Source organism: Siniperca chuatsi, linkage group LG13 (genome assembly GCF_020085105.1).
Source record: "Siniperca chuatsi isolate FFG_IHB_CAS linkage group LG13, ASM2008510v1, whole genome shotgun sequence".
Classification (NCBI taxonomy): domain Eukaryota; kingdom Metazoa; phylum Chordata; class Actinopteri; order Centrarchiformes; family Sinipercidae; genus Siniperca; species Siniperca chuatsi.
Window position 1 is genome coordinate 16385120 of NC_058054.1, and position 242805 is coordinate 16627924.

General features: G+C 41.1%; 13 protein-coding genes and 2 long non-coding RNA genes across 70 annotated transcripts; 9 read left to right on the forward strand and 6 right to left on the reverse strand.

Moving 5' to 3' along the window:
- Positions 1–4910: 4910 nt before the first annotated feature.
- Positions 4911–34895, forward strand: LOC122887063 (zonadhesin-like). Of its 7 annotated transcripts, XR_006380470.1 has the most exons (42): positions 4912–5169; positions 5377–5429; positions 5596–5670; positions 6373–6596; positions 6692–6773; positions 7230–7627; positions 8414–8978; positions 9121–9317; positions 9413–9802; positions 10298–10590; positions 11065–11330; positions 11624–11692; positions 12022–12159; positions 12253–12509; positions 12630–12714; positions 12883–12954; positions 13170–13304; positions 13430–13686; positions 13813–13897; positions 14037–14261; positions 14403–14540; positions 14950–15206; positions 15381–15465; positions 15550–16108; positions 16202–16359; positions 16578–16786; positions 16945–17101; positions 17199–17617; positions 18799–18928; positions 19092–19247; positions 19410–20369; positions 26684–26716; positions 27144–27278; positions 27392–27736; positions 28921–29052; positions 29147–29232; positions 29344–30757; positions 32532–32651; positions 33251–33346; positions 33455–33563; positions 33659–33790; positions 34136–34895. XR_006380470.1 is itself a non-coding variant. In XM_044219903.1 (30 exons), the coding sequence occupies exons 1-29, from the start codon at positions 5093–5095 to the stop codon at positions 19232–19234; spliced, it is 6291 nt and encodes a 2096-aa protein (XP_044075838.1). In that variant the 5' UTR covers positions 4911–5092; the 3' UTR covers positions 19235–19247; positions 19410–20616. The 7 variants fall into 7 exon arrangements, 1 of the variants encoding a protein (XP_044075838.1); XR_006380466.1 differs by having other exon boundaries at positions 4911–5169; positions 15550–16359; positions 27392–28681; XR_006380465.1 differs by having other exon boundaries at positions 4911–5169; positions 15550–16359.
- Positions 34896–38793: 3898 nt separating this feature from the next.
- On the reverse strand, positions 38794–57661 carry pax3a (paired box 3a). 2 transcript variants are annotated; one of them, XM_044220082.1, is made up of 9 exons: positions 57317–57661; positions 56400–56635; positions 55789–55918; positions 55358–55501; positions 46139–46338; positions 45390–45555; positions 44992–45215; positions 41078–41341; positions 38794–39919 (listed from the first exon to the last, which is right to left on the reverse strand). In XM_044220082.1, exons 1-9 carry the CDS (start codon positions 57399–57401, stop codon positions 39902–39904), a joined length of 1467 nt encoding a protein of 488 aa, XP_044076017.1. In that variant the 5' UTR covers positions 57402–57661; the 3' UTR covers positions 38794–39901. The 2 variants fall into 2 exon arrangements, with proteins under 2 accessions (XP_044076017.1, XP_044076018.1); XM_044220083.1 differs by having other exon boundaries at positions 44992–45212; positions 57317–57660.
- Positions 57662–63107: 5446 nt separating this feature from the next.
- On the forward strand, positions 63108–67050 carry LOC122886808 (RING finger protein 224-like). 3 transcript variants are annotated; one of them, XR_006380431.1, is made up of 3 exons: positions 63108–65205; positions 65650–65687; positions 66198–67050. XR_006380431.1 is itself a non-coding variant. In XM_044219489.1 (2 exons), exons 1-2 carry the CDS (start codon positions 63527–63529, stop codon positions 65156–65158), a joined length of 501 nt encoding a protein of 166 aa, XP_044075424.1. In that variant the 5' UTR covers positions 63108–63526; the 3' UTR covers positions 65159–67050. The 3 variants fall into 3 exon arrangements, 1 of the variants encoding a protein (XP_044075424.1); XR_006380430.1 differs by having other exon boundaries at positions 63108–65687; XM_044219489.1 differs by having other exon boundaries at positions 63108–63942; positions 65074–67050.
- A 6034-nt stretch (positions 67051–73084) lies between these two features.
- LOC122886804 (long-chain-fatty-acid--CoA ligase 3-like) lies at positions 73085–87239 on the forward strand. Its single transcript, XM_044219445.1, has 15 exons — positions 73085–73330; positions 76479–76967; positions 77659–77836; positions 77916–78025; positions 78220–78358; positions 81236–81386; positions 81629–81752; positions 82132–82203; positions 82366–82505; positions 82864–83036; positions 83210–83284; positions 83370–83561; positions 83646–83760; positions 83925–84082; positions 84285–87239. The coding sequence occupies exons 2-15, from the start codon at positions 76617–76619 to the stop codon at positions 84440–84442; spliced, it is 2136 nt and encodes a 711-aa protein (XP_044075380.1). The 5' UTR covers positions 73085–73330; positions 76479–76616; the 3' UTR covers positions 84443–87239.
- Positions 87240–87969: 730 nt separating this feature from the next.
- LOC122886812 lies at positions 87970–93509 on the reverse strand. Its single transcript, XR_006380433.1, has 3 exons — positions 93187–93509; positions 93023–93080; positions 87970–90244 (listed from the first exon to the last, which is right to left on the reverse strand). It is a non-coding gene; the product is annotated as an uncharacterized LOC122886812 (long non-coding RNA).
- A 5584-nt stretch (positions 93510–99093) lies between these two features.
- On the forward strand, positions 99094–102432 carry scg2b (secretogranin II b). 2 transcript variants are annotated; one of them, XM_044219446.1, is made up of 2 exons: positions 99094–99247; positions 99775–102432. In XM_044219446.1, the coding sequence occupies exon 2, from the start codon at positions 99792–99794 to the stop codon at positions 101592–101594; it is 1803 nt and encodes a 600-aa protein (XP_044075381.1). In that variant the 5' UTR covers positions 99094–99247; positions 99775–99791; the 3' UTR covers positions 101595–102432. The 2 variants fall into 2 exon arrangements, with proteins under 2 accessions (XP_044075381.1, XP_044075382.1); XM_044219447.1 differs by lacking the exon at positions 99094–99247 and adding an exon at positions 99512–99665.
- Positions 102433–102665: 233 nt separating this feature from the next.
- On the reverse strand, positions 102666–106758 carry ap1s3b (adaptor related protein complex 1 subunit sigma 3b). Of its 3 annotated transcripts, none has more exons than XM_044219493.1 (6): positions 106591–106758; positions 105022–105200; positions 104735–104843; positions 104381–104518; positions 103584–103645; positions 103356–103434 (listed from the first exon to the last, which is right to left on the reverse strand). In XM_044219493.1, the coding sequence occupies exons 1-5, from the start codon at positions 106591–106593 to the stop codon at positions 103604–103606; spliced, it is 471 nt and encodes a 156-aa protein (XP_044075428.1). In that variant the 5' UTR covers positions 106594–106758; the 3' UTR covers positions 103356–103434; positions 103584–103603. The 3 variants fall into 3 exon arrangements, with proteins under 3 accessions (XP_044075430.1, XP_044075428.1, XP_044075429.1); XM_044219494.1 differs by lacking the exon at positions 106591–106758 and adding an exon at positions 105618–106492; XM_044219495.1 differs by lacking the exon at positions 103584–103645 and having other exon boundaries at positions 102666–103434; positions 106591–106750.
- Positions 106759–106937: 179 nt separating this feature from the next.
- On the forward strand, positions 106938–111273 carry LOC122886807 (dehydrogenase/reductase SDR family member 12-like). The gene is made up of 10 exons (XM_044219488.1): positions 106938–107143; positions 107604–107737; positions 107814–107896; positions 108005–108100; positions 108204–108285; positions 108366–108427; positions 108564–108668; positions 109332–109422; positions 110170–110307; positions 110454–111273. Exons 1-10 carry the CDS (start codon positions 107088–107090, stop codon positions 110618–110620), a joined length of 1014 nt encoding a protein of 337 aa, XP_044075423.1. The 5' UTR covers positions 106938–107087; the 3' UTR covers positions 110621–111273.
- Positions 111274–111455: 182 nt separating this feature from the next.
- On the reverse strand, positions 111456–121735 carry LOC122886803 (cullin-3-like). Of its 2 annotated transcripts, XM_044219444.1 has the most exons (17): positions 121429–121556; positions 119982–120024; positions 117932–118129; positions 117373–117486; positions 115754–115914; positions 115356–115470; positions 115038–115266; positions 114727–114872; positions 114450–114626; positions 114188–114358; positions 113934–114041; positions 113559–113683; positions 113351–113447; positions 113047–113181; positions 112668–112854; positions 112221–112366; positions 111456–112035 (listed from the first exon to the last, which is right to left on the reverse strand). In XM_044219444.1, the coding sequence occupies exons 2-17, from the start codon at positions 119985–119987 to the stop codon at positions 111904–111906; spliced, it is 2247 nt and encodes a 748-aa protein (XP_044075379.1). In that variant the 5' UTR covers positions 119988–120024; positions 121429–121556; the 3' UTR covers positions 111456–111903. The 2 variants fall into 2 exon arrangements, with proteins under 2 accessions (XP_044075379.1, XP_044075378.1); XM_044219443.1 differs by lacking the exon at positions 119982–120024 and having other exon boundaries at positions 121429–121735.
- Positions 121736–121923: 188 nt separating this feature from the next.
- LOC122886811 lies at positions 121924–122680 on the reverse strand. Its single transcript, XR_006380432.1, has 2 exons — positions 122542–122680; positions 121924–122237 (listed from the first exon to the last, which is right to left on the reverse strand). It is a non-coding gene; the product is annotated as an uncharacterized LOC122886811 (long non-coding RNA).
- A 7213-nt stretch (positions 122681–129893) lies between these two features.
- Positions 129894–173110, forward strand: mbnl1 (muscleblind-like splicing regulator 1). Of its 36 annotated transcripts, XM_044219453.1 has the most exons (14): positions 129896–130083; positions 130937–131046; positions 131694–131850; positions 144487–145465; positions 161690–161905; positions 162084–162299; positions 163570–163809; positions 164852–164905; positions 166065–166218; positions 167222–167257; positions 168092–168183; positions 168594–168638; positions 169374–169445; positions 169640–173110. In XM_044219453.1, exons 4-13 carry the CDS (start codon positions 145292–145294, stop codon positions 169428–169430), a joined length of 1284 nt encoding a protein of 427 aa, XP_044075388.1. In that variant the 5' UTR covers positions 129896–130083; positions 130937–131046; positions 131694–131850; positions 144487–145291; the 3' UTR covers positions 169431–169445; positions 169640–173110. The 36 variants fall into 36 exon arrangements, with proteins under 36 accessions (XP_044075419.1, XP_044075388.1, XP_044075386.1 ...); XM_044219484.1 differs by lacking the exon at positions 144487–145465 and having other exon boundaries at positions 129894–130083; XM_044219451.1 differs by lacking the exons at positions 129896–130083; positions 130937–131046; positions 131694–131850 and adding an exon at positions 132305–132477.
- Positions 173108–176765, forward strand: LOC122886809 (ras-related protein Rap-2b-like). The gene has a single exon (XM_044219490.1). The coding sequence runs from the start codon at positions 174887–174889 to the stop codon at positions 175433–175435; it is 549 nt and encodes a 182-aa protein (XP_044075425.1). The 5' UTR covers positions 173108–174886; the 3' UTR covers positions 175436–176765.
- Positions 176766–182333: 5568 nt separating this feature from the next.
- Positions 182334–183434, reverse strand: LOC122886742 (complement C1q-like protein 4). The gene is made up of 3 exons (XM_044219296.1): positions 183148–183434; positions 182908–183030; positions 182334–182814 (listed from the first exon to the last, which is right to left on the reverse strand). Exons 1-3 carry the CDS (start codon positions 183395–183397, stop codon positions 182534–182536), a joined length of 654 nt encoding a protein of 217 aa, XP_044075231.1. The 5' UTR covers positions 183398–183434; the 3' UTR covers positions 182334–182533.
- Positions 183435–186447: 3013 nt separating this feature from the next.
- Positions 186448–229994, forward strand: kcnab1b (potassium voltage-gated channel subfamily A regulatory beta subunit 1b). Of its 8 annotated transcripts, XM_044219290.1 has the most exons (16): positions 188389–188514; positions 195159–195238; positions 196076–196632; positions 205568–205611; positions 209272–209309; positions 211899–211978; positions 212658–212702; positions 214923–214967; positions 217232–217275; positions 222157–222243; positions 226734–226819; positions 227340–227460; positions 227565–227665; positions 227799–227919; positions 228058–228146; positions 228258–229994. In XM_044219290.1, exons 3-16 carry the CDS (start codon positions 196418–196420, stop codon positions 228345–228347), a joined length of 1206 nt encoding a protein of 401 aa, XP_044075225.1. In that variant the 5' UTR covers positions 188389–188514; positions 195159–195238; positions 196076–196417; the 3' UTR covers positions 228348–229994. The 8 variants fall into 8 exon arrangements, with proteins under 8 accessions (XP_044075222.1, XP_044075228.1, XP_044075223.1 ...); XM_044219292.1 differs by lacking the exon at positions 195159–195238 and having other exon boundaries at positions 188381–188514; XM_044219289.1 differs by lacking the exon at positions 188389–188514 and having other exon boundaries at positions 194740–195238.
- Positions 229995–230176: 182 nt separating this feature from the next.
- pask (PAS domain containing serine/threonine kinase) lies at positions 230177–242060 on the forward strand. The gene is made up of 21 exons (XM_044218667.1): positions 230177–230555; positions 230720–230941; positions 231190–231410; positions 231517–231687; positions 231836–231970; positions 232191–232325; positions 232532–232793; positions 234068–234249; positions 234339–234468; positions 236107–236278; positions 237426–237658; positions 237875–238004; positions 238443–239032; positions 239151–239293; positions 239407–239574; positions 239764–239889; positions 240043–240177; positions 240273–240472; positions 240867–241000; positions 241122–241271; positions 241801–242060. The coding sequence occupies exons 2-21, from the start codon at positions 230737–230739 to the stop codon at positions 241974–241976; spliced, it is 3798 nt and encodes a 1265-aa protein (XP_044074602.1). The 5' UTR covers positions 230177–230555; positions 230720–230736; the 3' UTR covers positions 241977–242060.
- The last annotated feature ends 745 nt before the right edge of the window (positions 242061–242805 follow it).

The following is a 242805-nucleotide window of genomic DNA, read 5'->3' on the forward strand; positions in this document are numbered from 1 at the left end:
GTGCTTGAACCAGCAATAACAAAACAACAACCATGGTACATAAAAATGGCAGCCTCCTGGTTTGACAATATTTAAAACAACCTTTTGTAATATGCAGTCCTATATGATACTATATGATGCTGTCCAAAAAATATATTAAATGACTTCTGCTGCTAATTTTGTGCTTTACACAAACCAACAACAACTGATTTGACCCTTAACCCTCTACTGCACACATTATGGTTTTCCTAAACTTTAGTAATCTCAGTTTTGAGTCACAATTTTCATGCCTAACAGAGTTGGGTGTTGAAACAAGCAGCATGTATCAAAAAGCCTGATGAAAGATCAAGAATGGAATAAATATGGGCGGATTTATGGGGTGGGGAATGTTCCTCTCTCCTCCTCACACAGTGTTGACAAAAGACAATTAAACGCAGCTTGCCTAAAGTATTGATCATGTCTCCCTGATAGGCAGAGCAGAACCACAGCACCTGTATTCATTAAACAACCTGTTTAGCAACCATGCAGCGGAAGGAGAAGTCAGGCTCTGTTTGTGAAACGAAGCGCCACAGGCCAAGAAACACCTGCAAGATTGCACGAAAACTTTTCAGTGGAGCGTGACGGAAGGAAGAAACAGAGGAAGGGGAGGATAGCTCATGATCTTGTCTTAAGAGAAAGGAAAAAGAGGAGGAAAAGAAAAAGAAGCGAACCAAAAACATAAACAAAAAACAACAAATGTTACATTGTGTGTGTTTATTGCAATTATAATTGGAATGAGACAGAGGTTATTTATTGCTTTATTGCTTTATAAATACATTTACTTTTGAGGCTTGAGGGTGAAATGTTAACAAGTTTGACTTGTCCCTGTGAAATTAAGAAATGCTTTGGCAAGTCAAATGATTCAATGAATATTAAACAGATGCCACATATTGAGGCCTAATTTGTTTTGATAGACTTGTTTTATTTCGAAAGAATGAAGAGATTGCTTAACCTATACCTTACCTACTTTACATTCCACAGAAGGGCCTTTCGCTGCTTTCTTTCACCCTCCAATGGTAGTTCATTCTAAAAACCTCTTTGAAAATAGGCCATTTTCCAGCAGATAGACTATAAATGGCAGCTCCTGTAAAAATGTGCCCATAAATAGTCAGGGGATTTAAAATGCAATGTTATAGACCCACTTAAGCAGTTACGTATGTCCTCAACATTGATGTGCTGATGTAATTTACTACTATAATTATCAACAAGGTTCACAAGCACTCAATCCTCTGCATGTGATTTTTTTTTTTTTAGAACAATACAAAACACAGAGTTTAGAAATGCCAAAACGTCCACACACACTTCAAAGCTACAAAAAGCACTATATGTGTTCCTTAGACTGCAGAAATTGGGCAATTCACAGAAAAGCTTTCACAAAAACATTTTCGGTTAAAACCTGAGACATGAATAAAAGCCCACTATCTGGCCTGCTTTCCCACTGGTCTCCATCTCTGATGACCTTGACCCTACACAAAATCACTTGCCTAAGACAGCAAAAAGAAGAAGCAGCGTGATCCCACTTGTCCTCATTTAATTCCTACATCTAAGGGAAGGGAGCGAGTATATGAATGAGAGCTCAAAAAAAGAATAAGTACTAAAGCTGTGACATGAGGGAGGATTCATTGTCTGCCCTGTCTTACACATGGTTATCTATCATCCGTGACCTTGACCTACTGCTACAGCTGAGGACATCTCTAGGGACTGCAGACTGCGAAGACATAAGTAAACTGGAAGGAAGGCAGAGAAGATTTTCATATGCCATTGACTGACCTATTCATAGATGAAAGGCTGCATTGTAGATTGATTTTCTGTTTTTCAGCAGGGGTGACCTTTGGGTGCAAGTCTGGTATAAACTGAACTCTGAAAAAAGGGTGCTTGAACTAGGACGTGTGGGTGGAGGACAGTTTTCAAAGAGTAAGGGACAAAAGTTTTGCAAGGGACAAACAGACTTTGAAAATCTTTTTTTTTTTTCTTAGGGCCATGGGTAAGGGTCTGGCTCATGAACTGTGTCGTGTAAGGGCCGGGTTATGCTCATAAAGCACTAGTTTGTATGACATGTGGTCCGACTACGTCAGAAGGCAAGTATGCGTTTATAGTTGTTCCGAATGGCCACACTCGAAGGTGGGGTTTAAAAGCCAGCCATCGTAGAGAGGAACAAGGGCCGATAATTGTTGAAACACGGGTATAATGATGCACATTTTTAGGCAGTCTCTCCTGGAAGGCATTCATAGTGTTGCACTCATTTGTACACATCAAAAGCGACAGAAATAAGTTTGTGTAAAGAATGAAAAAGAGAGATTGCAAGAGAACTTCAAACCCTACATACTTTCTCACATCCACACACCTGGCCAATCGTTTTGTGAAGTGGGCATGAATGTCGGATTGTCGGTTTCGAAAAGTTTTTCAGAAACTCCGTTCTTAAAGAAGAGCGACCCTCTTTTTATAAGCGGACCAGTGACTGGTCAATCAAGTTGCCCTGCATAAACTTGTACTGGCCCCAGGCCATCGGTTATATCGAACCCTGGCACACTTCTAATTTCCCTCTGATGCGCATCTTTGTTATAACGTTTCATTGTTTGAGGGAACTATAACGTTAGGTAACTGGACGCAACCGTCACTAATGCTAACGTAGCTCCTCAGGGATTGAAGCTGTTATTTTTTTGGAAAAGTGACACTTTTATTCTGCATTATTTATTATTTTTAAAATACTCATCTACATAAAAATGTTATCAATATAACTTAAATATTACAGATTGTTCATGCATGTTTATCCGCTCAGCAAAATCTGTAACTTGAGAAATGCTTAATCGATTTTGTACTAGGTAATATTTAATGATACACCTGGTCTCCTAAATGATACACTCTGTGGGGGAGCAGGTGATGCTATAAAAAATACAACAAGGCATTTGCTCCATTTTTCCAAAATAACATTCCTTGGCTTACTAAGGTGTTCTATTTTTTTTTTTTAAATGACACAGTGGAGCTACCAAAAGGGAGATTCAAAAAGCAAACATAGGCTTATTAACTGTTAGTCATGGATCAGGGCAACAGTAGACTGCAATGCTTGGAAAAGCCCACAGTATATCGCTTTGTACTTGGTCTTGGCCCCTTGTTGCTCTTTCTACCGCTTCCCATGAGCGAGGTTGATTATTAATGGCCCTTTAATTTGTTGGTTGAAGACAGGAGGTATGAGAATCAGTGTGGGTTTATGGATTTATGGATTTATGGATTTATAGGTATGTAACTGAGACGCATTTTCTGATTGATTATGTCATATTTCAATTTATAACATAATTACATGGGAATAACAAAATATTACCATGTAATATATTATCGCATTTTGCCCCTCAATAAGATTATAATTTTCCCAATAAGATCCATCATGATGGTATACTCAAAGGTGGGTATATATCTCGAAAAAGCGACTTGAACGCACTTGACCCCAGGACAGTCCTTATCAACAGACAACTCCCTTCTAGTAATTATCATGGCGGTTACGAATAGAACCCTTTGATATTCATTATAATGCATTTGGCTATTAGGGTATTTGGAAAATTTCCCAATTCACTGCAGTGATGTAGTACCAATGTATGTGCATAGGAAAAGGCAATAAGTAACTGAGTGTTACAAAACATTAACTGAATGAAGTCAAGCACATTTATTTGGATAGCTGAGTGCTGCCTTGGAGTGTAAATACAGATTTTTGACTAGATATTGCAAAGCCGTACATCTGCTTTATTTCATGTTAAAGCCTCTCAAAATATTAGTCACTGCTCTGTACAGATCCATACGGGTCACTAAGTAACTCACCTCCTGTGGCATTCATCACATGCCTTAGACACCTGAGACACACTGAGATAAAACCTTGATTATCTGTTAAGAAATCAGGCCGGTGTCTTTTTAGATAAATGTAGATTGTCTTAAGATAGTTAATGCATTGCCTTCTCTTTGCCAACAAGCCAACAACACCTTTTTATGTTCTGGATTTACAGTAGTATTTTGTAACTGTTCCCTAACAAAGACCTTAAGACAGTTTTAAAGAGCTCTAATATTTGTTTTGGTCCACCCTCTCTATTGACACATACCGATGGGGCTACAGGAATGTCACAATAGCTGGAACAGGCAGCACCTCTGTCTTATCACTCTTTTTCCACCTGTTCTTACAGTGTGTACAACAACATTATCAGGTCACAATGTACACAAGCCTCATTGTGAACGTTTCGAGAATATGGATTGCATAAGTTGACACTCTTAATGGTTCGTCTTTTTTGGCTAATCTTTGCTAAGTGTGATGCAGTTAGAGGATTAGCTCTGATTTGCAAAGGAAATTATCTTGTTACCCTTTTACTGCATGTAAAATTCATGAGAATCATCAGCTTTGATTGTCTGAACAAAACACACTATCAAATGGCTTTGTAGTAAGAGTTACTTCAGTAATGTTGTTAGATTAACATGTGAGGAGCTAAACTGTGATTTCTGTTGCTGTATATATATATATATATATATATATATATATATATGTGTGGCCTTCAAATCTGTCAAAACATTACCTCACGACTTTAAAATTCTGCCAAATTTCTGATTTTGACCAATCAATTTACTCATTGTCATACATCACTTTATTAACTCATTCAATTATTTTTTTCAAGCATTTGTACAGTATGTGTTAGTTTACCATTGGTCTCAGTGCTTTTTATGACCTAGAAACACTAAACCTTGACCTTGCCTATCACTATTTACTTTAACTGTATTAGTTGCTGTGACTTTTAGAATATTTTTATGCCACAAACCCAGTCCAACCCCTTTCATGTCAAACTGTTCTCTAGTCGCCTTTTTCCACCCACTGGTGAGGTTACCTGGTTAGGTGGTGGGGCTATAAAACAGTCCGCTCTGTTCTGATAACTACACATGAGGGCCCACACCTCTGTGCTGGCAGTTAAAGCGTGACATAAGCACTAGTTCCACAGAGTGGCTCCACAACAGTTACTGCCCATCAGTCATTCTTCAACTCATCAAAGAGAGAGAGTATTAGCAACGGGAGAGTTGCTGAGAGGCTGCCATTAAGGGATCAGCCATGCTTGGAGGCATCCACACAGATTTGTTGGTCACAGTGACTCTACTCTTTCTAACTCAGACAGGGACTGAGTGCAGGTGGGTCTCAAGATAATTTAACTTTTCACTGTCAAATTTTAGCTGTAATGTTATTTGAAATGTTGTTATACTGGTTATATTCATTTGATTAAGTGGAAACTGAATGGGATTTAGATTTGTGTTAAAGCTTTGTTTTTGAGTCAATCAGATATTTTATTTTACATAACATTTTAAAAGTAATCTGCAATTATTGTTTTCCTATTTCAGGGCTGAAAATGACTTTTCATTGGTTACATTACCAGAGTGGAGGACAAATTCAGGTATGAAGTTTTACAATTACTAAGACAGATACTCCATAATTGCTAAAATTGCTTGAATACAAATTAGTCACAACAATAAGGATATAAAATAATCAAACATAAATAGACAGAGAGACACACATACGGTACATATTACTATATCTAACCCCTTTCTTTTCTTTCATAGAATATGTTACACAGTGTTTCTACAACAGACACAACAATCTGACTTGTGATTGGACAAGGAACCAACTAAGAATAGGTACAGAAGATGACATTTACTGCACAATACTGCAGCGACGGATTTGATGAATTAAATGTTAGAATGAAATTGAAAGCAAAATATGTTTTTTAAAGTTATCAAGCCAGGTTACAGTTCAGTTCAGTTATGAGTTCACTTTGACATTTAGAGATAACTTGACTAAGGTAACCTTTAATTGTGTGCCACCCTTTTGGAGGGGATTTGGAACATCAGTCCACAGTTCTATTTTAATCTACAGGCAGGTTGTGACTGTGTCTGTGCCTCGCTGCATATCACTAATTGATCTGAAGCAGGCTAATAACCTTTTATAGCCTGGTGTTCTCCCAGGGGAAATCAAAGTAGAGGGCCTACACTTAAGGTTCAAATTTAGCACAAAACACTCTAAACGGCTATTTTGCATTTAATGATAATTGCGCCACAACAGATGTACTTCTTCTTTCATTACAATGACAAAGACGAGGGAATGGTTTGCTATTTCTAAAGTGATTAAAAATCATGATACAACATAAAAGCTCATTCCTAGCATGCAATGGTAAAAACATATTTTACCATTTATATTGTGTGATTTAAAAAGACTGGAATAAGAAGGTCATTGAATTTACACTTTAAAAACAAGCGTTAGATTAGAATTACTAAAAAAAATGAGTTAGGTCACTTTCTATTATGTGGATGAAATTTTCTTATTGGCCTTTCCACCTCCAGAGGATGTTGCAGTGAACATCTTAGAGAGTGGTCCACTGGGGCTGGAGGGCGAGGCCTGTCTAGAGTTTTGGTATCAAACCCCGGTTGCAGCTAATGGGTCAGAACTTCGCGCTCTGCTAAAAAGCAGCGTTGGTCTGGTAGAAATCTGGACCTCACCTGCCCTTCCCAGGGATTCTTGGAGACAAGTGTTTGTCCCTTTGCACATCATCGAACCAGGGACTCAGGTAAAATGACATATAACCACATGTAATTGAACTGTATTGAGGAATTCAAATATAGCATTGTATATATGTAAATAGATAATCTGCTTTTACATCAGGTTGTATTTGAAGCAGTTCAAGCAGTGTCCATGGAAGAACAGGTCACATTTAAACGGATAGGTGTAAGGAGAGGCTCATGTGGTAAATATTATTTTATTCTTCTTTTATTATATTAAGAACAGCCGACTTTCGGTCCCATCAATGAATGAATAATGAAAAATCATACTATATTGAGGTATACATGGTAATAACAATGTCTATGCAATACATAAACCATTACTGTCATAACACTACTTTCAGTGAAACTATAAAATATCATAAATCACAAAACCCTTCTAAAGCTTAAAGATTTAAAAGATTCTTTAATTTATCATGTTTCATAAGTTCACCTTTTTAGTAAGGCGGTAAGGACGTTTACATTCTTTTGATTAACAATAATTAAGAAAACATTAATCTAAATATCACTTAGATTAATTAAGAATAGTATATACAGTATTACTGAACATAGTTAATTCATTAATGTTACTATTCAGTTGTATCTAGACAGATGGTGTTGTGATAATAAAGTAATTGTTTATTCGGTCACATCCCCCACAGGACAACAGTGTGAATCTAACACAGAGTTCTGGACAGATGAGTCCACCCACTGCCTCTGCTCTGTTGGCCAGCTCTCCTGCTCTCCCTCTCAGTGCCCTGAGGGCCAAACCTGTGGTCCCCAAAGAGGAAGCTCCAGAGGGATTTCTGTCTCTGGGACGTGCACTATACACAGTCACACAGACTGCAGCACTTTTGATAGAGTGCTGTTCCGCTTCATGGCCCCCTGCACCTACATACTGGCTAAGACCTGCTCACCCTCTGAGGCTCTGCCCATGTTCAGTGTGGAAGTGGTCAATGAGCAGAATGGGAACTCATCTGTGCCAACCGTTCAACAGGTCATTGTGAACATGGGGAACTCTAGAGTGTCCCTGCTGAAAAGGCAGACACACAGGGTTGTGGTGAGTTACTTTAAAGTGAGATAGAAATTTAGGGAGGCACACATACAGTGATCCATTGCTAATGTCTATAGCATCTGACAATGTATTAACAAATCTTCCCAAAAGCTAAAATTTCATGCTGTCATACTACCCTGTTCCAGGGAGACTACCAGCTTTGAATGACTGTTATAAATGATAATTCTGTGCCAAATAAGCCTTATCATTAACATTTAACGTAACAGTTTTTGTCACTACACCCATGCAACTATAAACTAATGGCACTCTTAACAGTTTATTTTTACTTTACTCAGCTAAGCTGTTTATCAGTGTGGCATCACACATTTGAGGATAATATGAGTATTAACATTTTTTTTTAAAGGAAGACAGTAACTTGCAGAACAAGCCATCTACAGCATGTTTGTATGCTGGAAGCATACAGCAGTTTTGTTTTGTTTGGGGTTTTTTTAAAACATACTGTATTCCCATTCCCTATTTTACATTGCTCTCTAAACTTCCAAATAACTTCAGTTTTATGGCACCTTGCCATTATGCTGTAATGAGTGGTGAGCTAAGCAATGTACTGGATCAAGCAGTTCCCATGTCTCCTGCCCATTCTACTGATAAACTGAGTTTATCGTTAAGTGCAGAGTTTAGTGGCATAATGTCCTGGAATTCCTACAGTCTTATCAATTCTTGAAGATATATCTGTCTACAGAGTGCCGTTTTTTATGCAAACTGTCAGATGCAGTGAGTTTATATTGCTGATGACAGTCAGTAATGAAGTCTAAAACTAATACTCTTCTTCAGGTTAATGGTGTCTGGAGGAAGCTTCCACTGAGCCTCAGCAATGGCACTGTGTACATCATAAGCAACCCTGCTGCTGTTAAATTGGGTACCAGCTTCGGTCTTTCTGTCTCATATGACAACGCTGGTGATGTCCATGTCAACTTGCCATCCACTTACTCTGATAATGTCTGTGGCTTGTGTGGAAACTTCAACCAGCTCAGAGAAGATGACTTCAGAAAGCCAGATGGTACAAATGCCCAAGATGCTACAGCTTTGGCTGAGAGTTGGCAGACCAGGCAAACCACCTCCTCCTGTGAAACCATTCTAGTTCCTCATCAGTGTGACCCACTGGAAGAGGCTGAGTATGCCAGTGAGCTGTACTGTGGAGGCCTCCTCTCTAGTACTGGGCCCTTTGCGGACTGCCTATCAGTTCTGGGGGCAGAGAGCTACTTCAGGGGCTGTATGGTCGGCATGTGCTCTAGTCATGGTGACCCAGCGGTGCTATGTGAGACATTACAGGTCTACACTGATATCTGCCAGGAGGCTGGAGTTGCCATACCCATTTGGAGGAACTCTACATTCTGCCGTATGCTGCTTTATTGCTTCCTGCTTTCTGCTTTTCGACCTCCTGTTATTAGAAATAGGGGAAACAGTGCAAATAATGACTAATGTAATAATACAAGAACAATTAAGGTCATGCCTGCTGCTCTTTCTTTGCCCCCTCTCAGCCCTTCGGTGTGGGGAGAACAGCCACTACAACTCATGTGTTGATGGCTGTCCCGAAGTGTGCTCCAGCCTGGATATAGCTGGCTCCTGTGGAAACTGTGAGGAAAGATGTGAGTGTGACTTCGGCTTCAAACTCAGTGGGGGAAAGTGTGTCCCAGCAGAAAACTGTGGATGCTGGTACAATGGAAAACACCATGAGGTAAGTGAGGTAGATCAACAGGGAACAGTTTCATATTCACCTATTCACATCCACAGTGCTAGAATTTATTCAACACAACTCCCTTTTGCCTGCAGAAAGGAGAAACATTGTTGGAAGGAGAGTGTGTGCAGCAGTGCCAGTGCATGGGTAATAATGACATGCAGTGCACCACAATGCAATGCGCAGACAATGAGGTTTGTAAGGTCAAGAATGGGGTCAAAGGCTGCTTCGCTTTCAATCCCGCCACCTGCAGTGTGTACGGTGATCCTCACTATATCACCTTTGACGGGATGGCTTACGATTTTCAAGGGGGCTGCAGTTACACGCTGACTACCACATGCGGAGAAGAAAGCTCAGTCCAGTTCAATGTGATCGGACAAAACGTGCAGCCTCCACTTCAGAACTACACCCGGTCCAAGCTGGAAGCTGTGGCTCTTCAGGTTGAGGATCTATACCTCACCCTGAATCAAAGCGGAGAGGTCTATGTAAGCATGAAAACTCATTGTAATTCTCTACATACCAAACCATCCCAAATGCAACTCTTTTATAGCTTGTGAATGTAACAAAGGCTGTTGTGAAAATGTATATTGGACAGCTACCAGCTTGCAAATGTGTCTTGTGACCTGCAAGTGGCCTATTTACTGGATCTGGAGTGTAATGTTCTGTATCTGCTGTAATTCATTAATGACAGTGGTTAATGACTTTCGTATCAGCACACCCATGTTTATAGGGGTCAGTTATTACTCTGTGTCACGTCATTGGAGGAAGTCATTTGTTTGTCATCTGGGGCTTACAAGAATACACAAACTAATAGCTGACTCACTTGACTTTGCCCTGAACAGCTAGTTGGTAGCTAATTAGTTGCACTAACTATCCCAGTAGAAAAAACATTAGTGCTCTGGTTTATGTAAGACATTCAAAATAAACTAATTTCTCACAAGAATAAACTCATTATTAATGATGGATTGTCCTCTCTTTAGGTGAATAATGTCCATGTCCGACTCCCCTATTCCACCAATGGTGCATACGGATCAGTATGGGTCTACACAAAGAATAATTATATTATCTTGGAGACGACGTTTGGCCTCAGAATGATGATAGATGGGCATTACAGACTCTTCCTGCAGGTGGATGAGCACTACAAGTTCGAACTGTGTGGATTGTGTGGCACCTACTCTGAACAACAGGATGATGACTTCATAACACCAGGAGGCCAAAATGCTACTGGGCCATTTCAGTTTGGTGAAAGCTGGAGGGTGCCAGGCAATAATGAGTAAGTTATTTTACTATACAGGGTATCTGCACAAATTTTAGTACATATTAAATGAAAGATATAACATTTTAATACCTCCAAAAAGAAAACAACATATACCAAAATATACCATTTCCACAGCGTGTGAAAAGACTAAAGTTTTTTAGCCACACTAGCAGTGTGGTGTTAACTATATTCCCATCAGCCCCAGCTGTACTTTGTGTTTAGTGCTAACTAGCAAATGATAGCATGCTAACGCGCTAAACTAAGATGGTGAACATGGAAATCATTACACCTGCTAAACTAGCATGTTAGCATTGTCATTGTGAGCATGTTAGCACACTGATAATATCCTTTATCTCAAACCCCCACTGTGCTTATTAATAACCAGATAAAATCACAATTACCAGTTTGATTACCACCTAATTACTAGCTGAATACATGTACACAAAGCAGGTTAGATCTTTATTTAACTGTCTTCACTTTCTCCTCCAGGTGTATTGCCCATCCAAATTATCCAAGACTCTGTGATTATGATGAGGAGAATGAGGCCTACAATGAGTGCTACACGCTACTAGGGGAGGCCTTCAAGCCCTGCCATGAACCCATTCACCCAAGCATCTACCTCAGTAGTTGTGTGTATGATTACTGTGCCACAAGTGGTGACCAACATACCCTATGCGAATCTCTGAAGTCCTATGCAGCAGCATGCCAGGTTGCAGGAGTGGAGCTGCCCCACTGGGAGACAAACACAGCCTGTGGTGAGTGGTTGAGTCAGACATGATGATCATTGATGATGATAGCCTGGTTACTCTGTGAGAGGATGTGTACATGTAATGATATTGGTTGTGCCTGAGTGAATCTTCTTTGGTTTCTTTCTTTGTTTTGTCATTGATATAAGCAAAATTGGAGAAATTAGGTGGTTAAGATGTGGAGTTAGTGGGCTAACACAAAATATCTCCTATGGCGCCAAAAAGGTAAAGGTGGTGAACTCATTCCTTTTTTTGTTTGTTTGTTTGTTTGGCTTTTTGTTTTGTTTTTGTTCCCATTGCAGCTGACCCCCCAACCACTGCATCTCTTCCAACAACTCCAACTCCTACCTCTCCAACATCAGATCAGACTTGTAAGAGCATTCAGGGTTGTGAAGGTTTATTTTGTTACTGGTTTGGATGATCAGTGGCATAATCCAATTTATAATTAATAATATGAAAACCAAATAGAACATTTGACTATGCTTGCCTCCAAAAGCTATAGATTTACTGATGTTTAATATAGACATGTATTTGATTCCATTCGAATAACCATGGTGTAATTCTCTACAGATTGGATGAAATAATATTTTTTGCAGATAACTGATTTTAAAACAATTATATTTTTCATATTGTAATGTTCCTACAGATAATTAGTTCGTAATACTTATCATTTCCATTGTGTTTATATGCTTTTTCATAGTCTGTCCCATGAATTGCGACTTTGAAAAAAATCTATGTGGGTGGGAGCAGCTCATACAGGACAGTTTTGATTGGACAAGAAATTCAGGACCCACCCCATCAGACCTAACTGGCCCAAACCAAGACCACACCACTGGAGGTAAAACCCAATGTCAGGCCACACAATCTTTTATGCTGCTGCATTGGTTTTTCATTATTCATGTTTTTTGTGCTATTTTCAACGTTTCCCTAGCTGGTTTCTACATGTATATTGAGGGAAATAATGTAACCCATGGAGATTCAGCCCGTCTGTTGAGCTCAGTGTGCCATTATAATGGCCCACTCTGCCTGCACTTCTGGTACCATATGTATGGTTCAGCTGCAGCCACGGCCCTCAATATCTTCCTGCTCAAAGACAATAAAGCTACCAAGCTCTGGTCCATGATGAACAACCAAGGACCAGAATGGCATCCAGGAAATCTTGACATCAAAGTGTCTGGTCCATTCCAAGTAAGTCTGACACTACATACAGAAAATATATGGGCTGAAGATGCTGAATGTTGTTCTTGCAAAGACTAATGATCTTATTCTATACAGTGACATATTGTATTTTCCTATTGCCTCTTTTAGATCATAGTGGAAGGGATTCGAGGTTCTAATGCTCAGTCAGATGTGGCCATAGATGACATTTCCATCCACTTTGGCTCATGCTCAGGTGACATTCACTTCTAACAAAAAGGATAACAAAACATTAGAAATCTGATTAAAGATATATCATAACTTTAATTGTTACATTTCAAATGTGCAAATAAATTAAGATCTAAAATTATGACCATACCAGATATCTGAGGGTTTAAACAAAGTCAATAATCACTGCCTTTAGGTAGCTTCCCTGGCCTGGTTAGTGGAACTGAGTTTCCTTCTACAACGGCGGAGGTCCTCCCCTCACACTCAGGTAAGTGCGCAGGAAGCTTCACTTTATGGGCCACTTGTTTCTGCATCAGAATGCTGAAGTGTGGTTACAAATTAACATTTGTGTCTAGTCCAATAAATACTGAATGTGCAATTTTAATGGTAATTGAAGTAACAGATCATCTAAATTTCAAGGAAGTTGCATAAGGGCCTCAATGCTTAGTTCATGTTAATGTTTTGCAAATGTTTTCCTTTTAGTCTGCAATATTGACTGTAGCTTCGACAGCAACCTTTGTAGCTGGCATCAGATGATCACGGATGCTTTTGACTGGACATGGCAAAGTGGTTCCACCCCCACCCTGATGACTGGGCCCTCTGCTGACCACACTGGTGGTAATATACTCTTTCTCTATGTAATATGATAAATGGTGACAGATAATATACAGAGGTAAGGATACAATTTGTCTCTTCATGGAAAGTTATCTGGCAATTTTGATCATTTCATTCCTCTTTTCTAGATGGCCACTATCTTTACATTGAGGCCAGCAGCGTGACACATGGAGACACAGCTCGTCTCATTGGCTCTGAGTGTTCTGACTCTGGTCCTCAGTGTCTGCAGTTCTGGTACCACATGTACGGTTCAGCAGATACAATGGGTCTCAATATCTACTTGCTCCAAAACAAAGTAGCCAACGCTGTTTGGTGGAAGAGAAATGACCAAGGAAATATGTGGCACCTGGCTCAGGTGGACTTCACAACAACTGGAACTTTCCAGGTCAGACATCTTCCAGCAGGCACTGGATGATTTAAAGATTGTCAGCCAATTATGTTGTAATAGTAGAATATTAACAATAATAGACATCTTATAAATAATAACAAATAAAACATTTTCCTAACTCAGATCATCATTGAGGGGCGTAGAGGCTCCAACGAAGAGTCCGATGTGGCCATAGATGATGTAAAGCTTTACCGTGGCGCTTGCTCTGGTAAGAAACATGCAGACAGAATAAGTAACACTTAACCTTAAAAATGTGTTGCTTATTTTAAGGCTGTGTAGCTTGATCATGTTTTGAATATTTGCAATTATTAACACTGTTAATAATAACAATTCCTGCACTATTGCAGATCTGAATGTTGTGGTGACAGGTCCACCTAAACCTGATGGAAACACCACAGCTCCTCCTAGTGTCCCTGTGCCAACTGCTGCAGCTCCAGAGCCTACTCTGGTCAATGTTACAGCTCAGCCCCCTGTAGCAAATGTCACCATACCTCCCGTAGTGGAAGCAACAACCGACTTAATTAATGACAATGTTATTGAAGCTCTAGATAATAGACCGCCACCACACCCAGGTACAGTCCTGATTCCACAGCAGTACTTGTACACCTCTGGTGTTGGGACTTCCATAATTTATTTTTTTTAACATCCCGTTTTTGTGATTTCCAGAATTACTGCATCAGTGATCTAAAGACATGTCTGACTTTTGTTTCCAGGATGCCAACTCCACTGTAATTTTGAACAAGATCTATGTCAGTGGAGTCAATTTATTGCTGATGTTTTTGATTGGACAAGGCATAGTGGCTCCACTCCTACTATGATGACTGGGCCTTCTTCAGATCACACCACGGGAGGTAATTAGCCTTCTGACACGAGCCAAGAAAAGTTGGCGTAGAACTGTCAGGGAAAAATTAAGCAGCACATTCTTGACGTCAAACTGGCAGTTACACAGTTGCACCTATAACTGGTGAAAACCCCATTGTTGAAGAAGTTCTTCCTTGTCAAAGCAGAATGGTAGACTGTTGCTGTCTTGCCAAGAGATATTTTTCCTTTAGCCTCCTGAGGATGTGCTAGTAGAGCTACTGTTTATGAATTAAGTAATTTTTATCTTTTCAATCTTCAAAAGACATTGCATTGTCAACATTTAGCAAACAATTTCAGCTGCATTTGGACATGCCTTGAATGTAGGATTAAATGAGAAATCATAACATTACCCAAGAAAACTTGCTGTGTTGAACTTACTTAACTCTTATCCTTAATCAGATGGCCACTATCTTTACATCGAAGCCAACAGCGTGTCATATGGAGACATGGCTCGTCTCATCAGCACTGAGTGTTCTGACTCTGGTCCTCAGTGTCTGCAGTTCTGGTACCATATGTATGGTTCAGCAGATACAATGGGCCTCCATGTCTACTTGTTCCAGGACAGACTAGCTGACGCTGTTTGGTGGAAGAGGAATAACCAAGGAAATATCTGGCACCTGGCTCAGGTGGACTTGACAACAACTGGAGCTTTCCAGGTGAGTTACAAACCTAAGATTTTTCTTCTCCTAACCTCTAATGTTAGAAACCTGGAGAGCAAAAATACTAATAGTGTACTACCTGCAACAATAAATTATTGTAATACGACCTAATGAATCTGTATGCTATTTGGTATACTGTACTTTAATACTAACCTGTGCACTTACTTTTAGATCATTTTTGAAGGGCGAAGAGGTTCCAATGATCAGTCTGATGTGGCCATAGATGATTTATCTCTTCATCATGGGCACTGTGCAGGTAATTCTGTCCTCCTACTGACATTCCGTTTAGTTCTATCATATCTGAAAATTGACGTGACTGATTGATTGTCAAATGTTACAGATCTGGCCAAACCAACAACCCCTGCTCCCACAAACTTTGATCCAGTTGCAACCGAAGGTCCAGAGCTTCCTCCAGCGACTGCTACACAACCACAAACATCAACGTCATCACAACCACAGCCACCATCAACAACTACCTTTACAACAATGACCACTGCAACAGAAGCCGCAACTGACTGTGATACACAAACCCCTACAAAACCAGCAACAACTATAACTCTAAAAACTTTAAATCCTGATGTCACAACAACAAGACCCCAGCTACCAATAACATCAAGGCCAATAACAACAGCCACAACTGGACCCCAAACTACAGCTAGACCCCACCCACAAACAACAGAGCACCCAGGAGTTGAAACTTCAGAGCAAACTGTAATTACAGAAACACTCCAAACAACAGCCAGACCAGAGCAACCAGCTACATCTACGAATGAACCCCAAACAACAGCTAGACCCCAACCTCCAACAACAGCTAGACCACAACCTCCGACCACATCTCAACCAGAGTTACAAACAACAAATAGACCACGACCTCCAACCACAACGCAACCACAGCCACAAACAACAGCTAGACCACAACCTCCAACCACAGTTAAACCTCAACCCACAACAGCTACACCACAGTCCACACCAACATTGAGACCACAACCCACAACAACAGCTGGACCCCAACCTACAACAACAGCGACTCCACAACTGTCAACAACAGCTAGACCACAATCTACAACAACCATTAAATCACATCCAACAACAGGTAGACCTCATCCTACAACAACAGCTAGACCACAACCACCAACCACACCTGTACCAAGTAAGTTAGGAGTTTGCATTTCCCTATATAAAAATTTTTAAACATGGTCTGGGTTTCCCATAATGTATATTTTACACCATGTTCTGCACCAGTGGCAAAACTCACCTGTGAGATAAGATACGCTAAGAAAAATGAACAATGGCTAATTCATGTTTGTTCGTCATTTTAAGCTTATGACTAAGTATATACTCTGTCTTTACCATTCTGTCTTTCTTTAGCACCCTCTTGCCCAGAGAACAGTCATTACACCACTTGTATCCCTGCCTGCAGTCCAACCTGTACACACCTGAATGGCCCACCACGCTGCAGTGACAATATGGGTTGTGTGCAGGGATGTGTATGTGATGAAGGCTTTGTGCAGAAAGGGAGGGTTTGTGTGCCTATCCAATGGTGTGGATGTGTGGACAGGAATGGCACCAAACATCAGGTGAGTGACAGTTTAGAATGACTCTTCATCAATGGCATATACAGTGTTGATTTTCAAATACTCAGGACTACTTTATGAAAGCCTGAGCATTATTGCCAACAATAGTGCATGTGGATATTGAGGTCCGAGGAGTATGATGACTCTCTCTTTCTTGTCAGTTCAATGAAGTGTGGTACACCAATCACTGCACTCAGAAATGTGAATGTAAGAAAAACCATGGCGTGGGGAAGATTGACTGTAATGACAAAGATGAGTGCGGTCGAAATGCTGTCTGCCTTCAAAATGAGGAGGGCGATTATTACTGCCAGTCTACAGGTGCTGTAAATGTCACCATTTAACTATGTGATGTATCCAAACCATGTTGCATCTTATTCGCTAAATAATGAAATGCTCTACACTTGTTGCTCCACAGGATTCAGTAAGTGCACTATCAAGGGACGTCCTGACTACAGAACCTTTGATAAAATGAAGTATGACTTTAAGGGTGAGCACTCATATGTTCTGGTCCGGACCAACAAATTGCCAAGTAACCTTCCAGATGTCTACATCGAGGGAATCAATACACACACCAGACATTTTGACGATGATAGTCAGCATCATGGTGACAGCACTAGTGAAGAAGACCACAGTGGCAGAGTCAGGGATGAAGATGATGATGATGATGATGATGATGATGATGATGATGATGAAGAAGATGATGAAGATGATGGTGATGTTGATGACAAACATGATGACCATAGTGAAAAGCATAAGGAAAACCACAGATTACAAGAGCTTAAGATCAGAGTGTACAATCACACTGTGGAGTTCAAGAAGAATCGAATGCTGGTCGTAAGTATCAAGGGCATTTTTAACAACATATTGCCTCCATTTCATTTTCCTGTGGCTCCTTCTCAGCAGATACAACATTTTGTTCATGGGATAATATCATCATATTTATGCCCGCCCACAAACATTTGTGAAAGCGTTGAGGGAAATAACCAGCGCTCCTTCTCATTTTCTCTCTGAGGTGTTATGACAGCAGTGAGGCAGATGATGTACTATGCGCTAAATTATGCTCTGTCATATGTTATTTCCCTTTTGGCACACACGTTTGTGTGTGTGTATGAGAAAGAGAGAGAATGAGAGCGAGAGAGAGAGAGAGAGCAAGCATGTAAAAAAGCTGCAATATTATTATTATATTATATAGTCAGACTTTATGTAAGTATCCTCTAAAAAGCAGTCTGAGCTATGTACTTTTAAGAAGGCTGGTACACAGTATATTGTATTCAATATCCAGAGAAAACTGGTACTCAAGTTGGAGCATATTTAAGCAGCAACTGTCAAATTTTTGAAATTGGTATAACTTAATTTTCTAAAAGTTTCAGACAATTATAAATATAATTATTTGTTCAAAGAAGCCGCAATCCATAATCCAAAGAAAAAAGACAATACCGAGGTCACAGTTACTTTTAGGAGAGTGAAAATTTGTAAGTAAACTTTCAACAATATCTGAGAATTTTAAATATAGTCAAACTAGACTAAGAGTCTACAGCCATGCTAGCGGCCCTGTGAGGTTGTACTTACACACAGTGGCGCTTTGAGCTAAATGCTAACATCAGCATGCTAACGTGCTCACAATGTCAATGCTTACATGCTGATGTTGAGGTATAACATTTACCATGGTCGGCATCTTATATTAGCGTGTTAGAATGGTAATATTTGCTAATTAGCACTTAAAACAAAGTACAGCTGAGGCTGATGGGAATGTCATTAGTTTTGCAGGTATTTGGTCATAAGCAACCCAAGTTATTACAACTCACACATGAATGTCTGTACCAAATGTCATGGCAATCCATCTAATAGTCATGGAGACATTTCACCTCATTCATGGTGGCACTACAGGAGGTTAGGGGATCATCAAAATCAGTAGGATTCATCCACTGTCTGTAAAAAAAAAAAAAAAAAAGAAGAATTTGTGGCAATACATCCAATAGTTGTCGAGATATTTCAGTCTCTGTGTCTCCCTCCAGGTGGATGGAAGGAGAACTAATACTCCTGTCTCGCCCACTGCTGGTCTAAAAATCTGGAAGCATTCCTCTCGCTTCTACCTGAAGACCGATTTTGGCCTTTCAGTGGAGTTTAGTGGACACAACACAGCAGGTAACTAATCTTCACCTCATTAAACAAGTCAAAATTAAATTACCAGTAATCCTGAAACGTCAAAATCACAACTTTACATTCCATCCTAAATCAATGAGTCGTTTTCTCTAGAAGATAAGTGAATGAATTAAGTGAATTTGTTTTGTTGATTTTGTTCCTGCAGAGATCATTCTACCAGACATATATAAAAGGAAGGTGGGGGGTCTGTGTGGGAACTTTGACGGTCAAAAGCAGAATGACTGGGTGAAGCCAGATGGTACCATGGCCAGGAGTGTTCAAGAGTTTGGAGAGAGCTGGAGAGTGTAAATATCAGATGGATGTAAGGATGAGACATGACACTTAAAAATACTCTGTAGAGGTTTTGACCATTAGTAGAAACATTACTGTGGCAGTTTACAAGAAAACTCCACACTGATAATATCTGTCACCTTATAAAATAAGAACAGACAGACAATTAATGCAGATTTTGTTTCTTCCTTAGACAACACACCCTCTCCCAAACCTGAGCCACCAAACATGACTTGGCACCAGTGGCACTGATGTCCAGTTTTCTTTACTGTACCTCCAGCTTTTCAGGACCTTGAACTTCTTGCTGTTATTCATAAAGTGTATCATAGTAAAAAAGACTTCCCTTTTGCACCTCATTATTCTGGGGTTTTGCATTGTTTTAAGAATCTGTTGTCAAGCTTTCAACTACTTTTAAAAGTTACTCATCTTTCCACCATCTTCGCTTTATTTTCAAAAGATATTTGTACTCTGTGACAATGTATCGTACTTTACTGCTTGCGTCATTGCCATGCATACTATTTAGGCTAGTCAAAGGTGATGTTCTTACAGCTGTGCACATACTGTATATACACAATAATGGCCACATTGAAACAAAACATCTAATACAGTGCGTTTAAATAATGATTATGCATGACAACAGATTACTTGTACTCTTGTACTCTACTGCTGGAAAGAAATTCAATGTGCAATAAATGTTGCTTGGTCATAATGTGTACTTGAATGTCAGTGCATTGGTAGGTTTTCTATTGAATCTTCACTGTGGTGCACTGTGGTTAAATTTGTGTCGCCATTAGTCAAGTCATTTCCGTCTCAAGTGTAGCTACAACAGCATTCCTGACACATCTACAGTCTGAATGTGTAATCCATTATCTACCTGTAGAACTGGAGAAAGTCTAATCATTACGGAAAGAAAAATATTATGTAAAGAACTTCTGTAACATAATACTCTGTGAAGACAAGGTACATTTTTCTAGCAGACAAAAGGATTGTTCTTGTCAGAAGTGTACCTGGGGGTTGTGTGTGTTTGTAAATGTCTTTGATGATCATATGCATGTATAAATAAGTCTTGGTTACACTCAGCATCCACACACAGTCATGGATTGGTTTGCATTGTACTTATTTCTCCTGTTGGGGTTGCTACCTCTCTATGATGGTGAGTAAAACATTATCACATTTAATATTGAACGGTTTAATAAAGTTAAGTCATGGCATGATTTTTCATAATACAAAAAAAATGTGTTCTTAACTCATATAGACCTATAATTTAGGATACAAAGTTACACCAAGGTTGCTAAACAATTGTTTAACTAGTGAGCTTTATTTTATTGTTCTTTGACCTGATTGTAAAAAGCTAGCCTAAGCGATTGCCAAATGATAATAAATAAATAATTTAAATACTACATGACTGATTGGATTATTCCAAAAAATATGTTAAATAATTCAATGCTCAAAAGTGCAGCTCCACTGTAAATTAAAAATCAAGCTCCTGCTGGACCAGGTTATTGTCCTTGGGTGCTTAGTTTTATTTTTAGCTAGATCACTGACTTGGTTTACAGGTCATAAGTAATTAAAGTAGTAAACAGCATCTACCTGTTATCATAAACATGTTGGTGAGAGCTCATTTATCAGCGCTTATTGTACTTCTTTCAGTGTGAAAATTACCCTCATAAATAGCACTAAGAATAACTACTAATTTAATTACTAATTCAGTTCTTATCTAAATTAAGAAAAGAGGCTTAATTATGTAAAAGTTTAGTTTAGTTTGGTTTGATAAAGTCTTGATAATGGCAAGTGACACCATTATTAAGAAAACTGCTATTATATAGACACAGGTGACAAATGAAAGGAAACATCAAATAAATGTGGAGAACAATGGCAAAAAAAAAAGAAAATTACACCCCTCTCACTAAACTGAATGAACATCAGTTTCTTGGTGTGCGTGTGTCTGTCTCTAAATCTGACATTGAAAATTACATTAATGCAATGTTGTCTAGTCAAAGAAGTAATTCCTTGAACAAGTATTAACCTTTTGAAGAGACTGTTGTAATCTTCTGTCAAACCTGGAAACTGACCATAACAGAGTGGATCTAGTTGTCTGAAAATCATGTCACATCTTACAAGGAAGACTGAACAACATCAATGCCCACTTTTGCTGTGCTAGACATTTCACTGTGACATCCATGCCAGTCTTCTTCTCTTCAATCTCGAGCAAAGGCTCTACTTAAATGTTGTTTTTCCTGAATTCCAATACACGGTCCAAAATGAACATCTGCCAAGCACCAAATGTGGGCAGATTTTCCATTTGGCGAGTAAATCTCAGAAGGCTATCCACCACACTGGCGGGTCTCTACCACGTTTTGGTGTCATTTACGGGCACGCTGCTTCTGTCTTCTGCTGTCTGTGTTGGGAGTTTGACACACACAACCTACCATATGTGTTTTTACGTGTGTCTAAACAGTGCAGCGAAACTGACCGTCTTGAGCGCTCCTAGTTTCTCTGCACCGTTTACTGTACAGGACATCAGATAGCTAAACTATCACTTGCCGATGGTTTGCTGCTGCAACCCGGTATCACGCCAAAGCGTGTAATACACACACCGGTCCATCGTGGCAGTGTCACGATTTGCCTCGCCTAGGCGTGGCAGTACGTGTCACGTTTTCAACCAAGCGCAGCAACTTCTGGGGCTGAAAAGTGAAGCCAATGCGGAAGTGCCTTAAACCTGCATTCTTTCTAATAACCAGCAGGGAGTGACTCCACTGGTTGCAAAAAGAAGTCAGACTGTATAGAAGTCTATGAGAAAATTACCCTACTTCTCACTTGATTTATTACCTCAGTAAACGGTTTCCTAATGAGTTTATGGTCTCAATCGCTAGTTTCAAGTCTTCTTCAATACAGAATGATGTTCATTTTGTAAATTATGGTCACACTTTGTGATTGACAAGTTGCTACCACCGCAGCATGTCAATCAGGATAGAGGCGATGCGTATCCACTGCACTGTGTATATTTAACTAGCTGTGAACTTGTTTTTGGGTGCTGTCTGTGACCTTGGACCCTGTCACAGTGTGTTTTCAGTTCATGAAAGTTCAATGTAGCATGTTGGTCACCTAAAAACGTCATGTTCAGTGTTCAGTTGTACAAAAAGACACTAAGAAGTCAGCTGTTATTTTTTTCCAGTAAGTACATTTTGTTTTAGGCCTGTTTTTTGCTATTGAAATTAGCATCCCAATTAATATCACAGTTAATGTGAATTATGGATGCACCTTGCTAACCTAGCTAGCGCTAGCATTAGCTGATAACTTAGTGTTTGCTATGCTCCCCAGCACCACCCTCTCGTCCAAATTCGGTCACTTCCAGTCACTGGTTGCAAAAAACCAAGATGGCGACAGCCAAAATGCCAATCTCAAGGCTTCAAAACGGTAGTCTACAAACCAATGGGTGACATCACAGTGACTACGTCCACTTCTTTTATACAGTTTATGTTTTCAACACGTTCTCATTCCGCAGTCAAGTTAGCAATAATAAATATGCAACGTCCGGTTAGACTTTCAAAATAAAGCTTGCTGAAAAACATTTCAGGTGATGGTCGCAGTTTGGTTAGGTTTAGGCACCAAGACTTCTTGGTTAGGTTTAGGAAAAGATCATGGTTTGGGTTAGAATAACTACTTCCTTAAAACAATCAACACTGACTATTGATTTCACACAGGAAATGAACTCCGGTCTCCTGTCTGAAAGTCCTGTGTTTGAACCATTACTTTTGTGTTTGATCCTTAAGTACATTTAATAGCAAATACGTCAGTAGAATTTTGACTTCTTGAGTTGCATTCAGGTTTGAATTGATTAATCTTTGATCAATATATTAACCCCTCCTTGAACCGCCACCTTAACGTGGTGGAGGGGTTTGAGTACCCGAATGACCCTGGGAGCTATGTTGCCTGGGGCTGTATGCCCCTGGTAGGGTCACCCATGGCAAACAGGTCCAGGGTGACGGGTCAGACCAAGAGCGGTTCAGAAGACCCTTATGGAGTATTTAAAATCAAGGCCAGTTACGTCGCCCGGATTGGCGCTACGGGGCCCCACCCTGGAGCCAGGCCTGGGGTGGGTGCCCGACGGCGAGCGCCTGGTGGCCGGGCCTTTCCCCACGGGGCCCGGCCGGGCACAGCCCGAAGGAGCGGCGTGGGGCCGTCCTCCCGTGGACCCACCACCCGCAGGAGGATCCGTGAGGGGGCGGTGCAGAGAGATCTGGGCGGCAGTCGAAGGCAGGGGCTTCGCGACCAGATCTCCGGACACAGAAACTGGCTCTAGGGACATGGAATGTCACTTCGCTGGGGAAGGAGCCTGAGCTTGTGCGGGAGGTTGAGCGTTACCGGCTAGATATAGTCGGCCTCGCCTCCACGCACAGCCTGGGCTCTGGAACCCGTCTCCTCGAGAGAGGGCTGGTCGCTCCATTTCTCTGGCGTTGCCGGCGGGGGAGGCGGCGGGCTGGTGTGGGCCTGCTCATAGCCCCACAGCTCAGCCGTCACGTGTTGGAGTTTACCCCAGTGAGCGAGAGGGTCGCGTCCCTCCGCCTCCGGGTGGGGACAGGTCTCTCACCGTTGTGGCGGCCTACGGGCCGAACAGCAGTGCAGAGTACCAGGCCTTCTTGGAGTCCCTGGGAGGGGTACTAGATAGTGCACCACCCGGGGACTCCGTTGTTCTACTGGGGACTTCAACGCCCACGTGGGCAGCGACAGTGACACCTGGAGAGGGGTAATCGGAAGGAGCGGCCCCTGATCTGAACCTGAGCGGTGTTCAGTTGTTGGACTTCTGTGCTAGTTACAGTTTGTCCATAACTAACACCATGTTCAAGCACAAGGGTGTCCATCAGTGCACGTGGCACCAGGACACCCCTAGGCGGAGGTCGATGATCGACTTTGTTGTCGTATCATCTGACCTCTCCGCCGCGTGTCTTGGACACTCGGGTGAAGAGAGGGGCGGAGCTGTCAACCGATCACCACCTGGTGGTGAGTTGGATCCGCTGGCGGGGAGGAAGCCGGACAGACTTGGCAGGCCCAAGCGTATCGTGAGGGTCTGCTGGGAGCGTCTGGCGGAGCCCTCTGTCAGCAGGGTCTACAACTCACACCTCCGGGAGAGCTTCTCCCAGATCCCGGGAGGTTGGGGACATTGAGTCCGAGTGGACCATGTTTTCCACCTCCATTGTCGATCGGCGGCTCGTAGCTGTGGTCGCAAGGTTTCTGGTGCCTGTCGCGGCGGCAATCCCCGAACACGGTGGTGGGCGCCGGAAGTAAGGGATGCCGTCAGGCTGAAGAAGGAGTCCTATCGGGCCTTGTTGGCTCGTGGGACTCCCGAGGCAGCTGACAGGTACCGGCAGGCTAAGCGTGCTGCAGCCCGTGCGGTCACAGAGGCAAAAACTCAGGACTGGGAGAGGTTCGGAGAGGCCATGGAGGAGGACTATCGGTCGGCCTCAAAGAAATTCTGGCAAACCGTCCGGACGGCTCAGGAGGGGAAGCAGTTCTTCACCAATACCTTATGCGGTGCGGGTGGAGAGCTGTTGACCTCGACTGGGGATGTTGTCGGACGGTGGAAGGAATACTTTGAGGATCTCCTCAATCCCGCTGTCACGTCTTCCGAAGAGGAAGCGGAGGCTGGGGACCCGGAGGCGGACTCATCCATCACCCTGGCCGAAGTCACTGAGGTTGTTGGCAAGCTCCTTGGTGGCAAGGCCGGGGGTGGATGAGATCCGTCCTGAGTATCTTAAGTCTCTGGATGTTGTGGGACTGTCTTGGCTGACACGTCTCTGCAACATCGCGTGTGATCTGGGACAGTGCCTCTGGACTGGCAGACCGGGGTGGTGGTCCCTCTGTATAAGAAGGGGACCGGAGGGTGTGTTCCAATCACAGAGGGATCACACTTCTCAGCCTCCCGGTAAGGTCTATTCCAGGGTACTGGAGAGGAGAATTCGATCCGATAGTCGAACCTCGGATTCAGGAGGAGCAGAGTGGTTTTCGTCCCGGTCGTGGAACACTGGACCAGCTCTATACTCTCCATCGGGTGCTCGAGGGTTCATGGGAGTTTGCCCAACCAGTCCACATGTGCTTTGTGGATCTGGAGAAGGCATTCGACCGTGTGCCCCGGGCGCTTTTGTGGGGAGTGCTCTGGGAGTATGGGGTCCGGGGCCCTTTGCTAAGGGCTGTCCGGTCCCTGTATAACCGGAGCAGGAGCTGTGTTCGCATTGCCGGCAGTAAGTCAGACCTGTTCCCGGTGCATGTTGGACTCCGCCAGGGCTGCCCTTTGTCACCGGTTCTGTTCATAATTTATATGGACAGAATTTCTAGGCGCAGTCAGGGGCCGGAGGGTGTCGGTTTGGGAACCACAGGATCTCATCTCTGCTGTTTGCAGATGATGTCGTTCTGATGGCTTCTTCAAACCAGGACCTGCAGCATGCACTGGGACGGTTTGCAGCCGAGTGTGAAGCAGCTGGGATGAGAATCAGCTCTTCCAAATCTGAGGCCATGGTTCTTGACCGGAAAAAGGTGGTTTGCTCTCTTCGCGTGGGTGGGGAGTCCTTGCCCCAAGTGGAGGAGTTTAAGTATCTCGGGGTCTTGTTCACGAGTGAGGGACGGATGGAGCGTGAGATTGACAGGCGGATCGGTGCAGCGTCTGCAGTGATGCGGCGCTGTATCGGACCGTTGTGGTAAAGAAGGAGCTGAGTCGAAAGACAAAGCTCTCGATTTACCGGTCAATCTACGCTCCTGCCCTCACCTATGGTCATGAGCTTTGGGTAGTGACCGAAAGGACAAGATCGCGGATACAAGCGGCCGAAATGGGCTTCCTCCGCCGAGTGGCTGGGCGCTCCCTTAGAGATAGGGTGAGGAGCTCAGTCACACGGGGAGCTCGGAGTAGAGCCGCTGCTCCTCCACGTCGAGAGGAGCCAGCTGAGGTGGCTAGGGCATCTGATCCGGATGCCTCCTGGACGCCTCCCTCGGGAGGTGTTCTGGGCATGTCCCACCGGGAGGCGGCCCCGGGGAAGACCCAGGACACGCTGGAGGGACTATGTCTCTCGGCTGGCCTGGGAACGCCTCGGGATCCCCCCGGAGGAGCTGGAGGAAGTGTCTGGGGTGAAGGAAGTCTGGGAGTCCCTGCTTAGACTGCTGCCCCCGCGACCCGGCCCCGGATAAGCGGAAGAAGATGGATGGATGGATGGATGGAATATATTAAAATAATTTTGCTTAAAATGTTGCTCTGGCCTCTTCTTTAAGTTTGCATTCAACATAATTATTATATCAATGAAATGTACTGAAACAAATGTATATGTGACACAAAAAGGCAATTTATAATTTTGGCCGGTAAAAAATATGCTTGGCCGGTGGATTTTTTCATCTACCAGCCCCATTGGCCGGTGAGTCAAAAAATTAATTTCAGACACTGTCCAATGAAATGACATGTCATTGTCCCTTTTCATTTTCTAGCTCAAATGGCAGCTCCCAGTACCACACCAAAAGGTAACATCCACAACACCACCTCATACAATGTACTCCCATTCCTCCAGTGCAACATATTCTGCCTCCACCTCAACCCCACAATGATCAGCAACATCCATTTCACATTTCTCAGGTTCATCCACCCAAGATGCATCAAACATTTTCAGCACTCTCATTCAAATTTGAAGAGATCCTTGCTAACCTATCCCTGGACACCATGGCAGCCAGAAAATATCTCACAGACCTCTCAATCTAGAGACTCTTAGATACAACTATTACTACCATTGCATTTACACTATGCTGTGTGCTATTAGTAATCTGGTTGATTACTGTTTGTTAGATAATAATGATCTTGTAAGTCACTAGAGTGGTTTTGAAATAACGTGTTGAAGTTACAGTTATAATTCTGTACAGTGTTAATCTTGTAGCTGTGCTGTGTGTCCTCCAGGCTGTGCAGGTCCACCCGTGCTGTGTTGCTCTGGTCAAAGCTTTGGTCAAAACTGTTTCAGGGGGTGTTTCTGTGACGAGATCTGCGTGACATTTAAAGACTGCTGTCCTGACTACATCTCAACCTGCACACAACGTAAGTGAGGGTGAACACAAGAAATTGAAAGGTACACAATTATGTCAGTTTAGGATTTGAGATTGAGATAGGGTTTAAGATTTATAGTGTAAATCTTTCTTTCTCAACTACAGCTTTAACTACTGCACCAACAAGCAGACCCAGCACTACAAACAGCAAAACTACATCTACAATGGCAAATAACGTCATAACTTCCTCATCATCAACAGCACCCAATACAACATCTGCACTATTGAATGTGAACACAACCTCAGCCTCCATAGTGTCTGCCACTACAGCAACCAGCCAAACAAGCAGCAATACTACCTCTATGCCAGCAGATAACAGCACAACTTTATTAGTCTCTGTAAGGACAGAATCCAGCACAGCAGACAGCAATACTACCTCAACAGTAGCAGATATCATAACTTCAGCATCTACAGTCTCTGCTACTACAGCACCCAGCACAACAAACAGAGGTACTACCTCCATGCTTACAAATATCAGCACAACTCAAGCATCCACAGCCCCTGATACAACAACACCAAGCACAACAAACAGTTGTATACCTACACCAGTAGATTTCATCCTAACATCATCTATAATCTCCATTCGTCCAGCACCCTGAACAACAAACAGCAGTACTACGTCTGCACTACCAGATATCAGCATAACTTCAGCATTCCCACCCTCTCTTATTACAGCACCCAGAACTAGGCCTGTCGCGATTTTTCTTATGATATATGAACATGACCTGATCATCTTTGCTGACCTCGATATTGCCCGTTGTGTTTACATGTGTGTTTGTTTACGTAAGAATGTCACCAACATTTTAGCCAACATGATGCCAGAATAAACAGCAGGGTTTTCCCTACCGTTATAAGACTTGGGAATGAGCAGAACTAAACTATTTCTGGTCGTGCTGCTTCTGTCCTCTCGTCGTCTGCTCTCTGTGTGGAGTTTAAACGTGGGTGGGGCCCAGGCAGCTCCACCACACACACACACACACACAGTTGGCGACTTTCTTGCTAGATTTAGCGACTATTTCTAAAAAGCAACTAGCGACAAATTTAGCGACCTATTCAGACCATCATAAAGGCGAGAAATATATTCAATCATATTATATTGTAATTCATTCCCATGCATGCTGCTCAGAGTAATCGCAGTTCTCGGATCTTCTGCTCTTAAAATGACAATGATATGGTTTATCGCAATTATTGCTGTGACAACATATTGTCCAACAAAAGTAGTTATTGTGACAGGCCTACCCAGAACAAAAAACAGCAGTAGATCTACATCGACAGATATCCCCCCATCTTCGTCATCCGCAGTCTCTTCAACAACAGCACCCAGTACGACAAGCAGCACTACTGCACTATTAGATGTGAGCACAATCTCAGTGTCTACAGTGTCCACAGCTACAGGTTGGTCATTATGATTGTCCCTGCTGAAGCCATTTCAAAAATTCCCATTTGACGTTTGAAGAAATACATTGGTTATTTTTGTCACTGCTGAAAATGCATTGAATCTTTTGTAAAATCTATAAATTGTTGTTTTCTTATTCATCAGGGTCTGAGCCAACAATGATCCTCAGTTAGTGATTAATTTCCTTTGGCACACTCACTAACACCGCAGGCTTTTGACAGTTTCCTTGTCCTCATAGCAGGGACAACACTGACAGAAACCAGTACAACTCTGGATACTAGTAGTGTCACATCTTCACCAGCAGATGGGAGCAAATCTGGAGTTTCCAACAAAAACACAGATTCCAGGACCACCACCAGCTCAGATAAAGGTACAGTCACTCACATGGACTTCTGTACTTCAGTGTTGTAGTTAACAATTTGAATGGTAAAAAAAACATTTTATTTGCACCTTTCTTTCTTCAGATGCCAAAATAGTGACTGCTCACTTAAAGGTTTCTGTTTTATCCAGTAATGAGGAAAATGAGGATGTGATAGAGGCTTTATCTAATGTATGTACAAACAACCTTCAAGTATACATCATAATGTTACAGTGACACAAAAAACAGTAATATACACACCTCTGTCGCTCACCTAATCAGTGAGTGTCTTCTCTCTCACAGTTTGTATCCCAGACCCTGCTCCAGCCGAACTGTGAGGGCTGCACTTTCACTATCAGACACATCAAACCAACCTGAGAAAGAGCCTATATGTTTCAGCCAATGGAAGCATCAGTGTGGCTACAACTGTGACAAAAGACTGCACAACTCTCAGAAGCAACAGAACCATCTGTTAAAACTTAATTAACTGTTAAAGATCAGTGCCTACTTGAAGCACTGGGTAATAAAATGACATATTTATTCAGCACTATCTGTTGAGAGTAAACCCTTAGAGCATCTGGCCCATTTAAACCACAGGGCCCAGTTAAATTAACTTTGAAACTAAGGCAGCAGGTCAGCTCAGTAAGTTAAGACAATGTGTCATTTTAACAAAAACGTTAACAATTATTGTGGTACATACACTAAACTAGGACTGCAACTAACGTTTATTTTCATTATAGATTAATCTGTTGATCATTTTACCTAATCAACTACTCAATTAGTCACTTGGTGTATGAAATGTCAGAAAGTGGGGAAAGATGCCCATCACAGTTTCTCAAAGCAAAAGATGACATCCGACCAATCCATCCAAAAACCTAAAGATATTCACTTTATTTTCATAGAAATCAGAATATTCACATTTGAGGAGCTGGAACCAGAGAACTTTGGCATCTTTTCTAAAAGAAAATTGCTCAAAACAGTTAATCGATTATCAAAATTGTTGCCAATACATTTTCTGTCGACCAACTAATCATTTTATCAAATACATGACAGTCTATATTCTCGGGATATACAAATAGCCATTCTCAAAAGCCATTACTACTTCTTCACAAATCATACATCAATGACTGAACAACAAAAGTGCAAAACTGGGCAAATGCCAAATTACTGAAAGCTCTGATGGACTCTGTGTCTGTGTGGAGCAGCAATGACACAGCAGCTTCATTAGCAGGTAAGCAACAACATCAACAAGCACACAACAGCTTCAGAGTCCAAACAGTGTGAATATAAGTTCAATTCCATAACATCATCAACTACACATGGAGTTAAATACACACAGAGAGCCGCAGAGAGACATTTAAGCGTCAGGGAAGACACCAAGCAGCGAGACAGACAGACAGACAGATTTGACTCACGTTCCTTGAAGCCCATTCAGCTCTCTGTCGTACGGACGTGAAGTGGTCGATATCCATGTGAAATGATGTCCCACTGCACTTGTCATTTAGTTTGTTGACAGAACTCCTCACTTCTTCTCTCCATCGCTGCTACCGTCGGCCGACGTTAACCGGGATAACAGTAACCCTGGAAAAGAAGCTAACTCTGTTGCATTTAGAAGTTAACTTTCTGTCCTCTGCGACTAGCTTGCTTCACCGTTCACTTCAGTTTCTTTTCCAGAAATGCTGCCCACTGTTTCGCAGTAGCCGCCGCTGATTCTAAGGTAGTTTACTTTTTTCTTTCTTTTTTCTTGTTTTTTATATATATTAACTTCCTTCCATGGGTAGACTACACTATTGCCTCGACTGTAAGGGTGCATCATCATTTTTGACCAAACAAATGAAACAAATGGGTGACATATTACCTACCAGCCACTACATAGAGGGGCGCTGTTTTACTCATTTGGGGTTTGGTCTGAAGTATGACAAAGAAAATTATTAGATTGCTTTATTAAAATGGCAACAATAGCTATTGTGGATAGTGAGGAAGTCCTGGCTTTCCTTGGTTCCTAAGACGCAATGCTACTTTCACTTTGCTACTTTTGCTATTGCATTAAGCTTTGGCTCTAATTAGAACTAATTTAAGAGTGGGGTTTCATTTCGTGTTACTCAAAAATCTTATTTGTGTGTGTTAGACATAGATATTAATATCTGTGTCAGTGCCATGCATACAATTTATTCAAAGGTGATACTCTTTCAGCTGTGCATAATGTCAGTATATGCACTGATTACATGGGTGCTTGGGAATACACGTCATTGTGGGTGCCCACAGGGAAATCGTTTGGTGGGGTGACCAAATCAGGATAATAGTGACATCGTCCAGTGAAGTTAAATAGAAAATTGGACAAGGTGTTAAAGCAGTGAGTTTCCACTATTAGCCAAACCTGTGTGTCCATTCATATATTTAACTTTCTTGGTGTCACCCAACAGTCCCCTATATTTTAAGCTAACATGGATGAGAAGTCCTAAAAGTGCTCAGAATAATGCAAAGTTTGAAGTTTAGTCTGCAGTTCTATGGCAACTGAGTAAACTCCATCTGCTGATGAAGACTGTGTGATACAGTCGAAAGCTCCAGACCTTTAAACCAAGGTCTTGGGTTAATCAGTATGAGTTAAATAGTGAAACAAATCCCATTAATTATCCATTAACTAAGCCTTCTGAAAAACAGAGAGGTTTTAAATAAAACATTAAATGGTAGAAGCTGTAGCAACTTAAAGTGTGCAGTCAAGTGCAACTAACCATCCAATCAACACCTGTGGTAAGAGTGTCTGGATCAAATTAGCTTTTACTAATTTTACTAATAGCCTACTATTTTTGTACTAATAGCCTCTAACAGATCTAGTTTCCAAGCATGTGTGTATGTGTTGGGAATGTGAGTGCGGGTCTCTGTGTGTGTGTTTTAAGTCCCATCAGCCTGACTGTACCTATTTTGGTAAACCCCACTCAATCTCTCTTTTTTGCACCAATTATTTGCCATGGTATTGATTTTACTTGGTTGGTGGTCCATTCTTATTTGCTGAAGTATTTGCTGAAGTCGTCAATTTGACAGATAAACTAATCAACCTGATATTATATGGTAATTTGACATCTTTGTAGTTTGTATGGTTAATTAGATTCATGTTTCCACTGCCTATGTCTTGGCCATGTTGTAAATATACAGTATAGAGTGGTTAAAGCATAATAAGAGTGCCCAACTCCAAATGGTAGAAAGAAATGTAATGTGCAATAAATGGATGTTCAAATGTTACTGAAATGTGGTCAGAATTTGTGTTTGAATGCATTGGAGATGTTCTACTTTGAATAATCGTACTCTTACGGCTACATTTGTGGCAACATTAGGCTAGTCATTGGATTTTCAAGTGTAGCTACAACAGCATTCTGTACTTATCTGCAGCCTGTTGCTGTAACTCATTATCGATCAGTTAAACAGGAAAAAGACATCACAGAAAGAAAAAATCAAAAAACTCTAAGAACAACGTAGTTTATTTATTTTGGCAGAGAATGGGATCATTCTTGTCAGGAGCGTATGTTACTGTCACTGCCACTCTCGCCATTCAGTCATGGATTGGTTTGCACTGTACTTCCTTCTCATGATGTCTTTGGCGCCTCTCTACAGTGGTGAGTAAAACATCATTGCATTTAATTCTTGAATAAAGTGTTCAGTATTGATAAGTAAGTTTCATGGCCTGCCATCTTGTTTTTAATGATAAATCTGATTTTTTTTTAAAACAAAAAAAAAGCATGTTGGTAACTGATGAACGGCTTCAACTTACAATACTTATTTGTAACTGCATACTTTATCAGTTTGACAACAGTATGAAAACTCAGCGGTTGTGTATAGGTAAGATAGAACAACCATTCATACAAACACATAGCCTACTAAAAGACTGTTTAAAATAATTTGACTATCAAGCAATGTTGTTTGTTCTCTGACTTGAGCAGTGCTACTTGTAAAATGGAGATCTGCTCCACTAGATGATGCACTACAGCGGATGAGGTCGTTAGTGAATATCCACTTTTATGGGGATCATATTGGCAGGCTCATCCTAGATTAGCTGACTAAATGTGAAGTATGTAAATTTCAGTCCATGGATTCTCTCGGGTGAGAGGGGTAAACCCACGGAGCCTTATCAGACAGCTGCAACTTTGTTCATAGAACTTGAATTATATGAAAGAATTATTGTTTCACGTATGTAACAATACTGTGTGTGCTCCAGGCTGCACAGGTCCTCCAGTGCTTCGTCGCTCTGGTCAAAATATCAGCTGTAACAGCTGGGATTGCTCTCCTGACTATAACTCCACGCGCGCACAACGTAAGTAAAGGTGAACACGAGAAATCAAAGGTGCACAGTTCCAAGCATTCAGTGTACGTTAGTTTAAGGAAATCTTTGTGTTGTGCAAACCTTTCTTCTTGACTACAGCTTTCACTACTGCACTGCCATAATGGATCCAGTACAACAAAAAGCAGTACCACATCTGCACCAATAGATGGCAGCAAACCCAGAGCATCAACAGTCTTTGTTACCACAGGTAGGTAATTAAGATTTTCTATGCTGAAGCCCTTAAAAAACTCACATTTGCTGAAATAACACCTCAGGCTTTTTACAATTTCCCTGTCCTCATAGAAGGGACGACACTGACAGAAACCAGAACGACTCCGGATTCTAGTAGTGTCACGTCTTCATCAGCAGATGGCGGCATATGCACTGATTCCGATCAAAGGCCAGACTCCAGGACCACCATCAGCACAGATGAAGGTACAGTCAGGGAAACATGTCTGATCCAGTGATGTAATTAACAGTTTGCAAGGTAACATACATTTTCTTTGGCAAATTTATCTCCTTAGGTGTCTTAACAGGGATTATTCACCTAAAAGTCTCTGTTTTAACCCATGAGGAGAAAAATGAAGATGTGTGTGTGTGTGTGTGCGTGTGCGTGTGTATACATACACACACACACACACACATACACACACACACACACATATATATATATATATGTGTGTTCTCTCTGAGAGACTGGATACAGGTGGAAAAGGTATATATATATATATATATACCTTTTCCACCTGTATCCAGTGTGCTTTCTCTCTGTTCTCTCAGTTTGTAGCCCAGACCCAAGCAGAGCTGTGAAGGCCGCACCCTGAAGATGAGACACATCAAACCCACCATTGGATCGTCTGGGAGACCGGGCCCGTCGCCAAGAGGAGGCATTGGGGTGCACTGTCAACTGTTTGATTGTTTGATGTGACTGATGCGCCATGTACGTAAGGCGCAGCTGGTCCTGAGGAGACAGCCGCGGGAAGGAGAGGTTCTGCACTGCAGCAACCCCCCACCCTTGGGTGGGTGAGGTTTTTTGGCCTATGTGTGTTGTTTTTTTTTTATGTCATGTTACACCCCACCTCTCCCGGGCCCTGTCACCAACGACATCTTTGTTTTAAATATTGCCAGCAGCGCGAGCTTTCCAGATGGTTTCCTATAATATTTGTCTGTAGACGTATTGATCTGTTGTGGCAGGAGGGTTTGGATCGCCGTCAGTGTGTACTGATGACTAAAGTAGCCTACATTTCGTATTGTCATATTGTTTCACATAACATCATGTTGTTCTGTCGAGATGTGATTTACACTGTTGCAAGGGTAATATTAAAGTCTTTTGCACGAAAGTGTATAACTGTAATGCTGTGGTTCTATCGGCTAAATGACAAATGTGTTGACTAAGAAAATCATATCCCATCGAAAAAATATTGTGAATCTTGCCCATGATCCTCATCATGATGTAACAGCCTCTCACAAAATTAAATAAACGTACTCAATTCCTCCCCGAATATGAAATATATGAAATAAAATGTAAATATCGATTACATTTCCATCATTTCCGATTTCGTTTTTAATGATTAATGAACGCTTTTTTTTTTAACTACAAAAAAGCTCCAGCTACACTGTGAGAACAGACTGCACAACTCTCATATGAGAATTGTTTGTTAAAAGGAAAAAGTGTTAATGATCAGTTCCCACCTCAAGCCTTAGGTAACAAAGTGACTTCAATTAAATTCTATTTATTCAGTCAGCACTATCTGGGCAGAGTTAGCCTAATTATTTGGGCAGGCTCGACCAAAACCTCAAGGCAGTGTTGTTTGGCCATGTAGAATCTACACGTGGTGACCCCGCCAGCACTTCAAGGGAGGAGGATGAGACAAAAATTTAATTATGAGGGAAGAAGAGGAAACGGGTCCACATGGCCTCGGGGACCGGCATAACCTCTAGGAGCGGATAGTTTAAATTAGACCAGCATTGTCAGTCCAGACCCACCTTTGACCCCGGAGATCTAATTGCACAGAAGTCCTTAATGCAAAAGTGTAAATGAGTTTCTCTCTGTCTTTTGGTGCATCTGCGCGATCGTCCCGTACCTGTTCGGCCGCCAGTCTGCTAATCTGAAGCATCCTCCGCTTCAACGCAAAGGTAACGTCAGCGACGTGTGGTGCAAATCAGAAGCGTGTGTTCTCTTTAGGTTCCTCTCCACAATCCCGCTGCGCAATTGAACTTAATTCTACAGAGTGAGTCTCGGGTTCACGTTTCGCCACAGCTTTGTAAACTTAGATCATATGGGGTCACCGAGAGGTTGAAGCGGCCCTGTAGCTGCGCGTCGAGTCTCCAAAGATCAGTTACAAATGTAATGGCATAGGAATGTCGCTCAGTCCTGGCTATTGCATGGACCTTTTGTCCCTAATTGCAACCAATCTGAGAGCGGATGTCATTTTATTTTATTCAAAAACATTGTTTGCATGCATTTACATTTTGTTTGGCATATATTGTGGCTACCCTACCCTATAAAGTACTGGATGGTGCTGCAATATAGGATCTAATTATTGTACATCTTAAAGTGAAATGACACAACTTAAACAGTTTATTCATTTATCCTTAAAATTCAAAGTCTAATATAAATGTTTGTATGGGCTTTTTTATCTCAAATGCAGTGAAATAGTGTCTAACCCTTATCTAATTTGTTCAGTATGTTCAGTTCAGTTAAACTGAATTCAGACAATGGAAAATCCAATGGCAGGTCAATACTGCTCCCTCACACACACACACAGTCACACACAGTGTCCATGTTGTCCACACCATCAGTCTGTTAAGGTATCCCTGGTTCCCTGTGGTGTGTACATGTCGAAGGCCCCGGTGTTATTGATCCTGATTGGGCCTCACAGGAGGAGATTCCGGCCTGCCATTGACCCACACTTCTCCATGTTTCCACCCTTCTCTCAGATCATCAGAGGCAGACGTCTCCTCCTGCCTGCTGGCCTGCCTGCCTGCCTGCTTGCGTGAGATTTCTGATTTTCAGATGGAAAGGGGGAAAGGGGAAAAATGAACTTACTGCAGGTTTCGCAAAATCACTTGCAGGTCTTGCCTGAGTAGTCCGCACTGACGTTTTTCTGGCTTGGTGACTGTCAAAACATCCCCCCATGTGTTCATATCCTCCCTCCTTCTCCTTAGAAAGCCTGTAGCTCACAGGCTGCTCTCCTCTTCAAAGTAAAACTTCTCCACCATGTGGCCTGTGTTGAATTTTTGTGTTGATGGCTGCCCAGTACGTATGAACTCCTCGTAGGGGTCCTTGTTCTCCTCGTCGCTGCCTATGCACTTGAAAAGTGTCATGGCAAGGAAGGAGTAGAAGACCATGACAAACAGGATGTAAAAGTAAGCGTTGTCGTACGTCTCCCTGGAATTGGAGATGGCAGAAGCAGGACTGGTGCTGGACAGAGGGCTCTTTGTGGTGCTGGAAGCAGTCGTGTTGATTTGCTGTCCATTGATGACGACACCACTGTCCTCCAGAATCTGCTGGCATCTGGAGAGAAGAGAAAGCAGGAGGGTTCGGTTCATGCGTTTCATACCAGAATTAAAGGTGGAAGACAGACTAAGCAGAGAAACTAAATAAACCAAAAACATTAGACAGAAAAGAGACTGGGGCAACTGAGAGCACTACAGATGGAAAGTGTGAGAGGCAGGCACTCACCACTTTAGGAAAAGCACGCTGTGAGTCATCCACCCGCTCTTCAAGAGACTTGATAAGGTGGTATTTTGGAGATAAAGCCCACTCATTCTGTCCTATTGGATGCAGCCAAAATATCATAAAAGCACAGCTATGACCTCAGGATGATTTGTACAGAATAGTTTTTCATTTTGATCAGAAATTAATCCGAATCAGTCATACACTCTCTTAAGATTTCAATTCTCCAAAGACAATCTGGCTCAAGGTATTTTTTAAAGCTCCCTTTTAACTCTTTTTCCTATCTGAAACTTTTTTTTCCAGCCCGTCCTCTTTGTGCTCCTTCACTTTCAATTTGGGGCCTTGGAAGCTGCAGAGACGCTTGGATTGTTGTCAGCTCCAGTCAAGTAGTCTACTCATTTCAAAGAGTGCTGGGGTCAGAGGTTAAGTTGTCTCCAGTGTGTTGCTGCTTGACTGACACTCTGCTCCAAAGCAACCCTTTTGGCTTTTTCACTCATTGTGTCTTACAAGTTGAGCACTTGCAAAGAAAAATAAAAACGTTTTTAGAGAGTAAAGAAAATAGTGAAATGTGATCTTGCCTTGATCTTATCTGTTGGCTGTGTTGTATACATACGCCGAGCATAAACACGCAAACAAACACACAAATACATGCACAGAAAAAATATTTAAAACATTTTTAAGCACACAAAAAACATTCAGTGTATTCTCATGCATGCTCACTTTGTACTTATACCAAGAATGACATGAACAGCTGCATACCTGATCTCTAAACCTCCACAAGAAAAGAAAAAAAACGGCAGGGAGTGATAAAAATGTACCAGAGATATCTGTAACCTTTTGAGGAGTCTGCCAACTGGGTGAACAGTGTTTTCGTTTCTGTTTGGCAGCGAGAGCCAAAACCCTTCTGAACCCTGCACAGCCATGTCAGTGACTGATGTCCTAGTGTGACTGTGGGCCGCTGTGCTTATATAATTTATAGCAGCTCTGCTTTAGTCATTAAGTGGTGTGAAGGAGCCCCTAGGGAGCAGGAATTTGTCCAAAAGGAGTGTTTATGAAAGGGGATATATTTATAATTTAGTGCTCTTGGAGTGTGCATGAGGGATGCAGCTCACATAGAATAGGTATTGTCATTATCCTGCTTATCTGGATTTAGAAAGAAGGGGGAAAAGAGCTGGCAAGTTAAAAATGGAAAGAAAGAAAGAAAGAAAGAAAGAAAGAAAGAAAGAAAAATTCTCTAGTTTAACTGACAAAGTAAATCACAGTGCCGTAGACGGGATTTTAGAAATACTGATGTCTCGAGTCCCTCAAGGCACCCCTCACTACTCTCAGAAAATTTTGACCAGAAAAATCAAAAAGAAGGCCTCAAATTTTTTATTACTTTAGTTTTTCATATTTTATTTATTTGGTTTCCTGTTCAATTATACTTTCTCTAAATTTAATTTCCTAACATTAAGGTCTAAGCCCTCTCTACACTGCCAAGCATAACATGCTGAAGCTTTTAAGCCTTTATTTATTTATTCATTTGTAGGTCTAAAATCAGTCTAATTTAAACATATTGAGTCTAAAAATGCTATAATTATCTTATAAAAAAACCTACCGTGCTTATGTCTTTATTTATAGAATGTAAACTCCTTTCAGGTTGCTAAAAAAAAACTGAACAACATATTATTTTTCAAATTAGGACATGACCTCAGTCTTCTCAGCGGTAGCTACAGCCCTACTATCCCATAAATGACACCCACTCAAAGTCACAACTTTCTGCATTTTTATACAGTTTATTATAAATAGTAAATAGTGCTGGATTGTACACAAAACTTCTTACAACAAAATCATTTTACGCCAATGTAAATGAAAATTATACAAAAGAAAAAAACATGTATAATGAACACCGTGTAAGACTTCCTTAAGCACTTAAGAGCACTTAACACAAGACGTACAGAAGAAACATAACACTTGAACAACACTAAATAAATAAGAAATGGAACTAATGTTTGTAAAGTTCCCGGTGAAAACTAATTTAACACATGCAGGAAAAAAATTAAAATTAACTGTCAAACTGAATAATGTATTCACTGGCAGAGAATTTTTTGGCTTAATGACATCACCACTACGTTTGCTATTTTTCATCGCTTGATGACTTCCCCTGATTGATCAATGCACACAACCCAAAATGAATGACATTAAAAAGAGAGAGCATGTTTTTGAGGGTATAATCAGGGGCATTTGATCCGTGTTCATTTACATCACATGAGGTATGAATGTATTGCACTTTCTTTGGGTTGCAGTGGTTCCACTATGACTCCACTCCGCCTCGATTCATGCCTTTCTGCTGGTTTTCCCGGTGTAGTCATAGTTTTATCTCCAATGTCTTATACAAGAATCACATCAAGGTACAGTAAATATTATTTTCCTTAAGACATTGTGATGAAGCGAAGCACAGGGGGGCTAACCAAGTCCACCTCAACTTGCATCTCTGCCACTTATTACAAAAATCAAATACAGAATCTTGAATGTATTTACTCCCCTTTCCCCACCCCTCTTCTTTTCCTCTTTAAGCATGGACAACGAACCGTGCTTGGCCCTCGGAGCATGACGTGACGCACAAGCAAAGCGACTGCCAGGTAACAGGAGAGGCTGCGGCTTTGGTCCTAATTATTCCAGTCAACCCCCTCCATCGCCATCGCTACACCTCCATCTCGACTGGTTCCCCTGCTGAAGGAGAAAACCTCAACCCCTTCACCCACCCAATCTCTCTCACACTGTCCTCTGGGCTGGGGAGGTTCGGCAAAGGCAGCGGGTGGGGGTGTTCTCTGGCGATGAATGTCAGACTGGCCGGGAAGCCTCCTGTTCAGGTGATGTTGCGGGCTTCAAATAATGAAAGGCACCTGAGGAGAACAGAGAAAGAGAGAAGGAGGGTTAAAGAGATTCTTTGCATTTTATTCATCTTTAACTGCTTAAATCCTCTGATGGTCCACACAGCAACACATGTGAAATGGGAAGTTAAATGAGAGGTGAAGGACTGTGAAAGAGGTGTTTAAGAGCTTATGAGAGCAGGTGAGAGTGGAAACTGGGGTCCTAGGTAAAATGATAAAACTCAAAAAACAGGTGAAGAGCTTTGGGAATCTCCTTAGACATTCTTTGAACCTAATGTGGTTGGTAAAACTATCCTGAGACTGAGCCTTAGCCTGGATCTCTGGCTCTGCTCCACTGATCAATAACAACTCTAAATCTGACCTCCAGTGGGACACATGGTTCTAATCCTGGCCTGCCAAGGGCCATAATCGCCCCCTGTTAAAGAGCCCCTTACCCTCCTTTTACACTCACACACACACACACACACACACACACACATACATGCCTGCGCTCACATATACACATAGGCACACACACATTTCACCAAACCCCCAAAAGCTGCATGTGGATCTCTCCCAGGACTGGCTAAATTAATGACATCAAGATGTTGCCACTGATGGGCCAGTCAACATGTGGTAGTGTACCTCAGATCAGCCCCAACAACACACTGCAGTGACCCGCACACTCTCCCCTCCCTCCTGTCAAACACACTTTGGGAAGTGGCTCCTTTCATTTGGGAGGCTATCTTTGTTACACAGGGGTCATTACATGGCTAGGTGAGCTACACTGAGGGTTTGATGGGCAAGCTCATCATATGGGGTCATGAAAGGACAGTGAGTGAAAATGTGTATGTTGGGATAAGACCCGGACATGCCTCTGCATCAGGCCACGTGGACAGCCCGATGATGGTAATGTAAACTGAGGTAACCTGGCCACTAGCGCTCTCTAACATACATGTAATTTCAGCACAGCGCAGGGTGATTTGAGAAGCTCGCTCATCAGAGGGGTCTGCGCAATTAACATGGGTTTGAAAATATAAACTAAATCGCATAGGCAGAGCAGGGGTTATAGGAGGACATAACCTCTAATCAATTATAGATGATTTCAATTCAAATATAGAAAGTAAAGTCTCTAAACATCTCTAAATCAACATGAAAACACCAGTTAAGTAAACACTTGAAGAGGCATACCTTGCTCTGACTGTATTGTCCATACTGGTAGGATGGATGGTGGTCCATGGCATAGCCTGGGGAGGTGTAGGAAGGTGGGCAGTAAGACTGGGTGCTAGGCAGGGTGGGCATACTGGTCAGGCCTGGTAGAGCCTCCAGGCGCTGGGAACCGTGACAGCTGGCAGCCATGCCACCGTTAGGCTCCAGGCCTCCGGTCAGTGGGGAGAGGGCAAAGTCACTCTGGGACTGATGTGGCACTCCACCTGGGTTCAATAGGCCCATTACCTGAGCGGAGAAATGAAGGAAAAGTGGGTGATTAGAATAGAATAGGGAAGAAACAAGTCCAAAAGATTTCTAGTTGCACCATGACAATCAAAATAAAATATATCACAAAGTAAATTGGTAACACTTCGCTTTAAGTCCCCCTAAAGTAATGTGTTACCAGTAAATTTTAAAATGAAAAATACAAAGGCAATTTATTTACTCAAAAAATGTTTTTAACCAAAATCAACCTCTCCACTCAGGTGGGCTAAAGTGTAGACCCTCTCCTTGTTCAGTGTCAGTGTTACTGGTTTCCCTCACACATGTGGTTTCCTTTTACTCTGCTTGACTGATGTAGGAGCTGATGGTGACCAAAGAGTTCAATCATTTAGCCAATTAGTGGTTTCTGTGGGAGTTATCCAGTCAAATTTATGGATGTAGAGGATATTTTTTAACTTTTATTCTTCCTTATCATGACACTTGCGGGCTTTTAGCATTGTGTTACAAATGGAATACATAGAAAAGAAATAACGAGTCTAAGCCTGACTCTGGCTGATCGTAATATAAGAAAAATATTTCAACACTATATTTGTGAGAATCTGGTGTGTTTTAAGCTGAATTCAAACACATTTGTATGTGTCTGCTGATGTACTGGGCCTCTTCAGAGCAATATACTTTCTCTTATTGTCTCTCTTTTCCTCTCTCACTTTCTCTTGATGCCCTAAAATCACCGTGTCCTTGTGAGGCCAGGGTGAAGGGGCCAAAGGGTACGTGGGATCGAGGAGTAGGGTGTGTTTGTGTATGTGTGTGAGAGCTACCTCTCCTATGTGTGGAATTGTGTATTTAACAGTAGGTGTGTGTGTGTGTGTGTGTGTGTGTGTGTGTGTGTGTGTGTGTGTGTGTGTGTGTGTGTGTGTGTGCACGGTCACGTGTAATATAAGCATTTTTTGCTCTGATGTCAGGGGTGTAGGGGGTATCGGTGATACATCGTGAACAGCTGCACATAGGTTTGCGTGTGAAGCAAAGTCATGAAAATGTCTAAAAAAGTGAAGTTACGGAGAGAACAAGAGTTACAATCCGTGTAGGAGAAAATTGAGCTAAAGCAGAGCACAAAACTAAATACACTGAAAATAACCTGGAAAGAAAAGGACACTGAAAAAAAACAAGAATAAGTAACGCTGGTTGATGTAAAAACAAGGCCTTTCCCAACTGACAGCCAGCTGGCACCCGCACATGTACACATACTGAGGCAACCTCAGGTGTCTTTCATGTATGTAATTTACAGTTGGTCTGTCAGAGTGATCTGACCTCACAAATCAATGCGGCCTACCACCAAACCACTGCTAAGGATGTGTGATATACTGTAAAATAAAAAAGTTTGTTGCACACAGAGTCTATAAAAATTTGAGTGTTTATATATTTAAGGTGTAAACATTTCATAAATACTAATTCAGTTCAGTCACCCATAAATGTTCATGCTGCTTTATAAAGATATTTAATTAATTTAATTATTTCTAATAAATATAGAATATATAAAGCTTTCTGGTGGCTTCATGAAAATATTTTTTTATCCAATGATGTTTAGCCATACCTCCTCACAACATGCTATATATTCCAGTGCATATGTGCAAAGAGTAGCTTGTGTGGTATGTGTCTGTGAGTACATGCCTGTGTCAGAGGGTCTGTGTCTATCTACATGCTCATGTGTTCATGCACTCTCTGTCTGCAACTGAAACGGCAGCAGCTCCCGATGGTGTGTCTGTTTTGAGGTTGTTCCGGGGATTAGGTCTCAGGGGGGTGCAAATCCCGGCCGCTCGCTTCCTTGGTGAGAAAGGGTTCCTTTGGTATGCACCAGATCAGCAGTGAGACGCCAGAGATCCCGCACCACAGGGAAACCACTGGCCTGACTGAAGCTCCAAATACAGAGCTAACTGCTCAGACAAGAATATCACCTATCTAAAGTAAACCTTATCCATATCAAAACTCTACAGCGCTCTAATGTGACCATATCTGGAGTTAAGTGAACCTCCGAATCTCCTGATGGATACAGACTAGTAGATAGAGTAGAGTAGCTTTTATAGACAGATTTGGAGTTCAGATAGCCAGATAATTCCAGGGAGGGTTTAACACAAAATAGATCAAGCTATGTAGCTATTCGAGAAAATTGAAGTTGTAAAGTTTTAAAAGTGCAGAGAGGTCTTTATGTATTAACTATCAATGTCATAGAATTTAATCAATTCTCATTTCCTCCTTCTTATTAAGTTAAAATCAGTAAATTAATTCTATCCTCGTCTGAAATAGAGAAAACTGTATTGCAATATACATTCAAACAGCTGCAATGAATACATGAATTAAAACAAATTAGCCAACAAAGTGAGTCATTTGCATAAATTACACACTTTGTTACAAGGGGATAGATTACTTCATTCCAATCAATTAAGACACTGGAACATTCTGTGATTGCAATTCCAGACTGAGAAAACATTCCAGGCACACTGCCGTCCCTACGCAAGATGAGCTGTCCATTCTGTACAGAGCTGCCCATTGAGGTTAATGCCGAAACCATCCATGAGACCGCAGCACCTTTGGCCTCTTTATTGGAGTTAAAGTCACTCGGTGACCCTGTGGGTGTGTGAACTCACACCACAGCCATGCGCTCAGTTACAGGAAGGAAGGTTTGCATAGCATTTATGTTTTAACAAAGTCATTAACTGAAGTACAAATTATGAGTTAGCTCAGTCGGCTGAGTTTACAACCATCAACATCATGTCATCTTCACTCTCCCCTGTCTCGCTATACCTTTATCTGTCCAATGAAAATAAAAATCACCAAAGAATAATGTTTTAAAAGTAAATGTGGCTAGTTCTTGAGGAGGAAACAACAAATTCTAGTCAATAACTAGAGCTCATATATCAAAGCAGTCAATTATACCTTCAGCCACAATGGTGCCCCCTACCACTTTCTGACTGTGCACCCTGGCAGCCACAACAAAGATCTTTTTTTTTTCAATATATATACATCCTCAGGCATTCACATAGTAACAAACCTGCCTGAGGCAGTTTTTTATCTGTGCCCGACAGGAGTCTGAGATTCTCTCTCATGGGAATTAGTACCCAGCATGCATTGCATGTGGGCCGGCCACCCTTTGTGGCAGTTAAAAGCTCGTTTTCCGCCTGTTAGTCCATCTTCTGGGCTGGTAGGGAGCCACTGATGGACACTGATGACTGTGTAATCGACCATAATTGTCTTTTCAGTTTTGATTTGTGTCATCATCCGACATCCATACATCCTTCCTCATGTCTGGTCCTTTTTCCCTCCCCAAAGACTGACGTTTGCCACATTTTAAATTCATCAAACAACCCATCAGAATAAACAAAAATGAAAAGCTACCGTGTTTCTTAGCCTAACAAGGTTTTCATCAATGTCACCGCAATGACACCTCTGCACACAGAGGAGTGTGTGTGTTTGTGTGTATCATTATCCTTCCATATGGTGCGTTTCATAAATGCCATGAAGTCCTATTGGTGTCCTGTTTCCTGGTATGATAACATGTGTGTGGATTGGTGTGTGGACAGAATTTATGTGTGTATGTACATGTATGCAGATATTCATAGGTTTGTGTGTTTCTACAATCATTTCTATGTTGTGTTTTAAGAATGGATGTAGAGACGAACCTGTGGTGAGAGGCTGTTGCTGATGGTGGGGTTGACAGTGTTGGTGTGTCCTGTCGGGGCCACAAAGCTGTCCGAGTATCCTGAGAAGCTGTGACGTCCAGAAGACAGGCAGTACGCAGAGCTTCCATCCTGGGAGCCTGCTGACGAGCTGAGCCCACTCTGGTGCACGGAGGTGGGGGGCAGAGGCTGCGGTCGGTGGACTGTACTGGGCTGCTCGGATGCTGCTGGGAATACAACATTCTACTTACAATCCCATTTTGGTTTAATCAAGAATAATGTTGCTGCTCTTATAAGATAATTCCAGATTTTGTGTCATTAAATCTGCAAAAGCATTACTCATTTCTGACATTTTTAAGTGTAAATTTAAAGCATGTTTATGCGTGTTCAGCTGAACCCACCTTGAGCCATAGAAGTAGGAGTGTAGGGGCTGTCGGACAGCTGATAGGGCTGCAGGCCTGACATAGCTGATGGAGGAAAACCGCCGGGGATGAGGTGGTTAAATGCCATCAGTTGACTGGCTCCTGCTTGCTTCCTCCACCGGGCTCTTCTGTTGCTGAACCACACCTGAAAGAACAACGGAGACAAGAGTGTTTAGTGTTTAACCCAATAGATAAGTTGACTTGTAGAGTATGTATATGGCCATCTGTATTTGTGAGAGCTCTTGGTGCTTGTGAATGTATGTGTGTGTGTGTGTGTGTGTGTGTGTGTGTGTGTGAGGCCTCTCTGACCCACTATGGGAGCTGAACTGATAGAGATCTTAACATCTGGAGCGTGCAGTCATTAAACCACAGACATTACATCTTTGTGTGCTACTGCAAGTCACTGGGTTCAGAGCGAAATGCCAGAGGGTTGTTAGAGCTGTTAAAGCCTATATTAGCACACTATCTAAATCAGGCATCTGATTTTGGATCTTTACACAGCCCTTTTTGCTGAGAGTCTGACAAAAATAGAAATCTGTCTTCATACACAGTGGGTACAGTGTATTTGTGGTGTCTGTGTTTGAGGAGAAGGGCGTCAGACGTGGGGCTGGGGCACATGTCTAATGGCTGTAAGGAATGTGTGGCAGCATCCCAAGGCCGACACATTGCTCTGCTGTCAACATTGGTTCTCCGGGAGGTTGAAAAGTGTTTCCATGCATGTGTCTAACCTGAACTCGAGCCTCTGTCAGCTTGGCCCGCTGAGCCAGCTCCTCCCGCGTGTAGATGTCGGGGTAGTGTGTGCGTTCGAAGGCCCTCTCCAGCTCCTCCAGCTGCTCCGCTGTGAAGGTGGTCCGACTGCGACGCTGCTTCCTCTTCAGAGGCAGGCCTGGCTCTGAGTCCACGTCGGAGCCCTCATCCGAGTGGCTGGCTAGAATTGCAAAACAAACAGACCATTACTTCGACATTCAGAGAAGTCAGACTGATACAGAATGAAACTTTGAGGCAAAAACTAAGCTGGGATACAATAGACGAATCCGAGACAATAGATTATGCTGAGTACAACACATGCTACAGAGCAACTTTAGATTGTGTCCTTCTGCTCTCTAAAACTCCTCAGTGGTTCCTGAGGGGATCAAAAGCCAGAAGCTGCTTGAACACGGATTAAAGAGGGCTAGATCCCTCCGGGGCATCTATTCCCTGGGACACTGTGTCTCTCTCAGTCTTAGCCATGCTGTGCGCTATGCCGATAGGGTCCCATAGTGAAGAGTAGGCAGCCTTTTGCAGGTGCTTCTTAATCTGTTTGTTCAGTTGAGGGCAGGAGAGAGCAACTGGGTAAGGGGGAGACAACTATTGGGATCTAATTCAGCAGAAGAAGGGAATCAATGAAGGCTTGAGACTAGAGACAGAGGACTATTGCTGCATTTCGGGGGGAGGTTACCCATCTATTAAATAATGATTAGGCTCCACAAACTAGCGTGACAGCCTGCCATTGTCCGCCATTACATGTCTGCAATCCCCCATCTCTTTCTCAGTCATACGCACAAACATGCATCTGCTGCGTCTCGGCTATGGGCTTTCACTCAATGAACGTAGTCCATGACAATGTGTCAAACACAGATGGACACAAGACAGAAAGAGTTCAAATCCACCCCAGAGGGACCTCTTAAACCTCATGAGGAAGGTTCACTGCACCTTTTCGACACCCAGACTATGCAGCAAACACCTCAGCTGAGAGAGAAGAAATAAGAGACTCCAAAGCAGAGAGACAGGTGGAATCAACAGAAAGGCTTCAGCAGAGGACTGAAGCTTGTCTGTTTTCCCAGACTGCTCATTCTCCCTTTGCCCTCCAGATTTAAAGCTTTAATTATAAAGTGCCAAGTAAGACATGGAGGGGGGTAACAGGAATCTCCCCTTGCCTCTGGAGCCTCTGGAGCCAAGCAGGAAATGTTTGTGCCGGTTGCCAGTGTGTGCCTGACCAGGCATTACACACGGATTTGCTCCCTGGGAATGCTGCTGTTCTCCGGACCGCCGGCACACAAGATTCTGATGCTGAAAAGAGCTCTTTATTACATTTGAACCAAGGGCGCCATGCTGGCATAAAGGCTCACAGAGGATTGGCTGGATGCTTAGATACTCCTGGAACGTGCTGCATTATGAGTTTGGGATGTGGTTTGTTTAGGCAAGGATGTGGCCCGAGACCAGTTGGAGCAACTTTTATAATACAACAGGCACAAGGAGAAGGCCACACAGCATGAAAATAAAACTTGAGACTTTTCCTATAAACACATTTTAAACATCAATATTTTTGGGATTAGTAAGTGCAACTTCCATTAATCAGCACATAAACAACACTAAAGGAGAAGACTACAAGAAACGGCATGATAAGTAACATGCAATGTCATTACCATTTTAATGTTGGAGGAACAGAGAAAGAAAGAAAAAGACAGAGAACCAATGACGGGGCAGAAACGAAAAGATTCCTGGGGGAGGGAAGGAGAGCTCATAAAACTCCTCAGAGGAGAGAGCTCCCCATTGGCACTGTAACTCATGTTAACTGCAGGGTGGGGGTGGATCTCTCCTCCTTTGCCCCCTTTATTTCTGTCTTTCCCTCTCTTTTTTCCCTCCCTGTTTTTATTATTAGTAACTACAGAGAAAACACTCCGTCACAGACTCTCCCTTAATGGCAAATGACAGTGTTGCTTTTGTCATCCTCTGGCTTGCACTTTCTCTTTTTCTCTCTTCCTCTCTCACTCTGTCTTTTTTTCTTTTCTTTTTTTGGAAGTGATGTGGCCAAGCCTTTGTATCTTAGCAGGGAAAAGCCTGTGGCAGGGCTCTATTGGACCGATTACCACGCTCCATCTGTAGGAGCCATCAGGGACGCCCGGGCCTGCATTCAGGGGCCTGTCACCTGCCCAGCAGGGGAGTGGGGGCTGTAGGGTGAGATGGGGGCTGTAGGGCCAGGGGCTGAGTGGGGGAATGAAGGGTGGGAGGGAGAAGGGAGGGGGGCACAAAGGGGTCCAGAGAAGGGCCACTGGGGGCTGTGGAGGGGCACAGCAGGGGAGCACCCCTTCATCCCCTCCCTCCACAGCCTGAGGGACAGAGAGCTGGGGGATGGGGGAGTTGAGGTTGACATGGAGAGGAGATGGGAGGTTGAAGGCACCTGAAGAAGATGCTGGGGAAGGGGTGTGGGGTGCCAAGCTAGGAAGAATGGGGTTGTTGGTCATTCTTAAAAGTGGACCTGTCCCTTCCATCTCATCCATTCACTTCACTTCTCTTTTTCTCTGTGCTCACCCCTCGCTACATCCACGTCTTTGACATTTTCAAACAAGGCTCTTACGCTGCTGTGGATCGACTTTAAGGCACGCTGATGCAGAAGCGGACTCAGAGAGGGTTGTTCCCACACATTCCCCACAACAAGCGGCAGAAGAGGATACTAAACACACAAAGGGAGGCCTCGACCTCCTCACTTAAACACCCAAATCAAATTTTACGCTGCAGCTAAAGCACCAGGGAGCTGAAAATACTCCATAGCCACTCACAGTTTGGCTGTGGCTCTGACAAGAGTCTTAATAGAAAGATAGATTATTATCCCTCAAGCGGAAATTGGGGCTGCTGCAGAATCATCCATAAAACAGGCGTTTTAAAACAAAGTAAGATGTAGGTTAATAAACTAATAAAAAGCTAGCTTAGATAGTAGAGTGGATAGTAGATCATTTATCTAACATAGCTTGGAGGGTAGTAGTTAGCACAGCAGAGTGGAGTATTCAACAAGTGAATTCAACAGGTTCCTTTCCCTGATCAGAGACTCTCAAATAAAATTAAACAAGTGCATTTACAGGTGTGTTTGTGCACACACACACACATAGCACACACACACATACACTCAAACATCAGCAGGAAAAGGACAATGCTACAAACCGAGCGCTCAAGGTAAACAGAACCATTTATCGATCAAGAGAGGAGACTGACAGGCAGAGAAGATAAACTCCAGAGGGTCACAGATGTGAACTTTGGGGAACGTCCAGTTCCATTAGCTTCACCTGCAGCAGTAATGCCTCGAACAGGCCAAAAAAACCAAGTGAGGACTCCAACTGCGAGAATAAAGACTGCTCTTGTTTACCGCATAGTCTACATCGGCCAGGGCTCGCCTTGCCAAGCATTCGTCCCACTCCCATCCGTTCAAGAGACGTTAATATGAAGAGACATGCACAGGCGCACACATCCGTGTATGTGGATTCACACTCATAGCTTGAAATGGCAAAAAATTAATGAGGTGGAAAAAGTGACAAAGTGCAAGAGAGAATCAACATAGATATTAAAGGAAGGGACAGAAGCAAGAAATCTGGAGAAGAGAGAAAGACAGAGAAAGAATGAAAGGAAGAGAAAGGGAGCCTCAGTGAGAAAGAGAAAGAGAAGCGGAGCATATGGGGCAGTTTATAGCCTTGTCTTGGTAGGGGCTGGCTAGCCCTTCCTCCAGGGGCTGTTAATAGAGAAGGTAATTGAGCTGGTGACATGTGTTCGCAACACAAAACAAAGGGCAGAAGAGACAAATGAACTAGTTATTTGCCCAGGGAAGTAGATCTGGCCCTTTCAGGCCACAGAGCATAGTGCTAGTAGGCCACTGAATAAAATAGTGGCATGCCACATAGAGCCAGAGCGAGCAGATGCACTGGAGGAAAAGAATAGTTAACTGACAGCTTATGGGCTCAGCTGGGGTTAACAGTTAAGGGAAAAATGGGAGTGAGTGGGCTGCTCACTTGACTTGCTAAAGAGCCCCCAGGAACCCGCAGCTGCCTGGGAAAAGAGGGGGGCAGATAGAGAGAAAGAGAGAGGGAGATGATGATGCGATGGACAGAAAAAAATAGAGTGAATAAGCGCAGGAGGTTGGCACTTAACGGACAAAGAAGTAGCTGGCGATATGACTTTGAAAGATGTATTGCTGTCTAATATTGGTGAAGTGACAAAAAGCCACAAATGGCCCTTCATGGCCATTATGTGTGCCCAGTGTGCGGTGGTTATTATTTAGTTCCACCGTGGTGCAGTTAGGTGACAGTTTCACGGTGGCATTTCCACCCTCAGGGCAGGGACAAAGCAACTGCACAGAACCCACGCAGGGACAAAGCAACAGGCCAGTCAGCCGCACGTTCCAGTCAAACGGATACTAACCAGCAGTGATACACCTCAGCCCAGCCTTGTTTAGGCCAGACAGACAACTAAACCAGTCACCTCGTTCAGAATAACCAGCATACTCTCTCCAAATACCAGCAAAACCTGTACTTGACACACAACAGATCAAAGTCTATGCACCTTAAAGTGAAGGTTATTTAATCAATACTGATTCAGTGATCTGATGTTAGGGAGTTGGTCAGTTGTCATCTTTTCCCAAACATTATTGTAACCTCTTTTTCCTGGGGCCTGATAGTTTTAACAGTCAAGTGACCCTAGGTTAGCCCCTGACCTTTTCACAGCTACCGCACAGTGCTGCAGAGAAGACGGCCTCACCACTGACCCTGCAACAAAACTTCACTCAACAGAGAGAGAAGTCATCATCACATTCCACGCTTTCTTTTTTTTTTACCCTACAAACACGTAATGGTGTATTTATTTTGGTTTTATGAGCTTTGCGTGCACATTTTCAACTTATTTTGTTGTTTTAATGCCTGTGTCTGGACAGAAGTAGGAAATAAATGCTGTAACTTGGAACACATATTTTTTTAAAAATCTTATATCCTAAATTTCTGTTCTTTTTTAATGGATTTCTTTGTTCAGAGAGGGGAAAAAAGACATTAATCAAAACAGCACCAGAGTTGTGCTGGCGTGTCCATAATGTGCAATGTGTTGGACGAAACAGCTCCACAAAAACTGAGGCTAAACAAAGTTAAGTGATTGACAACGCTGTCTGGCTTTACTCAATTAACTATCCCATTGTGTTCCTCTTTGCAGAGTCCCCTCGCCCCCGACCCTTTTCTCTTCACACTCCTTTATCCTCCCCATCACAGAGTTTTGCTTGGCTAATACTTCCAAGGAAATAGAGAGTTCTTTTTCTACTGGGGCTCCTCTCCTTGACCTTCCATTGCTCATTGCTTCTCTTTCAGTCACTTCACAGTGTCTCTGGGGTTAGTGGGGAGAATGTGGAGAGTACATCAGCGCCGAGAGGCCGGCTCAGGGCAGGACCCCAGCCCATTACTTCAAAGTTGGCCTGCATTCATTAATTGTCCTTTGAATTAATATTGGAGGATCACAATGTGGGTGCCAACAGAGAAAGAGGCTTTAATGAAGCATAGAGTCTGCATTCAGTTGCAGATCAGCCAGTGTGGATTTTTTCATTCTTTTTTTAGAAAGAGGGAGCCTTGAGAATCATGCTCAAGTGTTGAGTATTTATATTTGAGAAAAGAGTAATCTATCTATCTATCTATCTATCTATCTATCTATCTATCTATCTATCTATCTATCTATCTATCTATCTATCTATCTATCTATCTATCTATCTATCTATCTATCTATCTATCTATCTATCTATCTATCTATCTATCTATCTATCTATCTATCTAAACCTCTCAAGGGCAGAAATATATTGGGAATTTTGGTTTGTTTTTCCCCAGCAGCCCACTGGGCTAAACTAGCATTATAAGAACTATTTACAGAGGAAAACATAGAGTGAGGCCCTCATATAAATTTCTCCATTATCCAGCCCTGAGAGGAAAATGGAAATGTGGCTGTAGCAGACATTCCTCTGGTTGCATTGAGGCCTTCCGTCTCCTGTGACTAGTAAACACAGTCTCCTCTAAACCTCCAATCTTAAACTCATTCACCGTGGAAATGCAAGGACCCCTAACAAAGACACAAGTTCTTGAAATTCAACATCTATCTCCCTGTTTACAGTTGTGAGTTATTGCCATGCGGCTTAGTTTCTTTTACTCCCTGCGTGCGAGAGAAATGTATCTGTTTATATTCTTTGATGTCTCATGAGAATATACGTTTTTAACTTTGAAAATTGGATTAGATGGTTCGGACGTGGCAGCTGCTAGTGGAAGTTTGCTACCCTCATCACTTCCCCTTCAACAGCTTTAGGACTGAATGTATATTACATACATGTTTTAAAATTGCTTTAAAAATATGGTAAAATCTCAAACACAAATATGATCCTTACTCTCTAAATTTCCCTCATTCTAAATCCATGCCAAAGTCACAGGGAGCCAGTAACCCAGTTTATTTACACAAACAAAGTACTACTTCGATCCTTTGACAAAAGCAGCTAAATCTTTCATGTTTTGTCAGCACTTGATTCCTCCTGTCCCTCTGGCTATTTGCCTGCCTCCGGACAATAGAGGCAGGAGAATGGCAGCAGATTGTTGGAATGCACCTCAATGAAACCAATTATTACATGTTGACTGCGTTCACCATGGCAGATTTGAAAGAACTGGGCTCATTCAATTTGGCACTGCAGGATTCCCTTTAAAGAAAAGTTATCCCTTTGACTGTTTGTATTTCTGAGCTTTCTTTTTCTTCTTCTTCTTTCTCCCTCTCACCCCCACTGCCATAAATGGATCCTGCAAGAGTGGCCACTCCTCTTTGAGGACTTTGGTTACTTTAATTAGTTAAATGAGGCTAAAGTGCTGACAGTAAAAGAGGAGAGGATGTTATCAATTAATTCAGCGCCACTCATGGCAAAACCAAATTCTTGGCACATTATTCAATCTTCCAATTAAAATGAATTACCAGAGATACACTGAGTTGGATATACGCCAGCTTTATGGGCAAATGTGATAAATGGCACAAACAGTTCTTTCAAACCCATCTCAAGCTGCAGCTCAACCATGCATGTTGTTTAAATCCTGCAAACTGGAGTGAATTCTACCTCCATAACTCAATAGTTAAAGGAGATGTAAACAATTCAGCATCAGATTCATCCCAGCAAACATCCTTTTCCCACAATGCTCCAGCCACTTGCTAATGTCATGCAGACCTGGGGCTGCCCAGTATACTTTATCCCACAAACCTTTGCAATCCTTTTCCCAGACAAATAAATCTAAATGAGTCAGCTTTGATCTTAGCACTTAAGGGAAGCCAACAATAGTGGTAGAGGAGAGAGGGGCAGAGAGCAACAGGCCTCTCTCCACCATAACAATAGCCTCTGCAAACACCTACTTAATCAATATTTGGCCAGAAGACACTCTCTCAGTCCCCAAACCACCCTTTTCACATTCTAATGAAGAGCTATAAAAGAGAAAAACAACAACTACTTCCACAAAGAGACACAAGAATGAAATAGTGCTGTTCTGTATATCAATGGGGGGGAAAGTGCCTTGAGCTGTTCGCATGTAGGATGTCACCTATTTGATGTAAAATAGTTAATGTTGTTTCTTTTCTTTCAAAAAAAAAAAATCATATCAGCCTAAAAGTATAAATTAAAGATATATCAAAAATGACACTTTTCCTCATCACATGTTTTCTGAGAATTGTGTCAAACACACTCCTCTAGGTTTTTCTTATTAAACAAACAGGATGATAAACAAAAGGGTTATTTAAGAAGCAAGGATGCATCCTAATTTATTGATTCATCTGATTATTTCCTATTTGAATCGGCGCTAAAATTATTATTATTATTATTATTATTATTATTATTATTGCAGAAATTAGTTTTAGGGATGTGTCTCGCCTGGAAGAGGGAGAGGGAAGTGCCCACAGATACTGCATGAATGTGAGCGCCCTAGGCAGAAAGGAAAGGGGCGGACTTTGTCTGAGATGAAAGTGGAGAGAAATAAAAGGTTTGGATTTAATCTAGTGGAGAGAAGGGTTTCCTGCGCTCACTGGCTGAAGGCGTCACGCTCACTGCGCAAAGACTGTGACAAAAGCTCCGTGCGCAAAAGTAACGGTACCGTTCAATTTTGATTACGCAAAGCCTGACGTTTAACACATTTCAGACAAAAATCACGAGCCTCTGCCAAATGCGTTAACTTAATATTTATTTAATTTTTCTGGCCTTAAGTTATCATCTCTTAAAATGGAACAATAAAACCAAATCTAAACAAACATACAACAATGAATAAATAAATACATCTGCGCGTAACTGCATGATATTGCCAAAACACTACCACTGTTTCTAGAAGTCTAGTCATCAATGATTAACTATAGACTCCATTATGTTTCCAACAGCAACCTTTTCTTTTGCGGCAACACTCCTCAGACCCCAACAGGTCGTAAATCAACAGGTGTTTGTCTAAAGTCTGAGCTTTTTTCCCCGTATCTTTTTTTCCTGAATGACAAACTGTAAACAGAAGGAAAAGCCCCCAAATTGGCACTTTTTTGAGCAGTCTATAAACCAGGTCGCTCTGGGCCTATTGGTGTCCCTGAATAATTCATCGCTCATTGCGGGTTCATAATGTCTTCTCCCGGCCTTTTGTCAGCGCAGTTTTTTCTCCCTTTCTTTCCCCATTTTGAAAGGCCGTCGCGTCTTTTTGTACACCACTGAGCCGCTCACTGGAGTTTGGCTTTTGTGCTCGTCAAACTGAGGTGTGAGTCTCAATGGACTCTCCCTGCTTTGTCCCCTGAAGTTCATCCTCAAGTGTCCGATTGTGTGTATAAAAAAACGTTTCTCAGGCTTGGAAGTTAGACAAATGTTTGATTATCCACAAAAAATAATCTGCACATTTGTTAAATCTCGCAGGCGTAAGAACCTGAAACTTTATGTAATTAACTTTCCTGCGCGGGTTAACTGAAAACAGTTGGCTTGATGATCATTCCTCTGTGATAAATTCCATATCTATGAATAGAATAATATTTATCGCGTTGCCACAGTTATTATTATTATTATTATTAAAAGTTTGCTGTCCAAGTTGATGCCGACAATGAAAAATCAACCTTTCGCACCCAGGTCACGTTCTTCTCGTCCATTTAGTTTGCAACATTTTTGGGATTGTAAAGTAAAATCATAATGCTGCACTTACATCTGTCTCCCAGAATGCCATCGATGCTGTGTTTTGTCCGTGATTCGTGTTCCTCCATCTCTCTCTTCACCACTTCATCATCCTCCTCTTCATCATCACCAACTCCGCCGAACTTAGACCGCATGATGCGACTGATTGCGCTCACTTAGGGAAAAAAATGATTAAAAAAAATAGGCTATTAAATACATCTGGACAAACAGAAGTTACATACAAAAAACAAAGATGCCCTGTATGCTTATAAAGCATTATAAAACACGTTTACGCCAACACACGATTGTTGATGTTCACAAATCGCCAAATAGGCAATCATCTTTCATTTTTTTCTAATTAATATTGCATAAAAGATTTTTTTTAATAAAATATAAGCCAATCATTTTCACATCCTTCCTGGTATTTTTCTACATATTGCAGGTCCAGAAACTGTCGCCTACCTGAGGGAACGTTGTTCCTGTCGCAGATCCCATCTTTCAGTAATTTGTCCCTGATTTCCCAGCTGAACATGCCCGGGTTTTCTCTCTTGTACTCTTCGATTTTCTTGTCCACCTCTGGAGAAGCGGTTTGCTTCGATGGGAAGAAGGAGAGAAGAAGAGTTTGTCACTTGTTAGATTCAAGGCCTACATTAGGCGAGACAGAAAAGTGGGATTATTTGCTGAATGTAAGAGTTTGGAGGGCTAAGTCGTGATACAATAAATGTACATTATTTAGCTTAGAAGAGGACCTTAAAGTTAAACTTGCTCAAGTTGTAGTATATCTCCAAAATACTTTTTTCCCCCACAAAGGTCCCGTTGAACTCCACGCCTCTGAATCAGCTTTGTTTGGTTTTTATTAACTCATAGTCTATTTAGCCTCTGTGTTTCACAGCCAAACTGTGGAGATTGTACCCTTTTAAATTAGATTTTAGGGTAAAAACTCACCGTTATGGAATTTAATCACTGACTTTTTTTCTGAGAACACTGCTGAATTTCATATCATGTGGTTGTCGCTTCCTTCCCATTTCAGCTGTGTGTGAATTTACCAAAACATCACCGGCCGTATCGCTCACCTTTGGCTTGCTGCCTCCGATGGCCCCCGGCCTGATGGAGCCTGTCTCCTGGTACCGGCAGAGGATTTTGGAGACGCAGCCGTGGGACACCCGCAGCTGACGGGAGATGACACACGGCCGGACACCGTGATGGGCCATCTCCACGATTTTATGGCGGATATGGTTGGGGAGAGGTCTGCCGTTTATGAAGACACCGCCGAGCTGGTTGACCCGACCCTGTCCCAACGGAGTGGAGACTGGACAGCAGTGCATGGGAATTTAGTTAGTTGAATACTTGAAAACTTAAAAAAAGTTAAAAACTTGTACACTAAACAATGTGTCTTGTCTTTGTTTTATATATTCAAAAAACGAATGAATTTTTAGTGATGAGAGACAACTTTCAACCTGTCAGGAAAGCCAAAAACCTTTGCTGGATATCATCCACAGCAGTTACACTTTTAAAGTGCAATCAAATGTGGAAAAGCAAAGACTTGACTGCACTGCAAAGTTGACTAAATAAACACCTCGTTGATCTCACAAATTAAATATTCAGCTAAAAAATAATTGTCGTAAAATAAGCTAGAACATTTCTGCTGGTGAGAAAACCAAAACATTTTCTTTCCGACAATTGTCAGTCATGTTTCACCCAATCAGTGTGATAGGGTGAGACATGTTAGCATTAAAATAAACAACAGCATAAATAAATAAAATTAAAATGGCTGCCACTGGAAATGTAAACTTGACCCGGGATCATTTTTCTTTTGTTTTGTAAAAGGACATTTCAAATTTAGGCCAGTACAACAAGATTGAATCAGTCGTTAATAATAAGATTTTTGCAGGTTTAAAGTTTTTCAGAACGAGCTTGTCAACTTTGCAGAAGTTATCTAAAAGTTGGATTTTGTCCAGTTTGTGAGCAGCAACTGGTGGTGGTCTCTTACCTTCCAGAGAGTATCCTCCCCGCGTATAGTTCTGGTGAGGAGTTGGTCTCATCATTCTCGGTAAGCCTCCTGCAAGCGCTGTCATGATCCCTGACTTTCTGTCAGGTAACAGTTTCAGTGAAGCTGCCTTTCGCTTTTAATCCCACAAAAAGCCCTTTTTGTTTGTTGTAATATTTCGCCCCCTCTATACAGACGCGGTGCAGCCTCCCGTTCCTTGAGTAACAGGTTGCCTCGACAAGAGAAGTCTGAATCCCTCAGCAGTGTTGTTGACTGGTATCCAGCGGTGAGGTGAGAGCTTAAATCAGACAGTCCTGCGAGGATTGAGAGGATGGTTTGAGAGGATGGATGGAAGTCAAACATTTTATCTGTGGTCGCTGTCCCCTCTGACTCCGCGCTGCGCCTCCTGATTGGTCAAAGACCCGGACGTCCAGGGGCTGGGGGAGCTTTGTGATTGGACAGCAGGAGCTCCCTTCTGTCTGGATTGACCTCACGAGGTCAGCTCGTCTTGTAGCAAGCTTCTGCTGCTGCGCGTGAAACTTTTCACAAAAGTGCAAAAACTTTTAATTGTAACAATTAAATCAATGTCTGGGCGAAGATATATCACGTATGCATATGTATTATGCTCCTCATGATCTACGTGAGAAATCAGGACACTGTGAGGCTTATAGCAAAAGAAAGTTTAGTGATGTACGAAACTGCATCAGTTCAACGGACATACTTTTTTCACTGAGAGCTTTTATTAGTGAATAAATAAGTTGTCTGAAATACAAATGTTCTAATGCACCACTTATACATTGATGAGACTTCCCAGGTACACACACGCACGCACGCGTACACACACACAATCTTGCATATTTAATATTTATTTTACTTACATAAGAAAAAAGAATTCTTGTTAATGAAATAATTATTAGAGCCCATTATTACTAGTGGCATTATTATTAGTAACAGTAGTAGTAGCTGTAAACATATATGTATATGTAAACATATTATTATTATAAACATCTTTTTTTAAATGACAAATGGAATGAAACTATTGCTTTTTTCGCAATGACTTACACTAAACAAAATGATCAACGGTCAGGATTTTACACGTGTGGAGAGTTCATTGTAGAGCAAAGAGAAGGAGATGTACATGTCAACATAGATACTGAGCATTTATTACTGCGTGGTGCATCCCAGGTGATTTAATTGCTCGAATATTCTCCGGTTTATGATGAAACGGAACAAAATGCTGCAACAGGTGAGAATATTACAAATGTAGCACTTAACTATAAAAAGGCCCACATTAACATAGAATAAAGTATGACATCGTGAAGTTTTTCTCGTATAATATTATTGTTAAAAATCATCATGATCATCACGTCTAGATGCCTATACCCCATTTGTTGTTATTCCAACAGTTGTAATATGTAATAAGTAAAAGTAGAGCCCTGCGGGGTTCAGGTCCCAATGGAGTCCCCCACGCTGAATGAGCTACTGTAAAAAGCTTTGTGGTGTGGCACTTTGTAAATGCTCCACTAATGGTTTTATACTAAAACCTGAAAAGTAAATTTGGGCAGAAAAAAATACGTCTCAAAGAGGCAGTGTGTAATTTTTCTTTAATCACCAAACGCATAGATGGAAACATCTACGCGCAAAGGAGAGCTTTTTAATTAAGGAAGATTTTCGCCCCACCAGACAGTGGAGGTCAGGAGACAAATATGACGTGGATGCGGGGGATTCTCAGCGTGGAGAGGAGGATCTATTTTTTTCCAGGAGTTCTTCCACGCAGAAGCTCTGCACCTTTATCTAATAGCTGTACGAAATGTAACAATAGGTGCTGCGCGGACCCGTGGTCGAGGCACTGCGGTGTAACACATCCGTGCAAATGGTTGATTATAGGCACAGAACCACTTGAGGGATCATTTGACTTTTCTAAAGCTTGTAGAGTTGTAATAATTATGATAAGTAGGCGTGTTTAATAGACCGATACATTTTTTTCCCTTTCCCCCCCAGGAATAAGACCATATACTGGCTGATTCTGCTTAGAGGCCTCCTCAGCATGCATTCCATGAATGACTGGTTGGTCATAACCTTTATAAGACAAACTGATGCATCACTAGAGCTGACATTCTGGCAGGTGATTAATTGATCACCATCGGACTTGTCAATACTAGCTGCATTATTGTCTCAACACAACAATGATCAAGAAACGCTTATTGTCACAACCTCACGATAAGTGGAACCTTCTATGTGAAAATATGAATAAGCAAAGCCAGATGCTTTAGTGGCGCTACTGTTGTGACAGATTTTTGTTTGCTATAAAGTGGAAAAAACACCTCGTTTTGATGGGGCACACGGGTTGTAAGATGACTTTTTTAAAATCCGTGTTTTACTATAATTCTTCCCAACTATATAACAGGAGAGGTTCATTTTTCTGTCCCTTTCATTGCAGTATCCCATAGCATGTGGCCCAATATATTTTTATTCCTCCTATAAGACTTCATGTGGAAAAAAAAAGATGCAGTGGATACAAAACATGTGGAAACATGATATGTCCATAAAAGAAGGAATGGGGGGAGGAGAAAGAAAGTTATCATACTAAAGTTTGACTATCATGAAAAGGATATTGGATCTACCATGTCAAATCAATTAGCGAGGTAAGCTGAGTCAGAAATGTGCTGTGGTGGTGGTGGTGGACAAAATGCATCAAAAATAAAGAACAAAATGGCCCCGAAAAGAAACAGCGTGTTGCATTTACCAGGCATATGCACAGAATAAGCCAGGGGCTTTCAAGGCTATATTTCTGAAAATGTACACATTAAAAAAGCAGAATAATTTGCTCTGCGACCACTAAAGATAAAGTTAGTCTAATAGCCTAATAAGCCCTAGGCAGTTTTGTTCTTGCCTGTGGCCCTATAGCGATGTGGTCCTCCACTGTGTCAGACTAAAGCCCATTTAGACCACTGGAAAAAATCCCCATTCTCTCCAGAGTGACTTACAAAGCTGCTCAGTATTCATGAATAACTCTACACCATCAGATCAAATATGGATAAGACATTTGTAGACAATCAAATCATCACAGTGATTATCAGACTGTAAGCTACAGGGAGTAAACTGCTGTACTAACAAGCTTCAACTCATTCTCAGAATTTAAAAAGTCAGTCATGCATACCTTACTGTAAAAGATATACTGTAACTATAGCAGAGAAAATAGGCCTCTAGCTTACTGTCACAAGCAGAATGATAGATACCTTAACTTGAAAATCCTAATTTGCAGTATTCATTGAGTTTATATTGTGGTTTTAGTATGTTAGAATAACAGTCAACTGTAAAACAGCATGTGCTTAACCTTTATTTGTATTCAGATAATCATGCCACTGCTGTGAAGGAATTTTTGAATAATGTGCCATAATATCAGTTTCTACACTGAGGTCACCCACTGACGTCTAATTATAGTTGAGGTTTTGACACAGAGTACGATTAATACTGCCAATTTTACTTTATTTGTAATATTGTAAACACATATTTGGAAATTTGGAAATAGTGCACTATACTATTTCTTAGCCACATGTTATGCAGACACAGTTCCTAAAAGCTTAGCTCAATATGCAGTACTACAGTGTATTGAGTGATTCATTGAAATAAGGCCTTCATTTAAAACAAGTTTCCTATGTATTATTCTTGTGTAAATGCTATACAAGATGAATTCTGCACTTCCTGATTCTTGTATGAAACCTAAACGCAACACAAATATGTTTTATGTTAACACTGGATAGAGGTGCCTGGGAAGACTCAAGTGTGGTTACAATGCCCTACACAAATAACTGGACAGCATCATTTATTTTTGTTTGTGATAAATCATCAGTAATGTTTGATGTTTTGTCTTTATTAACCTGCAGCAGTTCAGTGATGACAATTCAAAAGGGCTCTGCATCACAAAGACTGTGTGAAATTGGAGAAACAGATTAGAAGAATGGCCAGGCCGACGTTTGGATACGCATCTCAGAAACGCTGCATCTTCAGAATATGGAAATCCACTCTGTGATTAGTAGCCTTGGGATGTCACTGTTACAAGGTACTTCCAAAAGGGGCGCTGCTTTTCCGGTGTGTTTGATCTTATCAAATACATGTGACCCTCACCACTCCAGTGGGAACTCAAACTGAGTGCAGTTATCATAACAAAGACCCATAAGGTGAACCTGTGTAAGCAAGAGAAAAGAAAAAGAGAAGCAGATAATTTGTTAATGATAAAGCCTCTGGGCATGCAGGGCTACTTTAACAGTTCAGTAAATGAGGATGAGGAAAAGAGTTAGCTAATAGTTCATGGTTCCATGATGAATGTGCAGTGTTACCTCCTGTAAGATTCCTATCTGTGCTACATTACGCCTTTACTTCAGTGTGTGTGTGTGTGTGTGTGTGTGTGTAAGGGAAGAAAGACATGTTATCTGGTGTTGTGACAACACCTTGAGGTAGATTTCCTACTTCCCCAAAGAAACTGGATGCATTTTGATAGAAAGCAATAATATATTTTAGATCATTCAGACATATCCAGTGCAATATTATGTAAAGTAAAAAAAAAAAAAGACCAATGTTTAGCAATGGGTAAGTTTGCAACTGTGAAGAATACTGTTACTGATAGGTGATGTGGAAAATGTCTGCAGATCTGCAAAAATGACTTTTTGTATTATGCAAAATGTTTTTGCTTTGAAATCACAAAATACGTATGACTGAAAATGTTTCATTCCATTTGTCAAGTACACATTCTCAAGGATCACACATTTTGTTTTTTTTATTGTATATTCTAAAACACTGCATACAAAACATAATAAAACATGTCAAATATCTCTTGACAGACTGAACTGTTTTGCAGCGTTAAATATCGATTACTTAGTTGAGATCGATTTAGTCAACATGTTTGAAAATCTTGGCATCTTGGCTATATTTTTCTTTTCAGATATCCAGTTTTTGTTTGATCGAACATTTCCTTCCTACAGCATCCTGGATTTCCACACTTGATTACTTGTGAGTTACATCACTTAATGAAATGTACAGATTTGTAGAGTAAAACAATTGCTGTGTCCTCTATGTGACAGAATGTCTTTTCACCTTCCCAACATGCTTTTTAAAGGAGGCCTAATGTAACAAGCACCTTCAAAAGCATCTTTAATCTGATTACTCTGTTTTCGTTAATAACTGTAACTCGTGAAAATAACTCAATAAAATGTAATTAATTGCATGTAACTGAATGTAACTGTAATCCAGTTAGACACAATATGCTACTACCCAACCCTGCATACATACAGCATGAACTATCACTGACATGCATGCAAAGATTCAGCCACAAGAGGGCATGTCCATACATACTGTCATACTGTATGCAGTCTGTCTGATACCATGACAACCACCAACCACTTTTTACCTCTTTTAATCTGGCTTTAATAGTGAAGTCAGATGACTTCACCCCATCAAATTGATTTGTCCTGCAGGGGAATCGTTTTGTTTTGTTTTTTTAGATTATTTCTGCTTTCACAAGAATATTTGAAAGCTACATACTTGAGCTATGAGAAGTAACGGAATCGTTAAAGTATGTGGAAGATGAGGCATCATAGTAGTTGCATGAAAAGGAAACACCATTTGCAAGTGCCTGTCCTGCAGCAAACGGTTCCATCATTTTAAAGTTAAGCCCGAATCACAGAAGGACAGCGGTGCTGAGCCGCAGCTGAAGGTGTCACTGCTGACCGCGCTGCTCGGCGCTGTCCACTGCCTGTGGTTCTGAAAAGCACAGGGACAAACACATGGTGCACTTTACCGTCGCTGCAGGCGCTCATTTCTAATTATACAGTTAAATGGGTCTATTTAATCCACCTTATACACATGACCCACACTTGTGACAGATCAACAAGGTGGCACACACCAAGTTGGGAAATCAATTTGAACGAGTATCGACCGGATTATTTTGCGGTAAACGGGGTTTAGTTCTGGTAATATGATCGCGGTCCACGGGTTGTTCCTCAGGCCGGTTACGCAACAAGTCTGGGATAGCACAACCGGGTGGGGCCACGACAGCTAACGGGTCTGACTCATGCCCGAGAAATGCAACGTTTCATTGGCACCCGGGCATTTTCTCCTGCGGAAGTGTTCCTCACTATGCTCTGCGAATTTGATCATCAATGTAAATGGACATTTTAGTGAAATAAACCTGTCTGTAGCCCAATTCGACGGAACATGGCGGAGGCGGTCAATTCAGGAGGCGACTGTTGCTCTGTTCCGCCTGACGTGAGCGACACGTTTCCCAGCGAGGAATACGAGTGCAAAATATGTTACAACTACTTCGACCTGGACCTCCACACCCCCAAACTGCTTAAATGTTCCCACACCTTCTGCCACGAGTGTCTTGACACTCTGCACTCCCGGGAGGGTCGAGGGTGGAGAATCGGCTGCCCCGTGTGTCGCCACCGAACTCCGGTACCGGAATATCGGGTTCACAACCTCCCCGACAACACCGCAGTGACCGAAGCGCTCCCGCTCAAAACGCGTGAGCCTGTGCAGTCGTCAAATACAGACGTCTCTTCAGTCCCCTCCCCAGAGAGCAACGACAGCTGTCAGACTTGCAAACAAGTTGCTTTTGCGACCGGCTGCGGGTGCGCCATCTTTTCTTTCCTGTCCATGGTGGTGCTCTTATTTCTGGGCCTCATCTTTTTGCATAACTTCAATAACACTAGGTCGGCCGTCGGCCCTGTCTGTTTGTTTGTTGCCAGTGTCCTCGCCCTGCTCTCGCTCATTCTCACGTGGTTAATGTGCGTGTTGAAGTACCGACCTGAAACTGAAGTAAGCAATTTCAGCTCCCTCACTCATATAATGTGATCCTCTGGCTGCAGAGCTAAGACACACAAACCTAGCCTGGTCAGTATAATAAAAGGGAAATCTGTTTATTTATTTCAATGTGTTAAAGACGCCCTTATAGATGCCTCAGTCAGTATTTGTGAACTCTAACTAATAAAGTCGCCATGAACTTTGTGGAGCCTATCACACACAGGAGCTCTCTGTGTGAATCGCAGTCTTGAGGTCAAGTAGGCTCCCCAGTTTAAACATGTTTTCTCCATGTCATGCACCTTTTGAACCCTCTATAGGCCTTGATGATTACATGTCACAGTAGGCAAAATCACAGGTGTAAAGTAAATGATAAAAATCAATGATGGCTGAATTCCATTTAGCTGCTTCAGTTTCAGGGTCCTGGTATTGTGCATGCTGGCTCGCTGTCACTGTCATGACTTACTGGGACACTTGAATATAACAGCACCATCGTTAATGTTATTAGTAACACCTGTGCTTTTCCTTAATGACTCAAAATGTCTGCTGTGAAAAGGGGCCTATTTTGACCTAAATGGATGGCTGTATGAGCATTGCGCCTCAAGCAAACCTTGTATGTGCTATGTGTATTCCATAAAACATTTCAAATGCTTACATAGAAGGCGTAAAATCATCGAAAAGGCACTTTAACTGGTCTTGCTAATGGAAACATTAGCAGACACTGACTTGAATAATAGGAATATTGGCCATTAGGGCAGTGCCCTCCCCTAATCTCCCACATTTGTTTCCTCCACTGATATTATTTATATGACAGATTTCCTACGGTGCTTGGAAGCTGCTGTGCAAGCAGGCACATGCGTGTACTGCATGTATGAGTCAAGCTGTTGGTATGATACTGATTTATTATAATCCTCTCGTGCCACCACCATTTCTAACAACATTACCTATTGTGCCAATGACAGAACCTGCTTACCCCATAACCACCTCTGTGTGATTACATTGACTCCCCGTGGTGGACCAGGTCAGCAGGGGATCCCAGGCCAATGACCCTGAGGGGACGTGAGCCTTCACAAGATGAGAGAAATAACTTTGGGGTAGGGGGCCAAAATAAGTAGTGTTGTAAAGTAGTGAGACAATGGAAGTGCAGATGACCTCCTAGGGGTCTTAAATCATCTGATGGACTTAAGTTTGCTTTCCCAAGTCATATAAACTGCAAGAAGATATAACTTCCACTAACGACTTGGTCCACGCCCAGGTCTTAGGTTACAGGGAAGTGTGAAATAAAAGAATGCTTAATTGAATTTGTTTTATATAAATAATCTCTTCCATCATTTTCTATGTTTAAGAAAATTAGAATGAAATTCACACTGCTGTCAATTCACTAGGTTTGGGTTATTAGATCAGTTATGATTCAAGAAGATGTCTCCATTTAGTTTAGCTATCTGCTGAATCCCAATAACACAGTGGGTATTTATCTCCACTTAGTGTTGTTTTAAGAGGCGACACTGGTCTCAGGAGTTAAAATCCATCTCTTTCAGGTCACTCAAAGGGACTCCTTCATTTGGTCATCCAGTCGGTGAGTAATGCCACTTAAATGCCACCGTGACAAAAGCTTGAGAAAAAAGGAGGGGTGGCAGGCTTCCACTGGGAACCATAGGCAACACTGTGTCTGGGGCAGAGAGCTTCATTTCACAGGGACTGCAGGGCTTAAAGTTAAAGATTACTTTGAAATCTGCATCCCCTACCACCAAACTCTCCCACTATAGCCCACCCTCCCTCCTCCCTCCAGCCGTCACTCCCTCTCCCGAAAAATAAAAAGCTGTCGCCACAGAGCAGGGGATGGGTTGGGAGCAGATCCTCTTTGATGACAGAGAAGGATCCTTTTGTTCCCTAATCCTCACGCAATCCCCCCCTCCATAAGTCCAACTGGATGTCAAGGGGCTCCATAATCAGCCAGGGGCTCAAAAGTTATTAGTTTACTTGTTTGATTTTAAAAGACTGGAATGTAACAGTGATGTCTTATCTTGACACCTCTCGCAAAAAGCACAGAGATTTCACTTAGGTTTTCTGATTTTTGTCTTTTCAGTGTGCAGAAGTCTCTTTGAGAGCAGCAAGAACTTAAAATAAGCATATCATTAAGTAAATACCCTGACAAGTCACATGACACCGGTCAGCGGTTGTCATAGGTGGATCCCGAGGGAACAGCCATTAGCCACTGTGCACGCTCTCAAGAAAGACGGGGTCACCCAGAAAGCAGACAGTCCCAGGATACACTTCCTCTCTTCCTGTGTCTTGCCTTTAAGTGTGTGCAAAGTGTGTCCTTGTGTCATTATCAGATTGGACACACGTATTTCACAGAGGAGATGAAAGTGTTCCTTTTGCTCATAACATCTGCCTTCTGATGGTTTGTGTCCCAACAAGATGACCTCAAAGAAATAGCCTGAGGAGAGCGATTATCACCACTCTGTAGCGCACTCTGGCTCATCATGTGATCACATGCTTGTGTGGATGTTTGTGCCCAAATGTGTGTTCATGACAAGGAAAAGGTGTGAATTTGTTTGCGTGCATGTGTTTGTCAGAATATGTCTGTACAGACATATGGCCTAACAAGCATGCGAACACTCGAAAGACCTGTGAGAAGGGATCAATGTCCAGGGTCAAAGTGTCAAACATGGCTTACCTCGCCATTTCACTTTCATCATGCCACTCTTCAGATGTCAAAGACTTCCCTCTGTCCTGGACACTCACATACAAACACTGTTGGATCCTCTGTCTGTCAAATTGAAACAAATAGCATTTAGAAAGAGTGCAGTGCAAAGCTCTAGTTAAATAGCAGTAGCTGCAAATGCTGTGAAACATTGAATTGGACAATTGTTATGCAATTCTCCATGTATACTGTAGCTGTCCCTCCCTATCAAATAAACATGAAATGAAATAAAGAAGACATGCTCACTGACTCCCCCTGGTGTATAAAAGTGAGAATGCAGCAAAAGAAAAGATGAAACATTGGCATACTGTTAAAAATTCTAAAACGATTTAAAAACAATTCATTTCATATAAAAATACATTTTGTTTGGTTGTTGTTGTTTTTAAATTGCTGCCACTAGTTGTCGCTCTATTTAGTTAAATGAGCTAGTTCAGTGATAAAGTTAGGGACACACAAAAAAGCCATTAGAATTTGTTTTTACACGCACCCATATACATTTTATCAGAGTGACCAAAACACAAAAAAGTGCAGCAACCCAAGTGATATTTTGGGTTTCAGTGCTTCTTGGTAAAATGTAGCTTTAACACCAGCGACCAACCAATCATCAGCTATTTTTGGTAGCTGCTTCTTTTTGCAAAACTATGCAATCAGTGGTGCCTTCTGCCCAATTACATCTTTTTTTTCAAATGGCCACCACTAACTGTCATGGGACCAGGCTATATTGATTTTCAACAGTAGCAGTATGACTAATCAACAAATTGTTGCGGACGGCTCTATCGGGGTTGGTGCCTTTCAGATGATTGCAGCATATGGAAAGGAACTGTTTTCTATCAATCTGTGTACTAGATTTTTTGTTTGGGGGGGGGTAAATTAAATCTTTATGCCTCATGGATCAAGGATTGTCCTCCTCCAGCTTCCTCACTGGCTGCAGCTCCTCCTCCTCGATCTATCTACTCCACACCCATCTTCCTCATCTTGATTGCTCTCTTCTCCCTCATCATCCTATGCTGACACGTACAAATAAAAGGACGGAAGTCGACTGGGGGGGGTGGGGGACGACAAGGTCAGAAGGGACAAGCTGAGGGGGAAGTACAAAGACCTACGAGACAGTTAGGAGGAAGAGAAACTTTCACCGCTCTCTAACTCCAAACTTCACCAGAAAAGTATCCAGAAACAAATGACAGCTGTGCAGACACCTCTTACATCCCTTGAACCAGTCACTCTTGCTAAAGATGTGACTATACCTACAACAGTTTAATTGTGATAAAGCCTCTTTATGTCTGTACTCTTCAATACAATTGTTACTGTTGTGCAAAAGCTATTGGAAATGCTGACAGCTACAATGTGAGTTACAGCTGGGTATTACTGAATACAGATGAGGAAAATGTACATTAGTACCACCAGCTGCTGAAAGTTCATTTTGCAATGGTAACTTACTACTGAATTTCCTGTAAGGCAATTTTATTTATATAGCACATTTCAGCAACAAGGCAATCCAAAGTGCTTCATACAAAACATCAAAAGCATCAAGACAAAGTGCTTAGGAAACACACCACAAAAGACCATTTAAATACAGTTAAAAACAGTCATTAAAGAGCCAAAAGAATAGAAAATAAAAACAAGCTAAAATAGAAGCTAAAATATAAAACAAACAGAAAAGTCTTAAGCCTTGATTTAAAAGAACTGCGAGTTGCAGTCATACATGAAGCTACCATTACTGTAGTTTTTGTTTTAGTTAGTGAGAAAGAAGTGAAGACCTGCTGCCTATATTTCTTTTAAAGGATGACAGTTTTAAGTGCCAGTGATGTTTTAGTTGGTGTCCGGAGGCTTTTGAATACCATCTCAGTGAATAGTATTTGAATAAGTATACTATCTAACCAAATGTCTCGGATAAAATGTATTGGATTCTGGGTGACCTCTTGTAGCAGGGGGTGAGAAAAATAATATAATTGGAGCTTGCTGATTGCAAGTTTTAAAAAAAATAATATTTTCTGTGGTCTGTTGTACTGGTAAGTACGTGAAGTATGTGAATATGCTAAACTTTTATTTGACAAATTTGGTTTGACTGAGTTGTGTTTTGCATTAAATGTATCATCCTTTGGTGTCTTTTCATTTCTGATAAAGCACTTTGTAACTATTGTTATAAAAAGAACCAAATAAATATATATAAATATAAAATAAGAATGCAGGTTGAAATTAAGTCTATATTGTAGCTACCTGGAGAACTGCATTTTTTTTGTTGTTGTTTGATTTAGAAAGGAAGCCAACTACTGTTACTTTGCCTTACATCTTGTAGGCCTATAGGCTACTTTCAAGGACCATTGCTAAAGGGGGTTATACTTCTGGTGCAGGCTTTAACGTTAGTCATGTGGCCAGGCTAGACTAGTCCACAGATGAAAGAGGAACAGAGGAAAGTTAGAGTTTTGGTGGTTTTCTCCAAGAACACTTTCATAACATGTTTCAATTCAATTCAGATGTTAACATTGCCAAAGCAAGTGTGGAATAAAAACATAAGAAACGTGCTATTAAAATATATACAAGTAAGATAATAATAATAAATATTGACTTGCAGTTAAAAAAATACAAATTAAATTAAGTGAAAACTACATAAACACTGCAACATTTTATTTAATGTGTGTGTGTGTGTGTGTGTGTGTGTGTGTGTGTGTGTGTGTGTGTGTGTGTGTGTGTGTGAGTCTAGGTCACTCACTGTCCCTCAGGTTGTGGCATGTTGATACATATTGGGCAGCAAGATCTGCCCTGTCTCCTCCGAGGAGTATTTTCAATTTTGAGAGCTCATTTAACTCTTTGAAATCTGAGATTACAGAGTTGAACTTGTTAAAGTATTTGTTCCTTATTTCATCGAATGCTGTACATTGTAGAAGGAAGTGTATCTCTGTCTCAGCCTCACCTGTCGAACAGTGGCCACATGTTCTGTTTTCCTTTGGCTGCCATGATTTTTTTGTGTCTTCCGTTTTTGATTGCCAGTTTGTGGTCACTGAGCCTGTACTTGGTTAGGATCTGTATCTGCTTTCTATCTCTGACAGTAGATAGAGATTCTGCCAATCCATAATCTCTTTTTAGGGCCAGATAACTTTCTACTTTGGGTTTGGATTTCTTCTTTCCAATCTTCCAAATAGGTTTCTTTACAGTGCGTTATTTGGTTTCCTCTGTTTGGTGTTGGGAAAGCAGCGCAGGGAGACGGACGGTGACAACAACAACATGGAGTTCAGCGAGGAAGATGAGAGGAGGGAGAGTGAGTGGGAGTAGAGCCAGGAAGGCGAATAGTCATAAAAGAAAGAAAAAAGATGCATCTAGCGGAGGTGAATTGGAAAGCGAGGGGAAATAAGATAGACCAGAAGGCAGGAGAGCTGGATGTAGTGGTAAGATTCGAGTCGAAAGGTGGTGTAAAGAAAGTTGATACGCTTAAGGTAACAAAAATCATTAGAGAGCAAGTTGGGGAGGTGAAACATACAGAAACAGAGTTTTAGGAGATGGAAACTTGTTAATAGGATGTAAGACTGAAGTGCAGGTGGAAAAGGCAAAGAAGATGACTGGTGTTGGGAAAGCCAAAGTATCCAGGGATGTAAGAGGAGAACAGAGGTTCAATGGTGGCAAGGGGGGTGATTTCTGGGGTTCCCCTCAGTGCTAATATGAGTGAACTAGTGGAGAACCTGAGGGTGAGGAACAGTTCAGTAAAGAGTGTGAAAAGAATGACAGAGTTTGAGGAAAAGGTGCTTCCAAAGGAGGGGTATTTTAGATTTCTGAGATATAATGTAAAAGAATACACTCCAAAACCTATGAGGTGTTTCAGCTGTAAGGAGTTTGGGCACGTGGCCAAAGTAAATTTAATTTCTTCTGATATGTAAATCAGGTTAATGAAGGGATGAACATAGAAACACTTGACAGCAAAATAAAACAAGGCATAATATCAGCTGCATTAGAATCAATTCCTAAAAGTAAAGGCAATGTAAAGACGAAAGTAGTACTGTGGTGGGATCATAAGTGCAAGGAAGCAGTGAGAAATAGAAATAAGAAGGGAGTGGAACTACCTGGTTCTGACCGATGGAAATAAGACATATCAAAGTGGATTCAGGAAAGGAAGGAGTACAATGGATCCAGTGTTGTCTAGAAGATGAAATAAGGAAAGGTCAAGTTAATACAGAGACAGTGGTTGCAGTGTTTTTTGATGTTGAGAAAGCCTATGACATGTTATGGAAAGACAGGCTTCCAATGAAACTACATTTAATGGGAATCGGAGGGAAAATGTTACATTGGGTTATGAACTTTCTAGAAGGAAGAACTATTCAGGTGAAGATAGGGTCAGAGTTATCAAGCCAATATGTTGTAGAAAACGGGACGCCTCAGGGGAGTGTAGTAAGTCCAACATTATTTTCCATTCTGAAAAATAATATATTAAATATATAATATATTTGTAAATATTCCAATGGATATAGGGAGATCACAGTTTGCAGATGATGGGGCTTTGTGGAAATAAGGGAGAAATGTTGAACACATAGTTAAGAAAATGCAGAAGGGAATTAATCAAGTTGAAAAGTGGGGAACAAAATGGGGATTAAAATTTTTAGTGTTAAAAACAAAAGCTATGTTATTCACAATAAAGAAACTCAGGGAATGTAATTTGAAATTGTATGGAAAAAGAGAGAGAGTTTTTGTTTTTTTGGGAGTGTATTTTGTGTATTATCTGAGATTAACATGGAGAGAGCATATTAGATATGTAGTTAATAAATGTTAAAAAAAACAAAACATCATGAGGTGTCTTGCAGGATTGGCATGGGCAGCAGATTTTGCATTGCTGAAATATATTTATGTAGCCTTAATAAGATCAAGATTAGACTATGGAAGTATCGTATATGGGTCAGCAGCAAAATCTGTGCTAGCAGACCTGGACATTATGCAAGCTCGAACTCTGAGAGTGTTTAGGAGCAGTTAGACCTTCCCCAGTGTGTGCACTCCAAGATGAGGCAGGTGAAATGCCACTGCGGTTACGTCAGAAACAGCTGGGGGCCAGTTACTGGGTCATGCTGGGAGTATATGATAAAGAGTTTTGTGCAACTGTGGTGTGGCCTATTAGACCTGTCTGGGAATTAGAAAATCCATGTGTAGATCTGGAATTACTTAAGATTAAGCATAGTAATAAGACTGCCAATTTAACCAGTGAGTACTATAGTTATAGGGGCCGTAAATATAAGGACAGTGTTCAGATTTTCACAGATGGATCAAAGGATCCCCAAACAAATGCAACAGGGTCTGCAGTTGCTGTACCTAGTTACCAGGAGAACATCTGATTGTTTGAATGTGTATACTGCTGAATTGTTTGCCGTGTTGATGGCATTAGAATGGACTGAACATATTAGTTGTAGCAATATTTTAATATGTAGTGATTCTGTGTCGGCCCTTGCAAGCATTAAGACAGGTACTGCCAGAAGTCATCAGGATCTGCTTTATAAAATCTTGTTTAATAACTCAAGAATAGTTAGGGAAGGGAAAAACGTCATCTTCATGTGGGTCCCAGCACATTCAGGTATACGGGGAAACGAGAGAGAGCAGACAAATTGGCAAAAGAAGCAGTAAAAAAAGGAAATGTTGAAATCAGTATTAAATTATCAAACTCAGGGGAAGGGCATAGTGTGGAGAAAGGTAAATCAACAGTGGCAACAGCATTGGGATAATGCAAGAAAAGGGAGACATTTACACTCAATCCAAAACAGAGTAGATGTGTTACTGTAGGGGAACAAAACAGAAAGCAAGTAATAATAAACAGGCTGAGAATTGGTACACTTTCCATCATAGGAAAACATCCAGCAGGTCTTCGATCTATGCCATGAGGCTGAGACAGTAGAGCATGTCCTCATATCATACAGGAAATTTACACAAGAAAGACAAGAAATATTGACACAACTACGAAAAATATTGCCGGTAGAGGACAACGTTAAAAGTCTATTAAAGTGTGGAGACAGTTTTCCTGGGAGGAAATGGTTATTTAGTTTTTTTTAAGGATGACTGGAAAGACGGCTGTACAATGAATGGACACTGAGGGAGAATAAAACCTGAAGGTGGCAGTAATGCAACATCGTGGATGCCAACTGCCGTAAAACCTCAAAGAAGAAGAACAAATCCGCCTCGCTGTGTCACTGATGGGTAACTGTCTGTCCCGAGAGGTGTGACCGCTAGTAACCTCACTGACGTCCCCGCTACCCCATGCACGCGCCACCTCCAGTGCTCCAATCGCTGACAGAGAAATCTCCTGACGTCATTCAACAGCTTCCGGGCTGCTAGCGCTGTCCCGGTTACACTCAGAATTACAATTTTACTTAATGTTCTATTCGTTTTATAACACACTTGCAGTCGTGATTTGTGACCAAATACACCGTGTTAATAGATTATATCAATATAATGTCAGCTCTTTGGTTACAAGGATAAATAGATTCGATCCAATCCCACAGCGACTCGACGTAGCGGTCGAGAAAAGGAGAAAAGGGGGTGAGAAGGTAACGTTATTGCTGCGTGAACGCTTTGCAGATGTTGAGAGGGAATGATTGTTAACGACCTGTTTGCTCAAAAGCGCGGCACATCGCCTTTAATATGCCATACATGTGTTTTGAATAGGAGGCGTGTGCCGCCTTTAAATTCTTAAGTGCATTTTGATGAATAAAGTGATTTTACTACACCAGCAGCGGGCCAGCAACAGCTGCAGTGGTTAGCTGAAGCGCTAAATGCTAGCTACTAGCGCGTTTTTTAGCTGTCCGCTAGCTGCTAATGTTGATGCTGCTTCGCTAGCCTTTTATAGCTTCAGACACCGGCCCTGTGGAGTGAGATATGTCCTTTTATTAGCTGATTAGAAAGAAAACTAGCGTATCTACTTGCGTAGGTAGGCTTTGATAGCGTCACACATGATATCTCAAATTCTGCGCAGGCTATCAGGACAGCAATGCGTTATGATTTTATGGACACACAAATCAAAACATTGATACGACACCGCATTTAGTGCTTCACATAAGAAGAGCAATACAGAGAAAACAGGAAAACGTCAATAACAGTCCAGCAAATACGTTAAAGCAGAATATACAGCCTATGGTAAATTAAAAGATGACGCATTGTTTGATTCAACAATGTAACGTTGAATGATAAGATGTAGAAAATGCGTGAAATGATCACCAGATTCAAATCATACAGGGACATTTTGTAATTTAGCATCATCCTGTTGTCCTGATGCTCACTCAGTTACTGGCACTGTGGATAAAATATATTGAGTATGAAGTTATAGCTAGAAAAAAGCATTATGGATAGTTAGGCTGAAAGCTGTAGTACTCACTGAAATGCTATCTTAATCTGTGCTGTTTATCTCTAGTGTGGCCTATGTTGACTAAAATGTTTGTCCTTGAGTTATGCAGTTAACAGATAGGCTAAGTAAACTTGCTTGATGGAACTTATTGCAGTAGGTATGGTTGAACTGGCTGTAGAAAGCTCAGTTTTCTCCGTTGTTGAGCAGTGGGTACTTTACATACCAAAACTTGATGTATCTGTTAATGTGTGTGTGTGTGTGTGTTTCATGCTGCTGTTAACACCGTAAGCCAATGGGCCTACTGTCAGCTTTGTGGCATGACAAACCTGCATAGGTGGGCTGGCCTTACAATTATAGTGATATTTTCATCATGAAGTGTTGACTGCAAAGCTGAATTTCAGGTTAATCATCTAACTGTGTGTATTGCTTTCTTCCCAAATGTGTTGTTTTGATAGTGTCATGTTGTTGAAATAGTAACTAGGAGCAGGTGTGTCTACTTTATTGAAAGTAAAGTACACAATGACTATACCCGTATCACAAGTGTTAAACCGAAGCAGAGTGCGTCTTCATCTTCCTGATGTGCCTGTGACTTCTTTGCATTTGCTCTGCGTGAATACAGTAGAATCGTGTCAGTTGGTTGTGGTATGTGAGTTGCTGCAAAATAGGTGAGACATCTTAAGCCTTCATCTGTAAGGTGAATCGGTTTGTGCAACTGTCTGTAGATAAATACTTGATAGTAAAGGCAGCTGCTGTCTGGATTGGAGCTGAGTGAGCTGACAGTTTGCATTCTCATAAAACCCTTCACTAAATTGACTCAGAAAAATTGGCTTCTTTTACTTAGCAGCACTATATAAATATACAGTTTGATAATAGATATGGGCAGATGTACTGATGCACTCACTTTGAAATGATTGTTTTTAGCTTTGAGGTTAGAGGTCATGTCGTGTTCATTTAAGTATCCAAATGAGGGCGTTTGGAGCACTTGCAACATCCATGTGCACACGCTAACATGTATGCGTGCTGCTTTGAATTTATAATGACTTCCATACAGTGAGAGGCAATCATCTATTGTTGTGTAGAAACAGATTGGCCCCTGCAGTGTAATATTGTACTGGTCGTGGTATACAAGAGTGTGGTGCAGTGCAGGGGGCCAGTATTGGGTAGCCTAGTTTGCCCTTACACTGACTGAGGACTCACACTCTAACTGAAGTAAAATATCTGCACACTGTTTACCATAGAAGTGTAGCATGTTAGATGGAAATTTATGCGTTTATCTAAATAAGAGCTTCTCTAAATAGTCTTGAATGTGCTGCTAAACATGTAGAATTACTGAGTAATACTGAGGTTGTTTCTTGTAGCTTGTGTTTGTATAAGGCCAGGAGCAGCCCACCTCATCGGCCAGTTTTAGAGCCTTCTCAATGCTGTTACATTTGCTGGCCAGGTTATGGTAACCTGCCACGTGACCTCTGGACCTCTCCCTCTAAGCTGCAGAATGAGTCACAGCCGCTAGTTCCAGCATGCTCAGGCTCAGTGGCTACCGGGCTACACTGCAAATTACACTCTGGCCCTAAGAATACACTAGAAATAGCTGAGCTCTCTGGGAGACGGTTGGAGTTGATCTGAAAGTTTTGTTTTTTTTTAGTATATGCAAACAACTGAGAGCATTAATGAGTATAGCACATGGTATAATACTGCATTTGCAAACATTTTTATACCTCGTGGTATAAGTTACAAACTAGTGGTGAGGCATAGAAAAGGTGTATATTTCCAGAAAATTGGTGAGGCAATGTTTATTTATTTTTTCTTAAACGCAACCACTGCGTGATTCAGCCGTATGTATTAGAAAGTTAACTATAGTCTTTAATTTTGTCTACAAATTGTATAAAAAATGACAGATGCCTGCCTGGATCTGGATACAAATGTTTCCAGAACACAAAGTGTTGCCTTCAAATTGTTTCTTTTTTTGTCTGACAAACAACAAACACTTAAAATGAAAGGAAACAGAAAATCAGCAAATCTTCAGATGAGAGGCAATTCATTTTCTGTCTATCAACTAATCAGTTAATTAACTAATCATTTCAGCACTATTATTAAATCATGATGATGTTAGGTGTCATAGTGTCATGCTTTCACGGCTGGAATCCATGCAGCAGGGCCAGCGGATCTGGTGAAATAAATGGGGCTGACTAAGAATTGGTCTAAGAATAGGCAGAGTTCGTCTTCAGGCAAGCAAGGATTAATTTAGCAGGAGGCAGTAGCTCACATTTGCTGCCGCTCAATATTTCCAAATGTGCTGATACATATTTATTCCAGACTATACTTCTAAAATTTCATGTTGTGTCGCTGTGTTGCAGGTCTGGTGGACTTACTGCACAAAAGAATACCACCTGCAACCTTCAGCCTCAGTAAGTCAAAATACTTAAAGGGCAGTGACGAGTGCAGTATCATTGCTCTTCTGGTCTGATTCATCGCCAGCACTGACTTCATCAAAGATGAAGTTGAAGGAGGATATAAACCCCCTGCTGCTGCAGGTCTTCCGCTCTGCAGTCTGGGTCTACTCTGTCATCACCTTCATACCCTGGTACTTCTTTTCCGGAGCTGGCAGCAACTTGGAACGGGCTCGCCGGATTAAGGCGCGCTCAGTTAGTGGACACCCAGCAGGGCCTTACAGGGCCATCAACAGCCAAGAAAAGCTGGTGGCATGGCTGCACCCCAGGGTGGACACCCTGGACAAAATGTTTGAATATGCTGCGGTGAGTTTTCCACAGAGAGACTGTCTCGGCACCAGGGAGGTGCTCAGTGAGGAGGATGAGCTCCAGCCTAACGGCAAGGTCTTCAAGAAGGTGAGAGACACTGGCCTGTTCCTGATACTCTTGCACACATGCAACAGACTGTTTATCACCTTGTTTCATTATTCTTTTAAATGTTTGGTCTGTTGTCAGGTGCAAGGATTTAGTCAAGTCAGTGAGTGGTACTGCTCATTACATTTAGGTTTAAAACTGTATATGTGTTAGGTGAATCTGTCTGATTACATGAAGTTTGCTTGTGTCTGTGAGGCTCACAGCGCAGTCTGCCACTGTGCGCAGTGTGAGGAATGTGGGTGGAAGAGCAGCAGTGTGTCTCACAGCTGAGCCTCCTCATTAACACCTGCATAGCTGCAAAAGCCCTGTAGATGGCGCTAACTGACTGCGTATGAATGATGATGTTATATGTCTGGTAACAACATCAGACCTCTTTCAGATTTAACAGTGTCAGTATTGCACGTTACCCTTTTTATATTTTAATACAGAACTGCTCATATTAATTCCGTCATCATGGATACCATGGGTGTAAGGTTCCTAAAATCATTTAAGCATATTAAGCATTTTGTTAAATTTTTATTATAGACAAAACGTCTCCTGAATAGATGCTCTGAAGCTACCAGGCCTGTAGAATGTATGCACATGCATCAGTTTTCATGTTTCCTGGTGTAGCATGTGGAAATAATCCTGAATATTGCATATATATATATATATCTTTGCATGCTGTGTGTAGGTAATTCTAGGAAACTATAACTGGCTGTCGTATGAGGACGCGTACCAGGCAGCAAAGTGTTTCGGCAGTGGTCTGGCAGCTCTCGGCCAGAAGCCTCTGTGTAACATTGCCATCTTCTGCGAGACCAGAGCAGAGTGGATCGTGGCAGCACAAGCCTGCTTCATGTACAATTTCCCACGTGAGTGACAAACAGACAGATATGTGTGTTCAGATAGTAAAGCACTTGAGATGACTGACCAACTATTTGAATTTGACAGTTGTGACCCTGTATGCCACTCTTGGACCCACGGCCATCGCCCACGGCCTGAACGAGACCGAGGTCACACACATCATCACAAGCAAAGACCTGCTTCAGAGCCGTCTCAAGGTACCTGCTTTGCTGTCATCATCTGTCTCCATCATGTCAGCTATGTTAAATAAGGCCCCTGCTCTTTAAATTCACTGATAATGTCACTGAATTACAGGCTACTTATTGTGTGTAACATTAGGACTTGATACAAAGCTCAGTTCTGTTTGCATAATTACTTTTTCCTCCCTTATACATCCAACTCCATGTCCCAGGCCATACTGTGTGATGTGCCGAGGCTGCGGTATGTCATTGTTGTTGACAGTAAACCCACGAGCTGGCCAAACATCCCCAGAGGCATCATGGTCTACAACATGGACACTGTGAAGGAGATGGGAGCCAAGCCTGACAATAGTGAGTATTTGTGCAATTTGATTAAAAAGGTTTCTAATTTTGTCGGGGAAATGGAAGCACACTGATAGAGGCTTAATACAAAGCCAACACCCTGATGTGTAATTAGAGTGATGTGCTGTGCATGACAGCATCAGCAACAGGTCAAATCACCACTTGCCAAACGCCCAATGCCACAATGACATTGGTCGACTTTTCAGGAAAATGAGGGCAAGCAGAAGTTAAGTTTGTGCTACAACTATCACTTGAGCCATGTTTACACTTTTCCTCTTACCCTATTTGTTAAAAAAAAAAAAACAATATTATAAAATCTTGGTTACTTCAAATAGAACATGGGAAATATAATCTTTTCTAAAATAAGTGTAGCCAAATTTCCTTCACAATCACAGAAAACAAGAATTACATAGAAGATTGCAATATTTTAAACCATGTAGGCCTATGCATTAAGATTCAGTGAAAGGGATCAGGCTAAAACAAAATCATGCAATACATGCCTTAATCAAAGTGTTTATTTAGGTAAGCATATGCAGAAAATAACAGAAGTACTTTTCTTTAAACCTGCAGATAGATGCCCTCAGACATGACCTTCTCATTTTATACTGATTCTAAAAGATTATACAAAAAAAAAAGCTGAAACAATAATCGATTATATCGTCAATTATCAAGCAATTGATAAATAGCTTTTATCTGTTTTATATCATTGGAAATATTTAAAATATCTTTGGCTTTTGAATGTTTTATAGACTAAATAACCAATAGATTAATTGAAAATGAAACCAGAATCAGGTTTATTGCCAAGTAGGTTTACACATACAAGGAATTTGCTTTGGTATATTGGTGCATAACAATAAACATAGTAAGTAGAACATATAAAGAAAGATAAAACAAGTACTGTTAGTCAAGAAGCATAAATGGAAAAAATAATAAAATATGTACAATATGACTGTTATTTAAATGAAAGATCTGTACAGTTTGGGGGATGTGCAAAATATTTACCAGGGAATGTGCAAAAGTTCACAGTATGAAGTCTAAAGTATATTTGCAATGTGCAAGATAGTAGTCCAGAAGATGTGCGTTAAAGGTTCTGTATACGAGATTTTGAACATTAATAAAGCAGCAAACAACTATTTGCTATGTAAAGATAAAGTGCAGTAATGTGTCCTGAGCAGAGAATGACATCGCACTCCCTCCGTGTGTGTGTGTGTGTGTTGTCATCCGAGCATCTCTGTTCTTTGTTTTGGTAGCCGGTCCGGCCGCGCGTGCATGTTAGTGCATGTGAGTTCCTCCCTGTGAAACTGTTGGCTTTGAGGAGAGCGATATAACGGCTGTTTCTTTTCTCATCTAACGCGGTGAATAAAGGATTTATTTCGACCAAACCAGAGTTGGTGATTGTTGGAACACTGGAAAGACTAACAAAGATGATTTTGGTGAGTTTTATTTCGTCTCTCTCCAGTTTGAATGAAGTGTGTTTTAAGATGATCAGCAAGGTAAAATTATTGTTTTTATCAATAGAGTCTGGTGGCGAGCAAGAGCAATATAACAGCTGTTTCTGGTTAAACAAAAAGGATCTTACCCTTTAACAAAAAGGTCTATCTCTGTAGTAGGGCTGCACAATTCGAAATATTATCGAATTCGCAATACGGCCAAGTACAATATCCAAATCTCAGAAGCGAATTCTTTGATAAAGGTAAAATGTGTGACAAAACAGCATTATAATGAAGCACTGTAGTGCTGCAGAGATGCCCTGGCCTACAAATCGTGTTCTCCAGATGTAAGAAAACATGTTTGTTTGGTAAAGACCCCAACAAATGTCACATCATCATGATTTTAATGTTTTTTTCAGTGAAAATGAAAATTGTGATGCAAAAATTATCATTCCTGCTAATCGTGAATCATATCACAATCGTAATATGTCAAAATAATCGCAATCGCAATTTTTAATTTTTTTTTTTACCAAATCATGCAGCCCTACTCTTTAGGGATCCTTTCCATAATGTTGTCAGACACTTAGAATAACAATCTGAGCCTGTCAGTAGCAAAAACAAGCACTTTTAGTGGACGTACTTTGAAGGGGGCATTTGTCCCCAAGGATTACGTTGCAGCCCGTTTCCCGGCTGCCTTTTCACATCTAACTCTGTGACTTAAGGGTTTATTTCGACCAAACCAGAGTCGGTGATTGTTTGAACAGTGGAAAGACTAACAAAGATGGTTTTGGTGAGTTTTATTTCGTCTCTCTCCAGTTTGAATGAAGTGTGTTTTACAATGATCTGCGAGGTAAAATGAATTTTCTCAATGGAGTCTGGGGGCCGTAGTGCCCATTTGTTTTGGTCTGAGATGCTGGTGCCTTAGTGCAACATTTAGTGGCAGTGAATGTCGTTTATAGCACCTTACATAACACATTGAGTCAGGAGTGTAGACTTTACGTTAATATAACGTGTAGTGGGGGGTTAGGGGGTATGAGAGTCAGTGTCGGTCGGGGTCCCGGGCCTTGTTGCCAGGGCAGCTGCGGATGGGAGGAAACTGTTCATATGGCATGAGGTTTTGGTCCTAATGGACCGCAGCCTCCTGCCAGAGGGGAGTGTCTGAAGCAGTTTGTGTCTGCGGTGGGAGGGGTCAGCCACAATCTTTCCTGCACACCTCAGAGTCCTGGAGGCGTACAGGTCCTGTCCAGTTGTCAGTTGCAACCCTACAAAAAGATATTCAGACCCTTTCATAGCATACAGATGTTTGAAAAGCATTCACTTATTTTTACATTTCTGTAATTTAATTGACAATAGACATTTCTTCTTAATAACTTATTATTACAACTAATAATATTTATGTTGGCGTGTGATCCATTTCCTCTCTAACCATCACCCCTCTGCTCTTCTGTCTCTGCAGTAGCAGTAGACCGCAGACAGCCAGAGTCTTCGGACATCGCCGTCATTATGTACACCAGCGGCTCCACGGGCATCCCCAAGGGTGTCATGATCTCCCATGGCAACATCATTGCTGGAATTGCTGGCATGGCTGAGCGAATTCCTAACCTCAAGTATGCCAATATCCTATTCACTGCTATTTCTCTGACACGTCCTTTCCTCTTTTTCTTTTTAATGTACAAGAAAATCACTCTCATTCTCTTTCTCCACTCTGTGCTGTTTTTGAAACACATACACTGTCACATCTTTCCTCATGCACTCAATTACCATCTGCACTCTCTTTGTGTCACACCTCAACATGTTCACTTCTGTGTCTGTTGTGGAAATTAACCTGCTGTTATTTCTGTGCTGGCAGTGAAGCAGACACCTACATTGGCTACCTGCCGTTGGCGCACGTTTTAGAGCTCAGTGCTGAACTGGTATGCATCTCTCATGGCTGTCGCATTGGCTACTCCTCCCCTCAGACTCTAGCCGACCAGGTCAGTGTATAAAAGCACACACACACACACGCCTTGTGGCTAGCATGTTTTTGTTCCTGTCAGTGTGTGTCTCCCCTGGATGCATTACAGTCACATATATTACTAAGACTTAGGTCCTCTATCTCTAGCTGAGATGGAAATGATCATTCATGCATTTATTTTATCCTTTTTAGGCTGTTGTAGCTCCCTTAACAAAACATCCCTAGATCCTAGTTGAATGAAGAATGTCCTCCTAAAAGGTCTCACTTGAACCCATTCAAGAGGCTTATAGTCACTTTTAAAGCTCTGCGTGGTCAGGCACCTACCTACATTAGTCACTACAGCCATAAGCCAGTAGGTCACCGAGAGTTAACCAGTTGTTTTGTTTCCTTTTCAACAGTCCACCAAGATAAAGAAGGGCAGTAAAGGGGATACCAGCGTGCTGAAACCTACTCTCATGGCTGCAGTACCAGTAAGTCTTTTTTTTCTTTTTTCTTTTTTTTTAATCACTGCACAAACCCATCAATCTAATTTTAGTACTAATGTGGCCTCTGACATTATTTATCATACTACAGTCAGACCTTCAAATAAAGTCATAGTATTAACTGAGAGTTTTCCCGCCTGATGTGTGTAGGAGATCATGGATCGAATCTACAAGAATGTGATGACCAAAGTGGAGGAGATGAGCAAATTCCAGAAGACGCTCTTTGTGCTGGCTTACAACTACAAGATGGAGCAGATCTCCAAGGGCTACAGCACGCCTCTCTGTGACAGGTAATACACATATTATATTCCTGTATACATGAGTCTTCAGCAAAGCCCCTTCAGTTGACATTTGCTTCCCCTGTGATACATGAGCAAACTTTAACCTACTACTACATGCCTAATCATAACCTAGTGCAAATTCTTGTTAACACAGAGTCTCTACTTCTGATATTGTGTTTGCACAGAGCATTCTTCAGTATAAGTCAATATCTGGATGCTAAGTAGATTTATTGCTAACTTTGTAATAGTCTGAATTGTTTTTTAAGTCTTTGTTGGAGTTGTTGTTATTGGAGTCTCCTCCACCCTTCACTCATCATCTCCATTCTGTGTATTGTATTTTTGTTTTCGTCCTCCACCTCCCCCTCAGTCTGGTGTTCAAACGGGTGCGTGCGCTCTTGGGAGGGAACACGCGGGTGCTGCTTTCTGGCGGAGCTCCACTCTCAGCTGCCACACAGCACTTCATGAACATCTGCCTGTGCTGCCCTGTGGGGCAGGGCTACGGCCTGACGGAGACCTGTGGAGCTGGCACCATCAGTGAGAGTAAGAGAATGAATTTCATAAAGGGAGGAAGACAGGAAATGTGAAACAGCGGTTGTTTTTGCTGACCTTTGGGAAATTAAGAGAGGAGCAGATAAAAATATGAAGAACTTGATTTGCAGTTATTACCTACATTTAGCATGCTAATGCAGAACGTTTTGCTTGTGTTTTTTCAGTTTGGGACTACAGCACGGGACGGGTTGGTGCTCCATTGGTTTGTTCTGAGATCACACTGAAGGACTGGGAGGAGGGTGAGTCAAATGGCAACAACCCAACTTTAGAGAAGGCAACAATCGCATTGATAATTTCCTTCTAATCAGGTTTGTGCTCCTCTAGGTGGTTACTACAGCACAGACAAGCCCAACCCACGAGGGGAAATTTTGATTGGCGGTCCCAATGTAACAATGGGTTACTACAAAAATGAAACCAAGAACCGTGACGACTTTTTCGTGGATGAGAACGGTCAGCGATGGTTCTGTACCGGAGACATTGGAGAGTTGCACCCTGACGGATGCCTCAAGATCATTGGTAAGACATCCACGAACTAGTGTACGTGTGTACAGTACAAGTGTTACATCTGTTAGGATTGTGACGCGTGTTCTCTTTCAATAGACCGTAAGAAGGACCTGGTGAAGCTGCAGGCAGGCGAGTACGTCTCTCTAGGAAAAGTGGAGGCTGTTCTGAAGAACTGCTCCCTCATAGACAACATCTGTGCCTATGCCAACAGGTACAATCCTGCACACACTCCCTTTTGAATCCGTTTCTTCCAGACTTCAAGTTCCTTTTTTTTTTAAATGCAGGCTCACCAAGCACACCAGCATTTTCTTGGTGTCTATTCATAACCTGATTTCTCTCTCCTTAAAAAACTAAACCTTTGTACCCATTTTGCAGTGACCAGTCGTATGTGATCAGCTTTGTGGTGCCTAACCACAAGCAGCTAATGGCGGTGGCGGAGCAGATGCAGGTGAGGGGCACATGGGAGGAGATCTGCAACAACTCACAGATGGAGAAAGAGGTCCTCCGCATCATTACTGAGGCTGCTATCTCAGGTAGGTCTTCCGTCTTCTTTACTTATATTCATCCTGCTTATGCACTCACAGAAAATGTGAGAAAAGGTGGTGCAACTGGTGGTATGCTCTGTCATGTTATCAGTTCATTTTTGGTGTGAGAGTGTCTGCCTTGTGCCACACTTGCACAAGTATTACACTGTATCTGTCACTCTGACTTATGATTCTGCTCTCACCTAACCAGCAAAACTGGAGCGATTTGAGATCCCCAAGAAGATCCGCCTGAGTGCTGAGCCGTGGACACCAGAGACTGGCCTGGTCACTGACGCATTCAAACTGAAGCGCAAGGAGCTCAAAACACACTACCAGGAAGACATTGAGAGGATGTACGGTGGAAAATAAACACACACACACTCCAAACAACACAGTAACACATACACATATATACTTGCACACATACACAAGGAGCTCAGAAGCCACTACGAGGACTACTTGGAGAGAAGTTATACTGTAGATACAGGTAACACACACACATTAATACTGACACATAAAGCATCTCATGCACCTCCTCCTCGGCTTCCCTGCAACCAGCTTCGATCAAAGGAGGGGGAAAACTCTTGAATCCAGCGTAATGCTCTCTGTCAAGACCAAAAGGCAGAACGTCCCTCACAGACAGCTGAACCAGCCAGATGTGCACGGTGCGATGCACTCTCTATTCCTCTTTGATGGATCTAGCCCTTTGAGTTGCTATGACAACCGAGGCGGCACATGAAGTCGGACGTTTGCGTGACTTGAAGTGAAACAAATGCCATGCTAGAAGTATCTGGATCAATGTCAGCGCGCCATCTCTTTTGCTTCTCTTCCTCCTCCCCTGCTCTCTGGAGCCTTCCACCAGTTTAGCATAGTCATGGACTGGTAGTGCAGATACCTGGCAGGGAAATGGAGTAGCATGAGCCTGATAGAGGGATCCCTCCTGGGCTTTAAGTAACATTCAGGTTGGAATCTATGCAGGGATCTCTATTATCTTTTTAATGATTTTTTTAATGTGTCACTATGTTTCCTTTGTGTTTTGGTTCGTCAGCTTTGAAACCCATTTGATGAGTATTTTTGTGTGTAGAATCGGTGTTGCAAAGCCATGAGAGATTGAGCGTTGAGATGTTTTAAAATACCTTTTTCTTACTGTTATTTTATGGTTGCATTATTCTGAGTGTTTTTATTTCTTTACCCTCCTATTTTTTTATTGACAATTTGTTTACAAGCTTTTTTTTTTTTTTTTTGTCTTTTTCTCCCCTTATTTGACTGTGTCCCAAAGTTTGTACCTTAAGTGTGTGTTTACTGACTTGACTAGTAGAAGCGATCCAGTCTTTCAGTCCCTTCTGCTCTTGGCCTTTACAGCAGGGTCAAACGTCAATTGTAAGAGGCATCCATTGGAATTTTTTCCATTCCTGCTCTTTGCCCCCAGCTTAATTTTTCCATATCTTAGCAGCCCCTGGATGCCTCCCAACCTGTGTCTTATTGGTTATTTTGTTGGTTCATTGGCATACCGTAGCCCTGCCACATCTACTACATATTCCTCCAGTCATGACCAATGCACCGTATGGATGTCTCCAAGGGAACTTAGCCTACCGTAGAAAAATAGTTACATTAGTTAGCCTTTCATTGGTTGCTCTTCCAGTTACTTTTTGGTGCAACTGTACATGTTATCCTTTTTGCCATAGGTCTAGTTACTGTTACTTTGATCTTTTTTACTTATGAATATGAAATACAAAATGAATGTGCAATATTTATACACAAATTTTAAACTAAAGTATGTAGGAAGGAAAAAACGCACAGATAGCAGCCCCTCCATAGTGTATTAATGTGTAGGCCTATTGCTTTCCACTTCAGTGCATATTGGAAGACCTATAGGAACATAAGCATAGGAATAAAGAAGAGTATGGTAGAGAGACACTGATAGGTAAGTCTAGATGTAGCCCATTTGTACTGTGCTAAACAATGTAATGCTCTTTAATAAGACTGTAAAGTGAAAACTTTATATTTGGCATTGTAGAAATTGCATGTTGGAAAGCGTGCAACTGAAGCACTTGAATATATATCTGAGAGAGAGAGAGAATCGGACTCAGTTGATCATTGAAACAAAGAAATTCCTTATAAATACCCTCCCTATTTAATAGTGAGTAAATAGCGTACGCTCACAACCTCAGAGTTCAAATAACATTTCTGTTTCTTCAAACTGGTTTATGTGTATGATGCCGTATGTATAATGTATATAAAAAAAGGGTCTACAGTTCTGTCAACTGCCATTTATTTGAACTCGTGTAACATACATTAATTACTGTAGGTTTTCAGATTGGTGGTGATGTTGTCTGAATGGCATCAGTACGAGGGACACCCTTGCTTCAGTCTTTCTTCTCTTTATGGGGAGAAGATTAAATAGTGTTTGGTCAGTGGTCCTTTGTAAGGGCGACATCTGTCCTGCAGCCGCCCTCTTGGAATGCAAATCCTGCTTTGCATTCACTGAAGACATTTAGCATTAATAAAGGTACAGTCAACTACTCTAACTACTTCTCTTATCATACGTCTACTAGCTCAACGCAGAAGGGTTATTTTAGCATGTAAAAATTTGACAATACTATCATGACGAGGTGGAAACCCACTCCTCCCTTCCTATTTTTTAATAACACGTCTCTCTCCAGACATTTCAGTGGGAAGTCCGTAGCTTACTGTGCTGTTTGCTGCGTCTCCTCTGCCTGGTTAGAGGTGGCTAGTTGCCTTCTGACACACATGAGCTGTCTTCAGGGGTCTTAAGAATGTGAAGCACTCCGCGCGTTTTGTTGGTAGCACACAGGCTGTGTCCTACTACATCCATTTGTACATCCCAATGGCAAGGCAAAGACAGTGGGTGGCGCAAAGATGAATTTCACCACTCCTGTTGTTTTCACTTGCATTGTAAATAGGTTGAGAGGGGAGTGGATCTATGATCAAAGTTCATTCAAACTACCAATAGATGTACAGGTGTAAAGTCTCCTGTTAACCTATTTAATAATCTTTGTTGCTGACCAGTTTTTGGGGTCTCCTCCTTGTTTTGTGTGGTTAAGTGGCCCTGCAAGCCGGGCTATTGCAAGTGTCTCCTTCCTTATTTATTTGTGATTTGGCCTTGAAAATTATGTAATGAAATAAAAAAAAGTTTGTGTTGTAATTACTGCTGGTCTTCATGTGTTTTTAGATGTGTGTGTGTGTATGTGTTTTCAACGTGACTGATACGATCAGCAGCCTGATTAGAATCCTTCTGAAACCAAAACCAGAGTTTCTATGGCAACGAAGGCCGGTGTGTCTGTGTCAGTGCCTGTGTTTGAGTGAATGTGGTTTGTGAAAGACTGCGTCGCGTCAGTGCAAACAGAACATGCAGTTCTGGGAGTCAACCTTCAATCAGAGCTAATAAACAAGGGTGTTTTTTTTTTTTTTCTTCGGTATTTTTCACAACATTTTGAATCACAGACAAGTGAAATTGCTTGATTTATTAAAGGAAGAAGATTGGCTCCCTGCTCCTTTCATGTACACCTGTTATCCTGCTACCATATGCATCTGAATAAACCTGGGTCCAGCATGTATGCACAGTGTCTACGTTTCTTAGGATAGAGATGATCAATGAATCTTGGATTTTAGGCCCTGATCTTACATTAGTGTTTGGTATCAGCAGTAGTGCTGCAACTAACAAACATTTTCATTATTGATTCATCAGAAAATATTGAAAAATGCCCATCACAGTTTCCTAGGTCCCACATTGACATATTTAAATAGTTTTCTCTCCCAAGGGTGTCTTCCCCAAAAAAAGCCAAAGACATTCAGATTACTATCAGAGTATATCATAGTAATATTCACATTTTAAAAGCTGGAATGAGATAATTCTTGGTGGTTTTTCTTAAAAAAAAAAAAAAAAAGAAAATTGAACAGAACTTAATTTTGTTCAGTTTGTTTCAGCTGTAATCAGCAATACTCAGTTATTCAGGTCATTGTTTATTTCCTGTATAAGAGACACTGTAAGCCTGCTACTGACTTTGTTCCCACTTTGATTCATTCAATTTGTTGTCATAATCTGCTTCACTTCTTTAAGGTCTGAGGCTGTAAAAGGTTTGATTAAAATGGATACAAATGAATTTGAATACAATGTATACAAGTTACATTATGTGTGTATATATAAAGCTTACAATGCCCAATAAATTCTGCACTTTGGGCTTGTAATACACATTACAATGCATATGAAGCTGTACTACATATCACAATGAAATCAAAGCTTAGTACTGTATTTGAGAGGGGAAACAGTTCTCACATATTGCTTTAACAACAACAAACCTCTAACGTAAAAGCAATCTTAAAGATGGTTCTGTCTGCACTGCTTTTGCATTTCATTTAAAATAAAACAGTAACTACAAGACCACAGAGAGGAGAGTGATTTTTCTAACCCCTCCCCTCCTCTCTATTCCCTCCATCCAACCCTATGGGACCAGAGAGTGCGTCAGAGGCATAATGCTCCCTTCATTAGCCCACTGATTCTGACGCAGACACACACAGTGTCTCTACCGCAAAGACAACAACAACAACAATAGCACCAAGCAGCAGGAAACTGTGAAGGACATCTTCTCTATTGTATGAATGTGGTGTGTGTGTGTGTTTCTGTGCTTGTCTTCTCTTTGCTCTCTGACACTTTATTCCAACTTTTTTTTCTCCTACTCTCTCTCTCTGTCTCCCTTTCTCACCTTGCTTGCTCCTTCTTCCTGTCTACTTATGACTCAGAAGTGCGCAAAAAACTTTTATCTGTATTTGTGCTTTATGCGCACACTCCAGTGTGAGCCAATAAGCCATACTGGAGTTTACCCAAGGATGAGCGGAGCTGAACCAGAGCTGCCTCATAATTCTGGAGAGGTGGGTGGTGGCTGGAGAAAACGGAGAATAATTACATCTGAGGCTGAAAAATGGAGGTACAGAGAGGACTGGGACTGAGATATGACATTGGACAGAAATTACATGTAAGACACACTAAGGTACAGAGGGGATAGGCTGAAATAGAGATATGAAGTGTGGATGTAAAGGGCAGGATTGGAAATGATGAGCTGCCCTCTTTCTCTTTCTGCCACCCTTTCTTTTAGCAAAAGACACTTTTGTGTCTAAAGTAGCTCCCTAACATGTCTTTGTTATGTGTTTTTTGCATTAATCCCTTTAACCTATTGAACCTCGTTGGCATCATTACAAACTCATATTGTGTGATAAAGCACTGTTCAAACACACATAACCTCAATTTAAATTAAAATCCATATTCAAAGGCTTGGATGAAATACAGTATAATGTCAAACATGAGAATCTTTGATGTACTAATGCAATCTTGGATTTCAGTATTTCACTCCATGTTAGTTTCATATAGCAGCAATTAAGCACTGGAACATGCAGATACCAAATACATTTCTTTTTATTTGATGTTGCTTAAGAAGAAAAATGTTTCATCTGACTTTGAAGCTACTTAGGGGGCATTTAAGGAGAGCACTGGCCACATTTCCTTTCACCTAATTGGAAAGTTAGTGAATGTGATCCACTATTTTTTGGTTGATTGTGTTTCCCATGTTGTGCACACTCCTGCTGATTTTGTTTTTGGTCGTCAAGTGTCAAACTGACCTTTGGCCGCGCTCTGTAACACTGGCTGCACCATGCCAAGCACAGGGCCCCGGCTTAGCTCAGCTGGGTCATCATGATGCGAGGGCCAAAGTGGAGGTGTGGAATCGTGTGAGGTCTGGCAATGAGCTTGAGCAGAGAGAGACGTGAGGGAATGATATGAGGAAGAGGTGGGGGGGTGAGGATGGAGAGGCAGAAGGGGAGGCAACCGATACGTCTCAGCAATGACTCACCGATGCTGGGTATTTATAGCATCAGGAGGGAGGGAGGTGTGGGGGTGGAGGAGCGAGGGGGCAAAAGGTTTGGGAGGCGGCCAGGACAGCATCATCGCATCGCCGACAGGGAGTGGTGGAAGGAGAGACGGAGACTGCAGAGATAAAGCACCAGAAAAGAGAAGGGGGAGAGGAGGAAAAGAGAAAGAGAGGGATGGTGGGAGGGGCAAAGCAGAGGAGGAGGTTGGAAAACAGACAAAGTGGAGGAGAGGAGGGAGGGAGGGGTGGATGAATGAGACTGAACATAATGGAAAGATGAGAGGATGAACTGTGAAGAAGAGGAGCGGAGACAAAAATAGAACAGCATTGGCATGAGAAAGAGCATATTTAAACAATCTCACATAAAAACAATCTTGCTGGGCGTGCCACACTGCAGAAGCAACTGCTTGTTAACACACAGAACATGTGGGCATATTGGGTTTTGGATATGATGACAAATATACAGTGTCTCTATCTGTGTTTGAGCTGTTTTGTGACCAGCATCCTTACACATTTAAAAAAAACACACACACTTCCCTGCAGCTTTACATTCAGACACTGGCCAGATGGAGTCATGCAGAGGAGGACCGGGAAAGGTGGCAGATTTTAATGCACATAAAAATCACCGCGGTTGCCTAGACACTGTACATTTCAAGTAATCAAAACACAGTCTGTTACATGCACAACCAATTAGGGAGGCAAAAAGACCAAAATCCTATTAGTGAGACAGACTATTTGGAGCTTTACAACACATTAATGTCGTTATGATAATTTGTGTCATTTTTGCTGTAAATATGTGCATTATTACTGGTGTTTTCTGTAGCTGTATGTTTCTGTATGAGTACATTAATAAATGTGACTGAACCTACAGATCCCTCAGTTTTGACAAAATGTCATTTCCACATATGGTGGCTTTCAGTTTCTCATTCCGCTCTCTTCATTGACAGGATTTCTTAATCAAAAAACACATCCTGCCTCTGCCTCTGATGACATCAGCCAGTGCGTCACGCTGCATCCCTTACCATAGACACTAACATAATCTGTGCACGTGTGCTCATGGGGGGGGGGGGCACATACATACACGCACACACAACCACACTCTCGGCCAGTTGAAAAGGGATGACTCAACACCAAGGTGAACACTCGCAGCCATTAATATGTACAGGGTAAAAAAGCAGAGGGGGTGGAGGGTGATAATAATGAGTGAAAAGAGCAAAATGGAGGTTGACAGGTTAGTGGGAGGCAGAGCGCGGAAAAGGAACTGAAACTGAAGATAAGTTTGGGAGAGGCAGAAATTAGTGCTACAAATTGGGGAATGGTTGCTGATACGAAGAGAGAGAGCAAGAATCGGGTTTGTGACGGTGGAGGCAAGATGTGACTGGAGTAGTGACTTTAATGTAAAGAAGTGGGTCGGAATGTAAAAGTTAGCTCAGGAGTGGAACTTCATGACAAATTGTAAAGCATGGGGAGCTCTGGTGCCCTCGTGTTAGGGCTCCAACCATAAACCCCAACATCCCCAGTTCATGTTTGGCCAGGCACCTTTGTTGCATGTCATTCCCAACCTATTTCCCACATAATTTCCTGTCAAATCTCCACTGTCTAATCTAATAAAGGCACAAAATGTCGAAAGAATATATCTATAAAACATTGAGAAGCATGTATTTATATTATAGAAGAGATAAATGAGTAGTTCAACATTGTGCTTATTTGCTTTCTCGCTGAGAGTTAGATGAAAAGATTGATACCACTCTCATGTTTGTATGCTAAATATGTAGCTAGCTGGAGCCAGCAGCTGGTTAGTTTAGCTTAGCATAAAGACTGGAAACAGGGGGGACACAGCTAGCCAGGCAAATACAAAGGTATTAAAATCACACTGAAACTGCTGAAAGTGTAAAAACATCAATTCACCATTTTACTGGGGGTTATGTGCTGGACTACTGTAATGGCAAGAATAAACATACTGCTTAATTGTATAACATACACATGACTCACTGATATAACATATATATGTATCTTTTGTGTACCAGGCACACAACTGCTTGACGTCAATACTTGATCTGTGTATGATTGTTTGGACTGCGTGATGAGAACAGTTCATTGATAATGATATGGAATTACAAAACATGCTATTGACTGTTGTATCCAGACTTCAGGGACACTCGTCTCCCCGGGCTGAGGAGCCTGACCCTGAAGACTGGATAAATAACTGATGCTCCTTTCCCTCTGTACTCATTCAGAGCAGATTATACTGATGTATGTTTTGCTGCTTTGAGTCCGTCTGCAGACCTTTGAAGTAAACCTACACAAAGACAAGTGGTTGCCTCGAGTGTTTCTTTATTCCGCAGAATTACCATTATACTACTCTTGGACGAGAGCAAGTTGCCAGAACACCAGCGGAGACTCCAGGAAGTTACTGCTCCTGGCTAAGAAAAAGTCTGGCACATAAAACTCCACAACTTGTTTATACACTTCTGTTTTTGTCCGTACTAAACAAAGAAGATATCATGTGTTAATTAGTGAGCTTTAGAGGTGCTGCTACAGTAGGTAGGTAGATTTTGGACAGAGCACAGCTAGCTGTTACACCGTGTTCCCAGCCTTTATGCTAAGCTAAGCTAATTGGCTGCTGGCTCCAGCTACATATTTACCATGCAGAATTATGAGTGGTATCAAACTTCTCATCTATCTCTTAGCAAGAAAGTGAATACACGTGTCCCAAATGTCAAGCTTCTCCTTCAGAAGAAATCAAAAGATGACTATTAGTAGAAGATAGAGGTCTCAGCTGGTGAACTCAGTCTCATTAATGTAGAAATATTTAGCCCACTCCCACAGGTCTTCTGCTGCATTCCTGTGGCATTATGTGGATATGTGGCCTTTTAAAAAAGGCAAAGCTTGTATGGAATCTCCACCTTCATTCATTTCGTACTCTCCTTCTGTTTTCCTTTCTCCTCCCTGTATTGCTCAAGACAGCACACTTCTATCCTTATTTCTGCTCCTCTGTCCTAATGGCCCAGACAGCATATTGCAGCTCTAATCACCCCCATCTATGTACCCAGCTGAATCCACCTACCTCCTGAAGACAAGGACCAGGCTTTAACCACAGTAATTGGCGCAAGGGGAGAGATGAGCTGGATGGGTACAACAGAGAAGAAAAGTAATGAATGCAAGCCACTAAGAAGAAAATGACTAGCCTAAGAAAATGAAGTGACTAATGGAGGAGAGGAGGATACCAACCTATGGGAAGAGATGAAGGTGGAAGCAGATGAAAGGCTGTGAGGCAGTGTCACCATGGAGACGTTGGTTGAAAAGAAGGTGAGCCATGACAACAGGCGTGCCATTCTCTCTCTGCCTCGTGATGGGGTGATAGGGTGATAGGGGGGTGAAGAAGTGAGGAGGAGAATGAAAACAAACAAAGGAGTGGGTGGAGACTGACCACATGTGGCCCTGTCGTCTCTCTCTCTCTCTTTCTCTCTCTCTCTCTCTCTTTCATAGTGATCATCTTATCTTTTTTTACACGAGTCGATGTAACAGCATCATATTTGAATGTTGAAGGTTGAAGCAATAAAGTGGCTAACCTTGGCTCCTGGTTGGAGCATGGGTCCTTGAGCTGATAAAGCATAAAAGCAAGAATCTGAACAGACACAATAGATCAAAAGGCCTTGAGATGCAGCTTTGTGGGTCTGTGTGTGTTTGTGTGTGTGTTTTTAGCTTTGCAGTTGACTCTCAATGAGTGCATCCATGTGAAAATATGGGTGTGTGCTTTTGTGCCATTGTGACGCACACAAGCCGTTGTTGAGCTGCTATCATTCTCTCCCTGCAGCTTTGATTGACATGTGGATAAACAGCAGCAGTGACTGCTGTGGGTTTAGAGACTGAAGGCGGAGGAGGGAGGTACTGTAGATAGTGGCAGATATTGTATAATGATCAAAGAGACAAAATTATACGAATGTTTTTTGTCGACAGGGAGAAAGAGCGTAAAATTATGTAGGCAATATGCAACAACATTATGTTAATTTGTTAGCATCCAATTGAGACTTTGCAGCTATAATTCTGCAAATCACTTCCTGTAAGAAAAAGAACAATGCATGCAGGGCAGAATTAGGCCAATTCCGCGCTAATTTTCAATAGTCAAGAAAGAGCAATCAAATTCTACAACCACAATAAAATAAAATGTAATTAAACCTGACTCAAATCACTAAAATGTCTTAAAATGCTAAGAGAAGAGCAGTTAGAAGGGTCCACTCCCTTCTGCAAGCTCATCCTGGGGCTCAATGAACAGTACTCAGTTCATTTGGCCCAAATCTTTACCAAACACAAAGACTGTATCATATAAAACTTAAAGGTATCCCCAAAGGTAAGTATGAAATAGAAAGTCATGTGAATAAATCCTATAAAATATATAAATGAAACAATGATTAGTTAAATAATTTAAGAAATTATTAAAACTCATTATTATAAAATGTTATTTCCTCATGCTTATTTTCATAATGACAAGGAGTTTAATTTTCCATTTTTATTTTCTAATTATTGTGTGATCCATTGATTCTGATTATATAATCAATTGCTGTCACTCAGCTTCTGCCTCATTCAGAAATTTGTATCTATTCCTCAACAGTAACATATGAGCTGGCTCGCTGCCCTAGATCCGCAGGTGGGGCCCTTTTTGCTCTTCCAAAGTTGAGGCTTAAATCTAAAGGTGACCGTGCTCCTGCCATCAGGGCCCCTCGGCTTTTGAAGGACCTGCCTGAGGAGATAAGGCTCGTAGAAGTGACTTCTTTTAAATAAGCTCATCTTTATAGACTTGCTGTTATATGATGTCGTCTTTTTATTCGTCTCTTTATTGATTTTACTGTATCCATTTGTTTTTATTTCCATTGTCATGTTTTTCAGTGTTTTTATCTTGTGTTCTTGTCTTAAATTTTGTCTTGCTTTGTTTGGCATTTCTATTTGGCTTTCTGCTGTTATACTGCCTTCTGGGTATCCTGTTTCAACTTTGCCTTGTCTGTCAAAGCAAAGGAGCTCTGTAGAAAATAAATATACTCATACATCTGTGGTTGGTTCAGGAATTTCTTTCTACAGTGAATAAAAAAACAGTGAATGAGGAAAAAGAACGTAATATATACATATTTATTTTTCCCTTTTAGGGTTTAAGTGTATTGCAGAGAACAGTACCTAAACCAGGAGACACTTCAACACTCATGAATGAGGTGCAAAATGATTTATTGAGATTAGTTTCACTCTCCATGGCCCTTGCAGCCCACGGCTGGCGCAGATCTTGGCAGTGTGCACTGCAGGAGAGCATCACCTGCCCCTGCATACATATGCATATTACACCAGCTGTTTAGCCATATTCAGTGATGGCCTCTTCCTCCTGAGTGCCCCAAGATGGGGCGCCTGTGTTTCCAAGTTGTGTCAGGTGCTTGGACCCCGATATACCTGCTTGCAGTTCTAGTTATACTTGTTTTCTATCTAAAGTTTAATAAGATATTTTGAGCAGTAAAGCATAACTCTCCTGCAGTTTTGAGCATGTGAGCTACAAAATGGATAAATTAGAAACCCATTTGGTAACCAGAGAGTACACAATGGAGACCATTGTGACTCACCTCAATATAAGAAAGAAACTTGACAAGATACAGATTCAGTCAGTTTGTCAGTGGAGGTAAACATAGACAAGCTGTGCTCCCAAGCAAGAGACACAGCTGCATTTATTCTTCACTGCACACATTACAAAAATATTAGAAACACCTGCATGATTTCATAATAAATGCAATCACAAACTTAAAAACCTTTGCCCCAACATGCAATGCAGATTATTTCTTGGAGAGGAAGGGGAGCTGCTCAATATATATCACTGTGTAACCAACAGAAACAGAGGACAATTCATGTCATCAATAATTTGCCAACAAATAATGTTGTAATAAGCAATAAAGCTAATTTCTATAGATAGATAGAACGAGAGAGAGACAGTTAAATAAAGTAATGTAAACCAGGAAACCAAGGAGAGAGTGAGAATGGCACTAAGGACTCTTAATCAAACCACTATGATTCCCTCTTCACTGCTGTAATTCCCGTCAATAAATAGAGAGAAAGAGAGCGAGAACAGGGACGTAGCAGTACCAATCACGGGAAATGTTTCTCTTGTTTTTAATGTCTTAAGTAACTGTGTGGGTCTGTATGGAACGATGCACACAGACAGCACAAGCCCCGGAGAGGAATCACACATTCAGCCAGTGAATCTTCCACCATCGGGAACCTGCTGGGATTTGAGTTTAAAAACCTCTGATCCATCACTCAGAAACCTCAAAGTGCCCAGAGGGATGATATAACTTACACAACAACAGATTTAAAAAAACAAAACAAAACAAAACAGAGAGACAGAAATTTCCACACAAAGATGGATACATGAAATGCCTTGTAATGGTATCAGTCTAATTCTGTTTTAGTCATCGAAATGCAAACTTTCATTCAAATTAAATCAGAGGGAAATGTACTTTTTATTCCACTACATTTAGCTGAAATTAAGATTAAGATTTTACATACAAAAATATGATGAACCCGCAAAATACAATGCACTGATGTAGATTAAACTACCTAAAGGTATATAAAGTTCTTAAAATGAGCTCCGCCTCGACCAGCGATGACAGTTAAATGCTACTTATGTATTGAGGAATCAGTATTAATTATCTAATAGTGTAATATATAATAATATATTAGTCACAGGAGTCATTCTGCAGAACTAGTACTTTGGCCTTGATACTTAAAAACATTTAGCAGATAATGCAAATACTGTACTGTACTTTAAGTTAAGTGGGATTCAGAATGCAAGACTTTTACCCGCAGTATTTTTACATTATTGTACTGGTACTTTTACTTAAGTAAAGGCTCTGAATACTTCTTCCACCACTGGATGTAGACATACCTGTGGACTTTTCCAACCACCAAGACTTTTTCCTAACTGATCCAAAACTGGCAGAAGTAAGTTTGAAGAAATACCATAATATCCCACTAAAATACATTTCTGTTTGTTGTGGTGCATAATCACTCACACACATCCGAGCAACCATGTAACCAGTTATTTTTAGCAGTGAATGAAGCACATTTGAGCATTTCTGACTCAGACACACATAAAAATACAGTAAGCACATGTGTGCGCCTGTGTTTCTACACTAGAGTACGCTCCTGGCTGCAACTGGACACAACCCAAAGATTAAAGGGCTCTTTCTGTATAAAAAACCTGTCACTTTAACTCTTATGTACACACAAGTATGACATTTTCATCAGTCAATGGCCTGGCCATGAAATGACCTGAACAATTAAATTAATCTTCATATAGCCCTCGTGTGCTTGTTCATTTTCAGTCAAATTGATAGCAGACAATGAGCATATTCTATTATCCATCTCTTAATGGGCACACAAGAGAATGTAACCTTTTAATGATTGATACTACAGTGTGCTGGCTGGTACGACCTCTGGAGTTGAAGCTCCCTCAGGGTGGAGGCTGTTTCTGAATGGAGAGATGTGATGTCAGAGGAGTGATGCTGTGGGATTATACAACACAGCTTACAAACAACACCACATCTCTCTTTCTCTCTATCAGTCTCTTGATCTGTGATTCAGTTTTTTTCCCCCCTTTCACACACACACACACACACACACACACACACACACACACACACACACACAGAGGAACTTAAACAAGCCAGCACACACAGCAGCAGCCAGGCAGATGGATGTGTCTCTTAACGTCAGGAAGCTCTCTGCAGCTTTTCAGCCCTGGAGAGCAGGCAGCTGAGTAAAAAGCACCTCCAGCGTTGTCGTCTCCTCTATTTGATGACACAGCGTGAGCTCGGCAGCAAGGGTGAAGTGAAAACATTAAGTAGGCAATTTTATTTCTTTTACTAGTCTAATGGATGTAAAAGGATCACAGCATGGAATAAATAAGGAGCACACTGGATGCAATTAGATGTGCTGGGGGGGGCATTATGGAGTGTCAGAGGGCATGAAACGAAATAGTTAGAATCACTTTAGGGGGTATAAAGGAGACTTGAGATGTGGCTAGAGCATAAAATCTTCCTAATGTATTTGACTGGTCATTTGTTTGCCTTGTAGTGAGATACTAACAAAGACTACCAGAGTACTGGCATGTGAATATTCAATGAAATCTAAATATATTCATTACTTTTAAAGCATTAAATGACTTGGCTCCAGCTAAGCTTATGAATCTATGTACTGAAGCTTCCTGCCTTCCTACAGAGAAATTACATCGAGTCAGTGCCTTTATTTTGATGAGATGTATGTTGTTCTTTATTTACACCTAAGTGTAAAAGTGCTACTCAAAATATATTATGATGATAACCACAGATGTTCACTGGATGATACCTGGTGAAAAGTAAGTGTTTAGTATGGCTTTCTCACCATAAACTTTGTCACTACCCATCCCTGACCTTTTATCGGCAGGTGCCATGCTGTGGCCCCTTTATCTTGTCGACCTGCGAAATGCCGGAGCTCTGGCCCCCAGCCGGCAGGAGGGTGTTAATCACAGTCTCTGTCAGAAGAGAGAGAGCGGGCTGCTGAACTGCGACAGCAACTCCGCGGTGGTTTTAGCCTGTGAGTCATCGCTAGAGGGTTTAACTCTTCATATGCCATGAAGAGGGGGGGCAGTGATGCTAAAACTGCATATTGTTTTACACAGATATACTCAAAAGTGCTTTTTTTGTGACGCTTCAGTGTGAAAGGAAACGTGTAATTTTTGGTACATGCCGAATATATTTTTAAGATGACATAGCCTAGTCTCATAAAAGTGGTGCCTTAATGTTGATGTTTGCAATAGTTGGAAAGGAACATTTGGATATTGTTTCTCGGATTTATGAGCTCCTTCTAATAAAATAAATGTTCATGCAAGGTGAACAGTTTAAATGTCACGATGGATGAATATTCACATAAACACATCGCTCTTTGTGAGACATGGGCAGCAGTCCTGAAGTCAATACATCTGCTCCCAGACTTTTAAAGATCTTTCCCAGTCAATAGGTTTTACAGAGCGGTGCAGTGCAACCCACAGCACAGAGGACTATTTTTAATACAACGAGGTTTTTAGTATGCCATATGATAAACCTTAATCATTTATATGGATCTTTTAGGAACGGCCATTGCGTGTGTTGTGCGATGACGCGGTGGTCAGGTGTTGCCTCATATAACGAGGGGAGCTGTCCAAGTGCTGAAAACAGAAGCGAACAGCCCCGCTCCAGAAGAGATGCCATACACCTTCACTGCTGTCTGAGCTTCATTGCCAAAGGTAAGACATCTCTTTTTTTATGTTTTAGTCATTTTAGTTCAAATGAATATCCCAATGTCTTCGATTGGAGGACAGCCTCCCCACCCTCCCCATTCGCTTTTCGCAGATTTATTAGAATGGGGTTTTATCAATGTGGTGAATCGATCCTCAACGGTAATCGGTGATGACAGCGCGTTGTTGCTATAGCCTAGAGAAATAACGAGGAAGTAAAGGCTTTTTAACGAAGGTTTGTGTTGTTAAGAGGAAGTCGGATGTTGAGGTTGCCCATAACAACGCGGGGAGTGACTCATCCAGTGATGTGAATGTATCTCCTCACGCACAGCATCGTATCATTCAATTTGCGGAGCGTAACTCCCTGATAGGCATACAAATCCCAGATCAAAACAGACTCGCTCAGGCTTATGCGCGTTGCTTTCGAGTAAGTTTTAGGCCAAAATCATCAGAAACATCCACTCAATCCTCGTGGATTTGGGTTATTTTGTTTTTTCAGTTGCTTCACTGACATTGTATGCTCTCTTGATTTGCAGGTAACAAATAGCCTATAATGCTGCATTTCCACCACAAGTTGCCCGCGGGGGGAGCCGTGGTCCTGCTCGCCTTCCTCCTCCATGGATGCGCCGTGCAGGCTGCGTCTCTCCCCCGCCACTACAGGCTCCCAGGCGGGGAGAGTGAGGGGCAGCCGGCTGCCTACCCGCCCAGCTCCGACATGATCAAAGCCCTGGAGTACATTGAGAACCTGAAGCAGCGTAACGGGGGCCGAGCTGAACCCGTGGATTACGACGAAGTGGACAAGTTCAGGGTCCTGCTTCAGCTCGCCTCGCAGCAGGACGAGGGTCCCGGGGACCGTCAGCCTGCCCCCGGCATGCAGAGGCAGGACATTACCGCTGAGCAGCTGATGAAAGCCCTGCTCAAGTCTCTCCAGGATCAGGCCGGGAAAGACGCAAAGCTCACCCCCGCATCGGCGCCCAGGAACGACCGCCGCACGCACAGGCACCGCACCAAAGACACTGAAGTCCCCGAGAGCGCACCGGTAGACTACGGCAATTTCCCCAGACCCCACAAGAAATACCCGCTGATGTTTGAGGATGAGGAGAACACGGACGCTTCCAAACGGGCCACAGAGGACCTGGATGAGCAGTACACACCCCAGAGCCTTGCCAATTTACGCTCCATCTTTGAAGAGCTTGGGAGGATGCCCACAGTCGCCGGCCAGAAGAGAGACATGTTCGGGGACGACGATGATGAGGAAGAGGACGGGTTCGGCCTGAGAAACCAGGCCTACGAGGATGTTGCCGGAGGAGAGGAGTGGGTCCCCGTGGAGGAGAGGGAGGAGACGGAGGAGATGGTCAACGGGAGCCACGAAGAAACGGATAGGGCGCTCGGGGACCAGGAGGAAGCAGAAAGGGAGGAGATGCAACGCCGGGCGAGCCAGAACCAAGAGGATGCTGATGATGACACTAAACTGGTAGATTACTACCTGTTGAAGGTCCTGGAGATGAGCGACCAGACGCAGAAGAGAGATAAGACCGGAGAGCAGAGAAAGAGACTGATCCGCCCCTCCATCATGGATCCTCGGACAGTGAAGGAGTTGCTGGAGCTCTCCCTAAAGCTCCACGTCCCTCCACAGGACCTTATCGATATGCTGCTCACAGAGGAGCTCAGGAAGCTCCACCGCGCTCCCCATGCCTCAGCTCGCTACACGACCGGCCAGACACCCAAGATCAGGTACTTCAGCCGCAGACTGCCGGTGAAGAGCAAGACCGCCCCTGAGGACATGGACAGAGAGGACTTTTTAGACATCATCGGCGTGGAGACTATCAGTAACGAGTATCCTGTGGTGCAGAGACCCCTGAAGACGTCTGCCTCCTCTGACAGAGTCCCAGTGGCGTCCAAACCGGTTGCAAATCCGGGTCCAGTTAAAATCCCTCCTCCCTCCGGGCGCAGGGAGAACCTCTTTTTATCCGAGCTCAACAAAATGCCCCTGAAACGTCAGGCTGATGATGAAGATGATGATGGCGGCGATGTGGAAGATGAGGTGACGACCTACCTGGCGGCTAAAATCCTCACAGAGTACCCCAACACCATCACCAAGCGGGACACCCAGGCGCAACTGAAGGGACAGTTCCCCTACGAGCTGTACGAGCGGGCCCTGAAGGACTACTTGGGGCAAGGGGACACTGAAAAGAGGCCAGTGGCCAAGAGGGAAACCGAGGTGGCCACAGAGGAGAACGTTAATCCCACAGAGATGGAGGGGAAAGAGGAGATAACGGCCAAGACCTCGGCTCCACAGACCGTAAATGAAGAAGAGGAGAAGGAGCACCGTGAAAAAACAGTGGCTGGGATGTAGCCTGATGCCCTGCAAGACGCACGAAATTATGAATATAGTATTTATACTGTCTCAAAAATAAAGTTTGGTGGACGTGATCTAGTTTACAAAATTTCTATTATATGAACAATAGCTGGTATTACTAATATCACCCTAACGAAAATGAACTATAGAAGTCTTACAGGTCCGATGCATTTTTAAAAAATACTAGTCCCTACTTGCTGCAAGAACATCATAGAAAAATTATAGCGATATCATAGGAGATTAAAGGTTCGACCGTGCAAATGAGAAAAAAAAAGGTATCTTCAAATCGCCAAAAAATACACTGACCAACATTAAAATCACAATGAAATCCAGTTATTAAAGTTTTGTGATGTTGTTACAGGTTTGTTTACATTAATGGTGTTTGTAAACAGCAGAAAACAGTCCTATATTTTCAATTATAATCAACCGAGTAATGGTAAAAACGCTTATTTTTCATCTATGTTAATTACATATGTGAATATATCTGTAAATTACAAAGTATAATGCTGACTGGGCCTTTGAAACACAAGTATACAGCAGGAGTACTATATAGGAATATTTATAGGGATTTTTCGTTAGGGCAGTTTGCTGGGCTGAGAACGAGTGTTGTTGTGACTCTTGCTATATTCAGGGTTAGTGGATTTAATGTTATTATTATGGATAATTATTTCCAAGTCTAAATATCAGACCGTCGCCTGCCTTCCAACCCTTTCATACTGCGAAGCTCTGTATTGTTGGCCTACCAGTGGTTGTGCTATGTATGCTCATTTTTAAACCATTTTGTACATGTTCAATAATGTGTGACGAATCACAGATGAATAAAGCATCAGCTGTATTATTTTTCTTCTTGCTGAGTTGTGTTGCCTTATTAAAAATCACACCATACACTAATAGCCAGCCAGGGTTTACAATCAGAGGGAGCAGTGGAAACAGTATTGGCGGAGAAAATAACTTTTTTTTAAATCATGTTGATCCAACTAAACATTAAATTCCATGGGGTTTGGTGAAATCAATCAAATCAATCATCAATATGCAAGTACTGCAAGAATGATTACTCAAAGGAGACTGTTTATCAAAATACATATTTTAATCAAAACCTCCAACATCATAAATTGCACAATATAAAAAGCAGTGATATTCACACCCACGCTAGCAACTGCTCCTTTTAAAGACTTGTGGTGCCACACGTGTGTAATAGGTTATACAGATCCAAAACGATAAGAAATCTGTCATAATCAGTGTCATTCAAAATGAGTTGTTTGATGGTATGTAAGCAAAGCCATCACTTATAAATATGTTTTATGCTTTGGATTTGTTTGGTTTTTGTAGATATTGACCGGAGTGGCAGAGAAGCACAATTTTTCCTAAATCAATGTGTAGTGTTTTCAGAATGAAACCATTCACTTCCAATATGTTAATACATGCTTTAAGTATAAATGCAACTAATTTATAAATTTAAAATCACTTCATAGTTATGAATTTCACACCCCCGATCCTCTATTACTACTTCATTTGAATTTAATAACAGCAGTTAATGTAAAAACAACCCTCCCCCCTCCTTCAATTGAGCACATGACTATGAACAAATATTAGATGTACTCTCAAATGAAGTTACATTGCAGCAATGCTTCATGCAGAAGGAAAGCAGACATTCAATATGCCCATTTCTCCTTTTGAAATAGTTCAATAGACTCAAAGCAAATCCCATTTTCATATTCAGAAACTTCTTTGACTCATATACAGTATATTTGGTTCCTGTATTCCTCCCCGCTGTTACTCAAAGTCCTTTCCCCCCCACGGGTTAAAATGCAGGTTTGCTCATATACTCCTCCATGGTCTAGAAAAAAGCAGAAAAGAGCAAAAATCAGGTTGTAAGCCTTGGAAAAAATGCACTATAATACAATTAATATTCACAGGCACACATCACCTGTAATTGAATGCTGAGCACACCAACACAAGGTAACTAACACAAGCAGAACATCTAACCTTTCTGTCCATATTCAAGGTCATCCAAACAGCTCCACCTCATACCAATCACTGTTGTCATCCTGAAGCGATAATGGTCAAAATGAATGGGAGGCTACACTGCACACAATCCAACTCTAGATTAAAAGTGTTAGTCAGCCCTACTCAGAAGCACAGAACAACACACCCAGTTAACTACTGTACCACACAGAGCCACGGACCTACAGGGAGAGCGGGAAGCATCAGCCAAACACTAAACCTACGGCATGTTACAGGAAAAATCTGTCTCTCACTCGCAATAACAATGGCAGAGAGAGAGAGAGAGAAATACACACACACACACACACACACACACACACACACACACACAGAGGGGTAAGAAAAACAGCAGCACAAACACAAATCTATAGAAACAGCTAATATCCACAAGCCTATTAGCTACGAGAAAGACAAAGGCACACCCGGGACTCAGCAGCACCACTGTTAATTGAACTCATTATAACACTGACTACTTGCGACACTTGATGGTAAATTCACACTGACACAAATACACTGACACAAGTTCCCACGCTGGAGCTTGATACAGCATTCACGATAATTGTTGTTGCATGTAAAGAACCGATTTCAGGCATCTGGACCTTTCTAAGTGCTTAACAGCCAAGATTAACAAAACCCAAAACAAGACAAACTCTAAACTACATCCAAAACATGTCACCGTTTCTTTAATTATGTCGAGCCATGCAACAGATGTCATATACTCACAAGCCACGCCTTGTGTTGTGTTGTGTTGCGTATGAGTGTGTGCCAACGCATCTCACCTCCTGTAACATGTCTGAAGCTTCAATGGAGCGATTCACCATCTGTTTGGAGGTTTCTTGTATTTCCCCTCCAATTAGAAACTCATCCAGGATAAAATAGGCCTTCTCAAAGTTAAAGATTATGTCCAGCTCACACACCTGAGAGAAGGTATGACGGCGATTATTGCGATTTTTATAAAATAAGAATGTACTTCAATTACTTACATTTTTACATTAAAACTTCTGTGTAATATCATCTTTACAGCCTAGTTCAACAGTTAATATGCTCTTATTTTAAGCAACCGTCGCATTTCAACAGTTACACTTCAGGCTACAGTTGCATATTGAATAAAAGAGGGTGAAACAATTAAATACATTGCCAAAGTATTTGTCCAGAAGCTCCACGTAGCGATGAATAACCTCCAAAGCTAACAGCTCATTCTCCTGGTTCTCTATGGCCAAGCAGAAAAACAAGCTTGCATACCTGAGGAAAAGATGACACACAGTGCCGATTTTCAGCTGATACAAATATACAGAGAAGTTATCAATTATACATACAGAAGGGGTAACTATGGGTAGAAAAGAGCCTGGGGGTCCCGCTGCTTAAGAAGCAGATAAAGTAATTTGAACTAGTTAAACAAGCATGCGGGGGCAGCACCCACCTCTTGTAAATAATCTTCAGGTCTTTCCAGTGCAGGAAGTTACAGGAGCGTGGTTGCCGTGCCAACACCATGGTGGTCATGTCCCTGATGATCTTCTTCTTCTCACGTTCTGTCATGGGCGTGAACCACTTCTGCAGACGCAGCTTCCCCTGGCGACTGAAGAGCAGCAGGAAGCGCATCTAACACCACAAGACACACCGCAGGGTCAGAGGGGCAATCGTGATGCATGCACGAACTGATGGGATGACTTGTATGAACAAATACATACACACACACACGTCCGCACAAAGTCATTGCAGAAGACATTATTAACTACCCTCTAACACACACACACACACACACACACACACACACACACACACACACAGACACAAACCAAGGGTCAAACGAGCAATTTGCTGTTGTCATGGCACATTAAAGAGTAACTCGACTGACCAAACACTAAAGGGGGAAAAAGGCTTGACAGGCAGAAATGTGAAGGTTAACACGCGACTGTGGAAGAGGTAGTTTGGAGTTTTCTTTCTGATTTTCAAGAGAGCTAAGGAGTTGGAAACAGATTTGGCTACATATCAAAATGGACATTTATTTTCACTCACCTCTATCGGAACCACACTGACACACTGTTTCCTTTAAGTCTTCCTCTCATTGTTGATGTTTGTCCTTCTCTAGATTAAGTGTGAGTGTTTTGTATCGCACCTCTGAGTGAAATTTGTGATTTTGGGCCATATAAATAAAATTGGCTTGACTTAAATATCTCACAGACACACCAGCGCAGAGATCATTTCTAAACTCATGTTGTAATATGCAACAAAGCCCTGTTAAAACCTACCAAAACTTCCCCAAAAGAGCCAGAGTTAATTACAAGGAAAGCCTGAACATTATAATACACAAGCACAAGATATTTCCCCTTTGTTGTGATGCTGGATTTATTATTTCAACTAACAGATCGCTTCTATGAACTGTTGGAGAAACCAAATGCATAAAATATGGCACACTGTTGTACAGTGTGAAAATGCTTTTCTCTAACTTTGTAGCCATTTAAGGAAAATGCGTTCACTTGGTTTCAACAACATGAGGACATAGGCTACCTGTTTTTCAGTAAAGTGGACAGAAAAAGAACAATACTGCTGGAGAAACGTTATCAGGATTATAAAACCACATTATAATAGAAAAACAGCAGGTCTACCACCACTCCTTGTACTGGTATTTCCAGTAGTGTATCCCCTGCGTCAGCCCATAGGCAAATTAATATGGAAAGCGTAAACTGCCACCAGGGCAGGACTCGCAAAGTGACGAAACCTGTTCTGCTGATGGGACCGGTTGAGGAAACGCACACCTTACTTCCGACTGTCGCTTAGAGTGCGATACACACAATAACAATTCACAATATAAACCAAACCCAGCTGCTGTTGGGAGGCCAGACAACAGCGAACAGGCCGCAGCGTAAAAGGAAGTGGTGTCGAGGCGTAGTTTCTAGCTTTAGCTACCTGACAGCGACAACAGGTGCAACAGGTGAACAGCCTGACGCTATCTTACAGCTACAGCCATGCGCAGCAAACAAACACTTACCATTTTGACGCCGCGCCAAGAGCTATAAACGCATCAAAAGATAATTAAAAAAATAAGCACTTTAACCCTCACAGCGGGTCAACTGGTCCGACTGAACACATATCTATCCGTCGTCCACTCCACTCAGTGTGAAAGTTGGCTAACTCCGCCCTCCTGGCCGCCGGAGGAGCGGTGCCTGCCGGATGCGTCACCAGACCTCACAACCATCTGGATTGGTTATTGTAGTGTTGTGTTGCAGGGATGCACCCGACCAGCAGCCCATCACAACCTGTAACGATCTACCACGTGATTTGTACGAAGCGTTTCAATGAATGAGCTGATAAAACTTTAACTTAACATCACTTGACTGTCAGGGTGAGTGTTGAAGTGTTATTCCCACGCATGGCCGGCAGAGAGCAGCACGTGCACCCTTTCCGCCTGCTTCATGTGATACTTCTCTGTCACAGTGGTTGACAGGGACTGGCAAGCTGGTGCACTTTTTGGGGATTGTTGATAACATGTCTCTGTACCGAAATGCTATCTGGTTTTTGAATGGAATCCACCAATATACAAGGTCAGTCTATACTACTGAGTCCTTATTGTGGATCTTATCTAGAGATTTAGAGATTCTAAAGAAACTGCTGTCAGGGGACACTTTGTGAATCTCAGTCAGTGTATATATAGTACAAACTGTTAGTCCTGCTTGTTGACTGTCTTAAGTACAGGATTTATTGTCTGTAAAATGTATCTCATGTCATTTATTTTAGCCTAAAGACTGCTAAACAGAATACCAAAGGTCTGAATAGTGTAATGCACACATCACCACACAAACTTGCCTTTATGTATAATTACAATAGTTCCATTGACAGCTGATGTGTCTTGAGGATGACATTCACATCACATGACTACTGAAGCTAAAATATGAAGAGAGAAAAACAGATTGTCAATCTTGTGACTCTGTTGTTAAAAAAATCTATAGACCTCCTTTAACTTTGAGGCACACATTGATTAGTGTGTTTTGCGCGTGCCTTCAGGAAGGGACATGAGGCGGCATCTAAAGACTTTGAGCCCCAAGACCTGAATGTGTCCGTTGTCGGAAGGTCTTTTATGATCACCGGAGCCAACAGTGGAATTGGCAGAGCAACAGCCATGGCTATAGCCAAGAAAGGTGAATGCTGGAGAGGTATGTTCTCTGCCATGCACTCTATATTGATAGAAAATAAAGTTTTCTGTTTTGTTTCCAGGTGGGACAGTCCACCTGGTGTGTAGAAACAAAGATAAAGCAGAAGATGCCAGGGAGGACATTGTCAGTGAGTCTGGGAATATGGTGAGTGGTGTTTGCCTTGCACATGCCTAACGCTAAATGGGAAAAAGAAGTGACAAATCCCATGATTTGTGTGTGAGAGAGAGACTCATACTTATCTGGTTATTGTAGGAGGTATACATCCATATTGTGGACATGTCAGAGACACGCAAAGTCTGGGAGTTTGCAGAAGCCTTCAAGAAGCAGCATCCATCCTTGAATGTGTTGGTAGGTATCACCCATCTCCTTTAATCTTCATCACAAATATAAATTAATAATGTTGTTGGTGTGGACTCAGCTTTTTGACTTCTTTGTCATTTTCCTGTGACAGATAAACAATGCAGGGTGTATGGTGCACAAGAGAGAGGTGAATGCAGAGGGACTGGAGATAAACTTTGCCACCAACACTATGGGTGAGACCTCATTCTGATGGTCACAGAGTGGTACGCTCATATAATAGTTTTAAATTAGTGCCTTTTCTCCATCTCTTTAGGCGTGTACATCCTCACCCAGAGTCTCATACCACTTCTACAGAAGAGCCGGGATCCGAGGGTGGTATGGACACACACACACAAATACACACAAACAACGTGCTCATCTGCATCATGTGGACAGCATAATGCCACTTCTGTTCACGCTGTTAGTGGCTGTTGTCTAAGCACACTGTGCCTTTCTTCTCCCTGCCTGTTAGATCACTGTGTCCTCGGGAGGCATGCTGGTCCAGGAACTCAGGGTTGATGACTTGCAGTCAGAGAGGGGCTACTTTGATGGTGTCATGGTCTATGCCCAGAACAAGGTAGAAGAGGAGAATGTAATCCAGGTTATAAGTCAACAGTGGTGGAATGTAACTAAGTACATTTACTCAAGTACTGTTCTCAAGTACAATTTTGATGTATTTCTATTTTGTGCTACTTTATACTTCTACTCCACATTTTGGAGGCAAATATTGTACTTTTTACTCCGCTACATTTATTCGATAGCTTTAGTTACTTTGCAGATTTAGATTATTAATACAACATATACATCAACAAATAAGTTATGATATATTATTGCAGGTTAAGCTAACCAGCAGTATATAAAGTAATTAAAATGAGCCCCACTTTTCCAGCTGCAACACTAAAGTGATGTACACATTAATGCAATTCTGAAATGGGCCATTCTGCATAATGAGTACTTTGACTTTTGGTAATTCAAGTATATTTTGATGCTAATACTTTTGTACTTTGAAAATTTTGAATAAAGGACTTTTACTTGTGACAGAGTATTTTAACACTGTAGTATTGCTACCCATCTGAATACTTCTTACCTGTATCTGTCTCACTGGGTTTGGATTTGTCTGTGTAACGTGGTTGAACAGAAGAAAAAAATACAACAGTAAAGCAAAATACATTAACAGTAGTAGTGAATATTGTAAGGGTACATTTCTAAGCTGAGGCGACAATGTGTTGTTTCTCCTCAGAGACAGCAGGTGGTGCTGACACAACAGTGGGCTAAAGCCAACCCAGTCATTCACTTTTCTGTGATGCATCCGGGCTGGGTAGACACACAAGGTACTGACCCATTACGCAGCAGACCCAAAGGGCCTGAAAACTATTGTTGCTGGTGGTATATATTTTGTCTTTGTTTCTTTCTGTTCTCAAAAAAATGCCTTTCAATGAACAGACAATCGCACACATACTGCACTTGCACAGCAGTCCTGTCCTCCAGTTCTCCTGACGGTGGTGCTATAGCAAATATTTTAAGACTAACACTTTTTTTCATTAATTCAATAAAAAGCAACCAAACCAAAATTCACAAAATTCTACAGGTTAGTTTCATAAAAAAGTAACCAAAAGTGTTGTCCACCGTCTTTGGTGGACAAGTAAATATTCAATTTGGTTGTTTTGAAAATTCATCCAGGTTTGACCCCATAACACACAAAATGTGTGACCATAAACTCTAATGTAAACATCTGCCTTCATAAATAAATAAATATTTACCTAATAGCAGTGAGCTGTGAGATAGAGGACATGAGGTAATTTTGCGTAATTTTCATATTTTGTAATCATTTAATTGTTGAAATGAATAGGTATTTTGAGTCTGCATTAGAATGATTTTCAAAGCAAAAAATAATAAAAGCAAAATTTATTTCTATTATATTTTTATATAACACTATTCTATTTACTTTTTCATCATCCCCAATTAGTGAAAATTACCCAAATTATTTTAAAGTGAACTTTTCCTTGAGGACATACTTTGAACATGCACTTTAGTTTTCACTGAACCTGCAGACCATTGATCATTTTTCCTTTTTCCAGCTGTTTCTACATCAATGCCTCAGTTCCACCAGATGATGGGGGAGAGGCTGCGCAGTGTAGAGCAAGGAGCAGACACTGTTGTGTGGTTGGCCTTGTCTAGAGCTGCTGCCAGAACACGCAGCGGGCAGTTCTTTCAAGGTGAGCTGCACAAAGTCTGACAGGTTCTTCCACTACACATACAGAGGTGTTCCTTTCATATATATATTTTTTTCAATCTTCTTAGGTGAATTCAGACATCACCATCACCTGGCATCACTTGTTCTGACAGACTGTTTGTGTTGCAGATCGTAGGCCTGTTCCCGCCCACCTGCCTCTGGCCTGCACTCACAGTTCTGCTATAGAGATTCAGAGTTTCATGACTCAGCTGGAGACTCTGGCCAGAGCCATTCAGTCACAACCTGATGCAGAGCTCAACAGTCCCATGGGCCCTTCCAGACCGCATTTTGTCTGAATCGTGATATTAATGTCATTGACCCATTAAAGCATTAGTTACAGTAAGATACATTTCTGAAACAATTGGCATATTTATCATGTTTAGTCTTGTTTGTCTAATGTACCTCCTAATTCTACCCATTCATTTTAAAGACAAAGCCATATGTTCAGGACAGTGCATGGCTCAGTGTCACCTGTTTTATCTGTGATGTCATCATGTGTTACCTGGACTGTCAGCATTGAAAATGTCATAAACTATTGATTTAAAGACAAAAGTAATTGAATTGGATTCAATATCTCAATAGCTGTTACTGAATGCATTTTAAAACGTGCGTGTCTGTTATGTAGATGATTTTCTGCTGAATGTGATTTGGATTTTTGACTTGAGGCTGACAGGGAAAAGTGTATCAGTGTTCGCACAGCAGTCTGCAGTGCTTACATTTTAGATGTGCAGTACATACTGCTCCCCTTTGTGTTGACACCTCTTAAGTGGTTAGATATTTGCATGAAGGGGTAATTATAATGCAACAGTAAAAACTCAGTCTAATGGATGTAATGTGAGAAATCACTGTCATCTGCTCCCGTTCAAATTGCTCAGTCCTCACAAAGAGCCATTTTGTGCTCAAAATATTGTCCTTTTCTTCATGTAATAAAGGATACGTTTTAACCGGAGCAAATAACACTGTTTTGGGTCCTTTGCGAGACAAAATTCAGTAATTGTTTTTGGACTCAGCACCTGGAGAGAACAGATGTTTTCATACTGAGTGCAATGTTAAAATCCCAATGAAGGTAAGTATGTAAGAGTCAAATGTAGAGGATGTGCAAAGCATTTCTGTGAAAAAATACAGAGCATCAATACTCATTATTTTTTTATTTTTGTTTTGTAACAATCCACATTTGCTGTTTTTAATAATTTTATTATTTTTATACAGTATTGAAACAAAAAAAAATAATGTGGTGCATTCACATTTTTCCCAAGGGATTCTTTGCAAGTTTGATCTCTACAAGGGTAAAACAGTGAAAAGCTTGAAGCTGGATCCATCCATGTTAAAACTCACAGGGAATAGGAAGACTGGGCCTGATTTAAAAATCTACAAGTTTTGTTGGAATTTTTTTTTGCTGCAACATTTTATTCCCCATTAACGTGTGTTTACCGTGTTTTTGTAAGGGACGATGAATCAGGTTCCCAGCATTTGTCTTTAAAAGAAACTTCCAGTCCATGCGTAACAACAGTCCAAAGAAAACAAACAAATCCCATCCTCCCTGTCCAGTCTCTTCCTCTTCTCATCCACAGTTCATCTTCTATGCAACGTAGGTGTACACTTTACGATCTTCTGGCGTCCTCGCCAAGTATTCTCTTTCTATTAGTCCTTCTATACGCTTTTTGATTACCACAGGGCTAGGAAGAAAACGTGCCCGGAGCTGCTGAGTCACCTGAAGACACAAAGTCACAAAATGTAAGAAAACGGCACCTTTTCAACAACTTCTCTGCAAAACATGTCACAATGAAATATTTAGAAGTTTTGGGATCAACAAATGGACAAGGGAAATTACTGAATTAAAATTGCTGTCCATTAAAGCAAAAGAGCAAAATGTGTATTCTCATGTGGGTTCCTTACCTCCGCCACCAGGACGTTGTGCTGCATCTTCTTCCTTGACTTCATGATTCGGACAATGGCTGCCTCAATCTCATGCTTCCTGTCATCATCAACTTTCTGCCGCGTCTCTTTCCTTTCGGGGTCTGATTCTCCTTGTTTAGCAGCAACTGGGAAAGTAGGATATAGGAACAAGATGAGGTTTGAAGAAAAAATGTAGAAAATCTCTCAAGGTACTGTTTTATATTAGCAGAAAGGAGAGTCCCACCCCACTTCCATGTCACAATGTATTCTTGAACAGAAGATTTAATTTATCCGCGTTTCCGAATGGCTGAAACATGATACTGGGGTATTCTGTTCATATTCTGAGCTAAATGTGTATGACAGTAGTGGAAAGAAGCTAGCCCAGAAGTGAGGTGAGACTTAAGCTCTCTGTAGTGACGGTATGTGCCATACACAAACTTTGCCCACCTGTCTGTATTTTGACTCTATGCAGTTTGGAAGTAAACTGATCGTTGACTGTAAACACGTGGCCGCTCTCAATCTCCTTGGACTTTGGCTCCTTGGTGAGGACTCTCTGTGTCGGCTTCCCACATGCCAAAGATTGCAACGCTCGCACTAACTCCCTCTCAGGAATATCTGTCTCCTGCTGGATCTCCTATAGATGGGGACAAAAAGTGCAATAAGGTTGTAAAAAAGGGGGAAGAAGATCATTGTGAAATTCTTTCCTCACTTAAAAGGATGCATGCAAGTCATACAGTAAGCAAAAATAACCTCTACAAAGACAACAACATCTAATGGGAGATTGAGATTAAGATGGACAGGTAAAGCTGCTTCACTGTGTCCCCACCTCAAAAGTGCACTTTTCTCTGTTATTGAAGAGCATGAGGATGGTCATCTGGAAGGTGGAGACCTGCAGTATGTGCTTCCGGGTGTTTGAGCCTGTCACCTGAGCACCTCCCACACCCACTTCTGAACCATCCTCCTGCAGATGAAGTTGAAGGGAAGGTGGATTTATAAATGATGATACTGCCTTGAAGAAAACAAATTGCTTTCCAATTTCAATACTAAACAATACCATTGTATCCTGAATTTTAAAGCTTACAATAAAAAAGAAAGGGAACCTGCACTTTTAAATGGCATTTTGCGTCTACCTTTTTAATAGCCCCGTAGAAAGTTGCGTTTAGGTCTGCCCCGCCCATGTGGTGTTGCAGTGTGAGCTGTCTACCACTGTGCTTAGCAAGGTAAAACCTGTAAAATAAAAACCAGGATCAAGTTCTTTAGAAACCGCACAGAACAACATTGAGCCTCCCTATGTATAGTAAAAAATTTGAGTGTTGAGAGACTTTTTAAGAGCATTACCTTCTAAAGACTTCAAAGGCGTGTCTGGGAGCGGGGGGGATGGTGCATTTAGGTGTTGCTGACTGTGTAGGCCAGTAGCCAGTGGTGAGAACTCTTACCGTGAGGTCCACACCACTTAGAGATGCCTTTAAGAGATGCATGGAAGTTTTAATATACATTTTGACAAATAACATAACTGAAAAGTTATTACATCTCCATTACAAAATAACTGGTACACAACAGCTATGGGTTACTTTTTGTGACATTCTGATGTACTAATGAATGTAAATTAATTATACTAAAACTGGCTTCATTGTAAAAATGTGGGTATTTAAGTGTGCCTTGTTTAGAGTCATTAGTGTTTTGTTTTTCTGAAAGGGTGTCTGAATGCCTTACCGACGTGGTTTGTATGTGTTGCCTGAACTCATCCATGGTAGTGTTGGAGATGCTCATGTCTCTGAACATCCCTTCCAGTTTCGAGGTAAACTGACAGCCACATTCTGTCTGCAAAGGAGAAAGAGAGAGAACTGCGAGTTCAAACTGCTGACGGAGATTTAGGCAGGGCAACATGAGCAGAGAAGATGAAATAAGAGGAATAGCGCAAGGGATATGCATATACATCTGTATCCAAAACTTTCTCAATCTTTTACCTTGAGCTTTGAGATCATGTTCTTCTCTGAGTCGTCTGAGACACTCTTGTTGCTGAGTAGCCTGCGGCCCAGATGCTGCTTGTAGTATCTTTCAAACACATCCTTCTCCTGCATAAACCTGAACAACACCATGGCCTTGTCAAGGATAGACTCCACCTCCTGTTCTGTCAACTGGTCAAACAAGATGGGGAGAAAAAGAATGAGGCAATGTACAGGAGAATATTTGCTATGTATTGAAAGAAAATTCGCAGAAGCTACATACTCCTTTGACACCCTTCTTGAGCTTGTCGTCAATAAAGAGTGAAAGGTACTCTGGTGAGCGGGAGTTGAGGTTGAGGAAATACTCAAAGTCTCCTGCTATGGTTTGTTTGAAGAGCCTGTCATTGTTGAAGGACTCGAGGAGGAAACGATCAAACCGTGTCTTCAAGTCTAGCAGGCCCTGTTGAGGAGGCAATTACAAGGAGGTGATATAATCTATATTATCCAAGTGTCTAAGTCTTGAGACATAAAGTTGTGTTTTTGTTGTTCAACCAGCATACCTGGATATAGTCGACAGGGTTCTTGCCCTCTCCCTCTTCTGACACCAGAGCTTTGCCTTGCTCCCTCAAGTAAGAGCTCATACACTCGCACATCGTTTTCAGGCCATTTGGCACACGACTGAATAGCTTGTACATGCATGCCAGGTCTGAGAGAGAGACAAGATGGGAAAAAGAATGAGAAACAACACAAATTGTTATGGAAAGGCTGAAAAAAAAAAAAAGAAAATCCCTTGCTTGCAATTATTTAATTTTATTTAAAAATCAGAATTAGAATTAATTGAAGGGAAAAATCAATTAGGCAAAGCTTTTACCTTCCGTCTTGCCGTTCTTCAGCATATGGACAAGGCCAGAGTTCTCCATCTCCACAATGGTCTTCATGTGTTTAGAAATTAGTTCCCTTTCCACCACCTTGACAATAGGCTCCTCCGTAGACTTGTCCAGGCAGTGCATAACTCGCTCAATCTCTTCATTGATTCTGGCCTCTACCTTCTTAATGTAGACACTGGCACTGTTTTCTGCTAGGAACGTTTGGCTCTCCATCTGAAAGAGCAGACATTGTGTGTTGTTTTATTACAAAGATTTTCAGTGGTAACAAAAATATAGACACCAAGAACCTTCCACAGACATACCTGGAAGAATTCCGCTGACATATCTAAGAAAGGGCCCTCAAAGTCCTCCTCATATACAGACCTGCCGTCCAGGCCAAGAATCATCAGCATCTGGCAGGCGTTTCTGATGGCCCCCCTGCAATGAATAATAAAAATTAAAAAATGTAAGGCATATTCCATATTAGCAGTTATTAAAATGACAATTAAAATGTCCATGTTTTCATTACCAGAAAATAGCATATTGCAATAAGATCTACTAAAAAATAAGCAACAAAAAGTAAATACCTGATTGTGTTTAAAGTTGAAACATATAATTTAATAATCAAGACAGATATCTAGGAAACTTGCTGCATCAACCTGGAGCAGGCCCAGTTACAATAATCCTTTAGATCAAGCAGTGAAGTAGCATTTCTGCATACCTGTCTACAACCTCTCCCTTCCTCTCACGAGCAATCATGTCCAGTAATGTCTGTCGTAGGTGGTCTCGAATGCAGCCATAGCGCACCACCTGGTCCCTGAATATGATGAGGCCGAGGTTGTACACATTCTCCACATTGTTTTGTTGAACATAGACCCGGTCCTGGGAGAGAATGGGGTGAAAAAGATATCAGATACTGTATGTATGGAAAGAAATACTATGGCCCAAACTGACTCAATTACATTCATATAAATGTATGCATGTTGAGAAATTTAAGAAACTTTAAAAGCGCAGGTAAAACTACTAAACATATTTAAGAATATACAGTTTGTATGAAAGGTATTCATCCCACTTCCCTTGGACATGTCATGTATTCAAGTATTTTGTATGCCGACTTAGAATAAATGACTGGTATCTGAATTATTCACAGAAAACAAAGTTACAACATAAGCCCCTTCCAGAAAGCAGAAATATTCAAGGGGGATGTAGGTGATAAAATATTTACCATGCCACTCAGTAACAAGATTTGACATTACAAACTTCCCGAGCTAGTAGAGAATGACAAATACTAGCCAGTGCCAAATTACAGGAGGTGGTTTCAACGAGAAAACAAACTTCCAGGATATTCATGGGATCATAATGTGACTTGCATTGCCGTTTCTTTTATGTGTAAAAGAGCACTTACTAGTTTTAGTCCTGCCAATTTCCAACACCCTGTTTTATGAGCTTTTTCTTAATTAGAGGAGTAAATGAGTTTGCATTTATTAGACTAGATTACTAATAGATAGATAGATAGATAGATAGATATATAGATAGATAGATAAAAAAATAAATAAACAAAAACTTGACAAATAAATAATCCAGGACCTAAAAGAGAGGCAGTGGCTTCCAACAAGGTAAAGACACCTGGTGAGAAAAGCAAAGTCACACTTGCTGCATCTGTTTGGCTCTCCTCTAGAGGTCAGCAGGCAGGTGACAACAGCAGCAGCAGGCTGCTCTCATTGCTCAAACGTGGTGAGTTGACCATAGTTAAGCAACAGAAGCCCAACTGTCCATGGTAAGGCCAGGACAGGAAAAAGGAAAGTGTAGAACAAAAGAACCCCAGGAGAGCGGTGTAGTCTCTGTACTGACTATGCCATTGTTTAGACTATGCTTGTGTCTATCTCAAGGGCTCACTCACACACAACCACACAAACACTTTGGACTTGCTGCTGGCTAAAGTAAATCAACTAGTCCTGCCAGTTTTCCAAAAACACAAATAAATACATCAACAGAGGTTCATTGTTAGGCCCACAAATAAAACACCACTTAACAATCAAAGTCCAGAATAGGATGTAGGTGAAGGCTGGCCAGAGTTGGAAACAAAAGGCCATTTCTTCAAAAGCACAACGTTATTCATGACACAGAACAAGAACCATAATCCACTTGCAAAGGCAGCAGAACCCATGGGAGAAACATCGAACTTCTGGTATTTTCCCATTGACAAAAATACAAAATAACAGCCACCACTGCGTTGTGAAACGGTAAAAATCTTTGTACAGTAAATTCATCTACAACTACAGAATGATTTAATTATAAAAAATTGAATATGACAAAAGAGCACAACAGCCCACCACCTACCATGTACATGAGGATGTCTCTGATCATAACCATGGCAGTTTGATGGTCATTCCAGGCCTGATTCAGTGTTTGCAGAAAGTTATTATTTAGAGAGTTTAGGACATCTTCTCGTACCTGAAAATACAAACAGATTGACAAAGTTGAGGTCACCTAGAGTTATCTCTGGTGTGACTGGTAAACATCAGGTCATAAGGACAAATGTGAAAAGATTTAAAGAGGAGAGGGTAGTTTACAACAGCTTTGGACCTTGTAGCTGTCTAGAAATATAAAGTCCATTCACGGTCCATTTGTGTATTATGCTTGGTAAAAGATGGGAGTGTAAGCTTGTTTATTTTGTTACTAATATAATCAAACATCCTTCACACATGTACTTCACGGTTAAAAGTTGTATATCTCTTTGTTTGCCAACAAGAGACAATTTTACATTTCTTTATCTATAAGTGAGAGTAGCCAGAAGATTGGAAACTTAAAACAAAGTGACACAATGGTAATGATCTATTACTGATTATCCAAAATTTCAGACTGTTCATATTTTTTGAGAAAGGAAATGTTTCTTTACTTTGTTGATGAGATGCTCGGTGACGACCTCCCTCAGGCCTGTATAGAGCTTCTCTCCATGCTTGTGGAGAACCATGGTGTAGGCGTTCCTGTACAGCTCCTCAAAGCTTAACCCACTGTTGTTCTTCCTCTGGATCTCCTGGATGGCATTCTTTAGAAGGTCCCAGATGTTGTTCACATACTTCTCATCCATTGTCATCTAGGAGGGACAGAAAGATATGCTTACTTGAAAAATGTCTATTCTTCATTATTTCCACATGGTATGCGTAGATGACAACAGTAATGTCAATGATTATTCTTTGCAATAAAATTTAGTAGACCAACGATACTTGTAAAAAAGATCCATACCCATAATACAGGTCCAATATATGCTCTTTGTTGTTAATGACTAATAGTATTGCAGCTTTCTCAAGCTGTCCTTGAGGATTTCAAAACATATATTTTTTTCCACTCACTTCCACACTAAGCAAGCAATTTCTAACTTGCAGTGTGGACAGGAAACCCATATTGATGACTTTCACAGTCAAGCTTGGGTACTAAAGTGTAGCAGCAACGTAAACAAGCCGCATGACACAGATTACTTGCAATTCTCTCTGTGATACAATGCAGTTAATGCCTGGATTATTCTGTCTGCTGTCAGATAACTTTGCAAGCTTGTAATAACAATTTGATCAAGCATCTCAATTTAGCAGCACAGGAACTGTTAGCTTTGGTTAACAGAAAATCATGATCAAATCACTATTTTACACTTCTGTAGTCATATATCAGCAGCAACAGAGAGATCTATTATTGATTCAATTTCCACATGCCACACATGTTATCGTTAAGGTTGTGATACAAATCCGACAACATGCTTTTGGTTTGGTTGCTGCAGACAAAAAGAGAGGAAAAGCAATGTAAAAAATTAGTGGATTGTCAGCATCAAGCATCAGCCAAGAAACACACATCACAGAAATGTTGGCAGTGTGATGATATTTTGGCAATCAATATTCAACAGAAAATAAAACAATATTCATAACAAATTGTGTTGAAGACCACGAAGACTGCGCCATCATCTTGAGCACACAGCATGAAAAGCTGCACAATCCCAAAGACAAGCAAGTGCTGCTTGACTCCAGCAAACAGGTAACCAAACACCCTGGCAAAAAATGACTTCTTTTTCTGAGTGTCCATAATGAAGGATTAAAAATATAATTAAAGTCAGTAAACCAAGACATTAAGTCCTTGGGTGTTAACATTTCTCCCAAACTGTACCTCCAAAGCTGTAAAGAGAAAGAGAGGGTAGAGAAGCAGCCGTGAAGTTTGTCAAACTTCTCTACCACCTTTGACGTGTTCAACTTTCTGACTGAAAATAAAATACTTGATGGGATAGATGGGCCAGACATTTTCAGCAGCCTATTTAAAAACCTTTTTTTTTAGTTTTTGGTAATGACAAATTTTAAACAAACGCAAATTAACGTAATAACAAAATAGCAGCCGTTTGGAGATGGCGGTAAAATAAACAAATACTTGCCAGTCCAGGCAGGGTTAAACTGACGGTTTTCATTGTCAAATTTACGTTTCAGGGTTGACAGAGGAACTGTGTGTGGATGTCAAATACAAGTTATATCATTAAAGCACAGTGTATTATTTAACTTCTTTAACTCGATCAACAACCCAATGAGAACCTGACCTGAAGGGAAGACCTCTATTTTGTCTATCACACAAAGAAATCTAGTGAAAGTAAGTATGCACGTATTAGCGCCCATACCGACTTTATTAAGCAGATGTGTGTAATGCCATCTGTATATAATGTCCATAGTACCACTTGTAAAATATTTTCATAATATTGCTCTATCCTGCATTTATGCACATACTTCATATCCTGCACTTGCTCATATTGCACTTCTGGTTAGACCTAAACTGCATTCTGTTGCCTTGTACTTGTACATGTGTAATGACAAAGTAATAATCTAAGCAGATTGGGTGTCAGCCAGATGTGACTGAACCGCATTAAATACAGTTTAAATGTCAATGTCATTATAAAATTCAGTGTTTCAGCTATCACTTACATTCATTCAGTCACGTAGGCTGCCAGTTTTTGGCCTCATGTTACTTTACATAAAAAAAAAAAATCACGATTAGTTCCTTGCATGAGGCATACAGATTTTAAATTTGGGAAAAAGAGAGCACTGGTATTAGTAATCAATAGAACCAGTATCGGGAGAGAAAAGGTTGGATAGATGAATCTTGTGAAAAGTAACTCCAGCTTCACAGCTAACCTGCCCAAATTTCAGTTCTAATCAAATTCTTAGTCAGAGTTTTAAGATCACAGACTGAGCATGTCTCAATAGCTACTAGAAATACAAGAGCTGTAATAGAATCAATTAATATTAATTCCTGAATTCAAGTTTCTTATTATATTGATTAACACAACCTAGTAGTGGCCACACTGTGGACTAATGGCCTGGTCTTGCATGTAATCTCAACATTTGAGAAAGGATTAACTGTGTTCACTCACTCATCTGCTCACTGACTCATTCTGCCAGACACCCACTCATAAACCTGGATATCCAACAGAAAAAAAGCATTTGTTTGTGTTTCACACTAACAAACTTAACAAGAAATGGAAGTAAGTTGCAAGGGCTAGGTAACTTACACAAGATTGCATATCCCACAAAATGAAAACTGTGCTCATAATGGAGATTAATTGAGTGGGTGAATATGGAATTCAGCCCAGTGTTCAGCTTTAGTTTAGTTCAGTCATTTTATTATCCCAAATGGAAAACTTGACTTGCAGTCAGGAGCACGAGATAGAAACACAAATACAAAAACAAAAAGTACAAAAATGTTTCCTGTGCATACAATATACAGACCACAGCGGACGTTGGTGAAATCATTGTGCGCCAGTAATACCAGTAGTAGGTAGCTGGGTTGACAACGTCAACAACATTAACTACTCAAGTTACCTAAGGCATGTTTACTGTGGTCTCACATTAGGCTGAAGTTGCGTTAGCTCCCAAGCTAACACTACATGTTAATGTGTTAATTGCCATCTATAAAAGCCTACGCCAAATGCGTGGTGTAATGAAATACCAACAGCCAAATGGGCTTGCCGTTACCATAGCGTAATGATACTTGCTGACTGACTGCAACTTAGCTGGCGTCAAGTCAGCTAACATTATCAGGCCTGCTACTTAGCTAGCGTTAGCTACTATTTGCTAGTAGTATATCACTGATGAACTTTCCTTTCATATGCTAACATTAGCTCATGTCAAACGACGATAGCATTTTCAAACCAAGAAGCTAGCTAACGTTAAATAAAATTAACTTGGAACATAGCTAGCTAATGTGCTTCAGGTAATCTGTCCAGCTTATAACAGTTTTCACATGACAATGACATGTCTTTCTTGTTTGACCAGCTAGCTAACAGCAGTTGCTAGCATAAAGACCTGTCATCCCCGGTACTCGAGTCTCATAGTTAGCGTCTCAGCGCTTACAGAGCCGGTAAAGACTTACAGGAAAGGCTCGTATCCTCATCTTGGTGTCCTTCTTGGTGCCGCCTTTGAGGTTGGACATGATTAGTTAGAACGACTTTCGTTTCTAAGTTGACTTAAAGACTACATGAAAGGCAGCTGCTAGTTTGCCTTATACGCCAGGAAAGCGGCAGGGAAACTCAGTGACCTCCCCTTTGGGAATTAGGTCGGTCTGTGTATCTGTTATGTTGTTGTCACTCGCTCTCTTCTCAGTGGTTTTTGGCTAATGTTAGCTTGTATGCAGTGATGGCGGACGGCTGTACTCTACTGCGCAACGCCGAAATCTCGCGAGAGTGAAGTCACAACACTGACAGGTGCATTCCTCAGGTTTATGATAACTGCTCACTCATATCATAGCGGTTACATTGACATTACACTTTATATTAATATTTAGACGAAACACTGTAAGTAGTCAAGAACTATTTAGTGACAAAATAACTGGTTCAACTTAAAAAGGATTGGCAAGAACACACCAAGGGCAGAAAAAATGTTTTATTTGGTGCTGATACACAATTTTGCTCCAGATGCCAAATAGAGTTAACGCTAGGCTAACCTCGCCTTTAGTTCACTCCACAATCCCAGGTGCTGGTACTTTTTTTTTTAACAGAAAGCACAACTATACACGACCACTTTGTGTCAGTGTCAGATAAGTTACAGTATGATACCATGCAAATTTTTATCTTTGCTGTTTTCCAGTCCACCGCTCACTTTTAGCATTGTCCAACTGCCAGTTCCGATGATTGACCAACGGCTGGAAGATTGAATATCTTCTCACTGTCATGACGACGCTCTCTGAATGAGAGAGAGAAAAAAGAAAACAACAGATAGGTGAGTCCAAGGAACTCCTATGAAAACTAAAGACATTAATTTCAAAGCAAAAAGTCTATGGGGGATAATAACTACTAGGCTATCAGAATATTAAACTAAGAACCTACCTTAGAGTACAGTAAGGCCACAAAATCTCAAAACTAAGTATCACATTTGCACATTTTACAGTCTAATGAGGATATTTCTGGGCAAAGTAAGCCATTTTCTTCTGCTTTTACTGGATTATTCATCAATACATAGTGCTAATAATAGTAGGCTATAAGTCTACCTCTGCATTCTGCTGTCATGGTGGGAACTGTTGCATTCTTTCGCAGATTAGCTCCAGCTCTCCTCCTCAGGCCCATGTTCTCCAGCTCCAGCTTTCTGATTTCCAACCGCATCGCGCTGATCACCTGGATAAGCCTCTGTTCGCTCTCCATGGTGCTGAGCACACACATTTCCACCCTGTCTGCATCTCTCACAAAGGCAAGTAGGCCTACAGTCTACGCGTATGCCCTTTTTCATTCAAAGTTGATTTCAAAGCTCAACATTGGGCCAACAGAGAAATAAGCAGCCAATCCAAGAGTAGCACTCTAATTTGTCATCAGACCATTGAAAGTCTGGTCACATGATGGGGAGAGTGTTATTTTCTTCTTAGTGATCTGATGCCTACCGCTTTCTCTCCTCCTGTTAAATATTCATCTACTCTGTCAACGTAAGACAACAATGGGTCCTTGGGAGATGTGTAGCCTTTGGTCTAACAGTCTGTATCAAGGTGATATGGTGAACTGCTTCCCCTTTAGACTCAGACTACTTCTCACTATGGCTAAATGCATAAAGGTTGACATAGAAGTTATTTACATTTGTCTAACATCTATTTGTTTTGTATCTAAACCTTCAGTTTCTTCTGCCCCAAATTTGTTTTATGTGAGGTATATCAAAACAGACCTCTCAATTTCCACACCGATATCCTCTAGGGCTCATGCAGACAGCCTTACTGCATTCACACAAATCTAAAAACTGCATGCACACAGTAAAACTCATGAATGTATAACTATGATTGCTGTGTGTCTATGTGTGTGTATATTTAATATATGAGGCTTTACAGTAAGAACACCTATGCATCATATGTACAGTATTTCGAGGAGAGTATAGGAGTCAGAGAGTGTCTGTTTGGTGCTGCTCTGCTGCTCTCTAGTGTCTAGTAGCCCCAGCATCATGCTTAAAGAGTAACCTAACACCAAGCAGAAAAGCATTGTTTCACTGGCCTCTTCTGGTTGAAACTGTCAAGTCTATAGGACCTCTGAATACAACCAGCAGTGATGTCATCGCATACTGAACACACTCTGATTACACTTCTATATCTCTTTCTTAGAAAGAAATTAACCATTTCCATATCACTAGCTCTGCTTTAGATTGCCTTATAAATGTGTGTCATGGACACTGGTAGAGACCAGCGGACATCAAAAACATTAACACTGTAAGAAAAAGAATAGTTTATTCACTGAGGGGATGTAGAGATAAAGGTAGTACGTATAATGCCACCTTTACAGACAAATGCAAAAGATCATAATATTGCAAGGATGTCAGAGTTTTTTGCCAGATCTTCTGGGCAGATGGATAGTATCACGCACCATTTGTAGATTCATTATTCTGAATTCAACCAGGAGGCTTTGTCGTTTTATATAGTTTTTTAATGCACCCTCTGATGCAGCTAAACATATCACTAGTGGGTGTTTCTGATTGCCAGTGTTTTCTACTTTGCTGCAGTGTATTTGTTTCTATCTTATGACCCAAGCTTACACTTAGCACCTAGAGGCCTTCCACAACTACTGTGGGCTTGTGGATGTCTGAGATGACTATGGGACTGTACTTCCAGTAGACAATAAACCCTCTGCTGCATACAGTACCTTAATGGCCACACATTACGCATGATGCTATGTATGCAGTACTGGTCCACTCAGTCTTCATGTTTGACTGTCTTCCTCTTGAAAGCTCCTTCCATTGGATGCTTCTTAGGAATACTTAGGAGCTGAATCTTAACCACCCATCATGATGTTTGTCCTCAGCCTAGCCATGGTTCGTAACAATGATGCATTATAGAAAAGGAGTTACAGACTAGCGTATGTATCAGAAGAAAAAATGCTGTGCATTGCATTTTGTCAGGTAACATCCTCTCTGATATTGGTAATAAGGATGGTGTCATATGAACTGTGGTTTTGGCACAGAAGGTGCTAGAGCTACAACCACAATGTGTGTGTTTAGAAGTCATGTTAGTGTTATTGTGGGGGGTGAGCTCTGTATTGAACTGCCACATAAATTCAGCCTGTCAGTTGTAGTGCATCTAACTGAGCAAATGTCATATAAAGGGCAAATCACACATTACTTCATCCTACAGAGATAAAGATAAAACACACCTATATTTAATATTTTGGTGATGTGTGAACTCCTCATTGATTTGTCCTTTAATTTCTATAATTTTGCTTGGTGACATTGCAAACAGACCTCTGTAACACACATTTGAGCAGCCGAGTGTACCATAATATCAAGTTGCCTGTTTGCTTGTGTCGTGTTTTGACATCGCATTACATACTCTTTAAGTTCCTCCCATTCCGCAGCATGGTGTGTAAGCTGTTTGTCTGCTGATAACAACCGCCTCAGCAACTGAGAGATAAACTCCACATGCTGCTGTAGAGACAGCTAACACGAGACGCTGACAGCGTACATGACAGAAATGCATTGTGATTGTGGAAATGAAGACTCTGCTGAGTGAAAGATGTATAGTGATGTTAAATTAACTGTTATCTTACTGGGTGGGCACACACAAAGTCATCATTTTCAACTGTAATAACAACAGCATTAATAAAAAATACATTTTAAATTTACTTTTGTTTGCCACAAATCATACCCAAGATCACCAGCAGGTGGCATGTGCTGTGGTGTGAGTTTAACAATATTAGACCGAATGTACTCCAGCATCTTTTAGCACCAAGGTAAACCCAAAGGACAACTGTATAAAGTGGTGCATTTGAAAGCAGAGGTGATTGATTTTTTGCAAGTGATTACAGAAGCAGAATTTAATATGCTGCCTTTGATTTCAGCTCTTTTCATCGCTGCTACTTGCTTTGCAAACATGACACCAGAGGCTTAGGACAAATGCCGCTCCCTTCAGAGTTCTGCACTCATCATTTTAGCCAAGTTGCTGTTGACCTGGCGCCAACACCACAAAACAGGACAAGTAATTTAATTTACCACTGCCGCCGACCTTGAAGCAGGGAATGTAGGCTACCAGAATCCCAATAGGGAGGCTTGAAGAAAATGTCCTGGGAGCTGAGAGAGGGGTCAGGCTGTTGTGCCTGTAGCATCACACACAGTCTCCTCACCTCTACAGGAATACTTTTGTCCTCCAGGTTTGCATAAAGACATTGAAGAGATTTTTCTATTCCTATTTTTAAGGTATTAGGGTACTACCTATGACAGATAATGTGATAATGCTACCAATCAATTGTTTAATTTTAGGTTCACCAACTGTAATTATAGTCAGAGGATCCTGTGTATAACATCATAACCATATAATAATAACATCCTAATGATACAATCATAAAATCTTAAAGTCACAGTCAAGGCTAAGGTTTTAAAGGCCAATTCTGTGCTTGAAATCTGGCCCTTTTCATGTCATAACATCTGAAAAATGACAAATATGCAGTGCTTTTGCTTCCCCAGAAATGTTGCCCTCCTCAAAGTGGAGAAGACTGCAGCTGTTGTCAGGGAGTTAACTCCATCATGGCAACATATGATATGACCAACATTGACCTCATCCTAGTCAAGATGTGCTCCTACGTCAGCCTTATATGTCACAAACAGGGATAAGATTGTGACTCACTGGATATGTCACACTGAAGTCTAGAAAGTGTCACCTCCCCATAAGAGAGGCGCTAAATAAAACGAATAGCATAGGAGGGCAGCAGAAATGTAGGACACATCTGCTTTTATTACGTGTTACATGCCAAGGATGTCTTATGGTACTTATATTAGTCATGTTTACATATCTCAGGAGATATGTGACAAGACGTGAGATTTAATTGCATTGGCATCTCTGCTGATAAGATCACATACCTCAAAAACTGAGCATGTTTCGAAATGCCTTGCAGCAAGTTGAAAATTATGCATTAACTGATATTTCTGAAAATACTTGGTCATTGTGCGTTCATGCAGCCATTTTGTCATTGTGACATGTCACCACAATGACAATGATGATATGACATTAAGAGGTTAGATACATTCTCAAATCCCTTAAGTAAAACAAGTGTTCTGTTATTGGGTAACACATTAGTAATGTCAGACACATTCTTAATCCCATCTCTCATCGCCCAGAGGGAACAAATGTACCAATGTCCTCTTCCAGCCATGTGATGTGACATGATCTGATCGTAATTGCGGCCATAACTCGTGGCCCTATCGAGGTGACATCTTAAATCACCCTGGTGAAAATATCTTGCATCAGAATTCAATATTGGTCGTAAAATCTAAATATAAGGCCCCAGAGACTAAGCTGTTTCACAGAGCGCCGCGATAGCTGTCTGGCAAAAACACACACAGGGTAAGCCTTGCCGCTTACAAGAGAGCTTCTGCTATTGAGATTTTTGGCGTAACTTTTGTAGAAATGTTGTAATAACTTTGAAGAAGCCGTTTGAAAGGACTTTTTGAATCCCGTCCTATGCATCCTTTTCTTCCAGCATGCCAGTGTTTCAAATAGAGACCTGTAGGTCTTTAATGACGTAGCTCATAGCCACAGTCCCATCCAACAGCCTTCATTATGACTCAGTAATCATAGGCTACATTTGTTTTTCTTTTCCTCTCTACTCTATCTATTTTGCTCTTTCTTTTTGTAAACCTATAGGCCTCTGTCTCTCTTCCCCCCTCTGTTTGTCCTCCTCTGAGCAAGACGAATCCAGTAGTGAGCAAGAGCCGCTACCGGAGAAAGTGTTTGTTGACTTTTCGGCACAGACTGGTGCTCTGTAGGGGAGCAGTCTGTTATTTATGGCTCAGGCGTATGTGATTGGTTGAGGAGAGATATAATTATGTCTGGCGCTCAGCTTAGCTAGTTTTAGAATTACAATAGGTGCCATGTTGAGTTCACTGGTTGCTATGTTACTAAGTGGAGGGTCTTGTAGGCTACTGTATAGAAAATGTTTTTGGTATAGACCTATGTTTGGTGGTTGAACCCTTTTTTTCTGTACTTACCCTCAGCCCAATGAGGCATCATTACTTAATACTGGGCAATGGGCATTACTGATATTGTTATATTAGACTAGAAACGGTCTGGGATTTTGTTTATGTTCGAGGATAGGTTCACTATTTTGCACAGAAAGAGGACTGTGAATTTTGTCCCGCCATCACTATTGTTTTAAGACTTGAAAAATTGTGAACCTTCTCATTTAATCTGTTGTTTCTTTTACCCCAAAGAGTGCATCACACACCAGAGTTACAGATTAATTAAATGGCCTGTAAGCTGTAATTTATCACATCTCAAAATGTGTCTATAAATATCGTCTAAAGCACCAACAGTCATCCTTAAAATATTGTCACATTTTCAATATACATAGCAGTATAATTTGACTGATATGTGATCAGTCTCTGTGTATTTGATATTTGACTACATCAATATTACGTAGCCCTATTGCTTCTCATATAAAGAAAAGAGTTCACTGTGGGATTAGATAAAATTAATTGATGAAAATAGTCCCGCTCTTTATATAAAAACAAACAAATGAAGCAGCATAAGACATAATGGAACCCCAGTCCACCGTGTGGATTGTATTGGAATATTTAGCAGAGCAGTTGGGTGACTGATACAGAGGTTTAGAACAACCCACGCAGGTTCCTGATTTGTTGTTTATTATTACTTTACTTCTGTAACACTGGATTACTTTATCTGAATGTACTGGCAAGACAGGTATAACTTAAATACCATCAGAAGACTGTAATTTAATGTTTTATTGATGTCACTTGTCGCTTAATAGCCTGTAGTTATGAAGTTCCTCATCTGATTGCATGCTGGGATGATGACAGTTACTGAGCTCATGGTTCACATAAATTATGTTAGATGGAAGGATTTCCAAGGAGCTGCAAAGGTTTTCAGGGAACTGCACTATATATGGAGGTGAGAAGACTGGAGTCAGATATGGAAGACGCAGGATAAACAACTCTAAACAACCATCTTAATAGTTGGTGAAGGGGGTTGACTTACAGCCAAAAAATGGCAATAATATGCAATTCCTGCAAGGGGAGATTAATTGAATTAATAGTTGTCCATGACACAAGAGGCATGAATAATTCTCTTTATAGAAACAGTTACTAATGGATATTGCCCCAGTAGCCTTTATCTCCTCAATATACAGGATGGTCAGACAGAGACCTTGAATAGACTAATGGGATTATGTCAGTTTGAATCGGTCTTTGCCGGGGTAATTCCACACACTTGCAGTAAAACGGCAGCCATGTATTTGTGTGTTCCCCATAGGAGGTGGGACGTGAAGATGAGACTTCATGTCTCCACCACAGATAATCCTATTGTGTATTCCATACCATGGCTTATGTGATCACTGTCTTCAATAATACATGTGTAGTCATATCAAGTCGAAAACACAAGGATGGGGAGCGAGTAGAGACTCAATGAGTAATCCTCATCTAATCCATTTATTTTAAATACATGGGCTGCCACGGTTAATAAATAGTGACGTGTCTATCGTTTTCATGAGTACCGCTGCGTTGCCCCGTCTCTTGTTACCTTTCAGACTTTTAAGTCTTTAAAGAAAACACACATCAACTCATTGAATTTTATTTTGCTGTTTTAATTTGTTTTTTTTTAGCAAATGATTGCATGTCAAGGTACTTTAATCACTTTACGTGATAAATCTTATTTTTTAGTTACAGGTTTATTTATACCAAACAAGTTGGGAGGAAATTCATTAATTTTTTTAAACTTAAACACTAAAGTAAAATAGTATGTATCTTGTTTTAGTGGAAGTTGAGTGCCTACTCTCTCTCTCTCTCTCTCTCTCTCTCTCTCTCTCTGTCACATGAAAATCAGCCAAATCACGATGGATAAAAAATGCACTTCTAGGCCGGCAGCATCTAGTTTCAGTGCAGACCGGGGTTATTAACTATTACATGACACAGTGTCAGGGCCTGGCTGAGTGGATAGTGTAAGTATAGACTCTCTGATTAGTCCTCTTTTCACACCTAATTACTCGTGTGATGTTATTGCAAGCTGTTGTGGCAGTGGGCAATGTGTCTCAGTCATTTACAGGACAGAGCTATCCATGTATATACTGAAAGCGGTGTAAAAATAATATGATTGTAAAAGCATCCAAACTGGCAGTTTAATAAGCTCAAAGTGTGAGTAAATTAGATAAATAAGAGCTTTGTTACAATATTTACATAGTTCCTACCCTTTCTGACTTTTAGACTTGGATAAGTCTAAAATTAAAATGGTTCTTCCATGTGACAAATTTTGACTGTCACTCTCTCTCTCTCTCTCTCTCTCTCTCTCTCTCTCTCTCTCTCTCTCTCCCTCCCTCCAGCTCCTTAGTGCAGCTAGGTATGCAGTAGTGCCACTTGCAGACTGCAGTGTCCGGAGAGCCCTAAAAAGGGAAGGAGTCTCACTCTGATTCCTGGCAGCTCGTGGAGCAGTGGAGGCTAAATTAGGCCTGGTTTCATTGACTTCCAATCCCCCTAGTCCCAGCCGCCCTGCAGCCCAGATGAGGGGAGGCTGGCTGGTGCTCAGGGCCTCTGATGCTTCCTCAGAGCTTTTCCAGACACTGCCTGGGTAAGTGTCAGATGGAGAGATTATATGTGTAGAAAGCTTGAGATGAGAGGTTTCATCTCTTTTTAATATTCTGAGTAAGTGGAAAAAGAAACATGAATAACATAAGGTTCTGTGATGTTTAGCATTTTAACATCAATAAATCATTACAACATTAACTTTAGTGATAGTATAATTACTGTAAACAAACAACACGATATGCTCTTTTGGTTTTTGCAAAAATTAATCTGCTATATTCCTGTACGGCAGTGGGAACCAACCTTTTTGACCCCTTAAAATGAGGCATCTACTTGTGACCCCACATTACAGGCCTTAATGTGGACACAAGTTATTAGCCGATCAACTAAAGATTGTTTCCTCTGTGGGATTTTGAGAAGCCTGAAAGGGTTTAAAGGTCCAGTGTGTAGGACTTAGTGGCATCTAGCGGTAAAATTGCAGTTTGCAACCATTTGAATATCGCTCTCCTCACCCGCCCTTCCAAGCGTGTAGGAGAAACTACGTTAGCTTGAGAAAATCGCAAAAGGCCTAATTTAGAGCCAGTGTTTGGTTTGTCCCTTCTGGGCTACTGTAGAAACATGGCGGTACAACAAGGCGGCCTGGGAGAGGGGACCTGCTCCCTCTGTAGATATAAACGGCTTATTCTAAGCTAACGAAAACACAACGATTCTTATTTTCAGGTGATTATACACTAATGAAAACATATACACTTATAAATATTCTATTCCATTTCTGCCAAATGTTACACACTGGGCCTTTAAGTATCCATTATTTCACAAGAAAAAAAAGCACAAATTAGAAATTAGAAAAATTAAACAGAATTTTCTGTAACAAATGCTTGGGATTTTCTTTTCTTTAGATCTTTTTAATCATCTTGTGACCCCTCAGATGTATACTGGGACTCCGTCGGGGTTCAGACCCCTAGATTGGGAACCACTTCTTTATGGTACAAAAATAAATTGCTTTATGGTAAGTGTGCTAAACTTTCAGCAAATGAAACATCAACAGATTATTCCCCTCAACTCCACATTCTGCTAGGTGTCAGTTCATTATAACTATATAGGCTTATGTATATAGATATTCAACTTCAAATTTAATTGCGAAATGTTGCTAAATAGTGCAGATGCACTTTTTAAACTACATTTGCATTCTTGTTTTGTGCATAAAAAGTCACCAAAATGCCAGAAATAAGGTCTCTGAAATTTTATCTTGGAAGATCACTACATCTTATACCAGTGTATTGGTATTAGTAGCTTGAAGTATGTAGTGCAATAGCAACATTATGTTTGCAACATGAAGTAACTTGCAGAAATTTTGAAATATGTGGTTCCGTAATCGAAATACACTATAACCCTGCCGTGAGACTGAGGCTGCAACTTGTCTTGACCTTTTTTGTTTATGGTAAATATGCCAAGATTTTATAATTCATAATAATGATATACTACGTTCAACAAACTAAGTGCTTTAACCATCATGTGATGTGTTGCCCTTAACGCGCAACCTGCTCAGTATGTTTTTTTCTGCTGATGAAATGGTTGTCTGCCTCCCACTCTCCTCTGCTCTTTTCCCTTTGCTGTGCTGTGTGATTGACCGTTTCTCTTTCTCTCTGCTGGCAGTTGGAGACAGGTGCTGAGTGCTGCTGAGTGTTGCTGTGTGTGGGCTCCGGGGGCCTGGTTCAACATTCCAGTGATAGTTTGATAGACACAATCCTTGGGGAACAAAGAGGAGGAAGCCAAATGCCCACACCAACCTCACAGAAGAAGAACTGATGGGGTAAGTGAAATCCTGTGACGATGTACCTGCCATGGGAGGATTGTGATAACATACTCCAAGTCCCCTTTCTTTTTTAAGTCCCTCAACAGCAGCCTTTACAACAGCCCACTTCCTGATTTAAAAAGCAGTTTCACTGTTTATCTATCAGGCTGCAAACTGGTTTAATGTCACAGGCACTTCCTCTTTTCACACACTCACAGGCTTTCAAGCATGCATACATGTCTTTGTGCATATATACATTAGACACAAAGCGCGTACACACAGTTGTGAAAATGGAGGAAAGAGGAAGTTATAAAAAGGGGATGCAGAGAGGGGCGGGGAAAATAACAAGGTGACCATATTTGGCATCAGTAGATAATGCAAGCAGAGGATGCAAATGAGATAAGGAGTGGTTGTCATGGAGATGTGTTGTTGTGCACTGATGGTTCGCTGTAAACCTGACCACATTTGTGGTATGGCCGTTGCCAAGCAGAAGGTGCTATTATGAGAGTGAGAGAGATGAGAGTGAGAGAAGTAGAGGAAGAGAGAAATGAAGATGTTCATCCCACAATGCATTGCGTCAGTGTGACCTGTGTTGAAGTGGCTTCGCCTGTCCCAGTGGCACGTCAGCGATAGACAGACTCACAGGTAAGCTCACTGGCTATAAACTCACTATCTGTAGGATTAATGTATGTCGATAACTTTAAAAGACTTTTGGTATTATTCAATGTTTTCTGGTGATTTGTTTCATAATTGTTTAATTGGCAATGATTCTCTCTTTTCAACAAACAAAAGTGTCTCTGATACTTACGAAGACGGAAAGTTCTCAACTGTAGGAAAGCCAACATTTGCAGTATTTTTCTCTTCATACAACTTTGTCTAATGTTTCTCTGTACTGTGAAGGGTTTGTAAGAGGTTTGGGATATAAGGAGATTTTATTTAATATTTGCAACAGTATATGTGCTGGCTACAGTTAGACAGAAAAATTGCTGAAAGCGCAAGTGTAAAGTTGCTTTGCAAAGGGTGTTTCCATTCGTTTTCATTTTATCTCCAAGATAAGCTTCAAGCTTGGATGGTGCGTACAGACACGCACACACAAGAGTGTCAGATGGGGACAAGACAGTGTGCTATTTCCTCTCTCTGTATTTCAAACCTGACAGCTTGAATTGCACCTGCTTCCCCTCACTGCGTCAAAGTGGAAAGAAGTTAAGAGAAAACCACAAAGTATGCAGAAGGGAAACATGACTGCAAATTTATACTAGAAAATGAGTATTTGTCAGCATACATGCATTTACAACTTGTCCCACTTTCATATACATTTTTTGTAATGTGTAGCATATTTATAACATCTTTGTTTATGTGGGGTACTCCTCACATATTTTAAAGTAACACATAACATAAGCAGAAGTTGTTTTAAGTCTAAAAATTACCTCGAAGCAATAGTTTGCTTTCTCGTTCTGCAGCCGCTAAAATAAGTTATAGTAAAACGGCTGACGCTGAATGCAGCTCCCTGCTGTGGGCCTTTCTGCAAGACCGTGTACTGTTATTGCTGTGATGGTCTGTAATGGGAGTGTAATGTGTATTTGTGGCCTTAGTGATAGATGAGCCGTCAGAGTTTGGCACACAAAAAGCTCTGGGACATTTCCTCAGTGGAGTGAGAGTTCACATCAGCCAGCCAGTGTCATTTACAGTGGGCTGGGAAATAGCAGAGCGCTGAGACGATAGGCAAGCTTAAGGTGGAAAGTTGCATTCATCAGGGAGGAGGGAGAGAAAATAAGGGTGGACAAAGGTGAAGGGTTAGGATTTGATGGTTTGACAGAGGCAGAGGGGTCACCCATGCTAGACTGTGTTGGTTTAGGGTTAAGGGTTAGGGATTGATGAAGATTAGAGTGTGAGAATATTCCAAGAAAAACTACTAGTTTACTCTGCTCTTTAGCAATTTAGTACTTCACTTTTATACATTTGTAGGACTTTGTAGGAAAGAAGAAATCAATGCAGCAGAGTATCCTACAATTCCCATAATGCAACTTGATAATGACATTATTAGGGTTACTTTCTCAGACTTGACAAAGCTCCCTCCAGAGCCACAGAAGACATTATACAACTGTTTTCACAGGCCGTGTAGTGCTCCCCATGGCTAGTTCAGTGATCTTGATGTGTAAAATTGGTGGTATTCCCCTTACCACACACACACACACACACACACACACACACACCTCTTCCTGTTTTCAGTTGGTTAACATTAGTATGTGTGTGAAGAGTTTGCTCAACCCCAGTATGTTGATTCCTGTTGCTCTTTGCTCATACTTCTCTACAGCTTCATTGATCTCCTAGAGAGAACAACGGTCAAACCACCCGTTTATCTGTGAGATACAAGACATGTGAAGGAGGAAGTTAACATACTGTATATGGCTGATTTCACTTCAGTTAAAGAAATATAAATTAGAAAAGGTTGTTTTACATTTGATCAGATTACATGCAGAATAAAACTTTTAAAGTATTACTTGTGGAACTGAATGTGCAAACCATCTGGCAACTGCAAAGCATGGCTCTACATTCATACCTCTAACTGGACAAGGGGAATATGGATCTGTGGGTTGTGACAAAGAGACAAGTGGTTGTGGTTGTTTGAGCAGATATTTTAGTCATAAGTGAGAGAAAGTGATGAAAAGACAGAGTCATAGATAACATATGAAGAATAATAATGAATGGGAAATATGGACCAGCACGGCAGAGGAGTAAAATAATGACGCAGAGACAGAAAAGAGCAAAAACACTGGTATGCACTTAACTGCAGTAGAAGAGGGGAAATTCCACGTCAGTGACTGAGTTTTGCAGAGAGCCCAGATCTTTGGAGGCGTAGCTTACGTGTCTCCTATTAAGCCAGAGCAGCATCAATCACCATGTTTCTTCATTATAGGTCAAGGAAAAGTCCATTTGGAGGTTAGGATGACCTGCTGCTTCCATTGATCAGCAGTCAAATAGATTGCTCTATCAATTTAAAAGACATACTGTGTGTGTTCTAGCAGGGCTGTTTCCATGGTTGGAAATAGATCTCCAACCATCACTAATGAATGATGGTTAGAAAAAGATCAAGACATGCACTTTGCTGTTGTAGCTAACAATGGTACTGTCTATCAAAACATGATAATCTCAGAAAACTAGTATTATGACATATTCCTTTTGTCTGAAGTATGCAACACGTTTTTTGTTATCTCTGAGTACACAGGCACATTGCACCAGAATATTGGTTTGGTAAAGGGTTAGCACTGCAGCTGGTGCTCTACCGCAGATTGTCACCTGGGGTTTAAGGGCCTGCTGTGTAAATTAGAGATGACTTATCACCAGCTTTGTATTAAACAGATCTGTCCAGCAGTAGAAACTGGTCCAGAGAGAGAAGGAAGGGGTGGAACAGAAAGACAGGCGTGACAGTTTTACGTATGGGGAGGCACTGGGATCTTTTTTTATTTGCATATACATGTACAATACTGTGTCATATTGTCTATGACTCACTTTGTTTGAAGTGAGTCATAGACAATATGCAGAAAACTTGGATTCAGCACAAAGCTCAAAAGATTCCTGCAGATGCCAATGCCACTATCTCCATGGCTACCGGATATTGCAGCATCAGGTCCAAATCAAATTCTTGGAGGCTCCTTTTGCCTCTCTGGCTTTCACCTGGATGCACGGGTTGTGGTGGCAGAAGCCTTGAGTCAACAACAATACAGGAGAGTTGGCAGCAGCAGTTACTTCATTGTTTTGTCTTTTTACAATATGCTACTGACCTGCAGCATATTATGATTTTGAATAATAATTTCCAGAGTATTTCAACTCTCTGTGTTACTCTGAATGTATAATCACTTACTAGTGTAGTCCAGTTTGATTTAGTGCAGTTCAATGTGTCCTGCTTTTATAGTGCAAAAGCTGTGAGTGTGAGGCTGAGCTGAGGTGTCTGGGGGTGTCATGCCACAGCAAAAAGGCAGTATGAAAGAGAGAGAGGGGATCCAGACACAAGCCAGACATAATCTGTCGCAAACCCCCTCTAAATTTCTTTCCATAATTCTTTCCTCCACACCCCTTAATCTATTCATTCTTTCCAACTGCTGTTTTCTCCTTATTCATCCTTACCTCATTAAATCCCTTGTTTCACTTTTCTTTCTTCTCTGGTTGTATTTAATATCATGATCCTAGCTTTTATTTCTAATGCTCTTCGTCACTCTACATGGCTTTTCTTTGCTTCTATGTTTATCCTGTTACTAATTTCCCTTCCTTTCTCCCTCTTTATCTTCTTGCTGTGTTTTTCCAATGTTTCCTTCCTCCCTCCCTCCTCCCTCTCTCCTTCCTCAGCCTCTCTGGATAGGCAAGGGCAGTGTTGCTGTAACTGAACCAGCACTTCCTGGTGTTATTTTAGGGGGGCGTGGCCAGCCTTCAGCAAGGAGGAGAGGGAAGGAGAGGGGACTGCAGGATCTGTATGCCCAGTTCAGTCAGGGCTCCCTCCTCCTCTTCTTCCTCCTCCTCCTTCTCCTCCACCACAGCTGTTGCTACTGCCACCCAGCGAGCACCACTTTCCTTGGGCAGCAGACAGACGATCCAGAGGCTGAGGAGTCAGTAGAGACACAGCCCAGCCCGTCTCAGCACGGCCCAGCTCAGCCACTTCAAGAGACAGGGGAGGGGAGACACTAGCGCACACAGCCAACGCTGCACCGCACGCACGCACGCACGCACACACACACACACACACACACACACACACACACACACACGGACAAACACTCCTCCTCTCTCTCTCTCCCTCTCTCTCTCACTCTGGTGCTCGGCTCCGCACAGCTCCTCCACTTATTCGCTGCTGATTCACTCGCTCACTCGCTTGCCTCTCTTCTGCCAGTCGCTCTGCCTTGCTGCGCTCTGCCTGCCTGCCCGAGAATGGTCCACCCGGTGCCTGGGGGTCTGCTGTCGCGGCCTGTCTGAACACACGCATAAACACAGAGTCAATCGACAGGCGGAAGCGCACACACACACACACACAAACTGGAGAGCAATGTGAGAGGTAAGAGCTTGGTTCATAGCCCTCCTCCCTGTCTCATTGGTTTATCTAGATCTTTCCTCCTGTGTGTGCTGCAGTCTTTACTTTCCAAAGTAAGCGCCTGTCCATTGGAGCATAGGTAGAGATATGGAGATTGTTTGCTTTAGTGTCTGCTGTGTCTGTGTGTGTGTGTGTGTGTGTGTGTGTGTGTGTGTGTGTGTGTGTGTTCAGTATGTGGGCCATAGGGCTAACATCTATTTGTTACGGCTTATTTTATAGAAATAAGCACTCGCGCACACTCACACACATACACATACACACAGATATGCACACAGTAAGACACATTCTTGGCTCAAAGCAGACAATCACACAATAGCTACTTCCTGAGGGTAGCGCTAGTTAGCAAGAAAATGTACTGGTGTGTGTGTGTGTATGTGTGTGTGTGTGTGTGTGTGTGTGTTTGAAGGGCCGTGGTTGTTCCAGGAAGCAGTGAAGAGGATCAATAGATCGCCCACTCAGCTTTCATTCCCTCCGTCTGACTCAACATTGGACATGTTGGGAGTTATCCTGCAGGGCTTGGTTAACAAGGAGAAAATTTTGATTCTCTTTTACCTCTTCCCTCGCTTGCTGCGTCAGCCTTAAGGGGGAAGCATGGTTTTGCATGTGTGTTTCTATGTGTGTGTTTGTGCTGTATAAGGCAAACTCCCGCCCCACTGCATGTAAATTATGTGTGACATGTGAAGCTGCTGCTACCTTATATGGTGAGCACAGTATTTCAGTACAGTTGGGTCTTGCCAAGCATTCCGGGTCGCGGGAGGAGAGAGTGTGTGAGAGGGTGACTCTGTCTGTGGGAGTGTGTGCGTTAGTATGTGTGTGGCTGAGTGTTTTCATGCGTCTGACAGAGGGGGAGTAACTGAGAGAGAGGAAGAAAGTTGAAGAGAGAAGGAAAGGGGGCAAGAACGAGAGAGAGACAGGGAGAAGGAGACCCAGTAAATGGAGGGATTTTACTTGTCGATGTTTAAACTGGAGTGAAAGTAAGTAGTTTCGTACTTTGTTAAAGCTTTCGGAGATAACGTGAGATTGCCCTGTAATGTTTTTCTTTCTTTCAGGAGTTAAGTTTGTCTGTGTGGATCATGTTAAGATAAAAAGACTGAAAGTGTTTTCTTAACATGCAATAATATCTGGCTGTTTGTCAAATTCCAGTACAATAATTTGAAAGTTTTTTGCAGGTGTATATTCTTTCTTAGAGTCCAAAAACAGTTTGAATAACAGCAGGATATGATTCTGATAAAATACATATGGTATGTCAAAGCCAGAGGATCTTCAGAGCTTTAAACTCTAGCCTTCCTTCCCTCCTCTACCTTCTTTGTCCCTCTCCTCACCACCTCTACAACCCCGCCTCTCTGGGTTTCCTCTTTCTTGGTGGTGTGTCCGTGGTTGGGGCGATGATGAGGAATGTTGTTGTTGTGACTTAGAGGGATTCAGGGTGGCTCAGACAGTAGCACACACACACACAAGTATGTACACACATGCAAGCATGCACAACACAGACAGATGTGTGGCAGATTGCATTGTTGAGACTTTGTAAAATCCCCATGGTAGATCTGCTACAGGTAGTCGATTTCTACCTTGCAGAAGCCTGAGGAACGTGCTGTTGTTGTCACTGTGAATATCGTGGCTAATAACGTCAAAGATAATATTGCTCTCTCTGTGTATTGTTGTATATGTGTGTGTGTGAACTCGGGTGCAAATTGCTCTGCATTAATGTGTATTTCCTATGATCTACGATCTACCCTACAGACAGGATTATGTGCATGGCTGAATTTGCGCTGATAGGTTAAGCCTTTATGTATGTCCCTACTGTGTTATGACGACATTTCAGCCCCTCTGTGCAACAGTTTGATACAGCTTTGGCAGAGTAAGACACTTTCCACTTAACGAAATTCCAAGCTAAGTTAAAATGAATTGACTTCAACCACTATCGGCGACACAGTTGAGTCTTTAACCAGCCCCAATATTTACCTATTTCTATTCTTTTCAGGTAGCCAGTAATACTTGTTTATCAGCTATTGCAGTAAAGAGGAAACAAATCCAGTGTCTACCTGTATCTGAACTACACAAAAGTGCTAATAAGTAAGACGAGCAACACGTTGAAGCTGCTGTTCGTGGAGTCAGTAATAAGTGTCTAGTTATTACTTTGTTGTTCTGTCCAGAGGTACACGTGTCAACACAAGTCTGTCTGTTTTCTTCACCCCAGTTGCATCAGCTCCTGCTTACAGTCTTGACATCTTAAACCTCTCCATCTCTGAAGCAGAGACAGATGGCTGTAACATTTAATAACACACTCCTGCCCCAATAGTCTGATTCTCTCACTCACAGTCTCTTTCTAGCTACCTCGCTACCTAGCCTTTGCTGTTTCTGTGACTGCACTGGGTCTGTTTCCCTCAGTATATTAGAAGCAGGCCCCAACACAAGACAGTGGATGTGGGTACATTAGTATGGCCTGTCCTCCATGAAAATGATTTACCAAATGGAAATTACACAGGTAACTCGTGCAGAAGATAAAATTGGTCACTGCCGAAGTATGTTTGCATGTAATATACTGATAAAGAAGCTGAACGTGTTTGTGTGTGCCTTGTGGTGATGGCATTACGATTAGACACAGTGGTGTACGCTCAGGAATGAAAAAGATGCTGTTCTATATGTATGTAAATGTATATGATAGATAGATATGGATATGGATTCAAAAAGGAAATGACTAAGTGTGGTTTGAAACTGACAGTTTGTGCTACTCTTCAGCAAATTTTAATAACACAAAACTGCTGCTCATTGGCCTACTGTATATATTTATGTCTGTATGTTTTCTTTTTTTGTCCTAGGGATAACAACTAGGTTAAGCAGTACCTGTATAGTTACAGATGGGTGCAAATAAAAGGGGAAAAAACTACTTAGTAAGGTGTTTTACACATCTCTAAACTCTACTGGGGGGATGAACACCACCAAAGATATTCTGGTGACTTCTAAGGTCATACCATATGATTCACATCATGTTAATGATCATCAAACCATTCAGCCTTTGCATGTGCTGCATTTCTCCTCTCATTTATTATTATTTATTCATGTTTTTCTTAAATTTGTCACCTGTCTGTATATGTGGAAACCAGCCTGACTATGTTTCACCACATTGACACAGGCAACATAAATGTGAGCCAATGAGCCACTCATTAAACCATAAGGCCAGCCATTATCCTCACTGTCCGTTGACTTCACCACATCCTTACACACACACACACAAAGACGCAGTGTTGCACACAGTCAGATATTCACCACAGCTTAAGAATAATCTGTGTCAGGACACATAGAGGTTTGTGTGTTTGTACAGGTTTGCATTTGTGTGTCCTGTCAGTGTGTGTGTGTGTTTGTGTGTTTGTGTGTGTGTGTGTGTGTGTGTGTGTGTGTGTGTGTGTGTGTGTGTGTGTGTGTGTGTGTGCATAGCTCTGTCCATGTATGCTAAACAAGAGATCTAATTGTCTCCAGAGGTTTGCTCTCGGAGGAATCAATAGGTAGGCATTGTTTGTTGTGCGTTCCTAGCCTAAGACTCACTTTCAGAACCATGTTATTTAATCCGATGACAAATGAGCCAGTTAAACTAATAGTTGAGAGGAGATGATGACTTCATGCTGATGACGAAAAGGAGGTCGATAACAATACCAACCATGGTGGTTCTTAAATTAGCAATAAATGACAGATATTTTATTACACCCTGTGGGGCATGGCTGTCCATGTGAGCTCTTTTCATCAATAACCTCGACTCATAACAAACCAAACTTAAATAAATAGTATATTCATCATTTCTTTTTAATGCAATGTACTGTTGCCCTAGCCCTTAAACTCATTTTATGAAGAGTGCGATCGCTCGACCTACATGAAAGGTCCCATCGTCAAAAGAAATGCAGTTTACTCAGGGATGTATGTGGTGTAGAAGGGCTATGGTGGATAGCAGCCTTCAGCCTCTCAGTATGTGTGTGTCAGTACGAAAAAGATCAAGAGCCAGTGAGGAGAGCATGCTCACGTGCCCATATATGCACTAGTGTGTATGTGTGTACGTAAAGGTCAGTGAGGGCAATATTGACATGCTGTATTCTGAGCACATGGCGCCGAGAGAGACAGCGAGGCCTGGGGTGTTGCATTTCCTCCAGCGTCCTCCACTGTGATGACCTGTCTCAGCACACTGTCACCCTGATTCCACCTCTGTCAATATGCTGAAACCACTCCTTTTACTAAACAGCAGCAAACCAAAAGAGACGAACGCCTCTTTCTCTGCAGTCAAAGCTCGAAATAGGAGCTCCTGCTAGAAGCTATGGTTTGTTATTTAGGTTGCCATAGCAGATGTTGCAATATAACAAGTAGCATATCTGTATTTTGCTTCAGCTTAATCTCCACTCATACTGCACCAGTTAACCCCAGTGTATTATATTTCATGCACTTATGCAGAATACAGCCTCCAGTAACTCATGACCTATGGTGTTAAGCTATGCTAAAGTAGACTAATAATGTGCCACTCAGTCATTTATCAGGACGTCTTACCATAACTGTGAACCACACCCTTCTTGTTGTCTCTAGCAGTTAGTCACAATGACAACTTCAGTACTAGCCCAGATTAGCAATAAGCATGTTGCTTTGATTGCTCTACCTTTTCAATCAGTTAAGACATGCCTGACTAACAAAACAGCTCTCTCTGTTCAAGACAACTTCATAAGCGCCATCCATCACAGTCCACCATGCAAATCACTGGCAGGTTTTATGCATAGTTTGCGCTTTCAGCGGAGATGAAGAGTGGATTTCGACAGCCTCTTCGACTCGTTGAGAACAGATTTGTTTTGTGACTCATAACCAAGAGAAAGTAAAAGATGGGCAGGCTTGCTTTTCATGTCAGAAACTGTTTGTGCCGTTGAGGCATATGCTGGTGTCACATGACCATGAGCTGATGGTGATGTGCTGATATTGAAGACACACTTCCTCTTCTTGCAGCCACGTAATGTTTCTACCACGTGTCCTAAAGGGTGATAGGAAGCACACAGTCTCTCTCACTCACTCGCTCTCTCGCCATCTTCCCTTCCTCCAGTGAGATTGACCTTGCACCAGCTTACAAGACCTTGGAGTCTGAGGGAGTGCTGCTGAGGATGCTGGAAGAGAACGCAGGCCAGACAGTCACATTAAGGGCACAAAGGCAGAGGCATGGGTGGAGTTGGGGAGGGTGGAAAGAGCAGGAAGACCAAAGTAGAGTAGGATCCACTGGTTAAAACAGCATAAATTGTGTGGTTAGAACATGGTTAGAGCATATTAAACATTGTCATCTATTTGAAATGGATGCCTAGGAGACAAAGAGCACCAACAGTTAAAGTGGAATTAGATAGAGGGAGTGGCATACTGACAAGAAAGACCATAGAAATGAAGAAATCAATAGGGTAAGGACGGCCACGTCCAGACATGATGGATCATAATGAGCGCTCATTATCACTCTGGCACTGTCTTACACCATACTACATCGTCTCTCTCTCAGAGATATGTGCTCGTCTGAGTCTAATAGAAACCATAGAAACAGATTAGGCAGCCAGACAGAAGCAGGGGGCTTTTCATGCATCAAGTCATCACATTCTCTCATTTGATTAAGGCGTCTTCAGTTTCAAAATATGTGTAATAGGTGTCTCTATTCCACCTCCTTAGTTCATGTCCAGCTGTGGCTTGAGTTCAGTCTGATGAGTTCAGAGATGATCCTCGCTCACCTGAACTCCACTTAGTACAAAGTATATTTGGGTAGTAAAAGGGTGTTGACATCAGCCCTATCAGACTGAGCTGTAGCAATAAATACATGTAACATCAACATTATATGATATTAAAAACACTGGTCCTAGGGCATACAGGGTTACACAGAAAGATTAGACTTGGCTGACATTTTCACATGCATGCGAATAGAAACTTGCCCTTAGTAATATAAACAAAAAAAAATGGCATGGCGTATGTTGGACCAGTTTCATTCCAAAACAAGACATTTAATCCAGTCGCTCTTAGTCAAAATGTTTTTTGGCATGAAAATACTATAAACCTGACAAAGAAATATTACTGTTTCTCAATAAAAAGCAGCATTTAATAATTTGAAAATATTGAGCAAGTGAGGTGATCTTTTTTGTTTGTATTTTATTGAAAAGTTTATTTATTTTAGTCTCCCCTCTAAAGTGCCTAATATGGAGATAATGAACTGTGTTCGTGTCCGTTTGTGTACATGTTTATGTGTATTGTAGGGGGTTGGGCAGTTGTAGTCTTTGTGTATTATGTTTGCACTCCGAAGGTCATTTCTAGCTGTAATGCTACTTTTGCTATCGTAGGGGTCATCCAAGGTGAAACTAAGCAGTTCCCTCCTTCACTGTAACACATATCCATATCGCTGGGTCATCATGTGCAGCTGCAGGGCTCTGATATAGCGTGTTGCTGTAAAGTTTGCAGCGGTTCGTAGCATTGCTGAAGGTGCACATGCTGTTCTGGTAAAAGCGATTTCTCTACACAGGGTGTGGTGAGTTACCCTGCCTGTGCGATAAGAGCAGAATGGGCCCCCGGTAGCCCAGTCATTCAAATTCCCTGAGCAAACCCCTGTACAATGGATTCACCAAAAATAGAAACCACCGGCAACATTACAAAACTCTGAGCAAAAAACACTCCGCAACCCATGATCTCTTCTGCATGTGATAAATGGGGAATTTGGTTTATGAGTGAAATAATAAACATGGTTTTATCTCAAGTTCACATCTGAGTGAGATCATTGCTGGTACTTTTTATCTAGAAATGCTTGAAGTCATGGAGAATAATATTATCTAGGATCTTCCATGAAAGGATGTTTGTTTGAAAGAAATTCATCATCTGTTCGCGAGAAATCAAGTAGCCATAGAAATAGTGAGCAGAGCGATTAGTTCAGCCTGTCTCTCTCTTTCTCTCTCCCTCTAGCAGCAGGCAGGTCAGCCTCCTCTTTGCTCCTCCCCCTGCTCTCACCTGGCGCTCAGCCCAGAATGTTGCTGCAACTCTGCTAGTTCTCATTGGTCCCCACTCTCACACCGCTTCGCAAGAAGGGAAATGACTAACCTCTTCTCCCTCATGCCCTGCCTCGACTTCCCCTCTGCTTTCACTCTCTGCCTTTCTTTCACCTCTAAACACATTTGCAATGGCTGGCTTTGCTGTACTCAACTGTAAGTGATACAGGATTTGTTCTGATTTTCCTGCGTCGACCAGAAGAGGTGGAAAGTTGTGAATGGCTGCTTTGTGCATTTATCTGTGTGTCATTGTGTGTGTGTGTTTGTGTGTGGCGTGGCAAGATGAGTGTGTGTGCGTACCATGTGTGTTTAGAGTGCAGGGCGGCTGAAAGTTTTATTTGTTTTAGCTGACAGCCCTGCATTTCTGACATTTTTACATATTCTTCATTCCCACAGCTGCATAGCTTAGCAGTAGCATGACTAAAAAATACTCCAGGTCAGAACCTCCTATGAAAGATAAACGGAAGAGAAAATAAACCTGAAAGTTTTCTTTGGATGTGTGTCATTGGACTAATCTTTCCCTCCTTTTTATCTCTCTCTCTCTCTCCCCAGAGGAAGTGCCTTCCCTGATGTCTGCTGCAGCTTTGACCTGCTTCTACAGCTAAAGCTCCACCCTCCCCCCCGCCTCGCTCGCTTGCTGCCACACTAACACGAGTACAAGGACAGCGACCACACCCTCCTCGCAGCCTACGCTCCGACCTGCTCGTCCATCCACCACCATCACCATCCACTCCTCGCAGCAGGGCTCCAGCCTCAGCTCTCCTCACCAGACAGCCCCGCTGCATTACCAGCCTTACCACAGCAGCCCGACACACCACCAGGCCCACGCAGCATCTCACCCACCTTGCCTTTAACCTTCGCCTTCGACCCTCTAAGCCTCCACTCGGTCCTCAGTGTCCTTAACCTTCCTGTAGCAGGTGACACCCAGACTATCACCTTTGTTGCCTGCATCACCGCACCTAACCAGAGGGCTCTGGGTTTGCTCTGTTCGCCTGTTTGCCTCCTTGGCTTGTGAATGTTGAGACCGTTCAGCAAGCAGCAGTGAGAGAGAAAAGTCAAGTTAACTGATAGGCTAAGTCGTCTCCTGGATATAAACTCTGTGGTTGATTGATCAGGAAAATTATCCAATAACATTCACAACGTAACGTCGTCCTGCAACATTTCACTTTGGATCCCTCTCAATCAATAGGAACTTTATTTTGAATGTTTCATTTCAACTATACATACACGTATCACAGACTTTAACAACAAATAAACAAAGAAAAAAGACCTTAAAGTTGTGGATTAAAACACTAGAGGTACTTTATTCACGCTTGAACCGATTTCAGCTAGGAATACCTTTTGCCAGCGTGTCGCCATGGCGATGAACATGGCACATATCCGTGACACAAAGTGGCTGACACTTGAGGTATGTAGGGAGTTCCAAAGGGGCACGTGCTCACGCTCCGACCAGGAGTGCAAGTTCGCTCATCCGGCCAAGAGCTGTCAGGTGGACAACGGACGGGTCATCGCTTGCTTCGACTCACTCAAGGTAAGAAAGGAGAGATAGTGAACAGGAAGTCTGGAGGTCAGATCTCAGACAGATGGATAGGCCACAGATAAGAGACTGAGCACTTTCAGTCTGTCAGTCTGACAGTTCAAGCAGTTTGAGGGAATATATGGAGTTACAAACTGGAAATAGCAGTTGTCTACAGTCTGCATCATGCTAGAGTGCACCATCTGGCCACGACATGTGCTCTCCTTGGTCCCACCTATTTCTGGTCAGGTGACTGCAACATGTGATCAAGGGCACGGGGGGGGGTTCAACTTTTTAGTGTTTAGGAAGCAGAAGTCAGGCATTTGTAACACTGCACTGTGGAATTTTATAGGAATTTTATTGCCTGTATTTCAAACAGCAGTCATTTAGGAGTCAGTCGCATTTCCGACTGATTACACTGTACATAAACATGGTTGTATGAATTTACCATGTCAGCACAGTCCCTCTGGAACTGATAAACTGCTGTGTGCCAAATTTTGAAAACACAGATGAATTGCCTGTCACATGTACAGACTCATATGGCCCTGAGCACAACACGTTTCAACAGCTAGAGAGGAACGAGGCAACAGCGTCATCATGTAGATCTTACTCAGTCAAACCACTTCCTGTGCAGAGGCCTAGGGGCAGTTAGATGGGGTTTGTGTGTGTGTGTGTGTGTGTGTGTGGTTGTTTTAGAGCAAAGTTGGGGGCAGATTTGGGGCAATGTATGCATAATTTTCCATTTTTAGGCAGCAGCAGAAAAGCAAACACCTCTCTTTCGTTCTCTCTTTCTCTTTCACAATCTGTCTTTTTATCGGAGCACAAGATCTCTTGGGTGGACCTCAACCCAAACTTTCCAGCATTGACACACACCCACACAGGTTTGGCTGTGTGTGTGTGTGTGTGTGTTTTACTTCTGTTTGTATTCTGCCCCTGAACATCGGTGACTCGTGGTCATTGGCGGTGTGTGAGCAGGGCAGGGTTAGGATGAGGACAGCGAGTGTGAGTCGACTCATAGAACAGTGTTTATAGCCAGATGTGGACAGAGGAACATTGTCAAGCCTAAGCTGAACTCTTCCCAAGTTTCCTCTCAATGCGCTAACTCCTGCGCGTGTGTGTGTAACTAAATTAAATCCTTCTTGTTTATTATTATCTTGAGTCCTATTTTCATAGTTTTGGCCATCATTCCTATTGGTGGAGAATGCCACCATCATTCTCCCCAACCTCCTGAGATCTTCTAGTTTAATTGAAAGATCTGGGAATATGGCAACTTTGCTAAAAATGAGTCAAAGGGGGCAAGAACCACAAGCAGCCACACGATCATACAGGTTTTAAACAAACCCCCAGGTTAACCAAACTTATTGGGAAGAGAAAACAAAGAGCAGTAAAATTATTACCCAAACGTTCTGTTGTAAACACCCATCACAGTTTACAAACCCACTTACCGGTTCAAGTTTGATGTATCATACCTACCATAGTTGTGTGGAATGAGTGATTATGTGCTCATTTGCAGTTTAACCTCCTCATAAAGATGTAGATAATATGGCTAAACTGTTGTCTTGTTTACAACCTGTGTTCTGACCTGAATGCTCATTTATTTCCCTGTCAGATTTTGTGATGTTGCCGTGTTCCCTGATCTCAGAAATTAATTGGGTGTGTAAAATGTTATAATAACCAACAGAAATGGTGGCCACTACTATAAATAATAAGCTGTAAGAAACTGATCTCCCAGCAGCTATGTAATTGCTACAAAATCATGAAACACAAATGTTTTCCTGACTATCTGGATGGCATGGACCCCTCAGTTCAATACAGTGACCACATGTAGACATTCGCCGACAACACAGTGGAACTTTTATCTACAGGTGGAAGGATCTTGATCTGTGAACATAGGTTTAAATTGTCATTCGCGCTAAAGTAAATGTCAGCCAATGGAAAGGAGTAGCTGGCATATATATGGAGGCTTTTTGAAGGAACAAAGGGGCCCATTTTAGTAGTTTGGACTCATTTTCCACTAGGACCTGTGTATTAATGGAGATGGATGATACTTTTTTTAACTCTTTGCCCCATTATTTCCACTGGTAATAAAAAAAAGAGCAGGTCTCTAAAAACCCACAGTGGAAACAGCAGGAGAAAGCAAGAGAGAGAGAGAGCAGCAGAGGATTGAGGAAATCAGAAGCGAAAGCTGTTGATTTGTTAGTTACATGTATACACCCGAAGATAAGACCTAAAATACAAACATATAAGCACAGACACATTCGCCACATTGTTGAGGTTTTCCTCTTACCTAGACCCAGAAACCCACACACTGAAAAAGCACATGTCCTACTTCACTTTCACACAGGTTGAATGATTGAAATAGGAAAAATTCTCAATTTAGTTGTGTTACATGAAGCCATATCTCTCCCCATTACTAGTCTTGCACCCCTTACACACACACACACACTGCACCTTAATGGACACACATGTGCGCACACTTTCTGCCCATGAGAGAGGATTGGCCTTCTTCTGGAGAGGTGTATAATTAGAACAGGTCTCACATGATCACCAGTGCATAGCTGAGCAGGTCACACCCAAACCTAGTCATTTCCCCAACAGCCACTCTCTCTCTCTCTTTGGCCTCCTTTTTGCATGGTGCACACACACATAAACACATGCACGTACAGACATAGCCTCACACACAAAAAAAAACATGTGTCCTGCACTAATCCATGCTTGTAGAGTCCATGCTGAGGGAATTAGAGAAGGGAATATATTTGTACCAGAAATAGCAAAAAAAGTTAAATCGCAATTTTTCATGGGAAGATATTCATGGCATCAGATATGGATGATATAGCCCCAAGCAAGACAATCAGTCAGAACCAAGTTTTCATCTAGGCCTCAGAAATAAAACAGTTGTGTGGTGTATGTGTGTGTCCATGCATTTACAATATACATGCGTGTGCGGGTATTCACTTCCCTTAGACTTGGCCTTAACCTCAGAGTGCAGCCCTTTCTGTTGCCTGTGTATCTGGTTGGTGCAGCACAGACAGCTCAGCTATGTTGAAGTGGGGTAAATATTTGGAGAAGGATAATGGCTGCCAGAACTCCCTGATTTAAAGTCAGCTTTGTAACTTTGTCTATTAATGATTAACCACTGAGCAGACAGGTTAGGAAAGATACGCTAGTTCTAAATCTGTATAAACAATTCATATTTACAGCTAAATATTTACATCTGCTCTAATATGAACGCAAACAGAATAACTGACGAGACAGGTGGAAAAGTGTGATGCAGTATCTGACATTGTATCTGAGTTTAAAACGTACATGATATGTCGAGGAAGTAACCTACTTTTAACCTTCAGTAGTTGTAATCACTTGTGTTACTTGCTTCACTAAAGCATTCCTAATCAGATTGGAGTATAATAGTCAGCTCGGGTTGCAGAAGCTAATGCCTGCCTAATTAGTTTATACTAGAATGTGTCTGAAATAATATAGGTTACTCTCTACAGTAAATGAACTGTAACACTGCAGCTCCTCCCCACCCACACAGAGGTAAACTGTGTACAAGTACTGTACCATCCTACTTTTATTTGATGCAAGCCTATTCTAGTCCACTTCTCCTTCACTCGTTTTCCTTTCCTCCGTTGCTTGTTTTCGTTCTCCTCCCATCTTGGTAGCTCCTTCTACTTGTTTTCCTGCTCAGTTTGGTTTGTGCCTCATTTACTTCAGGCCACACCCATCCCTAGACAGGATGGTTCACATTACACCCTGATAACCCCCCCCACACACACACACATATGTGTATATATATATATACACACACACACACACATATATATATACTCACAAACAGAAACCTGTGTTGCATGAGTTTTATGGCTGGAGTGACATCAAGTGTGACCTTGTGTGAACCCAGCAGCAGGTCCTTGTTTACCCCCAACACTGCACTTCCATGTCATAAAAAAAGGAGCGTTAACCGTCTACCATGGACAGTTTGAATACACACACTCACTTGCACACAGCATAGACCTTGTCCTCTGTCTACCTGCCAGCCTGACACACCCACTGTCATCATGTCTGAGTTCTGAGAAAAAGAGACCAAGTGTGTGTGCGTGCATGTGTGTGTTATATCTGTATTAGTAGTGCTGTTACAGCGGGTTTCTTTGTGTTACCACACTGTTCTAAGCCAAGATTACATTCCTGCAGAGCAGAGGGCGGGTAAATACCTCTTATTTATCTCTCTCTGTCTCTATCTCTCTCTCGCTTGTGTGTGTCTCTATCAGTCTTTCTTCTCATTTTGCTGACCATATTTTGACAGCATGTTTATATTCAGTGGTTAGACAGAACAGTCAGGTTAAACACACACACACACACACACACACACACACACACACATACACTGAGAGGTGGTTGGCCAGACAGACATGTGGGGTAAATATTAGCTGCGTTGCTAGTCGACAGTGTTTTTTACGATTTCAAACAAATTATCCAGCCAATCTCTGGGCAGTATAATCATCACGTCATGCTCTCTCTGTGTGTATGCATATGGCTATGAGTTCAGAAGGCTAATGTGTATTTGACATGCTGCCTGCTGTCACACACTGCACAGTACATTAAAAGACACACTGCACATGGCCACGCGCAACAGTTGTCATTTCTGTGGCCAGTGATGAACTATTAAAAACCAGAGCACAATTTAGTTTTCATTTAGTTTTTTTAATTTAGCTTAGCATAGTTTTATTTTAATTCTAGTTTAAAGCTTGTTTCTAAAATCCCCATGCTGTTCCAAAATGCTTTGTCTTTAATGTAAAAAATGTTTTTTTTTCTGGATGCTGCAACAAATATTAAACACAAGTGTGAATAAACCTTAGAGGGAATGATCTGATGTGTTAAACTGTCTGCAGTATTTGACATAAACCGATCAAACTTCTTCCTTGGATGTTGGCTAAATAGATCTGTGTCCCATTCAGAGACAATACAAATGCACTGTTTATCTGCATGGCCGCAGATGGGCGTGTGGAATCCAAAGCCACTCATGGACGTGTGATCCTCACATTGCTGGCTTCACTGGCTTCTCGCCCAAAAATTACGAGCCCAAAGAAGACACTGAGAAGAAAAGGAAATAGGACACCTGTGCTCAGTGTTCTAATGGTCAGAATCTGACCAAGACAAATGCATTTTCAGGATGGTTTTATCACAGCTGTGATCAGAAAGGTTTGTTTTTAGTAGCACTGTGCTAATCCAGTCAGCCTACAACAGCGATGCTATAATTCAGACAGAGACTGTTTCCTGGATCCATATAGGTTTCCCCCCCTTTCCGTCGACACATGGGATCTCCATCTTAATTGGACTTTTATTGGAATATCTGTGGGTGCATCCACAATGAAAATTTCTCTCCTTTAAATTAACACGGCAAGGATTCAGTCATCCATAAGATTAAACTTTTACTAGAAGAGAGCTGTTAATATCACAGTGTCATCTGTTTGGCTGTGCTCAGTCTTCTCTGTAGCTGATTAAAAAGGTTTCACTAGATAAGAGCTGAGTCACATTACAGGGGCTTTTATTTTAGCAAGTGGGATCTTTTATGTCTGTGTCTCCTGGTGTTGATGGTGTTTATTCTTGCGTCTTTCTCACTTTCATGCTAGAGAGATTTGTGGCTGGAGCAGTCTAATCCAGGCCTACACACACTTACTGACACATACACAGAGACATTCTTTGGTCTGCTCATTCCATGGTGTGTGCATCCTTGTCAGATCAGTGCGGCTGTGCGTCTTCTCTGTGAGCTTATGTGACGGAAGATCAGTGACAACAGCCTGTCTTTTCTTCTCAGTGTCAGCCGTCCCTATCCCTCCATCACACTGGGACCCTTTATAACACCACTGATACAATGATTACTTCTCTAGCCTCTCTCTCTCTCTCTCTCTCTCTCTCTCTCTCTCTCTCTCTATTTAACATACAGACATACCATAAAACCTCACATAGCCTGAGGGTTTGTTTGCTTCAGCAATGAACAAATCATGACAGATCAAAGCCAAGACTGCATCGTTACATAATGTAAAACTCATACAATCACAGGTATTGGTGATGTCACTTGGTTTGCATTAGTAGATTTATGTCCAGGTGTTTATTTGTTAAAATGTGTAGATTTCCAAGCAGCTATTAAAGACAGGAAACTACATCAGAGCAAATATTAACATTTATTTGAACTTTTACACAATTATAGTAAAGATATTTACTGTATATCCACACATACTGTAGAAAGGAATCAGCCCTTATCATGCTTTATTTTTATTAATTTAAGTTTCACACAAACCATATAAAACATTTCTGTCTTCAGCACTTTTAACCCCTATGCAGCCAAACATTGTTCAAACCAAAACAACAACAACAACAAAGTTTTCGAAAATACTAAATACATCAAGCTGAATTCAGGAAAAATGAGTGTACAATGATGGTTATACATAAATGCAGCCATTTACATCTACAATACATGTATTTCCATTTGGTGACATGGCACTGCCTTAAAAAACATCTTGGGTCTTGGGTTTGAATATTTTACTCAGCTTTAATAAAGAGCTAGAACAAGCCACCACAGAATCTATATGATACTGTCAATGTGGGATAAGACGATTTTTCCAACCTTTTACAATTTCATTCCTGGTTGATTTGGCGACACCCACGGTTACCATAATAACAGCAAGCGCAGTTTAATACTACAGCAAACACTTGTTGAGCAGCTACTTTGTCAGTAATATAGATGATGATGTAATGGTTTACAGTGCAGCCAAACAAAATGACGTTGTTTTAACAGAAGAAGAAAAATGTCGAAAGTGACCCTTGTCTTGTTTGTGGTCAGCGATTACTGTGGTGACAAACACATCCCTGAATTCCTGGATTACATGCATGCATTGTTTTCCTGTGAATCCCTTGTGCTTAGGTAGGCAATCTCAATCCAGCACAAGAATGGCGGACTCTGCCATTACTAATAAAAACTACTATATAGAGAGATCATTACTGAATGTGAAAGCGTTTAGTTGCTATTGCAGAAAAAGTGTCGACCATAAATAGTATCAAAAATGGGGTTTGATTTCATGTAATTCTAAGGGAGTATAACTTTAAAGGTACTTAAGGGGAAATAAAAGGGGAAAAGTGCATGATAAGGGGTGAAATAGTTTTAATCTCAACATACCTTCATCCTTATAACTGATCTGGCTTTTCCTAATTACTATACCTATATTCAGCTTTGTCTCTAACTTTTGGTTATCTCTCTTTCTTGTTGGCTTTTTCTTACTTGCGAACATTCACATATTCAGTAAGTCAGCCATTATCCTCCCATTAGACAGGTGAGAGAGAAGCTTGAGGGCACAGCTACTCACTTAGACTCAACTCTCTCAACATCTTTTCACGCTGCCCCTCCCTCTCGCCAGCTGTTAGGTCCATCAGTCAAGTTTACCCTGCACCTTATCTCTATGTTGATGCCAAAATGTGAAAGAGAAGCTACACAGTGAGATGGCTGCTCGTGGCGGTTATGAAAGGCATGAGAATGTGAGGCAACAAGGTAGAGCATAGTTGATGGTTGTCCATCTGTTTTTCTCTCATTCAATTGCTTTTTCTGTGTCTATCCTGTTTTTTTTTAAAAGTACATTCCTTCTCAGAATCACAGTGTCTGGGCCTGTCATACCCAAGGCATTGGTCTTAATTACTTTCTCCTCTTCTCTGATTCAGTGTTCCTGATTCCTCTCAATGCTCTTTGTAGGACGGAGAAAAACTGTATCACGAAACTCCATGAACCCTAACCTTAAAATGGCAAAACTTATCCATTTTATAAAGCCCTGTTATGTGACATTAAGCTAAAACTCCGAGAAGTGAAACTAGTCAATGATGTCTCCATTTTGACTAGTCAGGATCCATCATGTGTCCTTGTTTTTTGACCTGAGGTCCAATTAGTGTTAGCTCTTATTAGTTTTGTGTGACATGCACAGACTGCTGGGGTCTCTGTTTACACTGCATTATATTGCACTGCACCCTCTACATTGTCTATTACTCATACTGGCATCAGGAACATAATATATTGCTTTATATATCATGAGTACTAGAAGATTTTGCATTAGCATTACTTCATTTAATTTATCTCAGTAGCGATAAGTCTTTCTTTTACTGCATCTGTACATGATATTTCTTTCGTCATGCCAGTTTACTTGTTAAATGTTTTTTCTGGATTTTTTACACTATTGCCAGTGAAAAAGTCTGGACTTCTGGCCTGGAATTGCTAATTTGGTTCATTTGTTGGTTGAATATCTGGTTAGATGTAATTGGTTACTGTAGCTACTCTCAGTTCAGTTATATGGGATTTAGACTATTTATTTATTGAAAACTGCAAAAAGAGTAAATTTATGTTGTTAAGAAACTTAAAATAGCTCTTATAGAATAGAAAATAAATAGCCTCGGAAACAAATTGTATCATCCAGCTCGACTGTCAGTTTTTTTTTCTTACTTTTCAAGAGAGAAGTAGTTTGAAAAATAAATGTGAGGCAAAATCACTTCTTAAACTGCAATAAGAGAGAAAGAAAGAGGGTGAAAACATCCTGCTTGTGCTAGTGCCAAGTCTGAAGGCGATAATCGCACGCAGAAACAGGATTAGGCCAGTTGACAGTGGGATTCGAGCTGTGGATAGGATTACAGTCTGTGAGATCAGATTAGCATTATACATGGCAGATGAAATCTGTTAGTGCTGCAGACCAAATTAATTATATGCCCGGTGGTTATTACCTGGCCATAAATGGAAGAGACCTTTCCTGTGTTTTTCTACAATCCAGGTGTCACAAAATGGAGAAGGAAATGAACCCTGTGCAGATGGTGGTAGTGGTGAGGGTTAGAAAGGGAGAATAGACAGTTGGGATCAAAGAATAGGTTTATAAAAGAGAAAAAGGAGTGGTGACATACCTCTAAACCTTTTTTCAGCTTTTGAAGTTTTAAGATGCATCGCAAAGCTGCCACTCTGAAGAGGTAGTAACAAGGATGTAGTCTGCATAAAAGAGATGGAAAGACAGAAAGATGGGGAAGGCATACAGAATGTTTTTTTTTTATCTTAGTCAAAGGATTTTTCTTTCTGGGTGCCTTTGTCACTTCTGCCTCATATGATAACTTTCCCTTTTTTTCTTATCTGTCTGTGACAAAGTTCATGTGATTTTTACTGCTGTTCAGGACTGTTATGGTAGTCTAATCCTCACCTTAAAGCATGTGTCTGTAATGATTTTAATAAGTACACCATTAATATACTGCATATCCATCTATGTGGTGGGGAATCATAAAAGTACATTTGCTATTTATGTAGATGTTCTTTAGTGAGAAATATCTATTTAAAAAAAGAACTAAGGTACTAGAAGCAAAGTCTAACCATTAGTATCACGTATCACTAGATTACTCAACTTTCGAGTTTTGAAATGGCTGATTAAGATAAATGGCTTTGATCCTCAGCCTGTGAGGCCTACAGACACTGACAAAAAAGCACATCTCAGTCATTTCAGAAACAACAGCGTCGTTATTGACGCCTCGCTGCCGCTTGGACCTTGTGATTTCTGCGCAGTGACTCTTCTTTCTCTCTCCCACTGGAAAGTGGAGCTCGGAGATGATTAAATGAACGCCTCACGTACTCACACTGCGAGTACTGGATGGCTTTCATAAAGTGCTGCTGCTCAAATCGATACCTGTGTGATTGCTCTTTTATTACTGATAATGAAAAGTACGGAACTAACCTTGTTAGCCGTTACAGGAGAAGAAGCAGCACTGAACCTAACAGAGACTGTGGAGAAAATTTGCTGTAAATAAAGTCACATGAAAGTGTGTTTGTGTGAAAAGAGATAGAGAGAGATAGCAAGAGAGAAAAACCAGAGAGGTTCTAAGTTTGGAACCAGTGCTCCTGTGTATGTGACATCTGACCTGAGGCATTTCTGAGAACCAACACCCTCTCAAGTGTGAATAACTCATTGCTGCGTGTGTGTGTGTGGGTGTGTGTGTGTGTGTGTGTGTGTGTGTGTGGGCCTGTTTGTGTCTATATAAATAGTTAGGTTTGTGTGGCTGCTACTGTGTCTAATGCATATGTGTGTTTATGTTTGAGCATCAACTGAGACTACTGTCATCTACAATTTGCACAGTATTTCTTTAAATTCACAAATTTTCCATCCACACAAACTTGTTTTTATCTGGCTAGCCTTATCGTGCTCTCTGTGTGGTCTGTGTTGTAGCTCTATTCCAACCTGTAATCCTTTTCTCTGTTGTTTGGTGAGGGTGGTAATGTGTCACCGGTGGCATATTGTAACATATTGTGTATTATCATAGATTAACACTCCCTCCCTCCTCAATATCTCCATAAGCTCTGCTGGTAACATCAACTCCCTAGCCACTAAGCTGTGCAGCATGGATCACTGTGTACATTGAGTCCCAGCAGGGAGATAGAGACATAATCACAAAGGTATGCGTGTGTGTTCATGGTCTGATATAGAAATGCAAGCCACAGTGAGAAACAACCCTGCATCACATAAGACTGCGTCGATCTCTAATGTCTTCTTCACCCTCTTCAAAAACATTACTGCTAATTTAATGCCAAATTAAGTGGCTAAAAACAAAAAGAAAATCAATTGTACTTTACTGTAAAAGGGTACTATTGATTGTGAATTGCTGATTGCTTTTTTGGTAGCTTAATGCTTGCAAATGTACCAAAGGTAAGACCACACCGTCTGAATATTCTTAGTTTTGGTCTGCTATGTTGCCAGCAATTTGCATGCTACTTCAGTGACTTTCAGGAAACTCCACTTTGCATGCCGTGTAAGATGCTCTCCACATAGTCAGTATATTGACTGAGTTGATATGTTTTATACTTCATGCCATATTTGAGAGCACAGTAGACAAAGAGACCAACCACTGGGCCTGGCCCTTTGAGCCTCTGCTGCTCTCCAGCAAAACAAAGCTTCATTCACAGTGTGTGTGAGGAGAAAGGGCTTTCATCTCTGTGTATGTTTAGACAGAAGTCACTGGAACGCAGGGCAGAGAACAGTGTAGCGTCACACCATAACATCAGACCACAACACTGCAGCATCAAAGATAAGAAGGACAGTAAATGAAAGAGATATAATAAACATTATGACATACAGTATATATATTGATAGGTGATGCTTCAAATTAGTAATATAAAACAGAAATACAGTAGTTAATTTGTTAATTTAATTTAACAACATTAATTGGTGTAACAGAAAGTTTTTAATTCCTGAGAATGTCAGTAAAGGTTTTTGCCACAGAAAGAAACCCAATGGAAATTTAGATTGATGATATGTTGCAATGATTTCCACGAGTCTTAAGATAGATCTCAGACATTTAACAGGATAGGAAAGCAAAATAACACATTTCTGCTCTAGGCAAGGCATGTTTATTTGTATAGCTCTTTTCAAAAACAGGTGATATAAAAAAGGCACATTCAAATAGGACTTAAAACGAGTAAAATAAAATAGAAGATGAGTCCCAATTTTAATTGAATGTAAAGAGAGTGAGACCTCAAGTTTCCAGATATGTGGTGCATAAAAAGTGGACGCTGCTTCTGTATGATTTGCTTTGACCTTGTGGACAGTAAACAGACCTGAGAGGTCTGGATGGTTCATAACATAGCAGCAAATCAGAGGCCCTAAACCATTCAGCGCTTTATAAACCAACAGTATTGAGGGGCTGCAAGTCAAAAAGGTTGGGAACCACTGGTTTATTGGATATATTTTACTCTAACCCTTAAGTAGAAGCCAGTTTTTCTTCACCTTTCCACTGTTTCACTCTTCCTCTCTTGCACACACATGCGCATTAATACATTTTGCTGCATGCTTCATCTCTTCTCCTCAAAAGTATGGGATGCGGCCCCACCCAGCATTCTTTATACATTGGTTCATTGTTTGCTTAAATCCCACACAGTCACAAAAGCAGGGTGTGTGTGTCTACGGGTGAGAAAGAGAGAGTGAGAGGAGAGAGCGATCAGGGTGGGACATGTTATTACAACTTATCATCAATCAGACCACACGGTAGCCAGTGGGATTATTGTTCCCTGTTTGGCCTGGAGTGTGGCAAGTCTGATCTCACCAGGAGAAACAGACCCACACTATTAATACAAAATACAGTCTGGACTGAACTTACAAGAAGGCAGGGGAAGCTCAGTTGTGCAGCAGGAGCGTGTGGAGAAAAACAAGGCTCACTTTGCTGTGGAGTTGGCGACACGATATCTTATTGTATTTTAAAAGAAACTGGGCTTGGTAATAATTTAGCATCATCATTAATGGTTTAATCATTAAGTGGTTTAACAAGCATAAGAATAACTCCACCCTTTATTGGACTTGCATAAACTGTTTCTTAAACTGAATTGTAATATTAATAGCAGGTACCATTGTGCAAAGTAGAAGCTAATTAAAATAAAATAAAAATAAAACAGTCAGACATTCCAATAATAAAATATATATCAAGTTATTATATTATCTACATTTTTGTGATCATTCACAATTATGTTATCTAAAGTAATGATAAGAAGCAAATACTAAATAAAATATTTTACAAAATGAAACAATTGGATATTTACTTTATTTATTCAGTAATCAGTATTGTAATGTAGTTTTAACCAGCTATCAGTTACTTCTTTAGTCATTTTGCAGTTTGTACATATTAATAGTCAGTTGTATGTATCAACAAACAATTTCTTAGAAATATTATTATTAATTTAATATTATGATGTCTTTCAATTTTGGCATTTTGTATTTGTGGCCCTTGATAAAACAACATGGTCAGGATGTATTGTCATAATATGCTTGTTGTAATAACTTAAGGCAGCAGCTTGTAGCTACTCTCTGCTCATCAACCTGCACTGACACTGTAGAATCAACTAATGATGTGGATGAATCATTCTGAAGCTGTTCCCTTTGTCGTTTTCAGAATTTCTGGCATACGCACAGAGCAGTGACAAATCAGTTTATTCACTAATCACATTCTCATCAGGTATTTTCTCACTGTGCCATGAAAAATGTGATTTGAAGCCTTCTATGGATCTCCATAGCACATCCAATTTTTTTTATTTGCATAATTACCTTACCTACCTTAAATTGTGTTGGTATAATGAGATAATGTAATTATCTGCTCCAGTTTTGAATCCCTCAGTGGAGACAAAAGAGCTGGCCACCGATAAGAAATGTTAAAGATGATATCTCTATCATTCATATGATGTGAGAATCAGCTTTTTCATGATGGTTGTATTAGCAGCACAGACACAAAAAAGGCCAGGACACAAGACAGAGAGGGGTGGTGATTGGATACCCTCTACTCAGGGTCGGTTGCATCTGTAGTATTTTCTTTGCTGAGTTCCTGTATCTGCCAGCGATCGGGAAGATTCCAGGAATCACTGTGTTGTTAGAGCAGGAGTGTCTGGCTGCTCTGTTGCCGTGGACACCGTCTCTAGCTGCTCCTCAAGGCCACTGATGTCACAGTAACGGCCACAAACATGATGTGAGAGAGGCGACGTCTTCCTCCTCCTTCTCTCTGTCTGCATCTCCGTTTGTCTCTCTCTCTCCTCCCTGCATGTGATGAACCACACTAATCACTTCTTCTGCAAGTTCTAAAATTTCCCTGACGCAGCCCGGCTCTCGCTATAGAGTCACTGTCACTCGCTCTCTCTCCCTCCCTTCCACTCATGCAGCCTGACGTTTCCTCTTCTGGGACCTGATCTTTTATTTAAAATGGCTGCCGGTGTTGGTTGGCTGATGCCTTTTTTTCTTTGCATGATTCGGCAGAAAGGCAAATGTAGTTAACTAAAGTCAAAGCCACATTCTCAAACGTTACCCTCCCACCTTAACACACACCTACATACACACTGCTGCAGTTGTGAATCTAGTGGTCGACAGATGGGGTCATATGGGGTGAACGCAACATGATCCTTCATGGCTTTGCATGCAACCCCCTCTGCACACACACTCAAACTCACTTAACACAAACACTATCGCTCCACACACTCTCACCCCCCTCTTGCTGCATGCCATCGTCACTCTCTGGGTGAGTGCTATTAGAACTTGCTTTCAGCTCCTGTCGTCTCACACACATGGACCCCCCCACACACACACACACACACACCTCTCAGTGTTGACAGTGTCAGAATTTCTTCTGAATGCCAGCTCAGTTTATGTTCACATGGTTAGTGTACAACCTATTCATTCTTGTACATTAACAGGAGACCTTCACCTCAACATATTCCTTATCTTCTTGTATGTTCGATTCACTGAACGTGTATCACACACACACAGTGACATCCAGGTATGCCATTTTTATGGCTGTACCTTTATGTGTTTGTGTGTGCTTTTGTCTTTACTTTATGCACATTTTCATCTACAATATTACAGCCCAGATATCTTTGAAAACTTAAAAATCTCAACTAGAATATAGATCTCCACTAGGATTTAAAAGTAAGACATAAAGATATCCTGATATAAATATATAATATAGCAATATTTTACATCAGTTAGCTCTTCACCCAAGATTTTATATGGAAACAGACCACTGACAAACTCTTCGTCCATGTTCTTCCTTCTGTTATTGAGGCAGTAGGAAAGGTAACAGGGACACAGAATAGAGGAGACATGGCTGTAATCCCGCTCCATGCTTTCTGTATTGCTGTCACCTTCCTTGTACAACACAGTCTGAAAGAATGTAAAAAGGAGATCCAATAATAACTTGAGATAGCAAACTTCAGACAAGTGGACAAAACTAAATATCTTAAAAAGGCCCCCTATGCCATTTTAGTGTCCCCCTCTCTGCTACTTACCTCCCCCCTTTCCCTCGCACCTGTCTGGTCCTCCAGTGTCAGTAAGAGTGAAGGAGATGGGAAAGGGGAATGAAGTCATGACTTAGTATAAAGATGAATCCCAGTGGGGACAGCTCTGTCAACGAGGGAAAGCACAAGCTGCCACAGTCAGCTCAGCTGTGCCACAGGGCTGAAAGTAAATACACATCTTTCCTAAACTGTGGACATATTGTTTGTGCGTTAGTCCTATATATGCGTGACTTGTATCTGCCACCTGTTACACGAACATGACCCCAACGTGAATGCGTTAATGTGTATGCATTCTTGCTTGCATGAGAATGTGCGTGTGTGTGTCAGACTTCTTCCTAGACTCCTCCTTTCCAGACTGAATGTATAATTGGATACAGAGCAGGCAGCAAAAAGGGATCCCTGTCTTAGATAATTATTCGAAGACTTTGAAGTGTGACCTCCGGATGACTGCTGATGCAATATATAGGGATCATATGAGTGGACAGTATTTATAGTGTTAGTTAGACATGTAGCTAAGCTGGACGTCTGGAAAGCAGCACCACAGTGTCAGTCATGACTTCCTGGGGCTAGCACACACGTACACATTGCCCTGCTGGGATTGACAGAAATAGCGAGTTGTTAACAATTAGTGCTACACTCATCCCAGACCTAATGTGAATTTGAGTGTCTGACATTGAGTTAGCTACAAGGTAGCATGCTTTCACTGGGCGTATAATCCCTCTCTTCCAGAACCATTTTTGATATTATAATGTTGCATGTAACAAAAAACAAATCTACTTGTTTTCTGCCATATTCCAACGGGACACTGTAGCTAGCAGCTCTGTACTTAGGCACAAAGTTGCTTTGAGCTAAATGCTAACGTCAGCACGGCAACATGCTCACAATGACAAAGGATGTTTAGCAAGTATGTTTACCATGTTCACCATCTTAGTTTAGCATGTTAGCATGCTAACATTTGCTAATTAGCACTAAACATAAAGTACAGCTGAGGCTGATGGGAATGTCATTAGTTTTTCAGGTATTTGGTCATAAACGAAAATTATTACGAAAATATTGGACAAATTTAAATTCTGTCCAGAAGATGATACTAGATGAAAAGTAATTTCAGTCTGGACCAAAGTGTTGGATCAACCGACAGACCAACATTAACGTCCACAGAGCCATGCCACTGTCATGGCTTAAAACAGTAAAAACCTGCTAAAATTAAAGTAAACTTCACCAACTCACAAACATCATCAGCCATTGAAGTTCTCTGTTCAAGATACTCCCACAATAACTTTACTCAGGTTGTTTTAACATATACTTGTCCATAAATTGTATGGATACCATATTTCCAATGTGAATGTAGTCTAGCCTACAGCATATATGTCATTCTGACTCTGTTGTTCCATTTTGTCACTTCTCTGCACCTCTTTCAGGGCCGTTGTTCCAGGGAGAACTGCAAGTACCTGCACCCTCCTCCCCACCTAAAGACCCAGCTTGAGATCAATGGCAGGAACAACCTGATCCAGCAGAAGAACATGGCCATGCTGGCCCAGCAGATGCAGCTCGCCAATGCCATGATGCCTGGCACGCAGCTACCACCTATGGTGAGGGGACACACACGTATGAACATACCACAGCTACTGCACATGGTGAGACCACATGCAAGTAAAAGCTCACACATATGCAACTTCTTCACCTTCTGTGTGGCTCTTTCAGTCTTTTGATTTGTCTTTCCATCAGTCCCTCTCTTTTCCCAATCCACAGTTTGTGGTTTGTGTGTACATTTTATCCATTTCATTCCTCTGCTTTTATTTTGCTCTCTTCCAGCCCATGTTCTCAATGACGCCAGGCTTGGCCACCAACGCCAGTGCAGCAGCTGCAGCCGCGGCCTTTAATCCCTACCTGAGCCCTGTGTCACCAGGCCTGATGCCCCAAGAGATCATGCCCAGCACCCCTGTCCTCATGGCCTCCAGCCACACCGTCAGCCAAGTGCCCAGTGCCGCAGCTGCAGCCCAGAAACTGCTGAGAACAGATAGACTTGAGGTGCTTTGTAATTAAGTTATTTACTTTTTCATGAACCCACTCTCACTTAATCTGCCTTGTCTAGTTCTAGCACAGTTTGTGCTTTTGGGCAGTGCGCTTCACAATATGCCATTAGACAAGCACCAGAGATGAGCCTGAAATTGTTGAATATTTATTTGAGTGGAGAGAGCAGTAACGATTTCCATGACACCAGTGACAGTATAGCAAAGGAACATGTTCTGTAACCTCTGCTCAAAGCATAACATTTGTTGTGGCAGCATTGCATTCTGGTCTATCGAGGCTACTGTCAGCAGAGAAATGACTGTATCTTCCTCCTGTTGCCGTTGCTGGTGTTATGATTGTTACAGTATTGAATCTAGAAAGAAGCCTTTTCTCTCTGATTCTGAGAGACCTCCAACAAAATTAAACATTGTTGTTGCTGAACTATCTGAACTATCTCAATATCCCCTTTCGTCATAGCATATTTTGCGTCCACAAACAAAAGAATTACATAATAGACCCAGAAATGTAAGGTACATCATCAGAAAGCAGTTTTGTGCGTTTAGTAAAGTTGTAGAATGGGTTTCTTCTTTTAAATCACGTCGGAAAAATTAAAAAGTGAAGTATAACTGCAACTGTACCTTTATGGTCTTTATGGAGCACACATTTACCACACACTGCTGACACACGCAGAGCAGAAAAGCAGAGTGGACAGCAGACAAGTAATACCCATGTGCTCGTGATACCTCTAATTTGAGAGAAGGTGCTGCCCTCTGGTGTTTCACATATAGACTTTTCAAAATGGCAGCAACTCACATGCCAACAAACACATTACAGTTCTTTATAAAGAAAAACTTCATCAAAAGATTCTAGGTTTATTGCGTTAAAGTGCAAAAGCTTCAGCATAGCTTGGACCTTCCTGAGTGTAATATTTATTCAGGAACATATCTAACAGTTACAGTTAAATAGGAAGTACACTGCATCGGAAGGAAGGTCTAGAAATTGCTGTTTTGCACAGCAAGAGGAATATGATCTTGCCAAGCATTTTAATCTATTTATTGAACTGCAGGTCTCATGCATTTTTAAGTTTAATGGATGTTTGTAACTACACATCCTCTATAATGGCAAAGTAAAGGTTTGATGAGTCATTCTTGATATATTCTACATAAAGACACAAATACACAAAGCAGGAAATGTTCTATAGGGAACTGTGCTGTGTCCACATGCTGTGCTGAATTTGTAGGCAACTCCATGTCTTTTCATTATTTCTTTCCTCTCACTTTATTTCTAGGTGTGTCGGGAATATCAGAGGGGCAACTGCTCTCGGGGGGAGAACGACTGTCGCTTCGCTCACCCTGCAGACAGCACCATGATCGACACCAACGACAACACCGTCACCGTGTGCATGGACTACATCAAGGGTCGGTGCTCCCGGGAAAAGTGCAAGTACTTCCACCCGCCGGCCCATCTGCAGGCTAAAATTAAGGCTGCCCAGCACCAGGTGAACCAGGCCACAGCCGCCGCGGCCATGGTGAGCAGTCTGTAAAAGCGTGGTCACACTCATTCACACCTACACAACAGGATAAGGAACAATTTTGAGGAAGTTCTTACATTTCAGGGCTATAAATTAAATCACCCAGTATATTCTGTGGCTCATACTCACATTCATGTTTGAAAGTGTCTCACCCTCTTGGTTGGGATTATGTAGCTTTTTCAGTTCTGCTTCCTGCCAGGTCAAATTTTAAAGGTCTGCAAGTTGGTTTGGGTAAAATCTGCTCTGAACAGGATGATATGAAGAAGGATCGGACAATGGCACATTACCCTCAATGAGTTTTTCTTCCTAATCTGAAAAAAAAAGTTGATCTTGTTCCTTGTTCATCTCATCTCAGACCACAAGCAGAGAGTCAGTTCCCCTCTCTCTCTCTCTCTCTCTCTCTCTCTCTGATGGCCTGTTCTTATTTGTGACACCATTGTTTGTGTGCTTCCTATCTATTACTTCTCTTCCTCTTGACATTAAAGGATTCATGCTGTCAGTCTCACAGCAGCAGCACCTGTGAATAATAGTACAGTCACACATGTCTGTTGATCACAGTGTTTTCTACATGCTCTTTTTGACATAGCGAGGCAGAGAGCTTGGGGTGAATCATTGTAATGTGACACTGACTACAATGTGCACTCAAACAGAAACCTGTGAATTGTGCTTCCATATAATTTTCTGTCCGATACAATTACTGAGACCCACTCAAAGTAATGATTGAATAATATTATCATCGCTATATTCATCCATCTTTGTGTGACAATAACTAATGTAGATTGGTAGTTATCATTGATTATTGATGATCATTTAACTTTTGAGCAGTAGTGCTAGTGTCCAAACTGTGCATGCCTTAGTCCTGTTATCCCCTTGTATATTGCATTCCAATGATTTGTTTTTTTATTTGTTTTTGTTTTTTCTCACCTATACCCAAACTGCACTGCTGCCCCCATGATGCACCTCTGCTTGCTGGTTTATGTTAATGCGCTTGAACCCCATTGGCCCATTGCCATCATGTGCTCGCTGCCTGCTAATTAAGACTCAGTCGGCTGTCAAATCACTGAAGCGACCCCTCGACGCAACCTTTGACCTGGTACTATGACCTTTCACCTTTTAGCTTGGCATGTGGCTTTGTTGTAGAGCAGTGTTTTAACCAAAGATACCTAGCTATTTTTGTTGTCGTTGTCTAAGTGCAATGTCTGTTTTTTCCTCCTGTTGTCATTATTGCCTGTGATAAAATGATTGTGGCTTTCTGGGTCTAGTTTGCATCCAACACCAAACAAGTGAGAATTCAAATGTGAAATTTGTGATAAGGAGCCACAATCAATTCATCACCTATAGCCTATTTAACAAAAGTCAGTGAGGGTTAGGGAAGTAGAGCTTCTGTAAGGGTGGCATGGCTTCAGTCTTACGTCCAAGTCAGTGGTCAGTGTTGTGGAGCAGCTCAATCAAATGTGTGCATGTCTGTGTTACTAGTGCATGTCAGATGGATAAGGGTGGGGCTAAGAGGAACAGTCTTTAAAACCATACAGGTGTGTTCCCACCATAACAGATGATTACAGTTCAAATGATAGTTCACTCCATCATCAAATCTTGTCACGGATATTTAGACCTCAAAGATGGCCTCATGCCAAACTAAAATCCACATACAAAGCTTTTTATGGTGTAAATATTGACACTGGGAAAATACTTTTCAACATCTGACTAATTTCCCTTGGACTGAGACCATTTTTGACATGTGTCTGAGAGTGAACCATCACTTAAACATGGCTTACACAGTTTATCATGGAGCTAGCAGTGCAGCCTCCCTCTCTCTGTGCTTCCTACCTGTTCCACCTTGTGTTAGCAGCCTTATAAGCATTTATAGTTAATGCTTGCTTATGTTGCATTTAGTCAGCCCTAGGAGTACAAAGTTAATAATCCAAGTAAGCTTCCTGATGTAATAATGAATATATGAATGCTTGTTAGCCAGTAGCTCCAGTAGGCACCATGCTCCTGCTTGTGTAGTACTTGTGTCAGACTGCTGCTTGCTTGCTACTGATGATATGATGATATTGTTGTTGTTGTTGTACACACAAGGATGTTGTGATGCTGGTTATATGATGTCCTCTAACGTGTGTACCTTTTTTGTTTTCTTTTTGCCTCTTTTCAACACACCCTCTCTCTCTTTTCCACGCACCTCTCTCTCTCTCTCTTTCTACCTCTTTTTTTTGTTTTCTTTCTCACTGACCTCCCTCCGTCTGGCTGGGCAGGGCATCGCGCCTAATGTCATGGCTCCCCTGCCCAAGCGAGCAGCCCTGGAGAAGGCCAACGGGGCCTCTGCCATGTTTAACACCGGCATGCTCCAGTACCAACAGGCCCTGGCCAGCATGCAGTTTCAGCAGCAGGCTGCTTTCCTCCCATCAGGTATGGCTTCCAAAGCAACCACCACTAGTGCTCTGACCACCCAGAGGATGCCTGGATCAGTCTAACCTGGCTCCTGCTTGGCTGGGGTTGGGCAAAGTGGTAGATTGCAGTACCGAGCAGTTTGATTGTGGACTATTTATCAACTTTTGTTTTTGTTTTTTGTCTTCAGATAGTCAGATAATAATAGTCAGATAATCAGATAATCAGTTACAAAGATAGTCAAACATAAAAGCTCTGGATTTCATTCTAGGCCAGTGAGGGTCGAACATTTGTATCTCAAAGTGCAGTTGCAAAGCTAAGAATGCTTCAACAAATTTGTGCATTATGCTTTGTCTGGCATTGCATGGCCACTGGGTGTTAAGAATGGGTTAGTCTTTCTGCCTACTAATTGCCTTAATATAACTCCACATAGCTACCTACTCCTCTTAGTACATGCAGGGTGAATGAGGAAGGCCTGGATGTTTGTAAGAGAAAGGACAGAACTTGTTTACTAGTTTGTTAGATTAGTGTGTCCTTGGTGTGATCACCCATGTTTTGATGAGATACCATTGCTGGGGCTTTGGCTTGTGCTGGGATCAACGAGGCTGGATGGGTTGGTTAATGGCATCTTATGCCTCAGTTTGGCAACAAGCAGCAGACTGCTGAGTCTGGCTTCTGTACACTATCTGCTGTTCTCCTCACTTCTGTCTAGAGTGTGTATACAGTATAATGTTTAATACTTGATAGTTACAATCATAACCGCACTATTGGTCTTGTTGTATTACACATTGATATGCATTGTACTTCACAAAAAGGTTTAGATTCACACTCAAATTTCATTAACAGATAGCCGTATGATGAGTTCACCACTTCACCTTTTCCAATCACTGATGACTGTGTCCAAGAGATATTAACCTTTTTTTCCCACCTTATCTCTCCCCTCACTCTAACGAACCTTGTGATGGGCTGTTTTGATTTCTCTTCCCTATCCAATCCACTTCCTGTTGCACTGCATGATGGGCAGGCTCAATATTGTGCATGACACCTGCAGCCAGCGTTGGTAGGTTCCAGCTTTCCTTCTTCAGTTATCTGTAACCTCATGTCTGTGACTCGCACGTCATCAAAATCGAAACATCCAGTGAAATTTACTGTATGTATTTATATTGACTTTGTGATTTTTATTGAAATTTTGGTGACCTGAGAGTCACTGTTTTGGTTGCATGAAGATACTTTTTGTGATTTGAAGTATAAGCAAGAGTCCACATAAGGAAAGACACATATTGTGACATTTAAATGTTGTTTATTACCTGTATGACAGCTGTTATTGTTCATAATATCAATTTAACTGACCTTATTTTGTTAATTTCTCTGTGAACACCTACTATATATTGCTTGACCGCTCTCGTTCTCATGCTCGATCTAAACTTGGCTTTTGGCTGGTCTAACCTGACACCTATTGAAACCCTTTTAAAACCATTAAAAATCTGAGGGAGTTCAATTATAACCTACCCCTTATCTCCTCTGCCTTAAAGACTCTATTCTTAAGACTCATGTGATGGCACTTTTATATTTGTTATTTTTTTGTAGAACTTTTTAAAGATAGCTCTCATCTGGTGTTTACCAAGAAAGTACAATGTTGATCATTTTATTACTAATAGTACGCACAAATGTGGAAATAAGTCACTGCTGCTGCTACAGCTACACTGTGTCACATCAAGTTCTCAAATCACAAGACCTCTTATTAGTGTTGGCAGAGGGAAGAAAGGGAACCAGTTAAATCGAATCCCTCTCTGACTCCCTCTCTCTCCTTCTCCTTCCCTCATTTGCCTGGTGTCTATGTGGCTACACTGCTCCTTTGTGTATTTTTGCTTACATGATTTTCCCTCCAACAAAGTTCCCATGATGCACGGTGGTAGTCCAGCCACTGTGTCTGCAGCCACCACATCTGCCACAAGCGTTCCCTTCGCAACTGCCTCCACCAATCAGGTTTGCACCTCTACCACCTCAGTCTCTCTCTCTCTCTCTCTCTCTCTCTCTCTCTCTCTCTCTCTCTCTCTCTCTCGTTCTCTCTCTTTCTCTCTCTCTCTCTCTCTCTCTCTCTCTCTCTCTCCCTCACCTCTGTCTTTCAATGCACCTGGACAATCTGGGGACGCTTGTCTTACAGCGAGGGGTGGGTTGGGTAAAAGGCGGTACTCCCTCTTGTTGGCCTACACTAGAGTCCAACATGTGTACACGTATCATACTGTGACAAGTTTTAAGACATTTATGTCCATTTCAACTATAAACACTATATTAATTTCTTAGATTATCTATCTGTCTTTCTGGAAAAGCATTCTGTATTGCATATAATGTTTGTCCTCATTGTAACCTCGATTTTTGTCCTTTCCCATTTTGAGGACTCTTCCTTATCAAAGTTGACTACCAACGAATACATGCAATTGGTATGTATGAGGTAGTTTTTTTTTCATTTTTTAGAGGCATTCGCACAGCTTGTGCAACAGTTGCTATCTGTGCCCTGTGGTGCTTTGCTTTTTCTTTTTTTGCTTTTTTTCGCTGCAGCACGTAAAGCAAAGCTTTACCATATTCCTCGTGTTTAAAAGCTGGACATATTCATTATTAAAATCAGAAAAGTTCTAAAACCAGTCTGTAAGAAGATTTGCAACATTTTAATTTCACTTCTGTTGAAGGCATTTTGTAAGCAGTTAGCTACATTGCACAATTTCGTAACACCAGTGAAAAGTCTTATGAAAGTGTAGGTTAAATCATCATGTTACTAGTCTTGATCCAGGACCGGTTTTCTGCATTTTATCGCTGTGTGCAGGTCAACAACATGGAGGACTTAGATTTGCATGGGGGAGCCACCTCACTGACAGTTTCCCTCCGCCATCCTCATCTCTCCCTTCCCTTCAATCCTCCTCTTCCCCTTGCTGCTGTGCAGAAGTGTCTGTTGATTCTTATCGACATGTCACGTCTGAGTGAATTGTGCCACAACTGTAGCCAAACTGCGTTTTCTATATTGTCATATTATCGTCCTTTTCCAGTAATGAAATCATCTTAATGTGAGAGGATGTGGTTAAAATGTGTTGATCTGTGTTCGTGTTGCCGGCCAACATCCGCTTTGAGTGTTTTCGGCTTGGGATGCTTCATTTGATCTCTATCTGTTTTTTAACCCCCAGATTCCAATAATATCTGCAGATCATCTGAGTAGTCACAAGTACTTGACTCAAATGTAGTTCCTCTCAAGAACAGTGAGTTCCTATTTCAATTCTCACATTCTCTCTATTCATGACAAAGTTTGTTTGTTTTGTGCTGAATCATTTTAGCTCTGGTTTAAGATTTTTTTGATTGTGTGCACATAGAGAACAACATCTGTCTCTTTCATTAGCAAAACTTACAGACTTATAATGCAGTTTTTTCAAGTGAAATCCGTCATGTCTTACAGATCAAATGAATGTGTGCTGGCACCGTCCAAGCCTAAAGAGTTCAGCCTTTATGTACATAACCTTCAGAATGTCAAGCAATGGGACAAGGAGGGTCTGCCATCTCTAAGCCGGTCCACATCAATGGCCTCATCACACGTGTAAACATCAAGGGTGCAACACATGATCTGTGCCATCTTCCCACATATCAATGTCAAGAAGAATTTGTTGTCAAATTCAACGTCCAGCTGAAAGAAGAAGATATCTTGGTGCCCAGGGTCAGTGCGTCTCTCCCTCTGTGGGACTCATTCACATTACACCTCTGTCTCTGACTAAATCATAGCACTCAGTTTGTTCTAGTTATAATCATTACTGCACGCACAGAAGGTCAAGAGCGTGGTTGCATAAAGTAACATCCAGTGCTGGTACGTTAGTAGACCAAGATTTTTCTTTCCTTTTTTATTTGTTCTGCTTTATTTTTTTTTAAATTGATAGCCATATTTCATAGTTTACAAGTCAAATGCGAACATGCACCTTAAATTTGAATTGAAATCTGAAAGGCACAATGATTTTAACAGGAATTTTATTCACCAAAAGAATTACGCATGTACAGTATTGTGTTTTTACGACTACTAGTGAAACTAGATGTTGAAATGAGGGTCTTGGACATATGAATGTTCTGGGTAAACCAACATACCTGTGTACCTTGAAAGCACAGCCAGGCTAGCTGTTCTCACCTTGTCATGTGCCATCAAGGCCATACAGCTAAAACCAGAGTGTTATCTCAGCAGTGTTATTTGTTTACCGAAGGTAAAAGTTTTGTATGGCTCTTTTTGTATTGTTTTGTTTTCAGAATCTCCATTGTGAGTGTTTTTTTTAACTTTTGTTTTAATTTCTCTAATTAATCAGTTTTAGAATTGGGGTTCTTGCCAAATATTTTTTTAATTTTTGATGCATTTTCTTTTAAAATCAAAAAATTGAGGGTTTTTGTCATACCTCTTTTCATAGAATAGTGTTGTTTTTGTTTGTTGGGATTAAGTTGTCCATTGACTCTAAAGCCTGGTGAAGTAGAGGGTGTAGTTTCAATTGACATTGTGTTACCTTGTTCTCTCTCTTTTAAAGAGGAGCAACTCTAAAACTGTGTCTCCAAGAAGCACTGTTGAGCCATGTGTTGGGAATTTAAAACAACAGACCCAAAGGTCTGTTAGGTCATTTAAACCACATGTGCACTTGAATGATTGTTTGTCTGGTCACCCTGTTTTAATTTCACAACCCATCCTAAGTGAACTTTCACTTTTGAGGAAATTACACATTATGTGTTTGTGTTTCCCAACAAAACATGAAGGTTCTCATTCATTTGTAGATCTGACTACAGAAACCAAAGCACAGTTTTTCTCTCATTGTATTCACAAAGGGTTACAGAAGCATCTCTCAAGAGGCTTAAACAATTAAGGAAACAAGTTTTTCATCTCTCAGTTTTATGATCACTTCCCTTTTCTGTTTTCACTGAGGTGTGTAGTGTGTCTTTACCGATTGTAATGTACCTAACAAAGCCTTAGATTACAATTAATGGGTCTCAGCCCAATCAAATGTACTTTCAATCACCATGCAGATAAAGAACACCAATGATGTTTTATAGTTTTCTCACGTGCCGCTTACGATTTTTTTGTTCTTTCTCTCTATGTAAAAGTAACAATTACTCTCTTAAATTTCACTGAACTTATGTGTTATGTATACTACTTAAGGATTTGAATCTATTTGAGATATGTAGTTGTAGATTTCTCTTTTTTTGCCTTACTATATATTACTTGACAACATTGATATAGCCATTGTAGATTTTGAGGTAGTATGACATTCATAACTTTTTCAAACCATATAAATGATATTGTGTTGAGTCAGTTTTAAATATTCACTTCATTCATATAGCTGGATGTCTTTTTCAGTTGTTGTTTCATTATCAGTTCATTTTGTTGATGAAAGACTTTTTTGATACAAGGAATGAGATCAATTAATTTGCTGCCACTGCAGCATCTCTGAGTAGACAAAAAACTAATGTTTTAACCAACTTAAATTTTCCTTGTAACATGTCAAGATCATGTTTGAAAATAGTATATTGTATTGAAAAACATCACTTGTCCATGTTTTAGAGTAAAAATTATTTTCTACTGTATCCATTTCAAAAAGATATGTACTTTTGTTTGAATATTTCTTAAGTTTGCCCTGAATGTCAGGCCAAAACGAGCAGCGAGATTGACGGGTGTTTGGATGTGAGATTAGGAGCGAGAAAGCAAAGACTTTTCCGGACTGGAGAAGTCAGAAATGCTGCAGATGATGAGTTCTAACCTAAGGGACGAAGGTTGACTTTTTGCACTTCTGTATATAGTCAAATGAACAGAGAAAAAAATGTGTATCATATTGAGATATTATTTTGAATAAAAAAAGATCTATAATTATAAGGAATTTTGCTAGATTAATTTAAATTCTTAAATTAGAAGACCAGCTAAAAACAATTGCTTGCAAAGAAGGGCACTAGTTTCTTGGCGAATGCATTCAGAGAAAGCTATGCGCTTTTTGTCTTATTTTATCAGTGGCTAGTATTGCCAGGGAATGTTTTAGGGGAATAAATATCCCCATGTCATGCTAACTCCACCCCTCCTGTAGGATGACATATCCAATGATGTCCATATATCATTTGTTGGACTTGGTCGTGCAGTATTGCTGCTCCCATGGTACAGTTGATACATAAAACTATCAAAATTTGTATTCTATTATAGTTTGATTTGACTGCATGTAAAAGTACAAACATGTAAACAAAAGAAACTGCGTAGATATGTTAAGAAAGGTAACACATTCAGATTACAGAAAACACAATAATATGGGTTTTTTTTTCAGATTATACATACAGTAGATACCATCCACAGTGGGGAGAAATAATACTTCAAAAACAAGTCATCTTACTCTTGTGTGATAAAATATTTTCCAAGCAAACATGTTATTTAAAGAACGATAAAATATTAGCACTCATCCACCCCACATACTTTCTCATAGCCATATAATTACAGTGGACACTGACTCATGGGAAGTTGTTCCTGCTAATCAGCTGTGCGCTCAGCAGGTGAAGGCTCACCACACCAAATGCGTATTTGGCAAATTAGTCTTTGAAATGAATGTAACAGTCACCGGTCAACATGTTTTTGACATGAGGCTGATGTATAGTCGCTACAGAACCAAAGCACCATTTTCTCAAAGCCAGATGTTCAGTCTCCTGGCTGGAACCAAGGTTTCTCTTCCCTGCTGAGGGCACATTTACGCTTTGACTGCTTTTTACTTGTAAGTGCTACCACCAATTACGTATTTGCTAACAGTTGCCACACAATAATGTACTATTCTGTCTTCAGATTTGTTTATGCACATTTTATTGTTGCCATAATTGACTCTTGCTGTATGGATGAAAAAAATCTGAATAAAACAATATTTGATTTGCTCATGCAACAGTTATGGGCTCACCGCCTCTGTGTTTACTGGATGTGTGAGTCAAGTAGGACATTTCAGTGAGTGCTTTAAAGTTCAGATATTTTAAATTCAGCATAATATTTACCAACACATAAACATGCTGCTGAAAAACTTACCTACTATCTGTTATAACTTGCAAGTATTTATTTTCCATTATGTTTTAGCCTAATTCATATGTGAAGGGGACAATCTAGGACAGTGTAGTCAATATTGTTTCGAAACTTCAACCTCATGAACAATTATTGTCACCTTGAGGGTACGGTGTCAGCAAGACTGGAGCAGCTCCGTAGAGACAGATGAATGACAGACGTGCGAGGTTAAACTGATTGTGCTCAGGGCAATTTTCATGAGATTGTGTGCATTATCTGGGTCAGAACTGATTATAAAAAAAGTTAGATGAAGCCCATATGAACTCACAACATGCCTCCCATTGTACTGTACATGAACATGTAACGTTTTGACAGTGGTGGAAGAAGTATTCAGATCCTTTACTTAAGTAAAAGTAGCAATACCACCCACCATACTCAACTATAAATAAAAGTCCTGCATTCAAAACCTTACTTAAGTAAAAGTATGTAAGTATTATCAGCAAAATGTACTTAAAGTATCAAAAGTACTCATTCTGCAGTAAAACATTCCCTGTCAGTGTTTTACTATGATGTATTTGATATTACTTCTGCATTAATGTATATGTTGCATTTTACTGCTGTAGATGTTTAAGGTTGAGGATGCATTTTCAAAGTAATCCAAGGGGTTTTTTAAATTTCGCTTAAGAAGTAGGAGAATTTTCTCAATCCATAAAGGAACACTTCACCATTCACTTTTTCAGAAAAAAATTTAATTCAAAATCAACAAATTTGGAGATATGTGGTTTCCTCTGGATAGGAAGAGATGAAAAATTGTAATCTGAAAAGTAACTAGTAACTACAGCTGTCAGACAGTGTAGTGGAGCAAAAAGTACAATATTTACCTCTGAGATGTAGTACAAAGCTGCATAAAATGAAAATACTCAAGTAAACTACAAGTACCTCAAATCTGTACTTAAGTACAGTACTTGAGTAAATGTACTTAGTTACAATCCACCACTGAGTGTTGCTACTTTTACTTAACTATAGGATCTGAATACTTCCTGCCCCACTGGCCCATGTGATGAAGATAAGTAAGTGGACATATGTAAATTGACTAATAGGTTAATGAATGAACACATTAGCATGTACAGTCCTAATTACAGGGACAGTGGGCAGAGCCTCGTTTTGAGAACAATGACCGTGACTGTGTAAGTGAGGACAGAGGTCATGCAGACAGACATGCATACGCCCGCAGTATCTGTCCGGTCATCTGATGGCTCTGACTGAGGTTTCGGGTGACGGCTCCTTTAAGAAAACGGAACTGAGCCTCGGCTTTTGACGCGCTGAGGATGTGGGCAGGAAACGCCATGCAAGAGGAGAGAAACGATCACGCTTCCCAGCACCGTTGCACAATACAGTTCGATCAAAATGTGCTTTAATTCACCACGCTAATGTCCAGGAGCGGCCATTCTCCTCGGATCTCTACCCCGCGGCCGTCACAGAGCAGGCAAGGAGGATTTGCCGGCGTGGGATTTGACTCCTATCCGAGCGAGAGGTCAGCCTTCCCAGCCTGCTCGGTTTGAAAACATCGGGGCTGGTCAGCGGGTGGGAAAGAGAGAGAGAGAGAGAGAGAGAGAACAGGCTTCGTCGCGGAAAAAAGGAGGTGTCTGCCCTTTTTTTTCTCAAGCCATGAGGGAGTACAAAGTGGTTGTTTTGGGCTCGGGCGGAGTCGGCAAATCCGCGCTGACGGTCCAGTTCGTGACAGGCTCCTTCATCGAGAAGTACGACCCCACGATAGAGGATTTCTACAGGAAGGAGATCGAGGTGGACTCGTCCCCGTCGGTGCTGGAGATCCTGGACACGGCGGGCACCGAGCAGTTCGCCTCCATGCGAGACCTGTACATCAAGAACGGGCAGGGCTTTATTTTGGTTTACAGCCTGGTGAACCAGCAGAGCTTCCAGGACATCAAGCCGATGAGAGACCAGATCATCCGGGTGAAGAGGTACGAGAGGGTGCCCATGATCCTGGTGGGAAACAAGGTGGACCTGGAGGGGGAACGAGAGGTGTCTTCCGGGGAAGGCAAGGCGCTGGCCCAGGACTGGAACTGCCCGTTTATGGAAACTTCAGCCAAAAATAAAGGATCGGTCGACGAACTGTTTGCAGAAATAGTCAGACAGATGAACTATTCAACTGTCCCCAGTGGTGGCGACCAGTGTTGTTCATGTGTCCTGCTCTAAACCCCCCCAACAACATACAGAAACAGTGCATCCGGGCTGAATTTGAGCTTATAACTTGTCCTGCAGGCTTTTTGCAAAACTATTCTCTCTCCTCACACTGTTGTCTTATTGTTGCACACAAACACAAATCGACGACGCCAATAACAATCGATTATGTATAATAGTCTGGAAAAGTGTTTACATGACAAAGTACTTGAATGTTTTGGGATTTTTTTATAGCTTTGTATATGACACTTCTCTGGAAATGTGCCTCAATGGGAATGTCTTATTGTGAAACCTAAGAGACACCTGTTTTCTGGTTGTTGTTGTTGTTGTTGTTGTTGTTGTTGTTGTTGTTTGGGAATTTTTTGTGGTTTTATTTGTTGAGTTGTTCTGTTGCATCTTCTGGGCTGGGTCCATCTGTCTTGGAGAGTGGTGGTGTTGGGGTGGGGGTGGGGGGTTATGCCAAAATCCCAGGCAGAGCTGGGTCACTTTTTAGGCTCATTTTGGCTGTAATAAAAGAGCAGGAGACCTGAAAATGCTTAAAATCGCTCTTAAACGTATCAATCACCACTCAAGCCTTGCACAGGTTACTCAAATCCGATCTCCACAATTTATTCCCCCGAAAGGTGTGATCCGAGAGGCGCAGACCCACCCACTAAGATACTGTATTTGAAGCTGTGGACTGTGGTGGAGTTGTGTTACGCCTATGTATTTTAATTTTTCCCCCTCTCCAGTCTGGTGAAAGGGGATTCATCATGGAACTTGCACTTAGCTGACGGTGTCCCTCCTCAGTGCTCACAAACAAGGACCTTAGTGCGTTGCTGTCGCTGCATGGGGGACGCCATGACCCCATGTCAAGTGCCTTCCTAAGAAAACTCCTGTGACTGTGCCAACTGATGAGCCCTACTTCCTCTGCAGTGCGTCTTGATGGCAATCAGAACTTTTTAGTAGTTTTCAGTTTACATTCTAGTTTCATTTGGTGTCAAAGTGAGAAGAGCCTCTTCCTATTTTACTGGCAGGAAGCTAAGCTTGTAACAGACCTGCTGTTTCAGGGTCAGATTCAGGCCATTTCTCGAGGTACTAGTCCCATCAAGAACAACAGAGGAACTTTAACCTACTAGGATTTTGTTTCAGTGAATGGCAAGCCATGTCTGTATTATCTAGAATTTTTTCTTTTCTAAAAATGTGACATTTTTTTGACTTACCGTAACTGTAATTCTCCCTTTGGACAAATCTTCTGCCATCCATCTGTCAGTTTAAAAGACTTGTAATACAAAACGCATTTTACGTAACGCTGTGTGCTGTGCTTGTCTCTGCTGATAACATAAAGTGTCTACATTTTTCTTTACTTTGAATTTGATTGTCACTGTAAACAGTTTTAGTGCAGAAACAACAGAAGTCGATTAATCGATTAGTCAACCGATTTTTGATCTGATTAGCAATTAATCAAACATGTTCTAGTTCCAGCTTCACCGATGTGAGGATTTGCTGTTTTTCTCGGTTGTATATCATTACTAATTGAATATCTTTGGGGTTTGGATCGTTGTTGGCACAAAACAAGTTATTTAAAGACGTCACTTTGGGCCCTGGGCACACGTGATGCAACTTTTTCAATACTTTTGGACATTTTAGACACTAATCAGTTAATAAAAATAAATAGATTAATCGACAATGAAAATAACTAGTTGCAGCCCTTTCACTGTTTCAGAAAAGCTGTAGTTTTTCAGACATCATGTGGTAATTTATGCCATATTTGACACTTGTTTACAAAAATGAAAAAGAGTTACAGGTTTTATATGTTTGCTGTTCGTATGAGGATGAATAGCCTTCAACATTATTAAGTGATCATGGCCATCGTGGCCCACGTGATTAAAAAACATCTCAGTCCAGTTGTTTGGGTAGTGGGTAGGCTTTCCACTAAGTGTGTTTAGCTGGGGAGAGCTGTTTCCCCTCTTTCCGCCGCATGTTTTCTAGGCAGTGGAGCGGAGGACAGAGAGGGCTTTTTGTGTCTGCAGCCAAGTTCAATCAGCCATACATACTGTAGACTGGTATTTGGTAGGCCATTCCTCAGACTGGCCAATCAGCTGCTGCCTCAAGTGTCCTTCTAACCACAGTGATTCACGGTCAGATTACCAAATTTAGTCTAACAACATGCTCGCACTATTCAGGTCCTATGTAGAGAAAAGGTTGCTTCAAAGAGTCTAGCAATGCCTACTTTGTTTTCATAGTCTAAGCTACAACTCACTGTGCACTTTGCACAGTAATTCATAACTTATAGTCCTTTCATTAGACAACTATTGCCAACTTTATTTCTGCAAATGACTCCAATTTCATTCTGATCATATATTAATTCTGGTTTTGTGAAACCCCACATCTTCATTTTTATTGTTTCACTCGTACACATAAAAAAAGGTGCACAACTCTAAAAAGCTACATTTCTTCAGCTCCAGAAGAGTTTGAGCTGCCTTCCATCTGCTTTTCCCTAGTTAGTATAAATGTAAACCGAGGGACTGGCAGTTTAAAAACAATACATACCGTCTAAATGATTATTGATGAATGAATAGGCGGCTTTCTTTTCTTTCTATTTGATTGGAAATATGCATTGCCTAGTTTTTCATGCATACAAATCAGCAGATGATGAACATACAGTAATAGTGATTGCAGAGTAACATGCAGATCACATGTAAAACTCGTACTAACTTTCACTATTAGGGCTCAGACATTTGCTCGTCATCAAAAAAACTCAACAATCCTGCAATATTTTCATGAGATTTCTGTAGATCACTTTTTACTTTTTAAGATAAAAAGGGAACAGACAAAGAAGCTGTAAGGTAGATGCGTCAAACTGATTTTGCTATTTGTTTAAATACTGATTTTTGATCCTAGCATGTGGTTCAATGTGTTCACTTTGCTACTACCTAACTCAATGGCTAGAATGAGCAACATGACTACTGTCACTGCCTAACAGTGGAACATTTTCTCAAATACTGTACTTAGGGACAATTTTGAGGTATTTTACCTGAGTATTTACATTTTATGCTACTTTACACTTCACTACATTTCAGAGGGAGATATTGTACTTTTTACTACACTACATTTTTTTGACAGCTGGAATAACTAGTCACTTTTCAGATTAAGATTTTACATAAAAAAAACATATGATCAGTTTATAAAATACCATATTTAAATATTAAACCAGTGGCTCTCAACCTGGCTTGTGACCCCTTACAAAAAAGCAATGTCTAGTGTCTTGTCATGTTTCTGACAGTAGGCGATTTGTTAATTTTTAACAGGGGGGGAGGAGTCTTCCCAAGTTCGTTCACCCCAGATTTCCCCACTAAACTTCTCAGATGGTTTTATTAAAATTATTTTTAAAGTGGTAAAATTCTCCAATATTTTGTGCAAACATGCTAGAAATGACTGATCCCTGCAATCCCCCCCACACACACACACTTAGCTTGTGAACCACTGGAAGGGGCTGACCCACCGTAACCAGTAAAACAGTAAAATACTATTTATGCATTGATCAGCATTAACAATTTGCTAAGAGTGAAGTACTGTTGTCTGTTTGCAGGACTGAATTAAAAAAAAAAACAGGTTTGTAATGGTTTTACATAATCTAGATGTATTTTTCCACGCCTTCAGTCATATGACCTGGCAGGTGCATCATCATGGTGGAGTTTCCCAAGTGAATCCAAACTGTATACAAATTCTAAAAATATAAAATATTATGACAAATACAGTTTTCCAACTGCCACTACATCTTTGGAGGTTTGCCTAAATCTGACACCATCTTCTGCTTACTCCAATATTACACAAACCCTGCTGTTCATCTTGAATTTCACAAGCTGCATGACATAGTACAACACATGTAATAAAGCAATTTTCCATTCAGCTTATCCTCTGCAACATTTAACCTGTTTAGTCTAAAGGCTCTATGCCTATAAACTTTGCTACGTTAGCATTTCATTGTATGCAAATCCATCGACCACAGCTGACTGATTCGGTGGGGTTTATAGTGTATGGAGGAAAGGAAGGGCGGATTAAAATGCACTTCCTGTGTTGCGGTAACTACACCTCAGATCTATGATATGTTGAAACAGACACGCAGTTCCCCTTAACCATGTAGAAATAAATGGTTTGCATTGTCGCGGCCCGAGCCAAAGCAACCAAAAGGATGAATAGATTTCACTTGTGTGGCTGCTGCATGCAGTGGCTCCATGTGATTTGATTTGGGCAAAGAACCCGCAGGATCATATGACACTAATTTACAGCCGTTGACACGGCTGGTTATCTATGAGCTGTTTGGTCAGACAGCCAGAGAAAGAAAGGGTGACATTCGAAGAAATCATCTAAACACACACCTCAAAACACCTTCTCACTGTAGACTATTGAAGGGCTTTCATGCATTTATTATAAACCACTGAACCACATGAACTCAAACCAATGTGAAAGCCTAAACACACACACTCAGTCTGACCTCAGCAGCAAGAATGTCCTTACCATGTGAGAAAATGTGGAAGTAAGAAAGTCATCTTTCAGCTTATGTCCCGTCTGTAAAGAACTAGGGGTTTTGCAATAATAGAGTCTGTGACTGCAGAGGAGAAAGGAAGAAGCCATACAGGGACAAAAAACGTTCTACTTCACAGACGTAAAAGTTAAGATGGCATACTGCCATTTTCTTGGTTAGCTCACAATGACACCATTAACAATGCTCATAGTTCACTCATGGTGACGCAGTCGGACTTTTGCTCATAAACATACGGAAGGTCAAGAGAGATCATAAATTCACCCATTACTACCCTATCAATCTGTCAACTTTAAAAAAACTTTATTTCGAAATTTTGGAAAATACTCTTGTTTACTTTTTTTTCAGAAGTTAGATTTGAAGACTTATACCACTCTCATGTCTGTACTTAAAAGGAATAGTTTGACATTTTGGGAAATACACTTATTCGCTTACTTGCTGAGAGTTAGATGCGGAGATCGATAGGCTACCACTCTTGTATCTGTCCAGTAAATATAAAGTTGGTTAGATCAGCTTGGCACAAAGACCTGAAACAGGGAGAACCAGCTAGCCTGGCTCTGAGAAAAGATAAAATCTTCCCAGCAGCACCTCTAAAGCTCATCAGGTTGTATCTCCTTTGTGTAATTTGGACAACAACAGAAATGTAAAAATGACAAGTTCTGGTTTTACAAGGAGTTAAGTTCTGTAACTATTTGTTGGACTTCTACTATTTCAGATTTTTGGACGTAGCCAAGCTAACTGTTTAAACTTTTTCCAGTCTTTAAGCTAAGCTAATCATTTCAGCTCAAGATCTGTACTTAATGCACAATCTTCTCATCCCCACCCCACCTTTTTGTTTGATAATGTCATTGTTTTGGATTTTTGTCCTGTTATTTCCTGTTTTCTTCTTTTCCTTTCGGCTGTTCCCTTTCAGGGGTCGCCACAGCGAATCATGTGCCTCCATCTAACCCCGTCCTCTGCATCCTCTTCACTCACACCAATTAACTTCATGTCCTCTCTCACTACATCCATAAATCTCCTCTTTGGTCTTCCTCTAGACCTCCTGCCTGGCAGCTCCAACCTCAGCATCCTTCTACCAATATATTCACAGTCTCTCCTCTGAACATGTCCAAACCACCTCAATCTGGCCTCTCTGACTTTATCTCCGAAACATCTAACATGAGCTGTCCCTCTGATGTACTCATTCCTGATCCTGTCCGTCCTCGTCACTCCCAAAGAGAACCTCAACATCTTAAGCTCTGCTACCTCCAGCTCTGCCTCTTGTCTTTTCTCTAAGCTGTACAACATCGCTGGTCTCACCACCGTCTTGAACACCTTTCCTTTCATTCTTGCTGATACTCTTTTATCACACAACACACCTGACACTTTTCTCCACCCGTTCCAACCTGCTTGCACTCGCCTCTTCACCTCTTTTCCACAGTCTCCATTGCTCTGAACCGTTGACCCTAAGTCCTGCACCTTCTTCACCTCTGCTCCCTGTAACCTCACCGTTCCACCTGGGTCCCTCTCATGTTTTATTTTGTAATATTCTCCCTCCTTCTTGTGTCTGGTAGTTTTGGTTCCTGTCTTTGATTGCTTTCATTGTTTTCACCTGTGTCTCATTGTCTCCCCTACCTGAGTGTATTTAAGTCTGTGTGTTTTCTTTATTCAGTGTCAGATTGTCATTGTACCATGTGCCCTGTTCCCACCAGTTCTTTGTGTAATACTCAGTCCTGCATTTTTTTCCTGTCCCTCTGTGTTCTCCCTGTGGTTTTACCTTTGTTGGGCTTATGTTATAATTGTGGTGGTCTTCTCATGGATTACTCTTTATTGGATGTTTACCTGAACTTCTCAGCTGCCCTCAGTTGTTTTGTCTTCCTTCATAGTAAGTAAATAAAGTCATCTTTTGTTCATTCCACCCTCTCCGTGTGTATTGTCTGCATGTGGGTTCCCCTCCTGAACTGAATGAATAATGAATGACGGCAGCATTTTTTTCAGCTTTCTCTATATGAAACACTTTATAAAGGCAAACATATCAATTAATATACATTTTTCAACTTACATTTCCCAACCTGCAATATTTTTTATATTTACATTTCCTGAGCTGCTATCAACACTTAAAGCAAATGTCCTTCAACAATAAAAGCTCTGAAACCTTCTCTAAACTATCTGCCCAGCACCAAACAGCAGACAGAACATTTCAGAGTGACTGGTGAACAGTCAAGCTTCTAGCTGCTAAAGAAACCGTTATATATTTTTGGACTTACTGTCATCAGGTAGATAGCAACCAGACAGTGTAAGCTTGTTGTAAGTGATCTGTAAGCTTGATATTTATTTTTTTTTCTTTCTTCCCCCTGCCTTCCTGTTAATGGCCAAAAATTAATTAATGCAGTTTTTTAACACACAAGATTGAGTTGTTATTCCACAGAAAATCTTATTGATTAGTTGACTAGTCTCCCTTATTTTATTTTTTATTTTTTTAATTGTAACATTCCACCACCTGCAACAATAATATACTGAGACTGTGCCTGAAGAATGTTGTCCTTACTCACTGTTCATCCTTTTTTTTTTAAAGCCTTCTTTTTAGCTTATTTAAGTTTTACTTTCACTTAAAGACGGAATAACAAATGGCCAATAAAGGTGCTGTGGCTATTTTCATTATCTACAATCCAGGTGTCTGACCGGAGTCTCATGTACACTTGGTCTCCCACTTCAAGCTGTAGAGTCATGCCGTTGGTTGCTGTCTCGTAGCGGTTTCCAGCTCGATGGTTGTACACAGTAACCATCTGCACTCCATTCTTCATCAGTCGCAGCCCCATTGGTCTAGATGATAAATTATGGCCAGAGAAGCTGAAGTAATATACTCCTTTGATTGGAGCGGTGAAAATACCTGTGGATGATCAACAGTTACATCTTAAAGCACTAAGTACAGTAGCTGTTGTGCTTTCCATTTTATCCAGAGTCAAAGACAGCATTTAATTACCTGTTGCAGGGTTGTATGCGCCTGTGTTTGAGTAGACATTGTTGTAGGTCAGTGTGATCTCAGCGTTAAAAGGTCCAACATGTCCAACATTGCCAATAGATGCTCCAAATGCCACCTGGTTACCTTGAGAGGTTGCATGAAAACGGGAGGTAATGTTTATTTCAACATTTAAATCTGAACTAACCTGAAAACAGTACATACAGAGTAAAAACCTGTAGCTGTGTTACTGTATGTTCTTACCTTGGACCTCTCCCCTCAGATCCTCTAATTGTTTCTCAGTGTTTTTCAGTTTGGTCTCCAGTTCTCTCAAGATGACAAAAAGTTGGCAGTAGTTTTCCTGGCTCCCTGTTATGTCACCAGCACAGGGACAAGATGGTTTGATTTCAGGAATCTCTCTCTTGCCCTCTGCTGCTCTGTGATCCAGCTGTTGAACCTCAGCCACACTAAGGTAGAAGAGGGATAAAGTTAACAAAGCCACTGAGGTCTTCATCTTTCAGTTACTTCTGTTTGTCTTGATCAGCTCTCCCCACTCTGCTTTATATACCACACCAATAAGGAAATACTCTTGAATTTACTAGAAAGGAAAGTCTGATTTGTATTGTCAACAACTACCATGAGAAAACTACCAATATTCATCCAACATACAAGTATTGTCCCTGCATTTACCTGAAAATGAGAACTTGTTTATCCAGCAGTGTAGGGCCGCAAGATGAATATCTTTATTCGCTCATGTTCCTTACAAAAAACAATATAAAGAGGTATTATTTGAAGATCGTTCTTTGGCCTTTACATCTACTGGGCCTTTAATATGTAACCAATTTAATGGTGGTGTTTTATGATAACTTCAAGACAAGTTCGAACACAAACTACACTGCAAAATTAGAGCACAAGGAAGATAAGACTGCACAGGAATACAGATAAATATTTGCTGCAAACAGTCAACAGTAACAATGGCTCAAATCATGCAGACAATAAGTAATGTGGAGTTAATAAAATCAGTGTATGTTTGATATTTAACTGTTTTGTAAGATACATCTATAAAACCAGGTTACAGAAATCTGTTTGCAAAGCAATTTAAAATATTATTCAAATATACTTTAAGCAAGGAGCACAGAGCTAAGGCAAATCCATTTCAATAACAAGACGTATGGTTATATGAAAACACCAGCACAACATAAGTTATCTAATAAGATCTTTCAAGCAGATCAAATAGAAAAAATGTATAAAATGCCTAAACATGCAGCTCTCTGATGCCTTTTGGACAGTAAAGAGTTAAAAGTTTAGTAATAACCTATAATCTGGTGCCAAAGTCTTGTGTATTAATAAGATTTAAAGTGAGACCAGGTAACTTTTTCTGAACAGCAGCCACTAAGGCCACAAGTGGCAGTTACACAAATTGGCACGTTTTTACTTCTGGTTTTGTTTTTGTGATAAAACCACAGAAATGTTATCTGTGACATGCTTAAACATAGCGTAACAGTATGAATAAAGTAGTCAGTGAACTGTTTAAGTAATGTCAGTTGCATAGCCATGTTTATCTGAAGTTTGCTATTAGCTAACATTGGCCACCATAAGCTATTGGTCATATCATACTAAATAAGCCTTCAATCATTTACTTTAAGGAAATGTTACCAGGGCAGATTAGTTGGATCACATTCTGTTCTCAGCTGCAACATGAACTGGTTGTACATAAGCCTACAACAGATGCTGATTCTGCTGAATGAACTGCAACTTTTTTTGATCTGCTCAAGAGTAAATGTGAATTTAGTCTCAGCCCAATCAGGGTAAACAGCTACATGTTTGTCAATTCACTCCAATGTGTATAATTCATAAACCACTGGACATAAGGATTAAAGTTGAACTCTGCTCAGCAGGGTCCCTGTCCTGTTAAATACCTGATGCTTTCATCATCTCTTGATAAAGAAGCGTCCTTCTTAGCACAGCGAGACCCACCACTAATTCCCCTCCGCAATTAGACTTGACATTTAAGGCACATGAGGCCACCATCAGACATGCTGCTATGTCTTCAGTGGCTTCGGCAGGTTTCGGTACTGTGCAAAGACTGAGGAATTGAATAAGTATGAAGTATAGGGCTAACATTTGAGTAGATTCATAGCAAAGCGGAAAGAGAGTGAGTTGTGAGCAGTAATGATCTGATATATAGGGGCAGTTGTGGCTTGGTTGTAGAGCGGGTTGTCCACCAATCGGAAGGTCAGCAGTTCGATCCCAGCTTCTCCCAGCTTCCCCCAGCCCGCATGTGGAAGTGTCCTTGGGCAAGACACTGAACAATGCCAGTCTTTGAGAGTAAGTCAAGGCATTTTCATGTGACTGACCACAGCGGCCTTCCACTTTGAGGGTTTGATTTTTCTAGCAGCATTGCCTTGCTGCCTGCAGGAATCAGATTGTGCACAAGTGTGGATGAGTCACTCTGGTCTTGGAGAGAACAGTGAAGAAAAGACCTCACATATCCAGGGACTGAAATAGACTAAATGCTCTGCGTCTGCCTCTCACACTGCACACTGAGTGGGAGGACACAGCAGACACACAGAGGTGCTCTCAGCTCCTCCACATTCATCCAACATCCTATCTCCATTGTCAGCCCATATACTCAAACACTTAGGTGTGTGGGGGGGATACATACATCTGTTTCCATCTGCACGATTGTTTCTGCAAGACTGTGTGTTCTTTTTCTGGATGAGCAAAGTACATAATGTACAAAGACTCTTTAGGCTTGATACTGTATGAGAATGTAAAACAGAATTTTTCCCTGGATCTAGATGCTGTATCCTCTCTGTTCACAAGAGGGCAGGCAGGTACAACTGACCGAGAGAGAAGAATGTACCCATATGTTTCTCTATATGTAAGGTATTCTGTATGTACATGTTCTTTACACAAATATATTTACATTTTAGGATCATAGGATTTGTTTTACCACTATAAATGACCTCTGCCACTCCCTCAGGCTCAAATCATGCAGACAACCAGACTATTAACCAGAGTAATTTGGAGTTAATAAAATCAGTGTTTTTGATATTTTACTGTTTAAGATTACATCTATGAAACCGTGTTATAGAAATCTGTTTGCAAAGCAATTTAAAATATTATTAATGACAACAATATACTTTAAGTTATGAGCACAGAGCTAAGGCAAATCCACTTCAGTAACAAGACATATGGTTATATAAAAACACCAGCACAACATGATGTGATCCAGCTGTTGAACCTCAGCCACACTAAGGTAGAAGAGGGATAAAGTTAACAAAGCCACTGAGGTCTTCATCTTTCAGTTACTTCTGTTTGTCTTGATCAGCTCTCCCCACTCTGCTTTATATACCACACCAATAAGGAAATACTCTTGAATTTACTAGAAAGGAAAGTCTGATTTGTATTGTCAACAACTACCATGAGAAAACTACCAATATTCATCCAACATACAAGTATTGTCCCTGCATTTACCTGAAAATGAGAACTTGTTTATCCAGCAGTGTAGGGCCGCAAGATGAATATCTTTATTCGCTCATGTTCCTTACAAAAACAATATAAAGAGGTATTATTTGAAGATCGTTCTTTGGCCTTTACATCTACTGGGCCTTTAATATGTAACCAATTTAATGGTGGTGTTTTATGATAACTTCAAGACAAGTTCGAACACAAACTACACTGCAAAATTAGAGCACAAGGAAGATAAGACTGCACAGGAATACAGATAAATATTTGCTGCAAACAGTCAACAGTAACAATGGCTCAAATCATGCAGACAATAAGTAATGTGGAGTTAATAAAATCAGTGTATGTTTGATATTTAACTGTTTTGTAAGATACATCTATAAAACCAGGTTACAGAAATCTGTTTGCAAAGCAATTTAAAATATTATTCAAATATACTTTAAGCAAGGAGCACAGAGCTAAGGCAAATCCATTTCAATAACAAGACGTATGGTTATATGAAAACACCAGCACAACATAAGTTATCTAATAAGATCTTTCAAGCAGATCAAATAGAAAAAATGTATAAAATGCCTAAACATGCAGCTCTCTGATGCCTTTTGGACAGTAAAGAGTTAAAAGTTTAGTAATAACCTATAATCTGGTGCCAAAGTCTTGTGTATTAATAAGATTTAAAGTGAGACCAGGTAACTTTTTCTGAACAGCAGCCACTAAGGCCACAAGTGGCAGTTACACAAATTGGCACGTTTTTACTTCTGGTTTTGTTTTTGTGATAAAACCACAGAAATGTTATCTGTGACATGCTTAAACATAGCGTAACAGTATGAATAAAGTAGTCAGTGAACTGTTTAAGTAATGTCAGTTGCATAGCCATGTTTATCTGAAGTTTGCTATTAGCTAATATTGGCCACCATAAGCTATTGGTCATATCATACTAAATAAGCCTGTAGCAGCAAAACCTTTCAGTGTATTGAACTTAGCAAGGATTTATTTTTGTATTGCTTTTTCAACTTTTCATTTGTAAGTGGTATATTACGCCATTTCTTCTTTCAAAAGTGACATAGTCTCACTTCAATATCTAAAATGCACAGCAAAAGGCGTTTAATACTGGAGATATTTACATCTCCATATAGCCATACATATAGTCAGTTAGATGAAATCCAGTCAGTGTAGTCTTATTACTGGTTACCTGGCTCATTCTCACATTGTCAACAACGGCTTTGTGTTGGTGGTAACACTAAGTGTCTTCACAATATATAAACAGCTTGTCACCATTTGCTTTAAGGAAATGTTACCAGAGCAGACTAGGTGGATCACATTCTGTTCTCAGCTGCAACTTGAACTGGCTGTACATAAGCCTACAACAGATGTATCAAGATATTTCTGACAAGCAGACAAAAATATCCTTCTGGCTTTGTTCGGCTTGCCTCACAGACAAGCAGGCTTCTCTTGCTGGAGCCACCGGGAGCTCAAACAGAACTGCCTTTGTCTTTTAATTTGTCAATCATCTAAGAATAAAGTTGACACCACAGGTATGGCCTGACAGAGATGCTGATGCCCCCCTCTCCGTTATCTCCTTTGATAATTTTAGTATGTTAATTTAATTTGTGTGCATCTGTGCCTGTTTGTCCTGCTGTCTTGGCTTTGTCTATATACATGTGTGTTTGTTTGTTTGATATATCTATTACTATTAATCACTCTATTGGTCTTAGGCATGACAAAAACTCTTCAACAAACAAATACGGATATCCTCTGTGGTCCCACATGACCAGCATTGCATTGTACTTACATGGAGATGTTTTTAGGCCAGATTTCCTCCACAGGATGACTAAATATATTGAAAAGGATTTGCTAACAAAAGAAAGTGTCCCGTCAGCCTGTGGGAGACTAGGTTGATCCAAACATGTATCTCAAGGCAGCATGCAGTGAGATCTCCATGCCCAGGCAGAGAGGGGGGCCGAGGCTGGATCGCTGCCCCAGTTCCAACCAGCAGAGGCAGGGGGCAGGAACCAGGGTGTACCCCTCAAGCCCCACCAGCTGCCTGCCAGGAAGCTTCGAAGCCAGCAGACCTCGAGAGCAGCAGACTTTGGAGGAGCTTCTTCATGTACACGGCCATTTTTTTCAGGCATCCACCCAACCTAGTGTCAGCATGGTCTACAGGTAGGATATTATGTTCTGAAAAGGGTGCATGTACTTAAAAATTCAAATAGATTTAGTACATTCAGATAAATACCGTAAATTCAGGCCATGCATTATCTTATATAGTGATAGAGAGCTTGTAGAAGGAGGTTTACAGCACACAAGTTTTGCATTACTTACATTTTGCATCATTTTGGCTTATGTTGATTCTGCTGAATGAACTGCAACTTTTTTTTTCTGCTCAAGGGTAAATGTGAATTTAGTATCAGCCCAATCAGGGTAAACAGCTACATGTTTGTCAATTCACTCCAATGTGTATAATTCATAAACCACTGGAAGTAAGGATTAATGTTTAACTCTGCTCAGCAGGGTCCCTGTCCTGTTAAATACCTGATGCTTTCATCATCTCCTGATAAGGAAGCGTCCTTCTTAGCACAGCGAGACCCACCACTAATTCCCCTCCGCAATTAGACTTGACGTTTAAGGCACATGAGGCCACCATCAGACATGCTGCTATGTCTTCAGTGGCTTCGGCAGGTTTCGGTACTGTGCAAAGACTGAGGAATTGAATAAGTATGAAGTATAGGGCTAACATTTGAGTTGATTCATAGCAAAGCAGAAAGAGAGTGAGTTGTGAGCAGTAATGATCTGATATAGAAGTGAAATTTTCCTGAATTGCTGTGTGTTTCTGAAATGTGACAATTTTCAGTGAAAAGCAAAAGGGATGTGTGGCTTGCGTATTAAATTATTTTCCAAAGTCCAATGATCTTTTTGTCTTTATGGGTTTACAGTATATTGTTTATGATACTAAATCCTAATTCTACCTCATAATAGATATGATTGTGTGAAGAATAATAACTGAAAAATAAGAGTGCAACAATTAGAATGACATACCACATATTTGGATTATATCTTGACTGTACATCCAGAGCATGAAATACATTTTTAACGATGATGTTTTATAATGAAACAGCTAACCTGGCTCTGTCCAAAGTTACTAAAAGAAATCTGCAGAGCAGGTTAACAACCTGCTGGACGGTATCTTGGCTGGGCCCAGTGACTTTCTTGCTGTTTTCACATTTTTGTTTGTATATGGATTAAACAAATGAGATATAACATGTAAATTAGTGAGCCTGAGGTGCCGGTTAGGTGGATCTTTTTTACCTTTGGACAGAACCAGGCTAGCTGTTTCCCCCTGTTAGTCTTTGAGCTGAGCTAAATTAGCCAGCTGCTGGAGGTAGCTTCATATTTAGGATACAGACACGAGTGGTTTCGACTTTCGGCAAGAAACTGTGTTTCCCAAAATGTCAAACATTTTCTTTAACATACTTTAACATTCATGTTTGTTTTATCTCTTGTGGTTTCACAGAGGTTTATGGACTATTTTTTGGTCCAGTGCTGTGACTCCTTGTTTTCACATTTTCGTTTGTGTAAATGAAATAAATGACACATTAATTAGTAAGCTTTAGAGGTGTTAGTCTGCGGATTTGTATCCTTCAGACAGAGCCAGGCTAGCTGTTTCCCCCTGGTTCCAGTCTTTAAGGTTCGCTAAGCTAATCGCCTGCTAGCTCTAGCTTCAAATTTAGAGAGTGGTATCAATCTTCTCACCTAACTCTTGGCACCTAAATCTTGGCAGGAAAGCAAATAAGTCTATGTCTTTAGTTGTAACCCTTTTCTGCCTATGACTACACTATTAACCCTACTAATGATAACAAATTAATGAAACTGATTTGTACATAGCTTTGCATCTGCACGGCACATAACACTGTAAAACTGTGATGTCCCAGGTGTATTTTATGTAAGTGTTTTATTGTGAACTGAATCATTTCCCCAGTGCATTTAGGATGAGCTGTTACCCTACATAGGCAAATTTTGTTTCAGTAACACCCGATACATAAAGGCTAAAACTCCAAAGTGAGCTTGTAAGCCATTTATCCTAAGATTGAAATTCTGCAGGTACATAAACATATATGACCCACTGAGTGCTTTATCATGAGAAATAAAGAGCTCTACATCCACTTCCCTCTGTCATTCAATATCTTCGCAATGAGGCCGTGTGCCTGCTGGGCAGACACATAAGGTCACTAGGCATCTGTAGGGGTTGTCACAATAAAGATGTCAGCATTCATCAGTGTCACCACATGCAGTGGTTTCAAAATAAGATGAGGTCATGGCAGGATCTGGCCTGATAATGATGTTAATGGTGATAATGGGAAATGTCATAATGGTAGTGGGGAAAATTATGATGATAATGGGAATAGTAGTTGTGGGGCAATGATGAGGATGATGTGATAATATAAGTAAGTAGATGACAAAATTGATGGTCTTGATGCTGTTTTTGAAGGGTGGTTTTGGTGATGATGACCTTGCATTTTCAGTGAAGTCATATTGTCCCCTCCTGTCAGATTTCGAGTCAAGCTTCTTCATCAGTATTTTATGCATGTTTGCTGGCCCGGAGTGAAATTTGTAGCGCTTGATAATTGTGACCGTTATGTCTACACGGAGTCAGTAGAGCCCTATTAAGGCAGATTAAACAACCAGTTCTTCCTTTGTGGTGTTGTACGCGCAGTGCATCACAATGACTTGCGCTCCCTGTCTAATCTGCAGCATAGGGGAAAGACTATGGACTTGGAGTGAGGGAGAGTGCCGTGTGAAATGGTGATTTAGAGAGAAGAGATGGAAAAAGGGGGTGAGAGAAATTTGATACTAGATGTGAGCAAAAAGGGGAAGGCTGAGGAAAATTTGTAGAGAAAGAAGTGATCAAACAGCGAGAGAGTGGGACTGCTGCAGAAGTGACGTCACAGACAGCTTGGAAAGGTTTCCCATTTTATTATCTCTCATTTTCTGTTTACAGGGCTGTAATTATGTGACATGGAATCTAATGTTGCTGAGAGCTTTATTTAGATAGCAGTGGCTATTATGGGTAAAGAAAATCACTGTTCTCTGTATAAATAGATGTACTATTTTGGAGGAACACAAGCAGTGCTGTCATGCTATGCTGACAGATGTTCCACACTGTGGGAAATCCAGGGTTAGGTTAGAGGTATTTATCACTCTCCAAAGTGCTGTGTCATGGTCGCTCATCTAGGCCTATTTCAACATGTGCGTATTCACCGTATGGAGGTTTGTGTCTTAGCAGCAAAGTTTCAGAACTCTATTATAGGTTCTTGAGCAATTAAAGCAGAGTGGTTTGCCTCAGGGTAACAGCGTTATTGCCTGTTGGGGATTCCAGCCAAGAACGTAACAGTTCTAGTTGACGCTTTTGACTGACACACTTTTAAATGGGATCGACGGGAGGAAGTTGTAGCCTTGGAGGTGCTGGTGACATTAGAGGGATGTTTGCAACTGTGTCCAACGGCGCAGTTACCTCTCCAGAACGTTGCAGAACAACATGATCAAGCCAAAACAGGGTTTGCTGGCAGGCAAAGAGGCTATAGAAGATGCAGAAATGACAGCACAGCAGAGCTTAAGTTGCTGTTTTTAATTTTTTTTAAAAGGTTGTGTGATTTAAAGGAGCACTCCACTGATTTTACACATCAAGATCAGTTTACTTGTCAGAGGCAGTGCTTCTCGGCCTGTGAAAACAGTTGTATAATATCTTTTGTGGCTCTAGAGGGAGCTTTTCAAAGTCTACAAAAAATTTGGGGAATGTAGGATCCAGTATTTTTGGATCTTGAACCATACTAGGGATTAAAAGGCAGGATATCTTGGCCTCTGTTGATTGAAGCTTTACCATTTAAAAAAAAAGTCATGATTTAGTCTCAAATGTCGCAAATGTTTGCATCAACTCCTGAATCAAAAGGAAATAGGTAAATAGGTACTGTTTAATCTCTGAAGGTCATGTGCCAAAAAGTTTTTGTAGCATTACACTGCATTAAAGTCTATAGTGTTGTATTAGAAGCACTTGAAAAGACAGTAAAAAGGTATAACCTCAACTCAGATACATTACATTTCATCACACAACATATAGTTTTTCAACATAAAAAACTTTGTCCTTCACCCTCCGCGGGTGGTCTCATCCTTTCAAGCTCGGGTCCTCTACCAGACGCCTGGGAGCTTGAGGGTTCTGCGCAGTAGTTTGCTGTTCCTAGTACTGCACTTTTCTGGACCGAGATGTCTGGTGTTCTTCCAGGGATCTGCTGTAGCCACTCCTCCAGTTTGGGGGTCACTGTCCTGAGTGCTCTGATGACCACGGGCACCACTGTCGCCTTCACCTTCCAGGCCTTATCCAGCTCTTCTCTGAGCCCTTGGTATTTCTATAGTTTCTCATGTTCCTTTCTCCTGATGTTACCCTCACTTGGTATTGCCACGTCAACCACAACGGCTTTCCTCTGCTGTTTGTCAACCACCACGATGTCAGGGTGGTTCGCCATTACCATTCTGTTAGTCTGAATATGGAAGTCCCACTGGATCTTGGCTTGGTCATTCTCTACCATCTTTGGAGGTGTTTCCCACTTTGACCTTGGGGTTTCCAGTCCATACTCAGTGCAGATGTTCCTGTACACTATGCCAGCCACTTGGTTATGGCGCTCCATGTATGCTTTCCCTGCCAGCATCTTACAGCCTGTAGTTATGTGCTGGATTGTCTCAGGGGCCTCTTTGCACAGCCTACACCTTGGGTCTTGTCTGGTGTGGTAGATCTGGGCCTCTATTGCTCTGGTGCTCAGGGCCTGCTCCTGTGCAGCCATGATGAGTGCCTCTGTGCTGTCCTTTAGTCCGGCCCGCTCTAGCCATTGGTAGGATTTCTTGATATCAGCCACTTCAGTTATGTTCTGGTGGTACATCCCATCTAGGGGTTTGTCCTCCAATGATGGTCCCTCCTCCAGCACCTCTTCCTCTGTTCCCCATTGCCTGAGACATTCCCTGAGCACGTCATCTGTTGGGGTCTTATCTTTGATGTACTTGTGGATCTTGGATGTTTCATCCTGGATAGTGGCTCTCACACTCACTAGTCCACGGCCACCATCCTTACGGCTAGTGTACAGTCTCAGGGTGCTGGATTTGGGATGGAACCCTCCATGCATGGTGAGGAGCTTTCGTGTCTTAATGTCTGTGGTCTGTATCTCTTCCTTTGGCCACCTTATTATTCCTGCAGGGTATCTGATCACTGGCAGGGCGTAGCTGTTTATTGCCTGGGACTTGTTCTTTCCATTGAGCTGACTTCTTAGGACTTGCCTTACTCGTTGGAGGTATTTGGCAGTTGCTGTTTTCCTTGTTACCTCTTCGAGGTTGCCATTTGCCTGTAGTATTCCAAGGTACTTGTAACCATCCTCAATGTCTGCTATTGTTCCTTCTGGGAGTGAGACCCCTTCTGTGTGGACTACCTTCCCTCTCTTTGTCACCATTCAACTACACTTCTCAAGCCCGAATGACATCCCAATGTCAGAGCTGTAGATCCTGGTGGTGTGAATCAGTGAGTCGATGTCCCGCTCGCTCTTAGCGTATAGACAGAGACAGAGCATCTCCTTGGTATATGCCACACACACACACATACATATATGTATATATATATATATATATATATATATATAAGAATCTGAACAACCATCTTCTTGAGCAACCTCACCCCCCCAGCTGTTCCTACTGACCCAAAAGCCAAACTCGGCATCAAAAATGATGGCCCTGCAGAACAAATTTGTACGAGTGTCTACTGTTATCACATACATCACAAGGATATAAATAAAACTGTGTTGTCCTCGAGGTTCTTGGATGTTCAATGAACCATGAAATCCCGAATTGTCACATTACTGCTCAGTGGGGGAGGAAAGATAAGACGCTGCACTGCCTGAACACTGGTTTATGCTTTATTTCACTGTGCCACTTACAGTAACATCTGCTCTGAGATGTCAGTGTAGGCCTCCTTTGGTTCTTCTTGGAGACTGTAACGAACTATAGCATGTCATTTCTCATGGTACAAAACATGAATTGCTGTTATGCTATTTGTACAGGGGTCATAGATTGCAGTTTAAAGAGGGCATGCACTGTACTGGCAGACAGAAGCAAGTAAAATGCCTCATAAGTCGTCACCACTGAAGTTAAGCGTGTCTGTGACGTTCACATGTAGATTACTGTAATCAACCATCAAATGCCACCTTAACATCCTGCCTGAAGTGGATTTCTTTAAGTAAATGAACACACACACATCAACTCAGCACCCTTGATTTCCATTCAGAATATACCTGTATGTCTCTTCTCTCTCTCTCTCTCTCTCTCTCTCTCTCTCTGAGTGTGTGGCGCCATAGTGAAAAACACTGCAGTTCTTTCAGCCAGTCAGTCAGAGCCAGTAGCCTATACACACTGTCTCTCTCCCTCATTCAGCGCCTGGCTCGCTCTCTCTACACTCAGCACGCGCTTCCCTTCGCCTCCTCACTGCATCTGTCCTCTTCTCTCTGAAGTGAGGTACCATGCATCCTCCTTTCTCCTCCTCTCCGCTTGTCCGTTACCATTCCAGGGTCCCTTTATCAAACAGAGCATTCTTGCTGCCAAGCCGGGGACTATAAAAGCTGTGTTACTTGCTCGAGGACTTTGGAGACGGGACAAGGCAGTTTGCCGGGTCTGAGGACAGCTTCTGGAAACACTGCTGCTGCTGCTGCTGCTTCTGTTGGGATGCGGCTCTTTGCGGGACCTCTGCTTGATGTGTTACACCGCTTGATTTTCTCTCAAAGTTGCAGGAGGGCACACATCAATCAAGAATCTCAAACTGCCTCATCCTTGTTTCTCAGAGAAGGCTGACAACTCACTGTGTGTAAGAACACTTGTATCTAATTGTGTGTGTGTGTGTGTGTGTGTGTGTGTGTGTGTGTGTGTGTGTTGTAAGTGGAAGCAAATGCAGCTGTTTGCTAGAGAAGATTTATGAGTGTAGAGTATTTATTTGCAAGCGTTTGCTTTTCTGTGAAAGCATGACCTTATTTTTAAGAAGGGAGCGAGAGTGTGTCTGTGATTATGTGTGTACATGTGTATACAGTGTTGAAAGCTCAGTGTGGTGGTGCAGTGTTACTCTCCTCACTCCAGGTGTTTTGACTAAAAGGCTTAGCCGCGGTTGGAGGGTGAGAAAGACATCCCAGACACACACAACTCCTGGTTGACTGACAAAACCTCCTAAAGAACCCTAAAGAAAAACGCATTAGAGATGGACCTTGTAAACAGAAATAGACTAATCAGAAATAAGCAAGACACTGAACTTGATTTGGAAACAGAAAAGTGCACAATACTTTATATAGGATGAGGTGAGGAAGATAATACAGGACAGAGATAGGGATAGGGATAGAAAGACAAAAAAAACTAGGACAGATTTGCTCTCATTCTTCATATTTTCATGTCGAAGCAGTCTAGAGATGTGCGCAGAAGACGTTAAATTAGAGAAAACCGCAAGGAAAAAGAGGTTTCACAATTTTTTCTTAAGTCAGTCTTCTTTCTGGTTTAGTAGGACTCGTCACACCTTTAACCCTCACCACTCTAACCCTCCGCCACAACACACGCTCTCAAGTGCTCTTCTCAATTGGGCGACTCTTTCAGTGACTCATTTAGTACCTCTTCTTCTTCATTCTTCTCCCTTCATCTCCATCCTCTCTCATATTTTCAGGTGGAGTCAGACCAGCACGGGATCCCCGTCTCAACTCCTCACACACTGACCAGGACTGCACCGCTGCTATGTCCGATCTTGATGTAACATCAGCTTGAGATTCTTCTCCCTAAAGAAACTGAACAATCTCACGCTCCCATCATTCCTGCCTGTGATTTCCATATGAGGTTCAGCAGCACCAGGCAGAACTGGCCTAGACCACCGACTTTCAACTTCACATAAGAACAACAAGGACAAAATCTAAGTTCAACAGACAGAAAAAAAGACTGTTAAGTTAAGGCCTACCAACCAACCAAAGCCTTGTTTGTCTTGGAGCAGCTCTAGTGGCCTTTGCCAACAGCCATGCAGGTGTCCTTTGCATGTACGGACCACGGGCTGAAGGCCCCGCGTAACGGTGAGCACAGCAAGCAGAACGCCACCAGCCCCAACACAGCCAGCCAGGCCCGCGCCCGCTTCCGCACCGTGGCCCTGATAGCTCGCAGCCTGGGCTCCTTCACCCACCGCTACCACCACAACCTCAAAGAGTCCACCGCCAAGCTCACTGGCATGAAGTACCGGTACGTAGACTGATGGTGGAGACTGTGTGAGAGAGTAGAGTGAGGAAGAGGAGGAGGTGTTGTTGGGTTTAGTTAGTTTAGTTTTTTCTGCTTTGCCCAGTGTATGCTGTGAAAAGATCTGAATTTGAGGGAAAGTAAATGAATAAACGAATATGAATGACAACACAATGTAACATGGGAGAAAATGGTAGAAAAACAAGATACCTAAAATGAAAAGAGAGACAAGATAAATTAAAAGAGCCCTGATGAAGAAATATGAGCAGTGACAGGTGATGAGTGGGATGGTGTGTGTGAGTGTGTCTGTTTGTTTGTGTCAAGATACAATACAGACATTTTTGTCAAACTCTCTATAATTTTTTCCACAATTAATAGTGTGTGTAGCGAGCTAGGATCTGGGACAGTTTAGGATGTTTGGAGTGCTTAGAGTTTCAGATATGAACATGTGAATTTAATCACTTACAAGTGCAATCTGAAGAGAGAGACAAGATATTTTGGTGTGGTAGTGACATAAAAATACAGAGAAGATAATGTTCTTCAGGCACACAGAAGTTACATTGAATGCTTTTTTTTAGTCGGGCAAATTGGTTTAAAGCGTAGACCGGTTTCGACCACACAGCGTCTTCATCATGGCTGAAATAGTAAAAGCAGATTGATTGATTGATAGACACTGGAAATAAACATTATTCCATCACATAATGCAATGACCAACAAATACAAAGGAAACACCTGTCACAAAGATATTACCATGCTAAGATCATGAAAATATGATAATTAAATGAACCATAATAACCATACAAATCATTTCACACTATTTTCTGCAGTCCCACATACAAATAAGATAAAAATACAAATTTGAGATTCTGACATTGGAGCTGACCAAAAAAGTGGTGCTGAACAGCTGTTCCAGCTGTTTGTACTGACAAGATCCACCTATAAAGAGCTGGTTTGAAGAGTTTGGTGGCAAATGTGGGAGCACAAGTGATGCTGCAGTACAGTATGTATACCATAAGGTACAGTATGGGGAAATAAAACTAAAAGCTGATTTATTGTAGACAAGAACAATCAGGATGTCCTGGAAAAGAAACACGTATAATATGATAAGAATAATATTATTATCTGTAGGAGTAGTAAAACAATTAATGAAATAAATAGAAGTAATATTACCAATAAAATAGATAAAATCCAATAAAATATATAACTGACAATATGGTGAAGGGCACTCCACATATAGCATCTACAGCACAACACCTCACTGTATCAAAGCTGAGGTTGATCTTTAAGGTCTCTCATGAGCTTGTTCAATACCACCAGCCTCCGTTTCACAGGACACAGTGCCGCATACAGTTCTCAATAACTGGCCGCGACCGTACAGTACATTCTGGAATGTGTGACAGTAAAGCTGTGCAGTAGAGCTCTCCATGTGCGTCTGTGTGGGAGTTGTAACAAGGCTGGGCCAAGTAAACAATGCTCTCTTATCTCGGTGAGTGGGCTCTTAACCCAGACCGCAGCAGCAAAATAGTCGCTTTCACCTCGCACTGTTAACTCACCGGAGAGGGTGACATCATCGCTTACGGATCAAGAGAGACACAGATAGAGACTGATAGAAAGAGGGGATGATGGGAAGGGATGGTGTTAGGAAGAAGAACTGAAAGAAAGAAAGAGAACAAAAAAGACAGAATTAGAGACTGAATGAAAAAGAATTGGGGCACGTGGGTCAGTTCACAGAAAAGAGGCAATTAGCAGAATCTCAGCAGGTTGAATGTGGAGCAGCTAAATGTGACAAGTGTCTGCTTGTCACACAATCTCATCTCGTTTCCATAACAACATTGAAATGGCCAACTTCAATCTGTTCCCAGCACCAAACAAGCCTGGTGACTCCGTCGTGCTAACTGGTTCAGCATTTACAAAAGATTTTTTTCCATTAATCGAGAAGATAAGATTTTTGAAAAATCTACTGTGTTTTTCAACTCCATCATTTCTCACCTTTTTTTTTAAGTTACAGATACAACCAACAAAGAAGCCACATTTTTGCCATTTTCACATTTTTTCCATTCACATTTTTTTCTTTCACATTGCTTCTGTTTTCCATAGAGAGGAAATGATACAAAAATGTTGCGGTACTGATGCAGGAGTAATGCATGGCTTCTTAAATTTGTTTGTTGTTTATTTTGGGTTGTAACATGAAGATTTGCTCATCCTTGTAGCTCCTTCTAAAAACAGGTGGATGATATTAGCGGTAAAGCTTCCTCCAAGCCTTCAGCAAATCCCCTATTTTCACCACAGAGAAGCAAATATTGGATGAAAAATCTCATCTGTCACATCCCCTCTCTGCTCTGCTTTGGACGCCATCTGACAGGGAATCTCTTTCTCTTGAGGTGAAGCCAAGTCCGCAACTAAATCTGTGTTGTGCAAAATCTTTGAAGTCGTCTCTGTGCGATGACAAATGAGCACTTTTTCACAGAGACAAGAGAGTGTGTGTGTTTGTGGGCATGTGCATTGGCACATTGCATTACATACATGAGTGCCTGTATGTGCCTGTATGTGCATTTGTGCGTTGAGGCTCCACACTAGGAACATCTGAAGACGTAGAAAGTTGAAGCAGAAGACGTAGTGTGCAGGGCGAGCGTAAACTGTGGTGGTGTAGTTCTAATTGTGGTCTCCCCTAGTTCTGTGACCTCTTAAAATAATATACAAATCCACAAATAGCACACATACAGGCCAAAATATCTGATGTAACAAAACATGCTATTGTTGTTGGCTTCACAAATTGTTCAGATTACTTCTGGTTCCTGGTATGGAGCTCCTGATTGCCTGGATTGAAGTTCATAATGGTCATTAGGCAGCAGAAGGCCTTTTGACAGTTCAGAAGGTTTGGGGAAGATTGCACTTGGTTGGTTGGTTAAGAGCTGCGCTGCAGATGGGCATGCAAAAATCCCTTCTGTTGCTTCCTTCGGATGCAGGCTTATCAGTGACCAGCAGAGAGAAAGGCACCCTCTGTTGTGTATACATCTGTGTGTCCAAAGTGTGAGTAATGTATAAAGCAATCATTTAAAGTGGGGGTTTTTGTGTGCACAGAATAGCCAGAAAATGCGGTACATTTCAAGATATTCCACACTTACACGCAGTTGAGCTGAATGAAAGTTCTGGAGGAAACTGTAGGAGTTTCCGTCCCATTTGTTTGTGTGAAGCAGCCCCAGAGCGAATGTCATTCTTGCATTCATGGATGACTCTGCTGTGCCTCTAGCTTGATCCTTTTAATTAAAAATCTTTTCCTCTTTTGAGCCTCTCTATTTTATAAACCAATGGGCTATCAGACCTGAAAGCAAAAATTGGTGTAATTGAGTTTTGCTTAACACTATCATTTCTCCTGAGTCACCTAAATCATTGATAGCGGAGGATGGATTTCTGCTCAGATCTCATGAGTTTTAAAAAATTAAAAATTACTAATGATATGCAGTATAGTATTATCAATTGGAAAGTATTTTGTTGTTATTGTATGTTAAGGTGTTTAATCAGCTCTGTCAAGGACACTTTCATTACAATAGTTTGGTGAGGGAATACACTGCAGATTCTTTTTACATATTTTGCAGGAAGTCAGCAAGAAATTTACTTTTTACTTTGTAACACAAATCATTCAGTGTGTTTAGATAAGGTGTATGGAGTCTTGTGTGACTGAAGATTACACATAAGGCTGCAGTTTTTAACAGCCATAGTGAGGACTGATGCAAACTCTGTCTGCTTGTCCCAGAAAGATAACATATATTCTGCTGCTGTGGCACTTGTCAGGGTGCACCATAAATCATAATATGCTTTGTTGTTGCTCTCTGTGCGTTTATGTTTGTGTTTTGCAATGAACTTTGAGTTTGTGTGTGCCTGTGTGTGCATATGTTACATACGTGTGTGTGTGTGTGTGTGTTTGCATGACTTCATGCATGTCTGCACTCATAGATCCCATCATGCTGCTTTAGCTCGGAGACACAATGTTTGGCATTGTGTATCCAGCTCTCTGAGTTGCCCAATTTTCATCTTACATCAAAAGCCTTCATCACCCTTCAATAAGATAGATATTTTATGTTCGAGCATCATTTACTTCAGTTTTGGTTTTGGCCTCTCTGTTGTGATTTGTAGTTCTAATATGTGAGCCAGGGTGTTGCACAACAGGAGCTCTGAAGCATGGAGCTCCACTCAGTCTGCCTAAAGACCAAACAAGCCCCCAAGGATAAGAACCGCCCAATCTCTCAGTTAAACAGCTAGGATGTTTGCATGGACTTTGCATTTTAATTAAAGGTCATAACATAAATGGTTTTCTGTAAGCATAATGGTTTTATAATAGTGTTGACTTGCAAATGCAATTTTGTCTTGTCTAAACAGACTAATCACAAAGATAATTGGAGGTGATAAAACCGACAGAAAGCACTGCTGCATGTGTATAACAGTAATACTAATCACTGTATATTGCAAAGCCATGCTTGTTGGCAGGGCTGAACAAGGCAAAACATCAAATAATCAGACAAACCTTACCCTTGAAATCTATCTGAGCCATCCTCACTTGTCTTTATTATTATTGTACATTTGTCAAATGTCACTGAAAACACAAAGTGACCTTACAGAAATGCTGTGAGGTCAACAGAAAGCCTGTTTGCTTTAGAAATTAGGGTTTGGCAAGGTACTGCATCGATTATTTAGCATTTGTAATATTGTACAACTTGTTTTCAAACCATAGGATCATAATTAACTATATATATATATAATAACAATTTTGTCCGATTTATTTCAGAATCATTTCTAAAATCCTTGACAAGGCAGCTTAAAATGTTTCACTTTGACTTCTTCATTTCGATGCATACCAGTGTACAGAAACTACACCTAAAAAGATACTGTGACATAGTTTCTGTCAGTACTACATGAAGGTTTTCCAGTTATCAAATGAATTTTTTTCCCCCCACATTGCTAAGCTCTCTCTGAAATCGTTCTGAATCAACCACTTCAGATCTGCCCACATGTTTTTCAATACAGGATCAACCCACAGGCCACTAACTTCCATCATGTGTCCCAGCCTGAAATACAGTTATTCTGTGTGAGATTCTCTACCCATCAGTCACTTGGGTTTTCTCATGTGATGTTTAAATTACAGTTTGGAAAAGAAATCCCCAAGGGTTTTGAATAGCCTTCCACAACACATTGAAAATACATGTGTGTACATGCAAAAGAGCAGTTTATACTGCATAAAAATGAAAAAACTTTAAACAATGTGGACTTTGGCCCTGTGGAAAAACAGAGCAGAAAGTCTTGTCCAGACTCTGGCTCGTTATTGCACACACACTCACACACGCACACACCATACAAACATGCGCATTGTGCAGGCGCTGTAGGGAGCTGGCTGTCATTTCCTATTTCCCATTTTGTGTCATATAGAATGCTTTATCTGTAGAGGGTGTTTGATCTGCTTAGACTTGGGGCTTGGACTTGCAACTCTGCAAGCCTCAGTCTGTTGCTCTTGGTTTCTCTCTCTCTCTTCTCTCTGTCTCTCTTTATAGCACTCTTTCTCCTTCTCTTCTCCATCCTTTTCCCTTCTTCTGTCATTGGTGAAGATTCGACCATAAGGCCTGTAGGCTTCATCAGTGATTTTTTTTCCCCCCCCAGCAACTCTGCTGCAGCCTGTCTTTCAAACTTAATCTATTCATTTTTTCCCTCAAAGTGCTTGATTTAACTTCCCTACTTTCTTCCCACCCACACAGGCCCTGGCTTTGATATATTTAGAATATGACCCGTCTTTCTCCCCTGCACTGAATTATTTTGATAACAACGTTATGTTTGCCATCAGGAGAGCGGTGGGAACCGAGGAGGTGGGTGTTGTCTAATCCCTCTGCCCATGAACGTTGGCTTGTGTGGGTTTGCTTAGTCTACATTAATCCCCAGTGAGTGAGGAGTTTTGTCTGTTTACTCACAACCTTGACAAAAGTGTTAGCTGACAAATATTGATTTGAACATTCCAATATCAGGAAATAAATCAGAAAGTCCCTGGTGTGACTTGAGCACCATTTAAGTGCTTCCCAGGAAGAAAACATCCTCCCACAATAAGAGGTCATTCCTCCTAAGATTTAAGCACAATAAACAGCCAGATGTTCATTTGATATTTTTATTTCAACTGGGGATCCACTAAGAATAGAAAGGGCTACATGCAGTAGCAGCTCGCAGGATGTTCATAAGTGGTGACAGGTTTGTGTGAGGGGGCGTCTTCAAATGACTCATTTGTCATTTTACTTCAAGGCTTCTTTTGGGCACCATCCAAGCATGAGGGACCGAGCCACACTCACTGGCTTGTAAAGTTGTTTATGTGCAAGTTTGTATAGACAAGTTGTCCTTTCCTTAGTGTGTTTATTTTACCATTTACAATATAATACATAAAGAATTTGTGCCTCTGCATCCTAGCAGCCCTAGTTTTTCTCTTTTTCCCACATACACACAAGCACCCATTTTCTTTTAAACGCAAAGTTATTCATTGTCTTTCCTTTGTTGCAAATGACATGCTGTAATCCCCTGCATCATTAGCTTCTTTTGCAATGTGCAATCTGCTGGCACCCACTTCCCAGACCTGGACAGATCTATTAATGCGCTATAGCAGGCTGTGTGGTTAATAATCAGGTATGGCCGATGCTGCTGCTTCCTGACTCCCCAGAAAACACTGGGGACGAGAATACAGCAACGAGGCGGCTGCTCCGCCTGCTGAATGTCAGCTTTGTTTTTCTCCTATCATCAAGACAAGCCTGTATGCATTTAAAGCACAAACACTGCAAATTTAACTTATGGAGGATCTCCAAAAACAAAGTTAGCCCAAGGACAGCCAGCTTTATTTGGAAATGGAACGTGCCTGTAAACTTATTTATTGTGTAGATAATGTGCATGAATGAGCCACTGTAAACATGAAAACAGTATCAATGAAGACCCAAGCCAAATGTATGTACAATTTACAGAAATTCCAGGCATTAAGCAGATACTTTACCCAGAGTGACTTGCAATAAATGCAGCAGTGAACGTTCTTCATCATCAACGCGGTTTGTCCTCAATAATCCCTGACCGAACACACACAGATTCAGTCAGTATCACACCTCTAACCTACAGTACAGCCCTTCCCCCACACTTACATGGATCAGAGCTCCCACTCCATAATACATCAGAGAGACGGAGGATACAATACGCAAACTCCTCCACCATATCAGAGGCAAGAATGCATCCCACGATTTGTGACTGCAGAGAGATCTGTGTTCTCCTGTCATGTTATTATCAGTGCCTTAATTGCGCAATACATCAAAGAAACCATAAATCTATCGAATCACCCAGTGTGAAGTGTTTATATGTAAACGCTTTCATGTTTTTCTCCTTTAACTTGGCAGCTTGACTGAACTACCAACTCGGTGACTGATGCTTCCCCATGTTGAACACCTAATTGAACTGGCTGAGGGCATGGTTAGATAGCACAGGCACGGATTAGTCCGCCTTCATTTTGACAGGCAATGGTCATTAGTTTTCAGGCACGAGAAAACGACTGCAGGCATTTTTTGCGGCCTCATTTGTTGTAATGAGTAAATGCCAACAAAACCGAGCAGAAGGCACAATCCCCAGACCATAATTGGAGGTTGTTTCTGTGACAAGAAATATGTTTTTGGACATATTCTCCTCTTAAAATGAAGTGTGCTGCTTTTGTGATAGTGGCTTTGTGTGTTCATGTGGCCTTGATGAGTCTGTCAAACTAATATGTCTCAATTTCACAGCGTTTGCTCCGAATCATTTGCTCTATCAGATGACCGTGGCTGCCTTTGCAGGACTGTCAATCCCCTTGTCACAGTTTTCTTTCACCCACAGTCACACTGTGGGAAGACACCTTTGGTGGCTGGAGGGAGAACAGTCTGCTCTTGCTGTTCCTGTGTTAAGTCATAAAACACTGGCGCGACATGAGTTCCCCTCTCAGTTGGACTTGATGTGGCACAGATTGCAAAACTAGATGTGAAGTGGAGGGCTGAGACTCTGAGTCGAGGGTGGCATGGACTCTGATGTCTTAGTTTATCTTCCATGGTGTTAATGAGAGTTGAAAGTGCTGTTTTACATTGCCGCAGATCAGCTGGATGTAAATGAACTGTTATCGAGGAAACATATATCAGGAGGTGTACTGTTGCTGCGTTAATAGGTAGCGGGATACGTTAAGGAAGCAGAGAAAGTGTGCATGTGTGAGAAGTTATCTCGAAAAAATCTGATGTGATACAACCTCTGTGCTTGAAGAGCGAGCATGGTTGTCTGCATTCTGTGGGGAATACAATAACAGTAAAAAGCCTGAGGACTGAAGTGATCCCTGCTGTAAGATGATGTCGAAGGCTCTGAGTATAAGAAGAGGTAATTGAGTGAGGAGAGGGGACGAAGGGCAACACTCAAAAAGTAGTGTACCAAACTTCCCACTGCTGCCGTTCAAACAGTAATTCAATTAAAAATTAGTAGAATATTTTTCAGGGTTTTTAGAGAGGCCTCTTCTTCCAGACAAGGTGGGGTTCACATTGGTGGAATAAATCAACTGTCCTCCCCCTGTAATCTCTCAATTCTGATTCATGTTTGCAGGGGTGCAAGGGTGACCCTCACATTCAGTGATTCTCCTCTTGAAGAAAACATGGGAGGCTACCAGCGATTGTTATTATTAAACCCTGCATACTGTAATTATAATTTATTTCTGTTTTTTTGCAGATATTATAAGCTCCAAATGTTATTTAATTTCAGTCTCTCTCAAGTTATGATGTGGAAACAACATAGATTTTGGCTTTGTTTAGGCTGAAAATCTTTGTGCACCCAGAGCAAAATACAGGATAGTAATTGCAATCACATTTGACTGATGACATCTTTAGCCTGAACAACACTGGTTTTGTTAATCATGCTCTGTTTTTCTTCATAGGAACCTGGGGAAATCTGGGTTGCGTGTCTCCTGTCTGGGGCTTGGTGAGTATGTTTAATTAGCATTAGAGGCAAATTTCATAAGCATCTTAGTGCAAACCCAACTCATCTGTCTGTGTGTATGTGTGTAGAGAGAATGTGGAGCCAGCAAAAGAGCCAAGTAGATGGGGATAGTCTTTTATATTTCATATCATTTCACCATATTCTAAACTGCATCTTTCATACGTATGGAGACTCATGAGAGTCAACACAAAGCTGTTTGCAGAGTGTTAATATTTTTGCTGTTAATATTTAATGAATAGTACTGGTTTCAACAAACAAGTTGCTCAATTATCACACATATACAATTCACACCAGAGGGTAAACACTCTCATTCATCTTGATAGGACTGATTAATTTAGAAAATCTCTTGTGTGTTTGTGCTGGCCATATCTTTCTATGTGCACGTGTGTACATACTGTGTTGCAGCATGTGTGTGCCAAGTCGCTTGAAGGGGGGTGTGTCTCTGAAGACAAAATAACTTAACAAAACAAAGGAATGTTGCAGTGCTGCCCAGGCCCAGCAGATACTGAAGCATGTCTAATGATAGAAAATCTGTGAATGAGTTAGTTAATCATCGCTGTAGTGATTTTTTATTTAAAGATTTAGCCACAACACATTCAGCAGCAGGGAGGAATAGTGAATAGGGAACCATCATTGAACTTCAAGGAAATAGTTTCGAGCTTCATTATATTGGCAAGCCTCAGCCAAGTGTTAGTGCCCTCGAGAAAAACATTGATTCCTTCTTGTACAGGCTTTCAGTAGAGGAAAGAAAAAGAAAATTTTGTATATAAGGTATGTGGGTTTCTGTGTTTTATCGTTATCGTAGAATAGTTCAACATTTTGGGGAAATACGCTTTTTTGCTTTCTTGAGACTTAGATGAGAAGATTAGTACCTCTCTCACATTTGTATGCGAAGTAAAGAGCTACCGCTAGCAGTCAGTTAGCTTATCTTAGCACAAAGATCTACCTACCAGCACCTCTAAAGCTCCCTAATTAACGCGTTATATCATTTCTTTAATCCATACAAAAACTCAAGTATAAAAATGTCACAAGGCAGAAAGCCTTAAGGAAGTCTGATGACGCAGTGTAATGAGCGACATAAAGAGCGAGAAAGTTAGCCTGTGGAGATGATGGGGAGAATGGATGGCACAAACACAGAACTTTCACCCAGAAGGCCGGTGGTATGTGTCCCGTATCCAAGTAGTTTTATTGCCTAAACCTAACCAACACATGACTTAGAAGTCACATGACTTCCCACTACCTAATCAAGTAGTTTCTGAAGGCTTCTCCTACAGATACTAAAGGGTACCTCTATATAATGCAGAGGGGCATAACAAAACGTCGGTATATGACGCCCTGGGAATGAGAACGGGTTGAATCATTGCAGTCTGTGCATGTGCGTGTTCACTTGTGTGTGGCAACTGTAAGAGGACCTCACATGACCTGAGACAAAATCTGACCCCAGATACAGGGGTGTTTATTGATAGCTTCAATACGGCTATTACTTATCAAGCCACTTTTAGCTTTTGACAGATGGCAGGTGCTGCCTATCTATCTGCACCTGCTCGGCTTAAAGAAAAGAATGAGGAAAGTCATTTTTGGTTAAGACAAAGAATAAAACATGCTTCCCAGAGGGGAACTTGAGCTTTTAAAATGTTGAGAGGAAAATGAGGAAGTAAAGAATAAAACATGAACAGGAGCCCAAGTGTCTGTCACCAGAGAGCTGCACTCTAATTTGTTTGCTCTAGCAATACAATGATTAATTCCAACACCTGTCCTCCATAGAGTTGAACAAGGAAACAGACAAAACTGGTCAATTTAGCATTTGTTTCTATGTGGGTTTCTGTGTTTCACTTCCTCGACTGTATATTCGTTTTTTTTATTGGACAGCAGACAATAATGTGATAGATTATTTTTTTTTTACTTGACCATTGTCAGCTTAGAAAAATCAGGCTGAGCCTACACCAATCTGCTGCTACACTTCTGGTGCAGTTGGCTACACCAGCTTCTGCATTATTTCTTATTTGTGGGAGATGACTAACAAGCAGCATGTGACAGGATCAGGCAACAGAACAGAGCCTGGAACTGCTTCTATCTACAGTATATGCAAAAAATATTGTACATCTGTTCAGTCTGTGCAAGTTTATTTATTTTATTGTATTGACAGAGACAATGCTCATTGTTCAACAAAACTGTAACGTTACACTAAGTTAGCGTAAAAGGCTAAACTTAATCTATTTAAAGGTCCAGTGTGTGCATCTAGCAGTGAAATTGCAGATTCTAACCAATTGAATACCACTCCCCTCACCCTCCCATTCCAAGCATGTATGAGAAACTACGGTGGCAGCAAAACTCACGGAAAACGCGAAAGGCCCTATCTAGAGCTAGGGTTTTGTTTGTCTGTTCTGGGCTACTGTAGAAACATGGCGGTGCAACATGGCGGCCTCCATGGAAGGGGACCCGCTCCCTATGTAGATATAAACGGCTTATTCTAAGGAAATGAAAACACAACAATTCTTATTTTCAGGTGATTATACACTAATAAAAACATACTTATAAATATTATATTCCATTTCTGCCAATAGCTCCTCCTAAATTTTACACACTGGACCTTTGACATCTGCAAGATGTTAAAAAGGCAAACATTTTGAAAACAAGACAAATATCAACAAAGACTCCTGACCTGAAGGAGTTTCCTGAGGAAAACGGGATAAAATGTAATTTTATCAAGTTTGTGTCACAGTCTGTCTTGTTCTCTCCAGTCACTCCCCTTCACTCTGCACTCCCTCACCTGAGTATTAATTCCCAGCACCTGTCACCCATCGCACACCTGCACGTAATCGGCCACTCCACTCACCTATATAACCCAGCTCCTCACTACAGTCAGTGTCCTCCATTCAGTTTGTTAATTATCTATATATTATATATATTATATTATAAATATTTTAATTATTCTTTTGTTTGCTCTTGCTTTATTTGCTCTCTCTGCTTAATAATGGATGGTTGTGAGAGGGACCTGGGCAGTATGATGGTTCTGCTACACTCACATAAACATTAACATAATGTACGCATATGCAAGAATTCCCTCACAGAAAAAAACACAAAACACATAAAGCTGCTATGCATAGAATTTTAGAATTTCAAACGTTGGCACCCTCCAGTGGTAATATCTAAAAAGACACTGTGGCAGGCTGTCATGGTTTGAGGGATTATGTATATTATTTCCTGTTTTGTTTTGAACTGCTCTTTCCCCCTCATGTGTCTGGTAGGTTTACTTCCTGTCTTTGTTTGCTTTTCCTGCCATTTTTGATGATCTGCCATGCCCTGATTAGTTTCACCCGTGTCTCGTTATCTCCCCTCACCTGAGTGCATTTAGTATGTGTGCTTACTTTGTTTTTGTGAGATTGTCTTTGTCCACATGGAACTCATATGGCAGTGAACCTTTTCTTTTTCGAGCTATCAACATTCAACCCTGACATTTAGCTGTGATGGCTTTAGTACAGGGGCGTTTTATCATGTGTCCATACCAAAATGCCAAAGTAATAATTAATGCACGACTAAAATGACTTGCAAGTGTGGTTTTACATGCAAAAGATAAAATGCATGCAAAAGCGTTGTTTTTTGTTTGTTCCAAACCTTTGACTTTGATGTTTCCTTCAACAGGCACATGGGTAACATTTGGAGGTCAGATCTCTGATGAGGTAAGACGTTATGTCAAATCCATCATTCAGCCATCACAGCTCATGAGCAGGTGATGGCTTTCATAATTTTAGACCCCACAAATACAACTAGTGAGCAGTTGTGACTGTTTACTAAACCCAATTTGTAGCCCCCATGGGAGGAATTTAGTGTAAGAGGATACAAAATGGTGTGAGAGTGAGCAGAGCACAGTAGGCAAGGCAGGGCAAGGCAAATTTATTTATATAGCACATTTCATACCCAAAGGCAACCCAAAGTGCTTTACAGAAAACACAGGCAAAAGCACAAAAAACTAATTCAAAAAACAACAAAACCAAGCAAGCAGGAGCACATAGAATAAAAACAATAAAAGCAAACAGACAAAAAAAACACAATAAGAACAATAAAAACAATGAAACAAACAATAAAAAGCACACAGATTTGTTAGTTGTTAAGAACAGAATACATTAAAAATAAGACATTAAGAAAACATTAAAGTTACGTTTAAAAGACAATTAAACAAAAGGAGAAAATAAGCCAATTAAATAGTTATGGATTAAAAAGAAATTACATTCAAAAGTCAATAAAACAAAAGCAAGTAAATAGTTACAGAATAAAATGAAATTATATATCTGAATTATTGGAAAGCCGCAGTAAACAATAATGTTTTAAGCCCTGATTTAAATTAAGTTAGGAAGCGTTTTTTTGTATCTTGTTTATCCAGAAATCCTTTAGTTCTTGCTATGTTTTTAAGTTGATAGTACTGATTTTTTTATTGTCTTTATGTGGTTGTTGAAATTTAAGTCCGAATCCAACTACACCAAGATCTCTGACTTGATTTTGTAGATTTTATTGTCATGGTTTCAAGGTGAGCACTGGCTTTTAATCTCTCTTGTTTTGAGCCAAAAACAATAATTTCAGTTTTTTCTGTGTTCAGTTGTAGAAAGTTCTGGCACATCCACTCCTTGATATGTTCAATACACTTACGCAGCAAGTGTAAGGGACTGTAGTCCCTTACACTTGCTGTAGAGTTGTGTGTCATCTGCATAAGTATGGTAGGAGATGTTATAGTGTTCTATAATCTGAGGGGGAACATGTAGATATTGAATAGAAGAGGCCTGAGAATGGACCTTTGAGGAACTCCACATATGATTTTTGTTCGCTCAGATTCATAATTACCAATTGACACAAAGTAGTCCCTATCTTGTAAACACGAATTGAACCAATTTAGCACAGTGGCAGAGAGTCCCACCCATTTTTCTAATCTGTGTGTTATGGTCAACTGTGTCGTATGCAGCACTGAGGTCCAGTAATACTTGAGTAATACTTGATTACTTGTAGATTCTTGATGTGTCACTGCTCAGAAGAATGTTGTTTAAAACTTTAAAAAGTGCAGTCTCAGTGCTGTGATGTTGTTGAAATCCAGAATGAAAAGCATTAAAAAATTGTTTTGCACCAGGAAAGCGTTAAGTTGCTGAAAAACAACCTTTTCAATGATCTTTCCTAAAAAAGGTAGGTTTGATATGGGTCTGGAGAGATGGTCATTTTAAAGAAAACACAGTAAGGATCAGATCCAAAATATGTCCCTTATTATGTGTTGAAACCATCACATGCTGGGAAAGTCCAATGTTGTCCAGGATGTTCAAAAGTTCTTTAGCACTGCCATCAGAATATCAATATGAATTTTTTAAATCACCCACTAACAACACAGTTAAAATCACTACACACGGCAGACAGCAGTTTGGTAAAGTCATCAAAAAAGTGTGCACTATATTTTAGGGGCCTGTAGATGGTTACTAATCTTGCTTTGCAGGAGGATCTCAACTGAAGTGCAACATATTCAAAAGAGTCAAACTTCTCATATGACAACTGTTTGCACTGGTAAACATTATTCAGTAAAGTGGCTACTCCATCTCCCTACACTCTAGCCTCACTGATAAAATGGAAGTTTGGTGGAGCTGATTTGATAAGGGCTGCTGCACTATTGTTGTCATTTAACGAAGTTTCAGTTAAAAACATAAAATCAAGGTTTTTCTCGATAATAAAATCAGTAATTATTCCAGTATCAATTTCCCAATGTCACAGCAGGCTGTTAACTCCTTGTTGACTCTGCCAAGGCCAAGTGGTCAGGTCTTATTCCTCCCTGTCACAAGTTATTAAGCAGAAGACCTCCTCCAGTGCTTTGATCCGACTTTGAAGGGGGAAAGCACTGTATTGGAGACAGCTCATCACTGCCTGATGACCACTGGGACTAAATGACACACAGAGAGACACAAACAAACTCACCAAAACAAAACAGGAGCCGAGTACAGAAAGAGAAAGTCATCATGACAAAATTGGCCTTCTCATGTACGGCTCTGAATTAACTGCAGGCACAGAAACTAGGTCAAAATAGTCTGAGAAATATACTGAGCAGTAAACAACTTCAATCAAAAAGCAGCCCGTAGTTTTCCTGGTGATGTGTATCTTAGCGGCAAACAGATTTACTCTCCTTAAGCTTCTTCAGGGAATTTCCCGGCCGATCCTTTTGAAGTGTAATTTGGGTAATATTTATAGTCGTGTATTATGCCATACTAATGTCCATGAGGGGAAACCTTTCTTGTCTGTTTCAGGTGGCGGAGCAGCTGATGACTATTGCCTATGAGAGCGGGGTCAACCTGTTTGATACGGCTGAGGTCTACTCCGGGGGGAAGTGAGTGACGTCTCCGATTTGTTATCTATCGCACATCCACAGACCACCTCTCTGGTCTCGTCAGCTGTGGTGGGAATTTCTGTAATAAAGAACTCGCAAACATGAGTATATTGTGACATTATGCTAGAACATCAGGCCTCTCAAAGTCATGGATGCATTTCTAAGAGCTGAGTCACACGAGAAAAGATATCAACTCACACAACACAAGAACATCAGTTTATGAAAAGAGCAGTTATGCCTTTAAACAGTACTTTTCCACTACAAACAGAGGAAAAATTGTAATTGTATTATATCGGGTTTAGCCCCAGACCTGGAATTATTCACCTGAGGAGGCCAAAAATGAAAGGTAGCCGTGACTCTAAAGTGATTTACATAATCTTATTCATCACTGGAGGCTCCCCATTATGTTCACAGCTCAATCTAACTTTATAGGCCTGGACATTGTCTGGGTGAATAATGCGGGACATCCTGTAGCTGAATATGGATAAATATTAATTTCAAGGTTGCTGGTGAAATTCAGGCATACAAGAGACATTAATCCTTTATCTTGTACTGTTCTGATTTTTAATCAGGTATTCATGCTGTAGATGTGTGGCAGATAACAGTCACACTTACATGCTCTTCGAGAAATGGCAGCCCTCTAATCTCATCATCTCCTTTTGTATTTTTTACTTTACAGAGCAGAGATAATTCTGGGAAACATTATCAAGAAAAAGTGCTGGAGGTAAAGTGCAGTCTGTTCAGATTCATTATGTTTTCCACTAATAGGTTTTAGATTGTGTATGTGCGCATACACTACATGGCCAAATGTGTACAGGCAAACAAGATATGTACCCATATGTTTGTATCTTATTCCAAAGATACATCCACAAGACTGCAGGGATTTGTTCCCATTTTGCTACAAGAGCATTAGTGAGGTCAGGCACTGATTTTGGGTAATAAAGCCTGGCTCACAGTTGGTGTTACAATGTATCCCAATGGTGTTGAATGAGGTTGAGGTCAGGGCTCGGTGTAAGCCTGTCAAGTTCTTCTACTCAGAAAACCATTTCTTTATGGACCTTGCTTTGTGCATGGGGGCACTGTCATGTTGGGACAGGAAAGGGCCTTCAGGAAACTATTACCACAAAGGTGGAAGCACACTATTGTCTAACACAGTTGTCCCGATCCTTTTTAGCTTGTAACTTAAAATGAAGCAATGTCTACTTCTGACCCATCATCACTTGTTATAGCCTTAGTCCGGACATTGTGAAGGTTAAGTTTTTGTTTCATTTGAAGGGTTTTTACAGCCTAAAGCGGTAAAAGTATCCAGTATTTCAGCAAAAACAAATTTGAAAAAAAAAACCGAGTCTACATGCTAGCATCTCTGTGAAGCTGTACTTAGGTGGTGTTTTAAATGCTTACATCAGCATGCTAACATTCTCACAATGACAATGCTAACATGTTAATAATTAGCAGGTATAATGTTTACCACATTCACCACATTAGTTTGCTGTGTTAGCACACTAACATATGTTAGTTAGCACTAAAAATAAAGTACAGCTGAGGCCGATGGGAATGTCTATAAACCAAAGTATTCGACAAACTGACATTTTGAACTGATGATAGTGCTAGGTCAAAGGATCAAAGTTATTACAATTCATCCTCTGGTAGCCATGAATGTCTGTACCAAATGTCATTGCAATCCATCCAGTATTTGTCAAGATAATTCAATAAAAAACAAAAATGTCAACCTGCTGGCGGCACTAGAGGAAAAGTCTGTGGATCTCCAAAAGTAATTAGGATTCATCATCTAGAGACCATGAATGTCTGAGCAAATTTTGTACCGCTCCAACCAATAGTTAGATATTTTAGTCTGGAACAAAGTGATGGAGCAACCGACTGACCCACTTTGAGCCATGCTGCTAGCATGGCTGAAAATGATCTTAATTTTGTTTAACTTAAATGTGTTTTCTTTCTCATTTCTTCAATTATCCTGTAATCCCTCAGATTTATGTTCAGACCCCTTGGGGGGTCCTGACCCTGACTGGGAACGACTGATGTAAAATATTATTGTATGTTAAAGCATTAAAATCTCCCTTTATTGGAATGAAGGGGCCTAGACCAAACCATTAAAAACAGCCCAACAATTTTGGCAACATGGTGTATGTGTGCAAGATGCTTTTGCTTAATATGTTCATGTATGTCTACTTTCAAGCATGTATGTCTGCTTTCAAGCATTGTACGTGGTGAGTTGAGGTGGTGGAAGGTGCAGAATGTGCATCCATCTCATGTATCTTAACTGGAAGTTTGTAAATAAATGCTAATTCACTGAAATCTCCCTACCTACCCATGAAATCAATTCATTATCTAGAAATGTAACCATGTTTGTCTGTGCAAGTTCAGTCTATATATATATATATAACCATGTTAAAACATACAATTTGCTCATGTCTATGGCTCACAGTTGAAATAGCAAACAGGTGAGTGTGAACTTGTATCTGCACCACTGAAAATATCAGTTTCATACATCTATACTGCATGCACTGCCACACTGCAGTGATAAGACTCAGTTATGTGTATCACCCTTCTCAGCAGCTCATGCCACTCTCTGCCTGCCTTCACCTCAACTCTAGATATGTTTAAATTATTGATAATTCAAGCATGGGGGATTTTATAGAGTGGGAGCTTGTTAGAGTTCAGAGAAAAGAGTCCCTCTTTGATTCTTCATACTAGATAAATTACATGTTTGAAAAAGGAGCGCAGCCCATCTGCCACTTCACACTGCAGGATAGAAGGTCACTGGAGGACACTTCTATCATTCTAAACAAAATAAATATGATAGATACACACACATGCAGTCATGCACACATGCAGGCCTGGACATGCTGACACACACACATCTTTTTGAGAACAATTTTAAAGTCCTTTTTATGGCCTTTTGATGTATCTGTCTGTCATCCCTCAGGAGATCCAGCCTGGTGATCACCACAAAGCTCTACTGGGGAGGAAAGTAAGTGTGTGTGCATGCAAGCGTGTGTATGTGTGTATGTGTCCAGCATGTGCGTTTTCATCCTCAGATGTTTGGGCTATCTCACCAACAACAGGCTACACGTTAAAACATTCGCCTCCAGCTACAGAGCGTGTCATGGGATCAAACATTTTGGAAAAACCTACAGGCACACAGACATGGAGGACACACTCAAACAAATGACAACATGGCCATGTTCTCAACCCCTCTTGCTTCCCTTCATCCCCTTCCTCAGCCATCTTGCGAAACTGCCAAGAGTCAGATCTGCTTCTTCTGTCATGCTGAAGTATTCTGCTCTCACTCTGAATTAGTTACATTCCCTCTGTTTCTAAAAGTTTTCAGGCTCGCACTGACGGAAATAAAAGATCCAGAAGTACATCCGCCTTCGCCGTCTGGTTCTCTTTTTAAGTATCTGATGTAGATCAGTAGAGTAGGGCCCAGGTGTCCATCCATCCATCCATCTTCTTCCGCTTATCCGGGGCCGGGTCGCGGGGGCAGCAGTCTAAGCAGAGACTCCCAGACTTCCTTCGCCCCAGACACTTCCTCCAGCTCCTCCGGGGGGATCCCGAGGCGTTCCCAGGCCAGCCGAGAGACATAGTCCCTCCAGCGTGTCCTGGGTCTTCCCCGGGGCCGCCTCCCGGTGGGACATGCCCAGAACACCTCCCGAGGGAGGCGTCCAGGAGGCATCCGGATCAGATGCCCTAGCCACCTCAGCTGGCTCCTCTCGACGTGGAGGAGCAGCGGCTCTACTCCGAGCTCCCCCCGTGTGACTGAGCCCAGGTGTGATTATGTAAATTTTATTTAAGCTCATCCTCTTACCTCATCTATCGCCAAGGTACCAAATCAGTCTCCATGTCGGATGGATTTAAAGAACAACTACTTAACCCCCCGCTGCGCGAGCTGTGAGAGTGCCTGAGCGGCCTGTCAAGCATCTCATCACCCAAACACACAGTAGATATTTGCTCACTTTACTCTCCATTGCACGTCTGCACATTTTGCACAAAAGGTAAGAAGACATGATAAGAAGGTGGAGGGTGTTTTGTGTTTGTAATACATTATTATAAACCTAAGCAGGCTGGAACACTGCAGGATGGAGGGAGGCAGAACGAGAAAGTGTGAAATGAAGCAATGACAAATAGAATAGAATAAATACTGAACAAACAGAGAAACACTGGAGCTGAAAGAAAAGAAAGGAATAAAGTGGAAAAGCAAAATGTATGCATGGGTAAAATCTGAAAGTGGCAGAGTAAACACAGGTGAGGCTACTGACAAATCACTGAAGCACAGTAAGCACGGTTTTGGAGATTTGCAGGTGTTTTGGTTTTACAGCCCTCAACTTCACTGTTTTGGTGACTGTTTTGTTTTTTTGACTCTCACCCCTCTTATCAGCAACATTTACAGACGAACCAGCAGCTGTTTTCAGAGCCCTGATAAGCCCACTATACTACATGCTCACCATTACATGTCAAACTGACAAAGTTAGCAACTAACATAGTGGAGTATTTAGCAGCTACTGAGCCAGATATTTCCCTCAAGAGTTGGTGGAGACCAAAACAGATCTAAACGGAGAGTGAATATTGGACTTACATGTGTCAGGTGGCCAGAAACACGACTCCAAATGAATGCTAATGTTGTTCCGTACCTGCTGGATGTATAAATAGGCAATTGTTTGCTAATGTGTTCTCCATAACAACTTTATAAGGTGATGTAAAGTTTGTGTTTATAGCTTGTTGCACTGTAGACGGTCTACGTGGTGCTACATCAAACTACTATACTATGAAGACCTACTATACAAGGAATTATATATGTTTTAGGTAGTGTAATATTTAGCAATGTGTTATATTATCTGTATTTAGCATAAAAACGTGTAAAAACTACTAGTAACTGTATATATATAGATGTTAAGATGAAGTTAAAAGTATAATATTTCTCTCTAAATGTTGCAATAGAAGTGATCGTCCATTTTAAGCCTAGATATATTTTCACCTGCAAATCACCAACGCCGTGCTAACTGGGAGGCCATTGGCAAGTCACTGGTAAACAGGACAGACAGTGACAATAAGCCCTGTGTGTTTGTCCACTGCACAGACACACTGCACAGTTTGCTCTATAGCTGTGGACACACTGCAGAGCGTCAAGTGGGTGTAGTTCTCTTCAGTGATCTGTAGGTAGTTTGTTATGCAGGCTCTTGTTTGGCATGTTTAATGATCTGCCCTTGACATGCATTTCTTTCCCTCCTGTTGCAGAGCAGAGACAGAGAGAGGCCTCAACAGAAAACACATCATTGAAGGTAACAAGTCAATTTCCTCTCCACTGCTTTGTCCTTCACATCACCCCATCACTCAGATCCCCGCTGCACTCCTGTAATCTCCCTCTTTTATCTTTTTTACTCCCCCCTCTTTCTTCCTGTCTGTGCCTTCTCTCTACTCGTTGATTTTTCTCAGCATGTGCACCCAGCTGAATTTGAAAGTTGTATTAGCCAATGGCACATCAAACCTTGACAGATGTTTTGTCTTTTCAGTTGTAATACCTTTACAGGTGTCTTTTTAAGAAGCTATTGCATCATAGTGTACTACACTCCTTCTCTCCTCTCCTCTCTTATCCCTGTTTTAGTAGAGTTATGGCCTTGCTCAAGCTTAAAATGACACACGTTTCTCATACCATTGGCCCGATCCACCCCACTTCCCAAATGACTCGCCATCCGGTCCACAGCGCAATGCACCTCCTGCAGTGACTCAGCTCTCTCCTACGTTATTAACATTCACCGCAGCCTCTGCAACTTTCTCCCCCAAACAAGAGGAGGGGAATACACTTAGAAAGGGCTGGAGGAGAAGGGCAGAGACTGAAAAAGTAGGAGAGAGCGGAAGGAAAGGTTAGCCGAAGCCAGTTTGCCTGTCCAGATGATAGGTAGCATCTGTGAGAGGAAGGTGCAGTGTCCCTGTCTCAGCTGGTGTGGCACATTTCACCATAATGGCTAATGAATTGGCTGAGTCCAACATCTGCCGACACCATCATCCTTAGTGCTGGTTGCACAGCCCACCACAGGCCTGTCAATGAATCATTTGATTGATTAAGTGACATTTACTGGGTATGATGAGGAGTCAAAACTTAATGATGAATAGCAGAGATCAGCGCTGATGAACTGAGGTGACAGGGCAAGAAAATGTAAAAGTCTCTCTAGCAACCAGCACCCGTGTTTAACATTTTCCTCACAGGACAAAGAAATTCCTTGACGATTTCATCATTTCAAAGAGACTTTCGTAGAACACATAATTAAATGCATTATTCATCACAGACGCCATTAGAATAGCTTTGTTGTTCAACATCTTTTCTCAGTTCCAAAAATAGACTCCCTTCCCAGCCAGTAAACTCCAGCTAATCCACAAGACAGCGGAAACTGCTCATGATGACGGTGCAGGCTCCGATTAGGATCCATGTAATGGGTGTTTCTGGAGATCGCGGGAGTGTGGATGACAGAAGAAGAAGTGGTTGGAGCAGTGGTAGGGAGAGCATAACTCTCAACTGGGATTAACGGGCAATGATGAAGCCTCTGGCACTAATCTGCCACGCACACTCACACATTTTCAAGAGCGCAAGAGTGTCTCTTGCCTTGTCTTTCTATTACTCTGCTGTCCTCCTTTGTGACAATCTCCTGTGTTCGCTTTTCATCTTTCATCTGGTCTACTCTGTGTGGGAATGGGGACTGATCTGCTCACAATACTTTGTGGCCGTCTCTTATCCTCTCTTCAGTATACAGTGTTTCATTTCCAACAAATACTGAAACCTGAGCGAGAGCGAAACAAAAGAGTGCAACCTTTTACCTGATCCCTCGTCTTTCTTATCATCCTCTCAGCTTTGAGTTGTTTGGTTCCTTCAACACCTGTCAAAACAGCACTCATTTATGTAACAAGGATAAAGGTTTGGTGCAGAGCTTCTTCCACATAGATCTTCTTACCAGGAGACAGTGGTGTGAACTCAGCTTGACACTGATTAATCCTGAAATTGGTCCTAAATTCTCTGTCTGACCTTTTCAAATATAATGACTTCTGAGAATGATTTCTGCGCTGAAACAGATGGCATTCTAGCTGTGTAAAAGGGACAACTAAGTATTTTTGATAGTAGCCTAAAATTATTATTATAACAATATTAATTCGAACAGTTGTACCTTTAATAAGCAATGGGTCCTTTATTTTTGATACAGTTTATATTGAACAACAAAAAGACCAAAATGTCAATTTGCGTTTCATACTTTGAGTCACTTCTTGTATTTAAGTGGGTCAGCCACATTTATTATGTCACAAAAGAGTTTTTTTTAGCAAAGAATTGTTTAAAGCAAGACTATGTAACTTTTGCTGAACAGTGGCCACTGTGGCTACAAGTGACAGTTATGGGATAGTGCTAAATGCTAAACTACTACTACTACTTCTACTACTGTTTAGCATCTAGCTAGAATGTCAAGCTATTGTACAGCTATACAGTAACAGTGGCGCAAGTGGCAACACAAGAACAGTCCACAGGCCATCACTCTGATGAACACTTAACACCAGTCACAAAGTGTCAGAAACAATCCTTGTGCAATAACCCTGTGACACTAACATCCTCTGTACCTGTAAATCTGTTTATTTAAATCTTATCACTTTTTAAATCTATGCATGCTGTGCATACTGTATATAATGTCATATCCACCTACCTCATGTATATAAAGTAACCTGTTACATTATCATATTTATTTCAGCACCATCTGCACTCTTCACTAATTGTCTTACTGTTTACAAATGTTACTGTTGTTGTTTTTTATGCTTTTTAAAAACATTTATGTATATATATCTTGCACATAGTAGCATAATGTTTGTTTACCTTGTTGAGCTTGTTGTCCTGTATTTATGTCTATTTCTGTGTATGTACATTGAGAGCAACGAACAATTAAATTCCAGTTAAATTCCTTGTATGTGTACACATACCTGGCCAATAAAGCTGATTATTCTGGTCTGATTCTGAGTCATAAAATCAGCACACTGACTCAATAATGTCCATAACGTTAGCTAACATTAGCCACCATAAGCTACCTGTCATACCAGACCAAGTAAGGAATCAGCAGTAAAAACCCTGAGTGTATTGAATTGACAAAAGGTGCATTCTATTGCTAATAACTTGGATTTTTCATTTGTAAGAGGAAGAATGTGTTATGTCATCTCTCAAAAGTTGCCTAGTCTTGCTTTAATTAAAACAGCAAGAGACAAAACTTTGTACAGACGTGTCCATAAGTTCAACTGTTTGAATCTCAGCAGTTTTGAATTCATGGTGCTGAAATGTGCTGCTGTGTCAAACATAAAAGACATTTTAACATGTCACAGCAGGAAATGCACAGGTCTAATTAATTACATAAACAAATTCCAATCAGGTGTTCAGATCCTGCTATTATGCATGCATGCTCACTGTTATGACTTACTTGGACATTTTTAAATGGAGTCGAGCCATAATTAATGTTATTACTTACACCTGTGCTTTTCCTGCTACAAGTCAAAATGTCTACTGTGAAACGGGTCTATTAACAAAACCTGCATCATCCTATTGAACAATGTCTTCCAGCTTAGTAACAGCTTTCCCTTTGCTCACCATAAAGCCACTAAGAATTCAGTAATTAAACTGAAAGAAAAATTCAGATTAACCTGCCTAACTCTCAGTGGAATGATCACAATCATCACCTAGTATACAAAAAGGCTTTTCTTCTTCATAAATGAGAACTCAGTCAATCATCTATTATTGAATTAAATTGTCAGAAAGAGCAAATTACAGTTGATTATGGAACATTAAATTATATATTATGCCAGGGGACAAAGACTGCAATTCCTTTGCGAACAATGTAGCATTTTGTTGTTTGGCAAATGGGACTGGTAGTCCAATAATCACAACCCCTACTAGGTAAACCAGGCTGAATATGACAACCCAGATTCTCGTGCGAGCTGGATCAAAAGATATGGCAGGCCTGATGCAGCTGGCAGGCCTTAGGTCACATGTGGTCAACTGTCACATTGCCATGTTTATGAACATGGTGACTTTAAATCCCCCCGGATCCAGTTCACCCTATTTTTCCTTTTCCTTATTCCATGGTTTAAGTGAAAAAAGAAAGGAATTCTTAAATACCAAATGTTTTGGTACATTGTTGTTCTGAGCTGGGTAGAGTTAAAACAGCTGTAATCATTTTTATAATAACAATGGATCACACACTCAGAGAATTATCACCTGATAAGTTCCCCTCAGCTGTATGGAGCTTTATAGTGTCATTGTTGAGTTTTTTTACGGCTCACAAGTTTATTGTTTAGTTCACTCCCACTGCTCTCATAGCATTGTTTTCTCCTGCAGCAGGCAGCTGTTTTCAGTGAAAACACTCTAAAAACATAAACACTACAGTACCTACCCAGCATCAAATGGCAGACAGTCATGGTTAAGGACTAGTTGGTGAACATGGTGGAGTATTTAGCAGCAACAGAGCCAGATATTCTTTTCTCAGGAGTTGGAGACCTCAGGAGACCAAAACAGAGCTAAAAGGAGAGTGAATATTGGACTTACATTCACCTGGTGAACAGAAACACGACTCCACATGAATACTAACACTACTCTGTATCTGCTGGATGTGTAAATAGGCAACTGTTCACCATATCTTGTGTTGTGTTTACAGCTTGTTTCTGCTGCCCCGAAGTGTCCCAAAAAAAAAAAAAAAATCTGTTATTGCAGGTTTTAGCATGTGCAAGCAAGTTTAGTGTAATGTCATTCCTACAGCTTGTCTACATGACAGTGCTGAATAAATAGCAAGGAGAGTTGGAAAGAGTTACATGCACACAGTGATTATCACTCTTCCTCTGCAGATCCAGGCCAATGTGTCCATGTCCAAAGGTGTCAAGGAACAAGGTTTTCTACTTGCTAACATGTCTGAATGATACTCTATTAAGTCTCCTTGGCCAACCGGTATTAGCAGAAGTATTTATGAGTAGAAGGATGATACTCAGGGCTTATGTGGGCTATGGTGAGTCCTCATTCCAAGTGTGTCAAGTGATCTTCTTGGAAATTAGAAATATTTATTTATGTGTTTACGCTATGGTTGTTAACACATGTACTCATGATTCCTATTGACTTTTCATCTTTCTCAACTTCTTCTCTCCTCTCACTTCAGGTTTAAAGGGCTCCCTCCAGAGGATGCAACTTGAGTATGTGGATGTGGTTTTTGCCAACCGGCCAGATACCAACACTCCCATGGAGGGTGAGTGATCGCTGACCAGACCCCTGGGGGCTGGTGGAGGCTTTGGGCAGGGACAATGCATGTTGTTCTGTAACATGAGAAGGTGAGAAATTCTGACAAGGTCGCTGCCCTCACCGGACTGGCGACCTTTGCGTTTGACCAAAGGGGTTTGTCTTTGTGGTCGCGTATGTCTCTCTCTGACACACACACACACACACACACACACACACACACACACACACACACACACACACACACACATTTCAAGTAATCTGACAATCTTGCCTCATCTCTCATCCTCTATTTTAGTCTACCACTCTCCCTCTCTTTCTCTTTCTGTCTCTGTGGGATCGCTGGTTTCCATAGGGTGTCTGAGCTGCACCCGCTCCTAGCCCTCCCTATTCTTCAGAAGCAGGATTATCTGCCCCCCCCCTCGGGGAAGCTGGTGTATTTTTGGGCTGGTCTCACTTGATACAAGCCTTACTGTGCGCTCTAACACTCTAGTGCTGCCTTTCCCACACATCTACCTTATGTCACCATTTATTTCTTTTACATACTTCCAGTTTCTTGTGGCCATTACAGATACACTCGGGCCCCTCTTCTATTCTATCAACCCTCATGCAAAGGTAGTAGTTGGCTGAAAGGATGGAGTCCCACTGGTCTCACTAAACTATTTTCCAGTCTTTCCCCTTTGCCCCCCATGCTTCCTCCCTTGTGAGCCAGCAGACTGTGGGAGGCCAATCTGTCACACTTATCGTTCCTGGGGCACTGCTGTCACTGGTAGTGCTGGTGACTGGCAGGCAGACTCTGTGGTCTGCTCCATCAAACGGTCTAGTATGCTGTCTGTGCAGATAAAGTCATTTCACTATTGACAATGGATGTAAAGAAGTCTAATCTGGTTGATAGATTGATTGAGAGTCTGACAGGATGATAACAACAGAGAGAGATGCCAGATAAAACAAAACAGACAGATAAAATAAGGATAGACAGCAGCTCTGCAACACAGTCGATCCATTAATCAGTGTAAAACATTGCACACATTTTCTTTGTCCTTCATTACAGTGGAGCAAGGCCACTGTCATAAATCCTTGCGTAGAGGGTGAGTCACTTTTAACAACTTGAGAGAGAGAGTGGGACTGCATGTACAGACTCACACAAAACTGTGTATCCTTGCGCATTACCACTAAGATTTTTGAAATTGCTCCTCTTGGGGATTAAGAAAAAATTAGACTTCTACATCTCTGTGGGCATTTGCAGTTCAAAGGACTTGTTATATACATGTCTAAGATATTGATTCACACACCCACATGCTCCTGAAACTTTAAACAGGATTAACAGCATCAATGCAGTGCACAAAAAACAAAACACTTGAGCTCCAAATGTATTATTAAAATGAGAATATTAGGCTACCTAACAGGTATGTGTGCATGCATTTGTGTGGAATTTGTGTTTGCATTTTGTACTTGTGACTTAAACTGCTTCCAACTTTGTGTGAGACAACGTGTGTCCCCTTGGGGACAAAAAAAGTGATGTCATGGCTGCAGAGTCTCCCTTTGTTACCATCACCACTTTCCTTCTCCCATCCACTCATCCTTCTCTTTGTGTTTCTCTATTTCTCCCCCGTACTTGTTCTTGACTTGCTTTGTCTTTTTGCTTATATCCAGTCTAACAGCAGGGACAGCCCCAACTTTTATCACAAATATTGCTCCTTCCTTGTCTGGCTCTGACTCCCCTTTCATTATGCTCTACTGCTCTTTACTGTTGCAGTTGTCACTTATAGTGATGGGACTATATGTAAGTTTTCCTCCGAGGGGGGCCTAGCTGAAATTTCATCTCACATGTTGCCAAATAGTGTTCATAAAGTACTCAGATTATAGCAAATATGACGAGAAGGTGCCTCAAGGGGAAGAATCTTTGCCATTGTCAACTCATTGTTTTAATAGGCATACCATAGCCTGCAGAGTAAACTGTCTCAGCACAATGTTGCTATCCAGTCACTCAGTATAATTTTTTTATTTGACAGAGCAATATGCAGAAAATTGAATCCATTCAATCAACTGAATATGAAATCTCCCAAAGAGTGAATAAAGACTAGGATACATAGGCAGAGGAAAAGAGCAGACATGACGTCTATAACTTTATAACAATCCCTCCAGCCAAGGGTTTTTCACTGGAGAACTAATGAAATGGTACTGCCACAGCATACTGAACACAAACCCAAAGCCATCCAGTCAGGACATTCCTTCAAGTGCCAGGATATCACCTCTCTCCTCAAATGTTCAGCAATAAAGAGCAGCATGCAGGAATATCTCACCCACTCAGTACCTCAATACTTATCTTCCTTTTGGCTGCACATTCAAAACCTTCTTTCCCACGATCATAGAACTAAGAAAGGGCTTCAGCCATTGAAAATTTCCTGCAGTGTGGCATATTGATCACCGCCCTGTGTGCATGCAGGAGGAGGATAAACGTTTGCTTCAAAATAAGAACCACCTTCCTGTAAAGCAACTTTCACAAAGACACCTAAACATCCGCATAGACACCTGCCCAGACAAATATGGATATCAGTGTGTGTTGAATGCTTTCTGCCACACTCCGTGCCGCACTCTGCAGAACGGCACTGTGATACCTGCTGGCTGAAGTTGACCAAATGTTCCCGACTCAGTGGCGTGTTGCTTCTGTGAGAGGACAGAGGAAACTTGCAATAGCAAGCTTATGCTTTTAACACACAAACAGGATTTTACCCACATTTCATGCGTGTGCTCACACAAAAACAGAATGCACACACTTTACACACATAATTTATTGACTTAACTATAACAATAGGAAACATGAAGTGATTTGTTCCAAACAGTATTCTACATACATTATATGACAATTCAAAACATAAATTACTAAACAACATGGTTACGTTTCAGCATCTTCAGGCAAGCATGCAACATAACCAAGACTTTCATGTGCATTAGTTTCATGTAGAATAGTTTGATATTTTGGGAAATAGGCTTATTCGCGTTCTTGCCAAGAGTTAGATGAGAATATTAATCGTCAGGTGTAGTAACTTCTTGTCCTGGCTACTGGCTGTAGTTACATGTTTCCTATATATATGAGAGTGGTAACAATTTTCTCACCTAAATTGTACACCAATCTCCTACATTTGAGGGCATACTAATACAGTACATGTTATTCATAAATGCACACATCACCACGTGCATGTGCCCACAACTTCACCTACATCATCCTCCTCGAAAAACTGCAGTGGGCTTATGTGAGTGAGGTGTTGATGGTGTACACTGGATATCTCACCTGAACGCTACGCTCAGTGTGGCATCTGTTGTTGGAGTTAATGACTCACTATGGCCTCGTGGAAAAAGACTTTATGTTAAGACTGGTCAGTAAGTGAGCATGGATGTCGCTGTGATCAAGTTGTCAGCCTCCCCTCCTGGCATTGAGGTGGATTATTCATATATTCACAAACTCTTACAAACTGTGTGTTCCTCCAAGGTTCCTATTTGGTTCACATTTTTTTCTTTCTGTCCTTACATCCCTCCAAATCCCTCCCTCCCTTTCGGAGCAGATGTACTGTTTTTTCTCTACCCTCGCACCTGCTTCACCCACACGCACACTTGCTCTCTGTCTCTCACTGAGCTACATTTAGAGAACTACTGATGAAAAGGAATAACTGTTTTTTTAACTCACTCTGCTGTGGTCTCTTCACCCTCATTTTCATTTTCCCCACTTCATATATTGCATCCAGAATTTGCATTGCACTAATGAAGCAGATGTTTCATTAATGCAGTTTAAGTGCAATTAAAGACTGAAGAAATCACATAAATTATTTTATCACCTTGTGGTTTTTCGCAGTAATTATTTGTGCACAGCATGCAAGAGACACTCAAAATAATAGCTGCATTTCCTCCTGGTATTGGAGATGTCCTTGGTTAAAAACTCCTTTGAGAAAGAACTACAGTAGTTTTTATTAAATAATATAAATAAAATAAATTACATTTTGCTTCTCCACTGTTCCATCCACCCCATTACTTCCTTGCTATGATTTGGACACAAGCAACATTCTGCCAAGGTTGGCTGAATCTTTTCATTTAACCCCCTGCAGCGTTTGGCCCCAGCAACGAATATCTCCTTACACATGAGTTTAAAAGGAGACGAGCCTTTCTCACAAAGAGGCTGAATACATTTAAAGCATCATCTTAGTTTTTACTGTCCTGAAGGTGTCAGTTTTACCAAAGGCTTTCGACAAGATTTCTTGTAGTCTTCTTTAAACCTTGTTCAAGTCTTTTATGAGAATGCCACCTGAATCTAATTCCCCTATGATATATTTTTTGGGTATATAATGTGAAAACTATGTAAGTTAAGATGTTGCAAATCAACTTTACTATAAGTAGAGTTTTAAAAATGGTCTTCCTGTAGGTTATATAAAGTTGCAACTGTGGCACCATTCACTGTTTAATAATTGACAATGTACATATCTGCTCTTTAATATTTTGTTTTTACAGAGATAGTGAGAGCAATGACACATGTGATTAACCAGGGGATGTCCATGTACTGGGGGACATCCCGGTGGTCTGCCATGGAGATCATGGTGAGTGATCCAATGTTAGAAACTGGGCTTTATTTAGGGCTGGGGCAATATATTGATATTTATAACTTTTTGTCTTTCCCTGTAATCATATTATAGGAACTTTTTTTAATGCCATGAAACACATTTAGAAACAAATGTGCTGCCTAATTTACCACTACAAAGCAATTACAAAGGTAGACATCTTCCAGAATGATAACATCACCTAGACAGCTTGACGTGATTTACTTTGGCTAAACAGATATTAAAATACATGCACAATGATGATGAGTACAGTGGGAGATCTTCTGATTATCTAGATATCCATTTTGCCGTCACTACTGAAGCTATCAGCACTGTAAAAGACTTCTAGTCTTCTTTGTACTGTAACATACTGTATGTTGAAACACTATATGCCATATACAGCAGTGGGAAAATTTAAAAAAAGAAACTCTTTAAACATAAAGGTCAGTGTTAGCACATGTTTCCTCATCTCATGAACATTTCTCCCCTTTCTTTTTATTCCCTCTTCACATTCAATTAGGAAGCATATTCTGTGGCCAGGCAGTTTAATCTAATTCCACCAGTGTGTGAGCAGGCAGAGTATCACTTCTTCCAGAGGGACAAAGTGGAAACTCAGCTGCCAGAGCTCTACCATAAGATAGGTAAGTCTATAGTAAGTTTCTCCTGAAGGCAAGTTTTTTGGAATAGATTTCGGGCTGTGATAGATTTCGTATCCTGTTGCTCAGTGGCCATTGTTCTATCTCAGGTGTGGGTGTGGTCTCTTGGTCCCCTTTGGCCTGTGGAATAATCACTGGGAAGTACGAGAACGGCGTTCCAGAAACCTCCAGGGCCTCAATGAAGGTACAGGTAAAATTTATTTTGACCACCTGCCTAGTGGCTTAATGTTCCAATCCTTTCACTCAATAAAACATAATCTGGCTCAAGTTATTTCTGCCTGACTTAAGAGAAATAATTGCTTATTGTTTTACTGCTCCTCCAGCCATACCAGTGGTTGAGGGAGAAAATAACAAGTGAGGATGGGAGGAAACAGCAAGCCAAGCTAAAGGAACTGGCTCATATTGCGGAGAAGCTTGGATGTACTTTGCCACAGCTAGCCATAGGTAAGAGACAAAGTGAACACCCTAAGACCCTCAACTTTACATTTCTGTGAAAGCGAACAAAGAAAATGATGCTCACAACCAAATTCAGTGTTTCTCTACATACTGTCTGATACCTTGATACCTTTCCCCTATCTTTAGCCTGGTGCCTGAGGAACGAGGGAGTGAGCTCAGTGCTGCTGGGATCCTCCAATCCAAGCCAGTTAACAGAAAACCTGGGAGCCATTCAGGTATTAAAAAAAACATTCCCTAAGCCTGAGTTATACTGAATAAGTATTTCAGTGATTGGTCTAGTCAAACTCCATTGATCATGAGCTCTGTCTTTGTTTTGTGCACCACAGGTAATTCCAAAGATGACAGCAGGCATTGCCTCAGAAGTGGATCATATACTGGGAAATCGTCCTCACAGTAAAAAGGACTACCACCATTAGTGAACTATGCTCAAAAAGCTTATCTAAGCTCACTTCTCACAGCCATGGCACCATAAGTGCGTGCCCAACTTTGCTTGTGTGCACGCATGACTGTCTGTGTGACTGTGTAAAGTACTCTGCTTAGCTCCTTGTCTAAATGAAGATCAACCAGTACTCATTATTGTGAAAGTGAGCTACTTGACAAAACATGCATGCTACAGCTATAGCAGCCGGCCACTGGACTGAACAACAGTCCACCAAGATGATTTCTGGAGTGAAATTCTCTTCTGCGCCAACAAAAGAGTGCAGAAGCTGCTGAACCACAAATTTAAAAATTATAAGCAAAAGATTAGATCATGGAGAAATAGATTACTGCACGATCAAGCTCAAACTGACTGACACTAGCATGGGCCAATTACAGAACTATCATGATTTTCTGATTAAGGGTGTCATTGTATCAGGAAAAGAAAACTTAAGAAGCTCTTATTGTCCAGAAAGTATCACATAAGCTCATGGCAGTGCAGTAAACACATGAATATGAAATACATGTGGTCAGGGGCGTAGGACTGGGGGGAAAAGAGGGACTGAGTATAAATGGCCCTCATGTGAGGAGGGCCCACAAAGATACTAGAATGAATAGCCATGGATGCGGGGAGAGAATGCCTATGTACAGGGACCATAATTTTGTGCTAGCCCCTGCATGTGATGTATCAAAATGTACCCAATGTTCCAGAAATCTACCTTTGTAGATGTTTGTGATGTGAAAAAAAAAAGAATCAATGATGACTTGTGTAATTGGGCCTGGTTTCAACAGACTGGATAATATGCTAACACTTCCCACTGCAGCTGGAGCTGACCTGCCAATGTGATGAATTGTTTCAGTACTTGACAAACTGAAATTCTGCTCATAATGTTGTTGCTAATACCAAGAGAGCTAAGTTGACTAAAATATGTTTTGAAACATCTGTAATGACTGTTATATATTTTCCTTACTAAGCAGCTATGTCAGAATGAGCTTGTGTTGTATATTTTTTTCTTTTTCACTTATGCAAAAAGTACAGCATAGTGTGCTTTCCTATTATGCCCCTTCAACCCCTTTTAATTTGGACTATGCCAGATTTTCTGTCATGATAATGTCTGATTCATTTAATTTCAGTCTGTGTTGTGGCTAAAACATTTGTCTAGTTGAAGTTAGGGAGATGGTCCTCCTAAGGGGGAGCTTGTGGACTTAAAAACAAAGCCATGTACCTAATGAATGGACTCAGTAAAAAAATATAACCATATGGACCCCTGCAGTCATTGCACCTGGAACACATTGAATTCTTATCCAACTTCTCCCAGATGCCAGTTTTACATAATGGGATGATCTTTGTTATGTTCTGTCTGTTCAAACACACTGTTTCGGTGTTGTTCATCAGATTTGTACATACAAATAAAGAGCTTATAATTCTCATGTGATATGTTTTAAAGTCAAGATCTATAGTAATTTTCTATTAATGTTTTCACCCCTTACGAATTGAAATAGCAAAGCTAGAGTAGACTTATTGTTTGCTGAGATACATTGTAAACTGCAGTAAAAATCTGTGACTTGAAACACTCTGACGTAGTTAACGTTACTGCTGTTTGCTGTGTCTTCCTGTTTTATAATAAAATAATGTGTGAATTATTTATTTGACTTGTGAAAAGTATATACGCTTTTAGACATTTTTTGTCTCAATTTTGAACACTCTTTTTAATTGTTTTATTTTATTTGGTTGTTTTTGTGACATGGTTTCCATGGAAACAAAGGCGGGCGTTTCCGGCGAGTTAGCCAATGAGCTGTTCTTGCTTAGAGGAGTGATATTTGATTGGCTTCAAGGGACTTGCTCGAATCTACTCGGCTGGCGCTCGAAGCCCGCGATTTACAAAAACTGCTGCTAGACAAGTGAAATAGTAGCAATAAAACCTTCTTTTTTACTTAACTAACCTGCTGGAATCGTGTCAAAGTTGTGCTGACATTACGGTAACGTCAACTTGGAATAAAGTCGTTCAAAATTGCAGCGACAACCCTGCTATTTCAGAACCAAACAGAGCTCGGCAGCGTTGTTTGTAGTGGCAGTAACGTTAGCAGATGGCTAGTTAGCCAGTTGGCTCAGGGGACGTTACCTTGTCAACTAGCGTCAACTGAAACTCCTGTGCCCACTAACAGCTAGGAAACACAAGCCGCACAGTTCCTTTCTACGACTTGGGGTGAGTGTTGTGATCTTCAAATCAGACGCAACTTAAATTTTATCAATAAAATGTGTTCTGTTATCCGAAACTGCTTTAATTAACTAATCTTTCAGCGTACACTATTGTTTCGAAGCTGCAATCCATTAATTCTCTCTATATGGGTCAATCATTGTCAATCCCAGCTGGATAACCAACAGCAATGTCGCTATCGACTGAGGCTCATTTTGGGGTGAGCCAAAGCAGCAGAGATAAAGGAGACACTATTTGTGTGGTGCCGGACCTCTTCTCTGATCTCCTGGAAGATGACTTTGACCTGAATAAGTCCTACCCATGCACTCAGAGACCACTGTACAAGAAGAGCCTTTTGGCATTGCAACGTCGTTATTATCCTGGCTCCTTGACAGGTCAGTGTAACTGGTTTGGTTGTAATTGTGAGTAGAGCTGAAATGATTTATCAGTCGACACAATAATCCGCAACAATAATAATTGATAATTGAGTATCCTTTAAACAATGTATCACGCAAAAATAAATTAAATAGAATTTTTTTCCTTTATCTTTGATGAAAATAAATTGACTATATTATTTGACTATATTGAGTTTGGGACTGTTTAAACAAAAAAGAAAAAAGCTGTCCCCAATTTTTGCTTACAGGGGAACGTTTGGATGTTTGCACTTCTGTGGCAGCGAGAAACCACCAAATCTCTAGCTTACATCCTGGCTCTGCTGTCTCCCTGCCACACCGGTCCACTGTGTCAGAGACAGAGGAAAGCTTGTTCAGTCAGCTAATCTCCAGAGATTTTGGCCTGTCAGGATCTCCATCTGCCCTCAACCCAAACAAAGTCATTCTTATTGTCAACCATAAAACCAGAGAGGTAAAATGTGTGCACTTAATGTGAGAAGTGGTGGCTAAGCAGAATTGGTCAAACAGTACTGCAACTACAGCATACCCTGTAAATGTGTATTATCTTAACTTTTCAGATTTTGTCAGCAAATGAACAGGCCTGCAAACTGTTTGAGTGCACCACCAATGAGCTGGTTGGAAAAAAGCTGTCCTGTATTTTGAAGAAAACCAGTCAGGTCCTGGAAGAAGCATTGGAAGAAGATTTTCTGCTAGTGGATGGAACTGTTGCGGCTGTGTCTGGAAAAGTGGTATGAAATATGCTGACTAAAAAACTTGAAAACGAAAATAACTATGCATTGAATTCTTGAATTTTCCCCAAAACATGATTATATCAAACTACTGTTAAATCAAATGTGTCTATATATGTTGTTGTTGTAACATGCTACTTTTCTCTAGGTGGATGTTGTGACATTATCTGGAGAAGTGCCAGTGTCGGTGTGTACCCACAGACAGTCACAAAATGAAGAGCACTGCCTTGTCATGATCGGAAATGTGGAAAGGGTATCAGCCTTTCTTTCCTTTTCAGAAGATGTAAGTACATGATTATTTAGCATCCTTGGTAGTGTGAGTTTTCTTTTCTTTTCTTGCAACATATTTAATGAGAATTCCAGATTTCATGTCTTGTGTTTGTTTAAAATGTTTTCATAACGTAATAGTATTACCATCTTCAATTAAATGCTACTGGGTAAATATTACCATTTTCTAACCCATTAAAACAATTCTTTGTTACACCTTTTGATGTAATTTCTAGGGCAGCATCCTAACCTGTGACTTGGCGTTTGCCCAACTCCATGGATACCACCATCCTGACGAGCTAAAAGGAGTGTCTGTTAAGGAGCTAATCCCCTCTTTACAAATCCCCCTCCACTGTAATGCATTGCCCAAAGTAAGCACACTTTTCAACCAAAACTGTCCCACTCAGCTAAGGAAAGAATCCCTTTTTTAAGCTTTGCTTTCAAGTTTCTGTTTACCAATGTGCTTCTTAGACAGTTCAGGAACACACAGAAAAGAAATGATATCCCACAACATTTTAAGCTCAGGTATTTCTGTAATTCTGTCATCTTTGACTTTGCTTTTCCTTCCTTCTTTCAGATGCTGAGGGTTCAGAGAGTGTATGGTAAAAGCAGAGGGGGTGCATCAGTCCCGCTGTGCATCAAACTTCAGGGGGAAGTGGTATGCGCGAGGCCCCAACACCAAAACAGCGGGACTGGTTGCACCTGCCCAACAGAGACTCTTGAAAGATCAGATGGACAGGACAAGCAGCAATGCTCTCCTCTCACCTCCTCTGTGTGCAAGTCAGTTGGCTCAAACCCTGAACTCTGTGAGCAACCTCATGGAAAAGAGCCATCCTCTGGTAAGGTGTTAAGTTATTTTTTAAATGACAAGGCATAATGCTAGGTCAGAGAGGGATTTAAAAAAACACACAATATTATTCTGGAGAAACTGGTGCGTAATCCACTGTCTATGCTGCCCAAGCACTTTGACCATCCTGTGTATATACTCTTAAGCCTTTATAATAAGAAAAATATACAGAAGCTAGACAAGATAATGTAAACCCCAGATGGAAAGGTAATGACAATTTGAAGAAACTGGCAAGCAGCACTGATTTAAAAAAAAAAAAAAAAAAAAAAAAAGTTTTTTTTTTTTAAGTTGAATGCCAGTTATCAAAGTTAAGGAAGTTATTTAATGTCAAGAGAAATGGCCCCAAATCATGCCAGCAAATGCCAAAACATAAATTATGCATCAACAAAGGAGTAGGAGTCAAGATGAAACCAACCAATAGGAATGCTGTTGTTTTTCTTAGCTCATGAAACATTGACAGTTTGCAGATACATGGTTTTTACAGGATAGCAACAGAGGAGTTGGAAAATACTAGGACTGCGTACAACCTAATACGACCCATATTGTTCATATATGGTTGCAGTGGTAGTTTAGCAACTTTTGGTGTTAATGTTGTTTTTTTATTGAAGTGTTTTCATGTCTACCCTCTGTAGTGTGTATTAGCTGAATAGAATCCTCAAAAAAGATATTTGCTTGTATAACCAATCCAATATACAAAATAATAGGGGTGTAACGGTACACAAAATTCACGGTTTGGTATGTACCTCGGTTTTAGGGTCACAGTTTGGTATGTTTTCAGTATAGGGAAAACAAAAATAATTGCAGAAAATAACATTTTTATAATTCACATGAGGATCCTCCAGCTCTGTTCACTCATTTGTGTTCGTTATTCGGAGGCTTTGAAACTACATGAGCTTCACTAGGGTAACCCAACTAGCATGCTACAGCTGATAGACAACAACTGGTGCGCTGCCAAAATTCTCCGGATAAAACTCGCGTTCTAGAATTTCTGTTCCACACGTGTGAGTAGCAGACATAAATAGACGATTTTGACAGTAATTGTTTGGGTCACAGGACGTACCGAACTGAGGAAGTTGCATACCGAACACCCTGTACTGAACCGTTCGGGGACGAATACACATACCGTTACATCCCTTCAAAATAATATCTAAAGGATAAAACTATATACTACATGTACCATAAAAAATGTTATTCATCATATACTGTAAGTTAGTAGATTTGCCATAACTATTTGTGCATCCTCAACGCGTGTCTCAACTCTCACAGAAGACAAAGTGGGCAGCATTGTCCTCTCCCCCACCCCTGCACTGGAGTTCTCTGGAACAGTTTGGGTGTTTGCTCCTCTGAGCGGTCTCCTCCTGCTCCACTCTGATGGCTCAATCTACAGCATCCACAACCACCTGGCTTTCAGTCTGTTTGGCTACAACAAGGATGAGCTGCTGAGAAAGGTTAGCCAATGTGACTAGCTGAACAGGGCAGCTTGGATTGACGACCATGCCAACTCTCATTTCTGTCACTGCTACTTTGTCATCAACAGAGTGTCACTTTTTTGATTCCTGGTTTCTATGGATGGATGTCTGACTCAGACAGGAAGGCCAGCCCCTTCTCTGATTCTCAAGCAGAGGCTAGTAAAAGTACTGCCTTATCCAAAATATCAGGGAAATCTGGTGAGCATTTGTATGTATTTGTGATGTGTACAATGTCATTTCACAACCCACTTGCTGTGATTAGTCTAAACCAGAGGTTTTCAAACTGTGAGGCTTGCCTCCCCAGGGGGGCACGAGAGAGTTAAAGGGAATTCCAGAACTTCCCTGAGAATCATCACTTTCTAAGCTTTCTTCAGAATCAAAGTAATCCAGTGATAGTTGTCTGTACATCCATTGATACATTGCAAACAGGAACTCCTAGTAGTTAATTTGGTATACTTCCAATGGTGCGAATTTGTGAAAATGTAAACAAATACAGGCTAAAAAAAAAACAGGAGGCCTCTCTCATTTCTCAGTTTGTACCTCCTTGCCTCGCATCATAGTCCCTCCCACCAGAGAGTCATCTGTGATCTATGATCATAACAGTCTTCATGACAACTTATATATTTACTCTAAATTCAATTCACAATGTGGCATAATGTGACAAGAATGTATGGATGTCATACTTTACCTTTTATTTACCACACACACATACAGTATAATAGCCTTTTATATATTGTGTGAAGCACTACGAATGTTTGTATGAAAAATACTATACAAATAAAGTGACATACAGTATATTATAATATCTGATTGAGGGATATATAGTACAGGTATAATATATAGGCCTACACTGACAAAGTCAAATTGATCTCAAATGCAGCCCACAGCCCCAATTACAACTGTCGTCACAGGACTATACTTTTGGAGACAACATAATAGGCAATAGACTATATGACAACATGAAATACAGCAAATTAGTGCTGAGAAGAGAATGTTCTAGTTGATATATTGTGACGTTAGCAGCTGTTTGCACTTATAAACATCATGTCACGATTATAGCGGTTAAATTGGGTGTAGCCGATAAAACCATAATGAACAGCACACCTTACGAGGCACTAAACAAATAGTGAAGGGCAGAAAGTTTGATTGTGCATTTGATCATCTTAAATCATTAATATAACTGGTGAATACAAAAGGATCTTGTGAAGTCCTGTTCCCACCATGGTTTGTATATTCCAGCTGTGTGTCAAGCCTCTTGTGTACAACACGTGCCGAAAAGACTTCTGCAAAGGATACACCGGTATATCCTTGCTCATAGCTCCTCCGGCAAGCCTCCTCTCTCCTCGCTCCATGAGATGCATTTTAGGAATTGAGATGTCCTTCAAGATGGCATGCTGTGATCGATTTCCGGGTCACAGGCAGGAGGACGGAGAAGTGAGGAGGCACAAAATTGAGAAATGAGAAGAGCCCAGAGTTGTAGCCCTGCTACAAGCTAACTCCATGGCAACATTATACCTGTGTTTAGAGCCCTCAAATTATGGGAACTGTAGTTCCTAAAATTAGAGCATAATTATCCCTCCCCCCTAAAAAAAAAAAAAAAAAAACAGTTTTATGTGGCATAAAAATATGTGATGTGTCATATCTGTCCGACCAGACATTTTTGTGTTGTTTTTTCCCCATATGCACCTCACAATGGTGTCCTATCATTCCAATGCTGCTACTCTGTTCTTTTACTCTGAATTTGTTCCTGTTGTGTGTTTTTATTATCTTGTCATACAGTATTATTTGTTTACACTGTGTGTGATTTAATCATTTCCTTCATTTTATCAATCCTAGACCCTTCCTCACTGGTGGCTGGTGATATGGCCATGGTGCAACATGCCATCCTGGGAAGAACCTCCACAGGGAGAGGCAGGATCTTCACTGGAACCAGCACCAGGCTGGAAAAACAGGGCAGCGCTTTGTCTACGCTTTCTCCTCCTGCTGTCACCTCCACACGTGTGGTTATGTAAGTAGCAATCCATGTGTCCTGGTTACTTCATATTACCAAAGGATATTAAACTTCATGGATGTAACTGTGTTAAACCTGCACAGAAGATTATGCCAGCAGACATTAGAATTAATAGCAGACCAAATCTGTGCTTTGTATTTTCACAAATAATGGACAAACAAAAGTTGCTGTAGCAACAGCCAGGCACCTAAAAGCAACAGCCTGCATGTATATTTAATGTGCCTGGCAGTAAATCTGCAAACAAAACAAAACTCTATGGTCAAGCAATACTATCTCTGTGTGTCTAACCAGCCAGTAGAGACAATAAACACTCTTTAAGTTACAGCTTACCACTGTTTATCTTTATCTGTCTGTCTGTTTGTTTGTTTGTTTTTTAAGTATTTTTATTATTGTTGTTTTTGTATGTTTTTTGTGTCTAGTTTTTCTAAACTTTCAGTTTGGATTAGAATTGTTTAGATGTTGCAATCTGGGATCATAATGGTTTTACTCATTTTGGTTCAGTCTTTCAAAACATAAGTAGATCAAATTATCCCAATTGTGATACTTTAAGATTTCAGATGTGGATTTAATATATATTAATACCCCTCTCTTTTGCCACCTGCTGGACAAATAATGTCACAGCATGTTTGGTCAAAAAAGATAAATTGACTTACATTGTCAAGTGACTTATCCAATTTTCAGGTTTGTTAAAGGAAATAAATGAGAGGCACCAAGAACTTAAAAGAATGTGTATGTCTGTGTTCCCCCCATAAAAATATTTTCAATCGTCATGGACCAGACCTGTAGAGAAACATTAAAATGGTACTGCTGTAGTGTTATGTTTTTATCAGTCATTTAGTACACTACCTTGATAAATTGATATTCCTATAATATAAAATAAATAATGATACCAATAATAAACAATGACACCTATAATTAGAGTAGAGCTTTGGAAAAAAAAGTATTTTCTCCAACCCACACCATGCTGCTAATGACTCACCTATCAAATGCTAGAGCAATTGCTTAATATGCATATACATTTCCATCATTTTCACAAAATATCGAGTACCTGAATTTTGCCTTTATGTTATGATCATTACATTTTTTTATTTTATCCTGATTCACATTGCAATACTAGATTAAATTCCAGCCATTCTTTCCTCAGGGCCGATGACACTACAGAGATCATGGAGGAGGCAGCCCAGGTTGCTCTCTGTAGTAGCCAGCTGGACAGTGCAGACATCACTCAGGCACTCCTAAAGACATTTGCCTGGGTGGAACCTCCAGAAGAAGACACCTTCTGCCCGCTTCCCACCGAACCACCACCCCATAACCGAGACCAGCAGCATGGCAGTAAGGTTCATAAAAATAATCAACCTGCGATCAAGATTAACCCAGGTATGATGTGGCCAAACTGCTGTAGTTTTTTGTTTTGATTTTTGTCTTCCTTGCAACCCAAAAACTAAACTGCAGGACAGGTTAGAATGGGTACTGAAAGTCTAACCTCAGAAGGAAATTACACAGCATGCTATGATTTCATATTTACAGTGAGCAATAGCATTAAAAAAGCAGTCTTTGAGAAACTGTATTGTTGTTGTTTTTTTCCCTCTTAAGACACTCCCACTCTGAATGGACATGCTGTTGGCAGGGTGGGTGGCACCTCTCCCGATGTATGCAAAGACCACCGCTCATGTGCCTCTGTCCTCCAAGACTCCAGCTTTGAGGTCATCTCACTGCAGAGCAGGTGAGGGTAGGCGCAGCCATCTTGTGCTTTTGCTGTCAATTGGAGCCAGATTCTGCGCAGTAGTGATCAGAGTTGGAGCCGTGGTATCGAGGTCCCGCCCATACACCTCAATTGCGAGCAGAGCTCAGCTATCCTGTTTTTATAGCATACACTTGAACATACATCAGCGTGATAATAACTACCTAAAATGACAAAAAACATATTATCAAGTATAAGAATTTCTTCGTATAAGAATTATACATAATGTGGATGTGATGCAGCCCTAATTGTCAATGTCATGGCAGGTTGAGATTGGACAGAAAACCGCAAACATTCTTCACAAATGTTCACGTCCTTTTGATAAAATAATAACGTTGTGTTTATTCTGAAAAGATTTGCCAATTTAAATCTATTGGTTGTTATTCTTTGTCATCAGTTTACTGAAACTCAATTTTCCAGGTCATCCTCTGGTTTCTGTGAAAACTTTGCTGGCCATGGTGGTTCTGATCCAGGCCAGACAGAGGACTCTCGCTCAGCACACATAGTGGACTCAGCCAGCTGTTTCCTGGACCTTAACAGCAATGGTGATCTGGTGACCCGTGCCCTGGCTGACCTGGATCTGAGCAGTAGTATAGAGCTGCTCAGCGGCGGAGGGTACAACGATGATAACCAACACTCCATGACGTCCTGCGATACAGCTGAGCTCCTGCGTACACCCTCCCCATGTGTGGTAGGGTCTGACCAGGAATCGGAGCCTGTTGAGAATGGGAACGCTGGTGTAGAAGCCAGAAACTGCTCAAGTGGAGAGCAAGAAGAAAAAGACCAGGGCGGGCAGGATCAGTGGGCAGCTCTCTCTTCAATTCATAAAGATAAGAGCCAAGGGTTCTGCATGCAAATGAACAGTGGGATTCAGCCAATAACAGACATTCCTGCCACATCTACTCCTAAGAAACAAAAGGTGAATGGACACAAGCGCTCATCAGACAGTACACAGATACTGGAGGGGCGGTACAAAGGAAGCGCGTACCACAGAGATGGCACGAGAGTAGGTTGGTACTACTACAGCTGTTAATCTGTTTCCCTCAAAACTGTTACTGTGTGTTTTATGTGTCACATAAAGCAAAAGGACTTATTAGTGAATAATACAGAACCTTATTTTCTCTCCAGATGTGCAGTGTGATGTGTGCAGGATTAACCTCCCTGATGGGAGCTCCATGTTCAGTGTGTGGATGAGTAGGCCTGGCCAGCAGGGGACACTGTTGCAAACAGATCGATCCCTGCACAACCAATCAGGAGCCAGTCTAGGAGAGGTCAGTGGCAGTAAAGATCTTTAGTAATACATTCGTATGGCACATAGTATTTCTTTATCAAAATATAAAAATTGTTATTCTGCTTTCAACTCATCACTCTTTCCTCCTTTTAGAGGATTGGTGAGGCCGGTCATGGGGAGGCATTACACACCACCATGGACCTGGAGCAGTCTCGAGCCTGTGATGGGCAGTTTCAAGAAGAGTACCAGCCTCTTAAAGCTGTGGGTAAAGGAGCCTTTGGTTTTGTCTGGAAGGCAATAAGGCGAAGTGATGGACAAGAAGTAAGGAAACATTTTCATTAATGCAGAAACATGCTATTCCTGTGTATACAGTATGCAGCAATTTCTATGTAGAAGTATTTGACATCAGTTGTTATCGAATGAAAACCAAGATAAACCAACCAGATTTACCAGGCTAATGTGATTGTTGTGATGACATGGCCTCTTTTACTGTATTTTCGAAATTTGCAGGTGGTAGTGAAGTTCATTAGCAAGGCCAGGATAGTGAGTGACTGCTGGGTAGATGACCCCATGCTGGGACGAGTCAGCCAGGAGATTGCCATACTGACACGAGTACAGCACCACAACATAGTAAAGGTAACTGGGTGGTCACATCAGAATATTTAAGACCCGAGGTTGTAAAAACCTTCATTTATTATGCTAAATTATTTTGCTCATCTGTGTGTGTGTGTGTGTGTGTGTGTGTGTGTGTGTGTGTGTGTGTGTGTGTGTGTGTGTGTGTGCCATTAGGTGCTGGAGGTGTTTGAGAATGGGAGTTACTTCCAGATGGTGATGGAAAAACATGGAGATGGCTTGGACCTTTTTGAATTCATAGACATGCAGCCAAGGCTGGATGAGCCCCTGGCCAGCTACATCTTTAGACAGGTATGTACATGTACAAGAAAATACATATGACAGGAGAATGGGCTCTGAAATGTGAATTTGTTCCTTGTTAAACTGGAGGTTCTGTCTCTTCCCAGCTGGTGGCCGCTGTCTTCTATCTGAGGACTAAGAACATCCTTCACAGGGACATAAAAGATGAGAACATCATCATCGACAAATGTTTCCACATTCGATTGATAGACTTTGGCTCTGCTGCCATGATGGCTCCCGGGAAGCTCTTTTACAATTTCTGTGGCACACTGGAGTACTGCTCCCCGGAGGTGCTTCAGGGAAATCCGTACGTACATTATTCCGTAGAATGACAAGTGGCATTTGTTCCTTTTCATTTAGCAACGAATACGAAATTTTGTAATGATCTCCTTTTTATAGATTGTTTAGGTTAGAAGGGCAATAACGGTCCTTTGTTTACACAGCTCACTCAAAGCATTAAACCTAACAGCAGAATCTAGGTCAGAGCACTGTTTTCCAGTCCTGTATGACTTTTATGACCCAGTAACCTTTACGATGTACTATTAAACTATATGTAGCTTCAAGGATATACCGATCATAAAGTTAGAAAAGCCATACACAGACACTTAATTAGCTGATGAATAAAATGCTGCCATGATATCCTTATTGCCAAGTATAAGCTTATTTTAATTATTGTTTATCTTGTTGTGGTTCTGTTGTAGCTATGAGGGTCCAGAGCTGGAGATGTGGTCTTTTGGTGTGTTGCTCTACACTCTGCTATTCAGTGAGAACCCTTTCTGTGGTGTGGAGGAGATCCTGGATGCCAAACTAAAGCCCCCGTTCCCTCTTTCCACAGGTATGTTGCTGTTGTTTGCCGTTGGCTGCAAATAGTTTTCATTGACTGTCACACAAATTTTTTTTTTTTTTTTTTTTTTTTTTACAACTCGCTGCTGAAATTTCTCTGTGTATACTGTCAGACCTGCATGATGTGTTATCTGGGCTGCTGCACAATGATCCCGCTAAGAGAATGACTCTGGACCAGCTGCTGCTGCAGTCCTGGATCAGCCAGCCCATTTCCCTGGCAGAGTACAGCTGGACTGAGGTGGTACCTGCAATTCAGAGCCACTGTGAGTACTCCTTAACACTAGGGTTAGACTGACAATGGCCAGCCATGTTTTACAGATATAATGAGGTTCCACCTATAATTAAATACCACTTTCTTTGTACGTTTTCTTTAATCTTTTTTTGTTGTTGCAATATCTGTAAATTAATTTCTTTATATTCAAATTAAGATGGTAAATGTATCCCTTCCTTTTGCTTTTACAAGCTGCTAACCCACCTAAAGTAATTGAGTATAATCTAACTTTTGGCAACTACTGGTGGCTTTAGTCTAGATGTTTTTGAACTGGCCTTCAAAAACCCCATAATGTCAAAGTTTGAAGTAGTAGGAAATAGCACCTGGCCAGGCTTGTTTTGTTCCGTTTCATTTTAGACGTTCTAAAATACACATAACTCATTAGAGGATATTTTGTGATGCCACCCTTTGTGTAGATGTTACCATAGAGAGAGAATCTATATAATCCGTAGTTTCAGCTGTGCAAATTAAAGATGATAAAATAACGCTCATGTACTCAGGACCCTCTCTTCCTTCAACAGGCCCACCACAGCACCAGGAATTCAGTCCTAAAGTGTACGTCAGACAAGGCTTGTTCCTGGATCAATGTGATGAGACTCTTCCTGATGATGAGGAGGAGGAGGAGGAAGATGAGGATGACAGGCTGTCAATGGTGGCCCTGGAAACAGAGCTTCAGAAGTACCTCCATGAGGATTAAATTTGTCCAACATTTTAGCCTGCAGCAGTGCAAAGAGGACATGTGCAAAATAAGAAAAGGGAAGTTTGTCTTAGTCTAAGGCCATAATTATAACACTACTCTGTCTAGAGTCTTTTACAGACAAATTGACCTTTGCCTTAATGAAGTATATACAATTTGCTACCAAGTGTAATGCATATCATTATCAAGCTGTCAAAATGTGCCTGTTGACATATTTATGATTGCGGAGTGTGACACACGAAAGCAAAAGCATCGTGATGCACCAGCAGTTTTTTTCCTTTTAATCTATTTTATTTATTCTTTGGATTAAGGATAAGAATATTTAAAGCATTAAAATCATAGTAATGGTTCACAGGGATCCAGCTTTGCCACCAAAACCCACAAGTGAGTTGTTTACCTCAAAGAACTAAGTTTGATTTGAAGTTGAAGGGAATTGTTTTACTGATCCAGATTTGTTCAATAACTGTTGTATGTTCATGATTTTAATCTTCAATGTTTTAATTAAAAATTGTAAGTATATTTACAATATTTTATCTATTTATTTTTATACATTAATAAATAGTTTACCACAAACTTGTTCCTCTTTATATTTTTTTTTTTAGAGTAATGAGGGTTTTTTTTTTGTTTGTTTGTTGTTGTTTTTTTTGCATCCAGTAAACACAGCAAATCATTAAATGGCAGTGCAATAAAAAATATTCCACATTGTAGTTTCTAACATGCTGACATACCAAATATCTTAGGCACCAGCTGCTTGGTCTGACTGTCTGATTGTAACTTCAGATTTCCAAAACAATTTAATTTGTCTGAAATCTGGAGAAAACCTAGTATT

Excerpts from the sequence above, each read along its gene's own strand:
- LOC122887063 (XM_044219903.1), top strand. The coding sequence starts at position 5,093 with ATGCTTGGAGGCATCCACACAGATTTGTTGGTCACAGTGACTCTACTC. Across the intron at positions 6,774-7,229 it reads TGTAAGGAGAGGCTCATGTG|GACAACAGTGTGAATCTAAC; the intron begins GTAAATATTATT and ends CATCCCCCACAG. Across the intron at positions 13,687-13,812 it reads CAACAACTGGAACTTTCCAG|ATCATCATTGAGGGGCGTAG; the intron begins GTCAGACATCTT and ends TTCCTAACTCAG.
- pax3a (XM_044220082.1), bottom strand. The coding sequence starts at position 57,401 with ATGACAGCGCTTGCAGGAGGCTTACCGAGAATGATGAGACCAACTCCT. Across the intron at positions 45,556-46,138 it reads TGACAGAGGCTCGAGTTCAG|GTGTGGTTCAGCAACAGAAG; the intron begins GTTAGACACATG and ends TTGTTCTTTCAG. Across the intron at positions 45,216-45,389 it reads TCCTACTTCTATGGCTCAAG|CAGCATCCGAGCAGCCCAGT; the intron begins GTGGGTTCAGCT and ends TTGTATTCCCAG.
- LOC122886808 (XM_044219489.1), top strand. The coding sequence starts at position 63,527 with ATGGCGGAGGCGGTCAATTCAGGAGGCGACTGTTGCTCTGTTCCGCCT. Across the intron at positions 63,943-65,073 it reads GCTTTTGCGACCGGCTGCGG|AACCTGCTTACCCCATAACC; the intron begins GTGCGCCATCTT and ends TGCCAATGACAG.
- LOC122886804 (XM_044219445.1), top strand. The coding sequence starts at position 76,617 with ATGAAGTTGAAGGAGGATATAAACCCCCTGCTGCTGCAGGTCTTCCGC. Across the intron at positions 78,359-81,235 it reads GGGAGCCAAGCCTGACAATA|TAGCAGTAGACCGCAGACAG; the intron begins GTGAGTATTTGT and ends CTGTCTCTGCAG. Across the intron at positions 81,387-81,628 it reads GAGCGAATTCCTAACCTCAA|TGAAGCAGACACCTACATTG; the intron begins GTATGCCAATAT and ends CTGTGCTGGCAG.
- scg2b (XM_044219446.1), top strand. The coding sequence starts at position 99,792 with ATGCTGCATTTCCACCACAAGTTGCCCGCGGGGGGAGCCGTGGTCCTG.
- ap1s3b (XM_044219493.1), bottom strand. Across the intron at positions 104,844-105,021 it reads CTGAAGATTATTTACAAGAG|GTATGCAAGCTTGTTTTTCT; the intron begins GTGGGTGCTGCC and ends TCTTTTCCTCAG. Across the intron at positions 103,646-104,380 it reads CTTCAGACATGTTACAGGAG|GATGACAACAGTGATTGGTA; the intron begins GTGAGATGCGTT and ends TTATCGCTTCAG.
- LOC122886807 (XM_044219488.1), top strand. The coding sequence starts at position 107,088 with ATGTCTCTGTACCGAAATGCTATCTGGTTTTTGAATGGAATCCACCAA. Across the intron at positions 107,144-107,603 it reads GGAATCCACCAATATACAAG|GAAGGGACATGAGGCGGCAT; the intron begins GTCAGTCTATAC and ends GCGTGCCTTCAG. Across the intron at positions 108,101-108,203 it reads ATCCATCCTTGAATGTGTTG|ATAAACAATGCAGGGTGTAT; the intron begins GTAGGTATCACC and ends TTCCTGTGACAG.
- LOC122886803 (XM_044219443.1), bottom strand. The coding sequence starts at position 121,488 with ATGTCCAACCTCAAAGGCGGCACCAAGAAGGACACCAAGATGAGGATA. Across the intron at positions 115,267-115,355 it reads TGTCAGCGGAATTCTTCCAG|ATGGAGAGCCAAACGTTCCT; the intron begins GTATGTCTGTGG and ends CTGCTCTTTCAG. Across the intron at positions 113,448-113,558 it reads GCCTTTGAAGTCTTTAGAAG|GTTTTACCTTGCTAAGCACA; the intron begins GTAATGCTCTTA and ends TTTATTTTACAG.
- mbnl1 (XM_044219453.1), top strand. The coding sequence starts at position 145,292 with ATGGCGATGAACATGGCACATATCCGTGACACAAAGTGGCTGACACTT. Across the intron at positions 163,810-164,851 it reads CCACAGCCGCCGCGGCCATG|ACTCAGTCGGCTGTCAAATC; the intron begins GTGAGCAGTCTG and ends CTGCTAATTAAG. Across the intron at positions 164,906-166,064 it reads TCGACGCAACCTTTGACCTG|GGCATCGCGCCTAATGTCAT; the intron begins GTACTATGACCT and ends CTGGCTGGGCAG.
- LOC122886809 (XM_044219490.1), top strand. The coding sequence starts at position 174,887 with ATGAGGGAGTACAAAGTGGTTGTTTTGGGCTCGGGCGGAGTCGGCAAA.
- LOC122886742 (XM_044219296.1), bottom strand. The coding sequence starts at position 183,397 with ATGAAGACCTCAGTGGCTTTGTTAACTTTATCCCTCTTCTACCTTAGT. Across the intron at positions 183,031-183,147 it reads TCTGAGGGGAGAGGTCCAAG|GTAACCAGGTGGCATTTGGA; the intron begins GTAAGAACATAC and ends CAACCTCTCAAG. Across the intron at positions 182,815-182,907 it reads CGCATACAACCCTGCAACAG|GTATTTTCACCGCTCCAATC; the intron begins GTAATTAAATGC and ends GATCATCCACAG.
- kcnab1b (XM_044219287.1), top strand. The coding sequence starts at position 188,258 with ATGTATCTCAAGGCAGCATGCAGTGAGATCTCCATGCCCAGGCAGAGA. Across the intron at positions 205,612-209,271 it reads TGTCTCCTGTCTGGGGCTTG|GCACATGGGTAACATTTGGA; the intron begins GTGAGTATGTTT and ends TTCCTTCAACAG. Across the intron at positions 212,703-214,922 it reads ATCAAGAAAAAGTGCTGGAG|GAGATCCAGCCTGGTGATCA; the intron begins GTAAAGTGCAGT and ends GTCATCCCTCAG.
- pask (XM_044218667.1), top strand. The coding sequence starts at position 230,737 with ATGTCGCTATCGACTGAGGCTCATTTTGGGGTGAGCCAAAGCAGCAGA. Across the intron at positions 231,411-231,516 it reads TCAACCATAAAACCAGAGAG|ATTTTGTCAGCAAATGAACA; the intron begins GTAAAATGTGTG and ends TTAACTTTTCAG. Across the intron at positions 236,279-237,425 it reads ACCTCCACACGTGTGGTTAT|GGCCGATGACACTACAGAGA; the intron begins GTAAGTAGCAAT and ends TTCTTTCCTCAG.